This window comes from Canis lupus, chromosome 8 (genome assembly GCF_011100685.1).
Source record: "Canis lupus familiaris isolate Mischka breed German Shepherd chromosome 8, alternate assembly UU_Cfam_GSD_1.0, whole genome shotgun sequence".
NCBI lineage: Eukaryota > Metazoa > Chordata > Mammalia > Carnivora > Canidae > Canis > Canis lupus.
The window spans coordinates 68472830-68744314 of NC_049229.1; the positions used below are offsets into that span (position 1 = coordinate 68472830).

A 271485-nucleotide genomic window follows, 5' to 3' on the forward strand; every position below is an offset into this window, starting at 1 on the left:
CCCTGCCGCTGAGCGTGGCCTGTGTGCAGGACACCGTGGTAAGGACAGTACAGCATGTGTGAACTCACTTAAGCCTTTGAAAAGCCCTCTTCTGCTCCTTTTATGGGCAGAGAAACTGAGGGGCACAGCCAGAGAGGGGAGAAGAGCACACACAGCCTAGCTCACACCTGCTGGCATCCTAACTCTTGAACTACCTGGTCCACGTGCGCTAGGCCAGCAGCAAGATGCGGCTTGGCCCAGGGGTCCCCCCCACCACACCGGGCTCCTGCCCACTGTGGGCTGCCAGCCTGGCCAGGAAGCACCTGCTGGAGGCCCCTGCCTCGTCCCATTGCCCAGCGGTAGCCGACGGGCATCTCCTCCAGATGCAGGGAAATTCAGATGCAGGGAAATTCCGAACAGTGCCAGCTGCGAGGGCCCAACTCCCCACCGCGCACATGGAGAAACGAGCCTGGGGAGGCGGAGTGTCCTGGGCCTGTCCCAGATGGGGCTGAGCAGAGACTAGAGCCCAGGGAAGGTGGGTGGCCCTCCAGAGCAGGGCGGCACCCTGGCCCTACCCAGTGGGGCGACCAGAGCTGTTGGTCCTCCTGGGCCCCGAACAGTGGTGTTGGGGGGTTGTAGAGCCTCTTCCTGGGGCTCCTCCATGCCCTTCCCTGCCCTTCCTCACCCTGTTGATCTTTCTCCCTTCATGTCAGGGCCTGAGAGCCAAGATGCCATCAGGTGTGGCCTGGGAAGTGGGGCATAAGTGATGGGGGGGTGTGCATCTCCCACTGCTCCTCAGCAGTGATGGCCTGGAGCCACCAGCAGGGCCTCTAGTATCTTCCCCCACGTGGTGGAGTGGTCCAGCCCTCAGCGAGGCCCTTGGGTGGGGTGCTCTTCCCTTCAGTCCTCCTGACCCCTCAGCTCCAAACAAGGCTTAGGCTTCAGCCTGACTCCTGACGAGGAGGCTGACACAGACTCACTGCCCCTTCAGCAGTAACAAGGGAGGATAGCTGACGTTTGCTGAGCACTTACTATGTGCTAGGCACAGTCCTAAAAGTTTTACTTAGTATTCACTCACTCAATCCTCCTGTTAACCTGTAGGAGGCAGCTATGATGCTCACCCTTCATTGTACAGATGTGCAAACTGAGGCCCGGAGAAGCTTCCTTACTTGCCAAACGTCGTGTAGCCAATATTTGAAACCAGGCAGTAGGGCTCTGGAGACCCAGCTTTGGGCCATCACACCGCTGCCTAAAGAGCATTGAATTCAGTGTCGGCCCCAATTCCCATAGGCCCCTGTCATTGTGCAGATGGGGACACAAGCCTAGAAAGAGGCAGAGCCGGCTTCAGACTTGCCGTCCAGTGCTCCTTTCACTCCACTACCTACAGCTGGCTGCCGAGGGAGCATCCACAAGTGACTCTGTCCCCTGGGACTCTGATCCTGCCTCAGAGCCCTCCAGGGTTTCTGGAGATAGGGGTGACCCTGGCCAAGGCTCCCTCTGCTCCCCGTCAACCTCTGCCATCTTCCGCTCTAATCAGGCTTCCAGTCAGCAGTTAGAGTGGTCTCTCAGAACCTGGCCCAGAGAGGGGCCGCCTCCACCCGGTGTCACACAGCTCAGTTTTTGAATCCTTGGAGCCCAAATGGGGCAGGGATGTCCCAGGTGTGGCGTAGCACCCAGGACTGCATCCATGGTGTCAGCCTCGGGTAATGACACTCCGGGTCACCGACGGGGCCTCGTTTATCCCCTGTTTACCTGAACGCCTCCAACAAGCCGGACCCAGGCCGGGGCCTTGGTCCCACATTCCGATGGGAGGCAGCTTTGCACCACTCAAGCGAGGGCAGCTACTCCAGAGCCTGCCTTCAGAGCGGGAAGCCTTCAGAGCCCGCGATCCCGCTCAGCGATTCCTGCTGGGGGACCACGTCTTGCCCGGTGTTTCCAAACTTGAGCAGAAACACTCGTAGGGCTGGTTCACATACCAGTCGCTGGGGGCCTATCAGAGTTTTTGACTCAGTAGATCTCAGCGGGGCTGAGAATTTGCATTGTGACACCGAGTGATGCTAATGCTGTCGACCTAGGGGCCACACTTTGAGAACCACTCCCAACTAGTGCCGTCCGATCATCAGAGCCACATCAGTCACTTTAAATTCTCTAGTAGCCGTGCTAAAAATGTAACACGAAATCAGGGTGAAATGAATTTTAATAAGATATTTTCTTTAACCCAGCATATTTGACAATTATCATTTTATCAGTTAATATACAGACATTAATGAGATTTTAAAAACATTTTTTATATCCAATTAGTGTAATCCAGTGTCTGTTCTACACACACACAACATCTCAGCTTGGACTAGCCATGTTTCAAGTGGCTGGACTGGCACCTGTGGCCAGTGGCTACCACATTGAGGACCCTGGAGTCTAGACCTTTCCTGCGAAGGGCCAGGTGGTTGGCCACGTGCTTCCAGGCAGCTCCCTCTGCTGGCGGCTTGTAGTGCTGCCTGCCCAGGCGAAGGGCGCGGAGACCCACCCCAGCCTTGGGGTGCCCTCTCTCTCATCACTCCCCACCTGATCACAGGAGAGCTGGAGAATCAGATGAGGTGGCAGTGGGACAGCAGTAGACTTGATACATGAGGAGGAGATACTGTTGACTCGCCCCAGTCAGCGACAGGGGTGTCCTGTGGGCAGAAATGCCAGTGGGGCCATGGTCGCATTGAGCTAGAGGTTACCGGTGTTGAGTGATGCACCAGAGAATGTTAAGGCCCATTCCTCAACTTCGCTCTAGTTGGACAGGCTCAGGCTCACGGAAGTACCCTGAGGCTTCCCCATGCCCGCCTCGTGTGAGACCCCAGCCTGTGCCCAGAGCAGTTTAGGATCTGGCCCTGTCCTCAAAAAAACAATGGTTGGGGGTCCTCCGTCCAGATTGCCCCCAGCTCCTGGAGCTTTCACAGCCCAGCAGGGGCTCTCTAACCTGCCCACCCCCACCCACCCTCTCTAAGCAGGGCCAGCCAGTGGCTGCTTCTTACCGCCACATGGGGGCAGGCACCACGGCAAGCCAATGCCTCTGAGCCCCAGACTAGTGGTGTCCAGCTCCCTGAGGTGGGTGGGCTGGGTGGGAAGGATGGACACCCGGGTTGTGGGGGTCCAGGGACAGAAATTCTCTGGGTCCAGCTTTTGTTGTTGTTTTAAGATTTTATTTATTCATGAGCGACACAGAGAGAGGCACAGACACAGGCAGAGGGAGAAGCAGGCTCCAAGCGGGGAGCCCCATGAGGGACCCCGGATCACGCCCTGAGCCAAAGGCAGACGCTCCACCACTGAGCCACCCAGGCGTCCCTAGGTCCAGCTGCTAAAGCGTGGTGCTCCCCATCACCCTGCAGGGCACAGAACCCTCACAGTCATGGCCCTGACGGGAGGATCGTCCCTGGCTGCCTTGGGGAAAGAGGTACACAGACCTCTGTTTCCCAGCCCCCCAAACCTCTCCGGGACCGGCCCACGAATGGGGTAGGGGCATGTCCCCTTCCCAGGCACCCGGCAGCCTCAGTCTTTGGGCGCCTCCTTCCCAGCCCGTTGGAGCTTTACCGGTACCAGGAGTGTGCACACTCGGCCCTTCCCATCCGCTGCTCCCAGTCTGGGTGGCCTCCCCAGTGGAGGGGTGAGAACTGGGAGTGCAGAGCTGGGCTTGCTCTGTCACACCCGGACGGGTGGGGAGAAGCGGGTTACATAAACGGAAGGCTCGGCTAGTACTTCACAGATACCCTATGGTCCCCGCGGGCACATGTGTCGCCTTCCCTCCAGGGCCACCTTGCGCACCCAGATTTGCACGGGCCCCACCTGCGGCTCCTTTGGACCTGGGTCGACGCCTCCGACCCGGCTGTTCCTGGGTCTGGGAGGTTCTGGAGGCGCCCAGACGCCGGGAGGGCAGACCCTGGTCCAGCTGTGCGCTCCTCATTTGCAGACACCACCTCCCTGCGTCCCCGGGGTCCTCGCCACCTGCCCCGTGGGCGCCGCGGGGACCGGCCAGGCAGGGGGCACGAGCTTTGGGGGTTGGGGGTTCGAGAGAGGGTGTGGGAACAGTCGGAGGCCTGGAGGCTGGGATGGGGTTCCCGGGAAGGGGCCTAGCACCGGAGAGAGCCGTTATTTGCAGGCGCCCGAGAGAGCGGAACCAGCCAGCGGGACCCAACACCGCCGCCGGGGCAGGAAGCGCGGAGGAATCGGGGTTGCCAAGGACAACGCGTTCTGGGCGGAGCCGCCGTGGGAACGGAGCTGGAGGGGCCGGGGGCGGGGCCTAGGGAGGCGGGGCCTGGGGAGGCGGGGAGAGGGCGGGGCCCGGGGGTCTGAGCCAGAAGCGGCGTCGTGATTGGCGGAAATCCCGTGCTCTGGGCGGGGCCTGGGCCGGAGCGGGGCGGGGCCGGGGGCGGGGCCGGGGGCGGGGCCCGGGAGCTGGAGGCGGAGGCGGAGACGCGGTTGGCGGGGCCGGAGCGCCCTGGGCGGGGTCGGGCCGGCGGGGGCGGAGCCGAGCGGGAGTGGGCGGTGCTGGGTCGCGCCGGGCCTGGGGCCGAGGCGGCGCGCGGCGCTGACAGCTGAGTCGGCTCCGGCCTCCCGCCCCCTCGGTGCCCGGCCCCGACCCTGGCCTGGCCTGCCCGGGAGCCATGAGCCCCGGGCTGCTGCTGCTGCTCGGCAGCGCCGTCCTGGTCGCCTTCGGCCTCTGCTGCACCTTCGTGCACCGCGCTCGCAGCCGCTACGAGCACATCCCCGGGCCGCCGCGGCCCAGGTGAGCGGGGGGTGGGGGCGGGGGCCTGGATGGGGCGCTCGAGAGGGGGCCGGGGGGCGCGTCCAAGCCGGCGTGGGGCCGGGGGTCCAGCCTCGCGGTTGCGCGTGGCCGCTGGGAGGCGGCGGCCGGGAGAGGGGCGCTAACTATTCTTAGTAACAAATTACTCACAGCCGCAGCAGCTGCTCGGCGCCCACCGCGCTCTGCTGGGCCCCACAAACGTGATGGCAGCGACAGCCCTGTTAGGTAGGCGCTATTGTTACCCCATCGTTCAGACGAGGAGACTGAGGCGCGCAGAGGCAAAGTCACCTGCCCAAGGTCACACAGTCGGTAAGCCTAGATTTCAGCCCGGGGTCCGCCTTGGCTCTGAAGTGGGCGCTCTTAACTTTGGGACTTGGAACGGGGTCACTCCACCTGGATCGGAACACACTTTCCTTTGGTCACATTCCCCTTTGTATTTCTGTCCTGGTATATGTACCCTTTTTGTCTTCTGCTTAGCACTTCCATCCATCCTTGTCCCCTACCCCCACCTAGCGTTGCCTCCCCCACCCCCCAACCAGAAGCTTACCTTTCTGAAGCTTAAATCAAATGACCTTTCTGAAGCTTAAATCAAATGTGTCATTTCTCTGCTCCAAAAGCTTTCCATCACTTGAGAAGGAAATCTAAATTCTAGATTAAGTCCGTTCTGTGGCCAGCAAGGCCCCTGCTGAGTTCTCAGAACCCCACTCTGTACTGTTCTCATCACCCCCCTCCCTTGCTTGCTCACTGCAATCCCCCTCCTGCAGCTCCAGGGTCGTGCTCTTCCCTGTCCACCCTGTGTAAAGCCCACCTAGCCCGCAACTCCTTAAGGGGCCATCACCCCTGAAGTTACCTTCTGTTCACTTGTTGACTGTCTGTTCACTTGTTGACTGTGTCTGTCTCCCCCTTTAGAATGTGAGCCCCGGGAGGGCAGGGATGCTGTGTGTTCGCTCGTGTATCCCCAGCACCTGGCACATTGCAGACGCTCAATAAATATTTGTTGAATGAATGAATAAACAATGGTAGTAGACACGCTTTTTAAAACCTCAGGACATGAACCTTCTGGAAGGTGCCCACCTCCAGCACAAGCCAGATGACCTGGCATCGGAAGCCTGAATCCCTGTTTGGTGGTTTTGGGAAAGATCTCTGTGGCTGGTGATACAGGGAGGCGATTGTTCCCCCCTGCTGGCCCTCTGTCTTCCCAGGTGCCCTCGCCCACCTTGGGGTCTTCCTTTCCCCATGCTTAGCAGCTCTGTCTTCCATGCCACCTAGATGGTTCTTCCCCTCACCTTCCAGGCGAGGCTTCCATGCTAACTCCTCAGGGAGGTTCCCACCTGCTTCCGTGCCCGAATATATCATGTTCATTTTGTGAACTCTATGTCATTGTAAGAGTTGGGTAATTATTTGTGCAACCTTTTGTTAAGTGTCTGTCTCTCCCATAGGCCTGTGTCTGTCTTGTTCACTGCTTTGTCCCTGACATCTGGCACAGCAGCGGCAGCAGCTGGTACAGGCATAGTAGATACTCGATAAACAGTGATTCAAAGTGGATGGTGGAAGTCGCCTACCAGTTCTGTTAGGTACACTGTCACCCTTCCAACTTTGCAAACCAGCCATCGACAGCTTGGGATTGAATGAGCTTTGTGCTTGTTCGGCTAGGTCTCACCGTGACTTGGTCTTCTCGTAAACCCAAGTGCTTCAAGCACTGCAGATCTGGTCTAAGTCTCTTTGTCTCAAGAAGGCAGAACCTTAAATCAAGCCCCTTTCTGCCCCTCGCCTTTATCATTTTTTTAAATTGCATTTTTAAAATGAAATTATGCCATAAAATTTACCCTCTTAAAGGGTCCAATGAGTACTTTTTAGTATAGTGACAGAGTATATCATTCTTAACCACTGGTTCCAGAACATTTTCATCCCCCAAACAGAAACCCAGCACCCGTTAGTTGTCACGCCTCACCTCCCCCCCCCACCCCTCACCCCCCAGCCCTAGGCAACCACTAATCTGTTTTCTAGATTTGTCTGGATGTTACACATAAATGGAATCATACAATCTGTGGCCTTTTTGTGGCTGGCTTTTTTCACTCAGCATCATGATTTCAAGGTTCATCCTTGTAGTAGTATGTGTCTGTATTTCTTCCCTCTTATGCCCGATTTCTCCCCTGAGTCCTACACTGCAGAAGCGACGTGTGACCTACAGGTGCGTGTGGGTGGGTGGGAGAATGGGAGGAGGTTAATTATATAATACTAATTATATAATTAAACGTAATTATAGTTGGGCTCTTTATTCTAAGGAGGTGAACTGAACGATGCATATGCAAAAAGATTTGGGATTAACAGTTGTTTGGTGGTCACATATAAACCTGTGCTAAATGAAAGTTCTGGAGCCTCTTCTAGCTCATGCTTTGGTATCCAAAGCCTGGATCCTCAAACCGTGATTGGCAACACCATGGTTGGCAAGAAGTGTACATATCGGGTCTCTGGTAGTAACGTTTGCCCCTTGGTTGCTTCCAGGCTTTGCCAACTTTCAGGCAAGGATCCCTCTGCCTTACAAGGAGCAGCTGCTGTGCTCTCCCCACCCCTACCCATCTTCCTCCTTATCCAGCAGGTGTCACCAGGATGCCCTCTCCTCCAGGATACCCTCCTGGAGTTCCCCACACACAACATCCTACTGCAACCATCCGTGTAGCGGCTGAAAACTCAGACCCCACCTTTGGGTCCCACACAAACACTTGTGATTTCTTCATTTCCCTGTCACTGCTCTCAGCTTCCTCATCAGCCCCCACTCTCCTGGCAGCGTGGGATGAATGTAAACTTGACAACAGAAAGTTGTCAAGAGAGCGTCTCTCTCTTCCAGTTTTTATTTATTGCAGAATAAGTTTTTCAAGTGCGACTCTTGGGTGGCACTGGTTCCCTACTCCCGTTCCCACTTGCCAAACTGCCCCAGGTGGGGCCCGTTCAACAAATGGCCCTTTGGCTCCTGGCGATGGTGGAGACCCCACCCCTTACTGGCTCTGTTGGGTGGCGCACCCAACCTTGGGTGCCCAGCTGAGCACTCACCACCCCTCCCACTGGCATGGGGCACAGTCATGGCCACTCACCCTCACTCCTGGAGGTGTCCCCCCCCCAGCCACTGTGTGGGCTCCCTTCATCCTTGGGGCTGGCCTCACAGTGGACCCTCCAGGTGACCTCTGCTTCTTTACGATCCAAGACTTTGCCCTCAGGAAACCTTGGATTGCCGCTGTGCCAACCACAGTGTTATGGGAAACTGCATGTGCCACGGACCCGGCAGGGCGGAGGATTCTCACCCGCCTCTGTCTCCCGGGGGCAGCCCTGTCATGCTCAGCCTGCCAGCAGGGGCCTGCCTCTGTCCGCCCCCAGCCCCATCCCAGGTTCCACCTCCTGGGAATTCTGCATCCCTTACCTATTTCCAACACCTGGTCTTCCTGCCCTGCCTTTGGCTCCCCAGCGCCCCCTGCAGGGGTCGGAGGGAAGAGGTTTTAGTTTCCATCCGTGCCCGGCAGTGGGACCCCACACTCCTCTGTCCCCTTGGCCCTCTTGGGGTGTCACTCACCTTCTCCCCCAGGTGGCCGTGGGCCCCCGTGCTTACGGCGGAGGCTCCCAGACAGGCCTGGGACAGTGAGGAACGCCTAGATCCTGTTCTCACTCAGGTGGTCCCCAAAAGAACATTCTCCCCAAACGGGCAGCTGTAGGGAGTGACCCTGGATACCAGATTATTCTGGAAATACAGCCAGTCGTGTGGGACTGGTGGAGCAGCGGAAGTTCAGGGCCGCTCACCCCCGTGGGCTTCAGCTGCCCGGCAGCCGCCCTGCACTTCCTTCCTCGTGCATTTGCCGCCCACTCTTGAAGTGTTTCTTGCTTCTCTTCAGTTCCTGCCACCTCCCCCTCGATCCCCACTCCCAGCCTTTCTTCTTGCCTCCTACTTCCCTGAGTAAATGGAGCAGCCTGAGAGAACTTCCTTCCAGGGCTGTGCCGCCACCGCCAGCTACCCCCATCCCTTCCCAGGGCCCACGCGCCCTTCCCACGGGGACCTCAGTGCTTCTGGCCACGGGGAGCCGTCCCCTCGGTTCAGCAACCCTGGCCCCAGCCAGGCCCCCCTCCTGTGCCATCAGTTTTCCTTGTCTCCTGCATCATTCTGATTTTTATATAACATGTTGTAAAACAAAAACAACAAAAAAAACACACACAAAAAAATCCATCTCTTCCCTTCCCATTCCCTCCAAATGCCACCCCCTGTCTCTGCACCCCCTCAGCACCCACCCCAAGCCTGTCTATCTTTGGGCCCCATCCTTCCTTCCCTCTCTTGGGCCTGCCACCCCCTGGGGCTCTGGCACCCACCTCTCTGCCCACCCTGCTTTGGCCGAGTGACCTCCCGGGAGCTGCGCCCAGGGTAGCGCTTCCGTCCTGCTCTTGCCCGGGCCCAGGGCAGCCTGGGGTAGTGCCAGCCCCTCCCCTGTCCCGCTCTCTCCGTAGGCTCCCCACTCCACACCCCTGGCTCTCCTTGGGCCTCCCCAGCGGCTCCGGCTCAGTCTCCCTGGCCGGTGGTCCCTTTGCTGCCTGACCGCCTGACTCAGTCCTGGGGTCTCTTCTCTGTCTACACTCGCCCCCCCTTGTGGTCTAATCCAGTTGCTGGGCTGTGAGTGCCGCCTCTCTGCTGAGGACTGTCCTGTTCACATCTCTAGCCTGGCAGGTCAGAAAGCCAGTAGAGCAGGTTACCTCTGGGAGCAACAGAGGTGCAAACCCCCCCTCCCCGGGGAGCTCTGGGAGCTGACCCCACCCAGGTGGAGGTCGCAGGGTCATCTGTGGAGGCTGCTGGGGAGGGGGGTGGCAAGCTGGAACTTCAGGCCCCCCCTTCCTGCAGGCAGAGCCTCAGTGCTGGCCCTCAAAACCCCACCTGCCCGCACGGACAAGGGCATGATGGGGCCTGCTGCCCCCCACCAGCTCCTTCTCAGGCCTCCTCGCCTTAGTAAGTGGCAGCCCCATCCATCCTTGTAATGCTCAGGCCAGGAGACTTGGCTCAGCCTGACAGCGCTCTCACACCCACACCCACAGCAAGTCCGCTTGGCTCCTCCGACAACACGCACTGGAAACCGGGTTCTCGCCTGCACGGGTCTGAGCCCTGTCCCCTCTCACAGCCCCTCACTGGTGTCCCTGCCTCCATTCCTGCCCCCACCCGCCCCATATACTCTCAGCACAGCAGCCGTGAGATGAGCCCTTAGAAACCCGTCAGACCCTGTCTCTGCTCCACTCAAAACCCTCCAGTGGCCCCCATTTCAAGGTCAAAGCAAAAGTTTCAACAACAGTGCACAAGGCTGTTGGTGATCTGCCCCCTACCTTGAGGACCCCATCCCGTGCCACATCGCCCTCAAACACTCCTCTCCAGCCTCAACACCTTCTCCCTGTTCTTCAAACTTACCAAGCACACTCCTACCTCAGGACCTTGGCACCTGCTCTTCCCTTTGCCTGGAATGCTCTTCCCCTACATACCTGGGCAGCCAAGTCTCTCACTTATTACAGCCCAAATGTTACCTTCTTAGAGGGACATTTCCTGACCCGCCTGCAGAAAATAACAACCCCCGTCCTATCTCCACCTCTGATTACCTAACCCCCTGATTTTTCTCCCATCACTCTCCGACTTCATACTTACTTACTTATTTGTTTATTTGCTCTCTATCTCCCTCCAGGAAAGGTGAGGTCTCTGACCCAGAAAACTCACTCTAGATGGTGTAGTAAGTGAGCTTGTCTGGAATAAGTCACACGGGAGATAGGAAACACCTTAAAAATGTGCCACAAGGTGACACCAGACAGACTTGTTCACATTGTGGTGATCACACCAGACTTACACATCTGCACTGCAGACTGAGCATGACTAAACAATCCCTGGGTGAGAAGGACCTTGGGGTGACCCCGTCCTAGCCGTGCCATGGTGGGCTGATGACCACCTCTCTGGCTGCAGCTCCCCTGCCTGTGGCTAACAAACTACCTTCCTCCAGGTGGTGGGGGCGGCTCAGGTGGAAAGAGGGGTGGAATGGTGCCCAGCATGTAGTGAGTGTTCCGTGGATGTGTCAAGGTAATTGCACACAATACCATTGTTCACTTTGGATGTGCCAGCCCCTGGCCTCTGCACCAGGGAGATGGTTTCATCCTTCTCCATCTCCCCTCTATGGAAAGCTCTGGAGCTGGCCAGACCTGGGTTTGCATCCTGCCTGCATTCCAACCGCCAGGTGCCCCGGAGCCAGTGCCACAACTCCTTGGGCCTCAGTCCTCCCATCTGCGAAGTGGGCCTAATGACGCCGACCTCCCGGAGTCCTGCGGGGGGAGGGAGCACTCTTTAATGGTGACTTCTGGTGATCTTAACGTTTCCTGTTTCTTCTAGTTTCCTTCTAGGACACCTCCCCTACTTCTGGAAAAAGGATGAGGTTTGTGGCCGCGTGCTCCAAGATGTGTTTTTGGATTGGTGGGTCCTGATTGTCGTTTGTTGCCCTTACTCCAGCCCAGGGCCCTCATGCCTCACCCCCCCCCCCCCCCCCCCCCCCCCCGGTCAGCGTACACACTTCCCCCCGCTCGGGACAGGTCACTCCCACCCCCAAAGTTCCTCCCCTGAGTGGAGAGGTAGGAGAGGCTGGTTCAGAAAGCAGCTGACTCTGCCTTTCACCAGCGGTGTGACCTGAGACCGGCCATGAGAAACTCTGAGCCTCAGTTTCTTCATCTGTGAGCTGGGTGGGGTGTGTGACTCGGTCATAGTCAGTGTAGACAATGGTGCTTTACACTTGCAAAAGCATTTTCGAAGGCACGATATCGCTTGGTTCCCAGCAAAGGAGGAGTGTAGCAACCCTACTTCTATGGATGTGGGAACTGAGACCAGTGGGGGGTGTGACCCAGCAGAGAGACCATGTCAAGCCCCTCCTGGGATGGGACACCCTGATCCTCCTGCTGGGTAGTGAGGATGATAGTCACCTCTCCCATAGCTGACAACTTCCTTTGGGTCATTCTGGTTTCCAGGGCTAAGAAGTATGGCCCCGTTGTGCGGGTCAACGTCTTCCACAAAACCTCGGTCATCGTCACAAGCCCTGAGTCGGTCAAGGTAGGAAGCAGAGTGGATTCCATGGGGAGGGGCCTTCCCTTCCCTGGGTTGTGGGCATGAAACTTGACCCCAGGGACTGTGGGGAATTGTCCCAGAGGCACCAGAGTTTGGGCTGGTTTCCCAAGGATCCAAAAACGTATGGCATCTTTCTCTCTGACCACCCACTGTTTGGGAGTTTTGCCCAGGGGGTGCACACACATTTAGCTAGCTAACCTCCCTCAGCCTTGGTTCTTTCATCTTCAGGGTGGGATCATAACCCCTCTGTCTCTGGGCTATTGTGAGGATTAAATAGCCATTGATTTATTTAATAAATATTCATTTACACAAATATTTATTTAATAAAGGGGCAAAAGACACTTAAATGCACTTCTTTGTGTATTTCATTATATTAACCCATTTAATCCTCACAGGGAATAAATGACAGTGCTTCATTTCTCACAGTGGGTACGCAGCAGATGTGCAGGGTGGTTCTTGGCATGAGAGCGGGAGAATGCAACTTACGGTCCAGATCAGGAGAAAAGCTGAACGACCATGGTGTCTCTAACAGGATGCTAAAAATCATTTTTAAAAGTTTAATTTCAAATATGGACACAGTTTAAGATTTTTCAAGCATGCTACCAAAAACCATATACAAAGAACTTCATGACGCTCAATGAAAAAAGTTGAACCATATATGTTAATATGATGAGTTGCATTGGTTAATATTCAAGCGTTAAACCAACCTTGCATTCCCGGTCATGATAAAATTTGCTCATCTTCTGCTAAGAATTTTTGTTTCTATATTTATTATTTTCTTATAATTCCTTTGTCTGGTTTTGGATCAATAGACCTTGAAAGAGGAGTTGGGAATGTCCCCCTTTCTCTGTTTTCTGAAAGAGTTTGTATGACGTGGTGTCATTTCTTCCTTGAATGTTTGATAGGACTCACTGGTGGAGCCATCTGGGCCTGGCATTTTCTCTGAAGGAAGCACCTTTTGTTTTGTTTTAATTAAGTGATTTATGGCCATTCCAATTTTCTGTTTTTCTTGGGTTTAGTAATTTGTGTCTTTCAAGGCATTTGTCCATTTCATCTAATTGTTAAAATTATTGATATAAAGTTGTCCATAATATTTATTGATTAACTTTTTCATGTCTACTGGCTCTGTGGTGCTATACCCTCTCTCATTCCTGCAGACAGTAATTTGGGTTTTCTCTTATTTTCTTAATCAGGCTTAAAGGTTTATCAATTTTATTCATCTCTTCAAAGAACCTGTTTTTGGTTTTATTGGATTTCTCCATTGTTTGTCCATTTTCTGTTTTATTGATTTCTGCTCTTTAGTGTTTCCTTTCTGCTCTTTGTTATTTCCTTTCCCTCCTTTATGATTTCTTTTCCTTCCTTCTGCTCTTTATTATTTCCATTTTGAGTTTAATTTGTTCTTGTTCAAATTTTTTAAGGTGGGAGTTTAGAAACTTGATTTTAGACCTTGTTTCTTTTCTAATATAAGCACTTACAGCCGAACATCTCCTCATAAGTACTACATTAGCAATATATTTCAATATATTGTACTTTTATTTTCATTTGGTTCAAAACAGTTTCTTTTTCTTTTTTTTTTTTAAGACTTTATTTATTTCAGAGTGAGAGAGCATAGGAGCAGGGGGAGGGGTGGAGGGAGAAGCAGACTCCCACTGAGAAAGGAGCCCAATGTAGGGTTCAATCCCAGGACTCCGGGATCATGACTTGTGCTGAAGGCAGATGCTTAACCAATTGAGCCACCCAGATGCCCCTCAAAACACTTTCTAACTTCCCTTGTGATTTCTTCTTTGATTCATGGATTATCTAGATGTGTGTTATTCAATTTCTAAATATTATGGTATTTCCAAATACCTTTTGTTATTGATTTCTAGTTTAATTTTTTTTAAACCTCATTCGTTTTTTTTAAATATTTTATTTATTTATTCAGAGAGAGAGAGAGAGAGAGAGAGAGGCAGAGACACAGGCAGAGGGAGAAGCAGGCTCCATGCAGGAAGCCTGACGTGGGACTCAATCCCGGGTCTCCAGGATCACACCCCAGGCTGCAGGCGGCGCTAAACTGCTGTGCCACCAGGGCTGCTCGATTTCTAGTTTTATTCTATGAGTTCAGAGAAAATACTCTTCATGATTCAATTCACCCAAATGAATTGAAGCTTGTTTTATGACCTCATATATGGTCCATCTTGGTGAATGTTTATGAGCATGTAAAGATTTTTAAAATTTTTTTTTTTAAAGATTTTATTTATTTATTCATAGAGACACAGAGAGAGAGAGGCAGAGACACAGGCAGAGGGAGAAGCAGGCTCCATGCAGAGAGCCTGATGTGGGACTCGATCCCGGGTCTCCAGGATCATGCCCGGGGCTGCAGGCGGCGCTAAACCGCTGCGCCACCGGGGCTGCCCAAGATTTTTAAAATTTATTTATTCATGAGATACACAGAGAGAGAGGCAGAGACACAGGCAGAGGGAGAAGCAGGCTCCCTATGGGGAGCCCGATGTAGGACTGGATCCCAGGGCTCCAGGATAATGCCCTGAGCCAAGACAGATGCTTAACCACTGAGCCACACAGGCATCTCTGTTTATGAGCACTTAAAAAGAATGTATATTCTATGATTGTTGAATGGAATGTTTTAGAAATATCAGTTACGAGAAGTCGGTTGATAGTATTAACCAAATCTTCTAAATCCTCACTAATTTTCTGTAGTTGTTTTAACAATTACTTGGAGAGGAATGTTGAACTCTCCAACCAGAATCATGAGTTTTTCTATTTCTGTATTTGGTTCTATCAATTTTGCTTCATGCATTTTGGAGTTCTGTTATTAGGTGTGCACACATTGAAGACTGATGTGTCTTTGTGATTAATTGACCCTTGTGTCTTTAGAAATGTCCTCCTAATTTATCCTTGGTGATATTCCATTTCTTGAGGACATTTTGTCTAATATTAACAGAGCCACTCCAGTTAGTGTTGCTTGGTGTATCTTTTGCTATCCTTTTATTTTTAACCTATCTCTGGGTTTTTATATTTATTTATTTGTTTGTTTTAAAAATTTATTTATTTGAGAGAGAGAGAGAGAGAACGAACGAGTAGAGTCGAGAGGGAGAAATGGCCTCCTGGCAAAGCTGGGAGCCCAATGTGGGGCTCGATCCCAGGACCCTGGGATCATGTCCTGAGCCAAAGGTAGACACTTAATCAACTGAGCCACCCAGGCCCCCCTGGGTTTTTATATTTAGAGTGGGTTTTGTATAAATAGCATATAGTTGGATTTTGCTGTTTTATAGTCTCAAAATCTCTTCCTTTTAATTGGAGTGCTTAGGTTATTTATATTTATTGTAATTATTGAAATGCTGAGGTTTACAGCTACCATGCTGTTATTTGCTCTCGTCTTATCTGTTGTTTGTCCCCTCTTCTCCTTTCTTGCCTTCTTTTGGATTGAATATGTTTTTTTTTAAAGATTTTATTTATTTTGTCATGAGAGATACAGAGAGAGAGAGAGAGGCAGAGACATAGGCAGAGGGAGAAGCAGGCTCCATATGGGGAGCCTGATGTGAGACTCAATCCTGGGACTCCAGGATCATGTCCTGGGCTGAAGACAGGCTCTAAACTGCTGAGCCACCCAGGGATCCCCATGATTGAATATGTTTCAGTATTCTATTTTATCTCTACTATTTGCTTATTAGATCTCCTTCTCTTTCTCTTAGTAGTTGTCCTAGGATTTATAGTATAATCTTTAACTTAGTCTATCTTCAAATAAAATACTACTTAATCTCTGTTTACTTTTAAGATTTTCTGTTTACCACTGGTGTCAGGAATTTGATTATGATCCACTTTGGTGTACTGTTCTTTTTTTTTAAGGTTTTATTTATTTATTCATGAGAGACACAGAGAGAGAGAGGCAGAGACATAGGCAGAGGAAGAAGCAGGCTCCATGCAGGGGGCCCAATGCAGGACTTGATCCCAGGGCTCCAGGATCATGTGCTGAGCCAAAAGCAGACACTTAACCACTGAGCCACCCAGGTGTCCCATGTTCTTTTTTTTTTCTTTTGTCCCATGTTCTCTTTGTTAATGCTACGTAGGAGTCTTTGAACTTCTTGGATATGTGGGCTACTTGAGCATATTTTCAATATTTGTAACAAATGTGTAAAAGTTCCTGTCTGCAAACTCCATCATCTCTGTTATTTCTGGGCCTGGTTGTAGGTAGATTTTTCCACTCTTTGGCATGTCTAGTGATTTCATATTGGATCCTGAACATTGTCAGTTGTACATTTTGGAGTGCTCAATTTTGTCTTATTCTTTTGAAGGGTGCTGGAATCCATTTTGGCAGATGGTAAAGTTATCTGTGGATCAGTTTGATCCTTTCCAGGTTTGCTTGAAGGCTCTTGTAGGGTTGGTCTAGGGTCGAATTTTACTCTAGCATTAGCTTAGCCCCACTACTAAGGAGTGACTCTTCTGGGGACCATGTAAAGGCCTTATGTCTGAGGTTTAACTCTGGCCAGTGGGAACTTGAACAGTACTTGGCCTGCATAAGCTCTGAGAATCGTTCAGCATATAATTACTCAATAATCCTCCTTTTTCCTGGAAGTTTTTTTTTTTTTTTAGATTTTATTTATTTATTCATGAGAGACACAGAGAGAGAAGCAGAGACATAGGCAGAGGGAGAAGTAGGCTCCCTGCATGGAGCCTGATGTGGGACACGATCCCAGGACCCTGGGATCATGACCTGAGCCAAAGACAGGTGCTCAACCACTGAGCCACCCAGGCATCCACAGAAGTTGTTTTAAACTTAGTCTTGTGTTCACTGTACATGTGCCCAGGTTGGTAGTCATCCAAAGGTGTAGGGATCCTATGCAGATTTCTGCACAAGAGCCCTTTGTATGCATAGCTCCCTCCCCTTAGTTCCTCTGCTCTACAAATTCTAGTCTCCTCTGATCTGTCTGGACTCTGATTTCTGTCTCATCAATTTGGTAAGCCTGCTGGGCTATACTTGAGTTTTATCTTTTAGAGCCTTTATCCTGAAATTGCAGAAAGCTGGAGTAATTAATCTTTGGTCGTAGGCTCACATCTTTTTTTTTTTTTCTCTTTTCCTTCTCTTAGGATTCACAATCCTGTACTTCCTGTTGATTAGTATCTGAAAAGAGACATTTCATGCATTTTGCCTTTTTTAAAAAAAGATTTTATTTATTTGAGAGAGAGAGAGAGAGAGAGAGAAACAGCACAAGCAGGGAGAAGGGCAGAGGGAGAAGGAGGGGTAGACTGTCCACTGAGCAGGGAGCCGGATGCAGGGCTCAATCCCAGGACTCTGGGACCATGACTTGAGCCAAAGGCAGACTGAGCCACCCAGGCACCTACCTATTGTTTTTTATTGCTTATGGCAGCAGGGCAAGTGCCCAGCAGTTGTCCCTTAGTGCACAGAAGATTGCAATCAGTGTGGACAACCAGGGAAGGGAGCAAGGTGCTGAGGATGTCCCACATGCCCCTCATGTCCCAAAACCTAGCTCATTGGGCCTTCAAAGGATCCCCAGGCCCAGGGATAGCAGACACAGGGACACCTGACTATGGGGACCCCTGATTGGAGTCTGTGCTGAGGCTGCTGTGCTTCAGTGTGGGGACTCCTCAGTTTAGGTTGGGAGGGTTGGCACAGACCTTGGACTATTTAAAAATGTTTGAGAGGTCCTGGGAGTTGGGCCTTTACTCTCATGGGGACAGAACCTGCAGGAGACGGTAGTGGTTTATAAATTGGTTTATAAATGACAGCATTTGGGTGAGGGTGGGGTCCCCAGGATATGGCTCATGACCCAAAGTCAGCCATTTTGGACATTTTCTTTCAGCTGAAAAATTGATATTAGGCCTCTGAGCTAAGCTCCCAGATACCAGAAGCTCCTGGATTAATGTACAGTCGAGATATCGCCTTGCTGCTTCCTAGTGCCTCCAGGGTAAAGTTCAGTGATTCATAGGCAGGCCTCTGGGATCCAGCTCCCCTGCTGCGCCTCCCCACTTGTCACTCTGCCTGAAGGCAGCACATGACCTGGGCTTCCCCTCCCTGCATCACAGCCTTCTCTTCCCTCTCTCCTGTAGCAAATTGCCTGGATTCAAATCCTATGTCCACCATTCACCATGTGCATGACCTTGGGCATTTAAAAATCTCAGTTTCTCCATCATATATAAGATGAGCATAAAAATGGCACCTATCTCTTAGGGTTGCCTGCACACTAAGTGAGCTACACTCATGATGATGCAGATGTGCACCTGCCATTTATGGAACACCTGATGTGTCTCAGTGTTCTCAGACTTTTCGTATAGAGCAGATTTTTCTCTACAGCAACCTTTCCAGGCAGGCACACTTCTTATCCCCAATATGTGAGACGAGGAAGCAGAGGAGATGAGTAGTTTGCCTGTGGTCATAAAGTTAGCAAGTGGTGGAGTGAAGATGCTGAGTCTGGATCCAAATTCAAACCAGCTGACTCCACAGCCTGAGCTGTTAACCCCTTGACTGTACTGGTTCAAGAGCTGTCAGCTAATGTTATTATTGCTACCATCCAGCTTGTGATAAAGCAAGTTGATCTTTCCTCTAGGAAGCCTTCCTTGACTCCTATGGCTGGGTTGGCACTAGTGATACTAAATCTGTGCCCAGGGTCTCTCCCTTATCTCAGAAGCCCTCCCTCTGGGCTTCTCCCTTCCCTTGCTCTGGTTGCAGAGCAACACCTGCCTTTTCTTGTTTTCATGATTTAGAAGGCGATGTAGTGTGAGGGCCATGCCATGCTTGGGCATTGAAGTGAGGACCCCCCACCGCACCACTCCAGCTGTGTTGCCACAGGAATATCACTTCACTCCTCTATGTCCTGCTTTCCTCATCCCCAAACAAGATGCTATTGCTTGAAGACAGGACTTCTGCAGGGTTAGGGTGAGATTGTGCTTGACGAAGTGTTCACACCACAGCGGGCACTCAGTTAAAAGGGATTGTTGGGGTGTGTTTCACAAGAGCCCAGAAAACTACTGAGTCCTTTGCAGCCTCTCATGGGTGCACGAGCTCATGTTGGCTTTTTGGGGATGTTTAGAAGTTCCTGATGTCCACCAAGTACAACAAGGACTCCAAGATGTACCACGCAATCCAGACTGTGTTTGGTGAGAGGTAAGGCACCAGGAGGGGTCGGGGGGGGCGGGGGCCTGGAAAGCCCCTAGCTACAAACAGAGGGCCATGGGGCCCAGGGTGTTGGGTGTAGCATGAAGGCCCGAGCCCTGGCTGCGAGGCACACAGCAGATGCCCCTAAATGGTAGCCACCGCTCTTGTCATTGTCACCTTCTTTCTCCTCTTTCCCCTCGGGATAGCAGGTGGGCAGGTTGAGGGGGTTGCAAGGTTGGGGCATGTGATCTCCCAATTTCTTATTGATTGACTGATTGTGGCAAAATTCACAAAAGTCATCATTTTGACCATGTTGGTTACAACTCAGTGGCATGTGGTCCATTCATGGTGTGGTGTAACCATCACCACTAAGTAGTTCAGGAACATTTCCATCATCCCAAAAGGTGACCCTGTCCCTATCAAGCCATCAATCAGTCCCCTTTCCCCCCTCCCTGTTTCTCATGTCAAGCATTTGTCTCCCGCAGACTGTTTGGCCAAGGCTTGGTATCTGAATGTGACTATGAGCGCTGGCACAAGCAGCGCAGGGTCATGGACCTGGCCTTCAGCCGCAGGTGAGTGGATCCAAGATGGTAGGCCTTGGGAAGGGGGTGGGCTTCACGGGACGGGGGCTCACCCTGGCTGAAGGGAGAGAGGTGGGGGCATTAGTAGAGAGAGAGAGAGAGAGAGCAAAGCAGGCTGCTGGGGATGCAGGCTGAGCATCAAAGGCCAAGTGACACAAGTGACAGTGATGCCTGGGGTGCGAGTTCTGGGTCCCAGAACTTCCCCACTCAGACCTCATCACTCCTCCCCCGGGCTTTTTCTTTTCTTTTTTTTTTTTTTTTTTTAAAGATTTTATTTATTTATTCATGAGAGACACACACAGAGAGAGAGAGAGAGAGAGAGAGAGAGAGAGAGAGAGAGGCAGAGACACAGGCAGAGGGAGAAGCAGGCTCCATGCAGGGAGCCCGAAGTGGGACTCAATCCCATGTTTCCAGGATCACTCCCTGGGCTGAAGGTGGTGCTAAACCACTGAGCCACTGGGGCTGCCCGGCTTTTTATTTTCTTTATTATAGTTCTCACTTTTGGTAGCATTTTACCTTTTAAATAACTTTTATTGAGATACGGTTTCCATACCATACAATTCATCACTTAAAATCAAGTAAGTTTTCGTAAATTCACAAAATTGCACAACCATCACCACGGTCCATTTTTATTTTATTTATTTATTTATTTATTTATTTATTTATTTATTTATTTTTAATTTTTTAAATTTATTTATGATAGTCACAGAGAGAGAGAGAGAGAGAGAGAGAGAGAGGCACAGACACAGGCAGAGGGAGAAGCAGGCTCCATGCACCGGGAGCCCGACGTGGGATTCGATCCCGGGTCTCCAGGATCGCGCCCTGGGCCAAAGGCAGGCGCCAAACCGCTGCGCCACTCAGGGATCCCACGGTCCATTTTTAGAATACTTTCATCACCCCCCAAAAAGCAGGCACTCCCCGTTTCCCTTCAGTGACCTCAGCACCTGGCAACCACTAATCTACTTTCCGTCTCTATGGATTTTCATATTCCAGACATTTCTTATACATGGAATCGTATAACATCTCTTTTGTGCCTGGCTTCTTTCACTTAGCATAGCTTTCTGAGGGTCATCCATGCCAAAGCATGTCTCAGAACTTCCTTTTTTATTATCAAATGAAATTCCATTGTACTGGACACAGCACATTTTGATTATCCATTCACCAGTTGATAGACATTTGAATTGTTTCCAGTTTCTTGGCTATCTCAACAAATGCTGTTTCCCCAGCTCCTTGGTCAGCTTGATGGAAACGTTCAATGAGAAAGCCGAGCAGCTGGTGGAGATTCTGGAGGCCAAGGCAGATGGGCAGACCCCGGTGTCCATGCAGGACATGTTGACCTGCACCACCATGGACATCCTGGCCAAGGTGATGGGAGGCCGCTGGGCATGGGAGCAGGGGTGCCACATGGGGCGGAGGGCTGCTCTTCTCTCCTCCTCCCTTGCCTTGCATTCCTCCTCTCTCCTCCTCCTCCACGCATCAGCCCCTTCTCTGGGTGAAGAGCTTCATATCACCTTGAATATTCAAAACGAGCACATGCGAGACCGCAGCTACTAACTCATTCTCTGCGAATGGACCCTGAGAGTGTGGGGACCGGGCCTGTGTCTGGTCAGTGGCGGAAGCTGGACTGGATCTCAGGTCTGCCTGCCTCCCAGCCCAAAGCCTACCTCTTCCCCTAGTGCCTGTCCTGTATCTGGCTTGGCTCTGCACCCTGGTAGGCCCAGCAGTGGCCCAATAACCCCCCACCCAGCCAAGGGCACCCCAGGCAGCTGGAATGCAGACCTAGTGACTGAAGGGTCCTTGTCACCCAGTAATTCACTGGGAGGCTGGGATAGAAGGGACACCAAGGAAGGCTCCATTTCTAGGGAAATGCATCTTCTCAAGGAAGGAAGCCAAGGTTTGTGGAGTGGCTGCTGTGTGCTATAGTCCTCACCACATCCCACAGGGTTGGAATCACCATGGGTCATTGTAAGGAGTCGACGACACGATGCGCACAAACCCTTAGCCCAGGGCCTGGGTCTCTAGCTGAGCGGTGCCAGGTTCTGCTCCGCGTCTTCGTCTTCCCACCCACACCCAGGGATGACCTCGCCCTTCTCTCTCCCCCAGGCAGCTTTTGGGATGGAGACAGGCATGCTGCTGGGGGCCCAGAAACCTCTGTCTCGGAAGGTGAAACTGATCCTGGAGGGTATTACCGCATCTCGCAACACGCTGGCGAAGGTACAGCCTCCAGCCCCTCCGGTGACCAGCCACCAGAGCTGGCCTTGTCCTAATTTGCCGGAGCACCTCCTCCGGTGACCTTTTTCCAGAATGGGGTTTGAGTTCCGGTATGATTGAAGTGACTTCTGAATCAGGATTTGCGAACATCACCTAAAGTAGAGAATCAAAGTCAAAGTGGTTTAAGTAAATTAGTTCATCTTTTTTTTTTTAATATTTTGTTTATTTATTCATGAGAGACACAGATAAAGAGAAAGAGAGAGAGAGAGAGGCAGAGACACAGGCAGAGGGAGAAGCAGGCCCCATGCAGGGAGCCCGACGTGGGACTCGATCCCAGGACCCTGGGATCACGCCCTGGGCCGAAGGCAGACACTCAACCGCTGAGCCACGCAGGCGCCCCGGAGTTAATCTTTCTCTCATGTGAAATGATCCTGAAGCAGGCAATCTAGGGTGGCTGTGATAGCACCACAATGCCAGATGTTTCCAGAACATTTTGTCTTTCTGTTCCGCTGTCTCCAGCACATCACCTCATTGTTATAAGATGGCTGCTGCAGCTCCAGCCATCACTCCTGGCATGAAGGAGGAAGAAAGGAGAAAGGTGGTCCTTGATTCCCAGATAGATGCCCAGGGCCCCCTCCTGGTCCCGGGGACTTCAGCCCCTGAGCTTGGAGTCCCCTGATGCCACCCCGTCTTTTCTGCACTTGATTCCGCCTCACTCCCCTCTGGCTGTGGTTTCCTCCTTCCACACAGTCCTAGCCACCTCCATCCTTCAGGGATCCCTTCTTATTTTCCGGGCATCCTTCCCATCCCACCTAGGGATTTGGTACAGGAAGGGGGAGCGGTGTTTGGGCTCAGCCTGCCATGTCGATGAAGTCTCCTTGGCTACTTTATCTGTTCTAGAATGTTCTTGCCGTCTTCCCACCTCCCAGCCTCCCAGCTTGCCGGTGCTGCTGTGGGTTCCTAAAGGCGTTTCGGAGCTGGGGGAGAGGGAGAGGTTGACCCACGCGCTCGGTCGGCGCCCTGAGTGGGAGTTCTTGTTCAGTTTATGCCAGGGAAGTGGAAGCAGCTCCGCGAGATCCGAGAGAGCATTCGCTTTCTGCGCCAGGTTGGCAAGGACTGGGTCCAGCGGCGCCGGGAGGCCCTGAAGAGGGGGGAGGACGTCCCTGCCGACATCCTCACACAGATCCTCAAAGGTCCGAGGGCTCCCGCGTGGGCTGTGGGCCGGGCCGGGCGGCAGGGGTGCCACCTGTCGGGGCGGCTGACCGCGCTCCACTCCGGGGGTCTCCCCCTGGCTTCGGGGAGAAGGGCTTTGGTTGTTTGCTGAGCGGCGGGTGGAGGGGGCGGGGGGCATGAGGGAGGCAGGCGTCTGCGGCTGGGCCCTGAACCCTCCTTGTCTTTCAGCTGAAGAGGGAGCCCAGGACGATGAGATCCTGCTGGACAACTTCGTCACCTTCTTCATTGCTGGTTGGTAGCTGGGCGGTGAGGCCGAGGGCTCGGGCTTTGCAGAGGTGGTGGCCACCGGGCACCCCCCTCAACCTTGACTCCGGGAGGTGTCTCGGGCTGTCTGCACAGAGCTCCGCTGCAGGGCTGAGGGGCTGAGGGGCTGAGCTGGGGGGGGGGTTCTCTCTGCTTGGGGAGGTCCAGGGGGCCTTCTTGGGGGCCGCTGAGCTGCTCATGGAGCTGGCAACTGTGAGGGGTCATGGAGCTGCCTTGCTGCGCTCAGCAGAGCTTGGCCGCGTGGACTCAGGGCTCCGCCCCACTCAGGATTTGTGGGGAGGCCCTCGTTAGACCAGCACGAAAAGATGTGCCAGGCAACTTCATTCTTTCGCTCATCAAATATTTTTTTAGAGATTTTGTTTATTTATTTGAGAGAGAGAGAGCGAGCCTGAGGAGGTAGGGGGGCAGAGGGAGAAGCAGGCTCCTTGCTGAGCAGGGAGCCCTGACACGGGGCTTGATCCCAGGACCCTGAGATCATGACCTGAGCTAAAGGCAGATGCTTCACCGACTGAGCCGCCCACGCACCCCCCATCAAATATTTTTGAGCATCTTTCTTTATCCAGAAAACTTATCCTTCAGTGATTCCTCACATACCTCTTCTTTGGGGAAGCCCTCAGTGATTGCCCGATTGCCCCAGGCTCCCAGGTAGAAGCTCTCCACGGCGCCCAGAGCTCTTCTCTGCCCACGACTCCCAGGGTTACACCCTATACTCACTGTGGCAATTCTAGGAGGCCCAAGGTCTTCCTCGCCAGATTGCAGGCCTGGTGAGCCAGGGGCTAGTAGATTTTTGGAGGAGGGAGCACGCAAGCCTGCCTCTCCCGCAAGAGGGAGAAAAGGCCTGAGAGAGGAGGAGGGCCACCTAGAGGATGGGGAGGAGGAGGGACGTGCACGCAGAATCCCAGATGCCCTGGAGAGAGTTGGGGTCAGAGCTAGACTTCAGGGCCTTGTTCCCTGTTCCCACACTCACAAAGTGTGGGCTGAACAAAGAATGACCGGCCTCGTCCTGCGAGCTGGGAACCCAGGTGCTGGATAGGGCTTCTCCATGGGCTGGCGCTGTGGCCCCAGGCCTGGTTCCTCATCTCTAAAGTAGGGGCCTGGAGGGGCTCCCCAGACTTCCATCCAGCCCGTCAATGAGGGTTTAGTGACCCCCTTCAGTCCCTACAGCTCCACCCCTGTACCCTGTGTGCAGACACTGCACCTACTGGCCACCAAGTATAGGCTCCGGAGGCCAGCACACCCCAGACCCCTGGCTGGCAGTGGTTGCCACCTAATAAGCCACTTACCCTGCAGAGGGAATGCATGGGACTCAGGTGTTCCCTTCCTGGCCTAGCTGGAGGCTTTGGACTGGACCGGGTGCAGCCAGAACTCAGAACTGGTCCTCCTGCACAAACCGTGCCCTCTCGGGGGGAAGCCCCCATCGGCCCAGTCATGACGCTGGAGGTGCGTCCTCTCCAGGCCTCAGGGGTGGTGCCTGCGGCCTGGAGACAACACAGGGAAGCCTTGTTTGACTTGAATCCCAGTTCCTGTTGGGTGGCCTGAGAGAGACACTCTACTCTCAGCCTCAGCTTTGTCTTGGGCAAACTGGGGATGAAAATCCCTCCAGGCCAGTCAAGGCTCAAGCATGGTTGGAGGAATGAGCTTTAAGGGTGTGAAAACCAGATGCATGGGGGCAGAGGCCACTTACTGGCTGGCACAGGGGCTCTATGGGTGGCAGCTTGTCTCCTTCGTATCTGTGTGCCCAGCTCAGCTGCAGGGGGAGAAGGGAGGGCCTGAACTGCCACCGATGGCTTGGGGGTCTCAGAGGCAGTGGGGCTGGGCCCATGTGGAAGTCCTGTTCTCCTTTCCCACAGGCCACGAGACCTCTGCCAATCATTTGGCATTCACGGTGATGGAGCTGTCCCGCCAGCCTGAGATCTTGGCGAGGTATGGAATGGGGAGACTTGTGGGCGGGGTGGCTCCCCTGGAAGCTAGTGAAGGGACTGTCTAAGGTCTTATTCCTAGAAGACAACCAGCTCCAGCCTCCCACGGCTGAGTCTCCTCCAGCGTGTCCTGTTTCTCTTCACCCCAGGGCCTTTGCACATGCCAGTCCCTCTTGTGGAGCTCCTCTCCCTGCTTTTTTCTTGGAGAACTCCATGTCCGCCCCCACAGAAGCCTTCTCCTACCCCTCAAGTAGTCCTTCTGCATCTTCCCCTCCTAGACTCCTCCCAGCTCATGAATGCATCTTCTCCTGGGACTCTCTGCTTTGAGTCTATTTTAGTCATGAAACTAGAAGTTCCGATAAAGCAGGGACCGTGGCTCTTTCCCTCCCCATGCTGTGCTCAGTGCTTGGCGGGGGGCTGGCCCCGAGAACTGAGCAGAACCCCCACACAGTGTGGAGGAATGGCTCGTCCTCAGCTGGTGAGACAAAGGAGGGCTCCAGGAGATGGCATTTGAGCTGGCCCATTGGTTTCCTTAAACACAAACAGGTTCCCTTGAGGACCATTGCACGGACCAGCTGTGCCAGCATGAAAGCACTCTGAAAACCCCGACAGGCTCAGTATAAAATGGTTGGGGTTTTAAATATCTCTATAATAGTAATATTTTCTCTAAAAATTTGGAAAAAACAGAAAAGCTAAAATAATAATAGTAATTATTAGTAAATAATAGTAAAATTAATAATTGTAATTCCACCCGCTGCCCAACCCTTAGGAGCAATTCACAATTAACTACGGAATTTCAAAAAAAAAAAAAAACAAAAACAAAAAAAAAAAAAAAAAAAAAAAAAAAAAAAAAAAAAAAAAAACTACGGAATTTCACCGTGTGTTTTAAAACGTCGCCCCACATTGTTGTAAATTCTTCTCCCAAATCCACTCTTTTTTTTTTAAGATTTTATTTATTTATTTATGAGAGACACAGATAGAGAGAGAGAGAGGCAGAGACACAGGCAGAGGGAGAAGCAGGCTCCATGCCAGGAGCCCCATGTGGGACTCGATCCTGGGACTCCAGGATCACGCCCTGGGCCGAAGGCAGGCACCAAACCGCTGAGCCACCCAGGGATCCTCAAAATCCACTGTTTTTGATGTTGCGGATACATATTCACACACACAAACACACAACACACATACATACATACACACATATACACAATTTCTCAGTTTAACCACTTTTAAGGGCCTAGCTCAGTGGCATTAAGCACATCCCCATTGCTGTGCAACCACCACCGTTTCCAGAACTTTCTCATCATTGCAACTGACAGTGTCCCCAATAAACACTAGCTTCCCATCCCCCTCAGCCCTGGCCCCCCATTACCCCCATTCTACTATTTCCATGAGTTTTTAAAAAAGATTTTATTTATTTGTTCATGAGAGACACACAGAGGGAGGCAGAGACACAGGCAGAGGGAGAAGCAGGCTCCAGGCAAGGAGCCCGATGTGGGACTTGAACCCGGGACTCCAGGATCACACCCTGGGCCGAAAGCAGACGCTAAACCACTGAGCCACCCAGGCGCCTCTGTTTCCATGAACTTAACTCCTCTGGACACATCACATAACTGGAATCACACGGTAGTTGACATATTTGTCTGCCTTATCCCAGCAAAATGTCTTCAAGGTCCACCCGTGGTTTAGCAGGTGTTAGAGCTTCCCTCCTTGTCTGAATAATATTCTATCGTATGGACAGACCACATTTGGTTGATCCATTCGCCTGGTGATGGACACTCGGGTTGCTTCCGCCCTTCGGCTACTGTGAATAATGGTGTACAAGTATCTACGAGACCCTACATTCAATCTGGGGGCACATACACCCAGAGTGGAATTTCTGGAGCCTGTGGCAATTCTACATTTCATTTTTTGAGGACCGGCCATACCATTTTTCCACCTACACCTGTACCTGTTACGTTCCCACCGACAGCGCACGAGGGTTCCGATTTCTCCACATGCTTGCTAACACTTGCTCCTTCTGCCCTTCTGATCGCAGCCTTCCTCACGGGTGTGAAGTGGTCCAAATCCACTTTTAATACCGCACGTTCTCTAACAGCGCACATCTTGGGGCTTACTCAGCCGGCTTGCCTGCCCTGCTCACTCTGCCTCCAGCTGTTGGCTGCTGTGCACCAGGCTGACACAGGCCACGGTGCAAAGAGCTGGTTCCGTGGTGCGTTTTATTTCCTGCAGCATGTTCCAAGCAGCAAGCACAGAGGGGGACTATTGTAAGGCCCTGGAACTGCTTCCCAACTGCTCAGGCGTCTTGGTTTAGATGTGGGGGTGGTCAGGGGGAGCCCCAGGTGGCTCTCTCCACCTTCTTAACCTTAGTAGGGGGGAACCTCTGCTCGGGGACGAGCTTGTCTTTATCTGACCCAACAGGCTGCAGGCCGAGGTGGACGAGGTCATCGGTTCTAAGCGGCACCTTGACTGTGACGATCTGGGGAGGCTGCAGTACCTGTCCCAGGTGTGGGGGCAGGAGAGAAGGTTCTGGGTGCATGTGGGTGCTTGGGAGAGCAGCCCCTGACTGAAGAGGGCGGTGATGCTGTTTGCAGGTCCCAGGGAGGCCGGGTACTTCCAGGAGCCTCAAGCTCCCTGCCAGGGCCTAGACTCAGCTTGCCCTCTCTTCCCCTCCCCTCCCCTCCCCTCCCTTCCGCTCCCCAATGACCAAGCACAGCAGGAGGCCTGACTTGAGCTGGGGAAGGCTCCTCTGGGATGGTGGTGCCCTGATGCAGAGGGAGGCCTGGGTCCTGGTCCAGGCTCTGCCACGGTTGTTCTGCACAACCCCCTTCTCCTTTCGGGCCTCAGTTTCTCCATCCATGACAGGAGGGGTTGGACGAGAGAACGAGGCTAAATTTGCGGGGGCCCGGGACCCAGTCCTGGACAGCTGTGTGAGTGGGAGCAAAGATGGGCCTGGGGCACGCCCCTGGCACGGTCTGGGGGACCTCCTGACTCCCTATCTCTCCGCATGGCTTCCGTAGGTTCTCAAGGAGTCGCTGAGGCTGTACCCGCCGGCGTGGGGTACCTTCCGCCTGCTGGAGGAGGAGACCCTGATCGACGGGGTCAGAGTGCCCGGCAACACCCCGCTCCTGGTGTGTGGGGGCCCTCCCTCCCCGCCCGCCCCAGGGTGACCAAGCTCTGAGGTCGGGGACGTCCGCGGTCCCGTGGTCACCACTGGGGTTGCTCATTTGAGTTTCACCATGACCTTGTGAGGTCTTCCTTCCCTTCCACACTGTCCAGTGTCAGGTTACAGTGGATGATTCTGGAAGGGAGGCACCCTGCTTACATCTGAGGACACTGAGGCTCAGAGAGGTTAGGTCACTTTCCTGAGGTCACACAGCCGGCAAGGGGCAGATAGAAGATGTGCCCAGTTTCAGAGCTGACCCCAGGCTGTCCAATTCCTTCTCTCTCTTCCCACAGCCCCTTCTTCTCCCACTGAGAGTGACTTTCCCTCCTGTCCTTTCTTTGTTCCTTTCATTTTCTTTCTTTCTTTTTTTTTCATATTCTTTCTTTGTAGAGTGAGGGAAAGCAGAGAGGCGGGGAGGGGTAGAGGCAGAAAAGAATCTTAAGCAGGCTCCACGCTGAGCCTGACGAGGGGCTCGATCTCCTGTCTCTAAGATCACAACCTGAGCTGAAACCAAGAGTCCGAGGCTCAACGGAGACCAAGCACCCCAGGCCCCCCTACTTGTCCTTTCTTTGTTGGCACACCCATTCATTTATTCCCTCATCATGCACCACGACCTCCCGGATGCCCACCCCAAACTAGAAGTGTGTCGCCGTCCTGCTTCCCTCCAGAAGCAACCACCGTCCCAAACTGTGTGCTTGCCATCACCTCGCCTTTTCGTGTCTGAGTGTGTGGACGTACACACCCGCGTGGTGCTAGGTCCTAGGATTGCTATGTGCGTGCGGGCCCTCATTGCACTGCTGTGTCATGTTCTGCTCGTCGACCCCATCGTCGATTCTGGGTCGGCGGGCATCCGAGAGGTGCCCAGGTTCCTGCTGTCTCGTGGCCCGAGCAGACGGGGCAGGAGGGCTGGGGTGTGGGACGTCTGAGTGATCAACTTGGTAAACCAGCGCCAGAGTGTTTTCCAGAGCGCCCGTGCCAACCCAGACGCCCACCAACGCTGTTCCTTATCCTTCCAACACCTGGTATGGCCCAGCTTCTTATTTTTTTGCCAAATAAGTGCCAGGAAGGTATCTCCTTGTGGTCTTGACTTGCCCCTTCCTGGTGACTGGTGAGGCTTGCAGCCCTGTGCCCCCTTTCCTCCTCTGGCCTGCCTCATCGCTATGCTGAGCTCTCTTTAGGAATTCATGGTAATCCTCTGTCAGGTATGTGCGCTGCGAATGTCGTCTCTAGATTTGTGGCTTCTCTTGTAAAGCGTTTTCAATGCTTTGAAGTTCTTAATTTTTTAGTGGTCTATTCTCTTGTTTTGTCTGAGGGAGCCCCCCACCTCCTCCCCATCCTGAGGTCAGCATAGTCACTTACATTGTCTTCCAACAGTTTCACATTTTTCTTAAGATTTTATTTGTTTATTCACGAGAGACACACAGAGAGAGGCAGAGACGCAGGCAGAGGGAGGAGAAGAGACTCGATCCCAGGACCCCCGGGTCGCAACCTGAGCCGAAGACAGACGCTCAACCACTGAGCCACCGAGGCGTCCCAATTTCACATTTTTCTTTTGCAAGTTAAGTTCCTATTACCCGGAGTGGATTTTGTGTACAGTATGAGGTAGGGATCTGGTTTTGTTTCCTGGGGGCTCCCAGAACAAAGCACCACAGACAGGGAGGTTTGGGTGAGGATGGTGGTGGTTAGCAGTGGAAATGCACTTTCTCCCAGTTCTGGAGGCTGGGGGTCCGAGATTGAGGTGTCGGCAGGGTTGGCTTCTCCCGAGGCCTCTCTCCTTGGCTTCCAGGTGGCCACCTTCCTGCCGTATCCTGCACTGCCTCTTCTTCTTCTTCTTTTTTTAAAAAGATTTTATTTATTTATTCATTAGAGACAGAGAAAGAGGCAGAGACAGAGGCAGAGGGAGAAGCAGGCCCCATGCAGGGAGCTTCCAGGGCCTCTTCTGTGTGTGTCTGTCCTAATCTCCTCTTATAAGGACACCAGCCAGACTGGAGGAGGGCCCGCCCTAATGACCTCATTGTATCTTGATTATCTCTTTAAGGAGACTATCTCCAAATACGATCACATTCTGAGGTCAGGACTTTAACATAAGAATTTTAGGGGGACACAGATCAGCCCATCGCAGCACCTGTTCTGTTTTTATTCACAAAGGAAGTGACATGCTTCTGGTCCTATTAGGCACCCGCAGCTGGGCTTCCCCAGGACTCTGTCACTCCTCCTCCAGCAGGTATCAAAGCTTCCTGATGTGTGGCTCTTTATTCTGTTTATCTGCTCCTTTTTTTTTTTTTTATTTTAAATTAACACCCCTGTCCAGGACCACCTGCCTGAGTGACCCAGGTGGTGCTTTAGAATGCCCTTACCTCTGGCTGGGCAGGTGTACAGGTGTGGGTGTGGGTCTTGAGTGGGCACAGCCCGGCTCCAATCCCGGCCCCGCTCTGGCAGGCCGGGTCATCTCTGGGCCTCAGTGCCCTCCTTGTAGGATGGGGATGATGACTCCTGAGTCACAGCTTACTGAGAAGAGTCAAAGAATAATGTCTGTCACGTGTCTGGCAAAAATCCCGAGCACACAGTAGGTGCTTTTGCTGATCTCAGACCCCTCTCTACTTTTTTAGAGGTGAGTTCCGGGCCCTCCCTTCACCCCGGCACAGAGAACCGGGGGCAGAGTGGGCTCAGGGAGCTCTTTAGTGCAGGAGTAAAGAGGCAGAGGTTGGCACCCAGAGCCCTCGTTATGGGGGGCATGTCCAGGGGCATGGAAGCCCAGTAGGGAGCGATGTGGCATGCACCAAAAGGCTAGTGGGGGCCTGGGACTCCTCTGCCTCCCCTTCCACCCCAAAGCAAGCCTTGTGCAGAATAACAGCTCTCAGGGATCCCCAGAAAGATGCTCTGGAAGCAGACCTGAGATTGAATCTCAGTTTGGCTAGTTATTTGCCGGGTGACTTCAGGCAAGTCGTGAACCTCTCTCTGAGCCTCAGTTTTCTCATCTGTAAAATAGGGATAGTTGTGCCCCCTCCACCTCCCCCCAGCCCCCCAGCACGGTGCCGAGCACGGGATGATGTAGCACGCCCAGCTGGTCCTTGGCACACTGGGCTGTCCCCTTCCTTCCTGTTAGGCACTCTCCAGGACCAGTGCAGTCCCACCCTGGCCCAGACAGGCGGGTGGAGTGTGTGTGGGGGGTGTGGGCCTACCTGGCTCCTGGTCACTGGGTGGGTCGGGGAGACGTGCAGGTGCTCGTCTTTGGAACCAGAGACAAGTGGATCCTGTGCCCTGCAGTTCAGCACCTACGTCATGGGGCGTATGGACACGTACTTTGAGGACCCACTGACTTTCAACCCCGATCGCTTCAGCCCCAAAGCGCCCAAGTAAGTCTCTCTTCAGGCTGTGCATGCGGGAGAAGGATGGACCAGTGACCACCGGTCGGAACTGCCTATGCCCTCTGAGCCCACAAAGCTTTCCAGATCACTGAGAGGGAGTTGTGAGCCCTACTCTGCCCCCTTGAGTGGAGAGGCAACCACAGCTCAGGGAAGTTGGGTAACGTGCCCAAGGGCACGCAGCCAGTAGCCACAGAGCTGGGGTTGAGGCCGGTTCAGACTGGTTCTAACAGCCAGGCTCATAACCAGTCCCTTGTGGTGGGAAGCCCCGTGACTCAGGCAACAGACCGCACCTCCCCTTGCCTTGATGGTCCTATCTGAGAAATGGGAACCCAAAGGCTCCCTCTCAAGCTTACTATGGGGGTGAGTGTCTTAAAGTCCAGTGGTGGGGGTGGCCAGGCTCCAGGGACAGACCACCTGCGTCCAGCCCAGGCTCTGCCCAGAACTGGACATGTGACCGGCCAAACACAGAAGTGACATTGGACCGTGAGATCCTGAGTTCCTCCTCCTGTGAACCAGAGATAATAACAGCTCCTTCTGGAAGGCTCCAGAGGAGGATAAAATGAGAAAATGCTGATGCAGAGCTTAAGGGAGACCAGCTGTTGATGTTTTCCGCGTGTGCAAAACCCAGCCCTGGCCCAAAGCCATTCCCCGGGGAGGGACGGGATTGTCACCGCCGCCTCCTGACACCTCTCTCCCTGCAGGCCGAGATTCACCTACTTCCCCTTCTCTCTGGGACCCCGCTCCTGCATCGGGCAGCAGTTTGCTCAGGTAGGAAGCCAGGGCGGGGTTCTCTGCCCACAGCTGTCCGGGGTGGCGTCTTGTCCTGGGCCAGGAGGCATTTCAGAGCCCTGGGACCCCCGGGGCTGCGGGGGGGGGGGGGGGGCGCCGGGCCCCGTGCCTCCCGCCCTGCCTCATTTCTGCACACAGATGGAGGTGAAGGTGGTCATGGCCAAGCTGCTGCAGAGGCTGGAGTTCCGGCTGGTGCCCGGGCAGCGCTACGGGCTGCAGGAGCAGGCCACGCTCAAGCCGCTGGACCCCGTGCTGTGCACTCTGCAGCCCCGGGGCTGGCAGCCCGCACCCCCGCCGCCCTGCTGAGCGGGCCTGGGGCGGATGGGACTCCTCGGGCAAGGGCTGCACCCACGCTCCTCTGCAATCCCACTGCCACCCACCCCGCTCCCCGCCCCCTTCCCCCGGGGGCACCCTCCACGCTGGCTCCCAGCGGGCCCCCTGCCAACCACCACCTGCTTCGCACCCCTCCTTCCCCGCCAGAGCTCCCTGTCTGCTGCTGACTCCACGCCCTTCCTGGACTGGCCCCTGCCTAACTCCTAGCCGCTGCCCAGATGTGCCGTCACCTACCCCGACCTCTCTGCATAGGCCACTCCCTCTGCCACACACACCCTAACTCTCGCTCACTTCCTAAAACCCTCTTCAGGTGTCACCTCCTCCAGGAAGCCCTCCCTGCCACCCCCGGCCGGGCCAGGGGCCCCTCCTCTGTGCTCCCTTGGTCACCTGTGCTACCTCTAACACCACACTGACCACACTGTATTGTGAGTGTCCTTTGATGTGACCGGCCACCCTGCCAGGCTGTGAGCGCCTCACGGGTGAGGTCTGTGTATGATTCGTCTCTGAGCGCCCCCACCCCGGGCCTGGCACAGAGTCGATGCTCAATAAATATGTGTTGACTGCATGAATGAATGGCCACACCGGGCCAGAGCGCTCTGGTCTCAGTTTGCTCATCCGTAAAATGAGAGTGATGTTGAAGCCGGTCTAAGGGCTAACGCAGGTCTGGAAGCTGCCCCTGCAGATGCCCAGTAATGCCAGCTTGGGAGAAGACGGCCCAGGCTACCGGGAGGGCCCTGTGTTAGTGGAATCCCATTCCCTGTGTTGTTAAGCAAGACCGTGTTCCCAGGTGTGGTGTGAGGTTGGGGTTATAGGCAGGGTTTTGAGAGCTTGATTTGATGGGGTCTGAAGCCCTGGGGCCTGTGTGGTCTAGCCTGTTCCCAACAAGGGTGCTGATGCCCCAGAGGAGCTCACAGAGGCTAGATCTAGCCCCCAGGACCTCTCTTGGGGACAGCTTGGTGGACCTGAGCACCTGGCCTGGCCTCGCATCTGCTGGCATCCTCTGCCCCTTCTGGCACAATGCTTCCCCTCCTGACCCAGTCAGAGAAGGCCAGTGGGCCCACCCCTGGGAGGTGAGATTGGAACACTCCCAGTGGGTACAGTGGGTGGGGGAAGACGTCATTCTTTCCTCCCTGGAGCCTACAGGTGACCAAGGGGCAATAAATACCAGACTAGCCATGTCTTCTGGGCCCATCCAAGGAGTTTCTCCTTCAGCTCTTCGGAGCTTGGCTTCCTGCAGAGAAAACAAAATGCCCATGTCCACTGCCTGGGGTACGTGCCCTGGGAAGGTGCCCTCTCCTCACCGGGGTGCGGGCTGGCCCTTCCTTTACCTCGGCTCCTCCGTCCTTGTGTGGTCTTGAACTGAGGGATCTTCCTATTTAGCAGAAGGGGAAGCTGAGGCTCCTGGAGGACATGACATGCTCAGGACAGATGGGTGTATTGTGCCAGGGTGGAGCGAGGTCCCCGGCCCAGGTGGGTCATGGGACTGGCACCGGTCGCCTGCCCTGGCCTCTGGGCAGAGGGCCCACCTCCAGGAGGATGCCTCTGTAGCTGACGACGCCCTGCAGGGAGAGCGCTCCTGCTCCCTGAGCCTCCGCCCAAGCTGAGCACCGGGTGAGGGTCTCCTCAAGCCACACTCGCGCCTGCAGTTCCCCCCTGTCTGGGGGCCCCACAGCCTCCTGTGGCTCTGAGAATGGTGTGCCTGGGCTTTGCCTCCAGCTGCCCGGCCAGACCAGCTCTTGCCTGTCTCTGCTCAGCCCAGGAGTGGTTCCCTTCCCACGGCCACCCAGGTCCCAATGCTTCCTCTTGTCTTGTTCCCAGGCCCTCAGCCTTGCACTGCTCCCGGGCACCTGTCCCGCTGGGACCCCCAGGCCCCACCCCCTGAAACCTCTCTCTGAAGTTCACCAGCCTCCCTGTAGCTCTCCAACAGCCCCAGAGCAGCCCCTACCCCGCAAACTCCATGGCCCACACATACCCTAGGTACCCCTGCAAGCCCCCAACACCAGCCACCCCACACCAGCCCCCAGTCTCCACCAGCACTCCTGGCTCCATGCCCTGCTTCCTGCCATGGCTAGGCTTGGCCCCCCAGGATAGAACTTCCTTCCCTGTCCATCCCTTCCCAGGGCCACGGGCTGGGGCACTGGGTGGTTCAGTCAGTTGGGCGTCTGCCTTCAGCTCAGGTCATGATCTTGGGGTCCTGCTCGGTGGCGGGTCTGCTTCTCCCTCTGCCCCTACCCCCCATTTGTGCTCTCTCTCGCTTGCTCTCTCTCTCTTTCTCAAAATAAATAAGTAAAATCTCTCTAAAAATTTTTAAAAAATTAAAAGTCCACAGGCTACCAAGCCTCAGCACACCAGGGACATGACCTCGCATTGCCTGGAGGGGTCTGGAGGGGTCACCTCCCCACTGGAAACTTCAGATTGCCTTTACCATCCTCTGACTTAGCAAATATCTATCCATTGCTGAGCCTGAGTCTTCACATCAATATTTCTTCAAATCCTCTTATGACCCATTTCACAGATGGGAAAGTCAAAGCCACAGCCCACAGCCAGGCCATAGTCGAGTCAGGACTCAAACCTGTAGCCCTTTGCACTCAGCGGCCGTCCTCCAGCTCAGCAAGCGCTGCCACTGAAGGCCTGCACTTGCCTCTGAGCACTCGAAACCCAGGGCAGGAGGCCAGAGGTGAGTGGGAAGAGCAGAGCCTGGCCCCCCAGTCCTGCTGTCGTCGTCTATGGGTCAGCGCACCCATCCTGACTTCCTGAGCCACTTTCTCTTCTGTAAAGAGGGCTTTCTATGAGCGAGCAGGTGGTTCCCAGGCCTGCCTGCACGGATGAGTCACTTGGGCCAGCTGGATCAATCTATGGGGTGGGACCCTGAAACTTTTCTAAGCCCCCCCGGGAGACTCCAACGTGCACAGAGATGGTGTCAACCCTTGGGATGTAGGCAGGATGGATGGGATTAAAACCAAGGCCCTGCAGCCAGGCTTCTAGGGGCACATCCTACATGCACTATCTGTTTTTACAGCTTGGGCCCCAGTTTCCCCATCTGAAAGGGAGGACAGATGATAGGACCCACGTCCTGGGGTTGATGGGAGAATCAAGAGCGCTCTGCATAGATTGTACTTAGCACAGACTCGGTGGCAACAGTGTTGCACACCCACCAGCACTGTCCCTGGCGGGAGCATATTTTTTTTTCTCATTTAATTCTTTTTTAAAAAGTATATTTTGTTATTGGAGTTCGATTTGCCAACATATAGTATAACACCTGGTGCTCATCCCATCAAGTGCCCCCCTCAATACCCGTCACCTAGTGACCTCGTCCCCCCACCAGCCTCCCCTTCCACTACCCCTTGTTCGTTTCTCAGAGTTAGGAGTCTCCCATGGTTTGTCACCCTCTCTGATTTTTCCCACTCATTTTCTCTCCTTTCTCCTATAATCCCTTTCACTATTTTTAAAACTCTCCGTATGAGTGAAACCATATGATTGTCCTTCTCCAATTGACTTACTTCACTCTGCATTCGGGAGCATCTTCCTCCCAATAGGATTAGGGTTCAGGTTAGCTTAGGGTTTGGGTTCCTCCCAACAGGATAAGGGAAAGGTTAGGGTATGGAATAGAGTTAGGGTATGAGTTAGGGTTAGGGTACAGTTTAGGGTATGGATATAGGATAGGGTTAGGGTGCCGGTTAGGGTTAGGGATAGGTTTAAGGTAGGATTAAGGAAAGGGTTAGGATTAGGGTTAAGGTTAAGGTAAGGAATGTGGTTAGGGTTTATTGAGAGGGTCCAGATAGGGACCAGGATAGTGTACACCTTAAGGTACGGGTTAGGATTAGGGTATGCCTTAGGTATGGTAGGGTTACAGTTAGGTTATGAGTACAGGATAGGTTAAGGGTACAGGCTAGGCTTGAGGAATGGGTATGAGTGAGGGTTCGGTATGGGTTAAAGTTATGGTTAGAGTTAGGGTAATGGTTTAGGGCTTAGGGTTCGAGTACCTGTCAGAGTTAGGGCTAGGGTTAGATTAGTGTAGGTGTTAGGATTAAAGGTCAAGGTTAGGGTTAGGGTTTAGGGATAGGTTTAGGGTACTAGGGTTAGGGTTAGGGTTTAGGGTTTGGGTTAGGGCTAGGGTACTAGGGTACTAGGGTTAGGGTTAGGGTACTAGGGTTAGGGTTAGGGTACTAGGGTTCGGTTTAGGGATAGGGTTAGGGTACTAGGGTTAGGGTTAGGGTTTAGGGTTTGGGTTAGGGTTTAGGGTTCGAGTTTAGGGATAGGGTTAGGGTACTAGGGTTACGGTTTAGGGTTAGGGTACTAGGGTTCGGTTTGGGGACAGGGTTAGGGTTAGGGTTCGGGTTTAAGGTTTGGGTCAGGGTTTAGGGTTAGGGTTTAGGGATAGGGTTAGGGTACTAGGGTTAGGGTTAGGGTTAGGGTTTAAGGGTGGGGTAGGGTACTAGGTTTAGGGTTAGGGTTAGGGTTAGGGTTTAGGGTTAGGGTTTAGGGTTAGGGTTAGGGTTAGGGTTAGGGTTTAGGGTTAGGGTTTAGGGTTAGGGTTAGGGTTAGGGTTAGGGTTAGGGTTTAGGGGTAGGGTTAGGGTTTAGGGGTAGGGTTAGGGTACTAGGTTTAGGGTTAGGGTTAGGGTACTAGGGTTCGCTTTACCCTCGGGAGGCCGGTCTGTGCAGTTCCCATAAGGCCCACACGGTGGCGCCCCGGCGCAGCGCTCGGGTCGCAGCGGCCGCACAGCGGTGGGCGGTGCCTCCCCATCCCTTGGGGCCCGGAGCCGGGAGGGGGCGGGGCCCGCGGCGTCAGGCTCCGCCTCCCGGGGGGCGTGGCCAGGCCGGGAGGGCGCAGACCCGGGCGGGCGGAGGCCGGGGCGTCGGAGCGTCCGCGGGCTTCCCGGGTGCGGGTGGGCAGGCGGGCGACGCCGTCCCATGTCACAGGTGGGGTCGGGGCGCGGCGGGGGCGGGGGGAGGCGGGCGTGCGGCGATCGCGCCCTCCCCCGGGAGCGGCGGGGGCGGGAAGGGGCAGAGCCACGGGCGGTGGGGGCGGTGGGGGCGGTGGGGGGAGAGCGCAGGGTGCAGAGCGCAGGGTGCAGAGCGCAGGGTGCAGAGCGCAGGGCGCTGGCTGCTTGCTCCAGCCTGGGAGGGCTGGGAGCCACCGGGCCCCTGGGGCGGAGCTGCTCTGACACTTCAGGTGCTCCTGGCTGATCCGAAGCCGCGTGCAGCGCCCTCTGCCCAGGGCCCTGGAGGCTGGCGATGAGGGGTTCTCTGGGGTGGCCAAGGTGGGGCTGGGGGCTGGCTCGAGAGCCTCGGCCCACCTGGGCTGGGGGATGAGAAGCTGGGCACCGCTGTGGGGCGGGGGAGGCGTTCTTCCTCTCTGCTCTGCACCTACGACAGGAGGCTGGCTCTGCAGTCACCCAGGGGCCCCGCTGGGCCTCAGTGGCAGCCAACGGGAGTGGACAGAGGACCACAATTAGCTGCCCACCTGGGCAGCTTCTGGATGGAGCTCCACCGCTCCCGATTGTCTTGGCGGGTCAGGCATGGTGTCCTTTATACTGGTCCAGAGTTGGGTAGGTCCTGCCCGGGTGGACCCCACAAACAGTATGTGTGTGTGTTTCCTGGATGATCCGTGAGCGAGAGGATGGCCACCTGGAGGGGACCTCGGGGCAGGGGCAAGAGGGGGCGCAAGCCAGTGGCTCTTCCCACGTTTCATCCCCTCTGCAAGGATGTTTGCTTTCCTCTGGGGCAAGAATCCTGTGTCCTAAGCAGGCTTCCTGATGCGTGTGTGCCCCGAAGGACGTTCTTACCCCCCTGGGGTGGATGACTCCTAAATCCACATGTCTGCCCAGACCTCGCCCTGGGCTCCAGACAGCCTTGGGCATCTCTGCCTGGACATCTAAAAATAACCCTGGCTGGGGGGCGGGGGCAGACACTGGGGGGGGGGTATTTCTGGCACGGGAGGGAGACTTACTGCCAGGGGGCCATTTCTCTGACTCAGGGCTGGGGTGAGCACACATGGAGTCAAGGCCCTTCCTTGGCCTGGAGCTTTAGAAACATTTGTTTCTCCCAGAACACGGTGTCCCCTGCACTTCCTCCTCGCTTGAGGAAACCATGGTGGCCCTCCTGGTGTTGTCCTCCTCGTGGGCTGACCCTGGGCCAGGCAGGCAGAGTGGTCACCACCAGCAGGAGGCAGCCTTGGGCAAGTGTGCTGGTCCCTGGGGGACCCCATCCCCACCCCGTCCAGAGCGTCCTGCTCGGGCCTGGCTCATTGGCAGCACCCACCCACCCAAGCCTGCCCTGGAGGAGGCTCCATGGGCCTCAGACAGTGGGGCCAGACAGGGGTGTCAGGGGCACTGGGGCCTTCCATGCAGGATCCTGGCCTCCCAGGTGGGGTGTGGCATGGAAGGTCCCAGGATCAGTGCTGGGCAGGCAAAGGCAAACGACTGGACTCACCTCCCTGATCTCTCTCTTTGGGTCCAGCTCCTCTGCTGGTGTCGGCTTTTGGGGGAAGATGGGGATGATGACAGCAACCCCGGCAGGGCTCCTGTATTCCCAGCCCATGGGGAGAGCCCCTCTCTGAGCCCCTTGGGTGGCCCTGGGACCCTGGGTAAGGAGGAGCCCAAGACGTCATGATGCTGATGATGCATCCAGCTCACCACTGAGCGTCCAGCCCTGAGCCCACTGTAGGGTAACCCCAACCCCTCCTGGAGGGGTCTCAGAGCCCCAGAGCCTGAGGAGGAGGCTGGAGCATCCCTACCAGCTCTGTGTCCCCTGAGCCCCCCCTTACCGCTCCCCCCCCAAATGACGGCATCTCCTTGGCTCCCACCCAGAGGCAAGTGTGTTGCACGAAGGACCCAAGAGCTGCCCACGGCCTCAAACCCCAGGGACACCCAGTGCAGCTGGATGGGCCTCTGAGCTTCTCTCCTGGCTGGGAGCATGGAGGCTGGGAGGTTCACCCAAGGCCACCCAGGCAGCCATCAGCTTCGAGCTGGGCTGGACAGGGGCCCTGGGTGTGGGAAAGCAGCTCCCAGAGCTGCCCTGCACATGTGTGTGCCCATTTGTGTCTCCGTGTAGCTCTGTTTCTGGGGCTTCCCTGTCACTGCGTGTTGGCCTCTGTGTGGGTCTCAGCAGCCGTGCCGGCGCGTCTCAGGCCGCATGTATTGGGGCGTGTCCACCGTGACCTGGGGTGTAAAGAGGCGTCTGTTTGACCTAAGGTAGTGGACGGACCCAGGAAGTGTCCCGAGGCCCAGTGGCACCAGGCCCTGCAGCCCCGTGGGCACCACTCACCCTCCTGCGTCCAGCAGTGGAGGGAGCCTGCCCAGGATAACACGCCCAGGAGGACATACCCTGTCCTTCCTCTTGTGGCCACTGAGGACCCAGGAGAGGCTCCTTGTCCAAAGCTTTCCTGCCTCTATTATGAGGGATGCCTAAGGCCCAGGAAGATGGGGTCTCCAGCAGGGAGGAGTTACAGGGGCCCCTGAGACCTAGCTGGTGTCCCTGTGAATCTGGGGTGAACAGGTGCCAGCGGGTGGGAAACGGGCCTCCTTCCTGACCCCAGCATGCTGGAGCACCCCCCCCACCTTTGATCAGGCCAGCCCTGACCCTCCTTTCCTCGGGGACTCTCCTTCCAGCGGCAGAACCAGCTGGCTGCACAGTATGAGGGCAGATGGGGGTGGGGTGGGTGATGCCCTCCCTTGAGACCTTGACGTGAGGCAGGCCCTGGACGGTGCCCTGCTCAGAGCTGGCCCACTGACGCCCAATAAATGTGCACCCCTCTTGCCCTGTTCCCCTTTGAGCAAATTGCACTCCTGCAGTCTGTGGAGGCCACCCATGCAGTCCCTCTCACTGGATCTCCGGCCACCGTCCCTTCCCATGGCGCCCCGAGCACTTTGCCTGGGCTGCTGGCTCACCTTCCAGGCCTCTGCCTGCTGGACACTGCTCGAGAGCTGCCCCCCGAGCACCACACTCGCCCTGACTGCTCGGCCCTGTCCCCACAAGCCAGTGCCCATCTCTCACAGGCCCCTGGCAGCAGCTGGCCACCAGGGTCCCCACCAAGTAGTTGAAAATCATGGCAGACACTTGTCGTGAGCCCCCAGGGGCCAGCCAGCACCATGCCAGGCCTCGGGTGCCCAGGACAGGGACACACAGCTGGCTGGAAGGTCGGAGATCCAGGGTGAGCTCGCAGGAGCCAGAGGGCACACGTGCATGAGTCCACACATGCCCGCAGGTCTGCTCACCCATGAATGTACACACTCACCCACCCTCCCCTGCACGCACAGACATGCTCCTATGCACACGCACACACATGTGTGCACACCCACACATGTGCTGTGCTCTCACACGTTCCAACAGGCACACACTGCCCCCCCACAGGGACCCACCCCCGCGCACGCCTGTGTGCACCCACCCGCATCGTCGCACATGTGTTCAGCAGCACACGCACGCAGCAGCCCATAGCTGCTGCAGTGACCTCAGGAGTGGAGCGATCACGTTGTTTTTTCCCCAACACATGTTTCCACAATAAAAAAAAAAAAAAAAGAAAGAAAGAAAACAAAACAGGAAAGTCCTCGGGGCCAGAGACAGGAAGGGGAAGTGGCCTGCGCACAGGGAACCGGCTCTAGTGGGTGGACCCTGGGCGGCCTGTTCGGGTGGGACCCGGGGGCGGACACGCCGACAGCCACAGGGTGGGGAGGCGGAGGGCCCATCCCGGGCATCTGCGCCCTGGGGCTCATCCTACCGCGGCCTCCCACCTTCAGTTGAGAAACCGAGGCTGGGGTGGGCTCGTCCCGGTCGCCAAGCAGGGCTGGCAGAGTGGCCATCTGACACCGGCAGGCCACCTGACACTGCTCCTTCCCGGCCCTGGCCTGGCAGTGGCTGAGGTGAGGGGCTTGGTGCAGCACCCTGTGGGGCCAGCCCCGGGCACAGCCGTGCCAGCCTGGGCCGGGCTACTGGCAGTCTCAGGGGCTGCCCCGGGGTGCGTTCCACGCGTGCTTCCCTGTGGACCCAGCTCCTGGCAGGGAGCCCAGAGCAGGTGCTGCAGGAGACGACACCCGAGCATGGTCCCCTGGGCCTGGGCACACCTCCCCGGGGCCAAGGACGAAGGAGGTGCTCCATGTGGAGACAGGCACGGGCAGGGGTCATGACCTGCACGAGGCCACACAGTCTGACCCTACCCATGCCTCACTGCGGCTGCAGGGGGGAGCCGAGCACTACGTGGAGGGCTTCGCAGGTGGGCCTCAGTGTCCCCTTCTGCTGCTTTATCTCACTTAGTCCTCAAAACCCAGCAGGGGAGACTCCTCCCACCATGCAGGTGAGGAGGTCCTCGGGAGCTCTACCTCTCCCTGCTGACTTGCCTCTGCTTCTCACCTGGAATCTAGGCCGTGGAAAGGGAGGAGGGGAGGCCTGGAGGGGGGTGGGCTGTGGGGCTCCAGAAACGCTTCCAGTCTTTCTTTGTCTTTTTTTTTTTCTTTTCTCACTTAAAAATCCCAGGAGGGCCCCAGGATGACCAACAGTCCTGGTTTGCCTATGATTGAAGGTTGCCAGGATGCAGGCAGGACTTTTGGGGCTGAAACAGGGAAAGGCCCAGGGAAACCCGGACAAGCTGGTCACTCTAGAGGGGCCCCAAAGCCACTAAACCAACCCCCCACCTGATGCTCGAACTCCCTCCACTGGGTCCTCATCCAGTGGCTGTCCAGGCCTGCTTAGATACCTCCAGCGATAGTGAGCTCACTACCATACAGCAGGAGCCACCCAAGAGGTGGACAAAACCAGGGCACCAACCACAGTGAGGTCAGCTCGTGGAGCAGAACGCAGGGGCCCCGGTCCATCTTCAGGGACAGACAAGGCTTCATGGAGGAGGAGGGGGCGCAGGGAATTCCTGACCAAAGGAACAGCACGGGCAAAGGCCAGGAGGCCAGGAGGCCTGGAACCACCTTATAGGGATTGAACTCCTTTGCTGTTACCTCTGACGGCTGGTCTCTGACGGCTGTTGTGGCTGCAGCTCTCCCCCACCCCGTCTCCAGAAGGCAGTTCCTTTGAAACATGGTAGCCTGGGCCCTCCTGTCTTCACACCCCCAAGGTCTCTGAGCTGGAAAGGCCTCAGTGCCTTTGAAGAGCGGCTGGATGCCTCTGATACTGTTCCACACCCCTCACATTTTCCTGAGGCTTGTGGACCCTCGAGCACCAGCATCTGCCCCCTCTTCCAAGAAGCCTCCCCTGACTTCCATAGCCCTTTCACAAATATCAGCCTCCTCTCCTTGGGATGATCGTGACCTCCTGCCCCTGCCGGGGATGCCTGCCAGTCTCCAATCAAGCTTTCCTGGTTCTTATCTATGCACCTGCTGGTCTCTTTTCCTGGAATGCCCTCTCTCCCCCTGAAAAAACTTTCAGATTCCTCACAGACATAACTCAAATGCCAGCTCTTCCAGGAAGCCCTCCAGTATTGGGGGATTCGGGTTGATGACCAGCTTCTCTCCTCTTTAAACCACTTCACTCCTTCTGCACCCTGCATGCAGACCCGGGTAGACCTCGAGTCCCGGAGTGGGGGGCCCAGTGACACCCAGTCCAGAGCTGACGCCCCTGGGAACGGAGCCCAGAGCCCTCTACTTGCCTCATTGCCCTAGTCTCTGGCCCAGGCCCTTGTGGGGACCCAGGAACAGGACTGGGTTACCTCTTAGGCAAGCACGCAGCAAGCGCATACTAAGTGCTTGCTGAGATGTGTCCTCCCAACCAATATTTCCTGAGTGCCCACTCTGTGCCCGACATGGGTCACACAGCTCCCCCAGGGAGTTCACCTCTGTCCCCGCACAGCACCCCCAACACACGTGGAGCGGTCGGCACCCAGGAGGTGCCCCGAAGTGGCTGCTCACGGTCTGCCAAACAAAAGCAAGGGCCACGCCTTCCTGTAGCCTTGGAGACAGACAGTCGGGCTCCAGAGTCTGGCTCTGGTCACACCCCTAACTGGCCGGGTGGCCTTGGGTGGGTCGCGGCTGGTCATGGAGAGCTGAGTGGGTGGACCAGCGTGGCAGCACCAGGCACGGACTCAGCGGGTGGCATCGCTCCGTCTTCTTCTCTAACGTCCAGAAAAGCCCCTGGTTGGCTGAGTGGAAGCATTCCCAGGGCGAGAGGCTCGGGCATTCTGGGGTCTCCAGGGCTGGGGCTGGGGGCCGGGGACTGACCAAGCACCCTGGGGTGCAGCAGTTACTCAGGCAACATTCCGAGGCTGCCCGGGAGAGGCCCAGGGCAGGGGAGGGCAGTGCCCAGATTTATCCACCAATCCGGCGGGCTCCTGGCTCTGGAGCACGTTCTTATCTGCCCGGCCCAGCATGGGGGGGCGGTGGGGGCCGCCGGGCCGGCTGGGGCGGGAGCTGCCTGGGGACTGGACGCGGAGCAGGCCCGGCAGCCCAAGCCCCACCAGGTGGGTGACGGCCACTGACGGCTCGGAGCGGCCCTGCGGGCTGGTGGCCGGCTGCCCGCCCATCCCCTGCACCATGTCGGACGGCGAGGGCCCCTCGGCCGGTGAGTGGCAGCGCTATATTTACCCGCCGCGGCTCCGGTTGCAGAGCCAAGGCTGCTGGTCGCTGAGGGCACCGGGCGCCCCCGCCCCGGGCTGCAGGCAGCTGTGGGCTGGACCCCCTTCTTTCTAGCCTGATGCCTGGAAGGGGGACCAGCCTCGCCAAGCCAAGTTCAGCCGCACCCCCCGTCTTCCCGACGGGGCTACACAGGAAGCTGTGCCTGCTGCAAACCCCTCCCGCTGCCAGCCGGGGAGTCCGGAGCCGACCCGCAGCGCAGGGGGCCGGACTGCGCCTGGGCCCCTCGGCGGGCCTGGGGTGCCACGGGCCTGGGGGAGCCTACGGCTTCCATCTGATTCCCCCAAACGTCTGAGACCTCTGGGGAGTTGAGCCCCGGCTCTGCCCGCACAAGGCCGCCTCTCCGTGAGCCCCCGGGTCCTCTAGGGTGGAAGCGGCCAGGGGCACGAAGGCAGAGGGGCGGCCAGATAACGGGGCCTGCCCACGTACCCTCTGCCCTCCCCGGGGCGAGGGGTTTGCTGGGGACTGGCAGGCCACCCTGGCTCCTACCGGTTGAAGGCGAGCTCTGGGAAGACGTCCCTCTGAGCTGGCAGTGGGTGGGGCAGGGGCTGCAGGCAGCCTAATCCAGGCTGCCCGGGTTCGAATCCCAATTCTTTCGTTTCTAGATTGGGTGATCGACCTTGGGCAAGCAGCTTAACTGCTCTGAAGCTCAGTATCCCCGGGTGAAAAAGGGGACAGTGGTAACAGTCCCTACCCCTCAGGTGCTTGTGCAGATTGCAGATTGTGATAAAGTGTGACAGCCTGATGTGCCGTGAACGCTCAGTGATGGCCCCGCGAAGCAGCAGGTGGAGGGTCCTGGGCAGGAGCCCAGGGGCACGGGAGCCTCCCTGTCTGGCCCCTCCAGTGGCGCCTTCTTTCCTAAGCCTCTGCCCATCTGGGGTCCCCTGGATTTCTTATCTGTCCTGCAGCCCCGTGGAGAATCCTGGGCATGTCAGGCAGTCCTGGGGGTCCCGGGGTGCTTATGATTGCTGGCAACGTGACACCCCCTGGCGTGGTGTCTGATGGACGGTCCTGGCGCCCGGGCCTGGCCAAGTCAGATTTGGAACAGAGTGTGTGTGCGTGTGTGTGTTGGGGAGGGGGACACCGACAAAACTGGCCTGACCTCACCCTCTTCCGCCAGGCGTCAGCAGTGCAGGCTGCCAAGAATTGTCCGCGGAGGAGCCGGTATGGGGGGGCGGGGGTGCCGCAGACAGGCCCTTTCTGGCTGGCTCTGCGCACACCTGACACGAACCCGGAATAGCTCTCTCCCTCCACCAGGGACACGGTCCTGCTTTTAGCAGCTTGTAAAACCACCCGCACGGAGCTGGGTATTTCAGGAAGGCCAGAACAATATTTAGCCCGCCGAGGCGATGGACTGGGTGCTGAGCGTGTGCATCTGCGTGTGTGTGTGTGTGTGTGTGTGTGTGTGTGTGTCCGGGAGGCTGGGAGGAGACACAGCCTTTACCTCCCCTTCGCTGCTTAGGAGAGGGTCAGCTGGGCTGGGGCCGGCAGGCATGGTCATGGCTCTGCCCACCCTGGCTGGGCAGGTCACCCCGGGCGAGCTCGGGACTTGGCTTCCCGCCTGTCAAATACCGTGGCCTGGTTTTCGTCTCTGCTGCGGATCATGGGAGGCAGGAGTGAAAGAACACCTGGGTGCAGGTGTGTGCGTGTTTGTTGGGGGGTGGTCTCCTGGAATGTGTCATCTGAAGTTCAAGACTTTCTAGGATTCCAACCCCACGACAGAGATTGGGTCCAGGAGGCTGCTGTGAAATATTTCTACCTATTTTCCGAAAGCTATCTCTGGACCTGTGTCTCCAGCGGGAAAGTTCGCCGCCGCCCCCACAAACCCCACCAGCCACCACCTGTGTGGCTGTGGGCGGGTTCCTGGAGGTCATGGTGCCTCAGTTTCCTTATCTGTTCCGTGGAGACAATAACAGGACACTAGCTCCTCAAGTCCCAATGAGGATTAAGTGATCAAAAGTGTGTAACCCGCTTAAAAGAACGCCAGGCTTCCTGTGAGCAAGTGTGACTGTTACTACTGTTCAACCAGTAAGTGAGCTGCAGCCGAAGAGGAAAATGAAGGGGACGAATTAGGTGTTGTGTCTTGTCCTGGCCACTTCAGGGACATCGCTTGATCCCTGGAGCGGGATACATGAACTTTGCTGTACAGCTGGGGAAACGGAAGCTCAGAGAGGCAAATAGACCCAGGTGGCCCAGCTGGTACATGGTAGAGTTAGGATTCGAACCCAGCTCCCCAGGCCCAAACTAAGGGCCCTGTCTGGGAAATCCCATCCTGCTCACCCCAGGGTGGGGGCTGGTTCTCATAGGCCCTTCTGGCTCTCATCTGAACAACAGCCCTTCTCATTTCGGACACAGCTAGCTCAGCATCGTCTCCGATAATTTGGAGCCTGTACAAAAAAAAAAATGTGGTACCTTGTCAGGGCGTCAGGAACATTGTGCAGAGCAGGAGCACGGTGGCAGGCGGTCAGCTCCAGGACTTGTGGCCTTGTGCCTGGACAGGGGAGCCTGGAGGCTAAGGTTACCAGGGAGTCAACACTGTATTTATAGCAGGAACCGCCTGCACCAGTAACTGCCAGCCCGCGCACCCCGTCCAGCAAAGGGGCTTCCCTTACAGTTGTCTGGATCCGAGGCCTGGCTCTGCCCCTGAGCGAAGCAGAGCCCTGGACGGGCCACTTTCCCACTGAGACTCCATTCCCTCGTCTGTGAAATGGGGCCCTCCCATGTCCCCCACTGGGTCTGGAGCCAGCGTCTCTAAGTGCTGGCATCCCCCGGACAGAGGGGCGGCCCGGAAGGGGCTGGCTCCGCACATCCTGGGTCTGTTGATTGTCTCTTCCTGCCTCTGACCTCGCGTCTGGCCCTCCCCGCCCGGCAGCACTCTGCAGGAAGAGAATCCAGCCTCTGTGCTGTCATTCCCCACATGTTTGGGAAAATTTCCAGCAAAGCAGTTTTACAATTCCAGGCACCAAAGAATGGGCCGTTGTACTCTCAGCCGAGCAACGAATGCAAGTCCGCCAGAGCCCAGGGTTCGAATCTCTGCGCTCCCACCCCTGGCTCTGTGGCCTTGGGTGACTCGAGTAGCCTCTCTGAGCCTCAGTGGTGGGTTTCTGTTTGCCGTCTTTGGAGGGTGTGGTGAGGATGGATAGCCCTGACCTGAGTGAGTGCTCAGCCAACAGAGTGACTCTCTTCGTCCTCCTGTGTAGACTCCTATCACCACTACCGTGTCCCCTCTGGACCCCAGCCTCCCTTTGTCTGCACAGTGGACAGTGGACAGGCGTGCTGGTGGCTGCCCCTGTCTGGAGCACCTCCCTCAGAGCTCTGCGGCTCCTGGAGCTGCTCTGAGTACAGGAGGGCCAGCAGGTGGGAGGGCCAGCCGCTCTGTGGGGTCCCCCAAAGGCTCCCCAAGTATCTCTCTTTGCCTGGATACAAGGGGGTTTTCCCAAGGCTGGAGGGCCTGACACTGGGGTGGACCATCCCATGTCTCACTCAATCTCTCCTGGCATCCCCAGAGCCCAGAGAGAGCCCCACTTCCTTCTCCCTCCTTGGCCTGGCCTGGGTTTCATTCTCCTTCATGTTTACCAGCTGAGCTCAGGGCCAGGGCCTGTGTCTCTATAAAGAGCTTAAAGCAAACCGTTTTCATGATTTGGGCCCTACTCTTGGAGAGGAAACTTCTTCCCCCAGGAGAGGCAGGCTTGGTCCCTGGGCCTTGTCATCTCTCTAGGCTGCTCCCATCCTGTTGATGAGGGCTTCCCCCTTTCTAGACAGGTAAGTGGGTTCAGGTTTCACCTTTTGGGCAATAGGGAGCCAGTGAGAACTCTAGTGGGGGGTGGGGGTTAACCTGAATTGCTTCCATGTATAGGGGGCAGGGATTAGAGCGTCTGGAGGCCAAGAGCCCTAGGAGGAGGCTGGCAAGATGGTCCTGAGGAGAGAGGGTGAGGCTGACTTGGGAGGGGAGGGATGGGGAGAGTAGGGGGCTTAGCAACTGCTGAATATGGGGGCAGGGAGGTCCAGAGGACAGATGCTCATCTCCAGGGGACTGGGGGTGGCCTGGCAGACCCAGAGTCTGTCTGTAAAAACACATGGGGGTGGTTAGAGGAAGGTGTCCAAAGTCAGGCAGGCCTGGCCCCCACCGTGGACGCTGTGGACGCAGGCAGGCTCTCCTGTCTGACCCTCACTATTCTCATCTGTTAAGTGCAGGTGACACCAGAACCCCAGAGAGTGCCATGGGGGCTCCTGTGAAATGGCGCCTTCACATTCCCTCTGAGCCTTGGGTCTGGGGGGTGGGCATGGGTGGCAGTCCATGGTGCCCAGGAATGAACCTTAAAACCCTCACCACAGGTGTGCCGGCACCTGCTCCTGATGGCAGAAGGGCCCCACCTGAGCCAGCCCATCCTCTGGCCTCTATGGGGCTTTGCCTCCTCCAGAGAGCCCCCTTGGTTCTGCAGTTCTTAGGGGACTCTGCCCCCTTGGAGCTCCCACTTCTGAACCATCTGGTGAAGGGTGCCAGGCTGGACACCCCTGTGTGGCTCACAGGATGTTGGATGTCAGGGGAGATGTTTGGGTGGGGTTCATTGCTGTGTGACCCGCGACAAGCCTCCTTTCCTTTTAGGCCACAGGAAGGGGATTTGTTGGCATCCACCCTCAGAATCCTACGGGCGAGCACATGGCTCTGCACACATGTCCTGTGTTCCAACATCAAGTGGGGCTTGGGTCCCTGCTCTGCGCCGCTCCTGTCACAGCCTGAGCATCGGCTAAGCATCCCACTCTTGGTTGCGGCTCAGGTCATGATCTCGAGGTTGTGGGATGGAGCCCCGTGTTGGGTTCTGTGCTCAGTGTAGAGTCTGCTTCAGATCCTCTCCTTCTCCCTCTCACCCGCATGCTCCTTCTCTTAATTAAATAACTAAAATCTTATAAAAGAAAGAAAGAAAAAGAAAGAAAGAAAGAAAGAAAGAAAGAAAGAAAGAAAGAAAGAAAGAAAGAAAGAAAGAAAGAAAGAAAGAAAGGTGGTGGAGATGAGTCACAGATACCTGTTGTCATCCACCACGACTGATTTCAAATCTTTGCATTCATCCCAACAGATCCTTTGTTTTTCACTGACTGTATCACTCAGGATGGACTCAGAGTGTTCTGGAAAAAGACAAATCTCAATGGCTTAAAGCAACAAAGGTCTATTTCCCGCTCATGCAAAGGCCTTTGCGGATCTGGGTAACTCTCAGGGAGGGTTACCTACGTGGTGGCTCAGCCTGATGCTTCCATATGGACCCACGCTTCCCCGGTTATGGGGTTGGCAGAGAGACAGGGACATCACACTGACAATTAAATGCCCCCATGCAGAAGTGGCCCATGCAGCCACTGCTGGCACTGCATTGGCTCGAGCAAGTCACATGGCCACACCTAACGGCCAGAAGGCGGAGTACAGCCCCGTTTGTGAACCGCAGTCATTTCTGCACCTCCCTCCGCCCCTGTTGACTTTTGTTCCCAATTGACTTAAAAAAAATAAATAAATAAAGTAATCCATTTTAATTATGAAATGTTGGAAGCATATCGTCTGAGCTGCAGTCCATAAGCATCTGAAATGCAGATTATGAATCATTCCAACATGCAAGTCACAAAGCAAGGGGCAAGATTTCTCAAAATGTGTTCTTCCCCACAGATCTGAATTTGCATTTCAAAGCGCAAACATAAGTTTCTGAAAGATTCGGTCACCACACCAGCGAGGAAAAGCATAACCAAGAGAAACATTAGCTGTTAATGGCTGCAAAGCTCTATTGATTTATTATTTGCTAACGCACTGAAGAGGGTGCTGGGCTGGATAGCTCCTGAGCCGGTTCAATCAACAGCCCACGGACAAAGAAATAGGGTCTGAGTGTAGAAGGAAACGATTGTAGACATCCAGTGGGAGGTGAATTACGAGTCTCTGCTCCAGCTCTCTGAGGCCGACACTATTTCCTTGATCCCACGACACCACCACGGAAAGGCTGTGTCCTCAGTTTGATTTGTACCGGGGTCTAACCAAACGAGCTTAACCGGAGGGCCGTGGCCGTGAACCCCATTTTGTATAATGAGATAAGACCTGGTTTAAAAATAATGTTTGCAAAGACTAGAAGTTTTCTCTAAGCCTTTCCGTAAGGGTCGATGACGTCAGCTGAATGGCTAGAAATTAAGCTGGAATTGGGGTGGGGATCCTAGGACTCCCTGCCTGGGGAGGGAGCCTGGGCCTCACGTTTCAACCTCTAAGCCCCAGACTGTTTAGAGAACTCTCTACCTAGTTTAAACACGTCTTCCAGGGTTCCCGCCTGATTTATTTGGGATGGAAAAACATGTCAAAGCACTGGTGCAGTTGCAGAAAATACTCTTCCTGCCGCTCCTTTCTGGAGGGGCCTGCGGTCTCAGTGAACCCCAGGATTTGGCAACGCGGACAGGGCAAGTCCTGTCTTCCCCACGGGGGTGGGGGGAAGAGCTGGGGCCTCGGCCTGGGGAGGCACCTGGAGGCCGCTGGCCCGGAGAGGTGCGTTCGGGTCCCTCTGAGTCCCCAGTGATGCTCAGGTTCTGGTTTTTGGACGCGGCTTGATTGAAATGTAACTCAACGCACCTGCCCCAAGCGTACACTGCGGTGGGTCTTAGTCTGTTCCCAGAGCTGTGCAGCCACCCCCCAAGGTCCCTTGGAGAACATTTCAATCACCTCGTAGGGAAACCCCCACCCATTTGCAGTCACTCCCAGGCCCCGGCAGCCTCGTCTCTCGCTGTCTCTACGGATTCGCCTGCTGTGGACATTTCACATAGATGGAATTGTACAGGTCGTGGGCTTCTTTTGCTTCGCAGAACATTTTCGGGCCCCTCCACGTGTGATCTGCATCCCTACTTCATTCCTGCTGTGGCCAAATACTAACCCATCGTGGGGAGAGGCCACATGTTATTTATCCAGTCACCAGGAGATGGGTGTTCAGGTTGCTTCCACCTTTGGGCTGGTAGGTCTATCCTGCCGCGGACATGAACGCACAACTTTTTGTGGGAATGGATGCCCGTGTCTCTTGGGCGTACACCTCCATGTGGGACTGCCGGATCGGAGGGTGGCTCCGTGTTGAACTTTCGGAGGACCTCTGTACCTGTTTCCACAGTGGCAGCCGGCATTCCCCCCCAGGGGTGCGCGAGGGATCCCCCTTCTCCGCGTCCTCACCAACGCGGGCGGTTACCTTTTTGATTCCAGCCATCCTAGTGGGTATGAAGGTATCTCACGGTGGCTTTGATTTGCCCTTCCCCAGCGACTGGTGGTGTCGAGTGTGTTTTCTGTGTTCTCATTAGCATTGCCCCCTTGGCTCTGAGAATGTAAGCCTCAATGTCCTCATCTGTAAAGTGGGGACAGGGAAGTGCCCACCTCACAGGCTGCGGGGACGATTCAGGGAGATAATTCTAGGGTCCTGGCACAGAGCAGCTGCCCAGCGAATGTTTCCTGCTCGAAGCTGCGGTCTGGACTTACGTTCCCTCTTCTGAAGGCGAGGGAGGGACGCGGAGAAAGCTGGAGGTTTCTGCATGTCCCAAATCTATTTAGAAAAGGGACAAACCGGGATCCCTGGGTGGCGCAGCGGTTTGGCGCCTGCCTTTGGCCCAGGGCGCGATCCTGGAGACCCGGGATCGAATCCCACATCGGGCTCCCGGTGCATGGAGCCTGCTTCTCCCTCTGCCTGTGTCTCTGCGCCTCTCTCTCTCTCTGTGACTATCATAAATAAATAAAAATTAAAAAAAAATTAAAAAAAAAAAAGGAAAAGGGACAAACCTCATGAGAGAAGGTACGGACTGACCGTGGCCTCGCCCTAGGTGATTTCTCCCTAGTTGCTGGGCCGGGCAGGCCAAGCGGGCTGGCGGCGTGTGCACCACCCAGTAGAGAGGCAGGTGTCCAGGCCACACGCTCAGTGGAGATAAGCCTGGCCCGCCATTCGGGTTTCCGGTGAGGGACACCTGCAAGTTTCTTATCATCAGTTATTTGGCCTCCTCCCCTTGACTCCTCCCGAGGCTGGTCACATTGCCCTTCCTGGACTTGCAAGCTTCTGTCCGTCAATGGAGAGCTCTGGAAATAGGCCAGGAGCATCCTCCTGTGAGCTTGGGCAGGAGCCTGGGGCCTGGCGGAGGTGCTGATGGCCAGGCCGATTGTGTCGCTGTAACCTGAGCTGGGTGGGAGGTGACAAAAAACACAATCACCTCATCACGAGTGGAAAACAAAACCACCTCCAGATAGCAGGCTCATTAGGCTGCCCCAGAGGGAACAATTCATGCTCTATTCTGGAGCCCAGTGGGAGAAATGCAGAGAGTTCACCCTGACGGCCCTGGATGTTCCGTTGGGTCTATAATCTGGGAAAGGTGGGCCATACCCCATGGGGACGCCAGGCTCTGGGGCTGGGTGTGGACGCTGCCGTGGGCAGGAGCGCCAGGCTCTTGACCTGCCACTGGGCCCATAGCCACTGGGGCAGCTGGTGAGAAACAGGGGACGGGAGTGTGGCTGGGGAATCAGTGAGATCGGCATTGGCATTTGAGCTCTGCTGCCCGGTGCTGTGTGACCTTTGCAAGCCACAGAATGTCTCTGGGCCTTTGCTCTCGTGGAAAGTGAGGCTGATGGTACCTTATAGGATGGCTGCCACGCACGAATGGAGGAGTGCAGGTGGTCAAGGGCAGGGTGGGGGGATTCTATAGATAGGAGAGGGGCTTCGGGTCTGTGCATGCGCCTCAGTGGGAGGGGCTCTCCGGGGGGAGAGGGGAAGCAGTGAAGGCAGGAGGGAAGCAGAACACGGCTTTAGGCAGAGTGTAGCTTTATTTTGTTCATTGTGCACTCGAGCGTCCGCCCAGTGGGGGCAGAGAGCACGCCTTTCTGGTTGCCTCTGCTTCTGCAGGGGTCACCTGGGACTACCACCTGGCGCCACCCCGAGGGGGCGCAGGGGTGCAGACTGCACGACACAGGGTGAGACAGGAGGACGGCTTGGTGCCCGGCCCCGGTGAGCCTGGTGGCGTCCACCCCAGGGGCCTGGCTGTCTCCCCCGAGCCCTCCCGCTCCTGCCCAGTCTGGCTGCGGCACCGCGTTTGCTTCCTGGGGCTGCTGTAACAAATGGCCACAAACTTGGTGGCCTGAAACAACAGAAATTAATTTTCTCACAGTTCAGGAGGCCCAAAGTCTGAAATCAGACTCACTGGGCCGAAGTCCAGGTGTCAGCACGGCCATGCTCTCGCTGGGGGAGGATCCGTCCCCGGCCTCTTCCTGCTTCTGGTGATGCTCCATGACTTGGGCCCATATCCCTCTGGCCCTGCATCCGTGGCCACATGGTCCTCCTTCTGGGATTAGATCTCTGTCTGCTTCCCTCTAAGAGTTCTCTGGTGGTGGCACCCCCTGCCCCCCACCTCGGGATCCTTAATTTAATTACATCTGCCAAGACCCCTTCCCCGTACATGGTAACATCCAAAGGACTTAGTGAGTAGAGCTTGGTGTCTTCAGCCAATCGCAGGCACCATCACAGGGTCCCCGAGTACTTTGCGGCCTCCTGGGGTGCTGGCTGGGGACCCCGGGAAGCAGCCCGAGGGGCTCAGATCCCCCCAAGGGAAGAGCGTTGCGTCCAAGCGAGAGCCCACATCTTCCTGGCCTCCGAGCCCTGCTCTGCTCTCTCCCTCCTGAACCGTCTTTGGCTCCTGGACCGCAGCTTCCCAAGCGCCAAGGGCAACCGTCTCCCCTTCATTTCCCGTCCCCCTCATGAAGAAAGTGATGTATGGCCGGGAGGAAACAGGGCCGGTGGGAGAGGAAGCACGGTGGGGCCCGACTGCAGGAAGAGTCAGCTGCTACCTTTCAAAAATACACATGAAAAAAAATACTCTTTTTAAAACAGCAGTTTTTTAAAATTGTGAAGTCCGAATACGAAAATAAACCCTGAACCATGCAGATGATGGAAGTCCTTCTCTGGGAAGCTGAGAGGGGAGCCTGAGCAAGAGCCAGGCCTCTGTGGGAGGCGGCCCGGCGTGGGCCTCACTCCAGCGTGGGCATGACCGCGCCTGGCCGAGCCTCGGTTTCCCTGTCTGGGACTTAAGGCTCGCCTTGGGATGCCGTGATTGGGAAGCGGGGAAGGTGGCTCAGCAAGTGCAGCGCATGGAGGGGGCCCTGCCTGCAAAGACGGGGTTGTCACCTCCTCCCCCCCCCCGGCAGCGCCCCCATCGCCTGCCTTTCCCATGGGGCACCTGTCCTCTCAGCCCTGCGGCCCAGGGTCCCTGACATTTCAGCTGGTGGGACTTCTCCAAGATTTCTCTCCACTGGAGCTAATTCTACACACCTCAGCCCGGCACACGCCACCTTTCTGGGGTGGCTCCCAGCCCCCCTACCCCTGACACCCCAAGTGTAGCCAGGAGCTAGAACCTTGCACTTTCTGGGCCACTTCTCGCCTTTTGGTCCCTCCGCCTGGAACACCCCCTCGTTCCTAGCAAAGCCCTGCTTCCCTCCCAGCCTCTCCTTCCGTGCCAGGGGCCCCTCATCAGATGGTGACCGTTGTGAGGGCGGCATCCACATCTGAGCCTATGTCCAGCCCCTGGCACATAGTAGGTACTCAACGAACAGCTTTGCTACTCCTCTAACGCTGCTAGCTGCTGTCCCTCCTGCAGCCTTTATGAAGGAGACCCTAGGGTCGAGACCCGTCTAAGGCCCTGTGCACCCTGTTCTCTCACTCCATGGCCCCACTGCCAGGGGTGACCATCACTCCCTTTTCCTTTACACTTTACGGGGCTCAGAGGGTGTGGCTCATCACACGCATCCCTTCCCTCTCTGGGCCTCAGTTTCCTGATGTGGCAAGTGGGGGAGGGGCTACTGTTGGTGATCTCCGAAGCCTCAGCCCTGGGGATGGGGGACACGACACCACCACACGGTGTCCCTCCTTGTGACATCACCTTAGTCCTCTGGGTGAGGCTTCAAGTCGAGGCCTGGCCTGCCCGGGGTGGGAGGCTCCCTGTGCCAGAGGAGAAGGGGGAAGGATGAGGTGCAGGGGCTGAGGCCGACCTCCCGGGCCTCCCTTTGGTGGCCTAGGCCCTCTTGTTTTCGATTTCTGCTTGTCCCAACTGTAAAGTTACAGGTTCAGGTGTGGGTGGGCAGGGTTTGCACACACGCATTCACGTGTTTCAAGTCTTGTCGTGAGGACGAGTGAGTCCACTTGGATCCTGCACGGGGCAGGGAGCACGGGCAAAGCCGTCCAGCAGCTAAGTGGTCTGAGCAAGCCTCAGTTTCCCCACCTCTTAGGCCGGGAAGTGCTGCGCCGAGCCCACGCGGGATCCGATGCCTCCCCCGTACCTCCCCACCAGACCCGCAGATGGCAGGCGTCCGCCCCTCAAACACATGCAGTGTTACAGGGGGGACAGGTGGTCACGAGGAAAAGCTGTAAATCTAACCTGTCTTTTTAACAGCATCTAACCGGCCTTAATCCTGCTAATGGCTTATCTGCCTTTCATGAGAAGGAGGGCCGACTTCCGGCCCAGGGCCAGGAACAACAGGCCTTTGTGTTCTTTTGGAAAATCGAGATGGAGCTCAGAAGCGGACGAGTCAGGTGTTGGCGCCTTATCTTTCCTGGCAACGCCGGGGCCTCTGGGCCAGGTCCCTGCTGGCGGCCGAAGGGAGGCGTGAATAATAGAAGGGCTGGCGCTGGGCTCCCTGCCACCGCGCTGTGTCGGGAAGCCGAGGGAGGAACCACGGGGACACGCAGCCTCAAAGGGCACAGGGATCCTGGGCTCCAGAGGGCCTTGAGGCTGGGCTGGCACTGCTCGGAGGGGCGAGGTCCCTGCATCAGCGTCTCTGTGAAGGCCCCGGGTTTCAATCTCAGGTTACACAAGCTGTGTGTCCTTGGGCAAGACCCCAACCTCTCTGAGCCCTCATCCCCTTATCTATGCCATCCCTGCCTACCTCTTGTGGGCTCCAGCACACAAGGGCTCCAGCAGAGAGGCTCCCGGGTGCCTGGCACACAGGGGGTGGCCCACAGTGGCAGCTACAGAAAAAAGCACTCAGGGTGGGGCCACTTCTCTTCCTGGGAAACAGGGGGCTTTTCCTGGTCCCCAAAGCTTGCAGGACTCCAATTCTAATTTGCACTACTGCTGATTGGTGGCTCAATCCCCACCACCCCTTTGCCATGGGGGAGGGGTGGGGAAGACTTGAGGTGCGTTTCTTGGTCCAGAGGGGCTGCCTGGAGGAGGTGTGCCTGAGGAAGGCAGGGGGCAGGAGCCAAGCGCCAGCCAAGAGTTAGCAGAGGGATGGGCTATTTCATAGACGATGAAACCGAAACTCAGAGAGCTCAAGTGACCCGCCCTCAGTCACCAGCTGGCAAGTGGCGGCCCCTGTCACCGTCATTGTTGTACTCAGCGATGGGAGAGCATCTTGACCCTGCGACGCCTTTCAGTGAAATGGAGCTTGGGAACAGAAATATCCTGGGTGAGGCCACTGGGTGCCAGCGATCCAAGGGTCAGCAGCTGCTGGGCCCCCTGGCGTGCAATGAGGACCCTTGCTCTTGCTTGCGCTGCTGGAGGTGCCCCTCCCGACAGTACGGGGTGGGGGGGCGGGTTGCTGATCACCACCAATCACTTCTGATTCAGGGTGGGTCTCAGTGTGGGATGTCAGGCCAGGAACATGAGCAGGGGCGGGGGGCCAAGGAGCAGGGTCCATGGGGTGGCCCCCGCTGATGAATTGGAGAAGTCACAGGAGTAGCTGCCCTGGCCCTGCCCTGCTGCTGCAGAGAGGTGAGGGGGCATCAAGGCCACCCCGGCCTGCTCCAGCATGAGTCACTGCCTGGCTCGGGGCCCAGGCAGCCGAGGGAGGCCTCTGGCCCGGGGTTCCCTGAGGTTAGCAGCCTTGGTACCCATCCATTCCTGGTGTTCCTGGCAGGCTTCTGTTCCTTTAAGAATCTCAACTTGAGATAATAGGGTGGGTGGTGAGATGACTTGAGCTCAGTGATGTTCCAAACCTCTCCTTAAAGAATCTAAAGAATCATAGGCCTCACTTTTCAGTGCCCCAAACCTCCAGCCTGGGGTTCTCAAACTTTGGTGTCATTATAGCCACATGGGGTGGGAGGGTGCTGCCCGGAGCAATGCATTCCTGAGCCCCACCCAGGCCCCTGGAATCTGCATCTCGGGGCTTCCTGTGTGGCTCAAGGGCCTCGGTCTCAGGACCTCCTTGGCACATCCATGAGATTCTCCGCATCTCCCCACATTTACTCTCTCCAGTACCCCCGTCCCATCCTCACACGGGCACCTGCCCCACATCTGTACGGCTCACGGCCATGCTCACAGGGACTCGTGGGCTAGATGTGCACACACACACACACCGACCCAGACGCCCCACACAATTTGCAGAGCCGCATGTGAAATAAACACACAGGCCGCTGTTCGAGAATTATCGAGGATCTCAAGGTGGTGACAGCAAAACATTAAACCAAGCCTGGGGCCCTGTGTAACAGCACAGGTCACACAGCAACAAGACTAGCCCTACACACACACCAGGTCACACACCCTGGGGTGCTCGTGCAGGAGCTTGCCCATGCCCGTGTGCACGCACGGGTACACACGCTCGTGTGCGGTGAGGCTTTCAAGATGGCTTTTTATTGGGGTAAGGAAGTGTGCTGGTTAATGTTTAATAAAGCAGAATCAAAGTTGAGTCATATGTGAGTTGCTTGTAAGCAAGAAATGCCAGATGGAGTATTAACTGAATCACTGTCTTGGGTTTCATGAGTAACATTTTAATTGGGTTGTGACTAGTTTGGGAAAACTTCTTAAGCTCCCTCTCACTCCCACCCCACATCTAAATTAAACTGGCACTTACTTAACGCTTCAAATGCCACAAAGCCCACCGAATAACATGCGGACTTCAGGAATTTTGTGAACAGATTTCTCTACCAGACACAAATTAGGATGAATGGGCCTGTCCTTGCTTTCCAGGAGTGGAAAGGGAAGACTCATGTTCATTGAGCACCTGCTAGGAGTCAGCCCGTGTGCTCAGTGAGATGCCCTTTATCTCTGCACCTCTGCAAGCACTGGGGGTGGGGTGGAGGGGCTTTGGAAGTGGGAGCTTAGTGCTGTGGAGACCCGCCTTGTAGATGTTGCGGGTTCGATTCCAGACCACTGCGATACGGTGACTATCATGATAAACTGGGACAAATGTGTTTTTTGGTCGGCAGTGCATAGATAAGTTATCTCTGAAGTGTGCAATAGCATAATGTCTGAGACAACAATATACATACCTTAATCAAAAAATACTTTATTTCTAAAAAATGCTAACCACGCTGAGCTTTCAGTGAGTGGCGATCAAGGAGCGCAGGTCCCCATAACAAATATAAGAATAGTGAGAAGAATAATGAAATTTTGGGAGAATTATCAAACTGGGACGTAGAGCACAAAGTGAGCAAATGCGGTTGGAAAAATAGGATCAGGAGACTTGTCTGACACGGGACGGCCACAAATCTTCAATGTGTAAATAGCGGGGTATCCCTGAAGTGCCATGGGACAAAGCAAGTGTGCCTGTGTTCATCAGAGCCTAGGATCCCGCTGATTCTAAGATGCACGTTCTCTTCTGGACCACGAAGGAGGAGAAAACACCTCCACTCATACCCTGGCACCAGCCAAGGCGTTGATGGGCGAATTAGCTCTGGTCTTAGAGGTATTTACCTGTGAAAAGACCCTCTCAGAGTGGATGCCAGGAGGGACCAGCCTCCCAGTCCACAGATGGGGAAGACTGGGATCCAGAAAGGGTAAGAACCAGCCAAGTGGAGTCTTTGGCTCTTGCTGTTATGTGAACAGAGGCTTAGGAGGGCTTATTTCAGAGTTCTACCCACCATGCACACAGGGTTGTTCTTTCCGGGGAGAGGGGAGACTGGCCTGAAATGCTACTGGCGTGTCCCTATTTGTGCGGCCTTGGGGTTCAGGGGTTCCAACAGTAGAGGCTTCATTCTTTTTTTTTTTTTCTTAAAGATTTTATTTATTTATTTGACACAGGAAGAGAGAGCACAAGCAGGGGGCACCACCCAGGTGTCCCTAGGGGCTTCATTCTTTGCATCTCCCCTACATTTGACCCAAGGTAGGCACAGTTGGGAGCATTTTCTTCAAAGCAAGTTTTAGAGATTGTAGTAATTTTGAGGACCGAGGCCTGCCTTGGGCCCAGCCCTGACTTCCCGTGCAATAATTTATTACGGGAGGGTTTTTCAGAGACAGCAATTGGCCTTGGAAGGGATGAGCTCATGAATATGCATTGGCCTAGCCTCATAAATTATGCATTTGGTAGGGAGGCTTCCTGGGGAGGCCAAAGAGGGCCGGGAGTGCTTAGTCCTGACAAGGCTTGCTCCCAAGCGCTTCTTGTAAAGCTCATATACTGCCTGCCCCCCTCCCCGTGACAGTGAAATTGCGGGGCGCCCCTCTGGCTCCATTACAACATGGCACTCTGGTTTTCTAAGATTCTGGAGTTTACTTGCCTGTTGCTTCTCTGATGGCAATGCTGGCGGCCGGAGGGGTCAGAGCAGCTGCACTCACCCGGGCGACTTGCTTCAGGCCCATAGCTCTTGTAGCTCTTGAGAGTCTGACCTTGCAGAGGCCCAGCGGCTGAAAAGCTGACTCCCGGGTGTGTGCTTTACATGCTGTTTAGATTTAAAGGGCTCATATTCCTCCAAATGGGAGCGTGCTCAGGTCCATGTGACCGTAGCATCATGCGATAAGCACTGGGCCAAGAGTCAGGGTAGGACCCAGGTAGTAGCAGGTGTCTGGGGCCAGCACAGGCACCTGCCCTTCCCAGGCCCACCTGCGGCCTCCCAGATGCACTGCAGTGCACGCAGTGGGCACATTGGCCATCGGGGTTCAAGGTGAACTCTGCATGGTCTGCTTGGCTGGATGGAGGTCACCTCTCCCCTGTGTCCGTCCCTCCTCTTGCCCAGCTGCTGCCACATGTGCCCACATTTTCTGAGGCTTCCAGGCAGTTCCGCTGTGTCTTGCAGGTCATATTTCGGCCACCCTTGAGGGCAGCCCTATGCGAGGCGGTCTTGTTTCTCTGACTATATCCTTCTGTGACTGTCAGCTCCTTTTCTTTTCTTTTTTAAGATTTTATTTTTATTTATTCATGAGAAACACAGAGAGGAGAGAGAGAGAGGCAGACACACAGGCAGAGGGAGAAGCAGGCTCCATGCAGGGAGCCTGATGTGGGACTCGATCCCGGGTCCTCAGGATCAGGGGCTGAAGGCAGTGCTAAACCGCTGAGCCACCCGGGCTGCCCTTGTCAGCTCCTTTTCTGCTATCCACAGCCTTCACGTGTGGGCACTTCCTTGCATCCCATCCTTCCTGGTCATGGTCCAGGCCTCAGTCGGAGCGGGGAGGGCCTGTCCTGGGAGTGGCTGAGAGGTGGCACTGCGGGTTTGGAGCAGGCTCACCTAGCACAGTCTCCCACCCAGCAGCTCTGGGGGAGCCCCCCAAGGGCCCTCCTCATTCTCCCCTATAGCAGGGCCAGAGTAAGCTGCTCCCTGAGCCCTGTGAACACTCATGGATCAAGAGCTATGAGCCTGGGCTTAAACCATTCCATTTTTTAAAAAAGTAAACTTCCAAATATGTATAAGAAACAAAATCTCTATGGAGATTTAGTGACATGGAGGACAAAAAAATCACCTGCAGTCCAGTCTCCTTGCTTGGAAACGCAGCGTGACAGTGCGGGGCTTCCTTCCCCCTGCCCGCCTGCTGCTCAGCAGAACTGCCCCTAAAAGCCACCCATAGGAGGGCGTCTCCCATCCTTTGTGCTCACCTTATGTCATAAGTGTTTCTCACGTTGCTGTGTCATCTCCGGGATTACTGCCTTTAATGACCACAGAATGTAATGCACGGGACAATTCCCTTACATTGGGTGTTACTATGCAGGGTTTTTAAAAGTCACTGTTCAAAGGAAATGACTTTCCACCTTCTATTAATTTAATTCTTCTGTCATGTTGCTGGTGGAGGGCAGCTACCCACCTCCCTCCTCCACACGGCTAGCCTCCTATGGCAGGAAACACGCTTTTCTCCCCAGCCTCACTGGAAGAGCCTTGAGGACAGGATCAGAACCCGCTCCTCTCCCAAACGTGTGCTGACAGCCGCCAACGTCAGTCTTGTTCCCACCAAGTGAACACCTATCTTGGGGCCAGACGGTCCCCACGTTGGCATCACGGATCCCAGTTTAGGCTGAGCACACTGTCTCACTCAGTACTTGTCTTCAGCCAAGTAGAGAGTGGGAGGGCGGCGGGGGGATTCAGACGCTGCCCAAGGGCCACAGAAGAACCAACACCCCACCTGGGGGAGCCACAGGTAAGCAGGGAGCCATCCAGCCTGAGGCCTTGGCACCAACAGAAACCAGGGGCCTGTGAGAGCAACACGTTGGAGGCTGAACCAACTCAGTGGCTGAACAGATGTGGGGATGGGCCAGGAAATGGACCCCACCACTGGGCCGTGACCTGGACCTTCAGCATCTTTATCCATACCAGTGGGACAGTCACAGCACCTGTGCCCCTGGATTGTTTTTTTAAGATTTTATTTTTTTATTCATGAGAGACAAAAAATTGAGAGAGAGAGGCAGAGACAGAGGCAGAGGGAGAAGCAGGCTCCATGCAGGGACCTGATGTAGGACTCAGGACCCCCGGATTATGCCCTGAGCCAGAGGCAGACGCTCAACCACTGATCCACCCAGGTGGCCCCCTGTATTGTTTTTAAGTGTGTTTATTTATTTTTTAAAAAGATTTTATTATTTATTTATTCATGAGAGACACACAGAGAGAGGCAGAGACACAGGCAGAGGGAGAAGCAGGCTCCACACAGGGAGCCCGATGCAGGACTCAATCCCGGGACCCCAGGATCATGCCCTGGGCCAAAGGCTGAGCCAGCCAGGCGTCCCAGTGTATTTATTATTTTTTTTTATCGACATCGAGTGTTGCATACAGCAAAGTGAGCAAGTTGCAAGTGCACCGCCTGGTGACTTTTCACAAAGTGAACACACACCTGTGTGACCAGTACCCTGATCAAGAGACAGAACGGTATGGCACCTGAAGTGCCCCTGACACATCCTCTGGGCACAAACGCATAAGCAAATTGCTGTCTGAAACCCCGACACTAGCTTAGCTTTGCTTGGTTTAGACATTATGTACCTGCAAATACGAAGGCTGGGCAAGAGTTCAGCAACTGGAATTCACACACGTTGCTGGTGGACTGTAAATTGTTGAAAGCATTTTGGGAAACTGTGATTACCTACTAAAGCAGAATTATACTGTTGGCATGTCTGTGTGACATATTTGTGTGTGTGTGTGTGTAGGACACGTGTGTGTGCACACATGCACGTGCACACGTACTACTCCTAGTGATGTCCCCAGTAGACATAAATATACATATTTGCTAAAAGACAAGAATGTTCACAGCAGCACATTCATGAAACCTTAAACTGGAAACTGCCTACGTGTCTGTCAACACTAAAATCAATAAATTGATCAGCGCATCCACACAGTAAAACGGCGCTCAGCAAGAAGAAGGAAAGAGGGACACAGAGCAGGATGGATCTCAGAGAGGAGGGAGGCCGAGACACAGGAGCACGCGCGGGCATGCTCCCCAGACCCCGGGAGTAACTGAGCTCAGACTCGGGCAGGTGTCTGGCCTCCCCCGAGGACCCAGTGAACTTGGCTATTGTTGGCGTTAGAGTTCTCATGACTGGGGTTGTCCTCTGGATGCTCCACTAAGCTGTACAGATGTTTTGATTGATTTGAGCTTTTACAGTTCACATTCCTTAACCTCTCTGAGCTGCAGCACAGAATAACACTGAGCGTGGGAGGGGCGCTGGGGTGGCTCCGTGGGTTGAGCATCTTTTGATTTTGGCTCAGGTCGTGATCTCAGGGTGGTGACATGGAGCCCTGCGTTGGCCTCTGTGCTCAGCGTGGAGTCTGCTTGTGTCTCTCCCTCTGCTCCCTCCCCACCTGCTTGCCCTCTCTCTGTCTCTCTCAAATAAATAAATAAATAAATAAATAAATAAATAAATAAATAAATAAAATTTATTTAAAAAATATTTTATTTATTTATTTGACAGGGAGTGCGTGTGCTTGAGAAAGAGCACAAACAGGGTGGCGGGGCAGAGACAGAGGGAGAAGCAGGGAATCCAACGCAGGACCCCAAGATCATGACCTGATCCAAAGACGGACACTTAACCAACTGAGCCACTCAGGCACCCACTAAATAAAACCTTTACTTTTTTATTTTATTTTTTAAAGATTTATTTATTCATGAGAGACACACAGAGAGAGGCAGAGACATAGGCAGAGGAAGGAGAAGCAGGCTGCATGCAGGGAGCCCGATGTGGGACTCGATCCTGGATCCTGGGATCACACCCTGATCCAAAGGTCGATGCTCAACCCCTGAGCCACCCAGGCATCCCTAAATAAAACCTTTAAAAAAAAATGAGCATGGGGAGTGATGTGGGCCGGCTGCTCAGGCTCAGGGCAGTGGCCCTTCTTGCCCATCACCACACCTGCTCTGCTGGGCCAGCCAGGGCCAGGGGGAGGCTTCAGCTACTGGAGGTCCCTGACCCATGGAGGCCCTCCCTGGAAAGCAGGGTTTGGGTCTCAGGGCTGCACTTGGCTTCTTGCTACTACTGCAGGCCAGCCAAGGGCCTTGAATGCTTCCTCAGGAAGAGAGGGCTTGCAGCAGGGTCCAGAGGCCAGGGTGCGAGAGTTGGGGCATCGGAGACAAGTGTGAATCCCAGGTGGGCTAGTGATTTGCAGTGTGAGCTCCAGAGCTGGCCTTCCCCCTCCTCCTCCCATCCTTTTCTTTATCCCTTCTCCTTCCCCTTCCCTTTCTCCCTCTCACTTTTTCTGCAATTTCACAGACAATAAAGAGAGGTCACTGGCCTGGCCCAGGTCACATGGACAGTAGGAGCTGGGGCCAGAATTCAGCCCTCACTGTCCCTCGTGCTCCCCTAGCCACCCCTGGGGTTCCCCACTTGGAGGCTCCCCTCCCCACTGGACCCAAGCTAAGCTCCTGGTGTCAGGCCCTTGTTCAGAAAACCTCACTGGTTCCTGCTGCCTTTTCCCCAGAGGAGCACAAAGCCTGGGTTGCTGCCCCTGTGCGTCCAGGCTAGACGGCGCGACAAGGGAATTGGCAATTGCCCCTCTGCGCTCTGGACCTGGTCTCGTGTGAGACCCTGTGCAGGGGAGCGGTGCTGTCCCCGCTCTACCCACTGGGAAGCCAGGCTCTGAGGAGTGAAGACGAGCCTGAGCCTTGCACTGTGGGATAGCCGGGGCGAGATCCAGCCCAGGCCACACACTGCCACCAGCCCTCCTGTGGGGTGGGACCTCCCAGGGGATGGGGGTGCAGCCAAGGAAGCCACAGCTCCTTTGTTGCCCTATCTCTGTGGATGACAACCCTGAGATATGCATCGGTGTCGTCCTTTGGCAAAGACACTGCTGTGATCCGTATCTAAAGGCACCTGGGTACAGGCTGGTTCTTGCTTTCTAGGAGAAAGGGCTGCAGCAGGTGGCAGCCTGAGAGGCACATTCTGCCTAATGAATGGTCTCTGCCACCCAAATGCACACCAATGTGGGGTCAGAGGAGGGCCGGGCAGGCTTTTCATTGTGCCTGGGCAGGGACAGCAGCAGGGCAGAGCAGAAGAGCCCACTGTATACTCAGGGCTCTCCAGAGAAACAGAAGCAGTGGGGTACACACAGGGGCCTTTAAGAGGTTTGTTATGGGAATTGGTTGCACCTGGTTAGGGGGGCTGAGCCGTCCCACCATCAGCCATCTCCAAGCCTGAGATTCAGGAAAGCCTGTGGTATGATTCAATCCCAGTCCAAAGGCCTGAGAATCTGAGAGCCAATACGTCGCAGGAGATGTAAGTTCCAGTCTGTGTCCCAAAGCCCCCAGAATCAGGAGTGTAGAGATCCCCAGGGCAGGAGGTGATGTCCCAGCTCAAAGAGCAAAATCACCCTTCCCCTACCTGTTCGTTATATTCGGGACTTCCGTAGTGGACTGGATGGTGCCCACCCGCAGGGGTAAAGGCGAGCTTCTTTTCTTTTTTAAAAGATTTTATTTATTTATTCATTCATGAGAGACACAGAGAGGGAGGCAGAGACACAGGCAGAGGGAGAAGCAGGCTCCATGTGGGGAGCCCGATGTGGGACTCGATGCCAGGACCCCGGGATCACACCCTGGGCCAAAGGCATATGCTCAACCCCTGAGCCACCTGGGCATCCCTGAGGGCGAGCTTCTTTACAGAAATAACGTTTCACTAGTGGTCTGGGCGTCCCTTAGTCCAGCCAAGTGAACACATGAAATTCCCCACGACACCCACTAAGCCTGGCAGGGTGTCTGTGTGGAGAGTAAGGAGCCATGCTGTCAACGGCCCCACTGGGGCTCCCTTGGTGGAAAGCACTGATGCCTTTGGGGTGGATAAGAATACTTCTCAAAATGCATTGATCAGGGCAGTCCAGGTGGTTCAGCGGTTTAGCGCCACCTTCAGCCCAGGGTATGATCCTGGAGACCTGAGATCGGGTCCCATGTCAGGCTCCCTGAATGGAGCCTGTTTCTCCCTCTGCCTGTGTCTCTGCCTCTCTCTCTCTCCTCTCTGTGTTTCTCATGAATAAATAAATAAAATCTTTAAAAAAAAAAAAAGCGTTGATCAGTGTTAAGCCATAGAGGTTAACACACAGCGGCAGACACCTACTACGCATCCGGGCATCCGGTTCCGTGGTGCAAGCGTGAACGAGCTGTTGCCCTGCATGTAATGTGGGTGCCCTGGAGCAGAGTGGCGGGGAGGGGGGGGAGTAGGGCAGGGAAGAGGCCAAACAAGGTGGAACAGCATCCCTCAGGGGGTTCTGCATGAGATCGGCACCTCAGTCCGCCCCAGGCCAAGGGCCAGTGAGGCCCTTGGTGCACACTCATTGGGCAGCTGTTGGTTAAGAGTTCTGGGGTGAGAGGAGGAGGAGAGAAAGGAAGGGGGGGTGCGTTTCTCTTCACCTGCAGAATTTGTTAAAGCTCAGATGCCTGGAGCGCAGAGATTCTGATTCACTGGGTGGATAATTTGCATTTCTAACAAGCCCCCAGGTGCTGCTGATGCCAAGCATTCATGTTTTCAAAGGCCAGAGCCCGAAGAGCAAACAGAGGGTAAAGAGGGCCTTGGAGGGTCAGGGCAGGCTCCCTGGAGGGGACCCCAGAGGTGCTGCCGAAGGAAACAGAGGAAGGAAATGGGAAGGTGGCTGACCAAGCAGAGAAGGAGAGAGGCCACCACCAGCGTTCCAGTCCAGGTATGTAGCAGGAGAAGCAGGATGGACCGCGCATGGCCACAGGAGCAAGCACGCTTGGTGAAATATGCACAGAAGGTTCTTGGTAGACCCCTGGCTTGGCCGGCGGTTGGTCTGTATCAGCAGGCGGGGACACCCAAACCACTGCCTTACTCAGTCCTCAAATGGTATTTTTTTATTGGGATAAAACACAGGAAACAGAAAAGTTACCGTCTTAACCGTGTTTAAGTGTACAGCTCAGGGGCACCTGGGTGGCTCAGCGGTAGAGCATCTGCCTTCGGCTCAGGGGGTGATCCTGGGGTCCTGGGATCGAGTCCCACATCAGGCTCCCCGCATGGAGCCTGCTTCTCCCTCTGCCTGTGTCTTTGCCTCCCTCTCTGTGTCTTTCATGAATAAATAAATAAAATCTCTAAAAAAAAGTGCACAGCTCAAGAGTATTAAGCACATTTACACTGTGGTGCAGCCGCCACCACCACCCATCTCTACTGTTTTCTGCAAAACAGAAACCCTATATTCATTATCCTGTAAGCACTGCCTCTGCCTCTCCCTCCCCCAGCTCCTGGGAACCGCCGTTCTACTTTCTCTTTCTTTGAATTTGTCTCCTCCAGGGACGTCATACAGGTGGAATCGGACAGGATTTGTCTTTGCATGACTGCCTTAGGTGACCGCCTTTTGTGATTGTCACTTAGTGTAATGTCCTCAAGGTTCATCCATGTGGTAGGAGGCGTCAGAATTCATTTACATTTCTTTTTCTTTAGAGAGGAAGAGAAGTTTATTCTTCCCCATAAGCACCAGAATTTCTTTACCTTTTTTAAAAAAGCTTTTTAATTCTATATAGTTAACATACAATGTAATATTAGTTTCAGGTGTATGATACAGTGATTCAGCTCTTCCATGCATGACCTGGTGCTCATCACGACAGGTATACCCTTTTCTTTAAAAAAAAAAAGATTTTATTTATTTATGTATGGGAGATAGAGAGAGAGAGAGAGAGAGAGAGAGAGAGGCAGAGGGAGAAGCAGGCGCCATGCAGGGAGCCCGATATGGAACTCGATCCCAGGACCCCAGGATCACGCCCTGAGCCACAGGGAGACACTCAACTCCTGGGCCACTCAGGCGTCCCATGACAGGTGTACCCTTAATCCCCATCCCCTGCTTCCCCTGTCCCGCTACCCACCTCCCCTCCAGGAACCACTAGTTTGTTCTCTGTAGTTAAGAGTCTGTCTCTCGCTCTTGCTTTCTCCCTTTGCTCATTTGTTTTGTTTCTTAAATTCCACCTCTGTGTGAGATCATATGGTATCTTTCTCTGATTGATTTATTCCACTTAGCATAATACACTCTAGCTCCATCTATGTCATTGTAAATGGCAAGATTTCACTCTTTTTGATGGCTGAGTACTATTCCTATATACATACACACACACGTATATATCCCACATCTTCTTTATCCATTCATTAGTCGATGGACACTTGGGCTGCTTCCATAATTTGGGTATTATAGATAATGCTGCTATAAGCATTGGGGTGCATGTGTCCCTTTGAATTAGCGCTTTTTAGAATTTCCTCGTTTATTAAGGCTGAATAATATTCTATTTTATAGGCATACCATCTTTTGTTTATCCTTTCGGCTGTCAGTGGACACTTGGGCTGTTTCCACCTGTTGCTCTCATGAGTGATGCTGCTGTGAACACAGGCATGCAAACATCTGTTCGCGCCCCTGCTCTCAACTGTTTGGGGTATACAGTCAGAAGTGGAATTGCTGGATCATATGACAATTCTATGTGCAACTACTTTGAGGAAATGAATCAGTATTTTTGATCCCCCACAGATTGGCTGAGAATTTCAGGGAGGCTTAGCAACAGCGGGATGAGTCGGTCATTACTCTCTCACATTATTTAATGCCTGATTAATAGCTTCATTATCCTAGGCTTAAAAGCCAGGTTTGAACTCTTCACCATTGAAATTGCATTGGACAACGTTAACTATCCACCCAAATCAACATCCATAATTTGTTCCAGTTGGCAAGGGAAAATGTTTAAAATTCAATGAAGCCAGCAGATACCCACAACCCTGTGTTGCCAAGCAGCAACCATGCTCACAAACGGCCAAAGCTTTTCTTATAAAGAGAGGAGGAGGCCAGGGTTCGCCAGGAGACAGCGGGTCTGTCGCTAATGGAGTGAGGTTGGCCGTGGAGTTTCTATAGGAGGCAAAGTGCAATCCATCATCTTGGAGTGTTTACTTTGAAAGTGCGGCCTGTCCGCTGGGAGTCACAGTTTTCCAAGGTCCTTTTGCTGGTTCTGCTGATTCATATTCCCACAATTCCTTCACCGCATAATATTTTCCCATTGCCATGGTGACCGTGTGGGGAGAAGGCATAGGGAAAGACTTCAGAGTTTCCTTCTTATTTCACAGGACTGAGATTTGACTTCTGCTGGAGAGTGGGCTACATGCTTCTATTTTAAAGAGAAGAAGAGGTTGGTTCTGCTGAACAGAGTTTACTTGGGCTCAGAGAGAGCAGGAGTCAGGGAAAGAGAACAGCGGGGCAGCTGGTCCTGGTTCCAGCACTTTCTAGCTGGTTCTGGCGCTTTCCGGTTGTTGACCTTGGGCAAGACTCTTTCCTTCTCTGAGCTTCGGTTCCTTTCTCTATAAACTGAGAAACAGAATGGCAATTAGGGTTCTCTGTGGAATGGATTGAGAAAATACAAGACATTTACAAATTGTAAAACTTTATTTAAAAAAAAAATCACAAAAATCCCTCAAATACAAAGCCCCATCGTCCAGGCCAAGGTGCTGCCACAGGTGGTTTTATCTGGCATCACTGTTGGCTGCGTTCCTTCTGACCGCCCCAACCCTCTCATTCACACATGCAGCAGCCTTGACCTCCTCAAGGATGAGAACTTTCCTTTGTCATCCCGATTGCTCCATTTTGCAGAGCACATGACTTTTCCTAGCGCAGGCCTCGAGGAGTATTTGCGCTGAGCTCACACTTGGATCCAGCAAGTACTTGCCACGCGCAGTCTGCACCAGGCTGTGGGGCCACGGAGACGCCTCGGGGAAGGGGGCTGAGTCACCCGGATTCTGACACCTGTCTTTGATTTTACAGCAGCTTTTCCTGGGGGGAGGCAACAGAGAGGAGCATACCTACATTAAAAGGGTGCACTGAAATGGAAGAGTCAATCTTATTTCAGGAACCTTCAAAAGCAGACAGATGTGTCCTAGTGTTGAGAAATTGGTAATCACAAGGCCACGTATTCCCTGAACTTCTCAGAACTTCTCCGTTGGCAGAGGCACCCTGGAGAAAGGAAGGGTTCATTCCATGTGACGGGGTGGGGTCTCAGAGAGTTTCGTGGAACAGCTGTCGTGGCCGAAGGGTGAAGGACCGGAGCTGCCACATTGGCTGAGCTGCCACCGAGGAAGAGGTTTCACGGGCACCGGGAGAGCTGTACGCAAGGGCACGTGGCAGCCAGCGATGGTTGAAGGAGCTGTGGGTAACCCCATGTGGCTGGAGCCCAGAAGAGGAGGGAGGTGCACAGAATGTGGGCAGGCCAGAATAACATACACCACAGCCCTCCACTGATGGGCCCAAAGGGAATCTGCTCAGATCTTGTGTCATGCTCGCCAAAGGGGAAAACTTTGAAGTGTGCTTGAAAAACCCCCAGGTGATTTTGCGCCCAGTTTGGGGCTCCACAGGGACCCAGGCTGGCATTGGTGGGAGGCTTTGATGTGGAGTCAGGACAGCCAAGAGCTGCACACCCCTCCACCAGGGAAGAGACCCCACCAGAGGATCCTTTTCTGATCCTCCTTTCTCTGCAGACCCCACTTTGCCTTCGAGAGGCATAGAAGAGAGCAGCAGTAACCATCTTTTCTGGCAAGTCAGTCCAGCAGGGGTTTGCAGCAGTGCTGGGTACTTAGCTGGGGATGTCAGTGTGCTCTGCAGATGGCATCCTGGTCACCTGCGGGGACACTTGACCCAGGTTAAGGTCCTCCCATGGGAAGAATGCATCCCTGAGATGCCAAGAAAAACACTGTTCCAAAGGTCATGGTCTCAGGGACCCTGCCCTGGGTGCCAGCAGGAGGCTCTGGGGGAGCATGTGCAGGAGGCAGTCCCTTGGGAAGTGAGAACAGAGAAGCTGGAGTCCTGGCACTGGGCAGGGAAACAAGTGCCTCTCATTTCAGGAGGTCCCTTTCTCACCCACAGCCATGCATTTAGAGCAAACAACCCAAACTTCCTTGGTTTTTATTTTTATTTTTTTAGATTTATTTATTCATGAGAGACAGAGACAGAGAGAGGCAGAGACACAGGCAGAGGGAGAAGCAGGCTCCATGCAGGGAGCCCGATGCGGGACTCGATCCCAGGTCTCCAGGCAGCACTAAACCGCTGAGCCACCCTGGCTGCCCCCAAACTTCCTTGGTTTAAGTGCTCAGCCAAGTGTCCCTCCTTGGGGGGCCTGACAACTGATGAAGGCAGAGCTCTCCACACTACCCATCCCTAGTCTTTAAGACATTAGTCTGGACCAAGGACACGGCATATGTGTTTCAGCATCTGGATGGGTGTCATGATGGCCTCTAGATGCACCTGCTGTTAACACACAGGTTTTCTCAGGACAGGACTTTGGAGACACTCAATTTAAGTGTAGAGAAAATTCTTCCCAGACCCATCTCTCAGGGCAGCCAGCCAAGGAGGGGCAGACGAGCAAGACACTCAAGTCCCCTTTATTTCCTCACTATCACCTTTCTCTCTTCTTCCTGGGAATAGAAACAGGGGCTCAGCTGGACTTGATCTAGCCCCTGTCATCCCTCCAGCACATGTCCCACCAGTCCCTCCTGCCTCCTCCAAGATCCAGTCACCTGATGTCCATAAATGTCACACACAGACTTTCCTGCCTCCTCTCCTTGCTCACAACACTTCTTCTCTCACGTCCACATGGTTCCCACGACACCTGGACTTCCTTGTAACACTGTCCTCCAAAGAGAAGGGACTGCCCTCTCTGTCTCCCTATGGTCTTTTTTAAAAAATTTTTTATTTATTTATGATAGTCACACACAGAGAGAGAGAGAGAGAGAGAGAGAGGCAGAGACACAGGCAGAGGGAGAAGCAGGCTCCATGCACCGGGAGCCCGACGTGGGATTTGATCCTGGGTCTCCAGGATCGCGCCCTGGGCCAAAGGCAGGCGCCAAACCGCTGCGCCACCCAGGGATCCTGCCCTATGGTCTTTTTGCAGGAGTCAGAGCTGCTTCAAATCCCATTTGTGACACTAGACAAGTAATTTTACCTTCCCTGGGCCTCAGGTCCTCTGTCTGTAAAAGGTGGATCATAATACCACCTGGCCAAGAAATGAGAATTCTGTGACTGTGTGATGTGTTAAGCACAGGGCCTGGCACCTAGTAGGTACTGAATAAACATTAAGTCCTTCCCTTTCCTACTCTTGCCTATAGCAATTTCCACTGGTATTATAATAACCTGTGTCTGCCGGACCCACTAGATGTTGAATTTTAAGGGTCTATGATTTAGTCCTCTGTGTGTGCCCTAGCAGAGTGATTTTCAATCCTTTATTAGAAATGAGTCATAGGAAGAAATATATTTTACATCATAACTCAAATGTATAAATATCAATTAGGTCAAGATGTGTTGGGATCCTCTGTCATTACTGATTTTTTAATGGTCTAACTGTTCTATAAATTGCTGAGAGAGGGGTGTTGAAATCTCTTCGTATGACTGTGAAGTTGTCTATTTCTCCCCTGTTATTTTTTTCAAAGATCTTTTTAAAAAATTTTAAGTCATCTCTACACCAACATGGGACTCAAACTCACAAACTCAAGACCCAGAGTCACACACTCTACCAATCAAGCCAGCCAGGAGTCCCTATTTCTCCCCTTTAGAGTGGTTCATCTTGTTTTATGTATCTTGAGGCTCTGTTATTTGGCACATGCACCTTTATTATGGGTATGTCTTCCTATGAATTGATCCTTTCATTGTTAGGTGGTGTCTCTCTACTTTGAGTGATATTCCCTGTCCTGAAGCCCATTTTATCCGGTATTGATAAAGGCACTCAAACCTGGTCATACCTACTGCTGGCATTTACATTTTTCCAACCTATTCACCTTCCATCGACATGACTTTATATTTAAAGTAGGTCTCTTGTAGACAGCATCTATGTATAGTTGTGTATCACTTCTTGTCCCATTCTAGTAACCTCTGTCTTCTGATTAGACTGGTTGCCCATTACCATTTAATATAATTGTTTGCTTGGTTGGATATGAGTCTTTTTTTTTAAAAGATTTATTTATTTATTTATTTATTCATGACAGACATAGAGAGAGAGAGAGGCAGAGACACAGGAGGAGGGAGAAGCAGGCTCCATGCCGGAAGCCCGATGTGGGACTCGATCCCGGGACTCTAGGATCGTGCCCTGGGCCAAAGGCAGGCACCAAACCACTGAGCCACCCAGGGATCCCCCTGGATATGAGTCTTTAGTTTTATTTTTTGTTTCCCTTTTGTCACCTCTGTTTTTAATTTCTCTATTCAGCTTTCCTGCCCTTTTTAAAAAAGATTTATTTATTTTAGAGAGTGAGAGCTCAAGCAATTAGGAGACAGGGGCAGAAGGAGAGAGAAAATCCTGAAGCAGACTTTCCACTGAGCACAGAGCCTGACACCAGGCTTTATCCCAGGACCCTGAGACCATGACCTGAGCCGAAATCAAGAGTCCAATGCTTAACTGATGGAGCCACCTAGGTGGCCCTTTCCTGCCCTTTTGGGGGAATTATTTTATTATTTAGGGGAATTACATTTTAATCTACCCATTGACTTTTTAGATATACCTCTTTGCATTACCTTTTAGCTAATTTTTCCAGGAATTATAATATATGTTTGATTTTTCACTTATAATTAAGGCTAAAATTGGATGACTTCACATAAAATGTAGGAACTTTGCACCCATCTGGTGCATTTATCCTCATTCCCATCATCCTTACACTATAGTTACAATATGTATTATATCTGTATCTACTTTAAATTCCACAAGATGGTCTAACCATTTTTGCTTCAAATAGAAATGGGTAATTTCTTTTAAATTTTTGCTTATTTATTTAGAGAGGAGAGGGAGGGGCAGAGATAGAGGGAGAGGAAGAATCTCAAGTAGACTCCACAGTGAGCCTGGAGCCAGACACAGAACTCGATTTCACAACCCTGAGATCATGACCTTGCCAAAATCAGGAGTCAGATGCTTAACTGACTAAGCCACTCAGGCACCCCCAGAAATGGGTAGTTTTTTAAGTGAAGAGGAAAAAGATATTTGTGCTTACTATTTCAGATGCCATTTATTCATTTATGAAGACCTGGGTTTTTTTCCTGCATTATTTCCCTTCAGTTAGAAGAACTTCCTTTAGCATATTTTATAGCGTAGGCCTGGTGGAGATGAGTGACCAAAGTTTGCCTAATTTTAAAATGTCTTTATTTCATTTTTATGCTTGAAGAATACTTTTGCTGGACATAGACTTCTGGGTTGATAGGATTTTTTCTTTCAACACTTTAAAGCTGTGATTCCACTGTCCTCTGGCCTCCATGGTTTTTGATAAGATGTCTGCAGTCATTCAAATATTGATTCCATGGTATATAACACATGGTTTTTCTCTGTCTGCTTTCCAGCTGTTGCCTTTATATGGTTTCCAGCAGTGTTATTATCATGTGCCCCAGACATAGCTTTCTTTATACTATTCAGATGTTCTGGGCCTCTTGAAATTACAACCTCTGTTTTTCTTTAAGTAGGAGAAGTTTTCAGTGATTAAAATTTCAGATAATGTTTCCTATCTTATTCTCTTCCTGTCCTCTGGAACTTTTAAAATTTTGATATTGTTTTATGTGTCCTTGAGGCTCTGTTAATTTTATTGTCTTTTCCTTCTCTCTCTCTTTCAGATTGGAAAATTTTTATTCATTCCTTTTCAAGTTCAAGGATTATTTTTCCCTTCTCATTCTTAGTCCAGTGAATTTTTTTCACTTCACATACTGTGGTTTTCAGTTCTGAAATTTTCATTTGATTAATTTAAATGTATAATTCATAAGTTTTTTTGGTACTTGCACAAAATTATACAATCATCACCACTATGTAATTCCAAAACATTTCATTACTCCCAAAAGAAAACCAATATTCATTGGCAATCACTACCCATTCCCCCTTCTCCCCAGCTCCTAGCAATTACTAATTTACTTTCCATCCCTATAGATTTTCCTGTCATAGAAATTTTTATAAATGGAATCATACAATAAGTGGTCTTTAAGACTGGCTTCTTTCACTTAACAAGGTTTATTCATGTGGTAGCCTGTATCAGTACTTCGTTCTTTTTAAAGGCTGAATAATATTCCATAGCATGAATATACCACATTTCATTAACCTGTTTGTCAGTTGATGGATGTTGGATTTTTTTCTACTTTTTATCTTTTATGAATAATGCTGCCAATTGGCTCACATTTATATTTTATATCTCTTGATTGAGATATCCTATATTTTCTTTTCCTCATTGAATATTGTTGTAATACCTGCTTTAAATATCTTATCTAATAATTCCAATATCTGGGTCATCTTGAGGTTGGTTTCTGTTGATTGACATTTTTCTTGAGAATAGGTTGCACTTCCTGGCTCTTAATATATAGAGTAATTTTGGATTGTATCCCAGACATTGTGGATTTTCTGTTGTAGAAACTCTGGGTTCTGTGATATTGTTTTGAAGAGGGTTGATGTTCTTGTTTCAGCAGGAATTAAGTTGGCTACATTCAACCTTTAACTCTGTGACACTTGTGGTGGGTGGGGGCCCAGATCTTGTTTCAAGCTGCTTTTAACATGCTCCATACATGTGTGCTTTAGGGGTCAGCCAGAAACACAGGCAGAGTTCATACACAAAATTTTATGTGCTCCTTCTCTGGCTCTCTCCTTTATGGGGTTCCTCCTCACTCTCCAGCCACTCTGATTGTCCAAGTCACCTTCTTCTGGTTCCTCAGTCCAGAGGGACAATAGGCCTCCCAACGGGATTTAGCACCTTGTCCCCCCCACAAATATGGCTTCCTTCAGAGCAAGGCCCAAAAATGGGAAATCACCCCACATGGGTTGATTCTTCTAGGTTTTAAGGCTACTCTAAAATCTGCCTGCTTATGTTTATTCTCCATGACCCTCAAGATGTTGGTTTTGGTATTTTGTTCATAGTTTGTAAATCTGTAGATGTTGTCTACAGGAGGGTTGGTTTGTAAGGAATTCACTCCTCCGCCCAGAAGTAGAATATATGTGTGTGTATGTATGACTATATGTATATATTCAAATATATTAACATATATTTGACCATATATTCAAACACATGTACATTTGATGTATATCTGAAACAAAAGGTTTCTGAATCAATACTTACCCTACTCCGTGTTTACACATGTTATATCTGATATTTTCTGCTCTGCTCCACAGTATTTCATTTAAAAAATGCTGGTCTCAGTCCTCTGCTAAATTGATTTCATGACCCAAGACTGGGTCACGACCCACAGTTTGACCCATGGTGTTCTAATGCCTGGCAGGCAAGGGGCAGGTGCTCTTACTAGAAGAGCTCATTGAACAAAATGCAAGGGATTCCCCCCTCCTCTGCCCCAGTTTTCCTGAACATACTGGGAGCAGGGTGGTCATAATGACGTTCTCACAGATGGGTGAACATCTGTGTCCCTTCCTCCCCCTCCCCCGCCTAGGTGCCTGCAGTGACCAAAGCTGGAAGTAAGAGTCCTCCAGGGTCCAAGCCTTGCTGCTACATGTGATTCACAGGCTTTTGCTTGCATGTCCCTGAACCCCCAAGGCAACAACAGAAGGCTGTAAACTTCTTATTTAAATAAGGACGTTTAAAAATAATGACTTGAGCCATCATTTCATTAAAAAAGAAATCACCAAAATGTCAGATGGACCATCTCAGGACAAGGCAAAGATCTGAAATCAAATTCATTTTGTTCATTATGAAAACTCACTGCACATTTTCTTACTCCATGGTTGGGTGTTTGGGAGCCTCCGATCCAACCAGGGCCACAGGAGGCCAGGGTAGAAAGACACTAAGAGGTTCCAGAATCTACCTCCCTCCTGTGTCAGGCCCAGAGCGGGGTGGACATTAGCCCAGGGTCCCACAATGGGGAGAGAGAAGATATTTTCCAGTTTTTCCACAGATAATTCACCAAAATTCCAAGTAGCTCTGACTGCGAAGACGGGGCGCTTGTTCCCAGATCCCATCTGTGCTCTGTAGACTCCCCAGATCGCTGAGCTCATTTCACTAACTGCAGCCAGTCCCCTGGGGTGGCTTTCTCTGCCCTACTTGCCACCACCCAGATACGCAGCCGCAGCCTTGTGGCAGAGAACAGAGGCGGGGCTGGGAAGAGGATCCGCCAGGCCAGGTGGGAGTGCTCCCCCCTCCCCGACCCTCCCCACTCCCAGCAGCACTGGAGGCCCAGAGCCCCATTAGTGCCTGCATAATGGATGTCTCTCTTCTTGGAAATAACCAGCCCATCTTGCTTAATGACAACGAGAGAAGTCGGATGCAGGCGCTCCGCTCCTAAGGCTGGTCTATGCGTCCTCTCCCCGTTGGAGGAGGGGCAGCTGGGTGCTCACACCTCAAGGAACTGGCCAGGTGTCTTTCTTCTGCCTAACAAAGACTGGGTGAGCATCTTCCCCCTCCCACCCTCAGGCCGTCCTGCTGAGGGCTGGGGTCCTGGGCCTCTGAACCATGCCCAGGGTGGATGGGGTGGGCAGCAAGAGCTGGGGTCAGGGAAGAGCCCTTCGAGGGGCCCAAGGGGAGGCAGGGTGGGAGGGAGAGAAGGAGGGAAGCAGAGATCCAAGCAAAGAGCAGAGGGCTTGGAGGTGAGGGTGGGATTCTCAGGGTAGAGGACTTTCCCTCGCCCTCAGAATGACTGTGGTCACCAGAGAGCCATGCGGGCGTGGCCTGGTGACCTCCAAACTAACACACATCCATGCTCTTCACCACCATGTTCTTAGGCACCTTTAGGGCCTGGCAGGGCCCCGAGTCGGCTGGCGCACCTGGTTTGGCTATGGTGATGGTTAAGATTCAAATCTTTCTATACTACTCAGTATTTATGTAAAGCTGCCTCATCCCCAATCCTCTTTTGAATGCATCCTTTTGTCCTGCCACCCAGCCTCCTTCTGGGTTCCCTCCAACCTCCCCATGTCCAACAAGGATAGGGCTCTGCCGAACACATCAGGGGCTCCAGGCCCTTGCTGCAGTCCTGGCAATGCCAGTGATTGCACAGTTTAATAAGTCCTTTGGGGCCTTCTTTATGCTAGGCTATCCAATGCATGACTGCCTGCTGATTTGCAGTCATGGGCTTATGTCCTGCCAGCTTGTGGGGCTATCCAAGGATGTCAGCCTTGTTGATGGGTGACCTGCAAGCTTAGGGGTAAGGAGCTGTCTTGGTGCCTCCACAGGAAGCCCTGGGTCAGGAGAGGCTGCAGGGAGAAAGGGCGCAAGTGTGTGTATATGCGTGAGTATGTGTGTGTGTGGGGGGGGTGGGGGCGGAGTATGTTGCTGGCATCCCCCTGAATGGGAAAGAAAGTTGAGAGTGAAAATTCTAATTGCAAATCCCACTGACAGCTTGAGTTTAAGGGAAAAGATGAGCTAAATTTAACCTAGCCAGTTAAAGAGCCAAAAATGCAATTTACTAATTAGCTTAAAATGGAAAAGAGTCCAGGGATCATAAAGAGCTTTTCTAGTTACAACATACAAAAAAAAAAAAGGAGGCGGTTGTTCCTCTCTTCGTACTGACATGTATTTTACATTCTAATACTGTTATATAATTAGGAGTGTAGCCTGCTGGCACAGTGTTCAAGACAGGCCGAGCATCACAGCTCTCTCGAAAATTTCCAGGAAGCTGTGTGTCCGTGGCAAATCCATTTCCTAATTACAGAGCTTTGGTGGGTGGGGAGGGGGTAGGAATCCAGTCTCAGTTCTCAGGGAGTCAGAGCCCACTGGGTGCCGAGGCAAGGTCTCACACTGGAGGGCCTCCGAGGAGGTAGAGGGGCATCTGGCAGGGAGGGGGAGAGGGTCCCCAGAGAGGGTAGCATCTGAGATGCTATCTTGAGAGACAGCGACTGGGAAAATGGGAGTATATTCATCTGTTTGGGCTGCCAAACTTCCAGTTTGGTTTACTTTCTTCCAGTTCTGGAGGCTGGGAGTCAAAGATCAAGATGCTGGCAAGCCTGACTTCCGGGGAGACTGTCTCCTAGCTTGCAGACACCCACCTTCCCATATGTCCTTACATGGAGGAGAGAGAAAGCTCTGGTGTCTTCCTTTTCTTAGAAGGACACCAGTCCTATCACAGGAGGGCCCTACCCTAGTGACTTCAGTTAACTTTGATTACCTCCTCTTCAGATGCAGGTGTCTCAAGGGTTAGGGCTTCCATATAGGAAATGGGGAGACAGGGGGACATGATTCTGTCCATAACAGGGAGCAATAGGAAGGGACAACACAAAGTCTGAGATGGAACAGAGTGGGGGTATCCAGAGAATGAAGTGGTCCACGTCACAGGTGAGCAGACTGAGGTGTAAGCAGGTGCAAAGTCTGGCTTGACCCCATCACAGCAGTTACCAGGCCGGGTTTAGTCTTCAGTCATGCGCAGTGGGGAGCCACTGGGGACTTCTGAGCAGGGTAGCACCTGCATTAGAGGTGCAGCTCAGCAGACCAACCTGGCCACCCTGTGGAAGATAGATCTTCATTACCGTGAGATGTATTTTGTTTAATATGCTTCTTGGAATTTGAAAGGCGTGTCCCAAACACGGGTATAACTTCAGAGCCTCTTCTGTTTCCCACATAATGACAGTTTGGGGGTAGCAACAAGGACTTTGAACAAAACGTTTGTAGATTGGTCTAAGACATTATAAATAATCATAGCACAAAAGGTAACATTTGGGCGAAAGCTCTCCCTTAGCAAATTTGCATGATACATTTTACGTTTCTGCTCTTCCAACTAAAACAGATGGTTTTCCCAAACTGTGGCTATCTTTTAAGAATATTTCCTGCTGCTGTAATTTGGTGCAATAAAATGTCCTTTGGGCAAAAATAAAATCTTAGCAGGTAAAACAGCTGTTCATATATTTAATATGTAGAAGCGTCTGTCCTCACTGTCCTCATAGATGGAGCTGAAAGGAGAAAGTTCTATCTTTTATAAACGGAGAAAGTGTAAAAAACCTGTGAAATTAATCAGTGCAGAGTCCCAATGACACACAGATGAGCATTAGACTATCCCATTCATTAGATTTGGTTAGTTTTTAATCAGTAAATGACATCATTAAGAATGCACATAATAATGTAATTAAGGACTGCATCACAGTATATGGAATAGACATGAATTCTAATTTGTTGTCATTAGTAATATTGGTCATAAATTAATCTTCCTCTTCCCAAATGGCTGTATGTTGCCCATAAATTTGTTCTCAAACCACCTTTCCTGCCACCATATCTACTTCTCACTGGAGTGGCCAATATACGAAAATATGAGCTTACACATTGATATAATATGTGGATTTTTTCCCTAACCGATTTGTCATAAGGCTCCTTACATCAGAAGCTCCAGCCATGCTGTCCCAAGCCTTCACCTGGTTTTCAAATGCAATTTAGAGTTCTTCAGAAACCCATCTACTATACAAAACAAAGTAAAAAGGCACATAAATCTTTAACCTCCTTGGAGCTTTTCTTATTAAAAGGAAAGGTCCCTTAGGGGCAGGAGCTGAATTGGCACAGCACCTGACTTTCAGAGGAAAGTTCACCAGGAATGTCTGTAGAATAGAATGAATGAACGAATTAAAGAATGAATAAACAAATTGAAGCTCAGGAGATTAGATGAAAATGTCCGTATAGTTTTTAAATTAATTTCAGTTCATTAAAGTCACACTGCACTGGGTGCTATACTATGTGTTGGCAAATTGAATTTAAATAAAATATATATACATATTTTTAAAGATTTTATTTATTTATTCATGACAGACACAGAGAAAGAGAGAGAGGCAGAGACACAGGCAGAGGGAGAAGCAGGCTCCATGCAGGGAGCCCGACGTGGGACTCGATCCCGGGATCCCGGGATCCTGACCTGAGCCAAAGGCAGACGCTCAACTGCTGAGCCACCCACGGGCCCCAAATAAAATATTTTTAAAAAGAAAAAAAAATAAAGTCATACTACACATATTTTTAAAAATTGAGTTCTACAAAGCTTAATACAAAAAAATAGCATCTCTTGCTTACCAAGCTGTCCCCACATCCTGACCTCTCAGACACAATTGCTACTTCCAAATATTTTATCTATTTCTTGCGGTATGATTTATCTTTCTTGAAATAGCATGGGCTGCTTTCTTGAAGCAGCCCCGGTGGCTCAGTGGTTTAGCGCCGCCTTCAGTCCAGGGCGTGATCCTGAAGACCCGGGATCGAGTCCCACGTCAGACACCCTGCAAGGGGCCTGCTTCTCCCTCTGCCTGTGTCTCTGCCTCTCTCTCTGTGTGTCTCTCATGAATAAATAAATAAAATCTTAAAAAAAAAGAAATAGCATGGGTTTACTGATTCTTCCTAATATTCCAGGTTCATGAACGTGTTACCTATTAGCGTCCCACCGCAACACATGAGGGCCTAGCTCTCTTTCACGTGGCTCACTACACACCCACACATGCACCCATGTTCCTCTCCCTCTTTCCAATATAGTCATGTCATAATTTACTACTACTATTATTCAAGTATAAAAAACACAGTGTTATATTAGTTTCGGGTGTACAATATAATGATTCAACAACCCTATACATAAGTCAGTGCTCATCTCAAGTGTACTCTTAATCTCCTTCACCTATTTCCCCCAACCCCCACCCACCTCCCCCTACCCCTGTGACCATCAGTTTGCTCTCTATAGTTGAGAGTCTGTTTTTTTCTCCTGTCTCTTTTTTCTTTGTTCATTCGTTTTATTTCTTAAATTCCACATATGAGTAAAGTTACACAGTATTTTTCTTTCCCTGACTTATTTCACTTAGCATTATTCCCTCTAAACACCCATCCATGTTGTTGCAAAAGGCAAGATTTCCTTCTTTTTTACGACTAATATTACATTATATATATTTATATATATTGGAATATTTTATATGTAATGGAATGTTATATATATACATATATATAAATATTTTCTTTATCCATTTGTGTGCTTGTGGACACGGGCTGTTTCCATATTTTGGCTATTGTAAATAATGGTGCAATAAACATAGGGGCGCATATATGTTTGCAAATCAGTGTTTTTGTTTTCCTTGGATAAATAGTAGCAGAATTACTGGATCATATGGTAGTCCTATTTTTAATTATTTTGAGGAACCTCCATATTGTTTTCCACAGTAACCCTACCAGTTTGCACTCCCACCAACAGAGCACAAGGGTTCCCCTTTTTCCACATCCTCACCAACACTTGTTGTTTCTTGTGGTTTTGATTCTAGCCATCCTGACAGGTATGAGGTGGTATATCATTGTGGTTTTGATTTGTATTTCCCTGAAAATGAGTGATGTTGAGCATCTTTTCATGTCTGTTGACCACCTGGATGTCTTCTTTGGGAAAAAAAAAAGTCCACTCATGTCTTCTTATTTTTTAATTGGGTTATTTGGCTTTTGGTTTTGAGTTGTATCAGTTCTTCATATATTTTGGATATTAACCCCTTATCGAATATCTCATTTGGCAAATATCTTCTCCCATTCAGTAGATTGTCTTTTTACATTGTTGATGGTTTCCTTTGCTATATAGAAGCTTTTTTTTTGGTAGAGTCCCAATAGTTTGATTTTGCTTTTATTTCCCTTGCTAGAGCAGACATATTTAGAAAAATGTTTCTATGGCTGATATCAAAGAGATTACTGCCTATGTGTTCTAGGAATTTTACAGTTTCAAGTCTCACATTTAGGTCTTTAATCTATTTTGAATTTATTTTTGTGTATGGTGTAAGAAAGTGGTCCAGTTGCATTCTTCTGCGTGTTACTGTCCAGTTTCCCAGCACCATTTGTTAAAGAGACTGTCTTTTCCTCGTTGCATGTTCTTGCCTCCTTTGTCATAGATTAATTGACCATAAAGGCATGGCTTTATTTCTGGACTCTCTATTTTGTTCCATTGATCTATGTGGCTACTTTTGTGCCAGGACCAAACTTTTTTTTTTTTTTTTTTAGATTTATTTATTTATTTTTGAGAGAGAAAAAGCATGTGGGGGTTAGGAGGGACAGAGGGAGAGAGGGAATCCCAAGCAGACTCCATGCTTAGCCAGGAGCACTACTCGAAGCTCAATCCCATGACCCTAAGACCTGAGCCAAAATCAAGAGTCAGATGTCCAACCGATTGAGACACCCAAATGCCCCCCAAACTGTTTTGATTATTATAGCTTCATAGTGTATCTTTAGATCTGGGATTACAATACCTCTACTTTTGTTCTTTTTCAAGATTGCCAGGGCTATTTGAGGTCTTTTGTGATTCCATATGAATTTTAGGATTATTCATTCTAGTTCCATGAAAAATGCTGTTGGTATTTTAATGGGATTGCCTTAAATCCGTGGATTACTTTGGATAGTATGGACATTTTAACAACATTGGTTTTCCCAGTCCACGAGCGTGGAATATCTTTCCATTTGTTTGTGTTGTCTTCAATTCCTTCCATCAGAGTTTTATAGTTTTCAGAGTACAGGTCTTTTACCTTCTTGGTTAAGTTTATGTCATGTCATTATTTTTATTTGATCGGTATGTGTTTATATTATGATGATGATGAAATGCTCTCCATAGTTAAGCCATGTAGTATAGATTGGATTTCCTTTCTTCTACATTTTTTCTTTCCTGGAATGACTGTCTTCTCTTTTGTGTGTATCTATCACTAAGTCATCCCCCAGTACTCTGGCTTATGTGTCAATCTCCTCTCAATAGTTTTTAGTTTCCTCTACTTAGTGGCATCTCTCCGGCATCTCTGCCCTTGGGCTGACATCTGACTGGCTACCTACTAGCACAACTGTTACTGTACATTGCACAACTCATGTCTTGAGATCTCCCATCCCATTTTCCTGAGGATTCCTTTCACCTCTCTCCTGGATATGATTCCTTGTTTTTTGGATCCTGTCTTTTTCTTTCTTGGCAACTCCCTCATTTTGGTGGCGCACATCCTGCAGGAGCTTACTGAGAAAGGAGACACAGGGGAGCTAAGTTTTTGAGAGCTTGCAGGACTGAAAAATATCTTTAGTCTACTCACACACTTGATGTGATGGTTTGTCTGGCCTGGATCATAGGTTGAAAACAAGCACCCCTGCAAAACTGACTCTTTGAATGTCCTTATTGTCAAGAAGACAATGAGGTCTACCCATTGCTACTTGGAAATCCAAGGCTGTTCTGATTCTTGATCCTTTGTCTGAGACCTGTTGTTCTCCCTGGAAACTTTCTGAATGATTTTCTTATCCCCCCCACCCCGTCCCTAGTGTTCTAAAGTGTCATAGGATAAAAACTTGGTTCTCTCTCTCTCTCTCTCTCTTTCATCCCCATTGTATTGAGCCCTTAGTAGGTCCTTTCAATCTAGGAATCTATGTCCCTTTGTTCTAGGAATTTTTCCTGAATTGTTTCTTTGATGATTCTCTTCCTCTAACTGTTTTTGCTTGCCGAAACTCCTGTTTTATTTTTTAAAAGATTTTATTTATTTATTCATGAGAGACAGAGAGAGAGAGAGAGAGAGAGAGAGAGAGAGAGAGGCAGAGACACAGGCAGAGGGAGAAGCAGGCTCCATGCAGAGAGCCCTATGTGGGACTCGATCCCAGGACTCCAGGATCACGCCCTGTGCCGAAGGCAGGTGCTAAACTGCTGAGACACCTAGGGATCCCCAAAACTCCTGTTTTTATTTATTTATTTTTTAAAAAAGATTTTATTTATCTATTCATGAGAGACACAGAAAGAAAGAGGCGGGGGGTGAAACAGACTCCATGCAGGGAGCCCGACGTGGGACTCCATCCTAGGTCCCCAGGATCACAGCTTGGGCCAAAGGTGGTGCTAAACCGCTGAGCCACTCGGGCTGTCCCACTCCTGTTTTTAGACACTGAACTTCCCAATATGATTGCTAGATTTTTTTTCTCTTGTATTCTATATTGCTTTGTCTTCTTGTGCTAATTTTCTGGAAGATTTCCTTAACTCTATTTTATTTCTACTGTCATTTTTCAATTTCCCAAAACTCTCTTTAATCGTCTGACTTTAGCATCTTATCCTTATCTTGTGGCTGCAATATCTTAGATCTTTGAGATTGTCGATGATTGTTTTATTTCCTTCCATTGCCTGTAATGTCTGTTTCCTCTTCCCCCTCTCCTTTTATCCTTTTATATTTTCTCAAGTGTTCAGAGACTTTTTGGCTCTCAGTTCACAACATTCAACAACTGCCTGAAGCTTGGAGTCCACAGATGAGGCTCATCAGCAGGAGAACTTCCCTGTGATTTCTGACCTTCCACACCTCCAGATCTTTTCCTGGTCACCTCCTGAGTCCCCAAAGAAGGGTCTCCCATACTCTGTTCTGGAGAGCAGATCCTTGGCTGCCAGGATTCCCAGAGCTGAGGGTGGGAAGGGGTTGGCATAGTGGCTCCTCATTCAGTCTTAGGTGATCACTTCTTTGTCACCTGCAGGATAGTGCCCCCTGATATCCATTGGTTCAGAGAACCCTTTAGATCCCCTGTTGCAGAGATGAAACCTCTAACCTTCTGCATGGAGTGGGAGGGCATTGGGAAAGGGTCTTAACTGCTTCTGTCATAGTTACCTTGGGCTGTTGTAACAAAACAGCTTTATAGGCAGGGGGACTTATACAACAGAAACATATTTGCTCCCAGTTTTGGGGGCTGGAAGTCTGAGATCAGGGTGCCAGCAGGGTCGGTTCTTGGTGAGGGCTTGCTCCCTGGCTCTGGACAGCAGTCTTCTCGCTATGGTGGAGATGGAGAGGGAGGTGGGGAGAGAGAGATCTTCCTCTTACAAAGCCACCAATCCTATCAGATTAGAGCCCACCATTATGACCTCATTTCACCCTCATTACCTCCTAGAGCCCTCTCTGCACACAGCTACCCTGGAGGTCAGGGCTTCAGGAATTCAAGGACTCACAGTTCAGGCCGTAGCAGTTTCCTAAGCATACTTCTGGCCAATCCTTCTGTTTCCAGCATCTCTTCTGTCCCTCATTGCCACAGGTGCTGGTGTTGTCAGCTCTTGAATCTTTAGGGGGGCTCTGTGGTAGCAAATGGGGTGCTTCTTGGTTGCTTCAGCATTATTGGCTTCAGTTGCAGCTTGTTGGGAGCAGATGAGCCCTGACCTGTCCTGTCCTGTTGCCCAACTTGCAGTCATGAGGAAGTCCTCTCTCTTTTTCCATCCTCTCTGCCTGTGGATATGAGAAACTTCAGCAGAACATGCTTGGTCCACTGTCTTTCCCTGGAAAGCTGCTATTAGATCTTCTTTATGAGGACTATTATGCTGCCAACAAATATCTGTTGAACAAATGAACGAAACCTTACATTTTTTGGTGGCTTTACACCCATCTTATCCTTCCGATCCTCCCTCCCAGAAGAGGTGCCCTTTCTCCTTCTGTCAAAGGAGACTCCCCCATATACTGTGGCCTCTGGAAGCCAGTCCTTGCAGCCCCCTCTGGCCTCCTTGAATCATCATTAACTTGCCTTCCTCTGACTCTTCCTCCCATCAACCATGCTTGCTCTTCCCATCCTGACAAAGTTCCCACTGGCCCTGATGCCCATGAGGTGGGGTTTCCTGATCTGTTCTCCCTTCCTGTGTGACTGCCTGATCTTGTCCACCTCCAGCCTTCAGGGCTTGCCACTGCTCAGCTGTCCAGCCTCCACATCCCCCGTGGCATCCTCATTGGCAAAGCCGTGCCTTCTCCCTGCACCACACTCACTTCCTGACAACCCTCTACCCCTGACTCCTCTTCTCTTAGAAGACATCCTCCCTCGGTGTCCTCTGTATCAGCAACCTAGTCTGGCCACCCTATTCCCCACCCAACCTGGGTGGCGGTACCCAGGCTCTCACCACCTCCCTCAGAACTATGCCAGGCATCCACTAGTTTGTTTTTGTGTCCCCAGGGTCCCCTGATCCAGTTGACACACCCTTCCCCATCAGCCTTCCTGAAGCACAGCCCACCTTCGTGGTGTTCAAGGGGCTTCTTACTGCCCATGGGCCAAGCCCAATCCCTTCGTAGGTAGGGGCTCCCAGGCCCTCCGCGTGGGGCCTCCAGCCTCCTTATCCCATGCTTGACTTCAACCCACTAGATGGCTTATCATTTCCCAGACACATTGGGCATGTATTGCTAGACTCTTCCCTGGATGTCTTTACCTCATCCTCCCACTGTCTGGTCTCCCAGGCCATCAGGGCTGGAGCTCTAGGTCCATCCACCCACGGTTCCTCTCCATCTGCCCCCTCTACTGGGGGTGCAGTCGTCCTCATGCCTTTATCTGTCCCAAGCCCACGCAGCAGAGACTTTCTGAATGCATACTATGAGTAAGGTGCAGTTGGATCTGGGGTCTGCACCCCACAGGGTGTCTGAGGCCACACCCTGTTTCGGGCTGTTCTTCCTTCCTGTGTCCAACTGGTGTCAGCTTTTATTCTTGGGTAAAGTTTTCCTTTCTCTCCCTCTCAGTTCTTATCCCATCTTCAGCTGCAGAGGGAATAGCTCTGAACAGAACAGTGAGGGTTTGGGTCTGGCAGGAACCAGATTTAAATCTTGTCTCCACCATTCACCAGCCCCATGACCTCAGGCCAGGCACTGAGCTCAGTGCCTCTGAGCTCACAGGGGAGTCTCCCTATGTGTAAAAAAATTTTTTTTAAGATTTTATTTATTTATTTATTTATTTATTTATTTATTTATTTATGAGAGAGATAGAGAAAGCTCAAGACAACGGGGGTGGGTGGTGGTGGGAACAGAGGGAGAGGGACAAGCAGACTCAGTGCTGAGCACAGAGCCTGATGTGGGGCTCAATCACATGACCCCAAGATCATGACCTGAGCTGAAATCAAGAGACGGATGCTTAACCAACTGAGTCACATGGGCACCCAGCTATGTATAAAACTGAGGCAGTAGTACCTACCCCACAGGCTTGTAGCTTGGGCTGGAGCTGATACAAGGATGGCAACTGGCACATATCCCCAATGGGCTCCTGTATGTTTGGTGTGTTCTTCTGCATATGCTTCTTCCTGGACCGTGAGACCCCCAGGGGGTGGGCTGGTGCCTTACTCCCCTTTGCGTCCTCTGCTCCCAGCACAGAGTAGTCACTCAGTGTGTGTGAGGGAGTGAACCCCATCTGTGATGAAGAACGCAGTGAGCAGGCCAGGACTGAGTGATAAGCAGCAGTGTCTTACCAGTGATCTCTAATCAGAAGACCCTTTAACCCTTTGCCTAACTCAGTGGGATAGCTGGAGTCTAAAGTCCAAAGGCAAATATTTCAGTAAGGCTTTCATGACACTTGGTTAATCACAAATGAGTATTGTGTATCTAGGCTACAGAGATATAAAAGCCCATGATAGGGGTGGTAGGAGGGACCAGGCAAACCTTAGAAACAGGTTTTTTACTTGGCTTTCCAGATAAATATTCATATTTCTGGTAACCTTATTTCTTGCAACTTTGATGCCATGAGGCAGTGTCAGGTAGCACTTTAAATATACCTGTGTGAATCTCAATAATTTTTAAAATATACAATATGGATAGATTCTAAGTCTTTCCGTGCTCCCTGGAATTACAATAATTTATCATCCAAGCCCGAGTACTCCAGGGTCCCAGGGGGACTCCTGCTGATCCCCCAGGGCACAGACACAAGTCCAGCTGCTCCAGCACTCTGAGATGAATAGTCGACCTAATATTGGTGCATCTACTCTGTCATTAGTCGGTGGTGTGCCAAGAACTGCTGTAAAATCCACAGGCAACAAACACAGTGGAGAAAAATGAGCACAAATTCCTGAAAATGACGTCGTTCGGTGGAATGTTGCAATGGAGATTTTGTTTGCAGTCTGCTGCAACACCTGCACGACTGTATGAATCACAGACGATCACAACTTTGAGCTTCCTAAATGAAACAGTATCTTAAAAAGGGAAATTGAATATTATTTTTCAACTTCTGCTTCGTTTCAGACACTTCCACCAAATTATTTTGGCAGATGCAAATCACTAAGAACACTTTTGAGTGAATGACCCAAGAAGAAAAAAAAGCCATGGGCTTCTCAGATTGTGAGTTTTCATAACCATTTGGACTATGAACAAATTAAGTGTGTGGAAGGCTCAGAAGTTCATGGTCCCGCAGTGCCAACAGTTCTGTGATAGGGTAATGAGGCTGGAGAGGCCCCTGATAAGGCCATGTGTGCTGTTTCTCAGCCAGCGCTTCTCACCCATCCCCGCCCATCCAGGACAGGTGGGGCACAGGTAGTCAGGAGCCAGGTTCACCAAGCTGCAGCTGACTCACCTTTGCGAGATGAGCTATAGATCTGCCTCCCAATGTGAAGACAGGGCCCTCGGGGGCAGGCCAGGGAGAGCGCTATGAAGACTTCATGTTGGCTGTGTGTATGTGGGTGGGGGGTGCTGGCAAATGAACACAAAGACCAGAAGCCACACTCCCGTGGTTCCCAGAGGTATTGACAGTCCAATTTCTACAGGGTTTCAAAACACAGATTGGTTGGGCTCAGATGAGCGGTCATGAATGCCTTTAGTTGTGGAGGAGGTGGGGACTCCGGCAGGACTCTGAGGTTATTGTACCCAGTTCTGGGTGTCAGGATTCAGGAGAAAAGAGCCCAGTTGAGCAGAGCTCATGGATTGAGTGGAAGGACACTTCCAGCAGTGGGAATCACACAGGGGGAGCCCCCAGGGACAGGCCATTGGGAGTGTCTGGGAAACGAGAAGTGGTGTGAGCTCACTAGGGTGGCAATGCATGAGCGAGAGAAACAGGGGCCATGGAGGACTCTGAAAGCCGTCTGCATATTTTGGACTTTGCTTTGTGGGTTAATTTTTCTCTCCTATAAGGAAAGCAGTTGCAAAACTGGAAAGAATAGGAGAAACATCCCTGGAAGAATTGTCAAGAACCCAAAGATAAGTGAGAAATGGCGGGGGCTCCTTAGTTCGCGCGAATACATTCTCTGGGCCTTGACCAACCATCTCGAACCTCACCAGATGGGCGTCGCAGAAAACTGGGAAGGAAAAAATGTCATAATTTTCCCCAAAGCCGAAGAAGTTGGATTCTGGGAAATATGGATGATAAATTTGATCTTAATCTTGGTTCCGAGTGAAAATCATAACAGATCTTTGAGGAGCTAGTGTGTACGGGCTTGGAAGAAATGTGGTCCCTGAGAGCCAAACCGACTTTGTTCTCTCTTTTTCATGGTGTTACCAGACTGGATTTACAAAGCACTGGTAAAGATCCTTCACAAAACACTGTGCGTGATAGAGAAAAATAGGCTGGGTAAGCAAACAGTTGGGGCAATTTCATATTGAGTTGGACAAATATATTTAAGGTATAGATAAATGGATCGATGGAGAAGCAGAGCGCAGAGCTCTGCCCCCTCTCGTACTGCAGGTGTGTTTGTCATTTCCAAGGATCAAGCCCCCAGTGAAGGGCTTGTCCGGGCACCTTCCCTGTCTTCAGAATGCTGATGTGTTAGACGCCAGATTTCAGAGCTTAAAGATTTGGGTTGGCTAACAGGATGGGTTGAAACCAACAAAATGACATTTAATGGGCTAAAGATAAATTCTGTCTTTAGGTTTTTTGTTTTGTTTTGTTTTTGTTTATCGATTGGCTCAGTACAGGATGGAGAAGACCCAACAGCAGTTCATTCGAAAAGACTGATAGGTTTTTAATTGACCGGAAGTTCAACAGGAATCAACAGTATATATCCTGACTGCTCAAAACGAGAAAAGAAAAATCAATATGAACTTCAGTTCCCTTAATGGAATCATACTATCCAAGCGGTTAAAGGGAAAGGCCACACAGGTCTGTCCTCTGAGGTTATTGTATTCAGTTCTGGGAGAAAAGAGCCCAGTTGAGTGAGGTGGGCATCTATTCAGACAAGGGGTGGAGGAACTGTGTCATGTGATGGCCGGGGAGCAAATGGAGAGCTTCAGCTTCTTCTAGGCAATTGAAAGCCTATTGTGCGTGATGAGCAATCTATTGATTTTGTCTAGCGGGTTCATTCATTCATTTCACTCATTCACTCGGCCTTTACTCAGTGCCAACTACTGTCAACATTATGTCCAGCATGAGGAGTGTTTGGGGCATCCAGTCTCCTGGGAGAGATGGACACACACACACACACACACACACACACAAACACACACACACACAGTTCCTAAAAGGCAAAGCCACTTAACATAAGGGACACAGTAAAGTATCAGCAGATGTTGGAAGTGTCAGGGACAGGATTGTGCGGCTTCTATGCTGGCAGCCGGGGAAGGCTGGGGCATGGGCAGAGGTCCAGGGCATTCAAGCGCATGGCATGACCGAGAGTCATGCACGGGAGCTGCCGATGGCGTGGTGTGGCGGGAGCGTGTCAGATGCCAAAGACAGCACTGGCCGCCGGAACACAGACACACTTGAAGTCTGCGCCAAGATATTTGCACTTAATGGGGTAGGCGACCGAGAATGAAATGCCATCATTAACCCCTCTCTGGGCAAGTTAACCCTGGAGTCACAAAATAGGGCTGGGGAAACAGGTCACAGGCTGTGATTGTAGTGTCTCAGAACAGACAGCCTTCGCCAGGACCCCGGAGATGAAAATGATCGGACGTGAGTGGGACCTCTGAAGGATGCTTTGGGAAAGGCGATTTAGGATAAAAATAACCAGCAATCTTTTCAATAATTCAAGCTCTTCAACCTTGAAGTGGCTGAGAGACCATTTGTCAGGGATGTTGTAGAAAAGTATAGCTTCACCGGCAGGCGGCGGGGAGGCTGTAGAGTTTAATGTTCCTTATTGATGCTAGGAATCTCTGATTTCCTCTCATTTTATGGAGTGACAATCCTATTATTGAAAGTGTATTTTGTATTTTAATAGCAGTAATGAATGGTGTCCTGGATCTACGGGATAGATCAAGTCAATTCTTGACTTTGGGATTCTATATTAACTATGCAAGCTTGCCAGGGCCGCGGTAACCAAGTTCTACACACTGCGGAAGGGCTTAAGGGACAGAAATTGCTTGTCTCATTGTTCTGGAGGCTAGAAGTCCAAAATCAAGGTGTTGGTGGGCTCGCCCCCTTTGTGGGGCCACAAGGGAAGGATCTGTCCCGGGCCTCTCTCCTTGGTTGGTAGATGGCCGTCTTCTCGCTGTTTGTTTCATGGTCTTCCCTTTGTGTGTCTGTATCCTAACCCCTTCTTCATACGTGGACATGGGTCCTATTGGATGAGGGGCCACCCTACTGACCTCATTTTAACTGCATTACCGCTGTACAGACCCTGCCTCCAAAGAAGGTCACATTCCGAGATGCTAGAGGTTAGCACTTCAGCATATGAATTTGGGGCTGACGCAGCTTTACCCACAACACTAACCTAGGGCACCTTCTCTTTGCTCTCAGAATATAATCAGAACCCCCATGTGAACGGGCCACTCCTGCCTGGGGAGGAGTTCCTCAGTGTCTCAGATGGTCAGTCCTGGGTCCTGACCTGATGGAGAGGCCTCCCCAGCTCTGGTTTCCTCTTCTACCCTCAGTCCAGCATTCACGCTCTCTGGAATAATCTGAAGTCCTTCCTCCTGCTTCTGTTGCCTAGCACTTATCACAATTGGTTATTATGTGCCTGAATGTCTTCTCGATTTTGTGACCTATAGGGAGACACACATTTTACACCATGATCCAGCACACATTTCAAGTAAAAACCAACGTTTCGAGTAAAAATTCTTGTTTTTAGCATATTCGATGTACTCTGATATTTCCTATTCCATTTCATGTTTTAAAAAATGTTTTATTTCTTTATTTGACACACACACACACAGAGAACAAGCATGGGGGAGGGCAGAGGGAAAGGGAGAAGCAGACTTCCCGCTGAGCAGGGAGCCTGACATGGGGCTCCATCCCAGGTCCCCGAGATCATGATCTGAGCAAAAGACAGATGCTTAACCAACTAAGCCACCCAAGCGCCCCTCCATTCCATCTTTAAATGGTTTTAAGATATGCATAAAATTTGCCGTTTCAACTTTAAATGGACAGTTCAGGGACAGTAAGTAAAATAACATTGCGGTGCAACAAGCATCACTGTCCATCTCCAGAACTTTCCCCTCATTCCAAACTGAAACTTTGTCCCCATTAAACACTAACTTCCCCTCCCCCTTTGCCGCTGGCACCCACCATTCTACACTTCTGTCTCCCTGAATTTGACTCCTCTGGGGACCTCATGTAAGTAGAATCATGTGATGTTTGTCTTTCTGTGAGTGGCTTCTTTCTTAGAGCATTAGGTCCTCAAGTTCATCCACATTGTAGCAGATGTCAGAATGTCCTTTCTTTTAATTGTATGTATTTTTAAAAATTTATTTATTTATTTATTTATTTATTTATTTATTTATTTATTTATTTATTTATTTATGGGGGAGAGAGAGGGAGAGAGAGAGAGAGAGCACCCCAAGCTGACTCTGCACTGAGCTGGATGCAGGGCTTAATCTCATGACCCTGAACTGTCGGACACTCAACCGACTGAGCCACCCAGGCGCCCTTTTCCTTTCTTTTTTTTTTTTTTTTTAAGACTATTTATTCTTGGGGGAGAGAGAGAGAGAGAGAGAGAACAAGCAGGGGGAGGGGCAGAGGGAGAAGCAGACTCCCTGCTGAGCAGGGAGCCCAATGCAGGATTCGATCCCACGACCACCTGAGCTGAAGGGAGATACTTAACTGAGTGAGCCACCCAGGTGCCCCTGCCCTTCTTTTTAAAAACTGAATAATATTCCACTGGGTGTATATATCACATCTTGTTTGTCCATTCGTCTGTCAAGGGACACTTGGGTTACTTCCACATTTGGCTCCTGTGAATAATGCTGCTATGAGCATGGGTATGCAGATATCTCTTCAAGACCCTGCCTTCAGTTCCTTTGGGTATATAACCAGAAGTCGAATTTTCTACTTCATTCTTTAAAGTGCACATATGACTCTTTAAATAGTCTACGCACGGCCACCTGCAGTTTGGAGAGTACTGTGTTCTGTGGCCATATTCCCAGCCCCAAGCACAGTGCCTGGTACTGTATAAACTATTTTTGGAGAAATGTTGAATTAAACAATAGATACGCAAGCTACATTTCTGGGTAATTTTAAAAATTACTTCTCTACGAGTAAAGGCTACAGAGCTCCCATTTTCCTTTCTCTTTTTCACACATTGTACAATATGCTGCTATTAATGCCACTGAATGCTATGGTTATATTGTCCTAGAGAGTGTACATCACTTATTACAGTGACAACGGTTTTTGGTCTTGGGCCATAAATTATCTCAAGATGACATGGAATAACAATCTGTTAAGATGTTTGGGCGCAAAAAATCACACATCGTTAATTAAGTGTTCAGAGATTTTTCTTGGACTTTCCCCACGGATCTTCTTCAATGCTGTGTAGATTATACCTAATTGACTTAACATGTGTATCCTTGTAATTATACTAAATTTTGCTTTTTTTTTTTTTTTTTTTTTTTTTAGAATGAGCTTTTGCCATTGTGGGAAAAACATAGCCGTTAAGTAGTTAAGAGTATAATCACAATCTCGATCATCTTGAAAGCGAGTGGACTGAGTTCTTTTTTTTTTTTTTTTTTAGGTTTTTTAAAAATTTATTTTTTAAAAGTTAATATGTGCATAAAAGGAAACTGAAAAACACAAGAAGCAAAGAACAAAGTCATCCATAATAATCACAAGCAGTTTACGGTTTGACTCCTAGGTCCCGTGTGTGTATCTATCTACACAAGTAAGCATTTTTGGACTGAGTTCTTAATCGTTATTTGCAATTGTGCTCTAGTGAAAGTAAAATTGTCTATGAAAATCTCCAGCTCAATTTTTCTCCTGCCCCACTTCTGAATTTCCTTTGTTCTTCACTCTTTTCAGTCATGGTCAAATAGCATTCCGCGAACATGCTAAATCAAGAATATTAACGCTCTTGGGTGCCTTTGGGTGGCTCAGTCAGTTAAGCGTCTGCCTTTGGCTCAGGTCATGATCCTGGGGTCTAGGGATCGAGTCTCGCATACCTGCTTCTGCCTCTGCCTCTCTCTGTCTCTCATGAATAAATAATAAAATCTAAAAAGAATATTAACGCTCTTAAGAAGAGACATCTTTTCATCATTTATTCATAATTATCATCCTCTTCCAATTTGAAGAATGCCAGTAGTCAGCTTTTTATGCCAATTATCTGCTGCATTCTAATGCGTAAAACTGCCAAGTGGAGAAAAGGTAGCATTAGGATTGGATTTGAAGGGGAGAAGGTGGGAGACGAGAACACAGACGAGGGCAAAGATCCAAGTGCACCTGCCTTTAGTCTTGCCCTTCGAAAGCCCCTTCTCTATAGCACCTGCCTCTTGCTTTAGAGATGCAGAGGGTCCACCTCTACTGGGCAGTGACAGGGGTGGCTTTAAATGACCCTTCGGCCTCTGTTGCCCTCTCTAGTTGGTGCACATTCCCTTTCCCCTCCAAAGTTCTCAAATGTGCATCTGCGTGTGCTCTCCCTTTGATGACCAGTGGCCTGGCTTCTGTCCCCACTGCTCACCGAGATGCTCCAGGCCACCCGACAAGCCTTCTGCCACCAGATGGAAGGGCCTCTGCCCAGCCTCATCCTCCTCGACCCATCCTGCAGAGAGAATCCTGTGAAAATGCCCACCTCTTTACAACTTTCTGTGCTCCTAGTTCAATGAGACAATATCCTAGGTGGCTTTCTTGCCTCTCTTTCTGGATGCTCCTTTGGAATCTCACTTGTCCCATCCCAAAGTGCTGCCCAACTTCGGTTGACTTACTTTTCTCACCTTTCTTTTTTCTTTTTTTTTTTTTTTTTTTTTTTAGGTTTTCCTCACCTTTCAATAGTTTGTTAACTACTTCTACCCAAGTCCCCTTCTTTCACTGGCACGCCATCACCAATCTCCAATCGCTCCGGGCTTTTCTAGCAGGATGCTTGCTGTCCTCTCTTGGCTTTTCCACCTGTCCAGCAGCCTGTTCTGTGATGACGAGGTTCCTCTGGAGTGTCTCCCAGTCTCTTTACCTCCCTCTGATGGTGAAGGTGCTCAGGCCCCGCCCCGCCCTGGGCCACTCCAGCTCCAGAGCCAGGCCCCTGCTGTCCAGTCCACACACAGACACGTCTCTCTGGCGCAGCTTTAGCTGCCACTTGCTTGTGTGCCAACATCCCACCTCCCTCCTCCGCCCGCCACCAGCTGTGTTCAGACTCTTCTGCAGGCCCTCAGGGCCTCTCCTACCTGGCTCCCCCCACTCAGTGCAATCTATTTCCCACCTGTCTGTGATACAAGCTGTTCATTCCTGCCAGAGCAGCCCTTTGGCGGGTCAGCAGACCTGGGATCACTCATGCTGTCCTTCCCAGCGACCTTCAAGCTCTGGGGCCCGTCAAAGCAACCCCGGTAGCCCTTCACAGTCCCACACGCATTTTCCTAGTTGACAATCCCTGTTATCCTGTGTGTCTGGTCTCTCTGGCCAGGTGAAGGGTAAGATCTTCAACCTGCCTTCTGCCCACAACCTCCAGTGTGGGTCATGGCTAACCCCCGCCTCCCCCCCCCACGCCAAACAGGCCACTTACAGTGATAGAGCCCCCACTCTGGCAGTGCCTTCCACTTCTGCCTCTGAACCCACTGAGCCCCACACAACGTCTTGATTGCAGCTTCTCACTATTCTCATTTCACCTCCAGGGTGTTCAACCCATACAAGTGAATACCTACAACTTGAGACCATTCATACATGTAAGTGGATTAGAACACGGAAGCGCATCGCGGGTAGTCATAAGGCCTACGAATTGCGAATTGCAACTGCGGCGCGGCAGGAGCACACGTGCTGGCAGTCTCCTCTGCACCCAGCCAGGGGATCCTCCAGCGCGCGTATTCTCTCCATCGCCCAGCACCAGTACTTGGGGCCGCGCGGGGTGGAACTCCAGTCATTAATGCAGCGTGTGCGCGCGCTTGTGTGCATGTATGCGTGTATGTGTGCGCTTGTGTGCATGTGTGTGTGCGCGCGGTTGTGTGCATGTGTGCGCGCGGTTGTGTGCATGTGCGCGTGTATGTGTGTGCGCTTGTGTGCATGTGTGTGCGCGTGCTTGTGTGCATGTATGCGTGTATGTGCGCGCTTGCGTGCACGTGCGCGCGCGTGTGTGCATGTGTGCGCACGCTTGTGTGCATGTGTGCGTGTATGTGTGTGCGCGCGCGCTTGTGTGCATGTGTGTGCGCGCGCGGTTGTGTGCATGTGTGTGTACGCGTGTGTGCATGTGCGCGTGCATGTGTGTGCGCGTGTGCATGTGTGCGCGCGCTTGTGTGCATGTGTGCGTGTATGTGTGTGCGCTTGTGTGCATGTGTGTGTGCGCGCGCTTGTGTGCATGTGTGTGCGCGCGCGGTTGTGTGCATGTGTGTGTACGCGTGTGTGCATGTGCGCGTGCATGTGTGTGCGCGTGTGCATGTGTGCGCGCGCTTGTGTGCATGTATGCGTGTCTGTGCGCGCTTGCGTGCATGTGTGTGCGCGTGTGTGCATGTGTGCGTGTATGTGTGTGTGCTAGTGTGCATGTGTGTGTGCGCGCGCTGGAAAAGTTAGAGTGCTGGGTCTGGGTGTCTGTCGTGCTATGTGCTCCCGGCACAACGCACACAGCTGTCCCCGCCCCCGGACCCGGCTAACGAGTGTGTAATGTGGCCGATCTGCGAGGCAGGGGCTGATCGGAGGGGACAGGCCGCCGGCGGCCTCGGCTTCAGCGGAGGCCCGGGCGCCGCGGAGGCCGCGTGGGGAGGGGGCGCGCCGCGGCCCGACGCGGAGCGGCTCCGACGGGGGCTCGCGCTCCGTCCGTGTCCGTCCGGGGGCCCCGGGGGCGCGGGGATCGGCCTCGGCGGCCGCAGGCGGGAGCTCCCCGGGCCGCCGCTCCCTTTGTCCCCGGGCGTCCCCCCCCGCGCCGTGCGTCCCGGCCTCTCGGGGCCCCCCGCCGCCCGGCCCCCGGCCCCGGCCCCCGGCTCCGCCCCGCCGCCCCGCCGAGGCCGCCCCCTGGCGGGCAGCGCGAGCAGCGCCGGCGTCGGGCCCGCGCGGCTGCGGCGGCGGCGGCGGCGGCGGCGGCAGCGGCGGCGGCGGCGGCGGCGGGCCCGGGGTTGCCATGGTAACCGGCCGCGGCCGCCGCCACAGCAGGGCCGGCCCCAGCGCCAACGCCGGCCGCGGCTCGGCTCGGCTCAGTGTGGGGGTGAGCGGCGGCGGCGGCGGCGGCGCGGCCGGGCCGGGGGAGCGGGCGCGGCCCGGCGGCCTCAGCATGGAGGACGGCTTCTCGAGCTACAGCAGCCTGTACGACACGTCCTCGCTGCTCCAGTTCTGCAACGGTGAGGGCGGCGGGGCCGGGCCGGGCCGGGCCGGGCCGGGCCGGGCGCGGAGGCCGCGCAAAGTTGCGGCGGGGGCGCGCGGTTCCCGCCGCCGCGGGCGCATTGTGCAGGCCCTCGGGCCGCGCCCGGCTCGCCCCCGCGCCCCGCCCCGCGCCCCCCGCGCCCCCGAGCCCGCCGGTGCGCGCGGGCGGCCGGGGCCGGGGAGCCGCGGAGCGAGCGCACGGGGCGCGCGGCGCGTGGGGAGGCCGGGCGGGCGCGGGGACGTGTTGCTCGCCGCCGGGTCGGGGCCGCCGCGAGGCTGCTCTGCGGGAGCATCTGGGCGCGCGGGTCCCCGGGGAGCACGACCCTCGGCGGCGGCGGGACCCCGTGCAGCCGGTCAGCGCCTCCCCGGGGAGCCACCCCCGTGCACCGCGGGGCGCAGGCGGAGCGAGCCTGGCTGCAGAGGGCTCGCCCTGTTTTGTTTACGGGAGGGTAGATTTTACTGTTTTTTAAAAAAATTTCTATTATCCTCTTTTTTTTTTTTTTTTTTTACAGGCAGGAAACTAATAACTAGCAATGTGGCATCTTTGGGGCAAAAAGATAAAAAAAATGTAAAGAATCCTTGAAAGATTTGAAAGCTTTCAGTCTCCTTAGCAGGATTGAAAAAGGTTTTCACATCGCACGGCGTTATTTTATGGGAACATGATGTATGATAATTCATGCACAGAAGTTAACCAATTTTTTTGTTTGTTTGTTTTGTTTTTAACGTTCGGTTTATGGCTTTCTCAGAGGGTCCCAAAAGTTTGTTAGAGTAGGAACCATGTGTGTTTCTACCGAGTTTGCCGATAGTACCATAGGAATAATTTGGGATTCTAGATGCATTGACAACTGGAGCAGTTTGTTTTGCGGTTGTAGTTGTGATTTAGGGGGAACTTTACGGCTCTTCGACACCTGTTTGCAAATAAGAGGTATTCGCCGTAGCAATAAAGATGACTGAGTGTGTCCGTTCTTCCTCTGTAATGATGTTTTAATCTCTGGCAGAATTGATCTTTGGCTTTTCTGTGGAAGAGTTTTTCTGATAGTTCAGCAGAGAATAACTTTCCTGTTAATCACATGCAGGCCTTCATTAACTTAGTAATGCTCTCTTCAGTGGAAGGGGAGAAAGTTCGAGCTCTCCAGATGTAACAGCAGCTTCCCAGAGCAGAACCCCTGTGTTTTGGGTCCTGAGATGGTGTTGAAGGCAGGCAGAAGGTATCTGGTTCTGGGCCACTGGAATCCCTCCTAGTTCAGAGTCATGGGAGCCTTCTGCTCTCTGGTGAGGTGCATAGAATTCTCAATTAAATTTTGAATGCTTTCCTTAAATGACTTACAATCAATCCTACTTGAATTACTATTTGTGATGTAAAGGTAGTACCGCCTCCTGCGTGTTTATGATAGAATCCCACCTATATTAGTTGTGAAAGGCCTGTGGCTGAGAAATCATATTAAGTGAATTCCAGGCATGAAGGATTTTAAAAACTTAATATGTGGGCAAATACGTTGACAGTTTGATTTAGGTTATGGAAATGAGCCTAGATATTTTTATTTGAGCAGTTGTTTGGGGGCCTGGTCATATCGTTCCTAAATAGCAGTTCAGTCGTGAGGTTGACCTACACATCTATTCATGAGGGTTTTGGTTTTCGGCCTTTTCTTGTTAATTGCAAGTTTAGAGATGTTGGTAAGGGGTCTTCCTAATAATGATGTCTAGGAGAAAGTAACGGCCAGCTCTTACATGTTGCATGGGCGAGAGTTTAAGAAAAATCACTTTAAAATAGCTAGAATCAGACTGTAGGATCACTTCAAAATACGGTTGAATGAATCATAGCTGTTGAATTTCTTTTCTCAGAAAGTGCTTAGCTCTGTTTTTATTATGTTTTGGTTACCATATGAATAAACTTTAAAGCAAGAATAGTTTATGGGGCAGAATGGGCGTTAACTAATGATGTCTGAAGCAACAGATGTTTTGATGTGAAATTATTCATTTTAAGAGGCTTCCATTAAGTAAAAGTATAAATGAACACAATTTAGCTAATTACTATGATGATTCCATTAAAGCAGCGGCTCACAGAAACACCGTTTCACCAAGAATGAAATGAAACATGTGGGTATTTCATTAGCTGCACTGAGAAAAAATTTTTTCTTTTTAAATGAGGGATTTACATGACAATGGGCCAGACTACAGCAGCATAATATATGAACTCCTCCATTTTCATATGTTGATGAAGCCTCCTGCTTTTGATAATGACAGGAACTAAAGAGTCATAGTTCTATATTAGCTTCAGCAAATACAACCCATACTTACTGGCACAGTCAGCATCCTCCTGGGGAGATAAAGATGGAAATGAATATCTAAATGAGACAGAAGAGAAAACTTTGTGCAAGTGAATGAACTCTCCGTCTTCCCCTCATCCTTTTTTCCTCTTGCTGGGTCTCCTCCCTAATTTGCAGTGGATCTGAAATGTAAAGTCAGGAGGTGTCTAGCCTCCAGAAAAGACTATTCATTCTCATCTTTCAGATACTGGCATTCTCGTTTCAGGAGAAAACTTGTGCAGCTTTTTTTTTTTTTTTTTTTCCTGCAAAGTATTTAAAACTCTGGTCAAAGAGCGAGAAACCACAAACTTCTTTTATTGCTCCAGGAAAAACCACCATAGTTGAAAAGTGAAGAAAAGTTATCATTTATAAGCCAATTTATGATTTGGGTAATACATACCATTCTTTACTCCATATTTCCTCAAAGCCTCTCTTTGAGGTAAATCATATTACATTTGAGAAAACTGAAGCTCAAATTGATTTGGGTGCAGAGTGCCTGGGTGGTGCAGTTGGTTAAGTGACCCACTCTTGATTTCGGCTCGGGTCATAATCTCAGGGTCGTGAGATGGAGAGCCAGTCGTCAGGCTCTGCACTCAGCAAAGTGTCTGCTTCTCTTCCCCTCTGCCCTCCCCACGCTAAAACAAACAAACAAACAAATAAATACATCTTAAAAAAAAGAGAGCGAGCGAGAGGGATTTGGTGACTTTGTAAGGCCACACACACAACCTTTAAGGCTTGGATGCCAGTCTGAAGCTTTTATTTGTTTGTTTGTCTTGATAACAGCCTTGTATTGATACTATTGACATCCCATAAAAATTCACCCCTTTAAAGTGTACAATTAACTGGTTTTTAGCATGTTCACAGAATTCTGATAGTGTCACCAATATCTAATTTTAGAATATTTTCACACCCCAAAAAGAAACCCCCTAGTAGCAGTTACTGCCTTTCCCTCATTGCTCTAGACCCTAATGACCACGAATCTCCTGTTTCTATTGATTCTGGATGTTTTAATGTAAGTGGAATCATCCTAATATTTGACCTTTTGTGTTGGTCTTCTTTCACTTAGCATAATGTTTTAAGGTTTGCCCAGAGTTGTAGCATGTGTCAGTACTTCATTCCTTTCTTTATGGCCAAATAATATTCCATTTTATGGATATATATATATATATATATATCACATTTTATGTATCCATTCTCCAGTTGATGAGTTTTTGGATTGTTTCCACTTTTTGACTATTCTGAATAATGATGCTATGAACATTCATGTACAGGCTTTTTTGCACAGACATGCATTTTCATCTTTCTTGGGTACATACCTAGGAGTAGAATTGCTGGGTCGTATGGTAACTCTGGCTTTAATATTTTTGAGAAACCAATCTGAATTTTTTGAAATCTAAATATCAACCTCTTCTTACATTATACCTTGCGGATGAAAGAAGAGGGAGTTGAGGTGGATCAAGGAGGAAGAGAAGTGGGAGCAAAGAATACAATGTTGCTGTTTCATTTCTGTGAATCACTTTGGATGCTTTTCATCAATTGCGGCTCACCAAAGTCAGCGCGCATCCTTGCTTAGAGGCTGTAGGTTAGAAGAGCTTGAGGGGACCTAACAGGCATTTCATCCTGTGGTTTTCTTTCTTAAGCCTTTGAGTTGTTTCTTCAAAGTACAGCTTACCCAGGAACCCAAAGGTAAAGCAGATGAACATGGAGCTGCTTCAGCTCAAGTAGGAGGATAGCACTCTGGCCCTCCTCGCGGGCTCCTACCCTCACACACTGATCCAGCCCCCCATCTCTCCAGGGCTGGAAATCTCGGGTGTATGGGAGGATGCCCCAAACCTTATTCAGCCCCTGCTTGAGCAGTTCCAAGGGACTGGGAAACTCACTATCTCTCCATGCAAACCATTCCTTCTGTGGACAGTTCAGACTCTCAGTTCCTATGTGCACTCAAACCTTGGCCCAAGTTCTGTCTCTTGGGCCCACAGAGAATAGGTTTAATCTCTTTTCCATACACTATGTTGTCACATGTTTGAAAACAATTACGACAGCTCTTTCTGAAGTCTTCTTCTAGCTAAACATTACCATTGGCGGGAAAAATTCCTATAAGATACAATTTTATGCCCTTAATGATTTTTGGATTGCTGGATCTACATGCGTTTCCTTTTGTCTATACGCCTTTTAAAATTGGGCACAACTGCTTTCGGTATTCCAGACATGGTTTTTAAACAGAGCGGAATTAAAAAAAAAAAAAATAGATAAACAGAGCAGAATAGAGCAGGATACTTCACCTCTCTTATTCTAAAATCTATACTTCTTATAACATGGCCTAAGATGATATTAGCCCTTTTACTTATCACTTCACTTTGTTACCTCTTACTGATTTTCAGCTAAAATTCTTGTCTGTTTTATATGTATGATGGGTAAGCTATTTCTTTTCTTACTTTTACCTTTCCTTTTTGAGGAGGAGTTTCTTCCAGCAGGCAGAGCCCTGTCAAGTTACAGGTTGTGATGTGGTAAATAGCCCCGGCGCTCATATAAAATACTTCAGCATTATCATAACATGGGAATTGGTCATCGTCCTAAAGGGTTATGATTCTGGATAGCAGCCTTTCCTCCGTCTTCCCTTGGAAGGTGTCACGAGAGATGATCAGATTCCCTCTAAAGCCTGTGCATAGTTAAACTACCCATTCCCTGATCATCTTCTCCTGCAGGTGTTACATTTTAATAACCATGGCAGGTCAAGTCTATGGTACCTGCTACTCCCAATCATCCTTTGAAATCACTATAATAATCTTTGGAGCTATCGCTATTTATTTTTTATAGTTTTGAAATGGAAAAACCTTAATTTCTAGGGCTTTATATTTTGAAAAGTAAAAATACTTTATTTAAAACCTTTGGCATCTATAGTACTGATGACTTTCCCCTAACTAGGAGTATGATAGAATTTTCAAGTTGGCACATAGTTGGGTGTAAAACAGGATCGAGGAGCTCCTGTGAGGAAATCATACAAAGTATTTTCAGCCCTCTTCTGCATTCTCGTGTGGTGACCGGGCATTGACTTAGGATTTGTATGAGAGCAAAATCAAAAGAAAATGCTCTCAGGGAAAGTGCAAAGCAAGCACCCGTACTAACTGAGAATTTCTTCTTGGTACATGGTGCCCAGCAAGGAATTTATTTTATAGCCAAACCACAAGCATTTATGACATTATAAACAAACCCAAGCGTTTTGGTGGAAAATTCACAAAACTGTGTTTTAAAAGTAACCATTAGTTGGTTGGTGTTAATTTCTGAGATAGCGTAAAGCCTTTTCATATATTCTCTTAAGAAATCAGCACTTTAGTTGAGTGGATGGTAGATAAGGAAAGAGAAATAACATCTTTGTTTCTAGTGTCACAGTCTGTTCAGGCCATAAAACCAGTAGCATGAAAAAATCATGACAGCGTTGAAAATTCTACTTTAAAGCATTGCTTTTATTAGTAAGGACTTGAAATCAGTGATATTTTGTGCTACTTATAAAAATCTCTTTCAGAAAAAATATTTTTATTTATCTTTAAAATCCTAGCTTATTAATAGAGGGTTTCTAGTATTCGCAAAATGTTTTTTTTTAATAGTTTTTTGGGTTTTTAAAAAGATTTATTTATTTATTTATTTATTTATTTATTTATTTATTTATTTATTTATTTATTTATTTATTTATGATAGAGAGTGAGAGAGGCAGAGACACAGGAGGAGGGAGAAGCAGGCTCCATGCCGGGAGCCTGATGTGGGACCCTGATCCCCGGACTCCAGGATCCCGCCCTGGGCCAAAGGCAGGCGCCAAACCTCTGAGCCACCCAGAGATCCCCTCGCAAGATGTTTTAAATGCCAGCAGAAACATTAGTAACCAAAAAAACTATGCCATAAACTATAAACTCTAAATGCTGTCTCATTATTTATCAATACAGCCCCCCCGCCCCAAGCTTGGTGATTTTCTCATTAGATATTTGACACATACATTTACTGTTCCACTGGGCAGCGTATTCGTTTGAATGCAGTCCAGGGCTAGGGGTGTCCTGGGGTTCGAGCAGCAATGAGTGCACATGTACGGTTTACTTTAAAGAAATAGCCTGTTTAGGGCCGCTTGGGTAGCTCAGTCAGTTGGGCATCTGCCTTCAGCTCAGGTCATGATCCCAGGATCAAGCCCTGCATTGGGCTCCCTGCTCAGCGGGAAGCCTGCTTCTCCCTCTGCCCTCTGTGTGTGCTATCAAATAAATAAATAAAATCTTAGAAGAAAAGAAACAGCTATTTAAAACAGTTTATCCTTCTTTAAAGTACTAATTTTTATTTATTTTATTTTTATTTTTTAAAGTACTAATTTTTAGATGAAGAGTTAGGTAGACATATTTCCATTTTGTTTCCTCTAAAGCTGTATCTTTATTGGAAAATACTCTTGGTGTGGAAAACCGCATTTTTGCAGAATACTTTGTCATGTCTTAAAACGCAGTATTTATTTTGCCAGGTTTCTGGAAAAGATTTGAACTCTCTGGGTTTAAGAAACTGCCCTAGATTGCCCTAATAATCATCGTAGACTTTTCTGTGTGCCCCATCCTCCCATCTCAGTGGACTTTGTGGATTCTGCTCCCCAAGGATCTTATGACCCATCCATTCTGCTCAGTTCAGACACCCATCACTTCTCAGCTGGGTTTTCGTTTGTGTTTTTGAAAATGGCAGCCCCAAACTAGTCTTTCTGCCTCCAGTCTCAACCCCCTTCAGCATGTTCCTTTTTTATTAAACAAGTAGAATATCCACCACGCTCTTTATTACACTGATGGTGGGGTTTGGAGGGGGGTTCCAAGGATGCACGTGGTTGACATGGCCCTTGTCTTCAGGACACCTGCATTGCTCATTGGGAGCTAGACATTCAGTGCTACCTTCATGATGAGTTACTTGACGGCCCCAGGATGGACGGTACTAATACATCTAAGGAGCACTGTAGAGTGTTGTAGGGCGTTGGACTCAAGGGGTGTGTATTGGGGTTTCCTAAGGAAGGCCTCTGTGCGCTTCTCTTTCCAGGGTGACTGGAAGTCCAACACTGCAAGGGGGTGGGGAGTGGGCGGGGTGGGGGAGAAGAGCAGTCCAGACCAGGGAAAGCAATCAGAAAGTGGGGGTCGAGGAAAGGTCTCATATGGGGAGAGAAGAAGGAGCAGAGTGGCTTGAAATGAAGCTGGGCGGATCTTGTGGGACTTCTCAGCCACAGTAAGGAGTTTGATTTTATTCTGAGGAGCAGAGAAAACGTGGCAGAGAATTTTGAGGCAAGGGAGTGACGTGGTCAGATTCTCAGGGATTTTTGAAAGAGAGCTCCCCCTGCAATGTGGAGGGAAGGCTAGAAGGGGGTGGAGGACGAAGCCAGGGGACAGTGGTGATGGTTTCCACTCGAGGAGTTAGCGTAGGGCTCACCTCACCAGGACTTGTGTCATCACCAGGAGGGAGCCGGGGATGACACCCAGGCTTCTGGCTCATCTGACTTAAGGGCCATTTGCAGAGATAGAAGGAGCTAGGATGGATAGGCAGATGACGGGCCAGGTGTGAGGGACTGTGGAACATGCAAGCCAAAGAGCCGAGCGGGCTGTGGGGTCTCGTGCTGGGAGATGCCTGGAGAAGGCGTAAAAAATTTGAGAGCCATCAGTAAATAGCTAAATCCATGGCACAGATGAGCTCACCTAAGGAGAAATGTGACGTTTTTGGAATGCTCTTTCTGGAAGACAGATCTGATCATAACAGGCCCCTGATTGAAAGTCTTTCGTGTGCCCCACCCCCCGGGCATCCAAGGCGTCTTAGAGGGGCTGCTGGCTTAGCCAGCTCACAGCTCCTCCTGGCTCCTGCCTGCCCCAGTAGAGTGAGGTCTTTCCCTGGTGGCCATGTGGTTATCTCGTATAAATCTGTTACCACGATTATCCTAGAGGCCTGTCACTGTGGCTTATTTTCACATCTCTCATGGCTGTCACCCTCTTCCGGGAAGAGTCTCCTGGTGATTATCTCAGTGTCTATGCTTCAGCAATGTCTGGTACCTAATGGGTCTCCTGGTGAACACTGGTTGAGTGGGAGCAGGGACCACCTTCTTTATCCCAGAGCACCCCCTTAAACACACGCACCAGCAAAGTGGCTCACATGTAACAGGTGTGGTAGCCTAAATCGTGACTGGAGAAAGCACTCATGCCACTTCCCTGTATGCTTGAAATAATGTATATATTTATATGTTATATATCACATATGTGTATGGCTACACGGTATGCATGTATTTACATGTGTCACATGGGTGTGCACACATGCACACATCATGTGACATTTAACTCTTCCCCTCATCAAAGAACCAGTGGACATAGGCATTCAGAGGAGACTTAGGCATTCCAGGCGAGGGGACCTCATCAGGGAAAAGCCAGAAGCAGGTGACCTGGCCCGGTGGAGTCCCACTCATCTGCACAAACGTCACAGAATACCTCGAGCTGGACACTGGCTCTTGGATCAATGAGGAGAAACATTTGCAAAAAGCACTCTGCGGTTCAACAGGCTTAAAACACATTATTTTCAGCCAGGGTAATTGACACGATGGAGTAGTTCTTGGCAAAGGCGGCGTTTTTAACATTAAGAGAGATCTGGCTGTTAAATCAGCCCCCCAAAAAGTTGTTTTATGTAACAAGAATTTTACCACCCTTAGAAAAACATGCGGCAGTCGAGAAACAGTTGGGTGGACTTAGGACTTGCTTATGCTAGAGCATCGCTACACATTTTAGCCCCAATTATAGCTGAAAATCCTTAGGAGGAGAACTGAGTGCTGCTACTTCATCCGTCACGGAGCCCCTCGCAATGCTGAACCGTTCCACGGGTGAGCCGCGGAGGCTGCTCCTCGGGGACCGTATGGGAGATCTAATAAAGATAATGATCTGTTAGCATGGCTCCACCTAATTAGTCCTTTAGAAAGTAATTAAGCAGGACTGCCCACACTCCAGTGCTCTCAAAGACTAAAATCTGACTCCATGTGTGATATCTTCGCCTTCCGTGAAAATGGCCTTGTACTGAGTTGATATAATTTAATTACATAAAAATATGTGTCCATACTGCATCTTGTCCTGGATTACAGCGCTATCATGACAGGGCTGTCATTCCAGACCGGAGCTTGTGCTTTCCGAGGTAGGGCCAGGGCTCCCGCATCTCTGGCTCCCAGCGGTGTGGGGCCCCGTGTACTGGGGGGGCGGCAGGGGGGGGCAGTGCTGTCAGCAACCAGGGGCAGGTGGCCCAGGGCACCCCCTTGTTAATCTTGACTGCACCCCTTTGAGGCGATGCCTGTTATCGTCTCTGTTCTGACTGGTGAGGCAGCAGAGGCCTAAAAGTTTAGGTGATTTGCTCAAGGTCCCCTGGCCGGTGCTTTGCAGAGCTGGGGTTTGAACCCAGGCACTCGGCTCCGCTGTCCACAGCATGCCGGGTGCTCAATTATGCTCGGTGCGCCCGCCATGGGTCAGAGATGGGGACGACCGTGGACGCGGAGGGGGCTCAAGGGAGGGGGGTTCAGTCGGTGCCTTGCTTCCCTAGGGGGCTGCGCACCGGCTCAGATGTGGGTGCCTTTCACAGGCTTGCTGTGGGGGTTCTTCACCCCTGTCTCCCTTCCCATCGTTGCACTTCAGCACTTCCTGAGGCCGAAATACCATTTAGCCCTGAGTTGCTCAAAGTCCCACAGAAGCTCCCCCATAGCTCTGAGGATAAGGCCTGGGTCTGAAACGGCCTCCCACCTACCTCCCTGGCCCAGGGGCTACTTGTCCCTGCAGGTGCCCCTTGGTTTCTGCCACCCTGGCTTCTTCCAGCACATCTGAGGCTACCACCTGCTTGATGTGCATCCTCCCCTGCCAGGGCCCTGACTTCCCCATCCCTCTTCACCTGACCACTCCTGGTCCTTTAGAACCCAGCTCCATGGCCCAGGAAGCCTCCCTAGCACAGAGCTTAGAACCCAGCTCCATGGCCCAGGAAGCCTCCCTAGTGCAGAGCTGCTCAGGGCCAGCCTCCTGAGTCTCGCTGCAAACCGGCAGCCCCCAGAGGACCACACCGTGGACCCTCGGCACCTACACACTGACCCCAAGAGCGAGCCATTTCAGGCTGGTAACTGCCTGCTGAGGATGTTTCACTTCCTCCAGGACTGGCCCTGCGACTGCTGTCACCAGCCTTCATGACGCTGGTCAGTCTTCCTGTGGACAGCTCTGGTGCTTTCGTTCTTCTCCATCACCTTTTTTTTTTTTTTTTTAAGATTTTATTTATTTATTCATGAGAGACACACACACACACAGAGGCAGAGACACAGGCAGAGGGAGAAGCAGGCTCTGTGCAGGGAGCGTGATGCAGGACTCGATCCCGGGTCTCCAGGATCGCGCTCTGGGCTGAAGGCGGGTGCCCAACCGCTGAGCCACCAGGCGTATCCCATCACCCTTATTCTATCATCATTCCCTTGCTTTTCTCAAAACCCTGTAAAAAAGTGTTTAGTTGTGGTGAGACGCACAAACATTAAATGCATCACTTTAAACATGTGAAGCCTGCAGTTGGTGGCACTAAAGCACGTTCCCGTCACTGTGCAGCCGTCGCCACCATCCGTTCCCCAGAATGCCTTTTTTTTTTTTAGAGATTTTATTTATTTATTCATGAGAGACACACAGAAAGAGAGAGAGGCAGAGACACAGGCAGAGGGAGAAGCAGCTCCATGCAGGGAGCCCGATGTGGGACTCGATCCCAGGTCCCCAGGACGAGGCCCTGGGCTGAAGGCGGTGCCAAACTGCTGAGCACCCGCCCCCTCAACCGGGCTGTCCCTCCCAGAATGCCTTTCCTCCTGCAGAACTGAAACTCCCTGAAACTCAGACTCCCATGCCCCCCGCCCCCAGTGCCCCCCATTCACTTTCTCTCGCTGTGAGTTGGACTGCCCTACAGACCTCATATAAGTGGAATCATGCAGGATTTGACCTTTTGTAACTGGCTTATTTCACTTGCTGAACCCTTTTAAAAACCATTGTTTCCTGAAGTTCTAGAATCCCAAACTGAACAACGTCTAACTAAGGGTTCAAAGCCAGGCATAAAGAGTGGGATAATTACCTCGAAGTTCAAAGCTGTCAGAGCCCCTGCTGTGTGTCACCTGATCACACCCACATGCCATCCAGCAGCTCTGCTCAGCCTATGTGAAGTCTAAGCTGCTTATCTCTGGAATCCCTGTAATAAAAAGTGTGTTCTTTCCCCCAGGCTAGCGTGAGTACAAGGCCGGCCTCCAGAAGGGTGGTGCAGAGTTCTAGAAACAGGGCTCAGGCTCGCCACTGTCCTGACACCCATCGGCCAGCAACAGAGGCCCCTCTGACAAGCGGAGAATGGTCACAAGTGTCTAAATCTCTTAGGAATGGAGGAGGTGGGGGAAAAATGTCAGAGCAGTTTAGGAAAATGATGAGGGGCATATGTTTGCTAAAGAAATTCCGTGACATATGCCTTCTGATCACCAATAGCATGCATTCTCTTGCAACTAGCTAAGGATCTAAGAAAGGAAACAGCAGATGTGAGACCCATGATCTAGGAAGGATCGGGGCGGGAGTCTTGGAATATCTCTTGAGTTTCTTTCTTTTTTAGAGATCACTGTTACACATTTGGCACCATCCACTAACATGACTGTCTGATTGGAGCATCTCCTTTGCAGGACTGTTTAAAACAACAAGCAAGCATAGGCTGCCTATGTGCAGGGTGAGTCATTAGCTCTTGAGAATGAGCACAAAAGATTACGTGCATCCCTTTTAAGACCCTCTGTGGTCTGTCACCAAATCCCTCTTTCTAAGACCTTCTGTGTTCTATCAACAGATCACTCTTTCCAAGGCTCTGAGCATGGACTTTGGAGAAGGACGGGTCTGGGTCGGAATCTTGAGTGTGTCAATTATGAAGAAGCTGAGGGAATCCACACCCTGACCCCTCTCCCCCCTCTCCCTCCCATCTGCTGCTCTGTGCCCCTGCTGGGCAGACTCCAAGGGAGCCAGAGAGCAGAGGAGCCCTTATGGCACCCCCACCCCCAGCAGCCTCCCAGAGAAGGCAGGATGGAAGACTGGAGGGAGGATCTTGAGGGTGGGCCCCAGAGGTCCAGTAGCGTGGTCTAGGATGGAGACGTTCACGTCCAGTAGTGCGTGTTGCCCTCCTGTCACTGTCTTGATGGTTGCAACAACGTTGACCTATCCTGGTTCCTGTTGTCAAGTAGGGATCCCATTGATGTTGAATTTGGGGTCTTAGCACATCCCGCTGCCTCCCAGGGGCATTGTTCCTCCAAGTGTGCAGGGATTGCCATGGCTCTGTAGTCATGCTTTACTGACCCTTACACCCCCTGTTTCTACACTGAAATGCAGTTCATCCTGGGGCCCAACTGAGACCATCTCCTGGCGAACTCTTTTGCATCTACCCAGAGTTCCTTTATCTTTCCTCTGCGCCTCTAGATTATGATACATATACCTCTGACTGGCGCTTGGTTCATTCCCTCATGTGTTATGGTTACCTGTACAGCCTTTGTTTCCACCACTGGCTAGTGAGTTCCTTTAGATGGGGCCCCTGTATTGTCTTTTTATTTCGCTTCTTTCCATTGCTCTGCAACGTCCCCTGCACATAGTGTGTGTTTGATAAATGCTTGTTGAATGAAAAGTCAATACTAACATTTTAGAAAGGGCCATGCTATCTTTAAATAATTGCAAAAGACAAAGAAAGGGAAGACTTCCTGATCCTGCAAAGCTTTTCAGTATTTCATTGTTTACAGTAGTGAGATAACTCAGTCCTATGTAGCAAAGCCACTTGACAATTGTAGGATGGGGTCAGCGTACAAACTTCCAACATAAAAAAAAAAAACAAAAAAACAAGGCAAAAAAACTTCCAACATGCTAGGATGACACATATTTGTGTACATTGTGGTTTTTTGTAGATTTATTTATTTGTTTGTTTATTTATTTATTTATTTATGATAGACATAGAGAGAGAGAGAGAGAGGCAGAGTGGAGGAGGGAGCGAGAAGCAGGCTCCATGCCGGGAGCCCAACGTGGGACTCGATCCCGGGACTCCAGGATCGCGCCCTGGGCCAAAGGCAGGCGCTAAACCGCTGAGCCACCCAGGGATCCCCTGTGTACGTTGTTGGTAGAAAACTATATCTGTGGATAAAACCATATATACAATTTTATTTTGTTGGTTTACCTGATTTTTATTCACCATGGCCTCTAAACACAGTCCAGCCACTGTAATCTGTTCCAACCATTGGAGTGGTTTATGGAGAGTTGGGACAGTTTTACACAAAACCATATATGGTGTGCATTGTGGACTAGGGGATTTTTCAAGAGTAATTTTTTTTTTTAAAGACAACTGCAAGTCTTTCTTTTTTTAATTTTTATTTATTTATGATAGTCACACAGAGAGAGAGAGAGAGAGGCAGAGACATAGGCAGAGGGAGAAGCAGGCTCCATGCACCAGGAGCCCGATGTGGGATTCAATCCTGGGTCTCCAGGATCGCGCCCTGGGCCAAAGGCAGGTGCTAAACCACTGTGCCACCCGGGGATCCCTTCAAGAATAATTTTGATGCCATTTTCATCGCCTTTATTGACCCAAAAACATAACCCCAACATAAAACAATCTCCACTCTAGTGTTTTAAAGTTCTGAAAGCTCCTTCAGATCTGTTTCTCACAAGCAAACTCTGAGGTAAGGACCATCCTATTCATGGCACTCATTTTGCAGAGGGTCTAGGAGGGATGCTAGGTCAGCTCACCACAGCCGTGCAGGTAAGTGACGGGCCTCCTCAAGGGCAGGTCTCCTTCTGCTTTTTTTTTTTTTTTTTTTTAAGATTTTTATTTATTTATTCAAGACACAGAGAGGGAGAGAGAGAGGCAGAGACACAGGCAGAGGGAGAAGCAGGCTCCATTGCAGGAGCCTGATGTGGGACTCGATCCCCGGTCTCCAGGATCAGGCCCTGGGCTGAAGGCGGCGCTAAACCGCTGAGCCTTCTGCTTTTTGAGCTGTGCCTTCTCTTCCTTGTCTTCGCGTTAGCAATCACTTCCATCTGCTGATCTACCTTTATCAGAGCACTTTATTAAAAAGAAAATAAGATTGGGACACCTGGGTGGCTCGGTGGTTGAGCGTCTGCCTTTGGCTAAGCTCATGATCCCGGGTCCTGAGATCAAGAGGAGCCTGCTTCTCCCTCTGCCTGTGTATCTGCCTCTCTCTGTGTCTCTCATGAATAAATAAATAAAATCTTAAAAAAATAATAAAAAGAAAATAAGATCAATTGCATCTCTTATTCTGCAAGTGTCGTTGTTGTTTTGCTGGACCTTAGAGAATTATTTATACTCTGTTTTATTGAGAACCTGACATTTATTTATTTATTTATTTTTTAAAATTTATTTTTTATTGGTGTTCAATTTACTAACATACAGAATAACCCCCAGTGCCCGTCACCCATTCACTCCCACCCCCCGCCCTCCTCCCCTTCTACCACCCCTAGTTCGTTTCCCAGAGTTAGCAGTCTTTACGTTCTGTCTCCCTTTCTGATATTTCCCACACATTTCTTCTCCCTTCCCTTATATTCCCTTTCACTATTATTTATATTCCCCAAATGAATGAGAACATATAATGTTTGTCCTTCTCCGACTGACTTACTTCACTCAGCATAATACCCTCCGGTTCCATCCACGTTGAAGCAAATGGTGGGTATTTGTCATTTCTAATAGCCGAGTAATATTCCATTGTATACATAAACCACATCTTCTTTATCCATTCATCTTTCGTTGGACACCGAGGCTCCTTCCACAGTTTGGCTATCGTGGCCATTGCTGCTATAAACATCGGGGTGCAGGTGTCCCGGCGTTTCATTGCATTTGTATCTTTGGGGTAAATCCCCAGCAGTGCAATTGCTGGGTCGTAGGGCAGGTCTATTTTTAACTGTTTGAGGAACCTCCACACAGTTTTCCAGAGTGGCTGCACCCGTTCACATTCCCACCAACAGTGTAAGAGGGTTCCCTTTTCTCCGTATCCCCTCCAACATTTGTTGTTTCCTGCCTTGTTAATTTGCCCCATTCTCACTGGTGTGAGGTGGTATCTCATTGTGGTTTTGATTTGTATTTCCCTGATGGCAAGTGATGCAGAGCATTTTCTCATGTGCATGTTGGCCATGTCTATGTCTTCCTCTGTGAGATTTCTGTTCATGTCTTTTGCCCATTTCATGATTGGATTGTTTGTTTCTTTGGTGTTGAGTTTAGTAAGTTCTTTATAGATCTTGGAAACTAGCCCTTTATCTGATATGTCATTTGCAAATATCTTCTCCCATTCTGTAGGTTGTCTTTGAGTTTTGTTGACTGTATCCTTTGCTGTGCAAAAGCTTCTTATCTTGATGAAGTCCCAATAGTTCATTTTTGCTTTTGTTTCTTTTGCCTTCGTGGATGTATCTTGCAAGAAGTTACTGTGGCCGAGTTCAAAAAGGGTGTTGCCTGTGTTCTTCTCTAGGATTTTGATGGAATCTTGTCTCACATTTAGGTCTTTCATCCATTTTGAGTTTATCTTTGTGTATGGTGAGAGGGAGTGGTCTAGTTCCATTCTTCTGCATGTGGATGTCCAATTTTCCCAGCACCATTTATTGAAGAGACTTTCTTCCAATGGATAGTCTTTCCTCCTTTATCGAATATTAGTTGACCATAAAGTTGAGGGTCCACTTCTGGATTCTCTATTCTGTTCCATTGATCTATGTGTCTGTTTTTGTGCCAGTACCACACTGTCTTGATGACCACAGCTTTGTAGTACAACCTGAAATCTGGCATTGTGATGCCCCCAGATATGGTTTTCTTTTTTAAAATTCCGCTGGCTATTTGGGGTCTTTTCTGATTCCACACAAATCTTAAAATAATTTGTTCTAACTCTCTGAAGAAAGTCCATGGTATTTTGATAGGGATTGCATTAAACGTGTAAATTGCCCTGGGTAACATTGACATTTTCACAATATTAATTCTGCCAATCCATGAGCATGGAATATTTTTCCATCTCATTGTGTCTTCCTCAATTTCTTTCAGAAGTGTTCTATAGTTTTTAGGGTATAGATCCTTTACATCTTTGGTTGGGTTTATTCCTAGGTATCTTATGCTTTTGGGTGCAATTGTAAATGGGATTGACTCCTTAATTTCTCTTTCTTCAGTCTCATTGTTAGTGTATAGAAATGCCACTGACTTCTGGGCATTGATTTTGTATCCTGCCACGCTACCGAATTGCTGTATGAGTTCTAGCAATCTTGGGGTGGAGACTTTTGGGTTTTCTATGTAGAGTATCATGTCATCGGCGAAGAGGGAGAGTTTGACCTCTTCTTTGCCAATTTGAATGCCTTTAATGTCTTTTTGTTGCCTGATTGCTGAGGCTAGGACTTCCAGTACTATGTTGAACAGCAGTGGTGAGAGTGGACATCCCTGTCTTGTTCCTGATCTTAGGGGAAAGGCTCCCAGTGCTTCCCCATTGAGAATGATATTTGCTGTGGGCTTTTCATAGATGGCTTTTAAGATGTCGAGGAATGTTCCCTCTATCCCTACACTCTGAAGAGTTTTGATCAGAAATGGATGCTGTATTTTGTCAAATGCTTTCTCTGCATCTAATGAGAGGATCATATGGTTCTTGGTTTTTCTCTTGCTGATATGATGAATCACATTGATTGTTTTACGGGTGTTGAACCAGCCTTGTGTCCCGGGGAGAACCTGACATTTAGAAACCCAGATGTATAATACGTAAGCCGTTATAAGATTATTTACAAGGTTCCGTAGCGTTTTTCTTAAAAGTGTGAATTGCCTTGTCCTCTTAAACACCACATTTACCGAACATTGACATTCTTCAGGGCCACATTCTGGGTAAATTGCCCTGTTTTTTTCTTTTTTTTTTCCCCCCTTTTTAAACTCCTACTCTGCCTGAAATCACCATCTGATGTTTCTTAAATTTAAGAGGGGTGGAGAGACTGCTGATTTCACAGTAGTGCATCCTTACGCATGTGGTTTTCCATTCTGGCTGAAGTGTGGGCTGAGATGCAGCTGGGCCAGAAGTGTGTGTGGGGCTCGGACAGGTGCCCTGGAGCGCAGGCTGCTGCTCTTGCCTGTGTGCTGGGTTCACCCCTCGCACGGGCTTTGTCTCGGGTGCCCTGAGACCCAACAGTCCCGAGGGAGAAGTAGCCGCTAAGTCAGCCCACATCCCTTATCTGTGATTTCAAAATCCAGAAGGCTCTGAGCACCAAATGTTTTTTGGTAACTCGTTTGATAGTTAGTCTTGGCCTGATCTGAGATCATTTGGTGAGGAAAAAACAACTCATCTGAATGAGAGCATGTGGTTTTAACGGTTTATATTTATTTCTTTTTATATGAGAGTTCTGCTTTTCTGTGTTTTTGAGTGTGTTTTTATGGCTGCTGCCCCAGGAACTTCTGGGGATATTGGGTAATATATGTATATGTTCCATGCTTCCGTTCTGAGGTCACAATCTGAATTCAGAAGCATATCAGGCACTGGGGATTTGGGGGAAAAGGCTCGTGCGCCACTGGGACCCGATGGCCAAGCTGGCCCTGTGCCCAGGGCGGTTTTTGCTGAGACTCTGCATGGCTGGTCTCTCCACTGTCCTACATCCAGGGACGCTGGCCTGATGCTTGGCCAACATTCAGGGGAAAGCTGGCTTGTGGGTGGAGGGTGCCCCTGGAGGGAACCCTAAAGCTGTGATACAGCAGCCACCTGTCACAGAGCCAGCCAGGTGCCTACAGAGCCAGGCAGCCAGCTGTACCCGATTTTGTGTAGAATTTTATCCCAAGAAAGCAAAGTTCAGGGAGAGTGTAGTGACTTTACTGTATTCCTCCCCCGACCATGGCTCCCTTGCTTCCGTCCACAGGAATTTGTGTGTCTTCCATTAACAAGGCCTGGCACTTGCCCCGTGAAAACTAACAGTGATGCTTCACATCTGCTCCCTGTCTACAGCTCGTACAGTTAGAGTTCCTCGCCTCATGCTCACACCATTCCATGGCAAGCCCCGGGTTGGCCTTTTCCATAGTGGAGGAACTGAGGGGTGTGTGGTTTGGCGACACACAGCCCTCCACCTGCAGACCCCACACTTCACACTTTCCTAGTCTTCTGCCTTCAAAGGCCTTCACGGTTCTTTTGTTGATTTGGATCAAATTTCTTCTTCTTCTTCCTCCTCCTCCTCCTCCTCCTTCTTTTTAAGATTTTATTTATTTACTCATGAGAGACACACAGAGAGAGGCAGAGATATAGGCAGAGGGAGAAGCAGGCTCCCCATGGGGAGCACAATGCAGGACTCGATCCTAGGACCCCAGTATCACTACTTGAGCCAAAGGCAGATGCTCAACCACTGAGCCACCCAGGCACCCCAAATTTCTACCTTCTGAGACTCACCTTTTCAAAGTCCAATCCACATGAAGTGGTACCTCTTTTTAGGTTCCCGGGGCGAAGCCTCCAACTTTAGTGTGATGGGTTTTCTGTGCTGTGAAGTGGGCCTCCTGCCCCTGTGCCGATGTGCTTGGGGAACTCCAGCACTCTCCCTGCCCACATGGGGAAGGATGGTTTCCCACCCCCACAGGCAGATATGTCTGTTGAGCATCCCCCCAAGCCTTTTGGGGCTCGCCTCCTATACTCCTTTCTGACATCCTCAAGAGTGTCGCCTAGCTTCTTGAGTGAACAATAAATGTGAGTTGGAGTTTATACAAATTGGAATAATCTTGGCGGTTTGGACTCGCTGGCATTGACATTGTCAGGGGTGCCTTGGCAGGAGTGCCCCAGAGGCCTTAGTCATGTGCCTGAGGGCATTTACAGCCTGAGTCTTTAGGACACCAAACTTCTGGAGACAGACCTAGAGAGTCAACCAAATGAATGTTGCTCAACTACATCTAAAAATGTAGATTTTAGGCATTATCCCTGTGATGATTCCTTTTTTTTCTTTTTGATCTGTTGTAACTAGAAATAGTAACCGTGAGGCTGGGGAATTAGCATCTGAACCTCATGGCCTTTTGGAAGAACCAAGTGGCATTCAGGTGTTCCTTCGAGTTCCTCCCCTGCCAGGAGCCTCCTGGTGACCCTCTCTGGTTGATTATGCGCTCCCAGGGTGCATGGCCCTCTTCCCTCCCCACACAATGGGTTCTACCAATTTGTCTGGCTCAGAGGTTTCCTCCAGACTCAGAGTGTTAAGATTTAGGGCCCTTTTGAAGTGGGTAGGGTGGGAGGGGGAGCACAGGCTTCTCTGCAGGGTTGCTGAAAGTTTCAGGGGTCAAGGAAATAATATAAACCTTTGAATAGAGGCTCCGAATAGTTTGTTTGGCGGCCCGGTGACTAGCATTTCGGTTACCAACTGCTTTGTTACAATTTGCTTTTCTTTAGCTAAACATTCTCACATGCTTCTTAAAAAGCAGGCGAAGGGATGCCGCTTTCCTAAGTGCAATGATTCTCTTCCCTGATCCATGGCTAGCAGAGGGTGGGCAGAGGGCCCTTCAGCCAAAGGATCTCTAATTCCCTCTGCCAAAAAATCCGTTCCACACTGTCAGCCCCACGTCTTTCTCCTCGAGGCTGAATAAATTAGGTGCCGCCCTTGGAAACGAAGGGCCCTGTTTGGCCCGGGAATCTTCGCGAGCTACCCTTCTTGAGGAAAGATGATTAATCTTGTTATGCCCAGCAAAAGGGTGCCCGGTATGGCTGAACCAGTTTTGTGCGCTTTCAAATACCAGCGCTGTCAGTTTCCTGCTTCTCGGTGAGGGAGGCACAAATGACAAATTTGTGCAAGAGAAATACTGGCTTTGATTTAAGGGAAAAAAAAAATACAACAGTTGCTTAGCTTTAAAAAAAATAAAATCTTCCAGGCAAAATATTCAGATGCGGGTAGCATGTACATTTATACGGCTTTTTGGTTGTAAAGGGATAATCTGGTAGTTTATCAGGACTGACGAATAAATACCTGTTAATAAAATATAGAGATGTGAAAAGACCGTAAACTTTGCATATAATTAGACTAATCCAAATCAGTACAAGTTATCAACTTGAAGTTAATGAAACTTTGGACAACTTGAATACTTCTGTTTATGCTCTGGAACATCTGACCCAGAATCCCTTTTGCACAGAGCGTAGAGGTGCCGACAGGCTTGGAGGAGCTGCAGATGCCAGCCTGAGAGCCAGCCGGGGCCCTGGGGGACCCAAGGGGAGCACTGTGTGTTTGACACACCTGTAGCCTTCTGCAGTGTGTGTGTGTGTGTGTGTGTGTGTGTGTGTTATTGGCATTCCTAAGAGACCACACTGTTCTCCCCCCAAACAGTAAAGAATGAAAAGGAGAAATGGAGCTCTTGTCATGTTTTTGGGGTTTTTTGTTTTTTGATTTTTTAGCTCTTGTCATTTTTGTGTGAACCTAGAGATGGAGAGGACCTGCAAGGAATCAGGGCAGAAGTTCATCTTTAAATAAGAACCCGATAAGAAGGTCAAGGGAACCAGTTTTATTGTAGAGCATTTTTCAAATTGATAGGTCATAAAGCAGAGTGGGGGTCTGTTAAAATATAACTTAAGGCTGTTCTGCAGAATGCGGAGGCTTGCATCATAGCACAGTGGAGTCTGTTGAAGCTGTTCCAACTCCCCACCTCTCCTTTCCTTCTCCTGCCTCCCCTCCCCCTCCTTCTCTTTCCTCTCCCCCTCTTCTCCCTCTCCGACCCCTTCCCCTTCCTTCTCCTCTTCCCCTCTCCCTGAATCCTACAGCACGGGGGACCAGTCAGCTCCCAGCCAAGAATACGCCTTTTCCCACACTCCTGGGCCACGACCGCACCTCTGCAGAGTGTCTATCAAGCAGGCGGGTCTCAATGGTCCTTACTGGACCAAAGATAAGCTCCCAGTACGAGACTTTGTGCTAGGCACCCTGCTAGGTCAATATATTCATTACTCTTCCAGCAGTCCTATGGCGGGCAGGCTGAGTTATCTCAGGTTTATGGATGGAACAGCTGAGGTTCAAGGAGGCAGGGCAATTTGCTCGAGGTCACACAGCTAGGGAGTGGCAAACAAGCATTCAAACTCTGGTTGGCTTCCAGAACTTTCCTGTACAACCTACAGCTAGGGGGTTTTGGGCATTGCCTGGTCAATGGCTTTGCTTTCTAAACAAACTGTACATCTTCCAATATGGTAACAATGCATCCCCTTGTGTCGTGGTTAACACTGACTTATTTTAGAGAAAATTGTAATGATCTCTTTTTCGTCTATAAACACTGGTTTCTTCTTTGTTTGCCTTTGTTCGAATGGAAATGAATAAATACTTATTTCCAATAGCAAAATTGCAGCAGCTCTTTGTAATACTTTCTTCAGTCTTCTAGAAGAGTTTTGATTAGTTGGTAGAATCAGAGTTTCGTAGAATAACTCCTAAGTGATCAATGGAGGAACACTTCTGAGTTGCTTTTTGTTGGGTTTTCATAAACTAAGGGCATTTTTAGGGTGTTTGTGGTTTTCTTTCTGTCTTGTTTTTATGGTCTGTCTGAAAGATAAACCATGTTGGTGACACTGGCATTGCTTCTGTCATGGAGATGCTTGTGAGACGAGCAATTTGTGTTTTTTTTTCCTCATTCAAGTATAATTAACATATAGTGTTAATTAGTTTCAAGTATGCACTATAGTGATTCAACAATTCTACTGACTCAGTGCTCATCATGATAAGTGTACTCTTAATCCTTTTAACCTACTTCCCCCATCTTCCACCTCTGGCAACCACGTTTGTTCTCTAGAGTTAAGAGTCTGTAGTTTGTCTCTATTTTTCTTTGCCCTTTTGTTTCTTAAACTCCACATATGAGTGCGATCATAGGTATTCATCTTTCTCTGACTGACTTATTTCACTTAGCAGCCTACCCTCTAGATCCATCCATGCTGTTGCAAATGGCAAGATTTCGTTCTTTTTTTAAGGCTGAGTAATATTCCATTGTATATATGCCACATCTTCTTTATCTATTCTTCTATTGATGGACACTTGCTGTTTCCATAATTTGACTGTTGGAAATAATGCTGCACTAAACATAGAGGCGCATGTATGTTTTTGAATTAGTGTTTTTGTTTTCTTTGGGTAACTACCCACTAGTGGAATCACTAGATGATATGGTAGTTCTATTTTTAACCTTTTGAGAAAGGTTAAAGGTTCTCCACCATGAAGTTCCACCAGTTTGCATTTCCACCAACAGTACACTGGGGTTTTTTCCCCCACATCCTCACCAACACTTTTTGTTTCCTGTGGTTTTGATTTTAGCCATTCTGACAGATGTGAGGTGGTATCTCATTGCAGGATTTTTTTCATGGTAGTTTTTTTTTTTTTTAAGAATCATTTATTTATTTATTCATGATAGACACACACAGAGAGAGAGAGAGCGAGAGAGAGGCAGAGACACAGGCAGAGGGAGAAGCAGGCTCCATGCAGGGAGCCCGATGTGGGACTTGATCCCAGGACTCCAGGATCAGGCCCTGGGCCGAAGGCAGGCGTTAAACCACTGAGCTACCCAGGGATCCCCATTTCATGGTAGTTTTGATTTGCATCATGATAAGTGATGTTGAGCATCTTTTCATGCATCTGTTGGCCATCTGTATGTCTTCTTTGGAAAAATGTCTATTCATGTCCTCTGCCCATTTTTTAATTAGGTTTCTTGGGGGGAGTGAGTTGTATCATTTCTTTATATATTTTGGACATTAACCCCTTATCAGATATGTCATTTGCAAATTCTCCCATTCTGTGGCTTGCCTATCTGTTGACTGTTTCTTTAGCTGTGTAAAACCTTTTTATTTTATTTTATTTTATTTTATTTTATTTTATTTTATTTATTTATTTATTTATTTTTACCTTTTTATTTTAATATAATCTAATAGTCTAATTTTGCTTTTGTTTCCCTTGCCAGAGCAGACACATTTAGGAAGCAGTTGCAGTGGCCGATGTCTGAGAAATTAGTGCCTATATTTTCTATTAATTTTATGGTTTCAGGTCTCACATTTAGGTCTTCAATCCATTTTGAGTTTATTTTTGTGTATGGTGTAAGAAAGTGGTTCAGTTGCATTCTTTTCATTGTGACTGTCCAGTTTTCCCAGCACCATTTGTTAAAGAGACTGTCTTTTTCCCATTGGATAGTCTTTCCTCATTTGTCATGGATTAAGTGACCCTGTAAGTTTGGGTTTATTTCTGACTCTATTCTGTTCCATTGACCTATGTGTCTATGTTTGTGCCAGTACCGTACTGTCTTGATTACTACAGCTTTGTAGTATATCTTGAAATCTGGAATTGTGGTGATATATCCAGCTTTGCTTTGCTTTTTCAAGATTTCTTTGGCTATCCAGGGTCTTTGGTGGTTCTAAACAAATTTTAGGATTATTTGTTCTACTTCTGTGAAAGATGCTGTTGGTGTTTTGATAGGGATGACATTAAATCTGTAGATTACTTTGAGTGTTATGGACATTTTAACAACATTGGTTTTCCCAGTCCATGAGCCTTGGAATATCTTTCTTTCCATTTGTTTGTTGTCATCATCAATTTTTTCTCATCAGTGTTTTATAGTTTTTCAGAGTATAGGCCTTTCACCTCTTTGGTTAAATTTATTCCTATGTATTTTATTCTTTTTGGTGCAATTGTAAAAGGTGTTGTTTTCTTAATTCCTCTTCCTGCTACTTCATTATTAGTATATAGAAATGCAAGAGATCTCTGCATGTTAATTTTGTACCCTGTGACTTCAATGAATTCATTTTATGTTTGCTCAGAGGTGAAAAGTAACTCCTGCAAGATAGAGATCTCAAGGAGGGAGAATGTGGGGATTCCTGTGTAGCAAGTACTTCTCATCTGATGTCTGCTAATAGTTCAGAGCACAAATTTTTAAAAAATATTTTATTTATTTGACAGAGAGAGAGAGAAAGCAGGGGGAGGGGCAGAGGGAGATGCAGGGAGCCCAACACAGGCTTAATCCCAGGACCCTAAGATCATGACCTGAGCCAAAGGCAGATGCTTAACCCATTGTGAGATCTGTCTCACATTACATTCTGTCCAGGTGCTCCCAGAGCACAAACATTTGCACGTTGTTCCCTCATTCTGGCCTTTTCCCCTTTATTTCTCAATACTGTGTGTGTCCCATCGACTTTCCTTACACCCCCTCCTTTTGGAGGGTTATTACTGATACCAAATGCTGTCCATGAGATGTGAAGTGTGGCCCAGGGACTCCGGTGGTCAGAGATCTGACCAGAAGTATGTTCCTTGTGTTTTACTGGCTTCCCACAGCATGCTCTGTGCAGGCAGGCAGGTACTCATGATGCTACAGATGCAGACACTGGGGTGCTGGATGCTTTGCTCAGCTCACCTGGTGGTGCCTGGTGACATCTGGAGTCCAGCTCCTGTGTACCTCCTCCCCAGGTTTTCTCCATATCACCTCTCAGGTTGGTCCAGCTCTGAAAGGTACACATTTTGTTAATGAGGAAAGCTTAGTTTGAAACAGCACAACTGTCAGGCACAAGTACAAAACATCCTTCTAACTGTGAGGGCACCCAGGCAATTCCTAAGGAAAGGAGGGAGTCCATTGTAATGGAGATTTATGTGCCTGCCTTTCCACTCTGGGTCCTTCAGCTTGACACTGGAGGGCAGAGGTCACCCCTTCTGGTCCATCTGGCATCTGAATGGCTCTCCGACCTCTGCGTGGTTCTGTAATGTCATTGTTTTGCTCACTTGAATACCGATGCACTGGATTGTGCAGGTCTTCCAAATGTTGACACATTTCATTATAAAATATCTACAAAATCACACAGGTTAACAGTATCACCAATACCATCAGAAAAGCCTTTAAGTATTAGGAAGTGATCAAGCTTGCCAACACTGATACAAGTTTTCCAAAGTGCCGTCTTTTTCTCAAAAGCTCACATTTTTATCATTGGCGACAAACACTGTCAATTGTTCTTGAAGGGACAAACTCACTTCACTCATTCTTGAGAAAATGATTACAAACACTCAAGTCCACATAGCCACAGTTTATCTCTCAGCTGTTCCTTCCAGTGGAAATGCTGGTTTCTGAAGAAAGCTTCCAGCTCCCTTGCACAGAGAGCTTTGCCTCAAGACAACCAGTGTGCTTTGGTCAGTGTAGCAAATGTGCTTTATATGTACTTGCCGTTTGTCTCTCAGAATATTAAAGAGATGTGTTTTTTTTTTTAAGATTTTATTTATTTTATTCATGAGAGACACACACACACAGAGAGGCAGAGACACAGGCAGAGGGAGAAGCAGACTCCGTGCAGGGAGCCCGATGTGGGACTCGATCCCAGGACTCCAGGATCACGATCCACAGGAAAGACATTCTTATATGCATTTGGCATTTTTACTGTAAGTGGCAGCCCTGGGTGGCTCAGCGGTTTGGCGCCTGCCTTCGGCGTGATCCTGGAGTCCTGGGATCGAGTCCCACATCGGGCTCCCTGCATGGAGCCTGCTTCTCCCACTGCCTGTGTCTCTGCCTCTGTGTGTGTGTGTGTGTGTGTGTGTCTGCATCTCTCATGAATAAATAAAATCTTAATAAAAAAAAAAGTGGCAGCAAAGAGCACAGTGACCACCACCTTGATGGGGCTCAGGTACCCATGGTCTTACCCACTGCTGCTTTTGCACATGTCAATATAAGTGACAAAGGGAGATAAAATCTTGGTATTAAGATGACCTCATGACTTCCTGAAGGGGCCTCAGACCTTTGTTTTAGAATCACTGCTCTCAGAAGCAGCTCTCTTCACACAACACCTTCTTGGAGGGCTGGCATTGTGCCACATAATGCATTAGGGGCTGAAGATACCAAAAAAGAAATATCACAGTCCCTGATTTCAAGAAGATCACAGTCTGATGGAGAATGAGTCAAGTAAGCGTGGTGATAATGGTCAGCCAAGGGGATGCTCTGCAAACATGTAGGAGAATCACCTGACCCAGCTCACTAATCTAGTGGTGGTGATGAGGAGTATTTCTTGGAGGAAATAGCAATGATCTGGTGAGCACTGGAGAGGAAGTAAGCCAGGTAAAGAACAGGGGAAGGTGTTCCACAAAGATCCAGTGGTTTGGGAAAAGGCTTGGAAGCAGGAGAGAGTTTGAAATACTTGGGGAACTAGAAGCAGTCTGGTTTGGGCTGGAGCCCAGGAGCAGGCTGGGGTGGGTGGTCAGGTGGGAAAACAGTGTAGGCAGAAGCTGGACCCTAGGTGCTAAGTATTTCATCCCAAAGACATGGACACTGCTCCAGAATATGAGGTAGTCACGAAGACCAGGAAGGAGGCTGTAAGACTTGTAGGTGAGCCAGTTGGGGCACCCCCTGTTGCCCAGAGACCAAAACCCCAGGACCAATCCAGGTGAGGGTAACAGAGATGGGATCAGAGACAGTGGAACAACTATTTCATAGTCCGAAATATTGAGAAATTTAGAGTGGGCAGGATTTGATGATTGATTTGACGTTAAGGGCGGGAAGGACAGAAACAGTTAAGGACATGCTGAGATTGTAGATTAATGACTGGCTCTCAGCAGTGCGATCAGAGGTGAGAGAGCACCAAGGTGATTACAGGCAAGACAGCAACTTTAACTTCACAGATTATATTCATCTGCACACACACGTGTATACACATATATGTGTGCCCATGTCTCCAGGTGAAGATGTCCGTGGGCTGATGGAGTCACGTCTGGAGACGGGGGTGGTTCTGGACCAGAGACTTCAAATGAGGAGTCACCTGTAGAGGATAAAGGACATGGGTGAAGCCCCACCGAGTTGTAGAGACCACCCAGGCGGAGAATTGCTCTAGTGCAGAGAGGAGTCAGGGCGGGTCAGCAGGTTGGAGGAAGGAAACCTGAGACCTGGGTCTTCCTGGTCCTGACATCTCCAGAAGAGAGTAGAGAAAAATTTAAAAATCAGCCACTCTTCCACTAAATGCTGCATAATGATCTGAGCATGCCTCTAAACGTAACATGCTAAACGGATCCCTTATGAGCAGCGTGGCCTGTAAAACACACATTTTTGTTCCTCAACTAAACACAGACTTCAGGTCTATCTGTGAAGGATGATTACAAATACCAGTTACAGTTTACATCCTACCCCTACTCCCCGAACCCAGCTTTCTTTCTTTTACAAATAGGGTAGTGTTTTTTTTTCCCCATCTATGGTTCCATACTTCTCAGACATTTTACCCTTCTTTCTTCATACTCATAACATATTCAAACTTAGGATTTTCTTTTCTTTTTTTTTAAACGATTTTATTGATTTATTCATGAAAGATACACAGAGAGAGAGAGAGAGGCAGAGACACAGGCAGAGGGAGAAGAAGGCTTCATGCAGGGAGCCTGATGTGGGACCGCATCCCAGGACTCCGGGATCATGGCCTGAGCTAAAGGCAGACACTCAACGGCGGAACCATCCAGGTGTCCTGGTAGTTAGGATTTACATTCTGTCCGATGGCCAGAGAGGGGTTGTAGTGTTGGAAGTCTATCTTTCCCATGTGGTTTGGGTGAGGTCTGGTCATTGGTATTGTAGGTCAGTCAGCAGGGGGAGGTCAGAGGGACGTGTGCTCATCGCAGAGTTGAGATAGCCTATCGGGTCAGGAACATTTCCTTTTTTTCTCTTTTAACTGACATATTGTTGTTTTGTTTTTTAATATTTTGTCTATCTATTTGACAGAGTGTAAGAGAGAGCATAAACAGGGGGAGTGGGCGACAGAGAAACAGGCTCCCCACTGAGCAGGGATCCTGATGCAAGGCTCAATCCCAGGTTCCCGGGGATCATGACCCGAGCTGAAGGCAGATGCCCAACCGACTGAGCCACCCGAGCATCCCCAGGTGCATTTTCAATCAGTTTTCCCCTGAGACAGTAGATGTGAAGCAGACATAGGTGGGAAGAGCGGGGCCACCTGGAACAGGACAACTCAGCCTCTCCTCGCTCAGCATCCCTGGTAATGCCTAGGCCCACCCTGAACGACGGCTTGGCACCAGGTAGCCAGCCTGGTGATTACTACTTTCCATTTCTCTGTACATTTAAAAATGTTTTTCTATGGTGATTCTGTACTTCTAAAATCAAAGTGGATTAAAGAATGATCAAAAGGGAGAGCCTTGGTGGCTCAGCTGGTTGGTTTTGGCTTGGGTCATAACCTCAGGGCCCTGATCTCAGGATCATGGGATCAAGCTCTGTGCTCCGTGGGGAGTCGGCTTGAGAATCTCTCTCTCTCTCTCTTTCTCTCTCTGCCCCTTTCCCTACTCACAAACTCTCTCTAAACTAAATAAATCTTAAAAAAAAAGAATCAAAAGAATCTCCTAATTCCAAATTTGTGGCACATAGACAATTCACTAACAACCCAGCCTATTAAAGGTGCTCCGCCATAAATCAGCACCCAGGAGGGGCTGTGCTGGAAGAACCAGCCGTAAATTCAGAGGATGTTGCTGAATGCCACTCAGGCAACTTGGCAGCAAGGGCTTTAGCAACCATCTAGCGGGTGGGCGTGGAAGTTGATCTGTCTTACAATGTATTTTTATTTAGAGCTTTTTAGCTCTACTTATACACTGTGTCTTTTGAAGGCAGGGGATGGTTAACACAGTTATTTTATTTCAATGATATATTATTCTTAGTTTTGTGTTTACTGAAAATGAATCATAGAGTGTTACCCTTGCTGTGATCAATGCAGGTGCATCGCAGAGAGCCCGTCACTTACCACGTTGCACGTAGAGGTACCTTCAGTAGGAAACTTGTGCACATCTTGGTTCTTGCTGGTAGCTGGCAATGCCCGGGACGTGGCAGCTTGCAGGGAGAGGGTTTTGGGGGGTGAAGAGGAAGAATCTTGACATCTCAGCACCTCTCCAGACTTTTTTCTGCATCAGGATTTTATTCTTTGGTTTGAGATGACTTCTTGGCAAACCAGCCGTCCACATGTCCAGACAGGAAGAGCGTCCAATCAGAGATACACAGTCATCATTTCCCCATTAACCCAGTGCACTTTCCGTGAGCACACTAATTCCTCCCCGCAGCGTACACACGGTGCCCTGCCATCAGATGGGCATCGCGGGTCGGTTCAGAATCAAAGCTGTGGTTTGCCTGGGCTCAGCTCCGGTAGCAACTGAAGCAGTTGCTGTAAAGCGACCCAAAGTGCACTAATGACACTGATGACGCTGATGCCAAGGAGATGCAGGGAAGCATGAAAGGAGGCAGCAGGGGAAGGCACACAGAGCCCAGGGGCAGGTTTCAGCTGTGATTTTTACAAAGCCGGGCCACTTCCTAACCATGGAATCACCTGCTTTAAGCAAGTGCCACCCCCCAACATTGTTGGCTGGTGGAGGCTGAGGCTGGGTGCTAACTAATGTGGTTACTGCAGAATGGGTCCCCCTTTTTTTTTTAAGATTTTATTTATTTATCCATGAGAGACATAGAGAGACAGAGACACAGGCAGAGGGAGAAGCAGGCTCCATGCAGGGAGCCCGATGTGGGACTCGATCCCAGGACCCCGGGGATCACGACCTGAGCCAAAGGCAGACGCTCAACCATGGAGCCACCCAGGTGTCCCTGCAGAATGGATTCCTGCATGAACTTCTGTCTTGCTTTTATATAAAGCTCTTTAAATTTGAGTGTCTCGGCACTGTGACCCCGTGAAATAGGGTCATTATCCCTATGGTACAGATGAGGACATTGCATCTAGGGTTAAATAGTCCGTTGGGGGTACCACGCCCCTAGCCTGGGTCTTTTAAGGGCTCTTTCTGTTTGTTGCACCTGCTGCCTTCTGCACCAGGAGGAAAGGGACCCTTATCTCTCCCACTCAAGGGATTCCACTCCACGTGACAACAGATGATGAAATGGAATAGGAGCAGATCTAAAAATCACTCAGATTAGGATGAACAATTACATTTCTATTTGCTACTCTGCGTGCTCCGTGGTATAGTTCTGCGGCTAACCACAGACCATTAACGGTAAGCATATGTGCGGTCAGAGAGCCGCAAGATTCACTCCCTTTCAGGGGGGGTGCGGATCAGAAAGGCAGGATGAAGCGCAGCTTCAAATGATGGCACGTCACCGTGGAACACTGAGTAATAGGAGCAGACAGCCAGCCTGGTGTGCAGAAATGAGACATTGGGTTGCTCTTTTTTGAACAAAGGCATTTTGCAGCCTGTGAGGTAGTTGCAAATGATTGCAAATAGGAGCTCTGGCATCTAACCAGAGGGCAGACAACACACATCTTCAGTGCTAGGACTATGTATTATCCTAGGGTTCCTTTCCCCCAAATTTCCATTTTTCTTTTTTAGACCATAGCACCATCATTGAGGGTATTTTTGAGTACCAAATGCAGGAGCTGTCTGAGAATATGCATGTGTGCATGTGTGTGTGTGTAAGGGGGGGGGGCGGTAGCCAACAAATACTCATGTAGCAACATTCCATTGTTTGAAAAGCACCAGCGATAATGACCTCTTGTATCTAGAAGGTGCGATGACATTTTCCAAGGACTTTCACGGGGGTCATCTGAATGATAGTTTATTTAGTGAGGCTATTGTACCCCCTCCAGGGCCCACAGGAAGTCAAGCCCGGCAGGGGCTGAGGTGGGAGAGGAGGTCTGCTCTCCCCACCCCTTCTCTGCTTCTTGCTCTGATTCTTTCTTCATCCATCTGCATCAGTTCTCCTTCTGTAGCCTCCCCTGTACGACACCTCCTGGCCAGGGACTTCCAGATCCTGTCCTCTTTGTCTGTTTTGCTTTAAAATGTGCAGGATTTTCCTTTTATTACAAGCTGTGTCCCACAGAGGAGGCGTTGGGCTTGAATTTGCCCGCACAGGTTGGTGGCAGAGGAAGCTCGCTTGCCACCGGTGACTTGCTAGCCAGCCATGCTCTTCTGTTTTCGGTGGCATTTCTGATTTCCATTCCTCGGCCCCCATTTCAGCCTGCCGAAATCTCCCTCCAGCCTCCTCATATTTTAACACTCCCTCGTCTTGGCCCACTTTGCCCCACCAGACATGCTGGTTGTCACCGGTCCAGTCCATCTGTGTCTTCTGGATTCGCACTGTAGTGTCAAAGCCTTGACAGGCTGGGCTCCCGCCTGCCTGAGCGCCCGGGCCCTCCAGAAGCCACCTCCTCCGGGAAGAAGACCAAGGCCCCCCTCCGCCTTTCCAGCTTGAGCCTCACCATACACCATGCCTGTCAGTTCCAGGGGATGGGGCGGGGGGAGGCTGCCTTAGGATGCGGAGCTAGCATCTTTATATACTGACTCCATCTCTTTTTATAAAATTGCCACTCAGGGGGACCCTGCTGCCAGCAGAAGAGCTTCTTTTCTCATGCTCACGCTGGCTCCCGGATCCCGGCAGCATCTGCCACGTATGTAGGCCTCATTGGCTGCAGTGGGTGTTGGCCTGTCCTGGCCTCACCGGAGCTGTGTCCCAGCATAGGCCTCAGGGCTGGGGCCCTTTGTGATGTGCTGATTGCCCTAGTGGCAGAGTCACAGGCCTGGGCCTCACCAGGCCTGGGTGAGACCTTGAGTCTGAGCCTGAATTTCCTATCCTCTCCAAAATTGGATCAAGTGATCCATTAGTACTTCTCAGGATGCCTTGCTCGTTGTACAAACAAATGAAGCAACGTGCGTGGCTAGTCTCTGGGCTTTAAAAGTGCTAGAGAAGTGTGAGTTTGCTTGTTCTTCCACCACATATTTATTGAGTGCTTCCAGCATGCCAAGCCCATGTCTAGACTCTCGAGAAAGAGCAGTGGAGGAAACAAAAAAAAGGTCCTTATGGCCTAGTGAGGGGAGCGGAGCAAGGGAATTTCCTGGAGTGGTAAGAACCCTGAGGGTGGTGAACTGGTGACTGAAATGATCTGGATTGGGTGGTCTGGGCGTCGCTCTGGATCACTCAGTGTTCAGTACCATTTCCTCCGGGAAGCTCTCCCTGATTGCCCCAGGCTAAAACAAGAAAAGCTGTGGTTTGTTAGGAGGAGGACTTTACTAGGCATTATTTCTAATCTTCACTCTTTTCTGTAAACTTATATAGCACTTTTTTTAAAAGAAAGATTTTTATTTATTCACTTGGGAGAGAGAACACATGTGAGGTGATGGGCAGGGGGAGAAGCAGACTCCACGCTGAGCAGGGAGCCTGACTCAGGGCTCCATCCCAGGACCCTGGGATCATGACCTGAGCCGAAGGCAGGTGCCCAACCGACTGAACCACCCAGGCCCCGAAAGCACCTTACAGTCAGGAGACCCAGGCTGAGAGAGATCGAGCAACTGCCAGTAGCTCATAGCTGGAATGTGGCAGAGCTGAGTGCCCCCTTCAGTGTGTGCCCTGCGTCCCACCTCTCTGGTCCTCCCAGTTGCCCCTGGACCTTCTGTCCACCTCTGCTCCGGCGCTCACTGCAGCCTGTGGGCAGTTTTCCTGTTTGCTTCCAAGCTCCTGAAGGATGGGAACTGTTACCTGCACACCTAGTGCAGGGCTGAGCACGTCCTGGGAGCTTCCCCCAAGTTCACCGAATTCATAACCAGCTCCAGCCAGCCTCTTGCCGTGTGAAGGGTACAATGGATTTTCACTTACAGGTTCCAGACTTCTGCCCTGTAGATGCCGCTGGGAACGATCAAGAGGAAATAGGGGGAATGAAGCCCCTTTCACTTCAAAATAGTTGTTCTGGGGGTGCCTGGGTGGCTCAGTCGGTTAAGCATCTGCCTTCAGCTCAGGTCATGATCCCAGGGTCCTAGGATCGAGCCCTGCATCAGGCTCCCTGCTCAGCGGGGAGCCTGCTTCTCCCTCTCCCTCTGCTCCTCCCACCCACTCATGCTGTCTCACGCATTCTTTCTCAAATAAATGGAAAAAAAAAAAATCTTAAAAAAAATAGTTGTTTTAGACCTTAGGCATCTCCATTCACAGGAGCTATGACTTTCTGGAGTCTTGCCTCTGTACCTACAATACCTGAAAGCCCTTGGCACAGTTACATAGTAACAGGTGATTGTGTCAGCTTCCATGAGTGTTCATTCTTATGAGGGATGACAGTCTGCAGCATGTCCAGAGCACTTGCCTGCGTGATTTTGAGCAGGGTTAGGATACAGGTAAGTGGTGTGGGTGCACTGAGCAACAGTCTATCAGGGATGGGGGTTCAGTTGTGACCGCTCCCTCCGCCAAATCCACTTGCCCAGAGCATCCTTATATAAGAAGCCTGTCACAGCCTCCCATGGTTCCCACCGGTCTGTGAAGATGCTTATGCCCTGCCACGAACGGACACTTGTCTTTGTTCACAGATGGAAGCGAGGCCACCACCGCATAGCACAGTGATGGTGTCCCGTGGTAATACTGCCCTGATCCTTGAAAAAAAAATCTTGAAGCAAAAAACAAAACAAAACAAAACAAAAACTAGAGTATTTGAGGATTACAGGTGTCACAAATGTGATTGCATTTTGGAGGGAAAAAAGCTGAAGTCCACACTGTTGCCAAAGAGTGAAAACGAGTCGGGAACAGAAGGCGTGTGAGAACTTTGTTGTGCCCAGGGATGTTCTGCAACACAAAGCGCTGTGTATTGACCAGGAACAGAATGTGATTGTGGTTCAGAACACTGCAGGAGACGATTCGAGGTGGTACCAGATACTGATTTTAGTGAGTTTTTTATTCATTCAGAGCCAGACATTGTATACCACGAGGTGCAAAATAAATGCAGCAGTGTGGAACGATGCCTGGGTCCTACTCCACAGAGAGCTGTGTAGCGGGCTATACCCTGGCAGAGAAGCTGGAGCCAGTAGGGACGAGCACTGTGTAAATACCCTCGAACAGCGTCCAGCCCTGGAAGGCGTGGGACCATAAATACCCTTTGTAGTGGGCTGAATTGTGTCCTCCTTACCCCAGTTTATATGTTGAAGTCCTAACCCCCAGCATCTCAGAAGGTGACGATATTTGGAGATAAGGTCTTTATTTTTTTTTAAAGATTATTTATTCATGAGAGACACAGAGAGAGGCAGAGACACAGGCAGAAGGAGAAGCAGGCTCCCTGCAAGGAGCCCGATGCAGAACTCGATCCCAGGACCTTAGGATAATGACTTGAGCCCAAGGCAGACGCTCAACCACTGAGCCACCCAGGTGCCCCGAAATAAGGTCTTTAAAGAGGTAATTACAGTTAAACGAGGTCCCTAGGATGGGCCCTGATTGATAGGACTGGCATCCTCTAAGAGGGGGAGCTTAGGATACATACGTGTACAGAGGGAAGACCATGTGAGGACATGGGGACGAGGTGGCATCTGCGAGCCAAGGAGAGAGGCCTCAGGGGAAACCAGCCCTGCCAGCACTTTGATCTTGTACTTCCAGCCTCTAGAACACTAAAGAAATCGTTTCTATTGTCTGAGCACCCCTGTCTGTGACACTTTGCCATGGCAGCCCTGGGAACCCCCCACCCTCGTAGGGCTGCTGGAACGGTCTGCATGCATACTGCACGTACCCCAGTGGAGAGCCTGGGCCCAGGGGCCCACGGCTCACATGTGGTGTGCAAACATGACTGAGCACTCTCCGTCCTCAGGATCCTCGCCTGGAAAGAGGAGGGAAGCAATCAGAAGTTGCTGGTGTGCTCGCAGGCTGGGTACTGATGTCTGGGTTCGTCTCGTAGATGTCTGACAGTTATAGTTCCAAATCCTCACATGCTCATTATTCACCAGTATTTGCTCCAGTTTTATAATTAAAAAAAATAGGGGTACGAGCTGGTCAGCTGTTGTTTTGAACTGGGCATTTCTCTGGATGCCTTTGTTTTCTGTTCAGCAAGCTCCTTTTGATCCTTTAAAACTCAGCCACTCAGCACTGGGAAGCCTTCTAGACACGCCGGGCTCACCCACGGGCCCCTCTCCATGCTTCTTGGGAACATCAGCTTGTATTCTCACTCTTGCACTTCTGTTAATGTTGTTGTCCATGCTCTGGGGCTTTGCACTTTGCATCTCCACCTCCCAGCCCTGCCTCTGGCACAGAGAGCGCAGGGATGCATGAAAGCATGAATATGGTTGACCCCCAAATGGCACAACATGGGTTTGAAATAGCATGGATCCACTTATATGTGGGGTTTTTTTTTCAATAAATACACTCCTATGAAGGTATTTTCTTTGCCTTTTGATTTTCTGAATAGCATTTTCTTTTCTCTAGCTCACTTTATTTTAAGAATATAGTGTGTAACACGTACAACATACAGAGTATGTGTTAATCAACTATTTGTTGTTGACAAGGCTTCTGGTCAATGGTAGGTAATTAGTAGTTAGGTTGTTGGGGAGTCAAAAGTTATATGTGGATTTTTGACTGTGGAGGGAGGGTCGGCATCCCTAACCCCGGGTTGTTCAGGGGTGAACTCTATATTATTTTCTTGAAAGCCAGTCATTCAAGATGGTTGACAAAAAGATTAGGGTACCTATTTTTTTTTAAGATTTTATTTATTCATGAGAGACACAGAGAGAGGCAGAGACACAGGTAGAGGAGGAAGGAGGCTCTCTGCGGGGAGCTTGATGCGGGACTCGATTCCAGGACCCTGGGATCACACCCTGAGCCAAAGGCAGACACTCAACCACTGAGCCAGCTGTGTCCCTGGGGTACCTATTTAATGTCATAAAATATATAGAACAAAATTGGCCATTTTAACCGTCTTCAAGTGTACAAATCTGATGGCATGAATTACATGCACAAAGTTGTGCAACCAATACCACCCCTATGTCCAGGATTTTTTCATAGCCCCAAACAGAAACTCGGTCACCAGCAGCAACGGGCCCATTCTTCCTCTACACCCCCACCAGCCCCTGGCAACCTCTAATCTGGTGTCTGCCTTTATGAATTTGCCCAGGCTAGATATTTCATATAAGTGGGATCGTGTAAGAGTTGTCTTTTTATGACTGGCTTGTTTCAGTTGACATACTATTTTCAAGTTCCATCCACACTGTAGCAGGTGTCAGAATTTCATCTCTTTTCATTGCTGAATCATATCCATTGTATGGATGCATCCTATCTTCTCTATCCACTCATCAGCTAGTGGACACGTGGGTGTTTCCATCGTTTGGTTGTAGTGCATAACACTACTCTGGATGTGAGTGTGCTAATGTCTGTTCCAGTCCCTGTTTTTGACTCTTTGGAGTGTATACCCCAGGAATGGAATGGTGATTCTTCGTTTAACTCTTTGAGGAACCACTGCACTGTCTCTAGTGGCAATGTGTGAGGTCTGGTCTCTCCACATCCTTGCAGGGCTCATTACTTTCAATTTTGTTGTTTCTTGCCATCCTGGTGTATGTGAATGGGTGTCTCATTGTGGTTTTGATGTACAATTTCCTAATGACCAAAATAATGTTAAATATCTTTTCACGTGCTTGTTGGCTGTTTGCGCATCTTCTTTGGAGAAATGTCTGTTCAAGTTCCTTGCCCATTTTTTTATCGGGTGGTTTCTTTTGTTATCGAACAAAATGGTCAAAATCTTTAAAAGTGTCCTCCTAGAAAATGTGTATCCCTCCTAATACTTGGCTTTCTAGGAAGCTTATTGTCTGAGGGTCTAGATTGACAAGGTTATTTTAATCATCTTCGGTTCCTCCCCACTCCCAGTCTCTTGACTTTCTCCCACTTTTATCTAGTATTCACATTTCAGGTTGAATTTTAAATAGATCTCAAATAAAGAATCAAACTGCAAAGTTTGACTCTGGAAAATGCTACAGCTCAAATGCACAAGTATCCTTTTTACATGTCTTTAAGAATTGGAGAACTAGATGGCCAATTCATATTATTCATATTCAGAAATGCTCTGTAGAAGTGATAACACTACGGAAATGTACTCTTAGCCAAATTTCCCAATGTGTTTGGTTGGGGGTTGGAAGCAGGGTTTTGAATGTGGAGAGGCAGATGTCTTCCTGGCTAGATCTGAATACTCAGTCCCGTGGATTATTAGGGTGTTCAAGGTCAGTATCCCCCCTTTGAATGCTCAGTGGAGAGAGCCGAGGATGGTGGGGTGCAGCAGCCCCCCTGGATGTGTGCTGCAGAATGCACCTGCATCCTGGCCCCAAGGCGCTGCTCCCATGGGACCATCAGCAGCTGTATGCTGGGGCTTGTATCTTTTGTGGAATTTGGAATGAAGAATTCTCAGTGGGATTTTCAACACCAATCTAAGAGGGTATAATTGGGGTGGGGGGAGTTGGGAGAAATATAATTCCTCTGTGACCATTGGAATATGTAATACTGGCTGATTAAAAAATCTTTTCCTTTTTTTTTTTTTAAAGAAAAACTCTGCTATGACCTTTAGATTCAGAAATAGTCCAATGTATATTTTTCCTTTCTTTATTCAAATTGAATATTTTTTTCATCTTTTTCTTTCTTTTTTTGCATCCTGCCTCATTCCATTAGGTATTTTTTTAAGATTTTATTTATTTGAGAATGAGAGAGAACATGAGAGAGAGAGAGCATGAGCAGGGGGAAGGATAGAGCGAGAAGCAGATGCCCCGCAGAGCAGGAAGCCTGATGCAGGACTTGATCCCAGGACCCCAGGACCATGACCTGAGCTGAAGGCAGATGCTTAACCACCTGATCCATCTAGGCACCCACCATAAAGTATTTTTGATATCTTGTAACACGTGAATAGGTTTCCTAGATAGTATATATTTTTTCCTTTTCTTTACTGAAAAATGGCAGGGTTTTTTGTTTTTGTTGTTGTTGTTGTTTCCTTCCCTTAAAAATAATAAGTTTCTAGAAGTATCATTGATGTGCAAAAATCTGGACATACATAAATGAGCAGTTTGGTAAGTTTTGACATATGCTATATCTGTGAAACCATAACCACAATAAAGAGTATGAACATCATCATCCCCTAAGGTTTTTTGTGCACCTCCACTATCTCCCCTCTGGGTGCCCCCACCTTCCAACCACTGACCTTCTGTCCCTGTAGCTTGGTTTGCATCTTGGGTAATTTTGTATAAATGGAATCATACAGCACATACTCTATTTTCTGGCTTCTTTCACTGAGTGTGATTATTTTGAGAAGCATTCACGCTGTTACTTTTTTTTTTTTAATTTATTTATGATAGACATAGAGAGAGAGAGAGAGGCAGAGACACAGGCAGAGGGATAAGCAGGCTCCATGCCAGGAACCCGACGTGGGACTCGATCCTGGGACTCCAGGATCATGCCCTGGGCCAAAGGCAGGCGCTAAACTGCTGAGCCACCCAGGGATCCCCCATGCTGTTACTTCTATCAGTGTGAAAATGTTTTTATTACTCAGCAGTGTACCTATTCCGTGGACATACTATAGCTTGTCTGTGCATTTATTGGGCGACGGACATTTGGGCTGTTTGTAGGTTTGGCTGTTGCAGACCATGCTGCTCTGAACTTTTGTGTCCAAGTCTTCGTATGGACGTATGCTTTCATTTCTCTTGAGTAGACATCTAGGAGGGGAATGGTTGGCCCAACCAATGGGTGTAAGTTGAATGGTTTTCCAAAGTGGTTGCACCATTTTGTATTCCCAAAGCAGGGCATCAGAGATCTAGTTGCTCCACATGTTAACCCACACTTTTTTGGTGCTATATCTATTTTGACATTAGAGTCATGCTGGCATATAGATGAATTTAGAAATAGTCCCTCTCTTCCATTGTCTGCAAAACTTTATATAAACTTGGTATTATTTCTTCCTAAAATGTTTGATAGAATCCATCAGTGATATTATCTGGGTATAGTATTTTCTTTGTGGAAAGGTTTTTAACCATAAATTCAGTTTCTTTATTTTTTTTAAGATGTTTTTTATTTATTCATGAGAGACACAGAGAGAGAGGCAGAGACATAGGCAGAGGGTTAAGCGGGCTACATGCAGGAAGCCTGATGTGGGACTTGATCCTGGGACTCCGGGATCATGCCCTGAGCCAAAGGTAGACGCTCAACCCCTGAGCCTCCCAGGCATCCCTTAGTTTCTTTAATAAAGCTATTTAGATTCTCTGTGCATTCTCTCATGAGATTTGGTTGTTTTATCTTTCAAAGAACTTGCGATTTCACCTAAGTTATTAAACTTCTTGGTATAAAGTTGTTCTTATTATTCCCTTCTTATCCATTAGTGTCTATAGATCTGTAATGATATTACCTCTTATTCCTGACACTAATATTCTGTGCCCTTTCTCTTTTTTTTTTTCCCCTGAGTAATTTGACTACAGGTTTGTCAATTTTATTTATTGTCTCCAAGAATGAGTTTTGGGTTTTATTGATTTTTCCCTATTGTTTTTTGTCCTATTTCATTGATTTCTGCTCTGAGGTGTATCACTTCCTTTCTTCTGTTTCCTTTGGGTTTCTTCAGTAGAAGCTGAGGTCATTTTCCTTCTCTCCTTTTTCTTTTAAAGATTTATTTATTTATTTTAGAGAGAGAGAAAGAGAGAGCATGAGCAGGAGGGGCAGAATGAGAGGGAGAGAGAATCTCAAGCAGACTCTGAACCAAGCATGGAGCCCAACACAGGGCTCGATCTCACGACCCTGAGATCATGACCTGAGCTGAAACCCAGAGTTGGATGCTTAACCCGCTGTGTTACCCAGGTACCCTAGACTGTACATCTATTTTTTTTTTTTTACCAATACCAGGATGTTTTGATTACTGTAGCTGTGTAATGAGTCATAAAGTCAGGTAGTATTATCAGTTCTATAACGTTGTTGCCGTCTTCAGCATGGCGTTGGCTATTCTGGGTCTTTTGCCTTTCCATATAGATTTTACTCATATATGAATTTATGAAATAAAACAAAGAAAAAAGAGACCAAAAAAGTACTCCAGACTCTTAAATACAAGGAACAAACAGGTGGTTGACAGAAGAGAGGTGGGTAGAGGGATAGGTGAATTAGATAAAGGGATTTAAGAACACATTTATCTTGATGAGCCTTGAAATATGTAGGGAAATATTAAATCATTATATTATACACCCGAGAATAATATAACAACACTGTATGTTAATAATACTTCAAAAAAATAGAAGACTAGAAAAAGATTTTTTAAAATTCCATTTAGAATCCGTTTGTCAGTATTCACAAAATAGCTTGCTAGGATTGTGCTTGGGATTGTGTTGAATCTGTAAATCAATTTGGGAAAAATTGACATTATAACAAAATTGAGCCTTCTAATCCATGAACATGGAGTATCTCTCTCTTTCTTTAAATCTTTTAAAAAATTTCTTTGTAGTAATTTTACATATAGATCCTGTACATATTTTGCTAGGTTCATACCCAAGTATTTCATTTTGGGGGCACTGTTATAAATGGAATCATTTTTAATTTCAAATTCCACTTGTTCGTTGATAGTATATAGGAGAGCAATGGACTTTTGTGTATTAACTATGTATCCTGCAGCCTTGTTATAATCACTTACTAGGTCTAGGAGTTTTTGTTGATTCTTTGGAGTTTTCTACATGGACTATCATGTCATCTGCAGACAGTTTCATGTCTTCTTTCCCAATTTGTATACCTTTTACTTCCTTTTCTTGTCCTCTTGCAGTCACTAGGATTTTCAGTGTGATGTCTAATAGGAGTGGTAAGAGGGATGTCCTTGCCTTGTTCCTACTCAGAGGGAGAAAAACATCCAGTTTCTTACCATTAAGTGTGTCTTTATCAAGTATTCCTAGTTTGCTAGATTTTCTCTTTATCACTGGTCTTCAGCAATTTGATTTTGGCTCATGTTTTTGGTGCTTGGGGTTTATTGAGTGTATTAATCTGTGGATTTATCATTTTCATTACATTTGGAAAAATTTTAGTTATTATTTCTCTGATTATTTTTTTGTTCCCTCCTCTCCTCCCTTTCTTTGGGGACCTGAGTTACAGACATATCAGGACATGTGAAGTTGTCTTACAAACTTCCTGGTGTGTATTCCCGTATTCTCTCTCTCCCTCTCTCCGAACCTCATTCCAATCTGTTTTCTCTGTTTTTCATTTTGGATAGTTTCTATTGCTATTTCTTCATACTTACTAATTTTTTCAGTTAATCTCATCTAGTAGATTGTAGTTTTCATCTCTAGAAGTTTGACTTTTTATCTTCATTTTTAAAAGATTTATTTATTTGAGAGAGAGAGAGAAAGTGGGAGAAGAGGCAAAGGGAGAGAATATTCAAGTAGACTCTTGCTGAGTGTAGAGTTCGATGCAGGGCTCAGGACCTAAGCCAAAATCAAGAGTCAGATGCTTAATCAACTGAGCCATCCAGTTGCCCCTAAAAGTTGGACTTTTAAATATATATATTTAAATATATGTAAATATATATATTTATCTTCATGCCTCTATCTAACCATATTCAATCTTTCTTCTGGCTCTCATACATATAATACAGTTATAATAACTGTATAATTTTCCTTGTCTACTAATTCTATCATTGCTGTCATTTCTGGGTTAGTTTCCTTGGTTGATTCTTTTCCTTATTATGGGTCATGTTTTCCTGCTTCTTTGAATGCCTGGTCATCTTTTTTTCTTGGATACGAGGCATTATGAATTTTACCTTTTGGGAGCTAGATATTTTTATATTACTATAAATACTTTTAAGCTTTGTTCTGGGATGGCTTAAGTTACTTGGAAATAGTTTGATCCCTTTGAGCCTTGCTCTTAAGCCTTGTTAGGGGACAACCAGCATTTAAGTTGAGGGCAAAATCCTCTGAGTTCTCCACCCAATGTAAACCTGTGGATTACATGGTTTCCCACCCTAGCTGATGATGACAGGGACTATTCACAGCCCTGTGTAGGTTCAGGGGGTTGTGCTCTCTATTCTTTTTGGGTGGTTCTTGCCCCAGTGGGGGGTAATTTCCTCACAGGTAGGTGTTGATCAACCCAGCTGAAGACTCAAGGGTCTTGTCCATAGATTTCCAAAGTGTTCTCTCCTTGTGGCTCTTTCCTCTTCAGTGTTCTGCCTTGTGAATTCATGGATTTTTCTGGACTTCAGCTCTTTATCCTCAACTTAGGGAGACGTTCAGGCTTCACCTTGGTTCTGTTCCTGCCTCACTTCTGGGAAACTCCAGGCTGTATGCAGGGTAGTTGTATGGTTCTCCTCTTTTGCTTACATTTTTTTTTTAAAGATCTTATTTATTTTTTCATGAGAGACACAGAGAGAGTCAGAGACATAGGCAGAGGGAGAAGCAGGCTCCCTGCGGGGAGCCTGATGAAGGACTTGATCTGGGATCACAACCTGAGCCAAAGGCAGAAGCTCAACCACTGAGCCACCCAGGTACCCCAAAACCTTGCTTTTCTGACTTTCATCCCAACAATTGAAGGACAGGCTCCCATGTAGGGGAATATTGTCTGAAACAAATGGAAACTCTCCAGTCTAGAAGACACCTGGTGTTATGGGGAATGGAATTATAGAGTACTTTAAACAGAAAATGTTATACTAATGAAAATTAATAGAAAAATAATAAGATTTGCTTTTAGTTTTTTCTTTTTACTGAAATGTTTTGAAACCATCATATCAAAGAAAAATTTATTGAATTGAAGCTATCTTTTAGATATTTTTTGTTAAGTCCGTTTAGGACCTGACCACATTATATCTAGATTGTATCATAGATGTGACAAATGAGTATTGCAATAGTCTCCTTGTAAAATAACATATAGATGACAGCTTTAGACCTCTTTCAGGTTCTACGCTATGCTCATTATTTTGTCCTCTCTCCCCTTCCCCACCTCCATAGTTTAATCCTTCCTTTCGAGGTTGAGTTTGGCAATCCTGTGTGACTTGCATGGGCTCTTTCCCTCCTCTCCCCGTCCAGCTGTCCCGGGAATTGCCCCTCCTGCCCTCGGCGTTCCTCACACCGCCAACCTTTGGAGCAAAGGCCAAGTTTTAAGGCATTCACTTCACATGTTACTGGGACTTTCTTTCCTGTTCAACTCCAGAATCTCTTGTTTGCTTTAAAATTGTAAAGTAGAGAAAACAAATTAACCTTAAAGTCTCTAAGTCTTTTAGTTTCTGACAGAAACAAGAAACAAAGTTGCTTTTGCAAAGATAGAGGGGTGTATGTGTGTGCATGTGTAAGTGTGCATGTGTATTGGGGGGAACATGTATGTGCATGCATGTGGAGGGAGCACCAGTATGTGGGTGTGTATGTGGGGGGGCTCATTGTGGTATATGTGCATATGAATGGATGTGTGCATGTGGAGGGGCACGTGTGTGTGCATGCATGTGGAGGGAGTGCCAGTAGGTGAGTGTGTATGTTCTTGTGGCCTCATTGTGGTGTATGTACATATGAGTGCATGTGTGCATGTATGTGGAGGGACGTGTATGTGTGTGTATGCATTTGGGCTCATTGTGATGTATGTGCATATGAGTTCGTGTGTGTGTAGAGGGGCGTGTGTGTGTGTTCTCATTGTGACGTATGTGCATATGAGTGCATGTGTGTGCATAGAGGGGCATATGTGTGTGTGTGTGTGTTCTCATTGTGATGTATGTGCACATGAGTGCATGTGTGTGTGTAGAGGGGCATATGTGTGTGTAGTATTAATCATTTCAGAGATTTCAAGGAATCTTAGGGCTCCATGGAAAGCCTTTGTTGGCTTGATAACTCCGGTTAGGCAAAATGAAATTAGAGTATATTTCAAGATAATTAACCCATTTTCTAAATGCTCACCTAGAGAATTTCGAGGCTGTTCTTTCTGTGATTGTTCTTATTCATCCTCTCTGCTTCATTCATTATTCATTGGTTGAAACCCAGCAGCTCACCTGAAATCCTGCTCTTCCCCCTTCACCTGTGCGTTGATGCAGGTGTGTCAGGTCCTCACGTTACGTCTCTAGCTGGGCTTTTTGCCAAGTTTGGGCCTGGGGCGGAGTGAGGACCGGTTAATTGCTCTCTCATCTGTGTTCCTAGATCTCTGTGATGGTTATCTGTGGGCCAGTCTCCTCTGCTAGACTGAGCAGGCTCCGGTTGGGGAGGTCACCGTGTTCATTGGGTTGCCCGGCACTAGGTCTGGCCCAGAACGACACTCAGGAACATTTATTGAACAGGATGGAAAGCCTGTTAGCTTTAAGCTCCGTGTCACTGAAATTCCAACCTTGCTGCATGGTGCTTCTTAGGGTGGCCTTGTGTGTATCCTTCTGGTCTCCAGCACCACTCTTTCACAACCTACAGCTCATGAGAGACCTTTATGCCATTACTTTCCAGATTGCAGGAGCCCTGCTGAAGTTGCTTTGATCAATAGGCAGCGGCTGCATTTTTATATCAAGGACTGCTGTAGAGTTCTTTCAGTCAAGTATACGAATGTTAGCCTCAGCATCCATCGAGACAGGTCTACTGAGCAACCATTGAGACAGGTCTACTGACAGAGAGGGTCAGTTCTTGTAGTTTCCTGGGAAGTGATGAATTCAGAGTCAGAGCTTAGGTGGCAGGTCCAGCCCAGAGATGAGCAAGACTTGGAGTGCCTGACGGACCCAGGCGATCACAGGAGAACTGGGAGTCTGAGAACAGAAATAAAGCTGGTGCCCGTCAGCCAGGAGTGGAGAACAGGGCTGCCAATCTGACAGCAGAGCTGGAATCCAGACCACCTGAAAATGATAGAGGGTATGTGGCTTCGTATACTGACCGTGTCTACATTGCTTTTGTGATTGGATGCTCTGGAATGGTTCAGAGTGTGATGATCAGTATAACGTAAAATGGAGAGCCAGCTTTTATAGGAGATGTCTGCCTGCAAATTATTGAGTGAAAGATTGCTATTCCTTACCGCTTACATGATCTGAAGTGCTAAAACCTGGTAATGAGGTGTTTTTAAAATAGTATTTGTCTAATATTTTAGGAAAGGCAAAACAATACAAAAATTCTCTATATATTTTACTTAGTACCACGCAAGTCCCACTGGAATTAATGCTTGTCATTTGGAGGGACAGCATAATATGGGGCAAAGAGTAGATGTTTCCCAGCTAGCCTTGGCATGCTGCTTTTTTTATCTTCAGAAGATTTAGAAACCTAACTTCTCCAACCTTATCTATGGTATGGGGATGACATCTAAGTGGGAGAGTGTTGCAGGGACTGGAGATGAACCACATAAGGTAGAGCATCTGACAGTAGCAGGTGGAGAAGGAAGGGCAGGTGTTATTGCTTTGGTGCTATCCTTACTGTTTTAAATGATTAAAGAAAAGAGAGAACATCTCAAGATAAAGGGGACAGATTCTAAATTAACCTTGAAAAGTATAATAGTCCCCCTTTGACCTCCAAGAGCGTTACTCAAACACCAACAACATTTCAGAGTCAAGAGTCTGTTTCTCTCTCTACATAATGAGACGATCCTATCAACAGGGGACAAAGTGCACTTCCTTCGCCTCTTAAATAGAATAAAACAGACAAATTACTTGATCTTTCTGTGCCACTTTTGACTGTAAAATGATAATTAAACCCAAAAGTCACATCCACCCAAATGGCTTCATGAAGATCTAGGGTAAAGGCAGAGCCACTGGGTCATCTTTCTGCCTCTGGGGCTAGGAGTGACATAGGGCCTACCTGGACCTGTGACCTCTCCTGTAACTCAGAAGCTGGCATTAGACTAGTTCTCATGAGAGTCAAGCCAGAGACAGGGCTGTGGATGTAACGCTGGGTCCATCCGCTGGCCGCTAATCGTGTGCTGTCATGGGAGGGCACATACGGGACTCTCCCTCACCTGAAGGTTCAATGTCCTATTTCCTCAGCTTGACCGGAGGTGCTCCAGAGGCGGAAATGGCCCCTTTCACTCTAGAGCAGGTCTCTCTCATGGACCAAGCTCTGCCTAGTACTTGCAAAAATTGCACATATCTGTTGTTAATGGTGACTTCACCGATGGTCAGTGTTTGCTTTTTGCTCTTACAAACACTAAGATTAACAACAATGAACTATAGTAATGCTAAACCACTATTGTGTTGAGCATCTATTTGCCATCATCCTGTTAAGGGTTCATACACATCAACGTTTATCCTCGTGAGAGCTTCCAAAGACAGGCGGTGTTACAGCCGGAGTGCTCAGGTCCTTTGCCAGGACTACACAGCTAGTAAGTGATGCACCTGGGAATTGAGCCCTGCCCCAGTTTGAACCCCAAAGCAATGCTCCTTCTCAAGTCTTGGGGTCCAGGCAATCCAAAACAGGGTTCACTGATTGTCAGCCTCCCCTGAGGACTAGTTTTCTGAACCGTGTTTGGCCCTTGACAGAATGGTGACACGAGGCTGGGATCCGTAGCCCCGAGGAGATGTGCCGCTGGCTGAGGATGCGGGGTGTCTTTTAGAGCAGTTAGCCAGCTAAGACATCTGCGGTACAGGCCTCACACCAGCGTGGGTTTGGTTCTGCCTCAGATTAAATCTTGTCTGTCCCTTTGCCCATTCCGACAGTTGGTGCAGCCTGAGCGTGGACGGTTTTCTGATACTGAGATAAAGGGACTCTCTACCTGTCATGTGTAAACAGATCCACATGCCTTCCTAAGGAAACGAACAGGTGCCACAGCCCCGGCCACTAGTTCCAGTTCATACAGAAGTTCAAAAAACCCAAGAGGTGAAAAACATAAAGAATATGGTCTTTTTCAAACATCCTCCTAACTCCACAAAGTGCAATGATGTTGGACAAGAATGCAAAAACTTTGAAAAAAAGATAAAGCAGTTCTGTTGTTAACATTGTCTTGATGACATCCGTGGGTATATTTTGGAACTACAAGAACAAACGTTACTTTAAAATTTATAACTTGGGCAGCCCAGGTGGCTCAGCGGTTTAGCGCCGCCTTCGGCCCAGGGCATGATCCTGGGGTCCCAGGATCGAGTCCCACGTTGGGCTCCCTGCATGGAGCCTGCTTCTCCCTCTGCCTGTGTCTCTGCCTCTCTCTCTCTGTCTCTCATGAATAAATAAAATCCTTAAAAAAATAAAAATAAAAACAAGATAAAATTTATAACTCTCTGAGGTGTTACCCCTGCTGGATTCCCATTTGAATAAAGTTTTCTTTGATGGAATTTGGATGCACTCTCCCATCTTGTGCGGTGGAGTCCTGCGAGGTGTTCAGAAGCTGGAAATGGTCTTTGTCAATTAGCGGTTTGGGTCTTGTTTTTCATTATGCCAATCAGGTTTTTTGCCAGCTGAATTTGAATTTGTGAAGTCATTTGAACAACACTGGCCTTTACTGTACAAAGAAAGGTTAAGAACTAGAGACCACTGTTGCCAAGACACCTTCCAGTTTGTTCTTGAGAGTAACTAACTACCCAAGGAGCAGAAGTAGAAGACTCCATTGCAGGTCAGGGCAGTGGTTCTGGCAGGATTTCCAAAGCACGGGGAATATGTCACAGGGACAACTTCAGCAAGACTTGCAAATAGAGGTTCTCTTAAGCAAACCAGGCTTTTCAGTTTTTAATCATTTGCATTTGAAGGGAGACATTGAGGTTTTCTGCTTTGGGTTTTGGGGATTTTTCTTTTTAAATATTAAAATAGGATTTTTTAATATGAATTTGGCAGTATAATTAAAATAGAGTCTAATTTATGCACTTTTATGAAAGGCATCTATAGAACAAACTGAGGCCATAGTGATGCTAGTTTGCATTGTAAATTTTTAGAACACGGAGCAGGCCTGCATTGCCTTACTTGGTATGCTGTTATATATATAATATCAGCTTGACCATGCAAGGTGGTGTGACACCAGCCAACTTACGCCTTTTCAGTGCTCGTCCCCACAGCTAGTGTGCTCCATCTCTCACAGCTGCTATCTACTCAGACAACCCCCACATTCTATAAATGCATGATTCTATATGCCAGATTATTTTCTGACTTAGAAAACACATACTATTAACCAAACGCTAATTTCTAATTAATTTTCCAGTGCTATTTTGCATAACAATGGTCAGATAGCACATAGGAATTTTGAAGGAAATGTTAAACTCAACTTTGGTGATTTTTATCAGTAATAATAACTAACACTAACAACAACAGCAGCCTGATGGTAGCTTGCATTTATAAAGCATTTACTATATGCAAAAATATATCCTAAATGCTCTACGTATGTTAACTATTTGAATAGTGTAACTTGCTGAGATAGATAACTGTTCTTGTCCCTGTCTTACAAATGGGGAAGCTGAGGCGCATGGAAATGAAATAATTTGCCCTAGGTCACACAGCTCATAAGTAGCAGGGCTGAGATTTGAGCCCAGGTGACCTGACTGTCCAGGGTCCACTCTCTTGGTGACTAGAGTATACCCCTCTTTCACAAGTACTCTCCAACACTAACTTAGCTCTAGGATGGCTTTTCTCAACTAATATTGATAGATCTTTCTCTGACTTCTTCCTGAGGCTGGAGACCTTCCCAGTTAGGTCTGCCATGGACTAGCGCCCCCCGCCCCCCACCCATGGGACAGCTGCTACACAGGCTCTTTCCAGTGAGCAACAAGTATTCAACTTGAATTATCTCTTTGCTGAGATCTCAAGGTATAATAGCAACCAACCTTAACAAGCCAAGTAACAGCAAAGCCAATGGGCAGACCTTATCTCCCTTGGACTCTCAAAAAAGTTATTTTATTTTTTATGTTAAAGTCCAACAAATCTGCTTTTTGGAGACAATTCTATGTATTTTGATACAGTGTAGATTTGAGTAATTGCTACCATTGTCAGGATACAGAACGTTTCCATTTTCCCCAGAACTTCCTAGTGCTGTGCCCTCATCCCAACCCTTGGCCAGCCCTGATCTGTGCTCCTTCACTAGTTTTGTCTTTTGGAGACTGTCACCTAAGTGGAATGAGCCAGTGTGTAACCTTCGGAGCCTGGCTTCCTGCACTCAGGATAGAACCTGAAGATTCACCCAAACCACTATATCAATAGTTCTTTCCTTTTTATTATTCTGTGGATTATCACAGCTTATCCATTCATCAGTCAAAGGACATTTGAGTTGTTTCCAGTTTTTACCAAATATGAATAGAGCTGCTCTCAACTTTGGTGTACAAGCTTTCTATTAATGTAGGTGTCATTTCTCTAGGAAGCATTTGGGGATTGCTAGGTCATAAGCTATGTGTATAAGAAACAGCAAAACTGCCTTGCAGAGTGAGCGTATCATCTTCTGTGCCTACCAGCAATGTAAGAGAGTTTCACATGCCCTCTATTCTGGCTGCATCTTGTTTTGTTGGTATTTTTGTATTTTATCCATTCTAGTAGCTGTGTAGTGGTATCTCATTGTGGTTTGAATTTGCATTTCTCTAATGGCCAGGGACACTGAACATCACTTTCATGTACCTGTTTGCCATTTGGTAAAGTATCTGTTCAACTGCTTTGTCTATTTTTTTTAATTCATGAGAGATAGAGAGGCAGAGACACAGGCAGAAGGAGAAGCAGGCTCCCTACTGGGAGCCCATGTGGGACTCGATCCCAGGACCCCAAGATCACGACCTGAGCTGAAGGCAGATGCTCAACCACTGAGCCACCCAGGTGCCCTCTTTTGCCTATTTTTTTTTTTGTTTTTTTTTTATTCATGAGAGACAGATTGAGAGAGGCAGAGATACAGGCTGAGGGAGAAGCAGGCTCCATGCAGGGAGCCCGACATGGGACTTGATCCCGGCACTCCAGAACCATGCCCTGGGCCGAAGGCAGGCGCTAAACTGCTGAGCCACCCAGGGATCCCCGTCCCTTTTGCCTATTTTTAACTTGGGTTGTTTGTCTTCTCACTGTTGGATTTTAAAAGCTGTTTATATGTCTCTATCCATAGGCAGAGACAGAAAGACATAATCACCAGTATTCCCGACCGAAACAGTATGAATCCTCTATTCGGAGCATAGAGGTTGAAGTTTGTAGTTCTTAGAAGGCGAGGAGTGTGTGAAAAGGTCATTTGCAAATTTGTACCTCAAGTTTGATTTCTTTAGAGAGATAGGTCTGTGATATATTTTATAAAGGAGTTATGCAGTTTTTTCTTCATAAGATCTTAGCACTTTTACATGTACGTGAATGCTTGATGAGTTCTCTTGGTTGTTGGGTGTTCTCTCAGAAATGCCATAGACACACTCAAACGATATCTGTGTGTATGTTACCTAGAATGGTGATAGAACCTGAATTTATGTGCATGGCAGATTTATATCCAGGAAGCGGAAATTACAAAATGGTAGATTTCAGTGTCGAAGGCTGTGATTATCTGAGTATTCCTTATGCTTCCCTGTTTCCATGTTTTTGTTTCAAGTGTTTCCATTGCCTGAATGCCATTCTTCTTGCTTTCCACATAGATGATTTTATGCTCACTTATCACTTTATATATTCCTTAATTACATAACATTATCAAATTGTCTTAAAATTTTGTGGACATGTGTCTTCTCTACTATACAGAGAGCTTTTGAAGGGTGATAACTGCATTAATCCAGTCATCTTCGTATCCCCAGCAGCTAATTTGATGCATGCTTCATAAGAGATACACATTTACCCAACTATTTATTCATTTACCAAATATTTATTGAGTTCCTAGTAGGTGTTACATAGTGGGACGGATGGTAGAGCAGTAGACTAGCAGAAAAAATGTCTGCTGTCATGAAGTTTACGTTTTATTGATGTTTTCAGAGAGCCAGCTTCTGATTTCATTCATTCTCTTCATTGTTTGTGTATATTTTAGCCCATTGGTTTCATCTTTTTGTTATTTCCCTTCTTTCTACTTGATTTTGGTTTAATTTGCTCATCTTTTTCTAGTCAATTAATGTGAAAGCTGAGAATCATTGATTTGAGAATTCTTTCCCTTCCTAATAAAGAGATTTTAAAGCTATTAATTTTACTCAAAGACCCCCTTTGCTGCAACCCACACTTTTGATATATCTTCACTGTCATTCAGTTAAAAATATTTTCTAATTTCTTCTGTGATGTGGTCTTTAACTTAATGATTATGTAAGAGTGTTGTTTGGGGCTCCCAGGTAGCTTAGTCACTTGGGCATCTGACTCTTGGTTTCTACTCAGGTCATGATCTCAGGGTCATGCGATAGAGTCCTGTGTCAGGCTCTATACTCCTCACAGAGTCTGCTTGTCCCTCTCCCTCTCCTCCTCCCCCACTGACACTTGCTCTTTCTCAAATAAATGAATGAATAAAGCCTTTAAAGAAAAAAGAAGCATGTTATTTAATTTATAAGTACTAGAAGTTTTCATAGTTCTCTTGTTATTTTTGATGTCTAATTTAATGCCACTGTTCTAAAACAGCATACTCTTTTAGACTTTAACTTTATTCAGGTCTGTTTTTTTGGTCCAGAACATGATGTATCCCGGTAAATGTACCATGTGACTGCCATTGTTGAGTGTAGCTGTCTATACATATCCAGGAAGTCAAAGTGGCTTGTAATGCTGTTCAAACTTTGTTTCTTTACTGATTTCTTAAATTAATTGTCCTATCATTAGCTGAGATAGGAATGATAAAATCTTCAGGAATAATTGTGGAATTGTCTACTTCCCATTTTAATTCTACTTTTGCTTCATATGTTTTAAACCTCTATTATTATGATTGTCTTGTCTTTCTGATAAATTGATCCTTTTTTCACTATGAAATGGTCCTCTTTATCTGTTGTAGTACATTTTATTTGATATCTATGATATCTGATTATTAATATTGGCACTCTAGCCTTCTTATGCTTACTGTTTGCATGCTATGTCTTTTTCTGCATTCATTTACTTTCAACCTATGTCTTTGTATTTAAAGTGTGTATTTTGTAGACAGCAGATAGTTGGGCCTTGCTTTTTTTCCCCCTGACATTCTTGGACTTTTAATTGATGTGTTGTTGTTTTTAAAGATTTATTTTAGAGAGAGAATGACTGTAGGAGTCTGGGGGGAAGGGCAGAGGGAGAGGGAGAGAGAGAATCTCAAGCAGACTCCTTACTGAGCCTGGAGTCTGACACTGGGCTCAATCCCAGGACCCTGAAAGCACAACCTGAGCTGAAATCAAGAGTTAGACTCAACCAACTGAGCCACCCAGCCACCCCTTAATTGGTGTGTTTAATGCAATTATTGCTTTAATGTAACATTTAATGTAATTATTGCTGTGTTAGGTTTGAGTTTATCATTTAAATTTTTTTCTATTTGTTTGCTTTCTGTTCCTTTCTCCTTCTTTTCCCTCCTTTGGATTATTTGAATATAGAATTTCAATTTAATATTTCTTTTTTTTTTTTTTTTTAGCTATACTTATTTGCATTATTCTCTAGTAGCTCCTTAGGGATTACAATATACATCTTGAACTTTTCACAGGTCCTTTACAGTTAATAATGTATAATATTAAAATCTTACATAAAATATTAAAACCTCATAGATCCATATCTTCCCCATCTTTATGTTATGATAGTTGTATGTATTACCTGTACATGCCTTATGAATCCCATCAGACAGTGTTATAATTTTCATCATCAACAGTTTAAAGGCTTATAAGAATATTAACAGGAAAATGTAAAGGGAAAAAAAGTCTTAAACACATTCAGGTATTTATTACTTCCGGTGCTCTTTCTTCTTTCCTGAGTGTCTGAGTTTCTTTTTTTTTTTTTTTTTAAGATTACTTATTTATTTATTCATGATAGACACACACAGAGAGAGAGGCACAGACACAGGCAGAGGGAGAAGCAGTCTCCATGCTGGGAGCCCGATGTGGGACTTGATCCTGGGACCCCAGGATCACGCCCCGGGCCAAAGGCAGGTGCTAAACCTCTGAGCCACCCAGGGATCCCCTCTGAGTTTCCATCTTATATAATTTCCCTTTATCCTGAAGAACTTCCTTTGGTACTTCTTGTAATGTAGAGCTTCTGGCAATGAATTATTTCAGTTTACATTTATCTTTTTTTCATTTTTATTTTTTTCTTTGCCTTCACTGCCAGAGGGTCTATTTGCTGGATATAGAATTCTGGATTGAAATTGTTTTCATTCAGTACTTTACAGATGCTCCACTATCTTCCACTCTGCAGGGTCCTTCCCCAAGACCAGTTTGCTCTTGCTGTTTTCAATATGTATACTTAATCTGATTTTCAACAGTTTAATTGTGAAATACCTTGAGATGGGGTTCTTTGTGTTTATTTTGTTTGGTGTTTATTAAGCATTTATGTTGTTTTACATTTCTACCTTCATCACATTAAGGTATTTGGGGCCTTTATAGTTCAGATATTTTTTGCTGCCTTGTTCTCCTTCTTTTTATATTTCAATGTAATATATGCTGGAGTGTTTGAGAGCCTCTAAGAAATCCCCAAGAGACTTGGTTAATTTTTTTTTCTCAGTTATTTTCTCTGTGTTTTTCACCCTGGACACTTCCTCTGCTCAATGCTCAGCTTTCCTTGTCTTTTCTCCAACACGGCCATGCAGCTGTATCCAGTCAGTGAACCTGTAACTTCAGAAATTGTATTTTTCAGTTCTAGAACTTCCACTTGGTTCATTTTTTTATTGTTTCTCTCTCTCTGCCAATACTTCCCACTTCTCTGTTGAAATATTCATTCATTGGAAATATCTCATTTTCTTTGTTAGTTCCAATATTTTGTTCATTTTGGAGTTGGACTCAATGTATTTTCTTTTCTCTTGAGACTATGTTCCATTTCTTGATTCTTAGCATGTTAAGCAGTTTTGGATTATATCCTGGACATTACGAATGTAAGTTGTGGGGATTTTGTATTCTATTACTTTCCTCTGAGAAGTATCCTTTCCTTCATTGTAGTGGCTACTTTCCTTGGCTGGACTTGAACTGCAAACTACTTCTTGGGCCTCTAATCTGAGTTTCAATCTTCTGCTGTTAGCTGAGATACTTGAGCCTGTTCCATGAGTGTGATTGCCAGGTCAGGCAGGGCTGAAGTAGGCAGAATTTGGGACTCTCCCTCTGGTGTCGTCCCTCCTGTGATTTCCCCACTTTCTAGTGTTCACAGTTTTTGGACTTCACTTCCTGGCTTTCTGAGGACAAAAATGGCAACAGGGTTTCCCGCATGCACCCTCACCCCCACTGTGTACCACTTAGGTCTGACTAAAAGCCATGCAAAAGGGATTTACTTGTCTGTTTTTCCAAGTGAGTGTATATTCCCCACCAGAGTCTATATACCTGCGTCTCTGCTGCAGTACCTTCAAGTAGTTGTTTTCTGGTATAATTTCCAGGCTTAAAATTGCCTTCTACGGGCAGGACAGGGAGGGTGGTACAGTCCAAAAGGGGTCTGTCATATGTGGAAGCAGAAGCAACTCCATGATGCTCACATTTTAGCTGGGAGATAAGAGCATTGGAGCACAGTAATGCCATGGAAGAAATAAATAAAGTTGAGGTGATCCTAGTACCAACCCTACGTAAGGTTGTAAGGAAGTTTCTCTGAAGAGCTCAGTTTGAGTTGACACTAAAAGAACAGAAGAATTTGATCATGCAAAAAGTTTGTTGAGAAGTATTTCAAGTAGGGGCACCTGGGTGGCTCAGTCAGTTGAGCATCTGACTGCTGAATTCAGCTCAGATCATGATGTCAGGGTCGTGGGACTGAGCCCCTGCATTGGGCTCCATGCTGAGTGTAGAACCTGCTTAAGATTCTCTCTCTCTCTCCCTCTTCCTATGCCCCTCACCTGCCTCTCTCAAAAAAGAAGAAAAAAGAGAGGAAGAAAAAGAATAGAGAGAAAGAAAAAGAAATGTTTTAAGTAAAGGCAACAGCAGATACCAAAACTCTCAGGGCAGTTGAAAGAGGTCAGTATGGCTGAAGCACTGAGAGTGAAAGGAGGAATGATGTGAAATGAGTTTCAGAGGCAAGAAGACTGTGTGGGACCCTGGAGGGCTTGATAAGGAATTGGTGACTAGCAATTCTATATGAGAGATTAGGATTGCCGTGGCTGTAAGGGAATAGTCACCAAACAGATTTGACCACTTGTGTTGCTTTGTCAGAGTAGCCAGACCTTAGCAGGCATGACTGTTAGATAGTGTAAGTCTTGTTGTGTTTTTTTTTTTTTTTAATGAAGTAACAAAATTTATTTATATGGTCTTATGGTCCTCATTACAGCTTTTATAACATTGCAATCTATCATATTTTGACTAACAAGGAAGATTGTTCATAATTATCTGAAGAGGCTATTAAAATATTTCCTCCGTTCCCTACTATATGCCAGCATGAGACCAAATTCTCTTCATATATTTCAACAAAAAATAACATATCACAGCAGATTGAATGCATAAACAATTCCAGTTATTTTCTAATATGTCATACATTAAAGAAAAATTTTGAATATTCAGTATTTTCTTTTTTAAAATTTTTTTGTTTTTTAAAAACAAAATGTGTTAACATGTAATGTTTTCGTTATTTTTGAATAAGTCATGATTAAATATTTATAAAATGCCTGTTTTAATTTTCAATACGGAAGATATCGATGGACATAATTTACACAAACAAAGGCTATTTGTGGTCCTCAGTAATTGTTGCTGATGTAAAGGAGTCCTGAGACCAAAGCATTTGATAACTGCTGCGTTAAAGCTATTTTACCTGAGAAAGATGATACATTAAGCCAGTAGTTTTAACTTTAACTCCACAGTGAAATCACGTAGAAAGCTTTTTATTTCTGAGTTTTTATTTAAATTCCAGGTAGTTAACCTTATAGTGTGTAATACTGGTTTCAGGAGATAGTGTAGGCCTGTGATTATCTGACCATCCCATCAGCTAGCATCTGTGGCACAAAAGCTAGAAGGCCACGCAGTGGATTTCTGCTATGCAGGAGAATTGAAGTGGGTGCACCCCACCCCACCCCAGCTTTGAGGTCTCTGACGTCATGAGCAAGAAACTATGTTGCCCTGTATCTGGAATAGTATAATGGCAAATAAAACCACAGCTAAAAAGAAATGAAAAGCACAAACAGAATGAAAAGACGGTAGCAGAATGAGGCGGAGCAGTTCTAGGTAGTAAAAAGCTGCCCCATGGTTTCTGCGTAAGAGCAGTCGCCTTCCGTTTATAAATCTCGTTATGAAAAAAAAATTTTTTTAAATCTTGTTATGTTTTAGCAATGTGCTCGTGCATGGGTGTCGGTCTGATTTCTCTGGGGAGCACAGAAGAGTCACTGGTTCCTCTCCTTTGGTTTAGATGACAGCGCTTCGGCTGCCAGTAGCATGGAGGTGACCGACCGCATTGCCTCCCTGGAGCAGCGCGTCCAGATGCAGGAAGATGACATCCAGCTGCTCAAGTCGGCGCTGGCGGACGTGGTTCGGCGGCTGAACATCACGGAGGAGCAGCAGGCTGTGCTGAACAGGAAAGGACCTACCAAAGGTGGGCACCTTAGATGTGCAGGAGCCGCGGGCCACCCGCTTGCGTTGCAGGTGTTTGCCCTGGCAGAGGCCCCCCACCCCGCCCCCCTTCACCCCGACAGAGACCGGAGACTCCGAACATCAGGGAGCTGCTCCCAGCCCTGCCCGAATCGTCACACGAGGCAGGCCTTTGGGGCTTGATGTTAGTGAACTGTCCAGCTCCGGGGGGTGCGTACACCTGTGGGTGATCGGTAAATGCTCGGAACCATCCAGGGTGGACTCTGGGGAACAATTGTTCATCAAGTTTAGAATGGAGGTGGCTTGCGAGGGAGAACCTAGGACAAAAGAACCCCACAATCTTTGGATGCCTGGAGGCTGCCCCACCTAGAAACTTTTTGATAACTCTCCTCTCTTGCACTGTACACGGCTCACGCTACCGTTCAGTTCAGCCCGGCCAGGAGAAAGTTATGCTGAGCCACAGCGAAGCTCTGAGCCAAGGGCCCCAGCGGGGAGAAGGCCCTTCTCCAGGAGTCCAGAACCCCCACATTCATCACTAACTGCCCCCCTTGTAACTAGTAAGCTCCTCCCTCCTGGGCACAGCCTCCTGTTTCTTTCTTTTTTTTTTTTTTTTAAGATTTTATTTATTTATTCATGAGAGAGAGAGAGAGAGAGAGAGAGGCAGAGACACAGGCAGAGGGAGAAGCAGGCTCCATGCAGGGAGCCCGACGTGGGACTCGATCCTGGGACTCCAGGATCACGCCCTGGGCTGAAGGCGATGCTCAACCCCTGAGCCACCCGGGCTTCTTTTGACTCTCCTGCTCTGCCCAGGAGAACGTAGCTTAACTACAGAATTCTGTACCTAGTGGGTTTCTGGCGAATTTAAATCATCATTTCATTTCCCCCGTGGCGCCCTATATGTGAAACGTAAAAAAAGCAATATTTGTGTTTTAAATAACTTTGTAGTGACCTTCTTCTTAAAATTTGGAAGTACAACGCCTTCTATCCTGCTAGGCATAGTCGACGTATACTTTCAACCCATTTACATTGCTCATTTTTTTTGCCAGGATTTCTGTTCCTTGTGGCTAACTTTAGAAAATAGAATTCGTCTTGGCTGTTAAATTCCTTTGGTTAAAACATTTGAGTTCACACTAGCATGTAAATGTCCCTTTAAAATTAGCTTTTTTTTTTTTTTTTTGGTTGTTTGGAGTTAACAAATTATTTCACAGTTACCATGTTTTTCTTGGAGTCAGGAGAGGGTACTGTCTGATGTTGCATATGTTACTTTTTTCTCAAGTACTTGGCTACATCTTCACATATCTGTAGAAAGAAATCTATTTCTTTGTCCTTCTGGGTAATTATCACCAGCTCCATGTGAGATATACATGCAAGGCAATATCTGCAGATTCCTATCATTTTTATGAGTATAATTGACACACAATGTTACGCTGGTTTCAGGTGTGCAACATAGTGATTTAACATCTCTATGTGCCCTGCTCACCACAAGTATAGCTGCCATCTGTTACCATGTAACACTACCTCTCGAATAATCTTATTTATTTATTTATTTACAAGATTTTATTTATTTATTTGAAAGACAGAGCACAAGCAGGGGGAGATGCAGAGGGAGAGGGAGAAGCTGACTCCCCGCCAAGCAGGGAGCCTGATGCGGGACTCAATCCCAAGACCCTGAGATCAGGACCCAAGCTGACGTCAGATGCTTAACTGACTGAACCACCCAGGCGCCCCTTGAATAATCCTTGTGAATCATGTTTTCTTCTTCTCCTAAGTTACAGTGATTAGGAAATTTTAAATAGAAACCAGGTTATTTTAGGTATTCTTGATCTACTCAGCTCTCCAAAAATAAAACCTATGACTACTCTACCCTAAAGGGTACATTCTAAGCTGTTGCTTCATATAAAATGTCAGACTTCCAAAACTTATGTTTAAAAAAAAAATGAAGGAAAAAATAATACAAGAGGCCTGCCAAGGGGTTTTCTTTTCCTGGTTAAGAGTAGAGTTTGGTTTTCAGGAAACTTCCTCTAAGAGAATAATTTGTTTTCATAGTGAATTCAATGTTTCTGTATAATATTCTTTTAATAAGTAAAAGTAAATCAGCATGATAGCCTGGGAGTCACCCCAAGATATAGAATAGAGATTGTAAGAAAGCTGGTGAGCGGGCTGGCAACCCCTGGATGGAATGGGCCATGGTTTTCCCCAAGCAGTTAATTACAGGACAGTGAAGGCAGAGGTGGGGAGGGGGAGGAGGGGGCGGAGGGGGCCTGTCAGAAGCCCTGGTCTCTGCTCCCCTTCTGGAGAGGGTCATATGGGTGCATATGCATCTCTAGCTGGAGAGCTGGCCCTTGGTCCGGTAGCCATGGCTCAGTTGGGGGATCTTTCAGACAAGATGAATTGGAGGCAAGCCTCCTTTGGCTGTAAAAGATCACATCATCATCATCATCATCATCATCATCATTATTTAATATATAATTTCTAATAATTATTATAATAATTCTAATAATTATTATAATTCTAATAATAATTATTAAAGATTTTATTTATTCATTTGAGAGAAAGAGCATGAGCAGGGGGAGTGGGAGAGAGAGAAGCAGACTCCCTACTGAGCAGGGAGCCCAATGTGGGACTCGATCCCAGGACCCCAAGATCATGACCTGAGCCGAAGGCAGACGCTTCACCGACTAAACCACTTAGGTGTCCCAAGGCCACATTATTATCACTTTACATTATTTTGGCTGCCGTCCTGATACAGACTTGAAGTAGACGGGACACAGGGCATTCTGATTTTTAAACACTAAGTGTTGTCAGAGAAGCTTTGGGTTCAGTGTTTTGAGTTTTGGGCACATATGTTTGTGCTGCTTGCTCAGAGACAGGAATGTGCCATCATGAACAGGCCACACTGGTAGATAGTGAGCTATCAAAGTGCTCAGGATGGTTCAGCTCAAGGTAAGGGTGTGGTGGGTGCTATGTCTATGCCGCAGTCACCCCTGCCTAGTAGACGGCAGGGTCTACCCAGTGGCCCCAGTATTGCCTCTGAGGCCTTATATCAGGATTCTAATCCCTTTCCATGACAGTACTTCACTTACTTGAAGAAAGTTATCGTGACCTCTCAGCTTTGACTTACTTTTTATTATCCTCTGTATCACTTCAGTAGCATAACAGTGAGAACTGCAGTCTCGGGAAAGATAATTCACTAACAGATTGAGTTCATGGCTTCCTGAGACAGGGGGAAGATTGTGGCCAACCTGTCACCTATCAAATGCTGGGCCTGTGGACGTAGAGTTTATCTAGAGGGAGCTATGTCTTAGATCTCTTTTCCTTGGCAACATTCTCCTGTCCCCAGGATTTTTAACCAGTCTCCACCTAAGCTCCCCAAACTTTGTTACTCTTTTTTTTTTTTTTAAGTTTTTATTTATTTATTTGACAGAGAGAATGGAAGCACAAGTAGAGAGAATGACAGAGGGAGAGGGAGAAGCAGATTCCCCATGGAGCAGGGAACCCGATGCGGGACTCGATCCCAGGACCCCAGGATCATGACCTGAACTGAAGGCAGATGAATAACCAGTAGAGCCACCCAGGTGCCCCTAAACTTTGTTATTCCTGTTCCCTTTTGCCTTTGGCTTTTTTTTTTTTTTTTTTTAATATTGAGAGCTGGTTGCCCTGTCGTGCATCTTAACTCTAGAGAACCTCAGCCTGCAAAGTTTGCTTTCTTTTTGTTAGATTGACTTTCAGATGAGGAGATTTGGTGTGCTGAGCTTGGGTTGCCAGATCGTGGAGAAAGGAGAATCAGAGTTTGTGAAGGCACATATTTAAAAAATTCTTGGTAATATTAAAGTCTTTTCAGTGATGTGGTTGGAGCAGGCTAGCAGAATGCAGTGAGAAGATCCCCTTATATATCGCTGTTGTGGGTGTAGATACAGGAGAGTGCTTCACAAAGAAGAGTTCGTGGCCACATCATGCAGATTGGAGGATAAATGGATAGAAAGGAATGGAGGGAATGCAAGCTATAGGGACATGGCCAGAAATCTGCAACACTTCATATGCTTGAATACGGTGTCATCTTTTAAAAATGTTTGTGTTATCAGTAACAGCAGGGAAAGTGCCTGTGCATTGCATTAAGAGTCAAAAGCAAGATATAAAACTGTATATACTGTGTGATTCAAGTAAACAGACAAAATCTGTGCAAAAAGTCTAGAAGTATACCAAGAGTTATCATTGATTGGTGGTGGGTTTGTTTTTTTTTTTCCTGAGTGGTAAAATTGCGATTTTTTCTTTTTTTATACTTTTTAGTTGGTTTCTAAATATTCCCTGGTGTACTAAGCAGAAGAAACTTGGGTTTTAAAAATGTGTGTCTCTTACCCTGATCTTCACTGCACTGAGAAAAACAGCAGGGCTCAGAGCAAATGTCCGGAGGCTGGAGTTGGCTTGCAAGTGTTCTCAAGAAGACAAGGAATCATGGTTTGGAGTGCAATTCATAATAAGCCCATTGTATACATGCATGACTAATTTCCATTTCAGTGCTAGGAGAGTGCTATAAGATTTTAATGTAAAATGTAGATTAAAATATAGTCATTGTCCCATGTATCTGGGATTGTCTGCTTTGTTATGCATTAACGAGCGAATAATTCGTATTTATCCTTTTAAATTTTGCTTGTGTGTTCTGACTGTAATCTGGCAGCTTGCGTGTTGCATACTTGATAACCCTTTTGCGGACTTTTTTTATGGGTTATAATCAGAACCCTATTAAATAACAGATCAGAGAATTACTAAATATGACCAAAATCTTCTGGTAGAGATGCTCATATGCAAGTGGGTCCTGCCGTTCCCGGACATCAAAACCTTCTAGTCTCAGGACTTAGCCTCCGAGACTGCTGTTGTAAGCAGGCTAGAGATCGCCCTTCAGTAGTCTCTGCTACATTGACGTTTGCTCCTGATATTCAGAATGATTCTTGTAGCTACCATTTATTGATTGGCTGGACGTCGCAATAGATCTTTGGGATATGTGAGCCCATTTCACCTCTCCACAGTTCTTTGAGGTAGCTGATATCATGCCCATTTTACAGATGAGAAAACAACCTCTAGGAGATTGGATCATTTACCCTAGGTTACATAAATCCGGGACTGGCCCCCAGGGCCTGGCTGGACATGCCTTCTTTCCACCATCCATGTTGCTTTGCTTAGCAGTATTATTTAAATTCAGATTACTCAAATCAAACCAAATACTTAGGAAAGGAATAACCGAAGAACTTGAAATGAGGGCTCTCTTCTCAAGGTTTAACTTGATTTGCAAAATGTCGCAAATATTGTAGATCCTATTTGGCACATGATCATGTGAAATATTATGTATGGTCCCTTCACAAATTTTATTAGAGAGGGACAACTAACAAATTGAATTTGAAGGTCTCTGCCAGGAATGAAAATAACAAATAATTAGTTCTTTATCCTGGTTTAACTGCAACTAGAGAACAGTTTGTGTCCCTCTCTCCCCTACACTGTGCTTTCTCCTTGTCTTGCTCCTTACAAACAGTTCTATTACAGAAAATAACTTTGGGGGTTTTTTTTAGATGGAACACACTGTAGTTTCTCTCATTTTTCCCATAAATTGCCATCCCCGGTTTAGACAGGCATTATTTAGTGAATTATGGAGACGGTTTACTAGATATATTCAGTTTCCCAGATTGTAAGAAGGGTTATATTTAAACTTTATATTATGATGGAGCGCCTGGCTGGCTCAGTCGATTAAGCATCTGACTCTTGATTTTGGCTCAAGTCAGGATCTCAGGGTCATGAGATCGAGCCCCACAGCAGGCCGTGCCCTCAGCGTGGAATCTGCTTGAGATTCTCTCTCCCTCTCCTTTTGCCCCTCTCCACCCCCCTCTCTGATATAAATAAATAAAATCTTTAAAAAATAAAAAAACTTTATATTATGAAATGTCCAAATGTATATAAAAGTAGAAAGAAAAATACCTTTTATTTTTTACTTGGCTTCATGATCTATCAACATGTTCCCAGTTTTGTTTTATTTATTATCCCCCCTATGATTTAGTTCCCTCACCCCATTAGGATTATTTTAAGGTAAATCCAAAACATTGTATCATTTTATCTATAAATATGTCAGCATATATTTCTTTTTTTTTTTTTTTAAGATTTTATTTACCTATTCGTGAGAGACACAGAGAGAGAGAGAGGGGCAGAGACACAGGCAGAGAGCGAAGCAGGCTCCATGCAGGGAGCCTGACGTGGGACTCAATCCTAGGTCTCCAGGATCATGCCCTGGGCCGAAGGTGGCACTAAACCACTGGGCCACCAGGGCTCCCCGTCAGTATATATTTCTAAGATATAAGGACTCTCTCTTTAAAAAATCCATAATACCCTTATCACAAATTGATCATTAAAAATTAACTTCTTAATACTGTGTCAACGTTCAGATTTTTCCAGTTTTCTAATAAATAACTTCTTTATAGCAGCCTATTGAGATATAGTTCACAGAACATAAAATTCACCCTTTCAAACTGTATAAAACATTGGTTTTTAGTATGTTCACAAAGTTGTACAGCCATCCCCACTCTCTAATTTCAGAACATTGTCATCACCCCAAAAGATAGTCCATACCCATTATAGCATTTCATGTCCCCCTTGCCCCCCGCCCCCCAACCATCAATCTACTGACTCTGTGGATGTGACTGTTGTGGACATTTTGTATAAAAGGAATCATGCAGTCTGGGGCCTTCTGCCGCTGTCTTCTCTCACTTAGCATGTCTTCAAGGTACATCCGTGCCATAGCAGGTGTCGATACGTCATTCCTTCTGACGGCTGAATAATACTCTGTTGCACAGAGATGCAACATCCTGTTCATCTGTTCATCAGTTGATGGACACTTGGGTTGTTAATAAATGATTTTTCATAATCAGTTCATTAATGTCCTTTCTGCCCATATATATTTCCATTATATTGACTCTTCAGCCTTGTAGGATTCTTATATTACCAGACCCATGCCCCAGAATTCAAATAACCCATGATACCAGGGTTAGCCTCATCTGACCGCCAATGCTATATTAAAACTTGATTCATGTGTAGTTTGATCATTTTAAGACCTTTTTAAAATTATGTAAGCGGAGTTAGGATTTTAATCTGCTGTAAGTCCTCGGGCTTCCGGCACAGCAGATAAAAGTGATGTATCCGCACACTGTCCGGGACCTTGCTCTTCTCACTGCGGCATAGAGACATCTCCCTTACTCCTCTCCCAGTGCACCCCGGGGGGAGGAGCCCCACGGTCTGCTCACCCAGTCCCTGTGGGTGGTCTTTGGCTTTACAGCTGATGCTGCAGTGCTTGAGCTTGTGCATGTGGCATTTTTGCATTGTTTCCAGTGTGTCTTAGACTCAGACAGATTCCTAGAAACAGGACTGCTCGTCGGAGGATGAGAGCATGTGTGACTTTGCCAGGTGTCAGCAACAGGATCTTCCACGCTACTTAAGTAATTACCCACTTTGTCTTACAGCTTAGCAGATGCAGTGTGCCTCCTCCAGTTTCAAACGTGGACATCTTGTACATTTTGAAATGGATAATTAGAGGGTCTTGATCTGAGGGTCCTGAGTTCAAGCCCCACATTGGGCTCCGCACTGGGTGTAGACCCTACTAAAATTAAATTAACTTAAATTAAATTAAATTTAAAAAATACATGAAACCTATAAATAGATTCCTTCCAGTTGGGGCACCGGGGTGGCTCAGTCGGTTGAGCAGCCAACTCTTTTTCTTTTTTTTTTTTTAAAGATTTTTTTTATTCATGAAGACATACAGAGAGAGAGAGAGAGAGGCAGAGACACAGGCAGAGGGAGAAGCAGGCTCCATGCAGGGAGCCTGACGTGGGACTCGATCCCCGGTTCCCAGGATCACACCCTGGACTGAAGGCAGCGCTAAACTGCTGAGACACCCGGGCTGCCCCAAGTAGCCAACTCTTGATCTCAGCTTAGGTCATGATCTCGGGGTCATGAGATCAAGCCCCTCAGCAGGCTCTGTGCTGGGCGTGGAGTCTGCTTGGGATTCTCTCTCTTTTTCTCTAAAAAACCAAAATTAAATAAATGGATAATTAGGAATTCTAGAGTCACATGGCCAGATATGCTAAAATTAGACTTTGGATTTCTACACATAACCACATACATGTCACGCTTTGCGTAATTAAATTTATTCTGAAATCTAATGGGAAATTCTAAAATTCTACTTACCAGATATTGCACATTGAGTTGTTACTATGATGTGAGGGAAAAGGGCGGCTTGGTCTTTAGGTTGTAACTCATAATAATAAGCATTGGTAGGTTGGACTTGCTAGACTCAAATTTCTATATTTCAAAACTATAGTTTTGAAAATATATCATCATGGATAGTACTTTTTTTTTCTTCAAAGATTTTATTTATTTATTTATTTATTTATTTATTTATTTATTTATTTATTTGAGAGAGCACCAGTGGTAGGAAGGGCAGATGGAGAATCAGACTCTACTCTGAGCAGGGAGCCCTACATGGGGCTTGATCCCAGGACCCTGGATTCATGAGCTGAAGGCAGAGGCTTCACCAACTGAGCCACCCAAGAGCCCCACAGATAGTACTTCTTGAAGTCTGGGTATTCCAATCCTACTACCTAGAAAGACTGAAAAAAAAAATTTCATTTCAGGCTTCATTGTGAATGTTCTATTTTATTTTATTTTATTTTATTTTATTTTATTTTATTTTATTTTATTTTATTTTTTCTATTCTATTTTATTTTATTTTATTTTATTTTTAAGATTTTATTTTATTTATTCATGAGAGACACAGAGAGAGAGAGGCAGAGACACAGGCAGAAGGAGAAGCAGGCTCCATGCAGGGAGCCTGACATGGGACTTGATCCCAGGACTCCAGGATCATGCCCTGGGCTGAAGGAGATGCTAAACCGCTGAGCCACCGGGGCTGCCCCATTGTGAATGTTTTAGACCTAAGATTGCAAATAACTTTTCTTAGAGCCTAAGATTTTTAGTTACTGTACCTTAGAGTCATTTTGCAGGAAATTTAACTCTTGGCAGTTTCTTGAGGACCTTCTATTAAATAGGAAACCAAGGAACTACTGGCCTTAAATCCTCCCCGTATGGCAAGACCTAGGGCCTGTCCCCTTCAGCCCTGGGGCTCAGCTCCCTGGTGCATGGTTGGGTCTTTCTATGAACTTACTCTGGGTGGCAAAGTCATAGAAACTCAGAACACTCTTCCCACACGAATTAAGATCAGATTTCAGGGTGGGAAGAGACATCCCTAGAGCACATTTGGACTAAAATTGAAGCCTAAGGTCACTGCCTGTCGGGGACACACTGGTTCTAGCGCCCTGGCCCTTACGCCCAGACCTGAGGTCCTACCCCTATATCCCCTGCATCCCTCACTTTGCCAGGCACGAGTAAGAAAGAGGACCCTCTGGGGTCTTCCTCGGCCCCTCCTGTGTCTGCTGGACGTGGCTGAGGGCACTTGCAGGTCCGATCCCCCTGCAGGTGCCTCTAACCATAACTGAAACACTACACTAACTCTTCTCACACCACATTCCAGGGGCTCGATTGCACCCTGATGTCCAAAAGCATCTGGTCATCTGGGTGTAGCCGTGAATAATAGCTCCCGCCTCTCGCAGGCCTCTGCATCCCAGACACGCTGCGGAGAGCTCCCCACTCCTCATTCCAGATCCTCCCAGCAGCCCTGCAGACTGCATGCTCTTGTCCTTCCTTTACAAAGAAGCCAGGGCTCGGAAAGGTAGAGACTTCTCTGAGGCCCTGTAGTAAGCCGACCCGAGAGTGAGGCCGTCCTGTCTGATTTGCTCATTCCTCTGCTTCTCAGTCTCCCTTGAGATCTGAGATTCCGACCGTCCTGGTAGCGCTCCAGTGAGTGCGTTCTAAATACATACCATTTATCATTCACTCTCCTTTTATTTGAGGAATTCTTCTTTCGTGCTACGTGTCTCTGTGTTGCCCCTAGGAACAATTAAAATGTCATTTTAAAAAATCCCTTTTATGAACCAGAAGAATGTCTCATATCTTAGTGTCATGTGGAAGTAAAGGAGTCATTTATCTTTGCACCTGATGAGCGGGAAATTGTGTTTGAACCTTTCCCTGTGCTATTTCTTGTCGGTTTTAAAGATCGCTTGTCTGCAAATGACTCATTATAGCTGCTCTTATGTCCTCCCGTGCTCACGATCCAGGCTGGTGCTTGTTCACGCTGGACCTTAGGAGGCATTTTTTTCTTCCAGAATTTTCCCTGTATGGCGGCCGCCTTTCTTCCTTGCGTGGCTAATCATGTCTAGACGTGGAAACGTGGAAGTAACCTGCTGAGGTGTGTCGTGTGCAAAATAAGCACTTAGTAGGCACATTGCTGGCAGTGGTGGTGCTGCTGCTGACGTCAGTGGCGACAAAACCCAAGGACATTATCCAGCTGGGTGCATAGCACTAACGAGGTCTCTGCGACTTCCTGTCACTCCGAGGGCGGTCACCATGCCCCCGCTCCATCCTCTGTTTTCCTTTCCTGATTTCTCATCAGAATTTTAAGAATTCTGTGTGCTTTTGATGATGCTCTAGTACAGCTTAATAGACAAGACCTGTCACCCCCTGTGGGGAGCCTGCCACGTGCAGTTGGCCTTTTCATGAGCTTCCAGAGCCCTGGGTGCCCTTTATGGAGAAGGACAGAACTAGGTTATTATGAGACTGAATTTTGAAGTTATGACGCAAGAAAACATAAAAACTTCATAGTGACTCAGAAATGCTAACATAATGCCTTCTCTTGGTATCAGGACTTTTGTTTTTTTGTTTGTTTTTTGAGATTTTATTTATTCATGAGAGACACAGAGAGAGAGAGGCAGAAACACAGGCAGAGGGAGAAGCAGGCTCCATGCGGGGAGCCCAATGCGGGACTTGATCCCAGGACCCCGGGATCATGCTAGTGGGCAGGTGCCCCGGAGGTGGGGAAGGACAGAGCACGGGAGGTGGCGGGAGGTGTGGTGCTCTGGCTGGGGGTAGTGCCTGTGCCCTTTGCCATCTTCTGTCACATTTGAAAAAAGAGGGAAGCCTGGCTCCCCTGCCTTAGGGACTAGAAAGTTTTGAGGTGTTAAAAACTTGGCATTCAGGGGCAGCCCAGGTGGCTCAGCGGTTTAGTGCCACCTTCAGCCCAGGGCGTGATCACTGGAGACCTGGGATCGAGTCCCGCGTCAGGCTCCCTGCATGGAACCTGCTTCTCCCTCTGCCTGTGTCTCTGCCTCTCTCTCTCTGTGTCTCTCATGAATAAATAAATAATTAAAATCTTTAAAAAACAAACAAAAAAAAACCTTGGCATTCTGTACAGTTTTGTCATTGTCTTTAAGAACCTAAATTGAGGCCGGTTTAATTCTGTGATGCACAAAATAAATTCTCCTGGCATTTCAAATAAATTCTGCTAGCATTTCAAATAATTTTTTTGATTTCAAAATCGTGTTAGGTTTACAGAGAAGTTGCGAGGATGGTACAGACAGTCCCCATCTACCCCGCACCCAGTTTCCCCAGTGATTGACATTTTACATTAGTATGCCACAATGATGACATTTTTAAGAAATTTTTGTTTTTTATCTTCTTTTTAAAAGATTTATTTATTTGAGAGAGAGAGAGAGAACATGATGGGGCAGGGCAGATGGAGAGGGAGAGAATCTCAAGCAAACTCCACGCTTAACATAGAGCCCGAATCAGGGCTCCCTCCCATGACCCTGAGGTCATGACCTGAGCTGAAATCAAGAGTCAGATGCTTAATCATCTGCACCACCCAGGAGTTCTGGTGATACTTTTTTTTTTTTTTTTTTTTTTTACTTGGAGGCTCACTTTATTTGGATTTCCTTTGTTTATCCCTGGCATCCTTTTTCTGTTGTCCCAGGATCTCATCCAGGATTACATTCGGTCATCCTGTTTCCCGAGGCTCCTCTAACATGACATTTTCTCAGATTTTCCTTGTTTCTGATGACCTTGACAGTATTGAGGAGCCCTGATCAGATAATCCATTGTCCTTCAACTTGGGTGTGCTGAGTAGGTCCGGAGGACTGTAGAGGTACAGTGCATTTCCGTCACATCCTATCCAGAGTGCGAACTGTCGACATGACTCATCACCATGACGCTGGCCTGGATAGAGTTTGCCAGCCTTGACCACATTGGCATGACTTCTCCGTCCCACCTCCACATTGGACTGTGCAGAAGGCAGTCGCTGTGCTGCCCACACTCATGGAGTAGAGGACTGTGCTCTACCTCCTTTCTTTTTTAAACATTTTCATTCTTTATTTATTTGATAGAGAGAGAGAGAGAACACAAGCAGGGGGAGTGGCAGAGGGAAAGGGAGAAGCAGACTCCCCACTGAGCAGGGAGCCCAATCCGGGGCTCCATCCCAGGACCTGAGCAAAGGCAGATGCTTCACCAACTGAGCCACCCAGGTGCCTCTGTGCTCCATGTCCTTGAGGATGAAGTACCTACATAAATTATCTGGAATTTGCACAGGAGATGTATCTTTTCTTGCCCATTTAATCATTTACTCAGTAATTACATCAGCATAGACTCGTGGATATTTTATACTTTAGGCTCTAATCCAGTGCTACTTTATGTATTTTGTTGCTGAAATTGTCCAGCTCCAGCTACTGGGGGAGCTCTTTCAGTTGACTCCTGGGTTCCTTTGACTTGGCCCCATCAGTATAGGGTTTGGGGTTCTTTTGAGCACTTCCTTAATCTCTGGCAGTAAAGATACTGTAAGCTCAAGTACGTGCCCTGCCCCTACCCCAGGTTAGGGCAATTCCCTCAAGAAGTCCTTGTTCTTTTGTTGTTATGGGATCGTGTTATAAACTAGGATTTGGGTGCTGGGTGTGTCATTGTTTACAGTACCCTCGGAAGGCAGAGCTAAGAAATGTGTTTATACTGGGGCGCCCGGGTGACTCAGTTAAGCGTCCAATTCTTGGTTTCAGCTCAGGTCATGATCTCATGGGTCATGATCTCATGACGTGGGATCGAGCCCTACGTCAGTCTCCCCACTCAGTGGAAAATCTGCTTGAAGATTCTCTCCCTCTGCCCCTCCCCCACTCATGCACACTCTCTCTCGTTCTAAAATAAATAAATAAATCTTAAAAAATAAGAAATGTGTTTATATTAACCCATGTTTACATACATAGATATAATTTTCTATCTGTAGCTATAAGGCTCAACATTGCTTGTACTGAGGTCTCCTACCCCCTGGCCCATTCAGCAACCTGCCCTCCTGACCCTTGCATGTCTGTAGCCTCCTTCTGCAACAGCGAGAAGCCTGGTCCCCACCATCCTCCATGCTGTTACTTAATTGTTCACTGTTAGGGTTCATGATAGTGGTTTCAGAGGTGTTGACCATGCCCTGTGGGAAACAACGTTACAGACCCAAGCACAGTGCTTAGATGCGCGCACCTTCCCACCTGCCCCCTTCCGTGAGGTTATAGCACATACTTGTAGTATAGTTTGATTCTTTTATCCCTCATGGGTTCCCCCATCCCCTGATTTTTGTTTTCATACATTAAAGTTCATTCTTTGTGCTCTAAGAGTCTGTAGGTTTTGACAGATGCACAGTGTCACATAGCCACCATGCAGCATCATACAGAATCCTTTTACCACCCTGCTCTGGCGCCTTACCTATTCGGTCCCCTACCCCCACCTGGCCAACCTCTGGCAACCACCGATCTGGCTTTTGTCTCTGTAATTTTGCCTTTTATGGAATGTCATATAAATGGAATCTTACAGAATGTAGCCTTTCAGCCTGGCTGCTTTCGCTGAGCAGCATGGGTTTAAGACTCATCCTTGTCCTTGCGTGGATTGCTTCCCTGCTTTTTTTTTTCCCCCTGAATCATATTCCATTGTCTGGTTGTTTATCCACTCACCATTAAAGGACATCTTGGTTGGTTCCAATTTTTTATAATTATGAATAAAACTGCTATAAATATTAAATGCAGGTTTTATGTAGACATAAGTTTTCAAATAGTGGATTAAATTCCTAACGTCACACAATGACTGGATCATATTGTAAGACTATATTTAGCAACCGTCAAACTGTCTTCCAAAGTGGCTGCACCATTTTGCATTCCCACCAGCAATGAATGGGAGTCCCTGTTGCTCTGCATCCTGGCCAGCAATTGCTATTTTGTTTGTTTTTTGGATTTTAGCCACCCTAATAGGTGTATAGAGATATCTCATTATTGTTTTAATTTGCATTTCCCTAATGACAAAAGATGTTGAGCATCTTTTCATATGCTTATTTGCCATCTGTAGATCTTCTTTGGTGAAGTGTCTGTTCAGATCTTTTGCCCATTTTTTTAATTGGGCTGCTTGTGTTCTGACTGTGGAGTTTTAAGCATTCTTTTTTTATATTCCGTATACAGGTCCTTTATCAGATACGTGATTTGCAAATATCTTCTCCCAGTTCGTGGTTTGTCTTTTCATCCTTGTAACAATGTCTTTCACGGAGCAAACATTTTTATAATTTTAATGAAGGCCAAGCAATCTTTTTTTTTTTCTTTCATAGATTGTGCTTTTGGTGTTGTATCTAAGAAGTCACCAAACCCAAGGTCACATGGAGTTTTCTCCAATGTTTTCATCATCTAGAAGTTTTATAGTTTCGCACTTTACACTCGGGTCTTTGGTCCATTTTGAGTTAGTTTCTGCGTAAGGGGTGAGGTTTTTGTCTAGGTTCATTGTTCCAGCACCTTGGTTGAAAATTTCTGCTGAATTCTCTTTGCACCTTTGCCAGTTCTGCCAGTATTTTAAAATTGATATCCTTTTCTATCTTACCTGTCTTCAGTTCCATAAAAAGTTACGTTGACTGAGGGGAAAGTTCTGATTGCGTTTCTGCTTGTCTTACAGCAAGACCACTGGTACAGACCCTGCCTTTAAGGACCACTGTCAACAATGGCACCGTGTTACCAAAGAAACCTAGTGGCTCTCTACCATCCCCCTCCGGGGCCAGGAAAGAAACTGCTGTGCCAGCTGCAACCAAAAGGTAGGTACAGAGTGCCGGAACCCAACTTTGAAAGGGGTTCCATCTCAGATTTAAAATAAACATTGCCTTTTTATATGACACCTCTTAATTTCTTGTCTGAATTAAAACTTGTAAAAGTACAACATTTGGTGTGTTGCCCTCTCAGGACCTATATGAATTTATTATTCTGCTGTTTTTAGACTAAATCTTACTGTCTTTGAAATCTCATTGGCTAACACCATGGTGTGCCATTTTGTATTTTCTCTTAGAGTTCTCTTGAAAATACAAATGAGAGTGTCACCTGTGTAAAAATGAATATGCTCTTAAAAAAAAAAGAAAAAAATGCTCTTCCCAACTTCATACTTGGCACAGAGCAAAATTCAGATTGCCATACCAACCTTAACTTTTTATCTATAAAATTCAGATAAGCTCCTACTTTTAAATGGTGCTTAACAGCAAAGTTCTAGATATTAATGTTGTCTGTCTGATAGAGCATAGTTTGCTCTTAACATCTCTCTAATTTCATGATTGGGATATTAAAATTTTGTATCTTATATGCCAGGCCACTTTTCTAACTTTTTAGGCTCTAGAAAATTAAATACCTGATGGTGGTATAGTCTAGAAAACCTTAAAGAAATCCTTCTGCAGTGCTACCCCTGAACTTGTTATGAGCCCAACCATAGAAGCTATAGAGCTTATTATGGTACTAACTACTTACAGGGGCCAGGCCAGGGAGCAGGAAGGTGCTCTGGGCCATGCTGGCACCTCCAGTGGGCTCGCATGCATTAGATCAGATGCTGGGTTGTGACTTCGATGAAGACATAGAGATCCCATCTTCTCTTTCAAATATGTAGCATTTATACCATCCCTCAACAAGCGAATTTGCATTGTATTTTTATCAGATAGAGCTTCATGTACTTATTGTTTGTGAATTTTAAGAAAATTGGTTTTGCAGGGCATTTTAAAACTTAAATGTTGAAATCCTTAGCCTCATTTCGTATCTAATACTTGCTTGAATCAATTATTTCTAATCAATGTAAAGTGACCTTCTGGATTCTAATTGGCAGCAGTGGATATGGACTATCTTTTTTTTCCCCCGTCTAGATGTCGAAGACTGCCAAGGCTGACTTTATTTTAGGATTCAGATTGCCATCTGTTATAAAACACGTAACATTAAATTTATCATCTCAACCATTTTTAAGTGTACAATTCAGTAGTGTCAAGTACTGTTACACATTGCACAGCAGATCTCAAGAACTTTTTCATCTTTCTTCTGTTTCCTTTTAAAATTATTTATTTAAATTTTAATTCTAGTATGGTTAACACACAGTGTTATGTTGGTTTTGAGTGTACAGTATAGTGATTCAGCCATTCCATATGACACCCCGTGCCCATCCCAACAAGTGCCCTCCTTCATACCCATTACCTACTTCCCCCAGCCCCAACTCACCTCCCCTCTGGTGACCATCAGTTTGAAGAACTTTCTCATCTTGCAAAATCAAATATGTCTACCCATCAAATAGTAATTCCTACCCCAAGCCCTTGGCAATCACCTTCCTACATTCTGTTTCTATGATTTTGACTACTTTAGATACTTCATATGAGTGGAATCATAATGTATTTATGTGTCCCTTTGTGACCACCTTATTTTACTTAGCATGATACACTTGATGTCCATCCATATTGTAGCATATCCCAGGATTTCCTTATTTTTTTAAGGCTGCATAATACAGAAACATACACATACCCCACATTTTCTTTTTCCATCCAACTGTTAATGAACATTTGGTTTGTTTCCACCTCTTGGCTATTATAAATGATGCTACAATGAATATGGCTGTGCAAATAGCTCTTCAAAATCCTACTTTTAATTTTTTTTTGGGAATATATCCAGAAATGGGATTGCTAAGTCATAAGATAATTTTATTTTTAATTTTTTGAGGAACTGCCATGCTGTTTTCCATAATGGCCACACCATTTTACATACCTACCAACAGTGCAAGGTTAGTGGGTTCTAATTTCTTCTCATCCTTGCCAAAAACTTGTTATTTTCTGTTCTTTTGCTAGTGGCCATCCTAATGGATATGAAATGCTATCTCATTGTGGTTTTGATTTGCATTTTCTCATATGATAAGTGATATTGAGCATCCTTTTTTTAAAGTAATCTTTATGCCCCATATAGGACTCGAACTCATGAGTTCGTGATCATGCCCCAAGATCAAGAGTCACATACTCTCTACTGACTGGCCAGCTGGGTAGCTGGATATTGAGCATATTTTTTATTTTTAATGTTTATTGGCCATTTGTGTATCTCCTTTGGAGAAATGTCTATTCAGGTCCTTTGCTCATTTTATTTATTTATTTATTTATTTATTTATTTATTTGAGAGAGAACACAACACACAAGCAGAGGGAGGGGCAAAGGGAGAGGGAGAAGTGGACCCTCTGCTGAGCTGGGAGCTCAATGTGGGATCACAACCTGGGCCAAAGACAGACACCCAACTGAGCCACCCAGGTGCCCTCTTTGCCCATTTTTAATCAAATTATTTGTTTTTCTGTTATTGTTCTTAAACTGTAGAATTTCTTTATATATTTTGGAAAGTGGCTCCATATTAGATATATGATTTGCAGATATTTCCTCCCATTACATAGATTGCCTTTTCACTCTATTAATTGTTTCCTTGATGCACAGAAACTTTTAAGTGTGATGTAGTCCCAAGTGTCTATTTTTAATTTTCGTGCCATATCCAAGAAATCATTGATAAATGCAATATCCTGAAACTTTCCCCTGTGTTTTATTCTGGGAGTTTAATGATTTTAGGTCATGCATTTAGATCTTTAATCCCTTTTGAGTTCATTTTTGTGTATTGTCTAAGATAAGGGTTCATTCTTCTATGTGTGGATATTCGGTTTTCCCTTTGCCATTCATTGAAAAAGACTGTCCTTTTGCTGTCCTGTGGTCTTGGCTCCTTTGCTGAAAATCATTTGGCCACATACTCAAGGGTTTATTTCTGGGCTGTCTGTTCTGTTTCATTCATCTATATTTGTCTCTGTGCTAATAAAGACACCTTACTAACTTCATTACTGTTACTTTGTAACCTGTTTTAAAATCAGGAAGTTTGAGGCCTCCAGCTTTGCTCTTCTTTTTCAAGGTTGTTTTGACTATTGGCTATATGGGGTCCCTCCAAATTCCTTTTAAATTTTAAGATTTTTTAAATTTCTGCAAAAAAAAATCATTTTGATAGGGGATTTGTTGAATCTATAGATCATTTAGGGTAGTATAGACATTTTAACAATATTAGGTCTTCTAGGCCATGAAAATAAGATGTGTTTCCACTTATTTATGTCTTCTTTTGATTTCTTTTAGCAATGTTTCATAGTTTTCTGTGTAAAAGTCTTTCACTTCCTTGGTTAAATTTATTCCTGACTATTTTATCCTTTTTGATTCTGTACCAAATAGGATTTTTCCTTAATTTCCTTTGTGTGTTAGTCATTGTTGGTGTATAGGAATGCAACTGATTTTTGCCCGCAACTTTGCTAAAATTGTTTATTAGTTTAAAAATATTTATATGCATGGAATCTTTAGGGTTTTCTACATGTAAGATCATGTCATCTGCAAACACAGATAACTCTACTTCTCTCTTTCTAATGTCATTGCCTTTCATTTCTTTTTCTTTTTCTTTTTTTTTTTAATTTTTTTAAATTTTTATTTATGATAGTCACAGAGAGAGAGAGAGAGGCAGAGACACAGGCAGAGGGAGAAGCAGGCTCCATGCACTGGGAGCCCGATGTGGGATTCGATCCCGGATCTCCAGGATCGTGCCCTGGGCCAAAGGCAGGCGCCAAACCGCTGCGCCACCCAGGGATCCCTCATTTCTTTTTCTTATCTAATTGTGCTGGCTAGGATTTCCAGTACTGTGTTGAGCAGGAGTGGTACAAATGGGTCTCCTTGCCTTGTTCCTGTTCTTAGAGGAAAAGCTTTTTGTCTTTCACTGTTGCATATAGTGTTACCTATGAGCTTTTCATATATGGCTTTTATTATGTTAAGGTAATTTCCTTCTATTTCTAATTTGCTAAGAAGTTTTTTTAAAAAGACTCTATTCATGAGATACACACAGAAAGAGGCAGAGACATAGGCAGAGGGAGAAGCAGGTTCCCTGCAGGGACTCAGTCCCAGGACCCTGGGATCATGACCCAAGCCAAAGGCAGACCTTCAACCACTGAGCCACCCAGGTGCCCCTTTGTTGAGAGCTTTTAACATGAAAGAATGTTGAGTTAGGTGCTTTTTCTGCATCAGTTAAAGAGTGATGTGGTGTTTGTCCTCCATTATGTTAATGTGTTGTATTACATTGATCTTCATATGTTGAACCATCCTTGTATTCCAGGTATAGATCTTAGTGGGTTGTGGTACATAGAGTGGTGCCTTCTTACCCAAGGTTTCACTTTCTACAGTTTCGGTTGCCCATGATCTACCTCAGTCCGGAAGCACATGACCCTCCTTCTGACATATCACCAGAAGGTCAATAGTAGCCTAACACTATGTCACAGTGCCCACCTCATTCATCTCACTTCATCCCATCACATAGGCATTTTATCGTGGCATAGGCATTTTATTGTAGATGAGTAGAGTATAATAAGATACTTTGAGAGACAGAGACTACATTCACATAGCTTTTATTACAGCAGATTGTTACAACTGTTATATTTTATTATTAATTATGGCTGTTAATCTCTTACTGTGACTAATTTATAAATTAAGCTTTATCATAGATATGTACATATAGGAAAAAGCTGTATAAATAGGGTTTGGTACTATCCACAGTTTCAGGCTTCTACTGGGGGTCTTAGAACGCATACCCTGTGGATAAGGAGGGACTCCTGAAATCCTTTTAATATGTTGTTGAATTCAGTTTGATAGTATTTTTGTTGAGGATTTTTGCTTCAAGCTTTATCAGGGATATTGGTCTAGAGTTTTTCTTGTTGTTTCATTGTCTGGTTTTGGTATCAGAGTAATGCTAGCCTCATAGAATGAGATAGGAAGAATTACCCCTTGCCTTCTTCAATTCTTTGAATGACTTTAAGGAGAATTGGTATTAATTCATCTTTAAATGTTTGGTAGGATTCTCTAGTGATGCCATCTGGCCCTGGGCTTTTCTTTGTTGGGAGATTTTTTTATTACTGCTTCAATTTCCTTCTAGTTATTGGTCTGTTAGAGTTTTTATTTCTTCATGATTCAGTCTTAGTAGGTTGTACGATTCTGGGAATTGATCCGTTTCCTCTAGGTTATCCAATTTGTTAACATATAATTGCTCATAGTAGTCTCATAGAAATCTTCTTACTTCTTTCACATTGGTTGGGATATCCCCTCTTTCATTTCTAAGTTTAGTTTGTGGGTCTCTTTTTTTTCTTAGTCTAACAGGATTTGTCAATTCTGTTGACCTTTTTAAAAGAAATTTATAGTTTCATTGTTTTTTCCCTAGACTTCTTTTTTTTAAGATTTTATTTTATTTATTTATTCTTGAGAGACAGAGAGAGAGGGGGAGAGATAGAGACACAGGCAGAGGTAGAAGCAGGCTCCATGCAGGGGAGCCCAATGTGGGCCTTGATCCCAGGTCTCCAGAATCATGCCCTGGGCTGAAGACGGCGCTAAACTGCTAAGCCACCCGGGCTGCCCTCTCCCTAGACTTCTATTCTCCGTTTTGTTTATCTTTGCTCTAATCTTTATTAGGTCCTTACTTTCACTAACATTTGTTTCAGTTTCTCTTTTTCTAGTTCCTTGAGACAGAAAGTTAGATTGTTGGTAGGTTGTTTTGAGATCTTTCTCCTTCTCAATGTACATCTTTTGTGCTATAAAACTTCCCTCCTAGTATTGTGTTCTATGTATCCCATAAGTTTTAGTATGTTTTGCTTTTATTTTTATGTTTCTAAATATTTTCTAAATTCCCTTGTGATTTCTTCTTTGACCCATTGATCAGGAGCGAGATGTTTCATCTCAAAAATGACTTTTTATTTTATTTTTGAGGGAGAGAGAGTGTGCGTGCACAAGCTCATGCAGAGGGGGAGGGAGAGAATCTTAAGCAGGCTGCATGCCCAGTGCAGAGCCCAATGTGGGGCTCAGTCATGACTCTGAGATCATGACCAGAGCTGAAGTCAGTGTTTAACCAATTGAGCCACCCAGGCACCCCCAAAGAGTGACTTTTTTAAATGGCAAATTATTGTGGTGCCTGGCTAGCTCAGTCAGTAGAACATGCAACTCTTGATCTCAAGGTCATAAGTTTGTGCCCTACATTGCATGTGAAGACTACTTAAATAAATAAATAAATCTTTTAAATAAATTTAAAAAGGAGCAAATTAGTAATCAAAAAAGGAGATTCTTTCCCTTTATTCTTGGATAAAATAGAATTTTATTGTTTATACCTCTTATACTTGGAATCTAAGTAAAATTTTAAAAATTTCAGAGCAAAAAAATAAAAGTAAAAATTAAAATGCAAATATAATTTTTAGTTATCAGTTTATTACATGAGAGCTTATGTCCTAGCATTCTTGCTCTCCGATTTTGTAGAAGTCTCATGTTTAGTCCAAAGTAACTTTGGTGTAGTATAGTAATGCCCTTCACTTTATAGACTGTTCACAGTTTTCTTAGACTTCATAGGATTAATTGGCACTATCGCTAGAATTCCCAGCACTTTATATTTTCAGTTCTAGCATTTGTAATATTTATTCAGGGTAGAGTAGAGTAAGGCTGGGGAATGAGTTTTCTGAAACTGACTGCAGAAGTGAGGCTGGGCTATGGAATCAGATGCATACCTCGAGCCCCTTATAAGTCAGTGATGACAGCAAAAGTCATTCTTCAATGACAAGAAGGCTATGAAGTACCAGGTTTTTAATCCTGGTATCACTCATCCTCAGAATGACTCACAAGGTACATATTATTATTTCTATTTTATTAGAAGACTGAAGCTTAGAGAAGTGTGGTAACTTCCACAGATCCCACGGCACAGAGCTCAGAAAGGGCTCAGACCCAGATTTCTGTGCATCCAGAGCTCACACTCCTAACTCTACGGTGCTAGGCTGCTTCCCACAAGGTGTCCAGGTCAGCACTTACATCAACTCATAAAAAATGCTTGATATAATTACTGTTTGGAAATAATCCCTCTTGCATGCTCCACGTTCTCTGCATTCTACTATCAGGAGCAATGAGGTTCTGAGATGCCCCTATGAGTGCTGATGGAGCAGCAATGACTCCTGGCATCAAGTCTGAAATAGGACTGCCTGAGAGTAAGGGGCAGCAGGGGCTGGACTCCAGGGACAGAGCCGGCCATGTGCTGTGAGCAGAGAGGCCTGGTCCTCTGCCCCCTGTGTCAGCCTTAAATGCAAGGACTCATGGTTAGTGACTGCTCATAGCAGGATTTTCTTAGGAGGAAAGGAAGGAAAGAAGGGAGGGACGGAGGGAGGAGGGCTGGTTATTTGTAGCCATCATATTGTGTGCATGTGTACATGTATGCATATTAACATTTAAACAATAACCTTCCTTCCAGAATATTCTAAGGCCTCTGTAGACACTTTTTTAATTTGCAGAATAATCAATTTGGTTCATCTGATAAACTGTTGTCAAGCAGCCAACCAGAAATGCATGGTTTTCTAGATTGAGTGTCCAAGATTCTTGGTTTTCAGGGTAGAACATAAGTGATTCATTTATTTTCTCTGGCTTTTATGGGCTTCCATGGATATGAGTTCCCATCCACTTGGACGTTGGAAACCCAAACAGTAGCATCTAATTATTCTTCTGTGGTCAAGATCCTATAGATCTCTCATTAGGAGAGAATTCTGAAAAGAGCAAGAAGCACGCTGGGCATTCTGAATATTAGGATTAAAATTGCTTCCAGGACATTTCAAATATGTTTACAATCACGCGGGAATTTTTCTGTAATCAGAGTTCCAAATTAACCAAGTTGGGGCATCTGCAGTGTGCGGATGGGTATATGTTTGTTTTCTTTTCTCTGGGGTTTTTTCAGCCTAGTGCTTAAGAACAAAATCTCCTTTGGAAATTGTCCAGCGCCCAGCGGCGGTGCTTTGTGTTGCCAATTAAGACTTCGATTGGGGGCTTGATTTGGAATCCTTGGGAAAAGCTTTGTTTCCATTAGTCAAAGGAAAAAAGGCAGAAAATCCGGGGAAGACATTGTAGGTCATACCTTGCTCAGTGGGGATGCTGAAGCTGACAATAGAATAACATTTCCACTGGCTCAAAACAAGGACAATCACTCATTCTTTCTGCTCCTAAGTAGAAGTTTACAATAGGGCAGAGCTGTGAGAAGAGAGATCAAAAGAACAAAACTGGTACAAAACAGAGCATTATTTAAAAAAAAAAAAAAAAAAAAAGCTCTGTTCCAAGTGTAAGATAGGGTGGAAAACATCTATCACTTCCAAAATAACAGCTGACAGTCCTTTGGAAAAATGGTTATACTTGTTAGAAATACCCATTTGGAAATGCACCGCTCAGTGCTGGACCCACACACAATTTCAAAAGTAGAAAAGTGAAATCTGATTTTCTGGGGTTTTTATTAGTATTACTTCTGATATATTTCCTTATCGTTCTGATCCATTGAAATGTAGGCGTTAAACTCACATCTCGAGTCTGTTTCTGTAGCAAAATAGAGATGGAAGTATTATGCCTTTGAACAGAGGAAGATGGTTTGGGACCTATCCCTTTGTCCAAGTGATGCTGTCACCCTCTCTGGGCTCAGGTAGCTGGCTTCACATGGTAGAAGAAAACCTTGTTCTGAAGATGTCAGATTCTCTAAGATCACCAGCTTCCCTAGAAAATGACTCGGTTTCTGCCACAAAGATACAGCGGAAGAGAGGGAGATAAGAGCATTTTGTAATCACTGAAGTGAGTGATCTCCTGCGAGAGTTGTAACTTAAGGACAAGCACCAGATCGGTCCTGGTCCCATGTGGACTCATGAGTGCTGAGCGCAGCACCCAGTGTACGGTCAATGCCTAATACGTATTTGTTGAGTGGATCATTGTTTTAATCAAGTGTCATCGCCCCGACTGTCACTACAGAAGACATCATCAGAAAATCTCTGGTTGTACATACACAAGAGCTACCTGTCAGATTTGAGTTTTTTCAATGGTAAAAGTTTAGGCTCTTCTTGCAAAATTTTGGAAAACCGATCCTTGATTCCAAATCACGTGATGAAAAAAGACATACTTGTAGCTTATTCTGTTTAGAGTTACTATCTAACGGTAAGAAGAGAGCTTGCCACCAGTCACCCTTGCAGAAATGATATTATGTCTAAAATTTAGTTTAAATTGGTAAAAACCATTGGATGGGTATGTAATGTAGTATAAAGAGCCATTGTATTTTCAGAACTGAGAAGGTTCTTGCTTTGGGAGTGGGGGTAGAGACCAGAAGGGAAAAGAAGAGGTGATGGTGTCCATGCATTTCTACGCCAAAAATATTTTCCTTGCTGTAAGTGCTAAAAAATGTACTCCCATTACTATACGGTCTCACAAAAACCAGTTCTTCCACCACTTTCAAGATGAAGAGCAGTATTTTTCCCTTGCTGTCCAGAGGGAACATAACTTCTTTGATATTCCCTGCTGGTTATTGAAGGAGGCTTCTCGCAGTGAGTATACAGTATTACTCCTTCCAGCTGCCCTTGATCCTGTGAATGTCTGGTCTTCAAGCTTTATTTTGTGTCCTTCACTTTGAGTCTTGGTAAATCCTCTTTAATTCATAAGAGCTTTTGGCTCTCAAAAGGAAATATCTTGTTTTTTTTTCTATGTATACAACAATAGTACTTTTAAAAAAAAAAAAAGCTTAACATTTTAATGCAAATGTGCAAATGACAAATATCTGGGAAGAGCTATATCCAAGTCTGTGGATGCAGACAGAAACATTTTCCATTTTGAATTTTTTTTTTTTTTTTTTTTATTCATGATAGGCACACAGTGAGAGAGAGAGAGGCAGAGACACAGGCAGAGGGAGAAGCAGGCTCCATGCACCGGGAGCCTGACGTGGGATTCGATCCCGGATCTCCAAGATCGCGCCCTGGGCCAAAGGCAGGCGCCAAACCGCTGCGCCACCTAGGGATCCCACATTTTCCATTTTGATGTGTGGTGTGTGTTCTATTGTTTATTGAAGCTTACCAAAATATTTTTCCACCCTTTTGTTGTCGCTCTCGGTTTATTCCACTTTGTCTCTGGGCCTCTTACACGTAGATTACATAGGTCTGCGAGTCTCCTGGCTGCATGCAGACTAAATAGATGGGCACACAGGTGAGGGGTACTTAGATTTATTTTCTAGCCCAGGAGCATTAGGTTCTGTAAACACCCAGTATAAAGCTCTTCAGTTGGTCGAGCCTTACATCCTGTAACCATATTAAATATTGATGTTTGTTGAATTTTTAGACATTCAGCAGGCCCTCACACCCGCGTGCGTGGGTGTCTCATGAACTGTACACGATCCTGAGTGGGAGGCCCAGCAGAGAGAACAAGAAGCGAAGTAACCCCAGACTAGCTGCTGCATCCTGGATTTGTGTCCTCATCTGTATAAGGGCAATAACAATGCTTTTCAGGGGACTAGATTGAATAACAGATGCCAGCCATGAAGTTCTTAGCATCTGTGGCCCATCACTGCCACCTGCTACTTCCATGTTTCCATCACTGGTGTCCCCTGGTAGCTCTTCCAGCCGCCAAGCCCAGCGTTATTAGAAAAGTCGGTTCATGTCGGGTATAACTGATTAGCAGTCAGAGTTCTTCAGCTCTGTACGAGTGTTTAATACAAGTCTCTAAGTTGCTGTGAACTTGCCATGAACTTCCCTAAGGGATACGGTGTGGGTGACGCTCTGGGCCGGCGGCCGCTCCTTTCCCAGGGGGCCGCCAGGGGCCAGGCAGCGCGCCTCCGGGCCCCACGCTGGATGCTTGGCAGGGAAAGAGCCCACGAAATTAAACCAGCATGCTCTTTCTCGTCTCTGGAAGAGATTGGACTTTAAGCACAAAGCTTTCTATCATTTTTAGACCTCAGTCCCAAATTTCCGAAATGCAATGCTCTCCTAAGATCTGTAATTTCCTTGTCCCCAAATTGAGCGTTCTAAAAATGCACGTTCTGACCTTAAGGCATGCCCGTCCAGATCCCGGTTGTGAGGTCCTGGTGCTGTAAAGCCAGAGCTTCCTCAGCTACCGAAAAGCCTGTGCAGAAGCATGTTCCTGTCATCACGATCATGGTCACTTTATTTGTGTTCGCTCACCCAGAGCGCGAGAGGGCTTTTCAAAAGCTGATACACCATTCAGTTTTTAAAAACATGCTAAGAGACTCTTTGCGGAGTGATGGGTGGTTCCAAGGGAAAGGGGCTGAAGCCGGCCGAGGGATGGGGGCGAGGATGGGGAAGGAGAGTGAGTGGGGGCTACTCTGTGTCATTAGGAGGAAGGGGGGCTCCGACCACCCCACGCCTCCCAGGAGCAGAGCCTTGGTCTCAGGTCCCTCGGCTCCCGTGTCCTGGCTGAAGTGTGGTCTGACGTGCACCCTCCCTGGGGCCGTGCTCCGCGCGGCGGGCCACCAGGCACTCCTCTCTCATTCCCATCCTCTCCTGCACCCCCTGCGCTGGCCACACCCCACTTCTTCCCGCCTTTGGCCCCTCTCTCCTGGCTTCCTCCTCCCGCCTCTCCAGCCTTCTCTGCCGCCCCTTCCCACGCCCCCAGGGCAGGCCCTCCACCCACAGCCCCAGCCCTGGACTGGCACCGCCAGCCTGCCCTCTCCTTCCTTCTTGCAGAGCAGGTGCTACCTTAGAGCACCTCGGATCCCTTCCTGTGACAGCTGCACAGTGTGACATTCCCGTTTACTGCTTCATGGAATAAGTATCTTTTTCATTGAATAAGTATCACGCTTCTTTACCAGGCTCTCGAAGTACCTAAGAACGATCAATGAGAGAGGGTCCCAAGAGATGTATGGCCTAGCGAGGAGGATAAAACGTAGCAGGGCTGCCTGTAATACACGTATGTAGTCCAGGAGCGGCACAGTGTACCTGCAGCCCCTGCCCTGGCTCACTCACCCCTTAATGCCGCATGGGCCATCCTTCTTCCTAGAACAGTCTCTTCCCTACCGTGTAATCACAACACACTCAAGCCATTCATTTCATCTCTCCCAGACACTCACAGTCTTCAGGAAGCCTTCCCAGACACTGCCCCCAGGCCCCCAACCAGTCTAGTTCCCCCTGGTAGTTCCCCATGCAAGTATGGGTGCTACCTCCAAACAGAGGCATAGTACCTGGGGTGGAATGTTGCTGTCATCACCAGTGGCGTCCTGTGTGCATTTGTCCCACGTGTGGGACAGAGTTTAGGCCAGAGTTCCTCAATTTCAGCACTACTGACTCTGGGGGCTGGATTGTTCTCTGTCGTGAGGGTATCCTGGGAGTTGTAGATGTTTAGCAGCATCCCTGGATCCTCTCTACCCACTGGATGCCAGGAGCAGCCCCCTACCCCCAGCGGTGCCAATCAAAAGTGTCTCCAGATGTCACCAGATGTCCTCTGGGGGCGTCACCCCGGGTTAAACACCACTGTTTGAGACTGGAGCCCGCTCCAGGGCAGGATATTTCCTGTGAAGCCGCTGGAGTCTCTAAGATGGGGTTGTTGGAGATCTTCCCTCTCAGGTTCTGCTGTGACTTTGAACTGTACCAATTGCCGCAGTTCCAAAGGCAACTAGCAGAGGTGTTGGTCCCAAGTGACATTCTCCAGTTAGGAACACATACGGACGTACACACAGAGACGGAGACCGACAGACATTCTATAGTTAGGAACGTAGAGCCAATCTCTTCCATATCCATGCGGAAGTATGATGTCCTCCGTAATGTATTTTTATACTCAGCAGTAAAATAAAATAAAATCACTCTGTTGAGAATTTCACTGTCATTTACATCTCGCTGTAGTACCATCAAGAGGACCAGCTCCTCCGAGCGAGTATCTCCTGGCGGCCGAAGGGAAAGCTACGGGGATTCCAAAGGAAACCGAAACCGCACGGGATCCACCAGCAGTTCCTCCAGTGGCAAAAAGAACAGTGAGAGGTAAGGGGCATCTTCTCTGCTGGTCCTGCTATTCGGATGCTTTGCTACCTCTTTTCCCCAGAGGCGAATCAGAAGACCCCGTCATATGCACATGAGCTACGAGCTCTCCCCAGGGGACAGGCCTTCTCCTGAGAGCATTGCAGGTGGTGGCCACTGGCCATCGTTCCCACCAGTCCCGGTCCAAGTGGAAGGTGATAACTTGCAATCCCAGCACCCTGACACAGACAGAAATAGTTCCTGAGAATTCGCTTAGCACCAAATCCATGGAATTTGGGAAGCCACTCTGAATTTCCTGTACAGCACCCTTTATACTTCCAGTACTTTCTGCTGCCATTTTGAAATTGATTTCCTTGGGCTGTTGAACTTTGTCAACAGTACTTCCCAAGGTTGACTGGGTGAAAGGCTGAAGTTTTACAATTTGTCAGAAACCATTTTTAATACTGAGCTGACCCCAGAAATAGGGTCATTTCTTTCTGGTTTCAGGAAATAATGCTTACTTCTAATTTTGAATCTTCCCTTTGAGATTAATTTATAACGGATTATGGTAAACACCTGCACAACTAATAGTAACCTTTTATAAGCGAAAGCTAATTGTTGGCGTTTCCATGGCCTGTTTTACGCCGGTGAATGCGCGGGTACAGGAGATCGGTTTGAGCAGATACCTGATGTTGTCCTCTATTCTCTCTTTTTAAACATTATGCTTTAATTTTACTCTCTCTCTATTGAGCAAGGCTGAGGAAGGAATTTCAGCTTCACAGGCTAAACATGGCTTTTCTTCCCCCCAAATGTTTATGTAAGGAGAAGGCTTAGTCATAAAGCAATCGACTCCAACCCACAGGCTGTAAAAATTCCAAGTTTGTAAATCCACCCTGATTCAGTCCTGAAAGGAAGCTTAAGTTCTTTTTCAGTTCTATTCCTAAAAGATATCTTTTGTAGAAAAGATGCAGGCTCCTCTTATATCTGTAGCAGGTTAGAGCCACGGTCGATTAGCAGTCTCAGAGACCACTGACATGGGCTTCTGTCTTCTAATTTAGACTGTTAGTACTTCTTATCAGAAGATTATGCTAATTGGACCATAATACCTTAGAAATAAAGCCGTGTGGCTACGATGGCAGTACAGCGTAAGTGGGTCATGCCGCGGGGCCTTGGGGCTTCTCTGAATTTAGGGTAAGCCTGGAAGTTGGCCTGAAATGTCTAGATCTTGGCAGTTCTTAAAAACTTGGCTCCTTTCTGTGCACATCTGATTTTTATTAAGTATTTCCAAAAAGAATCTGTATTGTGCAAACTCCAGATCTGTTTTATCTTTTAAATCCTACGGCGTTGATAAATGTACTGGGTAAACTTTTCCATAAAAGATATTTGCAGAGGATTTGGTTTGGTTTGGTTTGGTTTGGTTTTTCATGCCACAGTAGGACATTTTGATTTGGAAATGAGGGATGGGGGAAAATCTACTGATCATTCTCTAAAAATAATTCAAGTCACGAAATGTGTCCATTGAAAAATAAATCCTTCGTTTCATAAGGACCCAGGGTAAGTTGAGGCCTGTGTAGCATGAAACAAGTTGAGCTGCATGCACCTGAGATAGAAAGTTCTTGCTTTCTCTCGTAGGTCACTGCTGGTCCTCGCAGATACCTAGAGGGCTCTGTGGGAATGATAGCAGAGTAACTGAGACGGGGAGAAGCAGTAGCAGTGAAGGTCAAGCTGGTGATCCAGTCTCTGCCTGACTCTTTGCTTCCTTCTTCTCCGTTCCCCTATGAGCAGCACCCCTCCAGGGCGGTGTGGACCTGGCACCAAAGCAGAGCTGGAGTCCCAAGGACCAAAGCCTGGTGTCCAGGACTTAAAGGGTGCAGAGGAAAGGTATAGGGAGGTGGCCCTGCCATAGCCCTCTTTGAAACACCGTGGTCTTCAGTAGTCTAAGACGGTGTGATCTCTCCTGTATCACTCTGATGTCTGCCCATGGTTCCAGGGCACTGTCCTTCATTTTCAGAGCTTGTCTTGTTTGGCTACTGGGGGCGGCAAGACAAAATGGAAAGGGTACGGGCTCCAGAGTGAAAGAAAAGTCTGGGTTTGTAAACCAGTTCTGCCACAGAACTTCTCCGAGCCTCCGCTCTTACCTCGATGACTTAGGGATCACATGCCCAGTCGCCTTGAATCTTATCAACGAACTGACTGGTAGGAAAACACCCAGCGCAAGGCTTGGCACCGGATCATGGGCATCATGGTGGTGGCAGCTGCTAGAAAGCGAGACGTGAGCAGAGCCCAGGAAAATAATTTGCGAGGCTTTCCGAAACTCTGAGCTTTATAAGGGAGTTCCACGGTGTCTAAAGCAACTAGTCTTTTTTTTCTGGCCTGATGTTCATTAGCTGATGTTCATGTGAGTGATGCAGTCCTGGGAGTACAAACCTGAGTTTTGGCAAGATCTAGAAGCACTCGGGGAGGAAATAAAGTATTACACATCCTCCCAGTTGTCCACATCACATCAGAATGAGCGGGGGCCGCAGGCCGTGCACGATTCCCAGGCGAGCTCGCCAGGATGCAAGCGAGGGAGACGGAGCACAGGAGTGACTTTGGATCAGTCCCGGTTTGTGCAAGAAGCACGTCATGCACACATGGCGGTGCTGTAACTTGTGTGAAGCGCAGACTCTTGGCTGCAGAGCTCACATTACCGCACACCATATGCAGAGCTGTCTTTAGCGCATGTGGCACTTTTACGAAAATTGGAAAAAGCCTCCTCTTGCTCAAGGAAAACACTCCCACATCAGCATATATCATTCTCAATAATAATTACAGCAGATATAAACTACTCCATATACCACGTACAAATCTTTTTTTTTTTTCAGTGTACCACGTACAAATCTTAATGTCGAACACAAAATAATAGTGGTTTTGAGGTCCTCGACATTCACATTTTCCGACATAGACTAATCTACTTAAAAATAATGGCATGTTTTGCTTTCAGTAGAAACTGTGTTCTTTTATGAGTTTCAGCCTTCCTGCGCCTGCATCTCATTTTCTTTGGAAATGGTCACTGGATTTGACAGTTGTTTTTGTGACATTGAAGGCTCTTATCTTGAGTGCTTAACACCTTAAAATACTTTGCTTGTAACAATAGCACTTAATCTTTGCACTGACAAAACTTCTATAAAAACAAAAGCAATATATGGCAGTGTAATATTTACCCTATGTATTATTGATGGTAAATAATAATAGTTATGTAGTGATTTGTGCCATAATCAGGTATTTTTTAAATTTAAATAGGAAGCCAACAGTAACATTCTGATGAATGACCTATGCTATCTAATGTAGCCACTATATTAATCCAGTAGGGATTTTTTTAATTAAAAAAAAGTGCTTTGTGTCAGACAGAAAGACAGCTACTACCTAGCTTACGGTTTATGCTAGATGTTGCTAGACTGATTAAATGTTTCAGTTAGGAAACTGGGCCCCTCTTGTAATTCTGACTAGAGTGACATATCAACTTTGGGAATAAGATATTTTGTTTCCATCAAAATGTTATTGTAATGGGCTTATTTTGTTAGAACAGGAAATGCTTCAGCCCTCTGCTGGAAACCTTGTTAGAACACATATTTATTATTTTAAAAAGAAGAAGAACAACACACACTTAAATTCCCCATCTTGAGTCAACAAATGTGAAAAAAATCTTCAAAGTCACAAAGATGTGAAAATGCCCCCTTCGGATGCTCTTTTGTGTTGAACACCCTGGACACCTGTACCAGCCATTTTATCCAGACTGTAGGGTCCAGAACCCTAAGCTGGAGACTCTGAGCTCCATCCTTCCTAAAGCTCTAGTGTTGAATGAAATAGTCTTTTCAGCAACACCCCAAGGGTCCTCAGGGCTCAGATTTGTTCTTTAGGGACACCTGGGTGGCTCAGCGGTTGAGCATCCGCCTTCAGCCCAGGGTGTGATCCTGGAGACCCAGGATCGAGTCCCACATCCAGCTCCCTGGATGGAGCCTGCTTCTCCCTCTGCCTGTGTCTCTGCCTCTCTCTCTTTCTCTCTCTCTCTATCATGAATAAATAAAAATCTTTAAAAAAAAAACTTCTTAAATAAAAATTAAAAAAATTAAAAAGAAAACTTCTTTAAAAAAAAATTTGTTCTTTAACCTCAGCATCACTGACAGTGTGATCTGAATCTTAGTCCTCAGCCTGGGTGCAAAGGCCCATCGTCTGCTGGCTCCCCATCCTCTCATGTGCCCTGATATTCACACCTCCCCAACCCCAGCTCTCACTTATCCCCAGCAAGAATTGTTTTCTTTGAGATAATTGATTTATTACACGAGTAACGTGGGTCTTGGGAAATCCAGATGCCCAAAAAAGAGGAAATGAAAATCTTGCCACTCAGAGAACATGTTATTAACATGTCCATCCAGACTTATTTCTAGGGTCCTGCGTGTATGTAGTGTATAACTTTAATCTATTTGTGACCTTCTTTTTCACATGTTATACAGCCATGTCTTTATGTCAGTAAATATACTCTTACAATGTTCCTTTAGATGTGGGTCATCGTTTATCTAGACAAATGAACTTTAGAGGCCATCAGGCACCAACGAGGTTCTTCTTTTTATTTATTTATTTATTTATTTATTTAAATTTTTATTTATTATTTATGATAGTCACAGAGAGAGAGAGAGGCAGAGACATAGGCAGAGGGAGAAGCAGGCTCCATGCACTGGGAGCCCGACGTGGGATTCGATCCCGGGTCTCCAGGATCGCGCCCTGGGCCAAAGGCAGGCGCCAAACCGCTGCGCCACCCAGGGATCCCACCAACGAGGTTCTTCTGATTCAGTCGGATGAGCCCAACATCCAGAACAATGTACACAATAGGTACTCAACACACACTTAGCACCCCAGTGATCAAACCCAGTCTTAATTAAGGAAATGCAAATATGAGTAAGAAGATACTATATTTACAAAAATCTTTATCGTATAGTGGCACCTGGGTGGCTCAGTCAATTAAGCATCAACTCTTAGTTTCGGCTCAGGTCATGATCTCAGGATCCTGAGATTGAGCCCCATGTTGGGCTCCATGCTCAGCATGGAATCTGCTTGAGATTCTCTGTCTCCCCCTGTCCCTCCCCCTGCTCTTTTTTTCTCTCTCTAAAATAAGTAAATAAATAAAAATCTTTGGGAAAAAAAAACGTTATTGCATTATAAAATAAAGCACAGGTACAATGTATATAGATTATATATATTGTATTATATATAATACTATATATTATATATATTGTACATATTGTATTGTATATATAACATATATATTGTATTATGTATAATACATATATTATATATATATAATTATAAATGTATATATATATCTCCTGCCCCACCCAAGCAAATATATAGCTTAATGAGTTACACCTTCTAGCCCTTAGTCAGTGGAGGGTTGTCGCCTTCTCCTGAGTGACATGTGTGCGAGTCTGGAGCAGTTTGGTGGGGGTGGATGGTTGGATACATTTGGAGGAACTCCAGCCAATTCTTTGAGACCCAGCTCAGGTGCCCCTTTCTCTGGAAGCCTGCCCTGGCCCTTTGGTCTGAGTTGCCTGTCTGATTGCTTTGTACCTGCTCATTCGCTCTACCTGTAACTCCCTCCCCACTCGCCAGGTGCCCACACATGTGCTTGCCCTCCCTGGAGCTTTGGGAAGGCAGAGGCTGTCACTTACTACTCTTTGTATCACTAGCCCTTCGAACAGGGCCTGGCACACAGTAGCTGTTCAATAAATATTTGTGGCACGAATGAAAGAATAGATATTTAATTTAAAAAAAAAACAAAAACAAAAAACACAGTCACTTAAGAACCATGTAAACAGCACCACCTATTGGTGGATGGGCTTGACACTACACTTTAGATTCTAAAGCCTTCTGCACTGTAAAGGCGACTCAAGTTAGGCATCTTCCCGTTACTGAAAATGGTTCACTCTCCAAGCCATGGGGTCATTCATCTTTTATTAAATGTTAAAATTTAAAAAAAGATAAATGTTAAAATACTAAGTGCTGATATGCTGTATGCTGTTATGGTTAGGAGGCTGGTAGGCAGAGAGCCTGGAAGTACGTGTAGGTTCTTGTCGGTGAAATTAGGAAGAAGAAAGAAATGACATCAATGAATCACCTTGTGCTGGGCGTTCTGTGACACACGTTATCTGATCTGGCCTGTACCTTGCACTGGTTTTAGTCTCATTCTGTAGATGAAAGAAAGTAAAAGGTAAAGCGACTTGCCCAACCTGAATGCAGATCCAGCTGACTTCAAAATCTGGCTCATTGTGCCGCATTAAGCAGGAAGTATTGGTTGGAAATGTCTGTGAAGCGATCTTTGTCCCTTGTGAGGTCTCCAGTGACTTCTAAGCTCTTCTGGATGTTTCCTGAACGACCCTCTTTCTAGTGGAAAGCCACTTAAGGGCATTTATATAGAGAATCATTACTTCCACGGTGAAGTATTTTGGTTTCCAGTAAAAATGTTATTTCAAGTGAGATCCTTTTCAAAAGGACTCATGGTATGTATGTCAAGAGCCACAGTTAAAAACAAACAAACAAACAAAGCAACAAAAAAAAAAAAAAGAGCCACAGTTTTTATAGGTGAATAAATTTCAGGGAAATAGCACATTTGACTCTGGAATGGTGACCTCCTTGACATTATTAATCATTTTCAAAAGCAAGTATCTCTCCTCAAACAGCATTTGACGTCTGTTGGCTCTGCCCTGTTACACACGTCACACATGTGTCAGACCTGCAGCACGCAGAACCTGGGCCCCTGAGCCCCCCCTTTCAGGCACATGGAGCAAATTAGGTAACAGATACGGAAGTGCTGAGTGCAGATGGTGCTGCAGAGGAGGAGCACAGTAAATACAGGTTGAATTGGAGTCTGAGCAAGTTGCCCACCAGACTCCCCTCCTGATACACACCTAGCCTGCCGTGGGGCAAGGTGAGTGTCAGCAGATGAAAAGACAAACGACCACTAGTACACCACCCCTGGGCCCAGAGTTCACAGTGAACATTATCGATGAGTTGATAACACACAATTTATTTTTATTTTTTCAAGATTTTATTTACTTATTCATGAGACACAGAGAGAGAGGCAGAGACATGGGCAGAGGGAGAAGCAGGCTCCCTGTGGGAAGCCCAATGCGGGTCTCGATCCCAGGGCCCCAGGATCATGACCTGAGCCAAAGGCAGAGTCTCAACCACTGAGCCACCCAGGTGCCCCGATAACCAGCGATTTAGACTCAGGTGGTTGTAGCTGAGGTGTGGCCGTGAGCTCACAGCTCAGGACAAGAGCCTTTCCTTGGCTCAACTGTTTGGTTCTCTCCTGCTGCCTCCAGATCCAGCCACTGGCCTGGCGAAGGCTCTCTGCTGCCTCGCATCTTCCCTGAGTCCCCAGGTGCTGCATATAGCTTGTAAGAGTCCTTGAGATCATTTCCTGAGCCAACCAGCTCAAGGAGACATACAGTCAAACTCTTTCAGCAAATCTTCTTCCTGCCTAAAACAGAGCAGTTTAAACCATACCCGTCTGCAACACTGTGCATTTTGGAGGGATCGGCCACTGCCCGGTGCCAAGGGGAAATGAGGGTCTGCTCACCAGAGGGGAGATCCTTTCTCTCCACTGGGCTTATGTCTCTTGTGGGCTTCAGGGCACAGTCGGGGACATGTGTGCCGGCCTCGCCCTAGGACAGGGATGAGTGAAGCCTCGCTGTGGTCCTGGTGTTCAGTCAGCCTCCCCCCCTGGAGCCGCACTTACACTCTCCCACGTAGCTCACACTAAGGAATCAGTTGATCAGCACAAACCACACAACACTGGACAGGTGGCCTCCTCCCACGCAGAGTGAACTTGCAGCCCCGCAACAGCGCTGGGTTCCAAGGGCCCACTCTCCATCTATGGACAGCGAGTTTTGGAAAGCACAGGAGTTCAGCATGCTGCTCCCATTAATGGATTTGACCAGAGGCCACAGCGTCTCTAATCCTGGAGCACTGTTATGGCCACACCTCCCATGGGTTTGCCCCTCTGTTACTAGTTGGGAAGATTCACTGTCGCTTCCTAGGTTTGTACTCGTAAGACTTGCACCTGGGAGTGGGACTCCCTCTTTGCTGGAGCCCTGATGCCATTTAGGAATGGTGCTGGCGTGTAGGCGGGAATAATGGATTCGAAAGTAAACAGCTTATTTTTTTCTATAAAAATGTAGCCTTCTAAAATAATGAAACACAACAATAGTATCCTTTCTAAATATAATATATCCAAAATGTGATGTGTAATTCAGAGCAAAATTCAAGAACTCTGAATACTTTAGTGTGACCTGGTGTCTCACTCCATGACTCTCAGTCATTAACACTCACACTGCCATCTCCAGTGTTCTTTTTTATTTTTTTATTTTTTATTTTTTTAAAAGATTTTATTTATTTATTCATAGAGATGCAGAGAGAGAGAGAGGCAGAGACACAGGCAGAGGGAGAAGCAGGCTCCATGCAGGGAACCCAACGTGGGACTCGATCCAGGGTCTCCAGGATCACACCCTGGGCTGCAGCAGCGCTAAACCGCTGTGCCACCAGGGCTGCCCTCCAGTGTTCTTTTTTAATTTTTTATAAAGATTTTATTTATTTATTTGAGGGAGAAAGCATGAGCAGAGGGTAAAAGAGAAGCAGGCTCCTTGCTGAGCAGGGAGCTCAATGTGGGGCTCCATCCCAGGACCCTGGATCATGACCTGAACCAAATGACAGATGTTTAACCAACTGAAACACCCAGGCGCCCTCATTTCTAGTGTTTTATTAGAGATCTTTGATGGTTCCTCTAATGTTAGAAGCTCAGCATCAAAAGTCCTTCCTGTATTTGGAATTCACACTGCCCTCGGATCTCTTTTTCTGAGAACAGAGTTCATAATTGTTCTTTTCAGTGTCCAGGAAAGGTTCTGGATTGCTTATTCCTGCATTCGTGGCTTTTGTGTCTCTCCACTTCTGTGATCAAAGTCCTGATGGATAAATGACTTTCGTGTCTTCTGATTCCCTGCCTGGCTCCCCTGTCATTATGTTCCTATAACCAGTGCGCTTGCCCTGCAGTCTTCCGTTTCCACTTTTCCTCTCACGTCCTCACCCCGCCTGTGAATCTAATCATATGTGAAAGTCGGAGGTAAGACTTGTGCTTCCACGCAGACAATCACAGGAGTGTCATTCCTGCTCTGACAGTGAGCTATCAGAGCACGGCTATTTTAAACCCACCCTGGAGCTGAGGTTGCAAAGTCGTATGATGAACTAAAATCCACAAAGAGACAAGCCTGTCTTAGGAGAGACAGGCCCCCCCGCTCCCTTTATCCTGGGCAGGGCTGCAAGAAGAGAGGAGCCTTCCTGGGTGCATGTCAGAAGAAAGCAGCCGAAAGCTCCTGGAATAATTAAGCTGACTGTGGCCTGGGATGGTCACTTGGAAATCTTGGGAGCCCCCGGCACAGGGGACTCTTCATACACACGCATGCACACCTGCACACATGCACACACCCCTACGTTTACTGCAGACTTTCAGTGAGATCGTGACAAATCGGGAGCAGGTGAGGCATGCAGAAGGACACCCTCCTGAGGTGCGGGCATGCCAGGCTGCTGTCGTCCAGGGACAGAGCGGGGGCACCGAGAGAAATTCTCTACACAGTGCAGCTTGCATGGGTGCCAGGCGGGAGCTGGCCACCCCCCAGGAGGGACAGGGAAGCTGACAGCCCTGGAGGTGTGGTGCGTGCTGGGCTCTGAGGACCCCACTGGGAGACCTGAGGGAACCCCACACACACCCCGGGCTCCCCAGGTGCCAGGTGGCAGCTGTGTCCCATCGCAGGGATGGAACCCAGCAGTGAGCAGAGCAGAGGTCCCCGCCCTCTCTAGGCAATGACCTGCTGCTGGAGGGACACAGCATGAAAGGATGTGGCTGGTCGGGGCCCTGGAGAGAAATACTGCTGCCGTGGCATGGGATGTGTCAGGGGCAGGTCTGAGGAGGTTGCAGAGTGGAGCAGCAGAGAGGCCTGGCCGGGAAGTGGCTCAAAGCACAGACAACGCACAGGGGCTGTGGGACCTGTGTCCAGGAGGAGGGGAAGCTAGGGCAGACGCCTGACACAGGAGCTCTCAGCCCGTGTGAGGGGCCCCAGGGCCAGGACAGCTAGACTCCGGGACTGGGGACAGTAAGGGGACATGCGGACGGAAAAATAAAGTTGTCAGGAGCAGAGGCCAGTGTAAGACATGTCACCTTAAACATTCTGCTGTGCTTTCAGAGTAGTTTTCAGTGACCAAAGTCAGAGCTGTGCAACAGATCCAACTACTTAAAACACATTTGAGCCGAGCACAAAGCACTTCTGAAGCATCAGTCCAGATTCCCCGCCCCGGTTCTACATAAAGTTACCTGGGAATGAAGGACATTGGTAATATTATATTGTGGGGTTATAGCTAATTCTTTTTTTTTTTTTCAAGTTCTTTATTTGAGAGAAAGAGGGCGAGGGCGAGGGGAGAGGCAGAGAGAGAGGGAGCATCTCAAGGAGACTCTGTGCTCAGCATGGAGCCCAACGGGCTCGATCCCACAACCCCGAGATCATGACCTGAGCCGAAATCAAGTGTCGGCCGTCCAACCAACTGAACCTCCCAGGCGCCCCAGATGACCACTAACCCTTACTGGTGGTGTTTCTCAATGTATTTTAAGAAAAATGGAGAAGAAAAGTAACATTAGGACTGCATCTGCCCAGGTACTTTTTTTTTTTTTTTTTTTTAAGATTTTATTTATTAATGAGAGACACAGAAAGGAGAGGGAGAAGCAGGCCCCGATGCAGGACTCCAATCCCAGGGCTCCAAAAACACACCCTGGGCTCAAGGCAGGTACTAAACTGCTGAGCCATCCAGGCATCCCTGCCCAGGTACTTTTTAAAAATTATGAGCACGCACGCACATCTGTGAGCTTCTGGAGGCTCTCCCGAGAGTGGCTTTCATTTACAGTGTCTGTCTTGTTCCGTATCCTAAAGCAGGAGGTTACCCAGGAGGCAGGAGAGTACAGGGGAAGACAGCGCGGACCCTGGAGTCTTGGGGTCAAGTACTGGCTCTGTGTTTGAACGGGACACGCTTGTTGCCCAGCCCGAGAGTCCCCCCAACCTTGTCTGGCAGGCAGATGTAACCTCTCCCTACAGGTGCTTGCTGTGCGACGTAGTAGGAATGCTTTCCCTCCCCTGGGTGGGGGGACAGGGGACTCCTCCTGCGAGCTCATCCCAGGGAAGCCTGCCCCTTTGGGATGACCTTAGCCAGTCAGTGGCATGACCTTGAATGCTTTGGGAGTTTGGTTTCCCAGATGCATCCAGGGGGTGGCCTCAGCCTGGCCAAAATCCTCAGTGGGGTTCCCACAACACTGATGAGACGGCTGCACCCCAGTATTCCTTATTTTTGTTCTCCTTTTCTCCTCACAGCAGCCACCCTGCTAGGAGCTGGGCTCTATGGGTTCTTACCCAGAAGACCCCGTGTCAGGAATTTGCTGATTTTACATAAATTCTTTAAATAATCCATCAGAAGAGCTTGGGGAAGAAGAGCAAACCTTTACACATTGAGACGTGGCCATTCCCTTCTTGATGAAGCACGTTTTTCTTCGCTAGGCCCCTACTTGCTCTCCTGAAAGGCCAGTTGTGGTGATAAAGCTGGGATTAGTCTCTTGCACCTGCGTTTAGACCTTCTCGTTTACAGTTGTTCCTTTTTTGCAGTTGCATGGGTTTGTTTTTTCTTATTAACAAGTGTCCCTGGTGCAGCATCCGTGATCAGCCCATACGTGAAGGGGGTGAAACCACCTGCCACAAGCCTCCCTTTAAACCTGTCTCTGTTTCGTCTCCACAGCAAACCCAAGGAGCCCGTCTTCAGCGCTGGTAAGTCTGATTTCATCTTTATGTGGGTGCCCCTCACTCACCCCAGGACTCGAGGGACAAATGCATAGCTATTCCGGGGTCACCTTTCACCTGCGCTGTCCTCGTGGTGGGGCTGACAGGTCGAGTGCCACCAGCCTGTGTCCCCGGGGGGCCGGGGCTCAGATTGCGGAGACCAGCCGCAAAATGGTCATCGAGACTGGACCCTCTACTGTCCCCCTTTAAACACAATTTGAGATGCGCCAATAAGGAGGAAGAGTAAAATGCCACCACATGAGCAGAAGCAGAGCTTCTAGGAGAAAAGACTTCTGTTGCCTTTGTTACTCCTTCCTGACCCGGTGGGGCTTCTGGCTCAACATCTGCAGCTCTCCAAAAGGGTAGCTTTCTGGTGCATTAAGTTATAACTTCATCTAAAAGTAGCTTTTTTCTCTGTTTTCTGCCTTTGGTTTCTTAAACTGCAAACTAATAGTTCATAGGTATCTTTCCATATACCTTTTTTTTTTTCTAACACATTTTATAATAAGGTAGATGCTATTTTTAGGATATTAACCTGATTTAAAAGCGCATTTAAAATGCAAAATCACTGACAGGTATGGCATCCGTTAAGTAAATCCCTTCGGTTTTAACTTTTTCAGTTTTGTCCCTTCGATTCAGATTTGAAACCTCTCTAAAAGTCAGCGTTCCGTAGGTTTCAGCATGTGCTTTAGTATTCATTTCATTTTCGGGAAGCATGAGGTCATGTGCTGAAAATGTGGTTGCCCTAAGCCTGCAGAGCCAGGTGTTGAGCACACTGGTCGGAACCCCGAACCCCTGCACCTCAGGCAGGTTCTCCTGCCGGGGGCAGGGCGGCCTCTCCGACTGAGAGCTAGCTGCTCCCGGCGAGAGCTGCTCCCCAGCGAGCGGGCAGGCCGGTCCCTCTTGCAGTTCTTGCCATCTCTTTATCTAGCGCTTCTGTCCCTGTCTCCGAAATCACAAGGGAAACGCCGGGTGACACACTGCAAAGGTAGGCGGCATTTCTGAAACCTCATAGCTCTCTGAGCAAAGCTGCTATCCAGGCTGCAGAAACTTTTTTCATACAGGCAAGCACATAATCTCCTCGTATGAAAATGTTTTGGGCACACGAGCCACTCGGACTTAAAGTTAAAAGCATTCCTGCGCATTGACTTGGATGGGTTTTAATAAGTAGCTGCTACATTCAATCTGGCTTGATTATTGGCTGATTGCAGGAACTTTGAAAAATCTGAATAAACCTTAAGAGAGCTATAGGGCAGCCCTGGATGTCCCACTGCTTGACCTGGTGTCCTGCACCGCTACTGGCCTCTCCCTCTGCGCCCTCGGGTTGGCGGCTGCGATCCGCTGTCCTAACACGCCTGGAAAATACCATTGCTTCCCTTGCTGTGTTTTGATTTTATTTTTAAAATATTTTTAAAGACTTATTTATTTGAGAAAGAGAGAGAGGAAGAGAGAGCAAAGGGGGAAGGGCAGAGGGAGAGAGAGAATCTCTGGCAGACACTGCTTAGAGCCCGACATGGGGCTCGGTCCCACGACCCTGAGGTCACAACCTGAGCCAAAACCATGAGTCAGATGCCTCACCAACTGTGCCACCCAGGCGCCCCTGCATTTTGATTTTAAATGTAGAATGTCTGAATTACCAGTGCAAAACCATGCCACGGCAAAATTCAGCGCCTTTTTTTGCCTAGGTCAGTGATTTAGAATTGTGCTAAGTAAGCCTCCACTGTGAGGCCTTAACCAGCACACGGCTACAGTGTACTCCGTGTTTCACGCACACTGATCATTGCAGCCACGGAGGGCTCCGCCGTGCAGTGGAGATGGCATTATATCCTCTTTATTACCCATCCACATTCTGCGCCTCCCCTCCTACAAAGAGAATTGATAGAATCGCTTGTCTAGCTCCATGCTCACTCCTGCCTGCTTTCTGTTCCCTTCTTTCATCTGCGGGGTGCCCCTAGGTCCTGCAGGGGTGGGGTCACACAGTCTGGTGAGCCCAGATTTCAGTGAGGGATTAAGGAAGGGAAGGGGTTTGGGGTGAGAAGAGCAAGGGCAGAGGCCCTGTGGGAGATAGTAGGAGCACATCTGGCCCAGCAGGAGGATGCAGGTGCGGTGCTTGCAGCCACGATGTTACTTAGGGGGGAGGAGGCAGGTGCTAGATGTTTGGATCTAGCAGGTAAGACAGCGGGAAAAGGATTTTGCATGGAGGAAGGACGTGGTGAGATCCACTTTGGGCCTTGATGGTTTTGGCAGCCGGTGTACGATGCCGCAGGAGGGCAGTAGGAGAGCCTGGGGTGCTGGGACCTGTGACGGGCTGGTCCCTGCAGATCTGGGGAAGACAGAGCCTGGTGGCAGCATCCTCAGGGAGGGTCCATGGAGCACTGTCTGCAGGATGAGCATGTGTGGGTTCTTATTAAAAAATCAGACTTGCTATGCAGAGTGGAGAGTGCATCACACGCATGCATGCAAGGCCAGAAGTGCACGCACACAGTAACATAAAACCGGGATGGCCTCTTAATTTAGGTGATACCGCATGTGGCATTGTTTGAGGATCCTCAGGAACAAGACTTACAAAACTAATTTGTAAATGTGGTGCTTATGGCAGTGTAATGACTCTGTGACTTCTCACCAGTTTCCTCTCTGTGGATGATCTTTCTGTTGAGTTATGTGCTGCTCTGGCTGGTTCCAACTGCCTGATTTAACTGCTGCGAAGGCCTGATCCTTTGATCTGCAGTGAGTTCTAACAGAATTAATTCATCAGGAACTCACAAGACATTTTCTCTGGTCTTATTATACCCTGAAAGCCAGCAGAAGACTCCAACTTATTTCTTTTTAAAACCACACTTGTCCCATGTCAACGTATTACTGGGTTTGACTCTTGCCCTGTAATTTCTTGACACATCAGAAGTTATTTTATTATAAAAAAAAGTTTGTTCTAGAAGGTTCTATTTCACAATGCCTCTAATTGTTCTTTTATTTTCTCTCTAGCTTTTCTTTGAGCATTTTCCTTCTTGTGTGCACCCTAGCATGTACTTTGGCCAATTTTGTGTTCTTTACACTTGAAAAAATGTGTCCACTGTAAAAAGATACATAAAGATACATTTCTACATTGCAATATAACAAACCAATTTAAATATTGAAAGATATCTTATGAATTTTGATACTGAAATTGTATATACATTGAAGTCAATAAAAAATTTTAGTGGCTTCCTTGTGTTAGTTGTAATTTCTTGAGGTGGCATTTTTTTCCCCCTCCTGATGATAAAGAAAATGTAAGCACCAAGTCTCTCGTGGAAAAATAATGGAATCTAGTTCCTCCTTGCCTTTTACAATCTCTTCTAGATTTCACGTACTTAAGTAAGCAGCAGCATGTCAGAAGTAAACAGGGTGAAAACTTTTGTTTTAAACTCTTTAATTTTATGTTTCAGTTCTTTGTCCCTAACATGTTAATTAGAAATCACACGAAGGGTAAAGTTTTCTCCCTTTTACATTAAAAGGCTAACGAGAAGATAACATTTGTTTTCAGATGTACTGGGCACTGAGGTGTCTTACTAATATCTTTGTTCTTTTTGTAGAAGAAGGATATGTAAAAATGTTTCTTCGTGGACGCCCTGTTACCATGTACATGCCCAAAGATCAAGTGGACTCTTACAATTTGGAAGCAAAAGTAGAACTACCAACCAAGAGACTTAAGCTGGAATGGGTGTATCCTTTATTCACTGGCTGGACCTGTCACGAGGTTTAAGTTGGTTCATGCTCCGAGCTTAAAGTTTAACTGTAGAAATTCATAAAACTTAAGTTCTCTTCCGCTTTTATTTATTTATTTATTTATTTATTATTTATTTATTTATTTATTTGAGAGGGGGGGAATGGGGGAGGGGCAGAGGGAGAACCTCTAGCAGATTCTACGCTAAGTATGGAGCCCGATGCAGTGCTGGATCTCACAACCCTGAGATGATGACCTGAGTGGAAATCAAGAGTCAGGCACTTAACCTACACTGAGCCACCAAGGCACTCCAAGTTCTCTTAAGCTTTTTTTAAAAGAACAAAATATTCTATTCTCACTTTAAAAAAAATTAACAAAACAGGCCATGTGTTAGCATGCAGTACAGTGTCTTGGCAGAGGAGGGGCTCCATGAGGGCAGCTGATTGTGGGGACACTGACTTATTCTTGAATGATTATAGTTTTTGCTCAAATACATCTACATTCCTGAAAAGAAAATACAAATATATATTAAAAAAAAAGAAAATACAAATATGCTGGATAGTTTTTGGGTTTGTTTTTAATTTTTTTTTAAAGATTTTATTTATTTATTCATGAGAGACACAGAGAGAGAGGCAGAGTCACAGGCAGAGGGAGAAGCAGGCTCCCTGCAGGGAGCCCAATGTGGGACTGGATCCCAGGCCCCCAGGATCACGCCCTGGGCTGAAGGGAGGCGCTCAACCACTGAGCCACCCAGGCATCCCAACTGAGCCACAGAAACAGGCATCCCTGTTTTGTTTTTTTATTTTTTATTTATTTTTTTTCCTGTTTTGTTTTTTTAGAGAGTTGTGGGAAAATGCATCACTCTCTGGCCTGAACTTTAATCTTTCCAACAGAATAAATGTAGTTAAAAACTAATGGAAAAGCAAGCCTATCGAAAACAATCACGAATGGACAGAGTTAAGGATTCTCATGAAATTGAAAGAACTGATTATTTTTACCAGTAGCTGTCATATGCTTAGTCAGCTCTGCAGGGCAGATGGAACAGCCAGGAGCTCTACCTGTCTACCTAGAAACCGTGGAAATGCAACTTACACCAAACTTACAAACTTAGGAAAATGAATATATCAAAAACTGAGCTACACTGTGCTGGCTGGAGGTTCTTACCCCCAGACAGAGTGATAGACACCCTGGAAGGAAGGACAGGCACCCACCCCTCAAACCAAGTGGGGGCTCAGCTAGCCTTGGGAGACTAATTGAAGGAGTAACATCAGGAATACCCCAGTACTAAATGAAGGGAGTATAGTGAAGGCATAAAAAAAATCAACACGTGCCATAGATAGAATGCTACTTTTAAAATAAATTTTTTCTAGATAGAATGCTACTTTAAGAAAAAAACTCCCTCTTGCCCCAAATCAAAGCCACAGAAATCCTAGTCAGCCCTATGACTAATGATCCTAAGATAAAGCTCTTGGAGCCTTTATACAATGAGATTTGGAAAAGTGAATGAGCTTCAAGGAGAAAAAACTTGAAATAAACAAGTAGAGCCTATGAAAAAGGGTGTATGAAGTGTTGGGGTTTTTTAAATTTTTACTTTATTTTTCCTGACTTAATTTTACTTTATTTTATTATGTTTATTTTACTTTAGAGGAAGCCTGCAGAGGCCACCTTCCAGTCCATACAGATTTTAAGACAAAGAGCAAGATTCCTTTCTTCACTCTCAAACAATTTTTTTTTTAATTTTATTTATTTGTTCATGAGAGAGGCAGAGACATGGGCAGAGGAAGTAGCAGGCTCCCTGCAGGGAGCCCAATGCGAGACTCATCCCCAGACCCTAGGATCACACCCTGAGCCAAAGGCAGACGCTCAACCGCTGAGCCACCCAGGTGTCCCACCCTCAAACAAATTTTTATTAAGTAACAGTTTGCTGCCAAGCCCGGAATAGAAGTTCGAAGAAGCTGGTTTAAATCAATGCTGTTGTCATTTCAGTTGGAAGAATTACTATTTGAAATGATGGCATCATACTCTTTGGGAATTTTGTAGTATTATCATCTGCGCCTGAATTTCTCTCACAAAATATATTTTTTATATTTTCAGACTCAGATATCATAAGCATTTACGTGCATCTATTTTGGCACATGTAATTGAAGTGATTCAGTTCTTCTTTAAGTCAATAAGAGTTTAAATTTTAGGTTAAATCGTAGCTGGAAATCATTATTCAAAACACATTTTTTTTTCCAGCCTACTCTTTATTCGTATTTTTGAAGATGTAAAACAGTGGAGCTTACTTCAAATAAATGGGACTTTTGTTAGATTAGTTTTTCACATCCAAGTTCAAGTGATGTTTTGCTCCCAAAATAGTTTGCAGGGTTTGAAAGTATATATGCCAAAGTCTTAACAGAGGTCATTATCTCCAAGGAGCTGGGGATGGTTGTGGCAAGGAGGATCGAAGTTTTTTATCCTTTGCATATGTATGTGGGAGTCTTGTTTGCACCTGTTACAAGTACTTTTATAATGTAAGAGAAAAGATCTAAATAAAAGATTTAGCCCCTAGATTACAATAAAAAGGAAGATTCACTCAATAACTAAGGCCAATACAAGTCATTTACCAGTATCTTAAAATTTATTTTTAAAAATACTTTAAAATATAAGGAATGTCAAAGTTCAGGGGCTTTTTTGTTTTGGTTTGGTTTACTGTTTTTCAGTTTTGGGTTTTTGTTTTTGTTTTTGTTTTTTGAAGTTCTTTTGACCTCACACTGCTTAATAGTTGAGATAATTCAGTCACTTAACATTTTCAGAACTATTTTGTTTTCAAAAGAGCTACAAATGCCACAGCCTGTCATAGGGATTCGAATAATTTCCCAGCTATGATTCTAGAACCAGAGCCAGTCCTCTTGTGAAGCCACAGAGTAGTGGTGAGACATCAGCCCCCCAAGTGGATGACAGCGGGATGGGATAGGCAGAGAGATGGCAGCCAGCTGGCCCTGCTTCTCTCCTGCTCCCAGAGTCAACCCTCTTCCGTGAAAGACCCAACACTCCAGCAGGAAGAAGAGTACACTGCAGACCTTGTGATAATGAAGTAGATCTGAGCAGGTGGTATGATACCTAGAGCTACACAAGGAAGGCAACAGAAAGGAAAGAGAAAAATTCTAGAGCAAAATATTCCAACATCCTTGTGAAGTGTCAAAATACAGTGTCCAGGTGATTTTAATTTTAGTGTCAAGCTGGTTAGGATAGCGGGCCTTTCAGAAAACCAGCTTGGCAAAATTTCGTTTTTAAAAAGATTTTATTTTTAAGTCACCTCTACACCCAATGTGAGGCTTGAACTTACAACCCCAACACAGAGTCACACACTCCACCGAGTCAGCCAGGTTGCCCCTTTGACAAAAAATATAAAGGCAGACTAGTCGTGAAAAAGACAGGCATCCATGTAAAATCCAAACAATTCATAAAGAAATATGGCCCTGACTGTTGCTCCCAAGGTCTATGATTGATTGGCTAAATTCAAATTCTCTTCCTGGTGACTTCACAAATGTCCGATCCAGTTACCATTGGTAACTAAAATAAGTCACTTTTTAAAAAAAGATTTTATTTATTCATGAGAGACACACAGAGAGAGACAGAGGCAGAGACACAGGCAGAGGGAGAAGCAGGCTTTCTGCAGGGAGCCCAATGCGGGACTTGATCCCAGGACCCCGGGATCACACCCTGGGCCAAAGGCAGACGCTCAACCACTGAGCCACCCAGGTGCCCCAATAAGTCACATTTTTGATCAAGCTGAAAAATTCAGCTTTCAGAATATAATATATAACTTCTACGAACAAAGCCCTATCTTATAAGAATATGTCTTCACCTCAACTCAATGACCGTTCCCAACTCTGTTGCCTGCCTGTTGAGGGTCGCATGTATTTGGCTCGGAGTATTTATGATTTCATGTTATTTAAATGAGAGAAATTGATGATAATAGTCTTGTGGAATTGTATTGTCTGTTCCCGCTGAACAAAGCCAGTGTTTTGTCCGCTCTTAAGGAAATAAAGTTTATCTTGACACACACCAAGCTATGGGTACCGGGGTCGTGATTGCCGGAACAATCTGTACCTGCTTCCGACGGGGGAGACGGTGTACTTCATCGCTTCCGTGGTGGTGCTGTACAACGTGGAGGAGCAGCTGCAGAGGCACTACACTGGCCACAATGACGACGTGAAGTGGTGAGTCCTCACCCTCGTGGAAGTACATCTGCAGAAGGATGTCAGGGTTGAGCTACAAGTAAAGAAAAGGGATCTGAGAGAACAGGATCTTTCGGAAAAGCTCTCCTTACGTTCTGTGTTGTCCGTAGCTGGTGGCCTGCCAGCTGCTGGCTCTCTAAGACACTATAGGCTAGTTTAGTTTTCTACCCTTCGAACACATCATCTTAACCTACCGTATCACCCAGATGAATAGTTCCCATAGACCCCTGTCTGGAGGCCTTCTAAGCATGCTAATAGCTTCTGATCTGGGTCCTTATTTTAAAAAATAAAAAAAAAATAAAATGTTCATGCTTATGACTGGGTTTGGTTTAATTCACTCCTTTTTCATTCATTCATAACTCATGCATAGCTTTTGATGGGGGTTTTATGTATCTTGGAAGGACGGGAGGTGGAACGGGTGTCTTTCCCTATATCTACTTGTCCTAGATCCCTGGTCAATTCTAAAAATCCTGTTGGAAAAAGATATTTTTGCCATATATTTAATATAAAGATATAAAATATATTTTAATATAAAAAATATATATTTAATATAAAATAAAAAGATATTTTGCCATATATTTAATAAAGGCTGCTATAGTAGGCATGGTATGCTCCAAGCAAAGGATGGCTTTCTCCTTGAGTCAGGAAGTTCTCCAGAAAGGATGGAATGAAATAGGTGCTAATGGCCCAGGGATGTTGGGGTGCTCTGAAAATTCATCGTGAGTCTGAGTCCGTGAGAAGTCAAGTACCGTATAGTTCTTTTATATTAAATTTTTTGGCTAGATTCTATTTGGCCAAGAGGGAAGTAAAGCTTATCTTTAAAGAGTGGCTGTTTTATAAATATCCTCTTTTTAGCCTAGCGGTCCACCCTGACAGGATCACAATAGCAACGGGACAGGTCGCGGGCACATCTAAGGATGGAAAAGTGAGTTGCTTTATCTCTTCCTATTTTCATAACAAACTACTAACTCGATATAGTCTTCTGGGAACATTTTGCTGATGAATAAGCCTGCCTAGGTAAAATTAAAGTATCCGAATGCTTCTTAATCCCCCATTAGATTTTTTTAGTGCAAAAAAAAATTTTTTTAAAGGACTTTTTATTGCATATTCTTCCAGTGACCTTAAAAACGCCTTGAACTTGCCTTACTTTCAGCCAGTTTTTAAATAGCTTTGTTCTTGCCTGAGAATTCAGCAGTCCCTAAGATCCTTACTCACACACGATTAAGATTAAAATATTAGGTATACATTTCATAAGTAGAAGTCCTAATGAATAAGCATTTGCACAGGGGGCATTTTGGCTCTTCAGTGAACCTCAGACCCTCTGCCTGAGTGCCCTGTATTCCTGACGTCACCCCAGAGCCCCCAAAGGCTGCTCAGAGAGCTTGGACTCAAGTTTTATAAGCACCCTCAGCAAGACTTTCACTTGAATTTTAAGGAATCAGAGAGGGAACCGTGGACTCTTAAGAGAGAGCAACACAAAACTGGCTTCCAGGTATTTCTTGACACCAGTCCGTGGTCTTACCCAAAACTCCTTATAGCTTTTTATAATATCTACCTTGTATAGCTTATTCTTGCCCAATACAGGAAGCAAACCTAATTACACAGAGCACCTCTATTTTTACCAGTATCTTTTCTTCCTGGAAAACACAAATGCTGCCATTTTCCAGAAAATATTTTAATAACATCAAAATTTAAATATTAACTTTATGGGCAGCCCAGGTGGCTCAGCTGTTTAGCACCGCCTTGTGATCCTTGGGACCTGGGATCGAGTTCCACGTCAGGCCCCCTGCATGGAACCTGCTTCTCCCTCTTGCCTATGTCTCTGCCTCTCTCTCTCTCTCTCTCTCTCTCCATCTCTCTCTCTCTCTGTCTCATGAATAGATAAATAAAATCTTAAATAAATAAATAAATAAATAAATAAATATTAACTTTATGCCCTTTCATGTTAAAATTCTACACTTAAAAAGAAGTAACAGGAACGATGGAAATCAGTTTATGATTATGTAAATAACACATAAACAGGATAGGGTCTTCATCTTTTTTTAATGTGAAGTGGCTTTTTAAAGTTTTTGAAGCAAACCATTTGTTCCTCCCTCTAGTGGATTAAAAATGTATTTCAGTTTCTAGCATTGAAATTGAATCAGAACTTCTTCCGAGCCAGGGAAGATAAGGATAGCTCTCTGAGCCGGTCCTTCAGTTCAGGTGCAGAGAGACACAGAGAGGCCATCTGACTGTCTGCAGACACACAGCTACTCAGAGCAAGTCCAGCCCGGAGCCTGGCCCTCCTCAGCCCGCTCTGTGCACCGGGTATAATGCTAGTCCTTTTCCCGATCCACCTGCTGATCGTGCTAGGACGCTTTCGTCTATTGAGGGAGAGAAAAATTAGGATCATTCACCTTGGAACACAATTGGGAGGTTTTGAACTGATGGTAACAACTCTAAATTTCCCCTGTGCATACCTGATTGTTTGCTTCTGTGAGGCCCATTCTTTTTTTTTTTTTTTTAAGATTTTATTTATTTATTCATGAGAGAGACAGAGAGAGAGGCAGAGACACAGGCAGAGGGAGAAGCAAGCTCCATGCAGGGAGCCCGACGTGGGACTCGATCCTGGGTCTCCAGGATCACACCCTGGGCTGCAGGCGGCACTATACTGCTGAGCCACCGGGGCTGCACCTCGTGAGGCCCATTCTTATGTTAAACTCTCGATACTGGGCAGCCCGGGTGGCTCAGTGGTTTAGCACCGCCTTCAGCCCAAGGCCGGATCCTGGAGACCCAGGATCGTGTCCCACATCGGGCTCCCTGCATGGAGCCTGCTTCTCCCTCTGCCTGTGTCTCTGCCTCTCTCTCTCCCTCTCTGTGTGTCTGTCATGAATAAATAAATAAAATAAAATAAAAAAACATTTAAAAAAAAAAAAAAAAACCTCTCGATACTATTTGGTGGTGACCGGCTTGCTGAATTTAGATGTATTTACCCCTTATGGACAAACAGACTTTACAAGAATAGCCCTTGTATGAGATCCCAGTTTCCTTGTCATTTTTCATTTTATTTTTTATTTTTATTTTTTTAAGATTTTATTTATTTATTCATGAGACACAGAGAGAGAGAGGCAGAGACACAGGCAGAGGGAGAAGCAGGCTCCATGTGGGGAGCCTGATGCAGGACTCCATCCTGGGTCTCCAGGATCAGGCCCTGGGCTGAAGGCGGTGCTAAACCACTGAGCCAGATAGATAGATAGATAGATAGATAGATAGATAGATAGATAGATAGATAGAAATAAAATAAATAATAAAATAAAATAAAATAAATAAATAAAATAAAAAAATAAAATAAACCACTGAGCCACCCGGGCTGCCCTCATTTTTCATTTTAAAATTCAGACACATCTCGATGCACAGAGGAAGCATGCCAGTCCCTATGGTACAATTATGAAGAATTGGCTATTCAAAATGTAAAGCCTGGTGGACCTCCCCTAGAGGGTCCCCTCCCCACAGGGGCCACCATCTCCTGAAGCTGTTGTGAATGTTTCGTTGATGCCAAAAGGCAGAATCATCAAATGCAGGAAAAGACCTCTCATTTTGACAAAACCAAAGTAGCCTTGTAGCTTCAAGGGAAAGATGAATTCGTCTGCCCAGCATGGTCGGTGACTCTCTCTGCATTTCCTTCTAAACAGCAACTGCCTCCACATGTGCGCATCTGGGACTCCGTGACACTGAACACACTGCACGTCATCGGAGTTGGGTTTTTTGACCGAGCTGTCACCTGTATCGCGTTCTCAAAATCTGTAAGTCCGAGCCCCGTGGGTACCAGGGCCCTTGTCCGTAGAGAGGAGAGAGGCAGTTCAAGGTTGAAAAGGGAAGAAGTTGATGTGCTTGCTGGCTGCCTGGGACACCGTCCTGCTACCCAGGTCCCCTCATTCTGAGGTCGTACGTGTCCCCTTGGGGTCACACACATGATGGAAAGAGGCCCTGCAGCACCGTCTTCCTGTTCCTGGAGGCACTGTTGTCTGCTCTGGCATTGAATTTCACCTGTCCCTGGGTAGGCGGCTCCAGTGTGTCTCTGCCATCCCCACAAGGGCTGCCTGTCCGTTAGCAGGGGTCGGAGGGGCCTCATGGTCTCCAGATCTTCCTCAGGATGTGCCCATTCAACAGATCCACCCTATAAGCCACTATTTCAGAAACTTACATTCACACACGCATGCACATGTTCACATCAAACACTACATGCCTCGGCCCCAGGGCCTTTGCTCCTACACCGCCTCCCAGTCTCCCAGCCCCTATTAGTCACAGATGTGTGCTGTGTGTGCTGCAGGCACTGGCTTCTCCAGGAGGGGGCTCTGCAGCCCCTTCGGAGGCTGGTCTTAATAGAACAGGTGAGGCAGGGCCACCCCTGACCCCTCTCTTCTGCTCCTGTCCCTCCATCGCCCCACATTCACCTGCTCCCGCTGCATGGCCAGGAAAGCAGGTAGCATAAGCAACACGTACATATTCTTTAGCCAAAATGGACTCTTTATTAAAAGCGAAATTAATGTTCATTGTAAATCACTTTTAACCCATTTTATTCTCAGATGTAGTCTTCCTGTGAATACCTTTTCTTTTCCAGAATGGAGGAAGCAATCTCTGTGCTGTAGATGACTCCAACGACCACGTGCTGTCCGTGTGGGACTGGCAGAAAGAGGAGCGGCTGGCCGACGTGAAGGTCTCTCTCCAGGCCCATTGCTGGGCTCCGTTAGAATGTCCCCCCTCGGAGCGTTCTCCTTCCGCTGGCTCCCAGGCCTGTTTCCCACTTGTCGGGGGGCTATAGGCTCCCCATTCCCAACGCAGCCCTCGGGCATGACACCAGTACCTCCGAATCCCAAGCCCACTCATCCCCCCACCCAGGGTGTGGTTCCAAGTCCTGGCAGGGTTTCTTTCTCCCTTCGTGATACCTGTAAGGTTCTTGCTTCCTCATTTTACAGCCCCTACCCTCCTCATCCAGTCCATTGGTCACTGTTCATTGCTGCTTTGTTTCATTCGACACATGTGTCCTCACGTTGTCGAGGGGGCACTGCAGGTGTGGTGGTGGAACATGAGATGTGCCCGCTGCGCCGCCAGGGAGGGGCTCGGGGGTGTGGGGACAGGTCAGGAACAGCAGAGGGTGCAGGGAGAGGCCAGCACAGGCAGCATGGGGCTTGTCCAAAGCTGAGTGGCCTCAGCAAAGGTGAGCGAGTGCCCCTGCCAGGTCCCAGCGCCTCCCAGTGGGACTCTTCCTGTAGGGGAGCACCTGGACTTCTCTTAACGCCACCAGTCCATCTTGTGCGATAGGTCGCCAAACTTTCCTTAAGCTTTCTTGTATTTTCCTGCTGTTAAAATCATGAATGGATCCCAGGTTTTACAGAATTGACTTCAGATTTCTCTTCCTGTCATCCATTAACCTTAGATCACCTTACTTCCCGAACATTAGGGTCACCATGGCACTGCCTTGGCTTTCTCCCTTGAGTGTCTGGGAAGCAGGGTCTGTATTCTAATCTGGCACGTTGTCTAACATCTGTTTACAGACTGTCACCTCCGGGGCCCGGGCACCCCCTCCCATCTCTAGAGCCCTGCCTTCTAATATTCTGGTCGAGTATTTAAGTTCTTGCTATGTTACTGAGTTGGAAGTAATTAGAGGCAAATTAACACCCAGGTTTAAGGACCTATAACTGAATTTCAAGCAGAAGGAACAATCAGGGTCAGATTCATCTGACTCAAGTGCAGGTGCTGGAAATCAAGAGAACAAGGTCGGAGGTGGACGCAGGGACACCCAGAGAGCCAGATCCCTAACCCTGGACCCCCGGCCTGGTCACCAAACCACTGGCAGAGTCCAGGAATCAAATCAGGAGGGAATCCCAAAGCAAACAGGACTGCCAGAGTCAGCCAGGAGTGAGGGAGCTGTATAAAATCCAGATTCCTGGGCCCCTCCCGAAGATTGCAGTCCCCAGAGGGGATGAGGCCTGACATCCACAGTGTAACACACATCAGGTGATTCTGTTCAGCCACGGCTTGGAGCCCGTGACGGGAAGATGAAAGCAAATTCTTGTGGTTCTTAAGTTTCCTGCCCCTAACCCACCCCTTCGGCAAAAGCATTCTGTGTGGTCTTCCTGGGGACCCCACGGCGAGAGAGGAGCCATAGTCCCTGTCCTCAGGGCCACGCTCCAGCGGGAGGAGACAGACAAGGAGGGGTTATGGCACGTGGCAAACATAAGTTGAGTGTTTATGGAAGGTGAGTTCAGTGGGGAGAAAAATCACGAGGCTTAGGAGTTATTTGTTTGTGGTTCAGAGGTTATTTATTTTCTCAAGGGTCTCAAGAGACTTGAGACATCTGATTCTCCTGTTTTGCTCAAAGTGTTCCAACGAAGCCGTTTTTGCTGCGGATTTCCACCCCACGGACACCAATATAATAGTTACCTGTGGAAAATCACATCTCTACTTTTGGACATTAGAAGGAAACTCCCTTATTAAGAAGCAAGGATTATTCGAGGTAACGTTAAATCACATCTGTTTTACTCTTCACTGAGCGGTGTGCGTGGTCAGCCAGCTACTACGGGAGTGGAGAGGGTACCGTAGTCTTAGAATTTGTTTTAATTGGTAAATATGGAAGCGTATCTGGGGCGTGTAGTGTTGAAGAGTATTCCTGGGGGCCCCTAACAGAACTAGGAAGCCCCTTGAATCTAGCCTTGGCGATGCTGGGAAGGAAAGATGGGCCAACCCAGGGAGAAACACAGGGACTGTCACCTCCGGGGCCCGGGCACCCCCTCCCATCTCTTCGTCCTTGCAAAGAACAACCGAGAAGGCCCTCAGGCCTAGTGAGTACCAGGGACAGCACCCCCTTCCCTGTGCGTCCCTAAGCTACTACCCCACCAGGCCCACTTAGAGGACTGCTTTATTTTGCTGCCAACACAGCCCGCCCCCCAGCCCCTCCAACACCCTCTGCTCCAACTGTCTGCGACTTTATCTTGCCCAGAAACCTCTCTGTTTTAGAGCAGGTAATCTCACAGCATAAGTTGTATCACGGTAGATAGAAATGAAAGGCATCCCGCGTGGTAGCGGAAGCTGATCACTGTCCGGCTTGGGAGCGCTGTCACTCTAGGTAGTATTAATACAAAGAAGAGGCCGTCTTGACTAAATACATATTTATATTTACGACATTCTGCAGAAGCAAGAAAAGCCAAAGTTTGTCCTCTGCGTGACTTTTTCTGAAAACGGTGACACCATCACTGGAGATTCAAGCGGCAACATCTTGGTGTGGGGAAAAGGTAACAGGATTGTGTCCCGAGCAAAAGATGGGGGGCGGGGGGGACGGAAGCAAATGTTATATGAGGTCAAAGGTGACTTCTCTAAGAATTGTCTGTTAGTATGATTGATAGGATTACAACTAAATCCCAAGTTTTATGGGTATATACATACACGGTGACTATGTAACTTGAAATCTTAAAACTAGAACAGAACAAAACAGGAACAGCCAAGAACTGTTCACTTTCTATTATTGCAAAAAGCTCCTTAAGCCTAAAATATTTTGACAGAATAGCTTTATTAGGAGATCTATTAAGAAAGTATAATGATGAAGTTGTCAATGACTATATAGCTATGAAATATTTAAATAACTTTTCTGGTTCGTATGGCCTTTGACAAACAGTTATTAAGAACTAATTATGGGGGCACCTGGGGAGCTCAGATGGTTAAGCATCTGCCTTCAGCTCAGGTCATGGTCCCAGGGTCCTGGGATTGAGTCCCATGTTGGGCTCCCTGGTTGGCAGGGAATCTGCTTCTCCCTCTGCCTCTGCCTCTCCCCTCTATTCGTGCTCCCTCTCTCTCTCTTTCTCTCTCTCAAATGAATAAATAAAATTAAAAAAAAAAAAGAACTAATTATGTACGAGGGAGCATGCTAGGCACTGCATACACCAGTGATCCAAAGCCCCTGCTGCCAAGGAGCCTGCAGCTTGGTGAAGAGGAGTCATTACTCTGAAAACATTCATTCAATTATGCTCAATGAGCATTGATGGCAGGAGGAAAGTGAAAAGCACACCATCCCTGTCCTCAAAGGGCTCAGAGTTTGGGTTGGGGGTGAAGGTGGAAACAGACCCACAGATGTGATTTCAGAGTAACTCGGTGACTTCACTAGCATCCCAACTACTGTGGAGGCAGGTGCTTCACACATCACTCCATTTCACCCATAGCACAATTCTGTGGGATAAGCAGGAGCCCCATTACACAAAGGGGAAACTGAGGCACAGGGCAGTGAAGTCACTCGTTGAGAGACACAGGGCACATTAGCATGGGAACCCAGGCCCCTGTTCTTTGCCATGTGGAGTCCCTCTGTGGTGTCTTCATCCTGTCCTTCCCTCGAGCGTGTTCTCCTGAATCCTAAAGTAACCCAGGGCCATGCTGGTCTGGTGCTTTGTGAGCTTCTAGCTTTGTAGATTCATACTGCAGGGATGCCCTAACCAACAAGATCATGTTTTTTTTTTTTTTTTAATTTTTTAAAAAGATTTTATTTAATTATTCATGAGAGACATAGAAAGAGAGAGAGGCAGAGATACAGGCAGAGGGAAAAACAGGCTCTATACAGGGAGCCCGACGTGGGACTCAGTCCTGGGGCCCCGGGATCACGCCCTGGGCCGAAGGCAGGCACCAAACCACTGAGCCACCCAGGGGTCCTACAAGATCATGTTTTAAAACAGAAGTACGATGGGATGGACAGAAGCGAGCTTTTTGATAACCTACTGAGAGTGGTTTTCTTGGTGTGTTTAGGTACGAATCGGATAAGCTATGCTGTTCAGGGGGCCCACGAGGGTGGCATTTTTGCACTTTGTATGCTAAGGGACGGCACTCTGGTGTCAGGAGGAGGGAAGGACCGTAAGCTCATTTCCTGGAATGGAAACTACCAGAAACTTCGTAAAACTGAGGTAAGACAACAACAAGCAGCATTACTGAAGTTCAGGGTTTGTCCTTTTTTTCAAAATTCATTTTGAACCTAAAACTGGTACACTAACCAGTTTCCTTGTTAGTTTGAAATCTTATTAGCTTACAGCTTTTGAAAGTGGTTTAGACACAATGTTATTAAATAGGGTAACATTTTATTAAAATCACCTGAAGCGGATGAAGTGAAACTACCAAAATGGAATTGGGTTGGTAAAACTTTAGGTCGTAACATATTTCACATTTAGAATATCGACATAACTGCACAGTCTCACTCTTCCAGGGGAATATTTATTGTCCGTGTTTTGATTTTATTCATTAAAATCTTCCTTTTTCCACTGTAATTTCCAGATGTGACTTTGGAGACATGACCCCCTGGAACTAACATCTTATTGAGTATTTGCTTTGTACGTGGCTGAGTGCCAGCATATCCTCTAAAGCTCTATCTCCTTTTAGTATCGATTTTACCTCCTTATTCCATGGCTGGCAGCCTTGCACACCAGTGAACTTTCTCCCCCAGACCCCGGGGAGTTGTGAGCAGACACACACATGGCAGGCATCAATCAGAAGGCTGATGGTCCTCATCCCTAGCGTAGAATGGACAGGCTATAGAACGTCTCCAACTTCTAAGTGACATGAGTACGACACACGTCCATCCTGCAACGTGTTGTATCAGAGCCGCGTGGCACGGTGCTTTGGCGGTCTGAGATATGGTTTTGTTTGCTATTGCTCTCAATAAAGGAGGCCCTCCGGTGAGCTTTCAAAACCACATCCCCTTTCATGGAGATTTTAATTGTGACACCATTCTTTATCCTAAGATTTGACCGGCATTTGATTGAACGTGTACCCCCGTGTTAAACCATAACTGCCACAAAAGCTCCAAAGCCTCATGCAGCTTCGTAGAAGATACTCATCACTTTGTAAAGCATCCCTGCTTCTTCCTTAGCATGAGTTATCTTTACCTATTCTTAAATCTGTGCCAACAAACCGCACAGGAGGTGGAAAGTTGGTAAGAGAGCAGGCCGCTTCTTTCCTCTCTAGAACCGGAGCGCTCAGCGTTGCCCAGCGGGGGTCTAGCTGCAGTTTGTTCCTTTTATGAAGCGCAAGGACCCCTGTTTATTTTATCACAGCGAATTGTTCTTGGCTGGTGTATTTTGCAATTCTTTTTCTTAAAATTTAGATAATTCCATATGCTTACGAACATGAACAGTCGATTCCAAAACTAAGTAGAGCGAAGTTGCCAAAGAATTTACCATTTTAAGTTACAGTAAATTTTACGAGCTCTCATTATGGCATGTTATTTTATTCTGTTTTCCAACTTTTACCAGCTCCTGCTGTCCAAAGCCACAAGAAAAGAGTAAACTAACCAGGATTACTTCTTATTTTTTAATCTTACCAAGAAAAAAATGTTTTGCTCTGTATTGTTGTGTTTTTTTTTTTTCTTTTTCTTTTTACTTTACTTACTCTTCTTGATTCTATAAAAGTATATATATGTGTTTGGAGTTCAAAAGTCAGATCATTCACTCAGCAAATCCTGGCCATGGACCTTTCTCTATCCATGCTATGTGTGTGTGTAGCGGGGGGGGGGGGAGCTATCATGACATATAAACATGTATTTTGAATGGTGGAGCTAATATTTAAGGACATTTTCGGTGCTTTCTTTTCAATGCAGATTCCAGAACAGTTTGGCCCGATCCGGACAGTGGCCGAGGGGAAGGGCGACGTGATCTTGATAGGCACAACTAGAAATTTTGTTCTGCAGGGTGCTCTGTCAGGGGACTTCACACCCATCACTCAGGTATGCTCCAACTTACCAGGCCCACCAAGCCTGTTCATTTTTTACAATATTAGAATATCAGAAAACATCACAAAGAGTAGATTATTCCTTTGTTTTATACCAATGTAACCTTCCTTGGCATCAGTTTCAGTTGCTGTCATGGCCTAGGTTGGGCGGGAAGGGAAACTGAGGAAAGCAGTCTGAAAGGCTGCGTATGCCATGGGCACCCCATCCCGAGGCTCTGAGTGTTGACTGGTGTTTCAGAGAGCTCCATCTGTCTTGGTCCTTTGCAGGGTCACACTGATGAGCTCTGGGGACTGGCCATCCATGCCTCAAAACCTCAGTTCTTGACCTGTGGGCATGACAGGCACGCCACTCTCTGGGACGCTGTTGGTCACCGGCCCGTCTGGGACAAAATAATAGAGGTAGACGTGCACGTTACATTGTGTTTTTCTTATAAAAGTTCACCTGGAACACCTTCATTTATGTTTTTGCATGAAATCGGTAGTGATATAAAATTGTCCCAAAGTAAATGTCACTCAGTTTACCTCCTTCGATCAGCATTGCTTTAAACTTCGCCTCAAGTGGTCTCATCCATGCCATTCTGAAGCTTGCTGTTGAATTTTTCAACAGCAAGCTAGCCTTGCGGACTTGGTTTTGGGGGTCTCCTGAGTGCAGAGTCCCTTCACAGGCTTCCACGCTCAGAAGTCCTTGTCATGAGCCTGCACACCACCTACCATGCACCTCTGGAGTGAGAATTGATGCATACGATATAATTTATCTCTACAATTGGAGTTCGATGACAAGGCTTTAGTTTTACAGTCGGCATCGCTGTGATCCTCACAGAAGGAACTCAGATTGTGTATCGGAGCCCTGAGATGTCCTTGCCCCGCCTGCACAGAGCCAGCAGCGGGTGTAGTTACTGAGCACCGGGCGCTGTGCACGGGTTATCTGTAGTCCTGGCAGCAGCCGTGGGCACCATGTTACTGAATTGGAAATTGAGGCTTGCCATGGTCACTAACCCAGCAAGTGACGGAGCCACCAGCCTTTACACCCAGCTCGGCTGGATTCCCAAACCCGCAGTCTTCCGCCACACGGTACTGCACTGAGTCTAAAGTGTAGCCCATGCCCTGGATGACATGTCCCATCCCGTGACAGGGGCAGCCTCTCTGTAGGTCCTGCCGCTCCTCGCAGCCCCCACAGAAGTCCCAGAGCTTCCCAGCATTTCGGATCAGCCCCCTTGGAGAAGGTCACCAAGGGTCGAGCTGGCCACCACTTGTGTCACTGAAGTGACAGGGCCCGAGCCACTCAGAGGGAAGAGTGCAAGTGGCCCAGGCGGCAGGATGGGCTGAAGGAAGTGGCGTCCCGGGTTGTATCTGCCCCCCACCCCCACCCCGGAGGTGCTTGGAGGAACAGATGAGGAATACCTGAGGCAGGTACAGCAGGGGCAGTGGCATCTGGGAAGGTGGCCTCCCCCCTGCTCCTCGGTGACAGCCCCTCTGAAAGCAACCCCATGGCTCCATCCTCCTCCCCCTTCCCTGACCAGTCACCCCTCAGCTTGACCGAAGGGAAGGGGCCCCAAACCGGGTTCCTGAAAGATCTGTGGCCGAGTCCTCGCTCCCTAACCCACTGGCCATGTGGTTCTGGACAGGAACCTCCCTGTGCCTCAGTGTCTCCCTCTGGGAAATGTTAAGAGCCTAAGTGAATTAATTACACGATAAAGCTTCAAGTGGAGGTGATTTCTTTCTCTCAGCAGCAGCCCTGAAAAAAGGCTCTGGAAAAAGCCATCGCTGAGAACGGAATCAGAACCTTAAAGCCACTGGCATCTTATTTGTTTAGCTTATCCAGTGGCATCTGAATGCCTTTCTCTATTTCCATTCCCATGGGTACTTTGTTCTTGGTCTCCCTGTCATTTATCCCCTCTCGCCTCGGTCCATACTAAGCAGTTATACCACGTGATCTATCTAAAATGCAGATTCGATCACGTCACACTTTTTTTTTTTTTTAATTTTATGATTTTTAAGTCCTCTCTATGCCCACCGTGGGGCTCGAACTCACAGTCCTGAGATCAAGAGTCGCATGTTCCACGGCCTGAGCCAGACCGGCACTCCAATCATGTCACACTCTTTATAGAGAGAAAACAATCGGTGTCACCGTGTCCTTGTCTCCCAGGGATCACAGTCCTTACCATGGCGGCACAGCCTACATTATTCACGCCGTCCTCATGCCTCTTTTCCTCCCTGGGACATTCCACATTGTGACGCCTTCTCCACCTGCCATTCCTCAGATGTGCCCCAAATATACTTCTACCTCTTTGATCATACTGCTTTCTCCTTAACACCTGGGCTGAGAAAATTCTGATTGAAATGTCCCCTCCACCTTTACCACCCATGATTCCTCCTGTACCGAAAGGCCCGATTCGGAGGATCTTGGCACCAGGAAGCCTCTTCCCAGCCTCCCCGCCCAACTTCATCTAACTCTCCCTCTCCTGCAACCGGACAGCTTGCTTTTCCCTCCATCGCCGATCCCATTCCACCTTGTGTCAGTTCTAGTAATGAACAAACCCTAGATCCAAACCTGAACTTGCCTGACTCGTCTCGAGATCCTCCTGGGGCTGTGCCCAGGGCTCTCATCCAGGGTCACCACGGGCATTGGTCACAGCAGTCGGATTTCCAGGCAAACCAAGCACACCGTTCGACAAGCTTTCCATCCAGCATGGGGTCAACGGAAGGGGCTTCCAAGGCTTGGAGGAAGAGCATGTACTTGGTGTGTCATTTGATTACTGTCGCCACGAAAAGATAGTGAGACAGAAAGAGAAAAATTCTAAAGGGATAAAAATTTAGTATTACTGACATGTGACCTTTGTCCGAGTAGGGAAACGTTTAGCTCTCTTGGAGAGGAGAGACTTTTGGTTTAAATGGGACCACATAGCCCTTTGGAACAGCTGTGCTTGTGTGTGTTTTCTGCGGTAGTGCTGTGTCTGGCCATCAATTTACACTTCCTTTAAAATATTTTAGGATCCAGCTCAGTCTTCTGGTTTTCATCCTTCAGGGTCTGTGGTTGCAGTTGGAACACTGACCGGGAGGTAAGTCCACTCCAGCACGGCTCGTGCTTCCAGAGCTTTGGTGTCTGTGTTTCCCCGGGGACGGGCAGGTGTAGCGCTTACTGCCCCTCGCCGCTTCTAGCCACTCACCCAGAATTAAGTCAGAACTCTAACATAACACGTAGGACAGCGGTCCTCCGCATTTGGGACCGTGGGAAAATCTAAGGAAAGCTATGGATCCTTCTAGAAAAGCCCCCCCACCCATCCATGCACAGATGTGCGTGTACACACACATGCACACACACGCATGCACTCATGAACCGACAGTTTCGGAGGGATTTGTGGAGCTCCTCAAGCCCTGATCTTGCAAGCTGTGGGAGGAGCCCCAGCCTTGGAATCGAGCAAGAAAACATTTCAAAGTGCCAAGGATTTAAAAATGCTTTTCTTGCTGCCTTTTTCAAAATTTTAGAAACTGCCCCATCCCGAGCCTCATGTTCAGATGCAGCTAACACTTACTTGCTACCAAGTGCCTCTGCCAGGCCAGGCAGCAAGCCTGCACTTGATAGCCCGCTCCACCACCTGGCAGCAGTGTGTCTCTGAGCCAGTCAGAAAACCTCTGAGTTGTTTCCTTTCTTATAAATTGTGACAGTATTAGCTGCCTAGATACATGGCACCAATGACTGGAGGAGACGGTGTAGGCGGTATTTTCTGGAGTTGTCTGGCAGGCAGTGTTGGTGGCTATGGGGATTATTGTTTTGTACATTTTGACTGCACTTTTGTATTGTTTGTCACAGTTACATATATACTTATCATGGTTTAACTCAAATATTTTTGGTGATTTCCTCCCGTTCTTCCTTTCTAAAAAGCAAACCATGTTGACTCTGTTGTGATGACTATGGAGTATGTATGAGGAAAGAGTAGCCCTTTGTAAGTCACGGGTCGCAGTATCTTGAGGGTTGGGCACCTCATATCCAACAGAATTCTTCATGAAAATGTTTTACCACTTGTGTGCATGTGTACAGGCACACACATACACACACACGCACACTCCTTCCTTTTAACTCTCCCGGGGACAGTGGGAGCTTCAGACTCAGCAGGCTCTGAGGAATGGCTGGCAGCCAGTGATCACCAGACCTGCATGCTGACTCTGGGTAGTAGGACAAAGCATGGGGACCGTGCCGGGATGCTCCACATCACAGACAAGTTCTCTGGGGAGGAGACATGGCACATGGAAACCGGTCCTTCCCTCTTCATATGCTTCCCACATCTCTGGTCCTAGTGCCAGCCTTAGCTCTGGATGGGAGTTCACGGGGCTTCAGAGCACAGCCTCATTAGCCCCAGCCTCTCTGCTCCTTATGTTCTGAGCTCTGTTAACGCTCAGTAGCACATTAAAGGTAAATGGCTGTTGAAAACACAAGGGATCAGAGTTGAGAAGCCAAATCCAGATGCTAGGAGCCAGCCAGTCCCATGGAATGGGAGGCAGGGACACCAGAGTGCCAGTTGGTGGACATGCCTATGGAATGCATGCCATCTGGGGTCTGAAGATGCAACAGCAGGGCACCCACGCCCCATTTCACCCCCTGAAAACCCTGGAGTCCCAGTGACTGCCTCCAGCTGAGAACACGCAGGCAGGAGAGTGCAGTTGTCCCAGCAATTCACATTTAGCGAGTACCGTGTCCTTGTGGGAGGATACGAAGCACGTCTGCATCCATCACAGTTTGCTTTAACTCTGGTCCTCCGCATGGACCTGGGCCCTCATCCCCATTTTACAGTCAAGGACACGGAGCCCAGACTGGTCCTGTAGATGCCTTCCTCTGCCCTCCCTGCCCTGGCTTTCCCCTGGTGCACCCCGACATCCGCGGGAGGCAGACACCCCAAGGCTGTCCCAGCACACCCCCTGCCCCCCATCCTGCTGCACCAGGGCCACATCTCTGGGTGAGCCCGTGCACAGCCTCCTCGCTGCCTCCCCCGGCCACACGCCCGGCCTTCGGGCTTCCTGTCCTTTGATGTGTAAGTGACAAAACTCCGTGCGGACCCCTTCTTGTTAAGCGACACAGAGTGTTTATTAAGCACTGAGAAGTACTAGCTTTTAATAGTCACTATTCGCCTAAGAGTTTTCCTACATTTTCTCACCAAATCACTTACTGCGCTTCTCCTTGTGTTCATGACAGGTGGTTTGTGTTTGACACAGAAACTAAAGATTTGGTCACTGTTCACACGGATGGAAACGAGCAGCTGTCCGTCATGCGTTACTCGCCGGGTAAGAGCGCAGACCGGTCGCCGTACACTTACTACGACTACGAGACTCCGTGTCGGTGTCTTTCAAGGCAGAAATCCCACCAGCCTCCTGAGCGGAGCTAAGCTGCATGCTGCATATCACTGTCAGGGACCAGAGGGGCCCATTGCCCTGCTGAATCCCCATGTCTTCATCTCCCGGCTGCAGAGTACGGACCCCGCCCATCTCACAGGCCCAGAGCCCATCCACTGCCCCATCCCAGTTCCCAGAACTTTCCCTCTCATCTGTTACTTTTGCTGTATAGATCTTTAAAAAGAGGAGGACTCTTTATTTTTTTAACAGCCTTATTTAGGTGTAATTTACGTGCCATTCTTTACCCATTATAAATGGACACTCAGTGATGCGGAGATGAACTCATGCAGCTGCACAGCCATAACCACAAAGCAATGCAAGGACCTTTGCATCACCCTAAGTTCCCTCCCTGCCCCTAGCGATTAACCTCCAGTCCTGCCCCCTCAAACCTAGGCCACCACTGATCTGCTGTCTGTTCTATAAATTGCATTTCCCAGACATTGCACGTCAGTGGAATCGTAGACTACGTAGCCTGTCGCACATGGCTTCTTTTTACCTGGCATGCTGTTGTGATCGATTCAGGTTATGATGTGTGTATCAGCAGCTTATTCCTTTTTAATTGCTGGGTAGTATTCCACTTTGTGCATATACCTCATCGTGTCTATACGTTCATCAGCGGTCACGAAGGTTGTTTTCCAGCTTTGGGCTATTATGAGTGGTGCCACTGGGAACATTCACTAAATGTCTCTTTGTGGTCATTTGTTTTCATTTCTCTTAGGTAAATTCCTAGGAGTGGGACTGGTGGATTGCATGGTAAATTTGTGTTTAACCTTTTATGAAACCGCATTCCAGAGAGGCTGCACTGTTTTACAACGTGCGAGGGTTCTGGTTTCTCTGCATATCCACCGACACCTGTTATTGCCTGCCTCTTTTATGATGGCCATTGGGGCAGGGGTGGAGTAGTATCTGCTGTGGTTTTAATTTGCACCCTTCCCCCACCCCACAACCATCAAAGATGCTGACCATGTTTTCCTGTGCCTGTCAATCACTCCCACATTTCTGGTGAAAGATCTTGCCAGATATTTTCATTAGCTGGATTTTCCTTTTTTTTTTTTTTTTTTTAATTTTTATTTATGATAGTCAGAGAGAGAGAGAGAGAGGCGCAGAGACACAGGCAGAGGGAGAAGCAGGCTCCATGCACCGGGAGCCCGATGTGGGATTCGATCCCGGGTCTCCAGGATCGCGCCCTGGGCCAAAGGCAGGCGCCAAACCGCTGCGCCACCCAGGGATCCCCATTAGCTGGATTTTCATTAGCTTGTCTATCTTACTCTTGAGGGTTTTTAATATTATTATTATTATTACTCTTGAGTTTAAGAGTTTGTATAAGTTCTTTACCAGCTATGTTATTTGCAAGTATTTTCTCCCAGGGCGTGGCTTGTCTTTTCATCTTCCAGTTGGGGCCTTTTAAAGAAAAAGCTTTCGGTTTTGATGAAGTCCAGTTTCTCATGTTGTCCTTTGATGAATCATGCTTTTAGTGTCCTGCCCACGTCATGAAGCCTTTCCCCTCTGCTTTCTTTTAGAAAGGTGATTGTTGGGGTGCCTGGAAGGCTCAGTCAGTCAAGCATCTGACTCTTGATTTTGGCTCAAGTCACAATCTTAGGGTTCTGGGATGGAGCCCCTCATGGGGCTCTGTGCTCAGCAGGGCCTCTGCTTGATTCTCTCTCTCCCTCTGCCACTCCCCTGCCTCTTTCTCCCTCTCAAAAAAAAAAAAAAAAAAAAAACAGAAAGGTGATTGTTTTAGCCATTACATCCCAGTGATGCTCGTATAATGTAAGAGGTAAAAATTTGATTTGTTCTGCATATAGATATCCACTTATCCCAGCATCATTCGTTCCAAAGACAGTCTTTTCCTGTCAGATAATCTTGCCACTTCCATAAAAAAACAATTGACCTGTAAAGTATAAAGTTTTATTTTTGGAATCTCAGTTCTGTCCTGTTCACCTAGATGTTCATCCCTGTGCCAGGAACACACAGTCTGGATTCAGAACGAGTTTCAAAGACGAATAGTCTCACTCCTCCAACTTTTCTGTTTCTTTTCAGACTTGTTTTGGCTACTTTAGGTCCTCACCATTTCTTTATGAATTTTATGACCAGCTCGTCCACTTCTAATTCTAAAAAGCCTGCCAGAACTTTAGTAGGGATTTAATGTTGATTTTGTAGATTAATACGGGGAGAATTGCTGGGTTGGCAGTGCTGGGTCTTTTAATCCTTGAACACAGAATGTCTGTCCATTTATTTAGATCTTCTTACATTTTTCTCGGCAACTATTTCATAGTTTCCAGTGTACAAGTCCCACTTCCTTTGTTAAGTTTATTCCTAAGTCAGCTAAGTTTATGCCATTGTCAATGGAATTATTTTCTTAACATTATTTTCAGAATGTTGGTTGCTAGTGTAGAGAATAAAATTGATTTTTTTCACCTGGATCTTATATCCTGTGACTTTTCTAAACTCTTTTATTAGTCTGAGTAGTTTTGTGTGTTATGTGTGTGTGAGTGCGTGTGTGTGTGTGTGTGTGTGTGTGTGTCTGTAAAATCCTTGGGATTTTGGGATCCCTGGGTGGCGCAGCGGTTTGGCGCCTGCCTTTGGCCCAGGGCGCGATCCTGGAGACCCGGGATCGAATCCCACATCGGGCTCCCGGTGCATGGAGCCTGCTTCTCCCTCTGCCTGTGTCTCTGCCTCTCTCTCTCTCTCTGACTATCATAAATAAATAAAAATTTAAAAAAAAATCCTTGGGATTTTCTTCCCATGAGAGGAACATGTCATCTGCATATAAAGACTGTTATTTCTTCCATTCCAATCTGGATGCCTTTAATTATTTCTTCTCTCTTGGGTTAGGTAGAACCTCCAGGACAATGTCGGGCAGAAATGGCAAGAATGCATCCTTGCCTTGCTCACAATCCTAGAAGGAGAAGCATTCAGTCTTTGACCATTAAGTATGATGTTAGATGCCCTTTCTCATGATGAGGAAGGTCCTTTCTATTCCTAATTTTTTTAGGGTTTTTATCACGAGTGGCTGTTGGATTTTGTCAAATGCTTTTTTTTTTTTTTTTTTTTTTGTCAAATGTATCTATTAAGGTGGTTAGGTGACTTTTATCCTTCATTTTATTAATATGGTCTATTGTATTAGTTTTCAGATATTAACCCAACTTTGTGTTCCTGGGACAAATCCCACTTGGTCATGGCATATCATCCTTTTTATATATCACTGGATTCCTTTTGTAGAAGTTGTGTTAAGGATTTTTGTGTCCCTGTCCATGATGGATATTGGTCTGTAGTTCTCTTTTCTTCTAATGGTTTTGTGTGGCATAGTTGTGAGAGTACTGTTGTCTTATGAGAGTAATTTGGGAGGTGTTCCTTAATTTCTGAATGTTTCTTAAGGGTTGATATTATTTCCTTATTAAATATTTGGTAGAATTCATGTGAATTTAGTGAGCCATCTGGGCTTTTCCTTGTGGGAGGGTTTTTAATTACAATTCAGTTTCTTGTAGATCTATTCAGAGTGTTTATTTCTTCTTGAGTCAGTTTTGGTAGATTGTTCATTTCTTCTAAGTTGTCTGCTTGGTTGGCATTAAATAGTTCATATATTTGCCTAAAGTCCTTTAGGACTGTGAGGTCTCCTCGTTCATTCTAGATTCTGGAAACTCTGTCTCCTCTCTTTTCCTCTTGGTCAGTCAAGCTAAAGGTTTGTTTGTCAATTTTGTTGATCTTTTCAAAGAACCAACTCTTGTTTTTATTCATTTTTTTCTTTTTCTTTTTTTTTTCCTGTTCTGATCTTTATTTTTTTCCCTTCCTCTGCTTGATTAATATTTAGCTTGCTCTTGAAGCTTAGTTACTTATTGGAGACCTTTCTTTTCTGGTAGAGATGTGTAAAACTATAAATTTCCCCTTGAGAGCACCTGGGCGGCTCAGTTGATTAAGCATCTGACTCTTGATTTTGGCTCAGGTTATGATCTCAGAGTCATGAGATCGAGCCCTATGTCAGGCTCCCCTCTGGGTGTAGAGCCTGCTTGAGATTCTCTCTTTCCTTCTCTGTCTGGCCCTCTCTCCCCATGTCTAAAAAAAAAAAAATTCCCTTGAGCACTGTTTCAGTCACATCCCATAAATTTTTATGTGTTGTGTTTTTATTTCCATTCCATTCAAAATATTTCCTAATTTCTCTAAATAATTTCTTCTTTGGCCTGTGGGTTATTTAGACATTTAATTTCTCAATATTTGGGGGATTTTCCATATTTTCTCCTATTGTTCTCTAATTTAACTCCATTGTGACCACAGAATGTATTTTGTATGACTTAATCACTTTTACTTGTTTTTATAGCCTGGCACTTGGTCTGTCCCGGACAACGTCCCAGGTGTACTTGAGGAGAATGTGTGTCCCGCACTCCTGCGTGGGGTGTTCTCTATTAGTCAACTAGGACAAGTTGGTGGACAGTGTTCAGAGTTGATGGATGTGTTGTTCGAGTCATCCATGTCCTTGCACTATTCTGTTACCGTGGAACCTGTTAGTTTCTCTTTTCGGCTCTCTTGGTTTGGTTTCATGAATTTTTGATGGAAGATTGGACAGAGATGCGCTCATACACCTCAAGCCAGGAAGGCTGGCACCCTCTGCCCATGGACGTGTGTGCAGGTGGAAAAGCATGTTTAGAGTTCAGGCTGTTTCCAGGTCTGCCCAGCTTCTACTTCTACTGGCCCTTTGGTATCTTCCCTGTGCGTGCACACAGCCTCAGTGTGGCCACGAGTGTCTGGCTAGCTGGGGTCCACTCCTGCCTGTCCTGTGCATGCATGCAGCCTCCCATCACCAGGAATGAGCTCACTCCAGCCACAAGCATGACCACAGGCTGCTAGAGCCATCCGCCCTCTCCCCTCAGCTGCCCTGGAGATCGTCACTGTCGACAGAAGTGGCATTGCCCAGGGCTTTGTTTGGAGGGAGCTGCTTGACCACAGAAACAAAGCCTCTGGTCCTCACAGCCGGCTCTGCTCTCCCAGAACTTCTAAGCCAGCCTAGCCAGTGGGAGGGGTGAGAGCAGCCCCAGGCAAGTGCACCACAGACACATACTGTCCTGACCCCAAATTCAGCAGCCTTTTAAGTATAAACACTTCTCAGATGGTTTTCTGTCTTTGATCAACTTCCAGAGTGCTGGAATGGTTATTTCTGTCAGTTTGGTACATCTTTATAATTTGCTATAGAGGGAGAGGACTTGCCAGGCTTCTCACTGGGCCACAGCTGGAAGCCCTGCCCGCTTATTTTTAACAGAGCCACAGTATCACTGTCACCTCCTCAGCCCACATCAGCATTAACTTCTTAACAACACCACGTATTCGAAATCATCAGTATTCAAATTTTCAATTGACTCTTTTTTAACAGTTTAAATTAGGATCCAAAAAAGGACTCACGCATGGTCATTGCTTGGTGGTAGGTCTCCAAAGTCCTTTTTAAACCATAGTTCCCTGTGCTTGGTCTCTCCCTCCCCCTTTTTTCCCATAGCATTTTCTACACTCTGGATTTTGCTGAGTGCGTCCCCGTGGCGTTTAACTTGTTCTTCTGTCCCCTGTCCTTCCTCTGATGTGATTTGTCGATCTGGAGGCTGGATCCCATTCTGTGTATATTGCTGTCTTCCTCCTACAGGAAGCATGTCTGCTTATCTCACTTTTGTGATATTAGCAGCCGTTGGTGTCCAATGCCTAGATTGATTGAAAACAAGTGGTTCCCCCATGTTAGATTTTCTTCTTCATTTATTAGATACCATATTTCTATAAAGACAAACTGCTCATCATCTATTTTGTTACCTAATATGGTAGCATTCATTAAGGAAAGTCAAGATAAATCCCTGGTTTCTTTTTTTTTAAGATTTATTTATTTATTGATTTGAGAGAGAGTGAGAGACAGGGAGTGGCAGGGGGGACAGAAGGGGAGAGAAAGACATTCTTAAGCAGACTCTACACTGAGCGCAGAGCCCAGCATGGTGCTCAGTTTCACGATGCTAAAATCATGACCTGAGCTGAAACCAAGAGTCAGACGCTTAACTGACTGCACCATCCAGGCACCCCTTCCTGGTTTCTTTTACTTTCTTTACCAAATTCTGAGATGTTGAATTTGTTCTCTGTACCCCTTAGCAGTGCTCGATCGGTGGTGGTGGTTTGGGTGCCATTGTGAACTAGAGCATATTTGTTTTGTTTCCATTGGTGATAGTTATCATAGGTGAATTGGTTTACTCATCATTGGCCAGTGGAAGCCACTGGGTTGTAGCACCCAAGTGGTGGGTGAACATTGACATTGTGGGTTCCAGAGTGCTCGTTGCTGCTGGGTGAGCCCTTGCTTCTAGGCCTGGTCACTGTATGCTTGTGTTTTAAGAAATGCTATTTTTCTGTGATGTGCAGAATATTCAGCTTTGTGAACATTCTTGGAAATAACAGTTTTGTCCTTGGAAATAGTTGGCCAAGCCTGAGCTGCTGCTGCTCTGTACGAGTCTTCTATTTTATAAGCTGATTGACAGTGGTCTCTACTTATGCAGGGCTGTGTTCTTAATCTGTACAAGTAACATTAAAGAAGGAGCACTCCTTCAGATGTGTTTTCCTTGTGCCTGAATAAAGTTCACAGCTTTCCACCCCAAATGGACACACACACACACACACACCCCAGACCACCAGAACCTTTTCTCAGTGTTAAGGAGGAATTTACTCATCTTAGAATGACTTTTTTTTTTTTTTAGAGATTTATTTATTTATTCATGAAAGACACAGAGAGGCAGAGACAGGCAGAGGGAGAAGCAGGCTCCCTGTGGGGAGCCTGATGCAGGACTTGATCCAGGACCCCAGGATCATGACCTGAGCTGAAGGCAAATGCTCAACCACTGAGCCACCCAGGTGTCCTTCAGAATGCCTTTCATTCTTGTTATTTTTTTTAAAGATTTATTTATTCATGAGAGAGACGGGGGGAGAGAGAGAGAGAGAGAAAGAAAGAGAGGGAAAGGGAGAAACAGGCTCCATGCAGGAAGCCTGACACAGGACCCGATCCTGGGTCTCCAGGATCACACCCTGGACTGAAGGTTGCGCTAAACCACTGAGCCACCCAGGCTACCCTCATTCTTGTTGTTTTAAATATCATATTTTACTGTTAATTCTGGCCAGTACTCTGCATTCTTTTATGTGTTTTATGTGTTTCTCATCATTTTCTTGTTATTTTGAATGTCTATGAAGTGCAAGAGGCCCTCATCTACACCATCTTTTCCTAGAAAGCCCTCTGACATCTATCTGGTCCTGTTAACATGAGCAAAGTCCTTTGGGGAGTATATTTGCATTTCTTATCAGTTATACTAATGGCCATTCCCTGGAGACCAGAGAGTGCTTTTTACCAACAACTCTGCTTCTCTGGCTTTGGGGTCTTTCTTCATTAACCAGGTGACCCTTGTCTCATAGAGGCATTTGTATACCATGTTCGTAGCATTATTATTCACAGTAGCTAGGCTGTGGAAGCAACCCGAGTGTCCATCAATAGATGGATGGACAAGCATAATGTGGTATAGCCATTCAACAGATTATTTAGCAATGAAATGCTCCAGGCACTGGAGTCAGACTGCCTGGGGTTCAAATCCCAGCTTATATAAACCTGTGTGGCCTTGGGCAAGTTACTTTACCATTCATGCCTTAGTTTCTGCTCCTGAAAAAATGGGCATAATATCTACCTGTCTGCAGGGTTTACGAGGATTAAGTACATGAACACAGGAAGAGCCTAGGATGGTACTGGCACGTGGTAGACATTTCATAAAAGTGGGCTGTTACAATTCACTAGTAATTCTTGTTAGCATTTAGTGTTTATCATCATTATTGTCAGGGCCTGGTCAGTTGGAGGAATCAAGGGTAGACGGCTTCCCATGCAGCTCTCCAGCCTTCTTGAGAACCATCAGCAACAGATGGTCTCCTCCAGGCCTCTGCTGTCCTTGGCCTCTTTACCCTATCCCATCAGGATTCCCATTCCATCAGGATTCCCACACGAGACAGGCTGACGTGGTCTTCCCAACACCCATATTTTGATCTGGCCCAGGAGAGGACTTCCTAGAACACCATTTCCTGATGGTGTCAGGCCATGCTGTTTCCTGTAGGACACACTACGTTGGGAGAGGAAAATCTGATGAAAGTGGTTTGGGGAGAACCTTTATTGAAGACTTAGGATGGCCAGTGGCCACCAGGACCTTTGCACATGCTGTCCAGGGACTCCTCTGACTTGCTATGAAAGGGCACCATTTGCCATGCTTTGTGGATAGAGGACCTGATGCTCAGTGTGAGCAGAGATGCATCCACAGCCCTGAGCCGGGGTGCAGAGCCTGCCACGCGGTGTTCCATTCCTGCCTCTCAGGCTGCCTGCCCTCCACCTTCCTGGCCTCAGGAAAGTCTGACCTTCTCTGGATTACTCTCTCCTGCCTCGTTTCCTTCCCAGTGTATCCTGGATCTCCCCGCTTTGCCTTCACACTTGGCAAGTTCATCTGCCAGCTGCAGGGGCTGGCTCTGCCTTTATGTTACATTGAGCTCCTTCCCTGTGTTTCTACACAAGCACCGACACCCCATTTCCTAGGCTTTCCTGAGGCCAGAAACCCAGCTGAAAATGGTAACTGATGGACTATAGGAAGTGAGGTGGGAAGGGCCTTCTGGGCAGGGCAAGGGGTGGGGAGGGAGGATGGTGTGTGCACGGAGACGTGAGAGCCAGGTGCGCAGTGAGGAGCGAGGTGGCCCATCCTGGAGGGCCTCGGCCACCAAGGGAATGAGTCACAGTCCTTCCGTGGGAGCAGAGGGACGGAGTTCAATGGGGGAGAGAGCTGGCCAGGAGCAGACCTTCAAAAGAACAGCTTTGGGAGTGGTAGAGGACTCCCTAAAAAGCAAAATGTTCTCTTTGAATTAAGTCACTGATCTGGCTGTTTTTCCCAAATCTGTGATGTCACTAACATTATCCCTTGTCATTGATAAGCGTTTATTTTTAAAACAAATGTCATCTGCATATTTCTGCAGATGGGACCTTCCTAGCAATCGGCTCCCATGACAACTGCATCTACATCTATGGAGTCAGCGACAACGGGAGGAAGTACGCGCGTGTTGGCAAGTGCTCGGTAGGCGCTCTTCCCGTTTCCACGGGGATGTGTGTGGTCACCACGTGTCAGCGAGTGACACGTCTCCTGCTCTTCTCTCCCAGGGTCATTCCAGCTTCATCACTCACCTGGACTGGTCTGTGAACTCACAATTCCTCGTGTCAAATTCTGGAGACTATGAAATCCTTTACTGTAAGTAGCACCCCAGGACTTGTGTGGGTTCGGATCACATAGAATGGTCACTCTGAGACCAAAATGGGGTCTCCTGCAAAACCCCACTTCCCCTACCGCATGGGCATGTACCATGACCTCCTGGCTTCAGTCTTCTTTTCTATAAAACAGAGGATTTGGGGGATGCCTGAGTGGCTTAGTGCTTGAGTGTCTGTCTTTGGCTGTGATCCCGGGGTCCCAGGAGAGAGTCCTAGATCAGGCTCCCTGTGAGGAGCCTGCTTCTCCCTCTGCCTGTGTCTCTGCCTCTCTCTGTGTCTCTCATGAATAAATAAATAAAATCTTAAAAAAAAAAAAAACAGGGGAGTTGGGCAGGGCCACCTCTAAGATCCTTCACGCCACCAAGATACTGGGGTCTCGGGTTGACATGGGTCCCTATGGGGCAGAAGATGCAAGGCTCCAAGGAGGAGAATGCCAAATCCTAGGGAGAGGGACACAAATGTGGCAGAAGAGAGTGGGGACCCTTGAGAAGGCGTCATCCCAAGCAGGCCGACACAGTGAAGTCTTCCTGCCTGGGGGGCCAGCAGCCCCTGGGACCCCTCCTCCTCCTTCTTTCCCACCCCTTCTGGCAGGGTCTGTGTCCAGGCAGGACTTGAGGCCACTGAGGATGTAAGACCACAGCACACCATGCCCCTGGCTCCTCAAACGTGTGCCAAGCACCTGTCGTGTACCAAAAGTGTACTTACATTTTATCTCATGATCCACAGCTCTTCCAGGCTTATCCCCTTTGTAAACAGGGAATCTGGGCTCAGATACGAGGCCGTGGGCATCAAGAGCCAGTGGGTAGGGAGGCAGCCAGCCACTGGCTGAGGAGCCTGGGTAGGTAGAGCTGTTGGCAGTGGAGGAAGGAGAGGAATAGAACGTACCAGGTGGCTCATGTCTTCCCTTCCTGACCTCTCCGAGGTCCTGGCTGACACGGGCCAGAGCAGGGGAGCAGAGTTCAGAAATAGGGCATGGGTCTAGAATCTTCTCAGACACGGTCTCATGCTCTATGAGTGAGAGCTCATTTGGGGAACAAACAAATCACCTGGGCATGACTGGTTTCCGTAAGCTCCCACTCCTGACTCGGGGCCGAAGGGGGGTGTGTGTTTGGAGGCACAGCTGGGGAGCCTGACAACAGGGGGCACAGCGGGTCAAGGGTTCTGTGGGGGGCAGGGGGAGGGACCCATGGAAGGTCAAAGGAAAGAGAATCCAGACTGCAGGGATACAGACCCAGAGAGGGAAATGGCAGGTGGTGCCCACAGAGGCCCTGGGCTCTGGCACAGGTGTAGCCGTGGGCAGGGCTCCCGCGGGGCTGGGAAGTGGAAAGGGGCCCCACTCCGAAGGGCTCTGGAAGGGCTCTGGATCTGCCGGAGCCAGGCTCCGAGGGCCAGCCTTGTCGGGGAGGGGCGGGGCCTTTGGCTCAGCCGTCACCAGACTCTGATTTGCTTTTCCCAGGGGTTCCCTCAGCTTGTAAGCAAGTTGTAAGTGTGGAAACCACGAGAGACATTGAATGGGCTACAAACACTTGCACTTTGGGGTTCCATGTCTTTGGTAAGTTTTCTGTAGCTTTTGTTCAGTTCAGACATAACATGTATCTACTCTTAGAACATTTCACTAATACTTATGAATTCTCATGGCCACCAGTTTTGTCCAACTGCTCCGCTGCCGCTGACCCTACAAGGACATGCACCCTGCAGCCCCCAGGGGAAGGGCCAGGCAAAAACCAGAGACATAGGTTTTCACCCTTTTCTACTGTATGAAATGAGCCTTGAGCTAATTCTCTAGAATCTTCTCATAGGAGGTTGTGCCAGACTTTCTAGAGAGACGGGCCAGATGGCACTCAATCAATCTACTTATCATTTGTTAGAGTCATTATATTTTTTTTTGGTTCTTTAAATTCTTCACTTCCTTTGAAGTTGAGATTAGAATATATTTATAAATGGTGTAAAATAAATGACCACAGTTCAGTAGAATAGAAAAGACAGTATTTATAATCTCTTTATGTAAGGCCATGAATCAATAAGGTGCTCAGAATTTCACAAATCTCTGCAGAGCTGGCATTTTATCATTTTCTGGTATAAATGCTAGGTACCCCTAGATGTACTCTAGATATGCCTGTTGAGAAACTGATGTCTCATATCTGATGTTATTGGACCAAAAAGGTTTCCCAAAACAATGATCAGGAGACACTGCCCTCCACCCCAAACCAGGCTCCAGGCCCACGGCAAGCAGACAACACACCTGCCGGATGCCATCAGGCAAGCAGCAGCCACAAAGAACTGATACCAAGAAACACCTGAAGGGTCCCTGGGTGACTCTTGGCTTTGGCTCAGGTCATGATCTCAGGGCCCTGGGGTTAAGCCCCTACATCAGTCTCTGTGTTCAGCACAGAGTACTTGTCCCTCTCCCTCTGCTATTCGCACCTCCCCACTTTCTCTCTCCCATAAATAAATAAAATCTTTAAAAAATAAAAAACACCTCAAAGGCACACACAGGGTTAAACAGTCCTTTGGAGAGACTCTCATATATAAAGAGTTACCCCCCAAAAAAGAAAAGTTAGGAAACCGTCGGCCGAGGACTAGTCAGCTTCCCCACAGATGCCTTGGGGATAAAGGAAAGGCATTGTGTCCAATGCCAGGGTTTCTCTGCTGTAGAGTCAAGAAAGAAAGGATCCCCAAAAGATGTGGGAGCCCGGAAAGCCCACCGGACCTCTCCCATGTGGTGGAACAGACCGCACCTTGGAGGGTCACCTGGGAGTGCCCTGGCGTGAGACGGTCACAGGCAGGCTGGATGCTTTTCTGTCCCCGGCTTCGAAAGCCAGGGCCTTGGGGCAATCAGAGCTCCGTGAAAGCTCAGTGGCAGTCCCCGTGTTTCCAGGGTTTCAGTGCTGTCTGTGGTCTGCCTTTCAGGAGTGTGGCCCGAAGGCTCGGACGGAACCGACATCAACGCGGTCTGTCGGGCCCACGAGAGAAAACTCCTTTCCACTGGCGACGACTTCGGCAAAGTGCACCTCTTCTCTTACCCTTGCTCCCAGTTCCGGGTAAGGTCTCCTTCACGAACCCTGCTCTCGGGGGTATGTGCTGTGGCCTGCCCTGGCCATCTGCGGATTGTCTGGAAGGGCACCGTGTGTGAACCTGCTGGTCACACCTGCAGACGTGACCCTGCAGTCCCTGCTGTGCTGGCGCTCCCGGGGGAGAACTCCCACCCACAGAGCCCTTCCAGCTGGCTTCTCTGCCCCCACCAGGCCCCCTCGCTCCAGCCCTGCTGAGCTGAGCCAACACCCGTGCCTAGAACACCCTTCCTCGTCCTTCACCCTCAACTGGTGGTACCCAGTCAGTCCCTCCTTTGGGTGGCCCCATGCCTGGTACAGCCCGATGCAGTCACCTGCCCGCTTCTGTCCCCCCACCAGGCCAGGTGTACAGGGAGGGCCTCTGTGTTGTCTTTTTACGTATCCCTCCTGCACCTGTGCAACAAGGCAGGTGTGCAGGTGAGAGCTGCAGAGTGAAGGGAGAGGAAGGAGCGCAGGGTTCCAGCGCTTTCCGACTCCACGCAGCGCGCTCTGCATTAAGCTGTCTCTCTGTCATTCTTCCCCAGGCTCCTAGCCACGTATACAGCGGGCACAGCAGTCACGTCACCAATGTCAATTTCCTCTGCGGCGACAGCCACCTCATCTCCACGGGCGGCAAGGACACGAGCATCATGCAGTGGCGGGTCATTTAGTCCCAGCAAGAGCCGCGGGGAGCAGAACAGGGGCAGGCGCAGACTCGTGCTACGCTCCACCACTGTGATTTCTGTTCTGTTTGAGAAGTTCTGACAAACCTCAGGAAAACCACTCCCTCTACCAGTTACCTTAGCATAGCGAATCAGTGAGCGTCACACCGGATCAGCGGTTCACGGTTCTCCCTTGTTGTACAGTATATAAAACAGTGCACATTTAATATAAAAAAAAATATGCCAGGGTTTACATTGTGGTGACACCAACAGAAATGGCTGGTATATCCCTCGTAACTTTTCTACGAACCCTTCAAAAATGGTCACAGAATGCCTTTTCATATGTTGTACATAGGCTTTCCTATTTCCCCACCTAGCTCGCCAAGTCAAATATTTATGAGAATAATGAGGTACTGAATTTGGATGGCTATTGGATTAATTGGTCCTACAAGGATGAATCGATGGAGAAGAGGATGGATGACTGATTTGCACAGCTGAATCAGGAAATGCAAATGTGACCTCACTTGGTTACATTCTCTAAGGGGTTGTATTCTTCTCGTGTTAAGCAGATTGTACTCCAGATTAACTTAAATATTTCAGCAGGGTATGCAGGCAGTGCAGAGATTCAGTGACACTGTCTGCCTAACCAAATGCAGGCAGCCGCTTCACACCCTCTGTCCCGCGCTCACGTGCCCCGGAGAGTGGCGGAGACATCCAGCCACCTTCTTCTGTATATGAATTGGCATGATCTGGTATTGTACTTGTATAGGATTGTAGAAATTCATCACAAATACGTAAGGCTAGGCTTTACTATTTTATGCTTATGGACATTGTATATTTGTATCTTAAGACCAAGTAGACCAAGTGGACACGGTTATCTCCTAAGTGTACAATAAACCTGCAGCGGGGAGAAGTCTGGAAGGCTCCACCAGGTACTAAGGGCAGCTTCTTTTCCTGTCTTTTGTGCATGGCTGGCTCACCACACTACCAAGTAAGGTTGCGTTCTGATGGGTAAAACAGAGGTGGCGTACATTTGTCAGGAAGGCCTTATCCATTTTGATTGTGTGACAGATTGAAAATCTATTGTTTACATTGGGGAATGTATCTCAGATTTTAAAATAGAAGAGTAATAAACAGACTTAAAAACAAATACTAAGATTTCTACTTGTTCTAGGCAAGTAAATGAATGGAATTATCTGAACTCCACAGCGCTGGTTGTTGAGAGCGGCTGATTAAGCACAACATTTGGAAGCATGGTTATCACATCTCCAGCCTGCTGCGTAAGTGCAGGGCACCAGTAGACAACGTGTATTAAAGATGAATCTGTTTGTATGTATCCTTATCAAATATATTCTATAATGAAATTAAATCTGAAAAGGATTTCTTATTGACCTATAATCATGAAAATATATAAATTAAAATATTTAAAATTAGATATGATTCACACTATATTGTTTCATATACATATTTTTTTTTCTCACCTGGGTCACTGGCACATAGAACTCTAGCTTGCATACAGTGTGTAAGCGCCATCAGATTCGATGACTATAAAGAATTCAGCTTAGGGGCGCCTGGGTGGCACAGTCGGTTGGACTTCCGACTCTTGGTTTCGGCTTGGATTGTGGTCTCAGGGTTGTGGTCTTGAGGGTCGTGGGATTGAGCCCCACATTAGGGTCTGCATGTGCTCAGCGCAGAGTCTGCTTGGGATTCTCTCTCCCTCTCCCCCTGCCCCTCCCACTTGTGCTCTCTCTCTAAAATAAATAAATAAATCTTAAAAAAAAAAAAAAAGGAATTCAGTTTAAGGGCGCCTAGCTGGCGCAATTGGAGGAGCATGCAACTCTTGATCTTGGGGCTGTGAGTTCGAGCCCCATGTTGATTGTAGAGATTCTTTAAAAACCAAATTAAAAAACTTTTTAAAACTTCAGCTTACTTATCATACCAAGCTGTTCTTTTACTTGGTTATGTAATACTGGCAAAAACAATTATTTTTACACTGATAAGGGAATCACTAGATCAAGGAGGGGGAAAGGGACCCATTAACTGATCTTTAAGTTGTAAGATCTTTTATTTCTATATACTTCTACTCTTTAACAGGCTCATAATGGGAAAAGGATATTTATATAAACTATTTTATCTTCATATTTGTCTTTATTTATTTGTTTCTTTGAGTAGAGGAGGGGCAGAGGGAAAAGGAGAGAGAGAATCTCATGCAGGCTCCATGCCCAACACGGAGCCCGTCGTGAGGCTCTATCTCACAACCCTGAGATCATGACCTGAGCTAAAATCAAGAGTCGGACGCTTAGCTGACTGAGCCACCCAGGTGCCCCGTATTCATCTACATTTTAAATGGTATTCTTTTAACAGCCCCATATTCACCTTGCAGGCATACTTATACTCACTCGCTCACTCATCGACAGAGGTAGCAATGGCCAGGTACCACCACTGTCACCTCTTAGGCTAACAAGGCCGAGACCTTCCAAGATCCAAGACTCTGCTGGGACAAGAGGCCCGGAAGCAGGGGCAGCTGCCAGGCCTCTTCCTCCCAACAGCCCTTGGCCACATCAGCTCAGCTGGGCTGTGGAGAGTGACAGCTGTGGGGCCGTTGCCCATGAGGCTGAGGGGCCGTAATCTCCATGAGGTGCTGACAGCATGGACCAGGCTACATGCCATGGAAGCAGAAAAGCCAAGGGATGGCCTGAGAGAAGTTTCGGGAGCATGTCAGCAAGTGAAGGATTGCATTTGGGCAGTGGGTGAGGCTCGGACCCCTGACTGCTCTCTGGTCAGAGGGCCATGCTGTTGGCTCAGATGCAGAGCATTGCAAGTTTGAAAGCGGAAGATGCCTGGGACAGGATGAAGTGAGGTGAGGGGCCTCCATGACATCCAAGTGCAAGTGCAGAAGTAGGCATTTGGCTGGCAGGCTCAGAACAGAAATCCAGCAGCAGGTGCCACTGCAGGCCTCTCCACAGAAGACCTCCATGTCTCACACTGGGGATGTGGCTGAGGTTGCAGGGAGCTGGTCCAGCCAGGCGAGGAGTGGGGTCTGACCCAGCCAGGGGCACTCAGAATCCCAGGGCAGACAGCGGAGCACCAGACACAGGCAAGGTAGGAGGAAATTCAGGAGAGGGTTCACTCAAGAGCCCACACAGGCATCTTCCCAATCCCCCAACTTTATTTTAGAGGGAATGCAGTGGTGGGGAGGGCAGGCAGAGAGAATCTTAAGCAGACTCCAGTGCAGAGCCTGACCCGGGGCTCAATCTCCCCACCCTGAGATCATGACCTGAGCCAAAATCAAGACTCAGACACTTAACCATCTGAACCACCCAGGCGCCTCTAACCCCCCAACTTTTTTGAGTGACTACTTCCACTGCCCAAAAGTTACACATTCCACCCATTAATCATTTTTTTCTGTGATCTGGGAACAGACTGTCATCATGTGATCTTTGAGGCTTCTAGAAGAGCACATGGAAGAAATGTGTGAGTGCCTCTGGCCTCCACAAAGGGGGACTGTCTAACGGCACAACTGGGGAGGTAGCTTTTTGGTGAAAACAAATGAGCAACGAGTACTTATTGTGAGGTAGAAACCGATTCACTATGGTTTTGCTTTTTTTTTTTAACTTTATGGGAAATTTCAAACATATATAAAAGTAGAGCCTTTCACCGAGCTTCAAAAATTATTGGCATTCAGAGAATCTAATTTCTTCTGTCTCCCCTGATTTTGGAGACAGAGAGGACTGGAGTGTTTTCCAAGCAAGTCCAAGCCACCATGGCATTCACCAGTCTGCTGCTCCCCCTGAAAACAGTGTATTTTATGTAACCACCATCACAGCTGACCAACTGAACAGTGAGTCCTTGTGGTCTGGCACCCAGTCTACATTCAGAGTTCCCAAGTTATCAAACCAGCCGTGTCTCAATGCCAGGCACGTGGGGATGCCTTACAACCTGCACAGCTCAGGACATACGGCCCTCCCTGGACTCAAGCACACACCTAAGGCTTAGCTCAGGACCCTTCTCCAGATCCCACTCTGACCCCCCAGCTCCCTGCCCATTTGCGCCCTGCCCCTCCCCACACCCTGCCTCTCGCCCCCTGGGGATACCCCCCTTCTGGGTCTCCCAGCCTGGATCCTTCCCACTTTGGCTGGCAGGTGAGAGACTAGACCAGGCCCAGGTAGCAGCTCAGAAACCTCCACTGGGCTTCGAGGGAGGAGCCTTGTTCACGGGGAGCCAGAACCCGCTGCTGGAGGGTCCCAGCTGTTCCAACTTGGCTCCTCCACTCCCTAGCGACTCTGTAAGAATGGCACACAAACACCTACCACCCAGAGGCCGGAACCTGGGAGGGTGGCGGGGATGGGGGGTGGGGTGGGGGGGATGGCTCACACACCTGCTATCTTTGGTCACATGAGCACCTGTACTCAGGAAGCCTAAGGGAGGGGTGAGGTTGGGGGCCTGTGAGCACAGATTTCTCCTGAGCTCAGAATGTGAATGAGTTAGCAACACATTTGGTTATTTGGGCATAGGGCAAAGTAGGTGCCTAGCACCTGTGAGATGAAGGCTGAAAAGGTAATCCTCAACTCAGGATTTAGACCTGACCCCTCCCCCCGGGCTCCGCTGGCTGCAGGTGCACCACCTGGTGGCGGGAAACCGAGCAGGCTTCTCCTCCCCTGGCGTGAATAACCGGGTTCTGACCTCAGTGGATGGGCTGGGAGTGTGGGGCCTGGAAAATGCTTCCATGACTCAGACGGACTTCCACTTGCTGGATGGGGCAGGTGTTTCAAGCGACCTGCCCTGGGGAGCATTCAGAGCTTCGTGGAGGGAGCCCCAACATTGCAGATGGTTTCACCCTCTGTCCTCTCCTTCTGGGTAAGGCTGTTCTATGAGGTGGCTGCCCCCTCCCCTGCAGCCCCTGAGTGCAGAGGAGTCCATCACCGGTCCTCTTTCTGCTGGAGTCCCCCCACCCCTCCAGGAGGCCCTGTAAGCAGGATCCCAGATGACCGCCCCCCGCCCCAGGCTCCCTACTGCACAGTCAGAAGAAACCTCTGTGCCTCCACGCCCTGACACCTCTCACAGCCTTCTCTGGGCATCTGGATGAGAGCCACCTCCTGCCTTTAGATTTTCAACCATCAACCCACAAACCACAGGGGACATGCGGGTTCACATGCGGGACCCCAGAGGCTTGGAGTCAGAGGGAAACAACCCCACCCCTCCCTCTTCAGTGACAGGGGCTGGAATCAACAGCTCAGCTTTGCCCCAAAGAAATCTCTCCTGCGAATGCTTTCTTTAAATTCTGATTCCAGGGGCACCTGGGTGGCTCAGTGGTTGAGCGTCTACCTTCAGCCCAGGGCGTGATCCCGGAGTCCCAGGATCGAGTCCCACATCGGGCTCCCTGCAGGGAGCCTGCTTCTCCCTCTGCCTGTGTCTCTGCCTCTCTCTCTGTGTCTCTCATGAATAAATAAAACCTTTTTTTAAAATGAGTAAATAAATAAATACATTCTAATTCCAGACCGATTTTATACCCATAACATGGATGACGGAGGCTAAGAGGTCTCTTGGGAACATCCTTGGTAAATTCTCCCTGTGGTCTAGAAGGACCTTCGATGGTCACATCCTTTGAATCCTGGTTCCTGGACTGAAATGTCGGTTCAACATCTGGTGACACCCACCGCTACCACCAGAACCTTCTTTGTGTATATGAGCAAGCGCTTGGCATCCCTGCCTGGTTTTCTAGGGCGCACATGCTCAGCTCCTCTGCCCAGTCTCTACCCTGGGCTGTGGCACCAGTAGAGTCCCTGCCACCCGGCCAAAAGTCATCCACACAGGTGGGATCTGGGAGGTGGGCTCACTCGCCCCTCTTTGATGTTGAAGAGACAGGGCTAGAAAGACAGGGGCGCTTGCCCAAGGCTGCTGAGCTAAGGGTGAACGTTCCAGGTCTTCTGGGCTTCGCTCGTGCCGGCACCAGCGTCCTCAGACTGACACTCTGCAGAGCGCCTTTCGAGAAGCTGCTCCTCCAGGGTCTCCGAATGACTTTAGAAAGTGCCCCCACGCTATATATGGTGTGTTGTAGGTAGAGACCCGAGCCGCAGGTTGCCTCCTTGACGCATCGCGAATTCTATAATAAAGAAGCCTGCTCACACTGGCATTTCCCAATCTTGAGCATTGGCCACTTGTGCTCCCACGATGTTGATTATTGGCCGGAATCAATGTTCCATGGCAAACCATCTTGGGAAACACTGTGGGAGAAGGTTAGTCATGCAGAAGCTTAATATAACAAAGACGTGAAAGGGAACCCAGATGCCAAACGATTCTCCATTCCCTCCTCTTCTCGCAGTTTCTGCCAGGATGGGCTGTAAGGCCAGATTCTGAATGGTGGCAGGTGACAATGCAGAGGGGCTTCGCTCTGATACTGGAGTTCAGGGCCAGTTTCTTTGGGCTCTGCGTCACCTCCTTCTAGAACATGCAGCCTCGCTGGTATATGCTGTCAGCAGACGGAGACCGCCAGGGCCCAATGATGAACACCCGGTAGCAATGGAACAAGCCTCCTGGACAAGGGAGCAAGAGAGAAAGAACTCCTGTTCCTTTTTTTTTTTTTTAAGATTTAATTAATTAATTAATGAGAGAGCATCAGCAGGTGGAGCGGGAGAGGGAGAAGCAGTCTCTGCTGAGCAGTGAGCCTGATGGGGGGCTTGATCCCAGGACCCTGAGTTTATGACCTGAGCTGAAGGCAGATGCTTAACCAACTGAGCCACCCAGGTGCCCCGACTCTTGCTCCTTTTATTCAGGGAGTTGCCATGACAACAGGAGGGGCAAAATGAGATATACTGGAAAAGAATCCGCTCATAGTATTTGGGGGTAATTTCTCTCTCCTTACCAGGTCTGATCTAGGAAATTGCCAGACTCCCTGCCATGGCGAGGCTGACGTCATGCTGTCTGTGGCATGTCTGAGATTCTTTTGCCCAAATGGGCTTCTACGTCTTTTAGGTTATCCCCAGGGCCCTCAGAGCAATGACTGCCAAAAAGAGGTGGCTGGGATATTCCCCCCAGTGTGTTGCCTGCCCTCACCACGTGTGCCCGTGAGACTGCAGTGTTCTTATTTTCATCTGGTTTACTTTGGTTTCTTTTACTCTGATTCTCACATGAGTGGCAGGTTTAGAAACCACAGTTTCAGCTCATTGTCTGCATCTGCAACAAACCACCGGAGAAGCCAGACAACACCCCTGTGCTCCTGGCCTCATAGGCACCTGAAGTTGCCCTGTTCTGCCTTCAATCATTGCAGGTCTATGGCATCAGGGTGATGTGAAAGGATTTTCAGAAATTCAGATAGTGCAGGAAAGGCTTTTCCCTTGGTCTGGCATGCTCGCTCCTGCACCTTCTTCCTAGACTGAGACAACCCCCAGGCTCAGGCATCAGCCAGGAGCAGTGCATGGAGAGGACCCAGTGTGTGCAGGACAGCCAGATGGGGAGATCACAGCCCCAGTCCAAGAAGCTGGGGCTCCTGGGTGGCTCAGTCCATTAAGCATCTGACTCTTGGTTTCAACACAGGTCATGAGTTCAAGCCCTGCACTGGGCTCTGCACTGGGCGTGGAGTCTATAAACAAATAAATATCCAAGAGAGCAGCCCAGCAGCAGGACACTTTGACCTCCCTGGAGGTACCCTGGCTGAATCCGTAGCAGAGATTGAACATCTTATGCAATGGTGGAACTCTAGGGGAACTAGGGGGTCATGTTCTGGGAGTATTTCCGAAAATGTGTTCCCTGAAATTTGATTCCACAAGGCGTTAAGAGATCCTGGGTTGGAATTTTTAATGTGGATCTTCTCAGAGTTAATACATTATCCAGAGGGGCCATTATGTCCATCCACCCACCTCCTCCCATCCACCCATCCAGTGAGCACCATCCCCTACTCTGAGCCAGGGACCATCCTAGGACCAGGGATACCACATGATACCACAGTTCTTGCTCTCATGGAGCAAGACAGGTGGAGGTCGGCCAGGAGAGGTCAGAGGTGATGGAGGCTACTTGAGCCTGAGCACTCAGTAAAGAGCAGAGAGTCAAGTGGTAGAGTGAGGACCTAAGCCTTGTGGCCTTTGGGGGAGGCTCTCTGCAAGGCAGAGTCCCTGGGAGCACACGTTGGGGAAGAAACACTATTTTGTTCAGCCAGCTGCCTTTTCCGTAGCCATAGAATCCAAAGCCTTTGTTATATGGGGATTTGCCCAGGGTCGCTGTGACCTTGGCAGGAACAGTACGTCGCAGCCCTAATTTGTTTCCTTTTATAAAATGAAGTGTACTGTTATTTTTACATGGTAAGACATACTTCCTATAGCAAATTCAGGACGCCCTGCCATATCCCCACCACCCAGAAGTAGCACTACTGGTTCCTAGCACATTTCCTTCACGTATTTTTTCCTATGCGTACGTTTCCGGATGTGTTTCCCTAGGGCATATACAATAGTGCATATACAACGCTTTATGTTGCTTTCCTCTTGCACCTTTATAAGCATTTTTCCAATGTCATTATAGACTTGTCATAAATAATTCCCATCGGTTGTGTAAACAGGCCGCTGGGACTGTCCAGCCCTCCCACACTCATGATGGTGATGAAGACAAGAAAAACAGGGCCACCCTTACTGAGGGCATCTGTCCCAGGTGTGCCCTCCGCAGCCTCCCTCCTCCTTTTACACAGGCTTGAACCTCTCCCCCAAAAAAACATCCTCCCTGGCCTGTGCTCCACTCCTGATGCTGCAGGTTCCGCCAGGACCCCTTCTCTGCGGGCACCCCATCAACTCCCAGGATCAGCCCCCTCTCCAACGCTGATAAGGCCCAGATCCACATGTCGGACTCAACTTCCTTAGCTTTACCTGTCTATCCATCCACTCACTCACGAGTGCCTTGATCTCATGCTCCAATTCATCCACTTCTTTCCCTAAACCCTGTACTCCAACCTCTCAATAGCCCAAGCCACAATGCATGCAGCCCTCCAGACCCCTCTCACTGCCCGGGCCCCAGCACCAACTTCCAGAAGCATCTCTTACCCCGTGCCAGTCACTGCTGGGTGCGCCCCCACATGTGGTGACCCCTGTAGTACTCCCAACAACCTGTCACGGGGATCCTCCTTCCACAATGAGGAAACTGAAACATAGAGAGGTTAGTTAGCTTGCTGAGGGCTACACAGCAAGTAAGTCGGGATTTGAACCCATGCAGTCCGGTTTCAGAGTTCATACCCAAACACTGCACCACTCTGCCTCCCTCTCCAAGACTCTGGGAGCCATTTCCCCATGTTCCCATCCCTTCCCACCTGCACTGCTCTGCCCGGGCCGGTGGCATCACTGTTGGGCCACCTGCAGCCACATGGCAGTCAGGGTGAGTCTTCCAAAGGCATCACTCTCTTGCTTAACCTTCAATGGCTCTTAGGAAAAGTTCCCCAAACAGGGCCTGTTTCCTGGTTTCCCGTTTCCTCTACAACACCATCTCCCTCTACTTCCATGGCTGAGCTCCCCTCTGTCCTCAAAGTGCCAACCAGTCCTGACACAGCTCCCTGCCCCCAAGCTCCTCCCCCCCATTTTTCCTCCCAACCACTGTAACATTTGTAACTCAGCTCACAAGTCACTTCTTCCAGGAAGCCTTCCCAGAGTGCCTGACCTGGGTTCCCATCCGTCCATGGGTCTTCCCCTTATCCCATTGAGTTGTAAGTGGAGTTTACTGCCTGTAGCCCTTATGTTGTAAGCTCCCCAAGGCATAAATGCTCTGCTTCATGTCTCCTCACCTTTCTTAGCACAGTGCCTGGTAGGGGACAGGTTACCAGCCAGTGTTAGGTGGATGCGCAAATGGATGGAGCTATGGGCAGCGAGGGGGAGCATGTGGACTTGTATTAGATTCCTAAACCTTTGCCCTTAACCCTGAGTATCTTTTCCTGCTTCCAGTGGCTTACTATTGCAAATGACACTGCGGAGAACAGCTTATCTACTGAGCTTTCCTTTTAGTTAGATTTGCTTCTTCGGGGCAAAAGTCTCAGGATGCAATTACTGCATTTGAGGGCAAAATCATCTCTAGACCCCGGATACGTTTTGCAAGAGTGAGTTCCAAAATTATGGTAGCAATTTGGGAGGCTTTTTCTTTTTTAGCAAATGAATCCTCTGTTTCTAAATGTCTTTCTGGCAAAAGTCGCACAAAGCTATTTTTACCTATAGGCTGTAAACCTCGTCCTTCTGAGAGGAGAAAGTCAGGCGTGCAAGCGGAAACCAGCCACCCGCCTGGGCGCCCATCAGGCCCTGCGCGCTAGCCTAGTTCTTGGCCATTCGGTAAAAAAGCAAGTTTAAATTATGTTCCGAATGAAGAAGAGGGTTTTTTTAAAGAACAAAAACACATGCACGTGCACACACACACACACACTCATACTCATCTCCGTTTGGGGACTAAATGATGAGCATCTTTACAATTCTAAGAGGCCAGACGGTTATCAAAGCAAGTGGATGGTGGGAAAGAGAGAAAAAGAGCTGAAAACAGCCCAGGGGTGTGGGAATCAGCTGGTTTTCAAACTTTGGGCAGCAACAGCTTTCTTCAGATGAAATCTTACAGGAAAACCTCCTCTATGACATGGTTAGGAATGCCCCTGCTTTGGCTGAAGCAGAGTGTGGAGGTGACCAGAAACACTCCTCGGATGTCCACACCCCCACCCGATCCACCTCTCCTTTCTTCCCCACCCCACCCCCACCACCTCCAGCTGCCTCATGGGGGTCCAAAGTCACCATCCAGAATCCAGCCCTGTAGGACACCCACGTCCAGGAGGGCCACACAGTGAGCAGGTACACAGCAAGGTCCACCTGCCTGGGCCTAGCCCCATCCGGGGTGACTCTCCACGTGCTGCCTTGCTGGGAACCAGCTCTGCGGCTGTTCACAATCACAGTGCAGAATGTCCTCCGAGGAGGTCCCAGAGATGGCTGGTGTCCCCCAGAGCTCACCTTCTGGGTGCTCCAGCCACTGGTGTGGTTTCAGGGTCCAGTCCCAGCTAGGTTCTCCAGTGACCACCTTTCTTAAGAAAATCATCCATTTTGTACAGATCCTCAAATGTATTGAAACAAGACTGCAATAATATTCTCTTGTAATTATTTTCTCATAGAAGTATAGCTGACATCCAACTTTATATTAATGCCAGGTGTATATTAATGGCCCAACAGTTATATACACTGCAAAGCGATGCAATTATTTTATTCTTGTTTGCCCCACGATTGTAAGTCCCTTTCCACTCCTAGTGTTTTGTACTTCTGTTTTTCTGTCTTTTACTTCTTCGTCTTCACAGATTTTCCATTTCCTTTCCTCTTGAAGAAGTGGATTTTACTTTCATTTCTCAGTATTTGTGTTTCTTTCTCTTTTTTTTTTCAAGATTTTACTTATTTATTCATGACAGACAGAGAGAGGCAGAGACATAGGCAGAGGGAGAAGCAGACTCACAACAGGGAGCCTGATGGGGGACTCGATCCCAGGACCCTGGGATCATGGCCTGAGCTGAAGGTAGACGCTCAACCACTGAACCACCCGATCATCCCAGTATTTGTGTTTCTAATTCATTACTTTCAGCTTTCATCTTGATTAGTCCCTCCTCATAATTTTTCAAATTTATTTTGCTGTGTTTTAAGCAGAATGCTTCATGCATGTATACTCTCTGTTGTATAATAAAAATCTGTAAGGTATGCTCCTGCTGTATTCCATAGGTGTTGCTATGACGTTTTCTCATTTTCATTAATTTCTTATTAATTTGTAGTTTTCATTCTGATTTCTTCTTTCAGCTGAAAGTTATCTAGAAGAGTATTTTTACATTTCCAAACTAAATTTTTATTATTTTTTAATGGTTATTTAGAGGTGTCCCTGGATTCTGGTGGAATTTCCAAACTCCAAAGACAATGAGAAACTTCTTTCAGCTTCTGGGAGGAAAAACAGATGGCCTGTGTGTGGAATGCACACCACCACCCACACCACCCTGAAATGTCCGGTCCTAATCTCTGGAACCTGTGAATATGTAGGTTCCATGGCCAAGGGGATTTAAAGTTACAGGTAGAATTTCTTTTTTTTTTTTTTTAAGGTAGAATTTAAGGTTGCTAATCAGGTGGCTTTAAAATAGGGAGAGTACCATGGATTATCCAGGTGTGCCCAATATAATCACAAGGGTCCCTAAGGAGAGGCCTGAGAGGGAAAAGAGGAGGTGAGGGAGATGTGAGCGCAGAGCCAGAAAGCCTTGGTCCATACTTGATCCGTACTTGCCGCTGGCTTTGTAGATGACCCTTCCTGAGGAGCCCTGAGCCAAGAAACGCAGGAAGCCTCTAGAAGCTGGAAAAGACAAGGAAGATTCTCCCCTGGCGCACAGCCCTTCGGGCACCTACTGTTTCAGCCCAGTGAGACCCGTGTCAGACTTCCAACCTCCAGAACTAGAAGAGAACGCGTGTGTTTTGTTTGAAGCCAGCAAGGTTTGGTCATCTGTGTGGCAGCGATAGGAAGCTAATACATCATGTAAAGAGAGACTCAGACTGTTTATTTGGCTGCTTATCTGCAATTTGAAACTAGAAGTTTGCAGATTTCTGAGAAAAGGGAATTGCAGGCCTAAAATCCTTTCTGGCTAAGGATCTCATCCGCGTGGGAGAGAAAAACAGGCATTTCTACCAGTTTGTGTCTAAATGTGTATCTTTCTACACTAATCCTCCCAAACACCTGGTGAGCTCTCTTTTTTCAAACAGCTTTATTGAGATGTAATTCACATTCCATGCAATTCACCCACTTAAGGAATGCTATTCAGTGGGTTTTAGTATATTCCAGGAGCCTTGCAACCATCACCACTATGTAATTTTAGAATATTTTCATCACCCCAAAAAGAAACCCCATACTCCCTGGCAGTGTATTCATCTCCTAGGGCTGCCACAGCAAAGCATCACAGGCTGGGGGCTAAACAACAGACACTTATCCCCCCACAGTTCTGGGGGCTGGAAGTCTGTGATCCACCTGCCAACAGGGTTGATTTCCACTGAGGCCTTTCCCTGTGGCTTGCAAATGGCCACCTTCTTGAGGTGTCCTCACATCACCTTTTTTCTGTTCCTGGTGTTTCTCTGTGGGGCCTAATCTCCTTTCCTTAAAAGGACATTAGGGCCCACACTAAAGGCCTCGTTTTAACCTAATTATCTTTTTTTTTTTTTTATGATAGTCACACAGAGAGAGAGAGAGAGAGAGAGAGAGAGAGAGGCAGAGACACAGGCAGAGGGAGAAGCAGGCTCCATGCACCGGGAGCCCGACGTGGGATTCGATCCTAGGTCTCCAGGATCGTGCCCTGGGCCAAAGGCAGGCACTAAACCGCTGCGCCACCCAGGGATCCCTAACCTAATTATCTTTTTAAAGATCCTATCTCCAAATACATTCTGAGGTGCTGGGGGATAGGGCTTCAACATTGGGGGAACACAGTCCAGTTCATAACAGGTCATTATTTCCTATATGCACCCCCCCCCCCCGCAACTGCTAATTACCTTCTGCCTCTGAGGATTTACCTTTTCTGGACATTTCCTATAAATGGAATCATATGATATGTGGCCTTTTGTGACTCGTTTCTTTCCCTTAGCATCATATTTATAAGATTTATCAATGTTGTAGCATGAATCAGTACTGTGTTGCTTTTTATTGCCAAAAAAATACCATTGTATGGATAGACCACATCTAGTTTATCTGTTCATCAGTTGTTGATGGACAGCTGGATTGTTTCCACTTTTTGGTTATTATGAATGCTGCTATGAACATTTGTGTACAAGTTACTATGTGGATGTATGCTTTCATTTCTCTGGGGCATATACCTAGGAGTGGTTACAACACAAACTTAACCAGGTTATGTTGTAACTCTGTTGGTGAATAAAGAATTGCCAATCTGTTTCCAAAGTGGTTGCACCATTTTACAATCCCACTAGAACGTATGAGGCTTCCAATTTCTCCCTATCGCCAACTTTATTTTCCTTTTTAAATTTTCCTTTATTATGATAACTTTTTATTTATAGGCATCCTAGTGAAAGTGAAATGGTATCTCATTGCAGGGTTTTTCTCCCATTCTGTGGGTTGTCTTTTCACTTCGATAGTATCATCTGTAGCAAAAGTTTTTTTTTTTTTTTAAAGATTTTATTTATTTATTTATTTTTTAAAATTTTTATTTATTTATGATAGTCACACACACACAGAGAGAGAGAGAGAGAGGCAGAGACACAGGCAGAGGGAGAAGCAGGCTCCATGCACCGGGAGCCCGACGTGGGATTCGATCCCGGGTCTCCAGGATCGCGCCCTGGGCCAAAGGCAGGTGCTAAACCGCTGCGCCACCCAGGGATCCCAGCAAAAGTTTTTAATGTTGATAAAATCCAATGTATCTAGTTGTTTTTTTTTTTTTTTTTTTGGTTGCTTGTACTTTTTTGGTATCACATGTAGTTATGATAGTTATAAAGTTATAAAGATTTACACATATGTTTTCTTCTAAGGGTTTTATAGTTTTGCCTCTTCCATTTAGGACTATGAGTCATTTTAAGGTAATTGTTCCATATGATGTGAAATATCCAACTTCATTCTTTTGTCTGTGGATTTCTAGCTGTTCAGAACCATTTACTGAAGACTCCCCTTTCCTCCACTGAATTATCTTAGCACTCCTGTTAAAAATTAACTGCAAATAAATGTAAGGGTTCATTTCTGAACTCTCAACTTGACTCCATCAATCGATATCTATCTATATCCATATCTATATCTATACCTATATCTACCTATATCCATAAGCCAGTACCATACTTGCTAATTATAGCTTTGCAGTAAATTTGGAAATCAGGTAATATGAATCCTCCAACTTTGTTTTTCTTTAAGATTGTTTTAGCTGTTCTAGGTCTTTTGCATGTACAAATGAATTTTAGAATCAGCTTGCTAATTTCTGGAAAAAGGGGGATTTTGACAGGGACTACACTGAGCATGTAGATCAATTTGGGGACTATTGCCATCTTCATAATACTAAGTCTTCCAATCCATGAATATGGGATGTCTTTCCATTTATTTAGGTCTTCTTTCATTTCTTTCAGTGACATTTTGTAGTCTTCAGTGCACATCTTACACTTCTTTTATCAAATTTATTCCTAAATCTTTTAGTTTTTGATGTTATTGTAAGTAGACTTGTTTTCTTAATTTGATTTTCAAATTGTTCATAGCAAGTGTATAGAAATGCAATTGCTTTGGATATTGATCTTGCATCCTACAACCTTACTGAACTGTTTTTGGTTTTAATAATTTTTTAGTGGATTCCTTAAGATTTGCTGTACACAGTACCATGCCATCTGCAAAAAGAGATAGTTTTACTTCTTCCTTCTCAATGGAATGCTTCCCCTGCCCCCCTTGCCTAATTATTTTCAGGACAATATTGAAAAGCAGTGGAGAGGGTAGATAATCTTGTGTTGTTCCTGATCTTAGAAAAAGCAGCCAGTCTTCTGATGAGCTCTTTTGACCTAAAAACTCGATTGTGTCCTCAATTATGACTTTTCCTCCTTCCATTCCTTTTGGAATTCTTACTATTGGGAAGTTAGATCTCTTGAATCTGTCATTTAAGTGTTTCATTTTATCAGTGATAATTTTCATTTCTTTCTTTTGTACTCTGTCTGCTTGTGAAGTAATTTTTTTCATTTGATCTTCTAGGGCCTGAGTCATCAAACTATGGCCTGCAGGCCCACTCCAGCCTGCCACCTGTTTCTGTAAATAAAATTTTATTGCAACACAGTCACATCTATTCATTTGTGGATTGTCTATGGCTCCCTTTAAACTACAATGGCCTCATAGAGTAGTTATGACAAAGACTGAATGACCTACAAAAAGCCAAAAATATTTATTATCTGGCCCTTTGCAGGAAAAGTGTGCCAACCTTAGTTTTAGATTAATGTCTTTTCTGTTTTTCACTACCTCTAATTAATTTTTTCCAATTTTGAAATAATAATGCTTATTCCCAAGAATTACTTTATGTTCCTATATTGCTTTCATGCAAGATTTTTTTTTTTTTATGATAGTCACACAGAGAGAGAGAGAGAATGAGGCAGAGACATAGGCAGAGGGAGAAGCAGGCTCCATGCACCGGGACCCCGACGTGGGATACTATCCCGGGTCTCCAGGATCCCGCCCTGGGCCAAAGGCAGGTGTCAAACCTCTGCGCCACCCAGGGATCCCATGCAAGATCTTTTTGACTCTCTATCATTCCCTCCATTGGCCATGCCACTTGCTGACCACTCAGCTTGGGAGAACGTCATGTAAGGAGATCGAAGCCTTCAAATTTCCCAAGTCCCCTAAAATGTGTGCTCAGAGGCCCAGGCCTCCTGGCCCTACAAAGGCCTGGCTGTCAGGATCTCTAAGCAGGTGTGAGAGAGCTGACAGGGAGGAGTGGCCAGGGAGTTTCTTCCCCAGGGATGACAGTGGACACCACGGCAAGCTGGGACCTGATCTCCCGGGCTGGGAAGGCCCAGGGAGGTTGGGCATCCCTAAGGTGCGGCTGGGTGGGGCATTCTTTCCCAAAAGCCTTGGGGCTCCTGGGAAACAGTTATCAGCAACTCTCTCCAGGGTTGCTGGCTAGGGTGACCTGAGGGATGCACTTGGCTCGGTTTTCTGAACTTAATTAAGTGGGAACACTCAGGCAGCCTGGGATAGCAGGATGGAGCTCCAGTCTCCTCCCGAAAAGCAGGCCTTCTCCCACCTGGGTCCTCAGTCTGCTTCTCCCATTGCAAAGAGTGCCTCTAAGAAGTTGACCTCTGCTGGAAGGGGTACCCAAAGTCCCCCTCTCTAGCCCCCCAACACACAGCTGACCAAGCTGCCCCTTGGTTGGTCCAGGCCTTTGAGACACTCATCAGGAAGCTGGAGTCATCCCCATATGACCACTACAGGCCCCTCTCCCAAAAGGTGCCCCTTCCTGAGCCTTCAAAGTGAAAGATGATCTTAAGGAGGGTTGCTTTTTGAGGCCAGTCATCCTTGAGTGTGGGGAAGGCAAAATGGGATAGAAGCAATTTCTGTTTCCTGCCAGATGGAAGAGCACAGGCAGGAGCTGTGGCTTCCAAAATGTAATGCCTGCAGGCTTGTCCCTACCTCCTATAGGCACTGTTTGGATGAGGGCAAAGAGCCCACAAGGTCTCCTCACTTCTATGCTGTAACAGACATGGGGTCAAAGAGGAATAAGACCTGCTTGCTGCCCTCCCAAAGTTCAGTCTTGTGAGGGAGTTGGCAAGTAAAAAGACCATCCAATATGGGATGGTGAAGGTGTGATGGGTCTGACCCCCCAAGCCCCAAAGCAGTTTGGAGGATGGTGCATGCAGCTCTGTGGGAAGGGGGCGCTGAGGGGTCTGGGAGAGAGGTGACACACTGGGTGGGAGTTGAAGGTGGTCTGCCAGGTAGACAGAGGCAGTGTGCTGGGCCTCAGCAAGGCAGAGACATATAGGTGCTCAAGAAACCTTGAATGAAGGAGTGCTTGAAAACAAACTGTGTTATATTTAAGGAAAACACTGTTGGTAATAAGTGAGTTGGGCAATGAGGTTAATGGTGTGAGGGAGGATTTTCAAAAAAAGGTGCAGTGTTACGGGTGGTCCCCAAGGTCAATAAGATACCTGTCATCTTCAAAGAAGCACATCTTCACTTTGGGTTCTGGCATGAATTAGTAATTTACTTATGCTGTCAATATAAATCAGACACGGTCTTGTTGGTGAATCATCAAAAGCAACTGTGTTTCTTTGGATTATTGGTGGTGAGTGAGGTTTGTTTTGGCAACACCAAGAGAGAGAGAAGATGGTCCACAGGCTTGGTTCCTCAAGAGTGACCCCAGGATGGAAAAGCTTCAAGAAACAAGGAGGGATCAGGGGATTATGGAGGCAGTCCTGAAACTTGGAATGTGTGTTCATCTGGCTCTTTATCTGCTGGTCCGTGTCATCACCAGGCTTCAGTTTCACCCTCTGGACAGGAGGTTAGACAAATACCCATTGAGCATTTCCTGGTTCTTTTATGTGTCTGCGGCTCTACGACGAGCCTGGGCTAACAGCAGAAAGCCTGTCTTTCCTGCCTCCCCCACAAATGGGAAAACCAGTCTGGGAGGGCCTCCCAGTTGCCCCATGGGTAGTCGGCCTGGCTATGTGCCCTACACCCAAACACCTCATGTGTCATAAAGTCACTGACTTTGGTGAGCAATCTTTCAAGTCCAAGGACAGGCGACCTCCAGAGACAAATCATATCGGGGTCACACATGTCAAAAATAATGTTAATTTTCTTTTTTATCAGAAGAATGTAAAACATGAATTCATGTACCTTTAAGGAATAAGGACAATTGGAAATGTGCTAAGTAGATTGGTTTCAAAACCTGCATGGTTAAGGGGGAGGGGAAGGAGAGGCAGGAGTGAGGCTGCTGGTAGAGGGTGGAAAGGCTCTTTTCAGGAGCCTACGTTGTGCTGTTCCTCAGCAGTGCCTACAAGAATGTAGGAGTCCCATCTGTGGGGTGAGAAAGGCAGGCTCAGAAAGGTCTACACTGCTGGTGGAGCAGCAACACATGGAGCTCTCCTTCATCAGCATCCTGGGCTGGGTAGGCAAAACCCAACACCCATTCGTGGAGAAGCAGGGCTCCGCTTAGGGCGCCAGGAGTCCCTACCTGCCCTCCCCAGCCCTTCCTGCTTCTCATAAAGCCCTCTGAGGAACAAACCCCAGATCCAAGAAATGATCTCGCCAGGAGCCCAACTGCTGATCTTGTGAATTCACTGAGTGATGTTGGAGCCCTTTTACTTTCTTGGTATTCCATACCCCCATCTTCTACCAACAGAAGGATTTGCAGGTCCTTTCCAGTATCACTATTCTCTAGTCCTCCTGTCTTTATTGTTCCAGGATATTGGGAGTTAGTGGGAAAGGCTGACAAGGGGTGCATGCCCCTCACCTTTGATGCTACTGTTCTACAGTAAATATACTACCAACATGGTCCGGTGACCCTTTTCCAGTTACAGGGCAGTCTCAACTTGTCAGACTCCAAGGCAGCAGGGAGGTCAGAGTGGGCCACAAGCTTCAATTTAAACCAAGTTGGGAATAAACAGGCCAATATCCCGGAGGGCCTGGGAGGGGGGGGGGGGTGTTCACCCACAGCCAGAAATGCACTGACCAAGGGTAACACTGCCTCTGCAGAGCAACCTGCATGTCTCCAAGTGCCCCGGAGCTTGTAGTGATGTTCAGTGTCTAACACGTCTCCCCTATAGCAGAGAGCCACCTCTGACCCTGGCAGGAGAAAGACAAATAAGGCAAGAAGGAGCCTAAACTCTCTCCACCTGCTAACAGGACTATGGGGGATCGATGTGATCTTTTCGGTTTGAAGACTCCAGCCCAAACAAATAGGGAGAAAGTGAAAATGTGACAACCAGTCACTAAGGAACTCATGACAAGTGGATGGTGAGGGAGAGGCAGGGGGTAGGGAGGGGAAGAAGCACCTGGAGACCCACCCTGCCACCAGTGAGAAGTGCGTCCAACTACAGCGGACTAGAACGATTGGAGTCAGAGAAATCCTGGCTGGAGAACTAGCTCCCCCACCTCCTATATCTTGGGCAAAATCACATACCTCACAAAGCCTCTTCATGTGGGCCAGGAGTCAAATAGCGACCCTTTCCCGCCCTCTTGCTAAATGCCAGACTTCTCCAGACGCTTGATAGGCTCTTTTTTGGACCCAATCTTTAAGAAGGTAGCTATAGCTTCAGTGTTACTGTGACACACAGGAGAGGGAGCATCCACTGCAAGATTGGGAAAGCATGACCATCGGGGAGTGGGACCCCGAAAGGTCTCCAGGCAGCGGTGAGGATCGCGCTAACGTTCAGGAAGGACGCGAATTGGACAACATGCTTCATGCTGTGATTTTTCACAGGCTTGGTTTGGGGGCGCCGGATGGGGCTCCCATTGGGTTAGGGGAGGTCCTCCGGTCCCAGACCTGGTAAAGGGCTCGGTGGTCGGTGACGTCGAGCTCGCCCCCCTCCGCCGGATCCCGGCCGCCCGCCCCCGCGTCCGAGCACTTGGGGCGCGCCACCACTACAGCGGGAAGCCTCCGGCCGGGCCACCGACGCCCGCGCACTAAGCGCCCTGGGTGGATGCTGGGGGCGCCCCGCGCGGGGTGGGGCTCTGCGCTCCACGTGCCGACCTGGCGCCCCGCCCCCGGCCCCGCTCCGGTCGGCCTCCGTCTAAGCCCCGCCCCCCGCGGCTGGTCATTCCCGGGAAGCCCAATCCCCGCAGCGCGGCCCCTCAAGCTCCGCCCCGTCCTCGGCCCCGCCCCCGGCCCCGCCCCTCGGCCCGCCCCAATCGGCCTCCGCCTAAGCCCCGCCCCCGCGGCTCGTCCTTCCCGGGGAGCCCAATCCCCGCAGCGCGGCCCCAAGCCCCGCCCCCTCGCCCCGCCCCGCCTCCGCCTAAGCCCCGCCCCCCGAGGCGCGTCCTTCCCGGGAAGCCCAATCCCCGCAGCGCGGCCCCAAGCCCCGCCCCGCCCCTCCGGGCCGTCCTCCGCGAGAAGCCCCGCCCCTCGCAGCCCCTGGCTCAGGCTCCCGGAGGCGCGGGCGGTGGGGCCCCGCGCCTTTTGTGTCGGGCTCGGGCCGCGGCGCGCGCTCTCCCCGCGGCGGCCGGGGGCGGCGGGCAGCACGCGCACCCCCTCGGCGGGCGGAGGGGCCCCGTCGGTCCCGGCTCGCGGCGGAGCTCGCCCGCGCGCCCCCGCCCGCCCCCTCGGCGGTCCCCGCGCCCGCCCGGGCCGGCGCCCCGCGTCTCGGCGCGTGCACCCCTCCGCCCCCGCCCCTCCGCCCCCGGCGGCGCGCACACGCCGGCCCGGGCACGCGCCCGCCAAGATGGCAGGGGCCGGGGCCCAGCTGTCAGGCGCCGCCGCCGCAGCCCGTCCCCGCAGCTAGCGGCCCGGACGCCCGCCCGAGAAGATGCGCCCCCGCTGCCCCCCGCAGCCCAGCGAGACGCGGAGCCGCCGCGCCCGGGGCCGGCTCCCCCGCTAACGCCCCGCGCCCCGCGCCGCGCCCCCGGCCCCGCGCGCCCGCCCCGGCAGCGACAATGAGGTGAGTCGGGCGGGCGGCGCGGGGGCGGCGGCGGGGGGGCCTCGGGGCGGTGTGGGGGCGTCGAGGACGGCGGGCGGGGCGGGGGGGGCGGCGAGGGGGGCACCTGCGGGGCGGGGCGGGGCGGGCACCTGCGCGGCGGGGGGGCACCTGAGCGGCGGGACGGGCACCTGCGGGACGCGGGGGGACACCTGCGGAGCTGGGGGGGGACCTGGGGGCGCGGGGGCGGGGCACCTGCGGGGCGGCGAGGGGGGCACCTGCGCGGCGGGACGGGCACCTGCGGGGCTCGGGGGGGGGGCACCTGCGGGGCGCGGGGGCGGGGCACCTGCGGGGCGGCGAGGGGGGGCACCTGCGGGGCGGGACGGGCCCCTGCGGGGCTCGGGGGGGCCACCTGCGGGGCGCGGGGGCGGGGCACCTGCGGGGCGGCGAGGGGGGCACCTGCGCGGCGGGACGGGCACCTGCGGGGCTCGGGGGGGGGCACCTGCGGGGCGCGGGGGCGGGGCACCTGCGGGGCTCGGGGGGGGGGCACCTGCGGGGGGGGGAGCACCTGCGGGGCGGCGAGGGGGGCACCTGCGCGGCGGGACGGGCACCTGCGGGGCGGGGGGAAGACCTGCGAGGCCGTGGGCGGGGGCACCTGCGAGGCGAGGGGGGCGTCCAGGCCGGCGGGCAGGTGTGGCGGCTCCGGGCCGCGGCCCCTCGGCCTCCCTCCCCCACCCCTGACGGCGCTGCGAGCCGGGCTCCCGCTGCCCCGGGAGCAGATTTCCCTGGCCCGCTCCCCTCCCGCCCCCCTCGCTTGGCCTCAGGCGCTCCGGGGAAGTGCAGGACCCCCCCACCCCCCCACCCCAGCCGGGGCTCTGCGGGCGCCCCCGAGCCGGCATTCCTCCTCCAGAGGTAACCCGACCCTGCCTTGTGGGATCAGCACCTCCTTGCCTTTTTTCCTGTGTGATTTTACCTTCTGAACGCCCATCCCAGCCCATCCCATCGCACCTACGGTGTCTGTGGTTTCATCTTGCTTGTTTTCCCAACTTTATAGGAACGAAGCGATGCGATAAGTGTTCTTTTGTGTCTGGCTTCGCTCAGGTTGTTTTTGAGATTCATCCATTTTCTTATTGATCTGCAGTATGCCACTGTATGGGTGCATCACAGTATTTCCGTCACACTGTTTTGGTGGACGTTTGGATTGTGCCTTTTGGCCCTGCTGAATACACTTCAGTGCCTCCCCGTGCACTCCTGTCTGTGGAGTATATACCCAGCGGTGGAATTTCGGGGTCAAAAGATAGGCATATCTTCAAATTTAACAGAAAATACCAAGTTTCCAAAGTGTGTGACCGATTTACACTCCTTCCAGCAAGCGTGAGAGAGTTCTTGTGCTCTGCGTCCTTGCAAGCACTAGATATTGTCGGCCTTAAATTTTAGCCATCCTGGAAAGTGTGGAGTGGTATCTCCTTGTGGTTTTAAAATTGTAGTTTCTTGGGGCACTTGGGTGGCTCAGTGGTTGAGCATCTGATTTTGGCTCAGGTTGTGATCCCAGGGCCCTGGGATAGAGTCCCCATATCCAGCTCCCCGTGGGGAGCCTGCTTCTCCCTCTGCTCATATCTCTGCCTCTCTTTGTCTCTCATGAATAAATAAATAAAATCTTTTTTGAAAATTGTAGTTTCAAGGCAGCCCGGGTGGCTCAGCGGTTTAGTGCCGCCTTCAGCCCAGGGCGTGATCCTGGAGACCCAGGATGTAGTCCCACGTCAGGCTCCCTGCATGGAGTCTGCTTCTCCCTCTGCCTGTGTCTCTGCCTCCCTCTCTCTCTCTCTCTCTCTGTCTCATGAATAAATAAAATCTTTAAAAAAAAAAAAAAAAAAACAATTGTAGTTTCTCACGACTGATGAGGTCATGTTTACTTGGTAGCCTCTTTTATGAAGTGCCTGTTCAGATGTTTTGCCCAGTTGTTTTTTGGAGGGGGGTATTACATGTCTTTTCTCCCCTAATTTGTAGTTCTGTTCCAAAATCAGGAAGATCGATTCTTAAAACACCTTGCAGAAATCTTGCTATTTTGTGTTCAAATTAAGATCTGCAGTCCACTTCGAATTTGATTTGTGTAACTGTGTATGTGTGTGTAATTTTTCATTGATTTTGTGTGTGTGTGTGTGTGGAAAAGGGGGTTACATTTCATTTTTACCAGCATCATTTATTTTAGCACTGATCAAAAAGGTCACCCCCCCTTCCCCCCCCTCCCCCCGTAGCTCTTCAGTGCTGCCTTTGTCACTTTCCAGACTTCCATCTAGGACCATTTCTTTCCACCTGATGTATTCCTTTAGTGCAGGTCTGGGATTCTTACAGTGTTTGCAAATGTCATTATTTACATCACATTAAAAAAAATAGCTTAATTGAGATACAATTCACACAGCATAAAATTTGCTCATTTAAAGTACACAGTTCAGGGGTGCCTGGGTGGCTCTGCTGTTTGAGCGTCTGCCTTCAGCTTAGGTCATCATCCCAGCCTCCTTGGACAGAGCGCCACATCAGGCTTCCTGCTCAGTGGAGGGTCTGTTTCTCCTTCTCCCTCTGCCTGTGGCTCTCCCTGCTTGTGCCTGCTCTCTCTTTTTCAAGTAAATAAATAAAATCTTAAAAAAAAAAAAAAAGGGTATACAGGTCAGTTGCTTTTAAGTATCTTTAGAGTTCTGCAATGATTACCACGATCTGATTTTAGAACGTTTTCCTCCATTGTGAAGGTCCTTTTAGGTACTTACAGAATTCTTGGTTTGCCGTTGTTTTCCTTAAGCATTTCAAAGATACTTCATTATCTCTGACTTGGATTGTTTCTATTGAGAAGCCACTAAATCTGTCAATTCTCTTCAAAGTAGTCTTTTTCTCTGGATGCTTTTAAAATGTTTCTTTGTCTTTGGTTTTCAACTTTTCTGTGCTGTCCCTGATATTATTTTTTTTTTTACTTATAATTGGGGTGCTTAGGGCTTCTTGAGTCTGTATCCTGACATCTTCCCTTAGTTTTAGAAGTCACCAGCCATTAGTACTTCAAATATTGCTTCCGTCTCACCTTTTTTTCTGGGTCTGCAATTGCACATGTTAGATCATTCACTGGATTTTCTGTCTCAACCTTTTTTCTCTGTTTTCTATTTGTCTCTGTCCTTCATCCTGCATATCTCCTCACTTACTTTTTTTTTTTTTGGTCTGCTATAAATGATCTCTTAAACAATTAAGGGTGAGTTTCTTGGTTTGGGTTTATTTATTTATTTATTTATTTATTTTAGCATCCCACATGTGGCTCAGACTCACAACCCCAAGATCAAGAGTCACATGCTTTACCCCCTGAGCCAGCTAGGCACCCCTCAGTTGAATTTTTCATTTCAGTTATATATCTTTTAATTCTTTAATTTCCATTGGGTTTTCTTTTTATCTGTTTACCATTATCTGCCAAAATTATCAACCTTGTCTTTTATCTTCTTGAATATGGTATACATAATTATTTTAAAATTTGTCCAATTATGGCACTATTTGTGAGTCCTGTCCAAAGTCTGTTTTCTCTTGGTTTTCTTTCGTTTAGTCTTATCTCCTTATATACCTAGTTTTTGGTTGTTGTTTTTTTTTTTAATTTTGTGCTGGACATGGAATTTGCATAATTGTTAGTAGAAATCATTTGAGAACTAAGAGGATGTTTTCCTCTGCCAAAGATAATTCAGGTTTGCTTTTGTCAGGCGAAAGTGACACTTGGGACCTGGAGTCACTTCAATGTACTCTCAGGGGATCAAGCCATTTCTAAACTGAGATGCAGTCCCTGTGAGGCCTCGCATGTTTGGTTCACCTTTACTCCGTAAACCAACACCAAACTTTTAGCATTCCCTGCAGAATTGGCAAACATCCCCAGGGAAAAGTAGCTCTGACTACTGGGCTCACTTTCCCGAGTTTCTTATGTGTCTTCCTCCCCCAGGCCTCCAAGTAGATATTTATTATCTTTTTTCCCTGCTTTTCTGGTTCTCTTTAGCTGGAGATTGTTCTGATTTACTTAGTCAATGATTACTGGCAGTAAAACCCCCTCATGCCTGCACATTAGGGCAGTTTGAGTCAGTATCTGATTCTGCAGGAGATTTAAGCTAGCAGGCTACAGAGGTTATGAAGAATAATAACAGCTATTTTCTTGTGTTATGTCAACTATGTTAGATTATCTGTGAAATGCTCCTAGAATCAAGGTAATCTTAAAATTATCTTGGGTGATAAGGGTGGTATCTGGGTGGTGCAGTTGGTTAAAGCATCTGCCTTTGGCTCTGGTCGTGATCCCAGGGCCCTGGAATTGAGCCCTGAGTCAAGCTCCTTCTCAATGGGTAGCCTGCTTCTCCCTCTCCCTCTGCTACTCCCCCTGCTTGTACTCTCTCTGTTAAATAGATAAATAAAGTCTTTAAAAAATAATAATAAATCTTTATTCCCCCTTAATATATAATTAGTTGAAAAAAATGGCAGTTTAGTGTAGGTCATTCCTATGATGCAAAGGATTTTGGAAGCAGATACTCTCTTTTTTCCATATTTCTTTCTTTCTCTTGTTTTGATTTCCTTATTTGATAAAAATCACCCTTTATCTGGTCCTCTTAAATAGAACATTTAACCTTTTGATCAACAATAGCATAGGGCAGCCCGGTTGGCTCAGTGGTTTAGCGCCGCCTTCAGCCCAGGGCCTGATCCTGGAAACCTGGGATGGAGTCCCACGTCAGGCTCCCTGCATGGAGCCTGCTTCTCCCTCTGCCTGTGTTTGTGCCTCTCTCTCTCTGTGTCTCTCATGAATAAATAAATAAAACCTTAAAAAAAAAAAAAAAAAAAAAACAGCCACCAATGGAAGCCATTAAAATGCCACTACCAAGACTTGGGGAAAAAAAAAAAAACAATAGCATAATAGCATTCTCATATCCTATTCTTTGGGATCAGATAAAATGGCGTGACTGTAGAAATGAAGGTTTGTAAATGGCTTTTCCAAAATGAGCCATTCAGTCATTCTTTTTCTTTGTTTTTACAGAGATTTTTAAAAAAATGTTAACAGTTTACAATAGTTCTTTGTCACACTGTCTATAGTTAAACACCAATGCATGTATATTGACATGTACCTCAAGTACTTGGCTTTCACAGAAGGACCTAAATGAGTTTTCAGTTAGCAATAATCGTGCCTTGGATAAACCTCATTGGCTACGATACTGCCACTGCACAAAGCTGGGACCTAAATGAGTTAGGGAGTCATTATCTCTGTCGTCAACTCATTTGATTGGGATATTTATAAGCAACTTGCTTCATCCATGAAAAATACTTTGTTTTCTGTTCAATTGTGAGTTTTTTCAATTAAGATAACACATTATTTTTCTTGCTAGATAATCTCATGGGAGTATAGAAATGTGACCTGTTCAGAAAGGTCTGCAAGGTACCTTCCAAACTATCCCTTTTAAAGAGTGTCTAAGAAAGGCATAGGGCTCAAGATAAATTCCCATGAATAAACTGAACATTTGAGGCACATATTTTTCACAGATTTTAGGAAAAAGTCCTGTTGAATCAAACTCCTCAGATAATTAAGGTTGTATTCTGAGTTTTTTATTTTATAAACTATTGCCTGAATTCTTCCATTTTCCTAACAGACCTTAAGTATTTTCATGTCTTCATTCAAAAATCAATTTTTGAGGGCATACTGTTGCCTGATTCTGGATTAGGTGAGTAAGGGGTTGAAAAGAAGCAGACCTCCTCTCCCAAATAGACCCCATCCCTAAATGATTTACAGACATTTACTAGATCCCTTTCTTCATCCTTTGTAACTTAAAAACACCCCCCAATACATAGTATACAGTATATTTCTGTTTATATGCTTTAGTCGTTTATCCATTGGGAACATTCTCTTCTCTGAACATTTTTTTTTTTTTAAGATTTATTTATTTATTCATGGTAGACACATAGAGAGAGAGGCAGACACAGGCAGAGGGAGAAGCAGGCTCCATGCAGGGAGCCCGACGTGGGACTCGATCCTGTCCTGGGACTCCAGGATCGCGCCCTGGGCCAAAGGCAGGCGCCAAACTGCTGAGCCACCCAGGGATCCCTCTGAACATTTTTTCTATCTGCCTTTTATCTTTTAAAGATTGAATTTATGGAAGGTTAAGGTTTTTATGTCATTAAGTCTTTTTCTTTGTAGTTTTTCCATCATTTCTTACGTTTAAGATAGCATTCTTCCAGAAGTTTGATAAGTATTGTTGTTTTTCTGTTTTATATATAAAATGTAAAAAAGCCATCCTTCAATTTGTCTAGAATACGAGAGGAAAGTCAAATTACACTTCAAAATTGCTGATCAGATACTTGACTGTAACAATAATAGATACATGGCAGGGATATCAGGAATGTTTTCTTAGATGACAGTACAGACATCCAGATCCCAAATTGTCTTCAAGAGTGCATGGTTACAGCCAGTAACATCTGAATGAGGATCACCCCCCAGTCCTCAGAATGTTTACCTGCCCCCAACAAGGCCAACCTTGTCTGTGAAGGTGTGGCCAGTCGAGCATCCTGCAGGTCTGGTTTTGTGCCAAGGAACTACTTCATCTGGGCCAAGGGCAGTTTATCAATCTTGGAGTTATACAAAATGCAGTGTGATTATAGGGCGTAGTATAAGATACACAGGCAGAAACACAATCCCTATTTATCACCGTGAACCTGCACTAGCTAACACATGTGAATCCAAGTACATTTCTGAATCTAGTACTGCAGAATGGGGGCAGAAGAGCATTTCTCCAAGTCATGGATGGAGTCATTGGAAGTCATATTAGGGAGACCAGCCATAGAGTTGTTGAGTTTCTGTGTGTGTATCTTCCTAGGGTCTCTTTCGTTCTTCTTTCTGCCTGTTTTTAGGCTAGTGCCACTGCCTTGTTGACCTTGTAGACAATGATTTGTTTTGTTTTTTTTAATTCTGAGTTTACTTTTTTAAAAAAGAATCTTTTTATTTTAGAGAAAGTGTGTGTGAGCAGAGGGGAGGAACAGAGGGAGAGGGACAAGCAGACTCTGTGCTGAGTGTGGAGCCCAACATGGGGCTCTGTCTCAGGACTTTGAGATCATGACCTGAGTTGAAATCAAGAGTTGGACACTCAACTGAGCCACCCAGGCGTCCTGAGTTTTACTTTTAATGAAAGTTTTAATGTCAATAATTTGTCAAAGAATACAGAGCAGTTTAGAAACCTATTTCAGAGTGTTTGACAAAATATTCATTCAACCCAGCAGTATTCCAGTGTTCTTTGTATGTGGCATATATGGAAATGGTTCTAGCAGCTAATGATAGAGATTTCCCAAGCTGGTGAAAAGAAGTCACCATGAATCATAACGGCATTTATTTTATTTTAAATTTTTGTTTAAATTCCATTTAACATACAGTGTAATACTAGTTTTAGGTGTACAGTTTATTGATTCAGTACTTCCACACATCCTCTGGTGCTCACAACAAGTGCACTCCTTAATTCCCATCACCTGTTTTATCCATCCTCCCCCTCCCCCACCTCCCCTCTGGTAACCACCAGTTTGTTCTCTATACTTAAGAATCTGTTTCTTGGGCGGCCCAGGTGGCTCAGCGGTTTAGCGCCACCTTCAGCCCAGGGCCTGATCCTGGAGACCCAGGATCGAGTCCCATGTAGGGCTCCCTGTGTGGAGCCTGCTTGTGTTTCGGTGCCCCTCTCTCTCTCTCTCTCTCTCTCTCTCTGTGTGTGTGTGTGAGTCTCATGAATAAATAAATACATTTTTTTAAAAAATTCTTTAAAAAAAAAAGAAAGAGACTGTTTCTTGGTTTGCCCGCCTCTCTTTTTCCCTTTGCTAATTTGTTTTGTTCCTTAAATCCTGTGAGTGAAATCATGTGTTTCTCTGTCTCTCACTGACTTACTTCACTTAGCATAATAGTCTCTATCCATGTCATTGCAAATGCCAGGATTTCATTCTTTTTTATGGCTGAGTAATATTTCATTATATGTGTATGTGTATGTATATATATCTTCTCTATCCATTCACCAGTCAATTGACATTTGGGCTCTTTCCATAATTTGGTTATTGTAGATAATACTGGTATAAACCTGGGGGTTCCTGTATCCCTTTGAATTAGTATTTTTGTATTCTCTGTGTAAGTACCTAGTAGAGCAATTGCTGGATCATGGGGTAGTTCTCTTTTTAACTTTTTAAAGTTATACTGTTTTCCAGGGTGGCTCCACCAGTTGCGGTCACGCCTACAGTGCATGAGAATTCCCCTTTCTCTATATTCTTGCCAATACGTGTTTCTTGTGTTATTGATTTTAGCCATTCTAACAGGTGTGAGGTGATATTTCATCATGGTTTTGATTTGCATTTCCTTGTTGAGTGATGTTGAGCTTCTTTTCATGTGTCTGTTGGCCATCTGTATGTTTTCTTTAGAAAGATTCCATTCATGTCTTCTTCCCATTTGTTAATTGGATTATTTGTGGGGTTTTTTTTTTTAGTTGTCTAAGTTATCTTAATGTATTTTGAATGCTAATCCTTTATCAGATATGTCATTTGCAAATATCTTCTCCCATTCCACAGGTTCCCTTTAATTTTGTTGTTTCCTTCACCAAGTAGAAGCTTTTTATTTTGATGAAGTCCCCATAGTTCATTTTTGCTTTTGTTGCCCTCGTATCTGCAGATGTGTCTAGAAAGAAGTTGCTACAGCTGATGTCAAAGAGGTTGCTACCTCTGTTCTTTAAAATTTTAATGGTTTCATGCCTCACATTTAGGTCTTTAATCCATTTTGAAATTTTTAAAAATATTTTATTTATTTATTCATGAGAGAAAGAGAGAGGTAGAGACACAGGCAGAGGGAGAAGCCGACCCCATGCAGGGAGCCCAACGTGGGACTCGATCCCGGGTCTCCAGGATCACGCCCTGGGCCGAAGGCAGGCGCTGAACCGCTGAGCCACCCAGGGATCCCTTGGATTTATTTTTTAAAAAATATTTATTTATTGGGGGGGCACTTGATGGGATGAGCACTGGATGTTATGCTATATGTTGGCAAATTGTGAACTCCAATAAAAAATAAATAAATAAAATGGCAAATTAAAAAATATATATATTTATTTATTTATTGGGTAGCCTGGGTGGCTCAGTGGTTTAGTGCCGCCTTGGGTCCAGGGTGTGATCCTGGAGACCCAGGATCGAGTCCCACGTCCGGCTCCCCACATGGAGCCTGCTCCTTCCTCTGCCTGTGTCTCTGCCTCTCGCTCTCTCTCTGTGTCTTTCATGAATAAATCAAATCTTTAAAAAAAATTTATTTATTTATTTGAGAGAGAGAACATATGCACACATGAGGGCAGGGGAAGGAGTGGGGGGAGAGGAAGAGAGAGTCTTAAGCAGACTCCATGCTGGGCATGGAGCCTGTCTGGGGGCTCAGTCTCACAACCCTGAGATCATGACCTGAAACCGAATCAGACTATTAACCAGCTGAGCCACCCGGGTGCTCTCCATTTTGAATGTATTTTTGTGTATAGTGTAAGAAAGTAGTCTGAGTTTATTCTTCTGCATGTTGCTCTCTAGTTTTCCCCAAACCATTTGTTAAAGAGACTTTTTGCCTCGGATCTTCATTCCTGCCTTGTTAAAGATTAATTGGCTATATAGTTGTGGGTTGATGATTTTTAATATGAGCAAAATCATCCTTTTGTTAAAATGCTGTCATTTTGAATTTTGCTAATTTAGTAGATTTGTTTGTATCTTGTTTTATAAACATAATAAATTTAACCTTGGTTTTGTAATTGTACATAAAGAAACTGCATGAAAATAAATCAGTTTTTCTTTAGAGGGAATCTATATACTACCCAAGTTTGAACTTTGCAGTAGCTTGATGAGTCTGTTAAATGAATATATCATAAGTGCTATGGTGATGTGAAGAGCACCTCGAGCTGACATAAGGGTGGGAAGGGCAATGGCCCCTTCAGCGAACAACTCTTAAATTTTCTCTTTCCTAGCCCAAAGGAGAAGTCCCCATAGAAATAATTTCTAGTGGGAATTTTCTCAGTTTTTAGAAAAATTACTTTTTCCTGATTTAAATGTGGTATATATTGAAGGTAGAGAACATAGGAAGGTAGAGAAGATAGTACAAATCAGCATTGATCCTGCTGTTTAGGAGAAACTACGTGGACTGTAGTTCCTTTACATGTGTAAAGGAACATTTTCACAAAATTGATATTGTATGATGTATTTGTGTTGGACATTTTATGTTTAACATGTATATATTACCTCCTTGTTAAATATTCTTTGAAAATATTTTAAGTAGGTGAATAATATCCATGATATGGTATACTATAATTGACTTATCAGTACCCCAATTTTGGGACCATTAACTTGCTTTTAGTATTTCATCATTGTAAGTAACACAGTGGTTAATGTCTGTGCACATAATTCTTAGGGTAATCTTTATTTCCTTAAGATAAATTGGTAAAATGGTATTACTACTGGCACCAAAGGGTATAAACATTTTAAAGGCTATTGATACACATTATCAGAAAGCTAATTTTAAGCAAAGAAGAGAGAAAGAAAGAAAGAGATAAAGTTAGTAAAAGGAAGTTTAATCCTGTCTTAACTTGGAGGTTCCCCCAAAAAACAAAGGACTAGAAAAAGAAGTAAATGGTGTGGTTCCATATGCTCACCAGTTGGGGGAGCCCAGTTCCTTTTTTTTTTTTTTTTAAATGTATGTGTTTTTTTTTTTTTTTTTTTTTTTGATAGTCACATAGAGAGAGAGAGAGAGAGAGAGAGAGAGAAAGAGAGGCAGAGACACAGGCAGAGGGAGAAGCAGGCTCCATGCACCGGGAGCCCGACGTGGGATTCGATCCCGGGTCTCCAGGATCGCGCCCTGGGCCAAAGGCAGGCGCCCAAACCGCTGCACCACCCAGGGATCCCGAGCCCAGTTCCTAATTCCTCTGTAACTGCTGGCGTGAAGGTGGACTCTCTGTCTCTAAGGCTGTGTGAATCAGTTTGGAGTTAATGTCCGACTGTGAATGAACTTTCTAAAAACCTGTTGTGTTATGCCACATTTTGCCCCCTATATTCTAAGCAGCCCGGGTTTTAGAGTCAGGCCTGATTCTGCCCAGAGCCACTCCTTACCTGGCTGAGCAAATGACTTAACCTTTATGCACCTCCATTTTTCACATGTGCTGAGGATAATTCCACTTTCTGCACAGGGTTTTGTGAGGATCAGATGAGGATGCATAAGTTATTAGCCTATAGTACTTAATAAAGGTTAGTTACTTACCCCCCCCCCCCATTTGTTGTGTCTACAAGGAAGATAAACCCTGAAAAATCTGGAACAATTCTGAATTCAGATATTCTGTCCTTTATTAATCACTATATAACTTATCTACCGTAACATAATTTTTTGGTTTAGAAGCCATGGTTGCTACTAATGCTTCAATTTCCTTTTTTTTTTTTTAAAGATTTTTTTTATTTATTCATGAGAGACAGAGAGACAGAGAGAGAGAGAGAGAGAGAGGCAGAGACACAGGCAGAGGGAGAAGCAGGCTCCATGCAGGGAGACTGATGCAGGACTCGATCCCAGGACTCTGGGATCACGCCCTGGGCCAAAGGCGGCACTAAACCGCTGAGCCACCCGGGCTGCCCTAATGCTTCAAAATGCTAAAAATGATTATCTATAAAAGATATAAAAGAGCTCTTGAAATAAAGATAAAAAGGAGGCAGGCTATTTTGGGGGAGAAGAGATCATTGTACCAGAACATTTACATTAAGAAATCGTTGCTGCAGTCGAGCACATTTAGCTCTAAAGTTCACGGAAGCCATAGCGGAAAGGGCAGCATGAGCTGGTGATGTGTGCCTCGTGGGCTGCAGTAACACAGACACCTTTGTGGAGCTCTAAAACGTTTTCTGAGTATCAGAGACAGTGGACCAGAGCTTGGTTTTGGAAGCCTCGTATACGTCTCCTCCAGCCCTTTCTCGCTTATGATAGATTTGACCTGGGCCCTTTCCCTAGAAGCTTTCTGCACCCATGAACATTCTCTGGCTTCTGCCCTCCTCTGGGCTCTCTTTGTGGAGCTTATTTCTAGCTCTCAGAGGATCCTAAGTAAGAAAAGGTCTGATGGACTAATTCACCACTTTACCAAAGTCTACTTCCTTGTTTCCTTCCCCTTGCTAATTTGCAAGCCTTCAGATCTTTAGTTTAAATGTCCCTTCTTCCAGGAGTCTACCCTTGACTCTTTCCCTGAGGGGGCCCTTCCCTGTTCTTGCCTATATGGCATCCCATATTTCCTCCTCCGTAACTATATTTGTAATTACTTCTATTTTTCCTCCTATACTTCGTGAAGGAGTATGCCTGTTTTGAGCTCTCTTGGATCCCTAGAGCCTGGCACTTGGTAGATGCTTCGTAAATATTGATGCTGCTACCTATACCTAAAATGGATAGTAAATCATGACATTCATTCCATCTTGGCCCAGGTCCTTCCAAGTACAACATTCCAGGCAGCCACCCCAAACTGTGGAAGCTGGCATTCAAATGAGAGCTGTTTCATTATGTGAATAATGAGTTAATGCGTTACTGGGATGACAGTGCTTTAGTCTGTTGTTTCCATACTGCTGCTGTGGGACATGATTTGTTTGTTGAGTGTGGATGGATTGTTTTTCCTGTTATTTCCTTGTAAGGACGTTATGTACTGTAACTTTTGGTGTCCTGGATGTTTCTCAAACTTTACTGTGCCTGGGAATCACTTGTGAATGTTCTTCCAAAATGCAAATCCCATTGCCAAAGGTAAAGGAATGCTTTCTTAAAATCTTTTTTTTTTCTCTTTCTATTAATATAATTTATATTTTAGAACAATTTTAGGTTTACAGAAAAATTGAGCAGATAGTACAGAGAGTTCCCATATACCCTGCACACGTATAAATTTTGTCATTTCCCCTGTTACTAACATCTTACATTTAACGGACATTTGGTTACACTTAATGAGCTAATATTGATAACATTCTTAGTAGCTAATCCATACCTCATTCAAGTTTCCTCGTTTTTACCTTGTGTCCTTTTTCTGTTCCAGGACACCATGTTACATTTCATTGTTGTATCTCCTTAAATCTTCTTGGCTTTGATAGTTTTCCAGACTTTCCTTATTTTTCATGACCTTGACTTGTTAGGTATATTGTAGGATGCCCTTCTGTTAGAAGTTGTCTCATATTTTTCTCAGGGTTAGTGTGGTGTTAAAAGTTAGGGGAGGAAGATCACAGAAATAAGGTGCCATTTCCTCACATCATATAGAGAGTACATACTAGCAAGGGGGTTTATGGCTGTTGATATTGACTTCAGGCACCTGGTTGATGTAGTGTTTATCAGATATCATCCTTGTAAAGTTAGTCTCTTAGTCCCCTTTTTAAGAAAATTATTATTCACAGCCCACACTTAAGGAGCGGGAAGTTATGCTGCTTCCTCTGATGAGTGCTTTTTAAATATTAATACTTAAGTATTTTTATATGCATTGGAAGAAAATAGTGCATCACATCCATGGTATTTTAACTGGGTTCCCTAGAGGGCTGTATCTGAAACAAAGGCCCATGTGAGAGGAGCATTCGAGAGAGTGTTCCCTCTGGGAGCAGGAATGAGGGGAGAGCAGTGCAATGGAAGAAGGAAGAGCCAGCACAGGCATTCAGTCCTGATTAGGCCATTGCTCTAAGCCACCGACTGGTGATGACTCCTTTTCACAGGACTCTTATTTGTGGGGAGAAGGGGAGAAGCATTATACCCATCAGCTATTGTCTTCATTTGACAAAGGATTGCCCCCAGGGCATTAATTGCTCTACTTGGAGGTGTTTCCCTGTGGCCCTCAGAGGGCTCCCTGCCATCCCCTGGGCAGGGACAAGGAAGCAGGTCAGAGTCTGGGCAAGACTGGTCACTTCTGTGGTGGCTAGAATTGGAACAGGTGAGGCAGTAGGAGTGGAAATGACGCAGAAGAGGTGCTTCATGCATGTGGTTTTGTGAATATTATTAAATAGAAAGGAAATAGATTTCATTGTTTTAATTTCCTAGTGCATTGCTTCTTGATATTCAGCCATTTCTGGCTGAAAGTTTCTATACTTCCAGGTTGACTTCGCCTATGTTTTTCTAGTACTTTATGGTTTCTTTTTATTGTGCCCAAACGTTTAAATCTCTGATCCATTTGCAATGACATATACGTTGAAGAGATGGACCGAGTTTTATCCTTTTTTGTCTGTTTTTTTTTCAGTTATCCCAGTACCAATTATTAAAAGTTCCATTTTTTCCCTCTGCTTTGAGATGCTGTCTTTTGTCATATTTAACTAATTTGACCTATTTCTGGATTCCCTGTTACATTCCATTGGTCTACATTTATTCATGTGCCAATACTTCACTTTTAATTAAAGAGGCTTTATAATAGGTTTTAATATTTAGTAGGGCTAGTCCTCTCTTGTTGTTCTAGTAAGTTGATTTTAAAGAAAGAGTCTTAAGTAATAACACTCATGTTAAATAGACATTGCAAAAATCATGAATGACTAGAGTTTGGGAAATAGTCCATTAGCCCAAAGGAACAAATCTCGAATGATATGATTCAGGCATCTCTATGTCCCTTTGGGAGAATTCTCCTTTATGGCATGATGCATGTGGCTTTTGAATATGAATCCAAGAGATAAGAGTAAGGCTAAGGATCACTCACAGTCAGTATGACTTTTCAGAAGAGAATTGTTAGCCCATCAAGGCAGTCCTTACCCTTAGTCATCCTCCCCCAAAATTACTTATGAAACCACAGTTTATTTTGGATTTTTGACCTGTTAAAATTACTCATTTGTAAAACCATAGAAAGTTAGAAATCTTCTAAGTCTGGTGGTTTTTAATCCTCACTGGGGTGTCAGAAACACTTGAAAAGGCCCTCTCCTGGCTTCGCCCCAGTGCCAGGGCTCTACCTCAGAAGATTCCATTAATCTGGGGCAAAGTGTTCTGTTGTTGGTTTATTGTTAAAATCTCTAGATTATTATTAAATGTGCATCCAGAATTGAGAACTACTGACCTAGTCACAAGGTCCAAAGCAAGGCTGGTTTTTCTGGCAATGCAGTTCCAACACCTAGCAATGGACCTGGAATGTAGAAAGTGCTCAGTAAATGTTTTTGAGTAATAGGTGAGTCTCTCCTTTCTTAGATGAGAAAACAGACACAGACTCCAGAAGTCACTTGCCTGGGGCTCACGAAATAGTGGGGCTAACAGGGCATTAAGCACAGGCCTCGTCTGTTTTTCGCACTCTCCTCTGTCCACATCCTCTCCTTTACTTACAGGCAGAAGTGGGCAAGAGCTGTTGCTATCTTGACTCACGTGTTGTCCAGTGACAACCCCAACCCTCGACCCTAGCTCCACCTTCTCAGTCCAGCAAAAAGCACAGCTCAGGGGTGAACCTGAGACTTTGTGGTTAAGATCATTGGACTGTGTCAGCTTGTATTTGGCATCAGCCCCCCTCGTGGGGAGGGGAGGCTGACAGGAGAAGGGGTCAGGGACACAGCCAAGTGCTGCTACTGTGTACCTGCTGCGTGCCAAGCTCAGCCTGCCAGTTTACAGCTGTCTCAGTTTTTTGATGGGAATTTCACACCCTCAGTGCCAGCCATAAAGCATGTTAGATTTTCAATTAGAATGCATGGTATTACTTTTAATTAATGCTTTATTTCAGTCAAGATGTATGGTTTTCTGTTAGTCAGCAGTAATTCCAAATCTCTGTTTTCCTACAGCCCATTCTTGATTTGGGTAGTTCCTGGGAAAGACTCAAATTTCAGAACTGGTGCAGCTTTAAACAAAGATTATGTTAAGTTTGCTGGATTTGGGCGTTCTTCTGGCAGTGGTTTTTTGGGTTGTTTGGACCAGCCCTACTAAGAACAGGAAAAGGTGGAAAGTTAAGAAAGCAAGTCAGTTTGAAGGCCTGGGAGAGCTACCAAGCTAGAAGGATTTGCAGACCTGAGGTTTGGGAGAGGGCAGAAGGCTCTGCCTGACGTTTGGCACCATTTCTCCCCTTGCAGCACTGCTGAAACCGTTGAAATTGCTATCTGAGAGATGAATAGAGCTTTAGGAGATACTGGTTTTAGAGCCTGCTAAGGAGGAAGAGCTCTTGTAAATGTGCCAGGTTTTTCCTACAGGCTCTGCCTAGGGACACCGGAGACTGGCACTCTCAGAAACTGGAGGACTGCTTTGAGGCACCCCAGTATCTGATTATCTTCAGGTGATGTGGGTTTGTTTGTACCCCTGACCTACCTGCCTGATGGAAGGGAAAGTAAATCGTCTCTAGAGGAGTCTCCGACTACCTGTGCAGTCCTCATCTGCAGTGAGTGGCACTCAGGAATGATCAGATCTTTAAGATGATAAAACTTAACCAAAAAGCAAGGGAAAACATAGACAATAGGAATAAAATTAAAAATCATTTGACTTGAAAAAAAAATCATCTGACTTGGATTTTGAAAGAACTGAGAGTAGTGTGTTTAAGGAAATAAATTGGGTTTGACCTTTCCTTGTTCATCATGGCTAGCTCAGCCGAGAGGCTGACTTAGACTCCAGCCATGGGTGTTTCTAGCCTGACTGTGGTGGGCAGGTATGTCTGCCTCTTGTCCTCAGGTATATTTGCATAGTTGTAAGCGTCTTTGTTTAATCCCATCCTGGGTAGCTTTGAGATTGGGACAAGAGAGAAATTAGAATGATGACCACAGGTTTTTAGATCTGAGAGCTAGAAGAGCCCATGAAGGTCAGTCTTTGGATCTTACTATGCTTTTTATTCTTGAGAGATGGGGACATTGTGATTGGGTTAGGCAGTGTAAACACTCGTGGATGTAGTTTTATACAATAAAGGTGGTTAAATATTTAACAAACATTATTTCAGTAAATGTGAATTCTTTAAAAATACTTGTAAATTTTAAATTAACTGTAGTAAATGTGATTCTTTTAAACTATAGACTTTTTTGTATTATAACTACATGACTACTACTTATTTGTTTTTGTATATCATATCTACTTAAATTTTTACATGTAATATATATATACTGAGTACCTACCACATGCAAGGCAGTGGGCCAGGGACAAGACTACAGACACCAGCAAGAGCAGGCCCTTAGAGAGGGAATCAAGAAGGGGAGCTGAGCATGAGATGAAAGTGCCAGAAAGGAGGTGTGAATTTTTGGTTTTATCTATTTTTATTTTTTTGCATTTGCAGTGGGCTAGGCTAGGGGATGTTATCTTCTGTTCTTGTTCATCCCTTTTGCACTTCTTTGAGCTGGTTCATTTCTTCCTGTTGGTTTTTCAGTAATTTGAAGACCAGTGGTCTTCAGAAAGTCTTGCATTATCTTAATCAAATATCCTCAGTTCTTTCAGTTTTTCATGGTTTATCTCTAATGAGTATCCCCTTTTGAGGGACCTTCCTTTCACTGAGCTCTGACATGCTGAAGCCCTATTAGCAATGTAAAAATTTAAATTTTGTAACAGGCTTGATCACAGAACAATATTGGCCTTGGCACACAAACAAAACCCTTTATACAAAATAGAAACACACCACACCTTAGAACCTCTGTGCCTATAGACCGATCAGATGCTCTCTGCTTTCTTGTACCAGCTGAGGTTTCTCGCTGAGCAACATTAGGGTACTGTTTATAAACATTTCCTTTCCTGGGAAGAGGAAAAATGCTCTCCTCAATTTATTTCACTACTCAAAATAGAACTGCAAGCAACATACTGAATCAGATTAAGAAAGAGTCCCAAATAGAAGAGCAGTACTGGAAAGTGAACCAGCTAGTCCCTTCACAAGAGCAAGAGTAATGTGCCTCAGAGTGTCCAAGTCTGGGTGATGAGGCAACAGCATAACTGGGAATCATACAGATGGGTAGTCATTCACGGAGTATTTATCGGGTGCACTGTGCTGATCCATGGGCTGTAGGTAGAAGACACAGGTTTCTAGATGGGTAGCTCAGTCCGAAGGAGAGAGAATGCAGGCATCTTAGGTTCAGCATGTCTAAAACTGACCTTATTACTGCTAAATTTATGACCAATTGGTTCTTGAAAGAAATGACAAGACAATTGAATGGGGGAGGGGGATAGCCTTTTTGATAAATGCTGGGACAAATGAATATCCACACAAAAAAAGAATGAAGTTGAACTTCTACCTCACTCCATGAACAGAAGTTAACTCAAAATAAATTATGCATTTCAGTGTAAGTTTCTTTGGGGGATGACAAAAACGTAAAAAAAAAAAAAATTTTTTTTTTTTTTTTTTTTAGAGAGAGCACACAAATGGGGAGAAGGGGAGAGGGGAGAGAGAGTCTTAAGCAGGAAGTAGAACTTTAAAACTCTTGTAGGAGAAAGTATGAGAGAATCTTCATGACTTGGGGTTAGGCAATGGTTTCTTAGAAATCAAAACACAAATGACTAAAAAAAATAGGTAAATTGGTTTTCATCAAAATTAAAAGCTTGTGTGTTACATGTAACCTATACTGTCAAGAAGTAGAGAAGACAGCCTGCAGCACGGGAGAAAATATTTGCAAATCATATCTCTGATAAGGGACTTAATATCTAGAATATATATAAAAAACTCTTAAGAGGGACTTAATATCTAGAATATATATAAAGAACTCTTATGACTTAATAAAAAGAAACAATCTAATTTAAAAATGGGCAAGTGATTTCAATGGATGCTTCCCCAGAGAAGATATATAAATGGCCAATAAGCACACAAAAAGGTGCTTAGCATCCTTAGACATGAGGAAATGCAAACCAGAGCCACAATGGGACACCACTTTACCACCCACTAGGACAGCTAGAATAAAAATACTAGTAATAAAGGTTGGTGAAGACATACGTGACTGTCACACACTGAGTAAGTGGCTACATGGATA

General features: G+C 47.6%; 2 protein-coding genes, 2 long non-coding RNA genes and 1 pseudogene across 9 annotated transcripts; 2 read left to right on the forward strand and 3 right to left on the reverse strand.

The window, feature by feature from the left end:
* Positions 1–2172: 2172 nt before the first annotated feature.
* On the reverse strand, positions 2173–5742 carry LOC119872926. 2 transcript variants are annotated; one of them, XR_005363765.1, is made up of 3 exons: positions 5616–5742; positions 4916–5158; positions 2173–2651 (listed from the first exon to the last, which is right to left on the reverse strand). It is a non-coding gene; the product is annotated as an uncharacterized LOC119872926 (long non-coding RNA). The 2 variants fall into 2 exon arrangements; XR_005363766.1 differs by lacking the exon at positions 5616–5742 and adding an exon at positions 5313–5430.
* On the forward strand, positions 4520–33417 carry CYP46A1 (cytochrome P450 family 46 subfamily A member 1). Of its 2 annotated transcripts, none has more exons than XM_038545701.1 (15): positions 4520–4747; positions 11154–11234; positions 11780–11861; positions 18923–18996; positions 19473–19559; positions 20795–20933; positions 21672–21782; positions 22822–22972; positions 23181–23243; positions 25127–25199; positions 27614–27698; positions 28213–28323; positions 31626–31714; positions 32428–32494; positions 32654–33417. In XM_038545701.1, exons 1-15 carry the CDS (start codon positions 4626–4628, stop codon positions 32819–32821), a joined length of 1503 nt encoding a protein of 500 aa, XP_038401629.1. In that variant the 5' UTR covers positions 4520–4625; the 3' UTR covers positions 32822–33417. The 2 variants fall into 2 exon arrangements, with proteins under 2 accessions (XP_038401629.1, XP_038401630.1); XM_038545702.1 differs by lacking the exon at positions 4520–4747 and adding an exon at positions 4879–5074.
* LOC119872925 lies at positions 29795–31984 on the reverse strand. The gene is made up of 3 exons (XR_005363764.1): positions 31541–31984; positions 30716–30866; positions 29795–30189 (listed from the first exon to the last, which is right to left on the reverse strand). It is a non-coding gene; the product is annotated as an uncharacterized LOC119872925 (long non-coding RNA).
* Positions 33418–44120: 10703 nt separating the features above from the next.
* EML1 (EMAP like 1) lies at positions 44121–232998 on the forward strand. Of its 4 annotated transcripts, none has more exons than XM_038545703.1 (23): positions 44121–44346; positions 154412–154594; positions 169471–169606; positions 182512–182646; positions 194485–194513; positions 195457–195513; positions 198095–198224; positions 202281–202430; positions 203304–203373; positions 206120–206230; positions 207049–207144; positions 208810–208944; positions 209620–209719; positions 211215–211369; positions 213055–213180; positions 213453–213584; positions 216177–216244; positions 218374–218462; positions 227568–227665; positions 227749–227836; positions 229310–229405; positions 230764–230894; positions 231449–232998. In XM_038545703.1, exons 1-23 carry the CDS (start codon positions 44154–44156, stop codon positions 231572–231574), a joined length of 2634 nt encoding a protein of 877 aa, XP_038401631.1. In that variant the 5' UTR covers positions 44121–44153; the 3' UTR covers positions 231575–232998. The 4 variants fall into 4 exon arrangements, with proteins under 4 accessions (XP_038401631.1, XP_038401632.1, XP_038401633.1 ...); XM_038545705.1 differs by lacking the exon at positions 44121–44346 and adding an exon at positions 98072–98189; XM_038545704.1 differs by lacking the exon at positions 195457–195513.
* A 24651-nt stretch (positions 232999–257649) lies between these two features.
* On the reverse strand, positions 257650–257828 carry LOC119873145 (annotated as a pseudogene).
* Between the last annotated feature and the right edge of the window lie 13657 nt (positions 257829–271485).

Coding starts and splice junctions, on each gene's coding strand:
- EML1 (XM_038545703.1), top strand. CDS start 44,154: ATGGGGGGGCGGTGGGGGCCGCCGGGCCGGCTGGGGCGGGAGCTGCCT. Junction 213,181..213,452: donor ACTTCACACCCATCACTCAG/GTATGCTCCAAC, acceptor GGTCCTTTGCAG/GGTCACACTGATGAGCTCTG. Junction 227,666..227,748: donor CGCGTGTTGGCAAGTGCTCG/GTAGGCGCTCTT, acceptor CTTCTCTCCCAG/GGTCATTCCAGCTTCATCAC.
- CYP46A1 (XM_038545701.1), top strand. CDS start 4,626: ATGAGCCCCGGGCTGCTGCTGCTGCTCGGCAGCGCCGTCCTGGTCGCC. Junction 4,748..11,153: donor CCCGGGCCGCCGCGGCCCAG/GTGAGCGGGGGG, acceptor TGTTTCTTCTAG/TTTCCTTCTAGGACACCTCC. Junction 31,715..32,427: donor TTCAGCCCCAAAGCGCCCAA/GTAAGTCTCTCT, acceptor CTCTCCCTGCAG/GCCGAGATTCACCTACTTCC.